The sequence below is a fragment of the Pagrus pagrus genome (assembly GCF_965226575.1).
Source record: "Pagrus pagrus genome assembly, chromosome: 14".
Lineage (NCBI taxonomy): Eukaryota > Metazoa > Chordata > Actinopteri > Spariformes > Sparidae > Pagrus > Pagrus pagrus.
In genome coordinates, this window is record NC_140198.1 from 14,662,208 (window position 1) to 14,950,565 (window position 288,358).

General features: G+C 39.6%; 4 protein-coding genes across 12 annotated transcripts; 2 read left to right on the forward strand and 2 right to left on the reverse strand.

Annotated features, from left to right (window-relative positions):
- Positions 1 to 6,834: 6,834 nt before the first annotated feature.
- On the reverse strand, positions 6,835 to 16,449 carry LOC311268819 (protocadherin alpha-C2-like). 2 transcript variants are annotated; one of them, XM_084372697.1, is made up of 3 exons: positions 13,852 to 16,449; positions 10,992 to 11,028; positions 6,835 to 10,044 (listed from the first exon to the last, which is right to left on the reverse strand). In XM_084372697.1, exons 1-2 carry the CDS (start codon positions 16,285 to 16,287, stop codon positions 11,017 to 11,019), a joined length of 2,448 nt encoding a protein of 815 aa, XP_084228823.1. In that variant the 5' UTR covers positions 16,288 to 16,449; the 3' UTR covers positions 6,835 to 10,044; positions 10,992 to 11,016. The 2 variants fall into 2 exon arrangements, with proteins under 2 accessions (XP_084228823.1, XP_084228822.1); XM_084372696.1 differs by lacking the exon at positions 10,992 to 11,028.
- Positions 16,450 to 19,828: 3,379 nt separating this feature from the next.
- Positions 19,829 to 23,798, forward strand: LOC311268820 (uncharacterized protein). The gene is made up of 2 exons (XM_084372698.1): positions 19,829 to 19,991; positions 21,466 to 23,798. The coding sequence occupies exon 2, from the start codon at positions 21,648 to 21,650 to the stop codon at positions 22,887 to 22,889; it is 1,242 nt and encodes a 413-aa protein (XP_084228824.1). The 5' UTR covers positions 19,829 to 19,991; positions 21,466 to 21,647; the 3' UTR covers positions 22,890 to 23,798.
- Positions 23,799 to 28,260: 4,462 nt separating this feature from the next.
- On the reverse strand, positions 28,261 to 35,488 carry LOC311268818 (protocadherin-10-like). Its single transcript, XM_084372695.1, has 4 exons — positions 32,689 to 35,488; positions 30,551 to 30,612; positions 30,336 to 30,448; positions 28,261 to 29,978 (listed from the first exon to the last, which is right to left on the reverse strand). The coding sequence occupies exons 1-4, from the start codon at positions 35,215 to 35,217 to the stop codon at positions 29,707 to 29,709; spliced, it is 2,976 nt and encodes a 991-aa protein (XP_084228821.1). The 5' UTR covers positions 35,218 to 35,488; the 3' UTR covers positions 28,261 to 29,706.
- A 51,335-nt stretch (positions 35,489 to 86,823) lies between these two features.
- Positions 86,824 to 236,868, forward strand: pcdh1a (protocadherin 1a). 8 transcript variants are annotated; one of them, XM_084373806.1, is made up of 7 exons: positions 86,907 to 86,958; positions 126,161 to 126,385; positions 126,829 to 126,891; positions 156,024 to 156,838; positions 157,825 to 160,011; positions 215,475 to 215,694; positions 232,856 to 236,868. In XM_084373806.1, the coding sequence occupies exons 3-7, from the start codon at positions 126,840 to 126,842 to the stop codon at positions 233,224 to 233,226; spliced, it is 3,645 nt and encodes a 1,214-aa protein (XP_084229932.1). In that variant the 5' UTR covers positions 86,907 to 86,958; positions 126,161 to 126,385; positions 126,829 to 126,839; the 3' UTR covers positions 233,227 to 236,868. The 8 variants fall into 8 exon arrangements, with proteins under 8 accessions (XP_084229937.1, XP_084229932.1, XP_084229931.1 ...); XM_084373805.1 differs by having other exon boundaries at positions 86,940 to 86,958; positions 126,104 to 126,385; XM_084373808.1 differs by having other exon boundaries at positions 86,943 to 86,958; positions 126,246 to 126,385.
- Positions 236,869 to 288,358: the final 51,490 nt, after the last annotated feature.

Consider the following 288,358-nt stretch of genomic DNA (forward strand, 5'->3'; position numbering starts at 1 on the left):
ATAGAGGCTGGTAGTGTGTGCAATACAGCCCAATATGAAATAATGAAATACACGATGCAAGAGTAAACCCATCATTTAAAGGAACATCCACTCTACAATTCAAAGTGTTTCCTGCTTTAAAGGCTCATTCTTATGTTTCCACTCTTAAAGAGATGCAACAATAAAGTGACCTCACCACTCTGAGACATCTGGTGACCTGCTGACCTGCAAAGCGTCCCCTTTCAGGAGTCTCATATCTGTGCAGTGAAGTCCCCATCACTTTTTATGAAGCATAATTAGTTTAAATCAGCTCAAAACCAGCTCGCATCAGGAAATGTTAGCTCCCAAATTCGATGAAATGAATTTTGATGCATTATGCATATTTTTCCCGCTGTAATTAACTAGTCCGACCTCATACATCCCCCTCATTACATTACCTAAAAATGTTGAAGATCATTTTAAATGTTTGCTTTATCTGAGCCCTTATGTTCTTACCACTTTTCATCACAAAGTGACCCCCTTGAAAAAAAGATATGTAAGACATCCTGCAATTTAGGTACACGACTGCTCAACTCACCTGTTCCTCTATGCAGAGGTGAACGACTGGATGTGGGCTGATTGAACACGTTTGGCCCAGTGCTAAATCTTTGTGTGTGTGTGTGTGTGTGTGTAATTGTAGTAATTTTTTAAGTGGGTCTTCCTTATATTTCCCCTGGCTTGTTTAACTGCGACCCTCACCCTGGCCAGCAGCTTCTAATAGAGAGTTATAAAAAATGTCTCCATATTTGACCTTTAGGCCCCACCAGCTGTTTCACATAAAGTTTTATTTCACTTTATAGACATATATCTTTCAATCTTAAATACACTTGACACATTTAATTAATTAATTTAATCACGTTAATTGTTTTTACCCTTGAAATCTTACTCTCTGCTACTCCTTCTGTGTTTTATGGGTGGAAATAACACCGCCTGAGATGACACAGATGGATATTTGGGAAAGTGGGTGAGGTGTTGGATATTGGCATATATTTTGGTTATGTATGATGAATTAAATACAAATGGGGAAAGTTTAAATACAATACAAATGCAGTATTCAGATGACTCTGTTATGGTCCCGGGTGCAGTTTCATAACCTAGTTAATGTGCAGTTAACCCTGCAGAGAGAAGGTTGAACCATCATGCAATATGAAGCAGTTCTGAAGTGTTATACACGTATTTGAACACTAAAGCATTAATGGGAGTGAAGTTCTCAAAGATGTTGCCATCCACAGGCTCTAAGTGCACTTAATGGTTACACAAGCACACTGTTGCTATCTGTCTACCCAGTCTGCGTCTCAATCAGAGCATTTTAGAGCAGGGACTGCGTTTTCCACTGCTCTCATTAAAATACATAGAGGTCTTCTAGTGTGACTCTGGTATTGCATCTTACTTCTCAAACTTGTGGTAGTGCAACACCATTTTAATACACCTTTCACCATGATCTCAGTATGCTTGTAAGAAAAGTTTTTTTTAAAAAGTCCTCCCAGAAGACTACAGGAGGATGTGGCTGAGCTCAGGAGAGTTGCTGGGTTTTGCAGTTTCAATGGAAGGGTCATGCTAGGGTCAGCTCCTCGGGCTGAGGCTGGGTTAAGTCGCAGGATGAAGGCATTATGTAGCCACAACAGATCATTTTGCATCTGGATACATCTATAACTACTGTTTCATTGGAAGTATGTTTTGTCATTATGCATTTGTTTAACCTGGTTTGGGATCTTCGGATGTAAAAATGATAATCCAGTTAAGCTCATGATGTGATTAAGATGGATCTAATATATGGCGCCTTATATGTTGAAGCCAGATGTCGATCCCTATTTAAATAGATTAAAATATAATCTATATCTGGCTGTATTAGTTACATGAGGAAAATCACATGTTAGTGCAGCAAATAATGTGACTGTATCAGCCAAAATGAGGTGTAAAGAAAATCTGCATAGTATTTTTGTCCTGTTCTGATGAAGCGTTGACGCCATCATCATGCTCTTTGCATGCTAACAGTCCTGGATGGCGTACGAAACTGAAGAATGCATAAAGACGTGTGAATGCATTTGAATTAGCTGTTTTATTTTCAGACTTTATTGTAAAATATACAAAGTTTACTGCATATAGTTTTAGAAAACATCACGTGTCTCTCCAAAATAAGATGGTGGAGCAAGTGATTAAAGTAACCATGACTGTCTTGTATAAAATTTGGGGTAGAGTCTAGAGATAGTGATCGTGCAGTGAATGAATTAGCAGCCACTGCTTCTTATACCTGAAAGGAAACTGTAAAGACGCGCTGAATTTGGAACACAGTTGAGTAACAAGGAGCTGTAAACTGTGTCTGTCGCTTTGGTACAAGCAACAGGAAAAAATCACTAAAGATAAAGAATCAGCACCAGCATCTCTCCGTGAGAGCCAAGCCTCGTTATTTTTGGCCGAAGCTGAGGCAGTCTGGGAAATCCGTCCAAAACAGACAGGCAAAGTCGGTCACAACATCTGGCAGGGCAAGGCTGTCCTGATAGCCCCGAGCAGAATAGATCACTGGGTGAATGCGTCTAATGGAGGAGAGCCACAACGGCCCCTGTGAATAATCTATGCAGAGTCAGCCGGACCACTATAACATCATTTTACAACGAAAATATAAAATAAGTGTTTTCACCAACAGCTGTCTGTCAATACATGCCAAATAAAATGTGACGTGAATCAAAACAAGAGAAGGAAAAAGAATAATAGATTTTTTTTCCAAAGCACACTGAAAATCGATTTTAAATATTTCTCCTCAAGCTGCCCCGGGATCTATAAGTCTTTCACCTTGATGTCTGACTGGCCTATAAATTTCAGCCTGTGGTAGAGAGATGAAATACAGTGGGAGCAACATGATCCTCAGCTGATACAGCATGTGTTTAATGTGGCTGCAGAATTCTGCAATGTGAGACTCTGCCTGGGTTTGTCGATTATTAACTGTACTTCATGTTGAAGGGAACAGGACAGACTCATATTAATTCATAAGACAAATATATAAAAACAGCCCCTGGCCACCGCGACGCTGGCTGTACAACAGATCTGCAAGAAGCATGTGTTGCATTCGAGGAATCTGAGCAGAACATACATTCCCCTTTGAATGTGCTCTGCTGATTGTTCACCTGCTCGGTTATAGGAACCATTTTAGGTTTTGTTGCATAAGACTCGGAAAATTGTGTTTCCATAGCAACAGCAATTTGATGAATGTTTCTGTGCCAGCTGTGATCAACATACTAAATTTGATGTACAGTCCCCACACAACATAATGAAAAGTCTATGGAAGCCATGTCAGAAGTGCCAAAAGAATGACCCTGTGATATTCCTCTGATAGTCACAATCTTTAATCAAATGTGCTTTTCAATAGGAGTGATGTTATTGGGCAGCAGCGTGGGGCATTTGGAGCATTTCTGTGATGAATTATGCAAGTTTTCACACATTTGTGGTCATTTTGCCCCCAAAAATAAATAAAATACAGTACATGTTCTGGATTCCAGCTGACACTCAGACATCCAGCACAACCAGCACAGAACGGCCACCAGTGACCCCGTGGCAAGGGCAGCCCCACATAAAACACCTGCCACAGGCGTCACTCAAGATGGAGCCTAAATCTCACAGCACTTAGCTCCATCAAAGTACTCTGTCAGCCAGGCCACCAGATCAGACCAGACCGCCTCAGTCTCTGGCTCCCCTGTGAATGCAGCCTGTTCCTTATTAATGTTCTGTATATAAATATTACAATGATCAAGAAATGAATTCTCTCTAATCCAAAGCAGCGTCTGCCTCATCAAAACAACATCTTACAGATGTTAATATAAAGGCAACAAGACAGATTTTGTCTGTGGTGATGCACTAATAGATCTGTACTCCTGCCTCATCCACTGTGCGTCCCTAAATCAGAGTGACAACCTGTTCATATCCATTTCTGCTGCGATGCCACAGCTGTTTTATCTTTCACACAATAAAACAAATGACACATCAATCCTCCGTAGTCTGACTCCTGCTCGGGGAAGCACATGACTGGACACTTGCTGAAAAAAATCTCCTCGCTCTATCCTTCCAGCTGTGGTGCAGACCGAGGCTCTAGGTGTTAAGACTCATGACCCCATTGTGCATGGGCTCAGGCCAGGGTATCTTCTCTGCTGATCTGACTCACTCGTGCAAATGGGTCAAGCACTCACAGGCTGTCTCACACTTTGACTGATGCAACTGTCATTGCGACGTGGTTTTAACAGAGATTTACTGATTCAGTGGGCCGCTGTCTGTGTTTTTACTCTGTATCCGCAGCATGTTTGAGTGTGTTCTGTGACTGAAATGCCTCGTACGTTTGCAGCAGGTGCGCTGATAAACTCATCTGATGGGCAAAGTTTCTCTGGCATGGCCTAATTATATTAGAGTGTTACAATCTCATCCTAAAAGTGTATTAATAGCTATGATTTGCACTGGTTATGATAGCACCCAAATCCCTTTCTCACACAGGATGACACACCACTTAACCCTCCCATCCTCCGCATACCTCAGGCGTCCGAGCACAGACAGAGGGCACCAGAGATCACCTTCTGCTGAAGTGCCACTTCAAGCCAAAGTTTTAATTGACTGTTGCAGCCTGAAACAGAGAATGGGCCTCAGATTCCACTATTATGGTTTAAAGATGAATGATTATAAAAGGAAAACTCCAGTTTTAAGTTCAAGATCCATGCTGAAGAGTCTGTCTGAAACTGATTTAAAACGGACTTTCATGCTGACCAAATCGAGACAGGATTGAGCAAATCCACATAATCTGGTTAAAATATGTTTAAGCGGCTTGTTCCCATCTCTGAAAATCTCCATTTTTAATATTCTAATCTGGTACTCAATAGTGAAACACACTCACCGGATCAATATGCTGCTGTCTGCTGGTTTGGCTCGAAGCAAACAGATACACTTCTCTGATTGTGAAGATTTGAAGGTGATTTACGATGAAGCACAAAGACTAGAAATGAAAGCTCCTCCGCACCACACAAAGAAATTCTGATGATGTATAATGGGGTGCTTAATTGCGTCGTCTGATAAAGCTTTTACTGCTTTACTGTGGAGACGAGAAAGTTTTTCAGTGCTGCTGTTTTTCTGTGATTGATACATACAATGTAAGTGCACTGGTGAATCACTCAAAGGCCACATCCTGCATGCTCTTGCTGGTGGTTCTGTAAACTCCTAAGCCCTTCCCACTCTATAATAAACAAGCCAAAGACCACTGTTCAAGATGGCGTTTAAGGTTTTTTAAGTACGAAAACACTGACTATTTTTAACAAGATGTCAGGACCGGTTTGAGCTGTTTTTATGGTGACAGAACCACAAATCCAGCCAAATGTTTTCCTAACCCTACCCATGTGTTTTTTGTGTCTAAATCTAACCAGACCATTAGCACAGCATTGTCAAAACCTACAACTGAACCTGAAGAAACGTTAAGTTCCGATAAAATAAAAATCTGGGGCAGAGCACCCTGCAGAGTAAATTGTTTAAAAGAAAAAAAAAACACGTTTACCTTCAAGTAAACAGTGTAATGATAAAAGTAGTATCGCAGCAGGGTTGTATATCCCTTTCAGCACCAAGGACAGCACCAGGCCTGAACACGCAGACCACTGGGGAGATGAAATAATGGCAAGTATTACAGCGACGCTCAGCCCAGAAGAGTGTAGCCACGCCACAGGTGCACTGCTTATTTCCTCCGACCTACATCCAACCCTTTAAAAGCACAAGTAACCGGAGGACCTTAAGGCCTTTGACATGGCAGTGGCAGCATCGCAAAGTGCTGGTGGGATGAGAGTTGACTGTTGGTTCACAGACTACACTGTAAAAAAAGAACTGTAAAGTACTGTCACAAAAACACAATTTGCTGTTATTAGAATACAGTTTTTTAGGTTTAATTTAACATTGGATGTTTATTTTATTTTTGGCTTTCTGATGTTTAATTAAGGATACTTACAAATGTGAAAACAATTAAATAACTCGCAGAAGAAAAAACGTGCAGAGGAGTCCTGTTATTAGTTGGGTTTTATTATAAAATCTTACATAAAAAAAAATCTTGGAAATTTCCTCAATATTTACAGTAATAAAATGAGATACCACCCACAAAAAAGTTACATTAAGAGCAAGAGATAATCCCTAAAATGACAGAACTTTTTACAGTGTATCCAACATGATGACTTTCTTTGCTCAAATGTAGGATATTACCTCTTTATTACATTTCTATAACATTTGTCACTTCACTCTATTTCTCTATCTGGAATTTTGTTAAGATTGAGAATAATTTAGAATACCAATGCCGAGAGAAATTTATATAATAAAACATGTATTTTTTCAAACACCCTGGATGTGTGTAAGAAAACTTGCACAAAGCAATAATACATAAATCCATTTCTAACAGTTTTTGCTCTGGTTGAAATCACAGGCAAACATGATGCAACACAAATGTCACAGAAATTCATGGGGACCTCACACATCAGTCTCCTGGTGGACTGCAGACTGATAGCCCTGTGTGGTCACAGTGAAGAGCACTCTGTGCAATTTGGCTCTAGGCTTTCACTAATCCTGACAAAGCCATTATTTGTCTGCTTCTGCGATTTGAACTGCAGGCACATCCCCTTTATTTAGTTTTCAATTTCCAAGAATTAGTGCAGAGCGTTATACAGAGAAACTGGGTCAAAATGTGTGTTTGCGAGGGAATTTCAGAGGGAGAGAGAGAGAGAGAGAGAGAGAAAGAGTGTGTGTGTGTCACATTCCAGAAGTCACTTTTGATAACTGTGTTTCACTTTTCATCACAGACACGACGACACAGAGACAGATTAAAAAGCTTTATTCAAACTAGTATGATCAGGCAGAACATTTAAGCCAAATAAGCAACATCAAAATCCGACAATTAACCAGACTTGAAAAGAAAAGCGAGACCATTCTCTCCCATACTGTCTTTGATCCACTAAGTGGGATGGAACCGGATTAGGTTTTGATGTGACTCTCGAAGCATACGGTACAATCTGACTGGCAAATTAGCAGAGGAAAAAAACTGAGCTGTGTACACGAATGAGAAAGAACACACGTTTACTATGCCGAGCACAAGCACCTCCTGTGCCGTCCGATCACAGTGAATACAGAAGATATCAAAAAAGTCTACTGTATAAAAAACACAAAGTATAAAGCAGTTCAATTTACAGTAAATGCATCTACTGGTTCTTCATAGAACGTCTGCTCTGAAACCAAAAGGCTGAGCCCCCCTATCCACTTTAGCAATCCAAGGTGTTTTATCATTGGGGTTACTGTAATTTATAATACTGTTTGACATGCCATTATTTCATTCATTAACAGTCATGGACAGTACATCGTTTACAATGCAGAAGGCACGCAAAGGAGCTCATCACATGTGCAATTTTGTCTTTTAAACACTTTTGGAATCAGGCATCGTCGACTGCGCACCGTGTACTCCGCAGCAAGAGATCCCCCGTTATGTGACGTCTTTTTAGTGTGACAGACAGCCAGCTGTGTTTGTGTCTGGGCGGCCTGGTGGAACAGCAACACCAGGCAACAGTGAGAGAGGAAGAGAGAGGTTAGGTTTCACTGACTCAGAACATGTAGCTCGATACATCTCGAAATAGTCGCTGCATTAGACACATTCAGATTCGGTGCATATTTGCTGTCATCCGCTAAATACTTTTTATGCACCATCCGTGTGTTTTTGTTCTTGACGAGTCAGCGCCGGAATACTGCAACTACGTTCTCCTTCCCTCACCCGAGCAGATTTGATCATTTAGCACCCTAACGAGCGAGTCCTAATAAGCTCCCTGTTTCTGAGAAATTAAAGTCCTGGGCTTGACAGTAGTGCAACAGCGCTACCTCTGAGGTCAAGAAAAAAGTACTTTAGCTTCAGTTTTTACTTATGTACACTATCAAAACAACATCATATGCACTAAAACTACAAGTATGCAACACAAAATGCCCTTGAAGAAGCTCACGAAAGCAGCATTAAAAGTTAATACTTAAAATATTTATAAAAACATGAAGATTCATAAAACAACACCTTGCCTGGACCTTATATTCCCCTGTACCACGGCAAAGATAAATACATTTTTGTTTTCTTTACTCTTTTCGATTCATCATTACAAAATATTTTTTTATTATTTTAACTGTAATTGTATTTTTTGATTAATACGATTTGCACTGCTTTATCGGCCTGGGAAAAAATGAGATTGGTAAGATAATAGCTTATAATTTTTGATAATATCTTATTATAAAGAGAGATGAATTTACATTTGACCCCAGTCTGGCCCCACCCCAATTCGTGATGTCACAGTGCCTATGGATACATATTTTAATCTGCAGCCACACCTCCCCACGCACCCTCACTGACCCCTAAGAGAGGAGACGGGCTGAAACAGTGGATACAAATTTCCAACATGAACGTGATCAAAGGTTCTGAAAATTCAGTGTTGCAGCCTGATAAGTGTGTGCCCTGTCAGATGTTTTGTACCAGCACAAATGTCTGTACGATATGAACCTGATGTTAGTGTCAAAAGTCTTTTTGCTTCCCTGACCTCATTATCGTTTCTACAGAACTACAGTATCTACAATCAAATAAAAAGAGAAATCTCCTATCTTTGTTCTTTTTTTTTTTTTCCATTTTACAGTTTTCTTTCATTCTTTTTTTGTCATTTTCACACATTCATCACCGTTGAGTACGACAAACACTGTAAAAAAATGGAGAAATCAAAAATCAGATCATTGGTTCATTTCTTCAGCAAGTTTCTAGTCGACAGTTCGAGCCCTGCTGAACGGCACGAGTCATAATACAGTAGAAATTGTTACCCAAAAAAGAAAAACACCAAGTGCAAAGCCTGAATCACTGACATAACCAGCTACAATTCGGTATTCATAAGAATTATGGAAGAATCTATTCACCCTGATTCCTGTGCACAACCTCCATTCCAAAAAAAGTCGGGACGCTGTGAGAAACGTAAATAAATAACAAATGACTTGACTTGGAAATTAAAATTTAAAGGTATTGGTGAAGGGAATATGTTATGATTGAGAAGAAATAAAAAAAAATGATTCAGCTTTTATAGTTATTTGTTTTTGTTTGATTACTCAGTGAATATCAATAATTATAATACAATTTCAATCACTTTCAAACTTTTTGAAATGGCTAAATAAAGTGTCTTCACATTTTTAAGTCTTTAATATCCTTTATACAATCATGTGTCCTGCAAAGCAGTGAACATCGCCCCATTCTTGCTTGTGAAACACTGCATAAACTTGTTGACCTGTGGTATGGAGGTGTTTTTGGAGCATCAAACAACTTAGCCAGTTGTTTGTCGCCCCTGTCCAAACTTGTTTAAAATATTCACCAAATTCAGAATAAGCACACATTTAAAGAAAAATATATATATATCAATGGAGTTGCTGAGGTAAAACATTAAATATATTGTCATTCTGCTGTTTTCAATTGAGTATATATGAAAAAGGATTAGCAAATTATCTGCCTAATTTACGTTTTACACAGCGTCCCGACTTTTTGAAATCAAGGTTGTATTTGTAAATAGGCGTGTTTTAAACTTTTGCTTAAAAAACCGTAGCATGACTTATGTATATGATGGTTTCTAGAACTACAGCACACAGCGTAAACCCTGGAGAGAAGGCAAATATGTCCACTGAGGAGTTTCAAAGCGTTGAGGAGGGAATGATTAACTACATGAGGCAGCTCTAGAGATGTCCGAAATATCCTGCCAGTAATGATTTCGATCCTTATGTCCAAACTTTTTTGACCATGTTGTAGAATCATGCAGATTCATGCTTAAAAGAGAGAGGCAGGTGGAAAGCTGAGGTGATTATTGGTCGATGACTGTATGGGGGATTGGAGGAGCTGGAGAGAAAGAAGAGCTGGAGCAGGGGGGCTGAGGGAGGACAGTTGTTTTACATCTTCTTTGTGAGTCACAGGGAAGAGTTTCAGCCAGAGACTCCCATGAAGAGATGATTATATCATGGCAGTTCTCTTCTGGGTTGCTACGAAGAGACAGAACACAGAATTAGCCGAAACAGAAGGCTGACCTCGATATGCACTTGTAGAAAGTCCTCACTCATGCAACAGTGGATTGTGACTGGTTACTGCCACCATCAGTGATATGTCATTGGGTTTCAGGGACATTTAAATTCAGGTCTAAATCTGAAACTACCTTCTTGTTTTTTCTTTTGAATCAGTATTGTCGAGGGGTTCTGGATTTTCACCAAATCATCCGAAGAAATCAGATTAACACACAGCTAAGATAAAATATGACAATAGGGAAGCAGAGGGTGTCATTTAAGCATGCACAGGCAGGCATCACAATGTGCTATTTGGTATTTGGCGGGCCAATATTACAACTATGGAGGGGGAAAAAATAGACTCCACATTATCGTTGGACATTGCATTTGAAACATGCCCTTACAGAGTTCATGTGCAGGGATGTGGAGATAGCAGACGCAGTCACTGCTCTCAGGTATGTTACACGCTGAGAGCCTATTCAGGACAATTCATTCCATAATCCCTTTTTTGCTGTCTGTGCCATCACTTCGCCCTGAATCTCCGCCAAGCCAGCCAGATGTGCACAACACAAAGTCTGACCAGCAGCCAATTTTATTCTAATCTCTACTCTCGGTAAGCTGATAGGTTTTCACACTTGAGAGACCGGCCAATTTGAATGTGAGTGCTCACAATAGCACTGAGTGTCGTGTTTGTGAAGGGGCAGAAGGTCTGATGGAAATATTCGATTCTGCTCTATTTAATCAGGAGAATACAGTATGTTGACCACAGGATTACATTGGGGACTGTTGAAAGGTCATCAAAACCATTTTGTTTTTTTGTTTTGTTTTTTTTAGCCAAACCAAGAATGTATACCAAATAGAAAAGGATAGAAAATAAATGTCTACACGACTCTAGTGGCTCTACAGAATGTAGTTAGCAACCAGCATACCTCCAGTTGTAGAATGGACTTCCTTTCATTTTGAGTACTTAAGAACAGAAAAAAGAGACAAGTTCAGTGGTACATGTGAAATTCAGACACTCAAACCATCATGCACAAATCTCTCTCTCTCTCTCTCTCTCTCTCTCTCTGTGCACCTGTTAATTTATGCATATTCATACTGTTTAATCTTTCATAGGATCACTTGTTGCAGTCGAGTCTGCAGGTCCAGCTGTACAAAAGCAAACAACATCTGGATCAGTAGCAGCGGTTCTACATTGAATACAGTCGACTGATTCCGCAGACCCCCAGCATGACGCATCCCACATCATGCAGCGAAATGTATCCTTTGTCCTTGAAGAAAACCCCTCCATGTCTGGGCTTCTTTGAAGTACTCCCCCACCCCCCACCCCCGTCTTACGCCTACTAGTTATGCTCTGATTGTGTGTTATGCATCTGCAATAAATGACCTACATACTGCAGAAGACATGGAACAGTGGCACATTATCAGTTTGGGGGTATTTGTTTGGCCTAATTATGCAATGAAAGTGCAGAAAATTGGCTCGAGAAATACACTCATAATGAACATCAGCAGGGCTTAATTCTTATCGGACTTCTAACTGTTGCCTTTGGAAATACATGCATTACAGTGCATTATATATGTATATTATTAAATGAGTGTAGTAGAAGTGTTTTGGAGCTAATGCAGTATTTTTACACCATTTCGCCAATCTTGTTTTCATTTGTATCACATTTCAATTTTATGAAGACCGCACAAAAAATGTCATTGCCTTTAGAGTGATATCAGCCAGTGGATGCCCAAGCACACAAACTAAATAATTATAGATTTTTCAGGCACTGGTGTTAGCCTAAACACATTTCAGAGTACACATGAGCCAGTTGTGGAAGACGTACTCAGATCTTTCACCTAAAGGACAAGTTCACCCAGAAATGAAAATTCAGTCATCATCTTTTCACCCCGATGATGATGGAAAGTCAGGTAAGGTCCACAACAACAATTGTGGAGCTGCACAGCAAGACTGCGTTGCAGCCTTCTCCTAAACACCTGAAGTAGATGGGGACTTCGAAATCTTCACTGTAACTGCTAAGCTAAAAGTGTTAGCGTACACCCCGTATGAAGTGGGTCTATTTTACGTTTTTTAACAAAGTCCCCATCTGCTTCAGTTGTTTATGAAAATGCTGCAATGCTATTTTTGCTGTGAAGGTCCAGAAATGTTTCATGGACTACAAAACTTCACCTGACTTTCCATCGGCATAGGGATGGTTAGATAATGACTGAATTTCCATTTTTTGCGTGAGCATTTCCTTTAAGTAAAAGTACAGTAGAAACACTTTGACACAAAACTCCTGGACTCAAAACCATACATCAATGAGAGTACTAAAGTTCAAAAAAGTATCAATAGCATATAAAAGTTCTTCTGCAGAAAAAGTGGTCTCTTTGACTGGCAGATACAATAATACATGACACCGTTACATTATTAAAGGTCCAGTGTGTAGGATTTAGGGGGATTTAGAATGATATACTGGCAGAGATTAAATATAATATTAAGACTTATGTTTATATTAGTGTATGATCACCTGAAAATAAGAATCATTGTGTTTTGTTACCTTAGAATTAGCTCTTTGTATCTAGAGAAGGAGTGGGTCCTGTCCATGTTTTTACACTTGTTTTTTGCCCAGAATGGACAAACCAATCACTGACTGTAGAGAGGGCCTTTTGCCCTTTTTATGCTGGGGCTAGGGGTATATCACTGGCTGCACTCTGCAACCACACCATTAGATGCCACTTAATCCTACACGCTGGACCTTTAATACTGATGCATCACTAAACAGTAGCATTTCAGTGTTGAAGCTGGTAGAGGTGGAGTTCGTTTTAAACACTTTTATATCACTGACTGTGTATTAGAAACTTTATATACAGTTCAGTTGCGTGGATACGTACAGTTTAGTAGAATTTGATCTTTTTAAGCCTCAACCATTTATTTAAACAAAACCACCTGAGATGTATAGAGCAGAAATGTGACACTGGAGGATCTTATAAATATATCTTATGCTTTGAGGACAATCCATCAGACCACATATCTGCAAAAGACCTGCAAATGACGATTATCACTTCAACAGTAATTGTCCAAATGTTTCTATGTTTAAAATAATTGATAAAAAGTGCATGAAACAAAAAAAACTGAAGTATGAAAGACTGACACTGCATCTGTGACCTGTTCCGAATGCATACAGTAAGTTATTCTGTTGTATCAGCCCTGTGCTTCTTTTCAATTATTCATCCGTGCAAATTTTTCCACTGTTCAATATGCTGGTATACATCGATACTGCATTTATACTGCACGTTTCAATTATTGCTTGTTTCAAATCTTATTCAAATATTATTTACACTGTATTCATTCATTGTAGTATGATGCACAGACATTTACATACTCTTACTCTCCTTTTTTCTTTTATTTGTATCAGAAATTCTTATAATTTCTGTTATTGACTGGGAGCAACTGTAACACGACCCACTTTCTCACCAGGGATCAATAAAGTATTTCTGATTCTGATTTGTGTTTCTGACTCGAAAGGCACTTCTTTGAACCTGCGAAACAACAACTTGTTGGCCTTCTAAAGGAAAGAAAAATCATGATCTGTCAGAAGTTTTTATACAACAGTAAGTCCCCGAACGCATCAGTGAGTTGTTTCATCAACACTGTTTTGTCTGTAGGCATCCCTCAACAAAAGTGTGTTTGTTGGCCTTTTTCATCTAGATCAAATGCTGCCCTTAAAAATATCGTCTCGCACCTGTTCATCGGATGATTAAATCACATCAGAGCCCAGCTATCCTTTCATTCATACATACCTCCAGTGTGGATGCTCTGGAGTCTGTGGTCTCGCTTGGCCCTATGCTTCTGGGTATACTGGAAACGAAATACCCAGCTCCTTTGGGAATGATCGGCTGTCTCACGACCACCTTGCCTTTCCTGGTCTCGGCGAGGAACAAACTGTACCAGTAGGCATCGCTGGAGATCAGGGTGGAATCTGCGATGGTGGAGCTTCTCTGGCTGATCACGCTGTTCCTGCTGATCACGCTGTTCCTGTTGGCCGGAGGGATCTTGATGGCCTTTGGCTTTGGTTTCTGACATTTCAGCACAATAATAACCAAGATGGTTATCAGCAGCAGAAACGACACAGCCCCTAAACCGATTACTAAGTAGAGGTTTAGGTCTGTGAAGACGTCGTACTCTATTGGCAACTCTGTAGTCTCTGAAAAGGACATGACATGTTCTACTGTTGATATCTTGATGGTGACAGTAGCAGAGAGAGCAGGTTCACCGTTGTCTTTGGCAACAATAACCAGCCGCTGTTGTCTCGGGTCTCTGTAACTGAACATCCTCGTTGTTCGGATTTCACCGTTGTACTGATCCAGGCTGAAGAGGCTCGCATCGGTGATCTGCAGGAGCTGGTACGTGACCCTGGCGTTCTGCTCAGAATCTGCATCAATAGCGATCACTTTGGCCACCAGGTGCCCCTTATCTGTGGACCTCGGGATGACCTCCTCCACGACGGAGCCCTGCGCCCGCCAAGGTGCCACTATGAGAGGAGTGTTGTCGTTTTGGTCCAGAATGATGATGTGAACTGTCACATTGCTGCTCAGCGGGGGAACGCCAGAGTCTCGTGCCTCGATGTGGAAGAGGAACTCCCTCTCTCTCTCATAGTCGAAGGTCTTCAGGGCATAAAGATCTCCATTCTCAGGGTTGATGGAGAACAGCATTGACATAGACGTGTTAACAATCTCCTTCTCCATTATGAAATAAACCAAGTACTGGTTCTCGTTGAGATCTGGGTCAAGCGCGCTAAGAGATGTCAACAACGCCCCTGGTAGGTTATTCTCCACGACATGGATAGTGTAGAAGGACTGGGGGAATCTGGGCGCGTTGTCATTGACATCAAGGATCTCTAAGGTGATGGTCTCGTTTTCAGATAATGGCGGTGAGCCTTTGTCCGTCACCCTCAGCGTGATGTCATATTTGCTTATGATCTCTCTGTCCAGTGGTTTTGACACCAGCAGCTCAAAGTAGCCTTCTGAGGATTTGTTCAGCAGGAACGGCAAAGACCGCTGCTGGTTCAAGGTGAGCGCCACTACCCCATTGGCCCCAGAGTCCCTGTCGCTGACAGTGATCACTGCGATCAGAGTCCCTACAGCGACATCCTCTGTCAGCGAACTCTTCACAGACTTGATCAGCACCTCGGGGTAGTTATCATTCAGATCTGTGACGAACACCATGACTTTACAGTGGCCTGACAGCGGGTTGGCCCCTCTGTCCTGAGCCTGTATGTACATCTCAAAACTCTGACTCTCTTCGTAATCGATCACCCCCTTCACCTTGATCTCGCCAGAGTTTGGATCAAGCGAGAAGAGCTCTTGAGTCTTCTCTGAGGTGTACAGCGTGTATGAGTATACCAGCTGAGCGTTGGTGCCTTCATCCAAGTCTGTTGCGTTTAAGGTCATGACCACAGTGCCAGCAGCCGAGTTCTCTGAGACGTTAACAGAAAATACCGGCTGACTGAATAGGGGGGCGTTGTCATTGATATCCAGGACGTTAATAACGATGCTGGCTGTGCCGGAGCGGGGAGGCACCCCTCCATCCACAGCGGTTAAAATCAAATTATGAACTGAATGCTCCTCTCTGTCCAAATTACCACTCAGCACTAAATCGACATATTTGGAGCCATCGCTCCCGGTCTGTATGTCGATGTTGAAGTATTTGCTCTCGCTCAGATAGTAGGTCTTGATTGTATTCGCCCCCACATCCGCATCCACAGCGTTTGTCAATGAGAACCTCTCACCGGGAGGGGTTGCCTCCGATACGTCCAAGTGCATTGTCCTCCTGCGAAACACAGGCGCGTTGTCGTTGATGTCCATGATCTCTAACTCGATGTTAAAAATGCGAATGGGGCTCTCGAGAATGACATCCATTTTCAGGAAGCACGAGGTTGTTTTAGTCATGCATATGCTCTCCCGGTCTATCTTCTCGCGGATTATCAGCTCCCCCGTCTCTTTGTTGATGTCAAGGTAATTTTTGCTGTGAATGACATCGAGCTTCGCCCTGCGCTCCACCAAACTGCGGACATCCAGACCCAAATCTGTGGCCAGATTGGCAACAAAGGAGCCCTCTTCCATCTCCTCCGGTATAGAGTAGCGAGTGATGGAAAGCGCGCATCCCCATAGCGTCAAGAATGGCAAAACAGCCGCGATCAGTCGCGTCCGTGCAGGTGCGACGACGCGCGCCATCATTGTGGTATCTTATAATCTGAAAAATGAAAAAGATCCGTCCTTACGATCAGGTTGTCTTGGTGTAGGGGAGCGCCGGTGTCATTCTTGCCTCCACGCTGTAGCTGTAGCTGCAGTAGGCCATGTACAGAAGAGCACCGCTGGAGGAGCGGGGCTCTCTCATCAGCGCTCTGCAGGGGCGGAGGCAGCGTGTGTGTGGGCTGCTGGGGGGGTGAGGGGGGGCTCACTCAAATCAAAGGCTTATGGGGGAGTCTGAAACCAGGTTTCCTCATGTGGATATTGTAATACACATATTTATCAATTTTTTAAAATGGAGATATATAATTCACATAGAAAAATGTAAATGTCTTGGGAAAAAAAATTGTAGTTCACATGAGAACAGACCAAATCGCAAGCGAAAAGGTGGAGTTTACATCTGAATAGTCAATCAAACATACCAAAATGCATTTTAAGGTGCTTTAAAAGGGATTGAAAAAAATATGGGATGATAAGTAAACCTAAATGGATTTAGAGACCAATGTAAACCAAGACAGCAGTAAAATATTGGTGGTTAAAATAAAAAAAATCTAAAGAATAAAAGATGATAAGAGCAAGAAAAATAGAGATAAAAATAGAATTATAAAATACTACACATAAAAATGTATTTAAACAATATTATTTATAAAATAACATACAATAATAATAATGATGATAAACAGTAAAATGTTTAAAAACAGTTATAATAACGAAAAATTAAATAATAAATAAATCCAAATAAGCATGAACACTAAAACCATAAAATTATAAGACACTGCATAAAAACCAGACTGAATAGATAGGTTATTAGTTTATGTAAAACAATTAATAAAAAAAAAATCTATATTTCGAGCTCCTCTCTGATCCTGAAAGCACCAAATGTTTTGTTCTGATTTGTGGAACAAGGATGAAGACCTGAAGGATCTGAGGGGTCTTCCTTGCTCATAATCCAAAAGCATTTGTGAGATATAGTCTGATGCAAGGCCGTGCAGTGCCTCATAAACTAATAAGGACATTTTTGTTCCAATATGTGGAAATTCTAATTTATGTGGAAATAAGCCAACTACTTATGAATGTATGTAATTCACATGTTAAGGTATAAACATACGGAATTTGCCATTCATACAGTGTGTTAAAAAGAGTGAAAATGAGTCAACATGTGGCCTTTATTCATTTTGTTCTGTTCAAATATTAGTTCACAGGTGGAAATATCCAATCAAATATAAAAATATTAAATTCACAAGTTATATTTAGATTTTCGCATGTGAAGAGGCACATTTTATACATGTGGATTACACAAGAATTTCCAAAAATGAAAAATAGAATATTTTTATTCAACATTTTGCAACTTGCATTCCATATTGACCTACGAACTAAGTACCCTGATCTCAAAATTAAGATTATTTATAGAAATACTGTCTAAAGTATTATTCTGAAGTGAGGAACAATATCTCATAATTCTCCTGTAGTTCCTTGAAAAGGTCTTTTTTTTTAATCTCATCTGCAAGACTCCCATTGTACAGATGTGGCTCAAAGAAACCTATTCTCATTTATTTGTTGACCCCAATAAGAATGCCTTTTTAAAATGTCAAAAAAAAAGTTGTAAAGATTCATAAATTCTACCTGACAGGAGGTACATAACAATGATAGGCTGCTATTTTATATTTGAATTGCTGAATTCTGCAAACAACCCAGGATCTGCTTTGAAGGTTATAATAAAAATATTACCAAAGAGGAAGGAAATGATAAAAGAATATTATGTTTGTGGGTATGTTGTCTCATTCATATATATGTCTGTCCCTTGGGTGGTTATTATAGTGCATTCTTGTGACACTGCATGAGAGTCCTGCCATATGGCTGATGGTGATATAACTGAGAATAGTTTGTGGGTAGTACATATTTCAAATGTGTTCTTGTATTGGGAGATGAAGCATACATTTAAAGTTGTTCTCGCGTATCTCATCTCTGCCTTGTAGGCTATTCCTCACTCATTTACTCCAACCTCATCAAACAAAGAGAGTTTTTAAAAGCAACTTAATGTATTCCCAGCAGTGTCTTTAGCAACACTAAAGCTTTGCACTGTGCATGGGCAGAAGCATGTGTTTGGTTATACTGTCTGGATGGGCATAAGATGAGGATGGTCCTCAAAATTCATTCTCCTTTAGCTCCATCCAGTGACATATTACAGAATTACAGGAGACATTATTTTTTTCTTATGCTTTATGCATTCAAAGGATTATTTTAACAATACTGCATTATAACTATGAAAGTATAGCTCAGTGGTATGTTTATGAAAATTTTAAAGCCCTGAAATTTTCTACCCTATAGAAAGTACTGAGTTTTCTATACATACATGTTTTGACATGATGTCAGGCCCAAAGTTGTTTTGGAAGAAGCTGTCAGCCAAATTAATGTGATTTAAAAACTACAAATGTAGACAAAACTAGAAAATGTGTATTTCCTGCGAAAATACAGTGTGAATGCTGACAGCTGAAGTGATTTCGAAAAAAAACTCCTGAATATACTGGAAAATAATTGCCTGAAATACATAAAACTATAATGCATTGCACTACACTGTTGAAAAACGTTCATGTAGTAGTATTACAAGTACTAGTAGCCTAGTAGAAGTAGTTGTAAGAGAAGTAGTACAAGTAGTAGGATTAGGAGAAGTAGTAGTCGTAGAATAAGTAGTAGAAGAAACAGTAGTACAAGAAGTAGTACAAGTAGTAGTAGTAGTAGTACAAGTAGCAGTGGTAGTAGTGGTACTAGGTAGTACTAGTAGAAGTAGTTGTAAAGTAGTTGTAAAGTAGTAGTGTTAGTAGAAGTACTACTAGTAGGAGTAGTAGTAGTGTGTGTGTGTGTGTGTGTGTGTGTGTGTGTGTGTGTGTGTAATAAAGGGAGAGGGAAAGAGATGAAGAGAAAAAGAAAGAGATGGATGAAGTAACGACTGAAATGTAAATGTGATCTGAATCAGATCAAGGTTTGACTTTATTAACAGTTAAACTCACTAGAAAGAGCTTAACATCAGTCCACCAATCAGAACAGAGGAGCAACATGATTGGATCAGTCTAGTTCCGGAAGGCTCCGGACTGCCGGAGCTGCGAGGGAGCAGATACGCAACGCAGTTTACCTTATTTTGTGTTCTGTGGTTATTTTGTTGTCCTCAAAACTAATGCCAGTGTCATTTGACTTTTAGCGAATATCCATGCACACGCATGTATGCACCCACATCCCAACATCCCTAACTCATTTTGAGTACACCGCTGCTAATGGCTAATGGCTAGCTACACAGCTCACAACCCGATAAACAAGCACCTGACAGTGACGTCTACTCTTTAGTGAGAAATTGTCACAGATGCTGTTGATATTTCCACGTTTCCCCTTTTAATACAACTGAAAACGAAAAGAAAACCCTGTAGCTAGCTTAATAATCTCATGGACGTGATTAACCCCAAATCTCGCGTGACATGAGCAACGTGATCTCGCGAGTCCAAGGCATTCAAGGTTGCTATGGCAACTTGGGGGTTCATCATCGGTTTTCATGTGAATCATTTGATACTTCAAAAACACACATGCAAATATCTGCTCGTTCAACTTATACTACTTGTACTTACTTAATGATAAACAAAAACTCCTGACGAAAAGCACTGAAACAGACAAGACATGGGCGTCACAGAAGATATCCAAGTGAGGTAATGTCATCATGAGTGTTTACACCATTAATATTTATGTTTTTGATTTATTAATGTGGCTGTAGGAACAAAACAAATCTGCTATGTGACCACTGGATAGAGATGTAAGAGAGGGGTTCTATGCTAAATTGTATCTGTAATGTCTTCCCAACTGTAAACAACAGATGTAGTTTTTGTGATTGTGAGGGGTGAAAAGTTTGAATTAAAGATATTTTTGAAAAGTAGTCTCAAAGATTGATATGTTAGGCTACTCATTATTAACAAACCCAGTTTCTGGTCGGATGAAACATGCAGGATTAAGTTGCTTAATATTATATATATATTATTATTTAAAACTTCAAACTCAAAAATCATAAATTGGCTACAAGTATTAGATTGTTTAGACATTTCATATTTACTGCAGTTGTTTAGCAGACCCCAAAAGTTTTTGTTGTTGTTATTCTTTGTTTATCTTTACATTTCTATTACATTTTTTGTTGTAAATTTAATTTGCTATATTTTTACTATGTATTTAATTGTATAATCATTTGTTTTTCTATACGGTAAAGTACTGCAGGCATTATAGCGAAAAAAAACTGTCTGGAACATGTTTGTGCTTCTTGTATTACATGTATTAAATTAGATTTATTTCCATTAAATTTAAAGGGGGAAAAAAACTACTGTTTTTAACTAATTTTGTTTGTAGGCCCTTGTTGCACCTGAAATCTGACAGTAAAATGCAGTCCAATCAAATTAAAATATGCAACAACTTGGTGATGAATGTGTCACATGTGGCTCGCCTGATGGCTCAATCGGACTAACAATCAATAACGAAAAATCCAGCCCAGTGGCAGACCGAAAAGCGAGGTTTATAGATAACCAATCTATATGTGGATACATTTTTTCTACAGCCATTACACTGTGCAATCAGTATTTACTCCAGAATTATGAGTTAAAGCAAAAAAGCTGTATATTGGCAGGTGAAATTATTGTATTTTTTAAAATTAACATGTTTTTTTTGGCTTTGGACATCAACATTGCATGTCAAATCATTTTTGAATTTATAGACCAATTTGATACTGAAATGTGGCATTTACCTGACAGTATGATTTAAAGTAACATTTCTTGATCCCCTTTCTTCTTCTTCTACAGACAAGACATGACTGACCCAGATTATATCCACTTGAAGTAATGTAATCAGAAACGTTTATACAATTCATAGATATTGTTTCTGATTTAAAAATGTAGCTGGAGGAAGAAAAAATCCAGACGTGAATTTTGGGCGATAATATTGACCAACTACATGAGTGTGTCATGTAGAGTTAGGTTAGCGAGTAAAGATCTGAGAGAGAGAGAGTTTCTATTCAAAATTGTACACAGGTATTACTACCCTGTTAAAGCTAACATCTAATTTATTTCCAACTGTAAACAACAGATGCACTTTTTGTGTTTGTGAGGGGAATATATTAAGCATAAGCCTTTTTTTTCCTCATAGTTTTGCAGGTGAAAATCAGTATGAGGAACCAGAAAGAAGTGCCTCAGAAGCTGTACATCAAAATGACCAAGAAGACACACAAAACAACTGCATGAAGAGACTGCGATCCAGCTGGCATGCCATTTTGACTGGGGTTCTGACGATGCTCCTCTGTGTTGTGACTCCCCAACCTCTTCATTCAGATGTATAAACAGCAAAGTCTGACAGCTGAGTTACAGCACATGGCAGAGGAGCTTCAAATAAAGAACAGCCACCTGAAGCAACTCCTGAACTCTACTCATCGAAACTCCAGCGAGTGTGGCCATGTGACACTGCTCATTGACGCAATGCTGTACAACTTCACCTCGTTGTCTGCTGAAAAGACCAAGCTGATCTTGCTCCTGAAGAACATACCGCAAGAAAATGCTCAGCTGAGCCTGGACCTGAAGAACACATTGCAGGAAAAGACAGAGCTGAGCCTGCTCTTGAAGGACACATTGCAAGACAAGACACAGTTGGAAGAGGAGAACAGAGAGCTGAACATGTTTTTCAATTCAACAATGAACAACTCCACTTTGTTATCTGACGAAAAAACTAAGCTGAGTCTGCTCCTGAAGAACGCATTGCAAGAGAAGACCGAGCTGAACCTGCGCCTGAAAAACATGTCCCAACAGAGGAGACAGCTGGAAGTGGACAACAAAGAGCTTACCAAGACTCTAAATTTGGCACTAAACAACTTCACCCTGTTATCTGCAGAAAAGACCAAGCTGGGCCTGCTCCTGAAGGACACATCGCAAGAAAAGAAAGAGCTGAGCCTGCTCTTAGAGAACACATCGCAAGAGAAGAGACAGCTGGAAGCGACGCACAAAGAGCTTCACATGTGTCTAAATTCGGCACTGAACAACTTCAGTTTGCTGTCTGCTGAAAAGACACAGCTGAGCCTGATCTTGGAGAACACATTGCAAGACAACACACAGTTGGAAGAGGAGAACAGAGAACTGAACATGTTTCTCAATTCAACAGTGAACAATTTCACCATGTTGTCTGCTGAAAAGACCAAGCTGGGCCTGCTCCTGAAGGACACATCGCAAGAAAACGCTCAGCTGAGCCTGGACCTGAAGAACACATTGCAAGAAAAGACGGAGCTGAGCCTGCTCTTAAAGGACACATTGCAAGAGAAGACACACCTGGAAGTGGAGAACAGAGCGCTTACCACATCTCTAAATTCGGCACTGAACAACTTCAGCTCGTTGTCTGCTGAAAAGACAGAGCTGAGCCTGCTCTTGGAGAACACGTCGCAAGGGAACAGAAAGCTTGAAGTGGAGAACAAAGACCTTAGCATGTGTCTAAATTCGGCACTTAACAACTTCACCTCGTTGTCTGCTGACAAGACACAGCCGAGCCTGCTCCTAAAGAACACATTGCGTGAAAAAACCCAGGTGTAAGAGGAGAAGAAAGAGTTGGTCATGTTTCTACATTCAATGGAAAGCTGCTACCATGTAGAAGCAGAGAACAGACAACTGCACCTACATCTGAATGCATCACGGCGCATCATCAGCCTGGCGTCTGCAGAGAGCAAACGTTGGCGCCAGCTGTTAGATATTGAACGGCAAACCACCATGCAGCTGGAAGAATTAAATAAACGGCAGCACTCAATCCTGTTCTCCAGCAAGATGTCCTTCCTCTGGAGATTCTGCGACAGGAACACACTACAGCGTTCACACTGCCTGCCCGACTGGGTCGAGCACGCTTCACGCTGCTTCTTCCTGTCCAAAGACTCAAAGAAGTGGGAAAAGGCTCTTAGGGAGTCTCTCGACATGGGGGCTGACATGGCTGTGGTTCTGAATCCTGAAGACCAGGCATTCTTGACCAACATGACTTTTCAGTTTGTACAGCAGCACCCTGAAGAGGGGTTCCATTCAGCGTGGATCGGGTTGAAGGACATGGCGATGGAGAGCGACTACTTCTGGGTCACTGGCCAAAGAATCCATCCAGAAGTGACTTATTGGAGGAGTCGTGAGCCAAACAATGCCATGGCCTCCTGGGACAACAGCCAAGCGGGACAGGACTGTGTTGCAATTGTCCCACCAACAAGCACTGAGAAGCTGGGTTGGTTAAACTCCAGGGATGACATAATTTGTGCTGGTGAACCGCACTACCTTTGTGAAACCACAGCTCTCAGTGTGACCTGACTGACTGGGATGATAAAGGCTGGAATCCAAAACTCAAAACTGTTTATACACCATGTATATATGTAAATGTGCATTTGTGTTTGACAAATTTTGCACTTTTACCTAGATGCTACCATGTCTTTGACTATTTCATTTTAATAATATATTTGATATTCAACTTCACCTGATTTTCCTGTTTTTGAGTAATGCAATACACACTTAGACCACACAAACTCACTGACATTTATTCCATCATGTGAAGAAATGTTGGGAATCAGGCAAACTTTTGCAGAAAAAGCTGAATATTTCCTAAAGTATTATAGATAGAATAGCCAAAAGTACAAGAAGTATTATCCTTAAAGAGCTGAACATTTAGATAGTTGAATGGTTTCTGTGGCTTAAAATTTGTAGGAGGAGAAGCCATACAAAAGACGTACAGAAGAAGAATAATAACTTATTTTAATACATTCCAGAAGAACAATAGTGTGAATGCCTACAGCATTGAAAAACCCTAACTGAAGAGAAAGAGATATACAGTAATAGCAGATAGCCTTAACAACACAAGGCAATAACACCTAACCATGGCTTTCATCACCTCCCTGAACTCACACAGCAAGACCCCTAAAGCATCTCAATGATCACATGGAAAACATTACATGGTGAAGAACTGATGACCAACAGTGGGCGATTTTAGGGGGTTGAGGGAGGATGCTGTCCTCCTTGTTAAGATGCCATGGCCACCCTTAATCCAGCAGCAGAGAGGGTGGTGAGGCATAGGCGTTAGAATCTATGGCCCCTACTCTGGCTCTGAAATATCAGCAGTCCAACTGAGCTGTGTGTCGATACATCTGTGGTGCTGTCCATGGTGCTGAAGTAACAGACAGATTTGCAATTGCACCTTTTTCTCTCAGTCATTCCCTTCTGACAGTGTTGGAATCCATAATATTCTCTAAACTACATGCAATGAATGCTAAATTATATATCATATTATAGCTTATATAATCTAGTAGTGTCATCTTTCCAGGGACTGTGTGCACCCAGTTGATGATTGAACAAGAGATATAAGAGTCAGGGCTGTACTAGGTGGTACACGCTGTATATAAAAGCATCCTGCCTCCTGCCCACCTCCTGCTGCACTATATAACAGTGTGTAGAGGAGGAGAAAGAGTATGAGTTAGAGCTCCAGGCTAACCTGAGACATGAAAATAGCGAGTTAACACGGCTTCGCCTTTAATGTATGGACCATTTGACTGTATGCAGCAGTTTTGACAGGATAAGTGATATAGAAGTCATATTCAGAACCTTTTTCTCAAACGTTTTTCAAATGTGTTTCTATCAAGAAAGAAATGTAAGGGTAGTGGCGCTTCCTGGACTCAAATTGAGTTTGTTAGAGATGCACTTTGCAAGGAGATGTAAAAATCACAGGAAAACACCAAGGCACTCTCTTTTAAACTGTTAAAATGCCTTTATTGTCAGAGTATGGTCATGTTAGACCTTGTTTAAGGAGTAACATTAAAATGGCATGGTAATGTTACCCCTTAAAAAAGGTCTAACATGATCATGCTCTGACAATAAAGGCATTTTAACGGTTTAAAAGAGAGTGCCTTGTTGTTTTTCTTGTGAGTTTTACATTTAAATGTAAATTTATCTGAAAACTTTACGTGCATGCATATTATTAAATGAATTATATTTGACAAAGAATTTATTAAGTACAGAGTATTCAAGTACAGTACATTTTTAGTAATACACTCAAAAAATAATTTGTCTAAAACATTTACTTTAATTTATCATTTTTTATTATTTGAATGACATTATAAGTTATATATGACATATATAAGTTCAATGTAAAGGTTCATATTTATTGCAGTTTTCCTATCATGTTGCGTTAAGGTGTATAAATTAAATGATGTGATGTGTGTTTTATTAGACAGAATTACCTATTTGAAATGCATAACTATATAGCTATAACACCTGAATAAACACATTATGTTCATGTAGAAATTTCCCCCTTAACCTAATATGTAATAACAGAGTAAATACATACGATTTCTACTACTAGAACCTACTACGACAGACTAAGTAGGTTCATTTTTTTCACATTGTCTCAACATGATTTTGCATGCAAAGTGTAACTTTACATTGAACTTATATTATAAAATTTGATTGAACATTTACATGTTATTAAATGACTTAAAGTAACTGCTTTAGGCACATTATTATTATGAGTATATGGAAAAAAATGTTGCATACAAATCACACACATACAGTAGGTACAGTGTGGTTAGTTTCTTCAGATGAGGTATCTGTGAGGAAAAAGTGCCCTCTAGTGGAGGAAATGGGGTAGCTCCTCTTCTCACCAGAGTTGAGGAAGCTTTGGATTGGTGGGTGAGATAAGAGGGAAATAAAGAGAAATACGGCAACACAGATTGGGCTCTGGCACAGAGGCTAGACATATGCTATCTGTCTCTGCTTATAGCACATGGGACATATCATGACTGCTAAGCCTGGCTGTTTCTGGTACTGGTTGTGATACAGTCAAAAATAAATCTTGGCTTGATTATCTGTAATCATTGGCAGGGTGTAGCTGTGGGCCTATCTGGATTTGTATTTTAAATTCCTGGTAGTCTCTAAATGACAGGGAGATATATTCATATTTTTTTTCCTCAAAGGTTTCATCCTTCTGCCTCGATCTGCAGAGAGCTCAAAATAAATCTAAAACTGGCCCTGGGCACTCAGCTTTTTGAACGTGAAGCTGTTCACTGAGGCAGTCAGGCCCAAGCCCAAGATTAACCCGTTGGTCTGCGATAGCTCAGTTAGAGGCGATGGATCTCGAGGATTATCTCCGGAGTCGTAGTTGAAGCCCTGAAGTTTACTGACCAGAATGTCAAGAGTAAAGGTTAAATGACACTCGGGGCCATGAGTCACAACACACCAACAATAATAACAGCTTCTTCTTCCAAAGGCTCCATGTACACAGGTCAGGTGTCCATGTGAGGATAACATGTGAGGATCCCCATGACCAAGACTGGGTTCTTGCCCTCAAATGGTAGACTCAGCAGGGTGCCTGAAATTACTGCGCTTGATTCCGTCATGGAAAGGAACTGGATAAAAGTGTTTGAAATTGTGCAGACGAATCTCAAGCTCTCTTTAAAAGGCAGCATGCAAGGCCAGGGCCAACGAGATGAGCGGCGGCCTTGCCAGTTCTGCCTCCACCTTGTTTTCTGAGAGAAACTTTCAAAGCCTGTTCGGTAATTGTGCTCCAGCTACATTTTATTCAGCACTTTCAATGCCATGAGTTTGCAGATTGATTTTAAAAGTCTGCACAAAACCATCAAATTGTAATCCACACTGTCATTCACCATGTGCTCTGATATTTAAAAAAAAAGTCCTCAATGTCAGCTTTTGATGGTAGAGAACATTAAACTCCAGCATTGTTTATTCATGGTGAATAATTATTTCAGTGCAATGAAAGGACAGGAGCAAAAAAGAAAATTACAAAGACAGTCTGCACACTAGATAACCCTCCCAGGGACATTCAGTAGCTACTTTGTGATGTTTCATGCTCAAACCAAAAAATGTTTCAGACACCCGACAATACAACAAAATACATTAAATACTATGCCTTACAAATATACTTTACTATCATGTGTACAATGACCTCCGTTAGCATAATCATCTGTATATATGATGTTTTTTTAGTGGTTCTTACCTGATGATCTTGTTATGGTATATTTAGACTGTTCATATAATATTGTAAATATGAATTATTTAGGCTTAGGCAGTTGGTGGGTATCTCTGATTTGGCTTTATATAGGTGCTTGCTCATGGGGGAAAGTTGGGTCTCAGTAAATTAATTAATTAAAGAGTATGGTCTAGACCTGACCCGATTGGAAAGAGTCATGTGATAACTTTTGTTGTGAATTGCCACTATATAAATAAAACTGATGAGACTTGACTTGGTTCTTCTCATACCAGCCAGTTGATAATTGGCCTCATTAGTCTTTGTTCTGTGGGGTTCCCTCAGGTTCTGTCCTGGGCCCATTGTTGTTTGCTTTGTATTGCTTCCTCTCGGGAAGATAATAAGCTATTTTAAAATCCTAGTTAAAAGAAAGTTAAAACCTACCCTCTGTAATCTAGGTGTTTTTATGGGTCAGGCCGTGAATCTTGATCAGCATGTATATTGTGTGGTTCGTTCCTGTTTCCACGAGCTGAGAAATATTGCTAAAAGTAGGTCCATTTTGCTATGTTTATGTGTTATTATAACTCATTTTTTCACCTGTCTTGGCAACCACCAAAATCCACCAAAAGACCCATTTGTTTAGACTTGTTTTTGCTTAATTGGTTTTCTTTATTGTTGTTTTGCCTCATGTTTTAGCGGGTTGTTTGCGTCTATTGTCTGTTGCTCTGCCTCTTTCGCTTCTGTTTTTCGTGAAGCACTTTGTGAAGTCTGCTCTTGAACATGGCCTGTCAGGTGAGCCCTTAACACCGGTACTTGTAAGGTGTGTCTCTGTACTTGTTTAATGTCTGAAGAAGCTTGAAACGTTTCATGTGGAGGTATTAAATGCTCATGGGAGTGTTATCTAGTGTGTGGCTGTTTTGTAAAAAACAAACAAACAACTATATAGAGTTGAAGAGAAGACAGATTTATTGGTGTTGCGTCACTGTACATAGACTATACACAGATCATAATAAGCATAACTGTGAAATCATCTGCAGATATACAAATCGCACCCGATGATAAATACAAATCTGGAATGCATTTAACCAGTTACACCTTGTTATTGCCCTTCTAGGTGTCAACAATGTGATGTCCTGCACAAGCCCAATGAACAGAAACAAAGCTGTTGCATTATTACTCTCATCATTTCAGTGTCACATTTCTGAAATCAGCGCGTTTGCTATTCAGTCTCTCATCCGCCTGTGCTGTTTCTATTGTATTACCTCTACCATTTGTTAGCATTGCTTGTGCATTGTGCCTGGGCTGCTGTCACACTTAATAGACTTGTGAACAAATGATGTCACTAAATGCAACAAGAATGATTGGATGATCAAAGCTGAACATATTAGACAACTGTAACTGTAGCACAGCTTTATTATCCAACCAAGATGTATAACATTTGTGAAAAATAATACCCACAAAGATTCTTCTTGCTGTTGAGTCTAACAGTTAATGTTCATCTTCAAACATATATTACATGTGTTAGTTTTAGGTTAAAACCTCTGCTTTGAGGGTTTCACGTTTCTTGCAAGCACAGTTGACCCTGTGAGACAAAAAGGTGTATCTACATAAAAGTGACTGGCACAAGGACAAACCTTATGTAACAGACTGTAAGATGCAGAAATCATGAACCTTTTCTGGAGTTAGACATTCAATATGACCTTACTGAGGGACAGGAGCCTCCAGATCAGATCACATTTAGCTGAGCTCAGTGCTGCTGGACATGAAAAGTCTTTTTTCTTGTGCTCCAGTTTACTGCCCGTAAAATAGACCCATGTTAGAAAAGTCTGTGTCTGCTACCTGGAGATCCCACTATGGCTCAAAATAGACTTTATTTATACTTTATTTCAGTATTTACAAAAATAAAAATATATTCATGGTAGGGAGTGGTATTAAAGGTGCAATATGTAATGATTTTAGTTGAAAACATTCAAAATGTGACTGTGAATGTGAAGTTATCGTGTGTATGTTTTGTGTTGCAGGGATATCTAATGAAGTTAGCATGCTAACCAGTTAGCAAAGCAAAGCTCCTGTGCTAGCAGTGTGAACAGCAACACCACCCTGGTGCACAGGGCTTCCAGTTCAGACTGCTAGATGAATGGCTAACCGTGCTAACTAGCTAACAGCAGCTACAGATAGCAACAGTTAGTGGTTACCATCGTGATATGTTGCCCCCTGTTTTTTGTTTTTTTTTTATTACAAATTTTGACAGGTGGTCAATTCTTACATATTGCATCTTTAATTTCCACTGTAAAAAGGAGTCTGTCAGCCTCCAACAGCAACACTTTCACTGGAGAAGCAATTTATAGTTATAAATGTAACTACTTCGTGACATATACATAATACACAGAATATACAGCATGTTTTGTTGTGTCAATTGAAGATGGGATTGCTTATGAGACCATCGTCTCTGTCAAAAGACTGTTCGTAGTGTGAGATGAATCTCTTTTTCTTTCCAAAAGTGGAGAATGTGTTGTACATATCCAGCTCTCCTCTGGGTGCCAGCTTCAGAGTGCTGTAGTCGGACGTGGTGCCGGGTATGTATACATTGTGCTGGTAGTCAGGTGGCTCCGACTGAGGCTGAGTGTACTTTGGAGCCCATGAGTAGTTAGGACCCGCTCCCTCTTGAAGAGACATCTTGCATTCTGCAAAGAAATGCGCATAAATTACAGTTTGTATCGGAAGATTATTTCAGCTAAGAGCCCATATTTACATACAGTATACTTGATCTGAATAAGGTGGCTTTAAAGGCATCTTCTTAATTTCAGCCTATACTCCTAAAAAAAACACTTCTTCCGGGGACTTTTAGTAATCCTCGTGTTGTTGCATTAAAATCCTCCCTCCTACCCAGTTTTGGGGCCTGCTGGTATTATCTGCTTTTCAGTTTACCATTTTACATTTCAGACTAAATCCTTAGACACAGACAAATGGAGAACCCCCACACCACCACCTACTTTCATGTGCAAAAATAATGAGCTCAAATTGCACAGTTTGCCACCTACCCTTCATGTGATTTCCCCAGGTCCAGTACTGTGGAGCTACAGAGCAGGAAAACCCACCGGCGTCGTATTTTTGTTGGCGAGAAAGAGTGCCCTCCATATTTCCTGAACTATACCTGAGGAGAAAAACGGACAGGACAATTGTATGTTTTGGTTTTTACTTGTTTATGTGTGGATATTACTTGTTTGTGTGTGTATCGGCTCAACGATGTACTCACCTCTTGTATGCTGAGTTGCGTTGGTTCTTTGTCCAGGTCCAGTCCTTGTTTAAATACTTAAGCTGTAAAGTTAAAACATAAAAAAAAAAAAGTTTTGACCAGCTGGATTCATCTCTAGCTGAGTCATGGGTGTGTAATGACATTAGATATGGGAGATACTGTATAGTCAGATGACAGGCACGTCTTTGTGTCTGTTGTTCACGTTGAAAACTAACACTTAATAAAGTCCATAGAAGGACAATTCAACAATGTCAAGTTTTAGTGCGACAGCTGCAAACTTAAGAAGCCTATTAAGTTTTTACCAGACCGTTAAAAAAATGGACTTCATTGCCGTTCACATTTCGGAAATGGACAAATTACATAACAGACTCTCTAATGGCACACCATAATGACGGAAAAGCTCAATTAGTGACTAGCTAATCTGCTTATGTGACCATTGTGAGGTTTATTGTTAATGATACTGATGCTGTAATAAATAAAGCTGCAAGATCAAGAGACAACTTCAGGTTTGTCATGAAAATGTGCACCTCTGTGTCACACACCTTAACACACTGTGGTAACTTGCTCAGACTGCAGGGTGTGTGTTGTCACAGCATGTGGGTGGGTTGAGGCTATATTTTCCAATTGGATAATTTGCATAAAACACTGAAATTGAAAAATAGTCTGACTTTTTTGTGTTGTTTTTATACTGTGGATAAGAAGCCAGGGTTAAAGTATAGCTTTACACACGCAAAAGCACACAATTAAAATGTATTAAACAGTTTTTAACAGGCCATATGGGAGCAGATTGTAACATAATTACACTTTCCTCGTCTCTATCAGTTGCTTATTCAAGCCAGTGGACAATTTGTGTAAAGGTGCACTATGTAGTTTTGGGGAAGACATTTTAATCAGAGGAGAAGGTCTTTGGTGATTTAATTATTTATTTAATTAATTATTTATTGCGTAAACAAACTATGTGGACAAACTCTCTTCATTTTCATGCCTGAACAAACAAACTGACCTTAAAGGACAACACAATTTCATGCTGTTTTACTTTGTTTATATTTGGCGGACCCTGCCACCTTTCTAGCTTCAAACAGTGTTCTGGGGACATAATGTTCCTCAGAGAACATCTTGTTTATTCAGTTATGGATCATTTATATTGCAAATATTAAAATTTCTAGTGCTCCTTTAAGTTGTTGAATTGGTGCGCTGGTCAAATTTTGCGCGACAGTCCAAAGGATATCACTCTCTCCACTCCGCTAACAGAGAGCAACAGTAGCTAAAGTTAGTTGAATGGAGTCCGCTGACATTAACAAACCGGCAGCACACAGAGAGCGCCTTTAAGTATTTTGACTGCATGTGAAATTTCCATCTGATTCTGTTATATAAGTTTAATGTAATCTAATGCAAAGTTTTACTATCATGCTATCATGCCTTTAAAACACATTATGTTTCTGTAGAGGAGCCCCTTCACTGCATGTGTAATGATTGAATAATAATAGACATATATGGTTATGTATGAGTTGGCATTAATTTAACCTAATCAGAATAACTTATTGGATTTATTCACATTAACTAAACATGATAGAAGAACTTTGAATCAAATGTGGCACTTTACATGGAAATAATGTAGTCAACATTTAGGGCATGACTATTTTTTAGAATGTAATATCCTCCTGTAGGCTACACTGTAAAATCTGACAGTGACTTTCTTAAAAAAAAATCATCTACTTAGTCATCTGCTTAAAGTAAAGTTACTTTTCTTGGTAAAGTAGACTTTTACTTCTAAGTTGTTAAAACTTTGTAGCTCGCACAACTTAAATGTGAGTCTACCTTACTTGGTTAATCTGAGGTAGTAAGTGTATCTATGATGTCTATCTATATTCTTCACACATCTGATCAAAATAACATTTTACAGTGTAACATCTCGACACTCACCACCGTTTTTAAAACATAAATTAACAATGTAAATATGCTGTGGGAGGTCGTGTTAGAGCGCCCCCTAGCGTGTCAAATGCATTGTGACACTTGCCCCTGCGGTCAACCTTCATGTCATTTCTAATTGACGTGAGACAGCAGGACTAGTTGTAGTTTCAGGATAAATGTAACTCTCTAACTGCGCTGATAAGAGAATCAGGCCCTCAGTGTGTCACCTCGTTCGGGGTCGCTGCTCTGTTGTTGGTCAGGTCATTCCGGTCCAGTGCGCTCCAGCCAGAAGTCAGGTAATCTGTGCTCTTGGAGTTATTCTGCTGAGCCGACATCACCGGACTGCACGGCTTCAGGAACATGAAGTCACTTTTGGACGACTCCGGTGTCAGACACATTTTGTAGCAGTACACCTGAGGAAGCGCGCCGCTGCTGTTGGACTCCGCGCAGCCCGACGCGCCCGAGGACATCCGGACATTCAGGTTGGACTTCTTGAACACCTCTGTGGTGGTGGACGTCTCCGAGCGAGAGCAGCAGCCGCAGCAGCCGCTCGCGGGGGGGAAGTTGGACTCTCTGTTGGACGCTCTGCCCTTCAGCCTGCGCACTGCAACCAGGACGATGATAGCCACCAGGAACGTGAAGGAGATTGCGCCCAGAGACACGATTAAGTACAGGGTGAGGTTGGAGCTGTGATGCGGGCTTAGTGACAGGTCACCCAAATCGGGCTGCGAATCTGGCAGGCTGTCAACCACTGACAGGATGATGGAAACTGTGGCCGAGAGCGGCGGTTGACCATTGTCCTTCACGAGAATGACCAGTCTGTGCCTCGTGGGGTCCTTCTCCACCAACTGGCGTATTGTCCTGATTTCGCCTGTGTACAGAGCGACGCTGAACAAGCTCGGGTCCGTCGCTTGGAGCATTTGATAAAAGAGACGCGAGTTTTGACCCGCGTCTGCGTCCACCGCGTTGATTTTGGTGACAAGGTGACCGGCGTCCGCAGATCTGGGCACTGCCTCGCTGGGCGCTGTTCCATTCTGCGGAACCGGTGACACGATCACAGGTGGATTGTCGTTTTGGTCCAGAATAAAGATATTCACTGACACGTTGCTGTTCAGAGGCGGAAAACCGGCATCTTGAGCTTGTACTGTGATCTGAAAGTTTTTGAGCTGCTCGTGATCGAAGGATCTCAGCGCGTAAATGTTCCCGTTGTCTGAGTTTATGGACACGTACGTGGACACGGGCATCCCCCGTATGTCCCCTTCCAGTATAGAATAGGACAGGTACGCGTTCTGACCCGAATCTGGATCCTGTGCGGTCACAGAGCAAATGGAAGCTCCGGGCGCGTTGTTCTCGGTCAGATACACAGTGTAGGATGGCTGCTTGAAGTGGGGCGCGTTGTCATTCACATCAGACACTTGAACCAAAATAGTTTTCCTCGTGAAAAGAGGCGGGGAGCCCATATCTCGGGCGGTCAGGGTGATGTTATACTCTGCCACCGCCTCTCTGTCCAGAAAATCACAGGTTACCAACGTGTAGTAGTTCTTAAAGGACGAGTGCAGCTGAAACGGGACCTGATGCGGGATCTCACAGTCCACGTTCCCGTTTTCACCTGAGTCTTTGTCCATGACGCTGATGACGGCGATCACCGTCCCAGGGGGCGCGTCCTCCTGCACAGGTGTGGACACCGAAGTCAGGATCACCTCTGGCAGGTTGTCGTTCTTATCCAGGACGTTCACCAGCACTTTACAGTGAACTGCTACCGCCGAGGGGCCTTTATCTTTAGCCTGAACATATATTTCATGCATCCTGGCTTTTTCATAATCTATCACTCCCTTGACTTTGATTTCCCCCGTGCGGGAGTCCACGCTGAAAAGCTGGCGCACTTTGATGGGAGCGTGGCCGCTGAAAGAATAAGTGATATCAGCATTGGGACCCTCGTCTAAATCGGACGCGTTGAGTTTTATGACAACTGTGCCTTTGGGTGCGTTCTCGGCGAGCCTCACTCTGTAAAACGACTGATCAAACACGGGCGCGTTGTCATTCGCGTCCAAAACGGTGATATCAATTTGCGCAGTGCCGGATCTCTCCGGCGCGCCCCCGTCCACCGCCGTCAGGACCATTTGATGTGCACTTTGCTGCTCCCTGTCCAGCGGGCTTTGCAGGACCAGCTCTGCAAATTTACTGCCATCACTGCGCGTCTGGATATCCAAAAGGAAATGCTCGTTGACGCTCAGCAAATAGGTGCGGAGCGAGTTGGAGCCGACGTCCAAGTCCTGTGCGCTCTCAAGTGGGAAACGTGATCCAGGCGCAGCGGACTCAGATATGTCCAGGTTAAACTCGGTCCACGGGAAGCTCGGAGAGTTGTCGTTCACGTCCAGAATTTCCATCTCCACCCTGTACAGCTCCAGAGGGTTTTCTATGACCACCTGCAGGTGAAAAGAGCAGGACAAACTCTGCTCGCACAGCTCCTCACGATCAATTCTCTCGTTGACAAACAAAACTCCGTTCTCTAAATTTACCTCCACATACTGCTTCTTGGCGCCTGAGACTATCCGGAATCTGCGCGCAGAGAGCTTGTCCAGGTCCAAACCCAGGTCCTCTGCAATGTTGCCAACAAAAGCTCCATGCTCCAGTTCCTCAGGGATGGAGTAGCGAATCTGTCCGCAGACTGCATCCAAGAAACAAGTGAACAACGCAAAACGGCACACAACATGCCATCTCCCATACAGTCTTTTCTTCGCCCCCTGTGTGTCCATCTGTAGGCTGAAGCTGTGCCGCAACTCACACCAAGGAGGACTGTGTCTGTAGTGAACTCATACGGGATGGTTAAGGCAGAATTGTGCAAAACACAGTGTGGAAAAAACTTGACATTGGTGGGACTGGAACAGCGACTGTCTGCCCGAGAGAACAGAGAGGAGAGAGACAGGGATGTGCAAGGGCTACTAGCCTATCTCAGATTAGTGTGCGTGGGCGTGCGTGTGTGCGTGTGTGTGTGTGTGTGTGTTTATTATTGGCCCTACTGTTCCAATATGGGAGGAAACGACATCTGCTCGGATAATCTTTCCTGCCTACTAGCCCGATCAAATTCATGTCACAGTCTCCAGGCTGTGACCGCAGGTCAAACGCACTTGATTCAGTTCCTTATAAGAGTGTGTCATCATTTTGAACTGATACAGTTTAGCATAATCGGATCTAAACCGACCCTCCTGCAGCATATTTACTTTAAACGAACAAAACCAATAGAAAAGTTGCAGCTGCAGACTTTTAACTCTGAATCAGGCTACTTATAATTTTAGATTCATGGATTTTTAAAAAAAATATTATTGCAGTACAGTATAGTGATAGTAAAACATATGTAATTGTCCTTTTTTTAGGTTAAAGTATTCTATTAGAAACACTTTTATTTACTAATTCAAATAATAAACTGGAAATGTGAAAAAAAACATTAATGAGAAAATAGGGTTTTTTTTTAAAGTGAGGATTTCAGTTAAACCTTTATGAAATCTGTGATAAAGAGGAGAGAAAGCTTCAACTCAAAGCAGTGTTAAAGGAGCACTACGTAATTTTGTGTAAGACATTTTGATCAAAAGAGAAATATCTTCATTGACCCATTTTTTTACACCCAAACAAACTTAATAAACAAACTCTCTTAGTTTTCATGACTGAAATAAACAAAATAAACAAACTGACCTCAAAGGACAACACAATTTAATTTTACTTTGTTTATATATGGCGGACCCTGCCACCTTCCGAGCTTCAAACAGTGTTCTGGGGACTTTATTGTCCTCTAAGAACAGCTCGTTTATTCAGCTATGGAAAAAATAAATATATCTGAGGTTGCATTATTACCTCATTAATATTGTAAATATTAAACATCTGAATTTCTTCTTCAAAACTACATAATGCTCCTTTAAAGCCTTACCTAATGAAAAAAGAGTGATAGCAATCCTTCCACAGAGACAGTATTGCAGCACTCTTATCAAAAGACGGACACTGTATTATAGAACGAGCTACTATAAAATGACTTTGAAGTCTCTAAAGAAGAATGTTATGGTGAATCAATGCACAGTATTTGAAGTCTCTAAGTTGTAAAATTGTCCTCAGGAAGCAGCTCAAACTCCTCACAGTACCCTGGCAGGGATCGCTCCTGTTTAAAACAGCATATTTCAGTGCATTAATACTCAAATAGAGCAGTTGTATCTGTTTACCATCCACCTCAATGCACACTCCACCCGTTTGCTCTGAAGAGAAAAAAAAAAAAAAGAAAGAAAAAAAAAACCCAGTTCCCCTGGTTAAAAGCTGAAAACACAATCTGTCTGCAGGAATGAAACTGCAGCAGATGGTGAGGTTTTCCATGGGCTCATGCTCTTTTTAATTAATGGAATGGAGATTAGAGGGCATTTTCCCTGGATCATTAGTGAACAGAGGAATTAAGACATTTTGTGAGGAATAATCCCAGGGCTATCCATGTGATGCACATGTGGTTTTCTCTCTGTGGTCATACTGACCTGCTTTTCACAGCCCTAAGTGCATGGCATCACTTACGCACTGCAGAAACTAAGTAGCTGGGATAAGGGGACACAACCACCACATTTAGGGATCAAAAATACAAAAGAGATTATGTGTCTGTCACTGTCCCTCCCTCTCTTGCACACACACACACACACACACATATGCACACTTACACACTTACACACTGTCCCTCTCTCCCTCCCTCTTTCTCTCACTCAAGGGCAAAAGTAGAATATCAATCCCTTTGTCTTTAACTACTTTCCAGCTTTAAAACTGTGGGCTTAGGATAGGTTAGCCTATATTCTGCAGCTTTTAACACTTAAGCGGTTTTAGCTGGAAACTGCGTGGTGCATTCCGCCTAAATGGAAGAAATGTCCGTCATGTAACGTGCTCCGAGTTCACCCAATTATTTTTGAATTCTAATTTAACCTCTTTGTGAAACACTGCAGATGCTCTGCACCACCTGGCACGAAGAGCCAACAGCAAACTGACAGCGAGGACCTTTCACATGATTGACCGCTGTGGTTATGAGGGAAATTGTAACGTCCAATCTCCTGTTTGTCTTGCCACATAGTATGCAAATGCAACTGCAGCTTGTGCGTACAGGGAGAGGTCGGACCCAAGAGTCTGCTCTGGTGTTGGAGTATGAAAGAAAGTGATGTTTTATCGAATGCACTCAATAGAACAAATAACATTACCAGGAAAAGGGATTTTGGCTCCAATTTGGGTATCCCATTTGTAAACATAGATTTTCATTAATAAATTAAGCAATTCAATAGTCTGCAAAAAATCCATTTGGATATTACCTCATGCGCATGGTTGATTGTGTTTATTATTAAAGTCTTTGTTGTAGCACAAAAATGTTCTCTTTTACCTCGGAGAAGAAGAAAATCAGTGAATGAGAGTTCTTTGTCCTCTTTTCATTTTTACAGAAATTATTATGGAGCCATTTTTTTTCATATTCATCGTCATATCGATGTCGCGTTCATAGGTGTTATAACCAACGTGAAACTCAGATTGTGCCTCTGCTGTCTGAGTAGCTTCACACTTTCATGTGTATCTACCCTTCTCCCTGGCCCCTATAAATACGGCAGCGCATGGGTTTTCGCGAGGTCGACACCTGAGTTATTGAAGTAGATTCAGTGTCTGTTGAAACTTGACATGAATGTCAAGAGCGGAGTCGTTGTCGGAGTTGTCACATGGCGAGCTCCTGACACTGATAGTTGGCTCACAAAGCCTTTGGAACCATCAACACTAACTTTTTGCCCTGGCGACCGACAGCCACCGGCAAACAAAGGCAGAGCCGGGGGAGAAAAAAAAACAGGTTCTCTATCTTTCTTTCTTCCACCCATAAGTTGAAGTGTGCATGTGGCGACTGACAGCTCATTCAGTGGTGACATTGTAACATGTTGTTGCCATGGTATCAGCTGCAAACAGTGATTTAATGCATGCAGCGCACAGAAGGAAGCTGACAGAGCATCTCCTGATTCTAAACTGAGAATCCTCTTTCAAAAAACTACATTTAAGACACTGTGTGAAGCAGGGCTGCCAGATGTTTCTAGTGAAAAAAAAGTACAAATTAATTTAAAATAATATTATCATAAATAAAATGTAATAATGTCATGCTGTGGAACTGGATCTGAGCACTTTTGCATCATAACAATACAAAACAACAGGTGTTTGTTTTTGGTCTGTGGTGCTTTATAGACCTGTTATCAGCTTTTGATCATCAAGAGTTTTGAGTTGCCAGGTTGTGGAAAATCCTCCTTTACTTTGTCTTTTTTGCTCATCAGGAAGACCACCTCAAATGAACTATTTGACCATTTACATTCCAGGAAACAGTTACAGTACATCTGTCATCAATCTTTAAAAAAAAATCTTTGGCTTTTTTATCACTTTAGCATTAGTGGAGAGGTGACAGGAAACAAGGAAGTGAAACATGCAACAAACATCCCCAGTCAGATTTAAACCGAGGAGCTGCAGCTCTTGGGCATTATCTCAACCCTTAAACCACAGTGGGTGCCCTTAAACCCCCAAATCCTGTTGTTAACAGTTAAATAGTATTAACAACTGCACACTTGATTTATTACAGTGGGAAAACCCATTATTCATTATTTATTAACATTTTTATTTTCTGATGACTTTGAAGTAATAATCTTGAAGATTTTCATGTAAATAAATATCTGTTAGGTCACTATCTTTCACTAAATGAGGTAACACAATGATGATTGAGCCCTATGGCCCACTGACGAAAGCTCTTGCATTTCCCGTAAAGATGTATACTGGGAGTTAACGGTTAACGTTACCGTTAACGGTCATGGGCGCACAAACAAAGAAAAGACCAATAACAGCGGATGATGAAACTTTTAAAAAAGGTGCAAATCGCTTTCATGTGGTGTTGTTATGGAGGCGTGGCAAAGCTGACAGCTGACAACTGACTGACATCACACAGGCGACACTCTGGGAAGCAGTGAGTTTCATAAATACACCTGCAATTGCAGTTTCTGGAAATCTTCGAGATTGCCACTTTAAGTGAGAAACCTGTGACCCTTGATTAATAATTGTAAGTAAAGCACAGATGGGTTATCAAATATTTCCCTTTATTAATGACTTGACATGGGTGCTTAGCTCATATCTGCAGTTACACACTTCTTACTTCTGCTCAGATCTTATCCGATCCAAATACTTGAAGTGACTGCTCGGGAGTCATCAGAGAGGTGGCTGCATGCACACATCAACAGCAGACAATGAGGACAACTTTGCATATGAGGACGAAAGTGGCTTTTAAAATGCAGATTCAGAGATTACGGAGCAATTCAGGTCAGTGCCGGATATGGAGAGACTAAACAATTACCCCACCGACAAGCAGATGTCTCTGCGCTACAACACACATGCATCAACGGAGAGACTGCACAGTGTGTGGAGCATGGTCTTTTTTTCCCGAGAGGACACACTGTTGGACAGCCAATTTGAGAAGCTTCTCTTCTGTTGCTATGATCATTACTTTTGCAGGAAGGAAGAGGCAGACTGCAGACAGGAGTGGAGACTGCTCTTCACTGAGTTTGACCTGCTGTGTTGACCTATAATAAAGCCTTGGTATTTATAGTTTAGGGATTTCAGCTATTGTTTGCACAGTTCATCAACAAAACCACAGATGTATTTTAATCATTTTCACCTTGTTTTGATACTCTTTCTATGACATTCTTTGTTTATGACATTCTTATCTTTATTTTATTCTTATATATTTAAAAATGTGACATGATACTTTGAGAAATTTATTTAGAAAATGACATTATACCAAAGTCTGTGATAAAAAAGAGCCTTTGCCACATCTGCAAGCAGCACAAGTGAAGTCAGCTGTGTCCCAATGCTGTATGAATTTTTTAGTATATTGTCCTGCCAGCTTTACTGACTACAGTTTTGAATCTGGACACGACTGTTATGTGCCAGTCGACCCTTTAAATCAGAGTTGATGACATACAATCTCTGTGCATGCTACCCAACTATTGTTCAGGCAATGGAATGATACTTTAAAGGTGCAGAGGTTGATTCTAGTGAAAGATAGAAAGATTAGTGAGTCTCATTTACAGGTCGTCAAATACTGACCTGAAAATGAGACTCAACAATTGCTAGTCGGTGTCCAGTCTCAACACCGACAACCAATCGCAGAGGTGGATTGGCTGTTGGGAGCATCGGGAGGATCCTTGAAGTGTCAGGCCAGTGTTGAAAATGCGAAATGAAATGTGTGAATTAAAAAGAAAACAACACTGGGCAGCTACAGTACCTCAGAACCGTAGACCATCCGCTCCCACGCCTGCCTTTTAATCTGATGGTATGGTATGGTCTCCGTTGTCACATGTGATTGGTGCGAGCGGCCGCAGTGTGGCGAGAAAATTGACAGCACAAGAGTAAGAGAAAATGAGACTAAAACAAGATCAAGCTGAGAGGGAACGCATCGGAAAGGAGGAAAGCTTGGGAGGAAAATGACGCTAAATGCTGTAAAATCACAGACATCTTCACAACATGGTTGGTGTTTAAAAGAGAAAAACATATGAGGAATGCTCTCAGCACGTCATATCACAACTACATTTCCTGAGCTGATTAGAAAAACTTGTTCATGATGTGGAAAGCAGCATAATCTGGAAAATTAAGACCTGTATACTCCACCAGAGCAACATGATGATAAATTCATGTCCAGCCAGAGCTCTGAAGGAAATGCCAGGAGCAAAACACAAACAAAAGTGCACAAAAAAGATATACATGAAAATGTGCCTTGATTATAGTAAGTGCAATTTACAAACTTGAAAACTGAAGACAAATGTTTTTTTTAAACTACTTGGGGTGTTTTGTTTCAACTGAAAGTAAAATGTATGCCCCAATCTTACAAATAACAGAACAAAAATGCAGTGTACTGTAAGTGGTCTGGTGTGAATGCAGTGGATGTGGAGATTGGCCTGGCCTGTCAAAGCAGGAAAAGCACAGGTGTGACCAATAAGGTTACCAAGGGCTCCATTCTATTAATTGTCCCAGTAAGTGGGCATGCACAGTACCGGAGCCCTGAAACTGTGGTGCATCTGCGGTAAATGGAATGCAGCCATCATTAATGCTGCTTTCACAAGTCAAAATGTCTGCCATGAAAATTGTATGTTATTATCCCAGTCCTCCCCTGATCAATTGCACACCAACCCAAGGCATTGGCACTTGACAACATGGGAGTGAAACTCCGCAGTCGACAATTAAAGCGCCATTAACTTCACTCAGTACCACTGTGTTAATTTGACTCATTGTTTGTGTTATTTTGACATCACTGTTGGGTTGTTAGATCAAATCAACTCTTCTGTTGTGTGGTTTTCTACCCATGGACACTATTAGCACCATAACGCTGAAAATTGACTATTATGTAGTAATCGTCTTACGCCTGTTTTGTTCAACTAACACCCCCAAACCCAAGGATATTCAGTTTTACAAGCACATAACAGAGAAAAGCTGACACCAACAAACTTTACACTTTTTTGCTTGACAAATAACCACAAGACTCTAAAAAACTGTTGGTGATTCATCTTCTGTCTTATGACTAATCGCTTCAGCACTAGATTCTCCAATGGTCTGGGGAAGCACTCCTCCACTTAAAGGCTCTGCACGCCCATGCTAAACCCACACAGGTGATTTTAATTATTTTTAGCCAATTAGACCATTTGTCAGGACTGCGCTTGCACAGACAGTGCTTGATTCACATCTCCCTCACTCTGCTGTTGTTGTCGTGTCGCTGCACCTGTTTGTGTGGGACAAATTACACCTCTACCCTTCTGAAGTACATGAAGTCCTGTGACCTTAAGTGATTCCACCCACGTTCAGCCTGAGAGAAGGCCCGCTGATCAGCTGGAGAGAACACCTGTGTTGGTGTGCGAGACCTTCAAGTAAAAAGCAGCAATAGATCTTTTTTATGAAAGGCATTTTGACATGTCAGTGGGATAAGCACAGCTGTAAATAATAAAGCTAATGAAAGCTGAATTGAGTTATTATGCATGCTGGCTCACTGTCAGGGCTGTCGTTAATTTTAGTAGCAACACCTGTACTTTTCCAGCTCTAACAATCTAAAACGTCTGCTTCGTAAAAGGCATATACATCAGTGCAGTGTCTTCTCATTGTGCAGGGAAATATTATTGGTAAACTCAATTTATACCACGAAGAGGATCCATTGTGTTGTGTGTTAAAACTGCACATTTTAGATTGGCCTTTTATTGTGACCAGACCGAGGCACACCTGTGCATTAATCATGCTGTTAATCAGCATGTTGATATGCCGCATCTGTTCGGTGGATGGATTATTGGCAAAGGAGAAGTGCTCACTAACAAATAAATCAAATTTGTGTTTCATATGTTTGATAAATAATTTGTATGTGAGTAGAATAAAAGGCGTCAATCTTTAACCTTTGAAAAATGGGAGCACAAACAAAAGTGCATTTATATTTTCAATGGGTGTAGTTGGTCAAAGTAAAGCTAGTTTTAACTATCTATCTATCTATCTATCTATCTATCTATCTAACCAACAAGGAATTTAAATTTCATTCTAGGCCAGTGTACTAGACTCCATTAGCTGTTGTGTTGAATAAACTGGCAACTGAGAACAAATCTGACGCCTGCCCATCATCACATTTGCTCTGGGCTCACACAGTGCAAAGGGCGCCCCTTACTGTAAGTCCTGAATACTGACTCATGAACGTGGTTGTGATATGTTCAATCCTAAGACCCAGTACATTTGAAATATAGCTATCTTCTCTTCTTTAAACATCTGCAACAGCATTTGCAGTACATTTGACTCGCATGCCACAGTGTTATCTGGATTTAAATATAGCAGCCTGCTTTATGCATTGTCGGCCCCTTTAATCTTCTCATCCTCTCTGAACCCAAACCTGTTATTATGTCATCTTTCAGAGTACACTACTAACAATCAAAAGCTGGCAATAATCAACCAAGCATACTGTTGTCACTAGGGCCAGGCTATATTGTAATACACAGTATATGTTTATATATTTTGAAATCTCTTTAAAAACACTACATTATTGCTAGGACTAGGTGGCAAAATCCAAAATCCTGATACTAACACAACATTGAGGTTGTCAAATTTTAGGTTTTCAAAAGGTAAATATAACAAGGCTCGTGCACTATATGTTAAGCACTACAGCATCTATGTTCATTTACTTCTGACCATAGTCGAAGCCTTTCCCTATCAACTGAGACTCTGCTGTCTGAGATTCCTCTGGCTTCATAGCTCTGAGGGGGATTAGCTCAGATTTAAGAAATCCAGATGGCTGTTGGGCCAACAACAGGACACCGCACTTATCACCAGTTTACTGGGCCATCTTGTTTAATGCTTCAGTGATGTTGAAATCGGAGATGTCACAGATGTCTTGAAATTCCTTACAGAGTGTTGGTCCTTCAGGTGTTTTGCTAAATTTGTTGTGTTAGCACCTTTCAGTGGCACTGCTCTGTAGCATCACTTTCATATGGGCATGCTTATATATCGTTTGCCTTTTCTTGTTCATTTGCCTCGAATGTGAAGTGTTTCCAAACAGCACTCTTGCTGTTTTCTTTGTTCAGCAAAACAGGTGTGGCTCTGCGGAGGTTCTGCGCTTGCCACCTTTAATGAGCTAACACAAACCGGAGTGAATAAGACGAGCGGCGAGAAGACAGCACTGTGAGTGAATGAGAGGAGACGGGGCTGCATGGGCACTGCAGTTGTGCCTGTGTGTCAACTCCATGTTGGTGGGAAGAGATTGCGAGAACGTGCAACTGTTAGATGTTGTATGGATACTGTATAGATATATTGGAAAATGAGTATTCAGAATCGATATGTATCAATAAATTGATAACTCTGTCCAAAACATACCTATTAAAGTCATTCCCTGCTGAACATTATCATCCTTTAGCGACTGGACAGGCTCAGTTTTCATGAAGTTGCCTCATATTATACAAACCAATGGCATCATGGCTACTGTACAGCCATTAATCAAACTTTTGAACAAGGAGTTCCTGGATTTCTATTTTACTCATCCCAGAGCTGACACAAGCACAAGTACAAACTGTAGTGAAGTCAAAATTGTTCTTCCTTTAGTGTAAGGGCAGTATTGGGTTAACGCACTACACTATCACATCTGAAACCACATCTTCACTGTATATGCTGTTACACAGGTTCCCTCAGGACCTAAAACTAATATTTATGTGCCTCCCCCTCTCCTGGTCAACTGTATGAAACAAACAAACAAAGAAAACCTTGTATTGTATTCTCTGTTGTATTTCTATGTCGAGCAAGAATCTAAAATCTAAAATAATAAGTGTGTTTTTGACCCCTTTTTCCATCAGTGTATCAGTAAACTGGCGATAAGAGGGAAAGCATCTGTTGGCTTGGAAGAAAACTGCATTCTGTAAGATGCCCTGGCTGCGATAAAAGTGCTATATTCATATAGCATAGAACAACAGGCTGATAAACCATGTCTTAAAAAGATTAGAAGGGGACGAGCTTATGCTCAGGTTTGCAGATAAGCTCTGCTGTAAATATACTGCAAAACAAAAACAAACGCTCAGTAAGTTCAACAAAAAAAGAAATAAGTAATGAAAATGTAAAACATAGCAGCACAATGAAACCGAAAAATAGCCGCAATATATGGACCAATATAAGTTGATGAAAAAAAATCAATAGCTTGACCGAGCACCATAATAAGTTTTTATTATACTAATTCCTGATCCGATATCTGTGCTGTGTATCTTTTGCCCTTATCTTGAATTTGGGAAAAAGACAGCAGAACATATATCTGACTGGGGGAATTAATTAGAGTAGTTTTAATGTAAGGCAACGTGAGGTCAGGGCTGCACTCGCACTAAAACTTAAGGGCATTTTTTTTGTTTTGCTGTGCAACGGCCAATTTAAAGATTGCTCTGACCATCGGGTATTTTCCTGATTTCGAGTGGTATTCTGGTGGCCAGCGCACAGTGTACAATTGGGAGGTGAGGCTCGAACTGGAGGAAAGTTCATTCAAACAAGACAGCAAACAAATGCACAGTAATTCTTGAACCATAAACAAATTTAATTAAACACTACCAAGTCAGTAGATGCAATTAAATTGACAAAAAAAGAAAGTTTTATGTGTTTAAAACAGGAATCGGTGTGTATTGATCTATAAGTGAAGATTGCAGGACAGATTTATTGATAATTCTGCAGCCTCTAATGCTACAAAATAACCACACACAACTCTGCACAAGTTAGATGGGTCTGTTATAACTCGGAGAGAGGATCCTGTTTTTCAAGGTTCGCGAGAAAAAAATCAGCAGTTCGGTGTTTTATTATGACTGAAATAGATTCTGCAGTCATATGAATGGCCTCACCTAACTGTATTGTATTTTTCAATTCAATTACCAATGTACTGATTAGCAAACTCATACCATCTGCCCTTGGCGGCAGATTTGTGGTGCTGTGTGTTCATATTGTGCCGCCCTGCACCATCCAGACAGCAGTATGATTTCCTGGAAAAGCAGATTCTTCATTTGTTGAGCTATTGTTGTCATGCATCACTGTACTTGGCACAGCTGTTTCACAGCAATGAGACTAGCATTATAGTGACTGTCTGAGAGCATATTTATTTCTCACCACACCCTCTGATCTACATTCTACTTCACAGAGAAGGCCACGCATTATTTGCGCTGTTTGATTTACTGACCTTAGCTGTGTTTTCAGTACACAATGATGCCCATTCGTGGTGCTAATAATACTTAAACCCACTTGCTTTTTGTGCACTTAAGTAAACTAAAACTGCATGTGCGCTCTGAGCCGCCCACATAGTCTGATCACCCAAGACCTACCACTTTGAGCGTGTCGGTGTGTGTTTTAAATAGAGCCCTGAGTCGGTGACCTGCCTTTACTGATTGAAAGTAACTTAGCAACACTGAATTTCACACCTATGTGGAAGAAGATGAAGAAGAAACTGTGTATAATTATGGATTGCTAATGTTTGGTCAACACCTGGTATGTTTGATAAGGTCAGTAACAGCCAGCAGATCAACTCAGTGCTTTATTTTGAATATTTAATGTGTGTATCGTTATATTTAATGCTATTGAGGATTTCTTTCAAGCATACATACAGCTCGATGCTACATTTACTCTGTACTGTAAGCATTACATCATATGATGTAACACAGAGTTTAGCATACATTTATTTATTTATGGTAGCCCCTGTCGTCATTAGTCCCCGCGTAGCGATTTTCTGTTTACACATAGACTTTACACCACCTAGGTGTATTAACAGCTGCCAAAGTATATTCGGCGACCTATTTTAGTATTTCTCATTTTCATTTTGTATTTGTGTAAGAGGACGCCGCCATCTTTGATTGCTTAACGAGTGGACAAACGCCCCTCACTTTACCCTTCCATACCTGTGCCAGAGGAACACCAGAGAAAGAGAGAGAGGTTCTCCAGAATCAGCCCAGTTATCACGCGCTCCCACTATCTCTTCCACACTCGGCCCACTTGCTGTACTGAAAGCAGAATTGCAGGTAAAAAGCCCTAAACCCATTTTTTGGGTGACTTTATAAAACATATAAATATATACATATACTGCTGACAAATATGAGCGATGGTGACAGTGAATTTACCATCACTGCTTTTGATCTGGGATCATATGATGTAACATGATAAATAAAACATCCAAAAATAGACTGTCAGTGTGTTTTAGCGGTCTTTCCTGTCAAATCCAGTTTCACTGTGGCTTCATATGCCGTACACACTGAATCAGACATCGGTCATGCAGCCTGACTCATTTTTCATTTTCTTTTTTTTTTTTGTAGATGAGAGATGTGATGTATTACTCTGTGTGCATCTTAGGATGTAGGGGTTATTTTACAGTTGATAGTTTTATAATGGTTGTCTGCTCTTTTCACTCAGACGATCCTCTGTTACCACCTTTGGATGTTCCCTTGATTTATTATCTCATTTCCCATCGTGTTGGGAAATGTGCAACCATTTTTATTTATAAAGTCAAGTCAGTGTGACAGGTTTGTCATTTCTGTGAACTGGTCTGGGACCAATATGTCTTTCAATATGAGGTCACACACTCTTGAGTTGTTCCCTTCTAAGATGAAACTTGGAGAGTGGTAGCGCACATACCAAAGGCCTAATACCAGGAAGTCCCGGAGCAATCACTGACACAGATCAAGTTTCAGTGTAAGTACATTTTGATTTGATTCGCGTTGGCACGATTTGTTTTCATTTTCCACTTTGAAGAATTAAATGACCACCGTTAACTTCACTCTGGAAGATGCCCTTGACTGAGCTATGCAACCCCAACATCTCTGCTGCACCTTACTTTAAAACAGGCAGTATAGTGGCAGTAGTGAAAGAGTACTTAAGCAAACTCTGTCAACTTTCTGAGAATAAATAAGGCTTAGGAATCTGTGCAGTGAGACATCATTATATACTCCTCAGTTGACCACTAAGCAGCAAGTTGCAGCCTGAGAGGACCCTTGAATGAGACCCCTGTGTCCGTCTTTAGCTCATGTGCCAGTCACCATTAATGCTTGTTGCGGCAGCGTGGCTTTTCCCTCTGCCTGACACTCACTTGCACTCAGTCTACCCTCAATTGCTGTCACTTGTGTCCTAAAGGCTGTCATCTCCACTTTGTGCTCCATTGCCACCATGTCTTCTCCACTGCTCTATTTTTCCCAGTTCAGTCAGGCTTGTGGCTGTTTGTCAGTAGAGGCTGATAGCCCGGTTATTTGGTTTAGCTGTCTGCCTCCCTGTTGCTCTGCCACTACATTTTGGCTCCAGTGAGACATTTCATTATCTATCAGTGCCTCAGCAAGACCGCATTTCTAACAGCACCTCATGCTTATCGTTTTGCTCAATTTAATGAACTAGTGTCGTCCTATCTTGTAGCACCTATACAGTACACCCTGGCATACATGCCTCCAAATATTACACAATGAGAACTATTTTTTTTTTGTGAGTTTTTAATGATGGCAGTTGATTTTAGTTGTTGATTTTGATAAATGCCCCTTAATGTGCTCCATAATTTGAAGTGATATCTGTCAAGAATGCAAGGCAACATCATACCTGTAGAGGTCAGCATCTGCCTAATCTTTTTCTAATGGAATATGGATATTATGTGGACAGAGTTTTATCAGCCTTCCCCTTTCAAAGCTAAAATGGTATTTTCACTCGGGGAAAAAACAAACATTTCTCAACCATAACCAATATTATGGCACACACAAAACATCAGACAATCTAAAATAAATGAAAAAATCCTTCACTTTTTAACTGAACCCTGAAGTATTATCAATCTCGATGTCAGATTGTTCACTCCACTAGAAATGTATCATTTTATAAATGATCAGGGACAGAAACAGCAATTAGCTGATCCAGCTTTTAACTGAAATACCTCTCCACCAAAGCTGCAATACTCTCCTACTTTCCCAGCAGGATTTAATACGTAACACTCGGCTCAGGAAATAATGCTGTTGCAACATAACAAACAGTTGCGCTCATGATTCAGCAATCCTCTTTTGGGTTATTGATTAAAAGGAAAATGTTGCTGTGGCACTTCATAGTAATGTTGACGTGAGTATTTGTATTCAATTAACATACTCGGTGGAATAAGAAACAAAGAAATCACACAGCACTTGATGACTTTGTTAACAGGTAATTTAGACAACACTTGGACAGGTACGCAGCTCAGGAAAACATTCACAAGTGTTAGAAACACGTTGGAATGCAGTTTTTGTAGCTGCATGCCAAAATAAATAAAATTTTTGTGTCACTTCTTGTCAGTGTCGATGTCATACCAGTGCTATTTTTCAACGCAGTGATTCAAAGCCTTGACAATTATAAGGCAAAACTTGTTGAAACTAAATTGCCTTCCGGCGATTGGCATTTCTCTGTGTAACATTCCTTATTAGTCATAAAAATGTGCGTCATTAAGATATATGGAACACTGGACAGCGTATATGCACTAGGCGTACCATTTTATATAACTTACCTCTCCCAATGCTTCCCGTTCTCCTCTCTGTATTTGGAGCAGTTATAGGAGAGCTTCATCTAACCAATTATAATTAGCTGAAATCTATCAATGTCAAAACATGCCAAAATGGATTAATATCTAAATTTATAAATGTTCAATGCCTCAGGTAGAGCCTGTAACATATAAATTAATTACCACTCTTTGCAATTTAATTTGCAAATTAATTTGCACTAAAAAAGTGGCACATTTTCCTGGCTGATTGCCAAAGTAGTATATTTTTTCAGTTGTAGGCCTGGGTGAACATTACATTAGCTAATCTACTCTCAGTAATCGGAACATCCCTTGTAGATATATGCACAAATAGCCCATTTGACACATGTGTTTAATTGGAAAGGTCAGGGAGCAGGATTGCCTCCACTGCAGCTCTGCTGGAACTGTTTGGCCTCAAAGGGACTCCAGAGTGGTTCTGTGCAATGTAGATGTAATATCAGTCATCCTCTATTTCCCAGCCTTGTACACCTACAGGTTGCTGCTACCAGGAATCAAAACAGAAACCTCTCAGTCATCAGTCGGCATCCCTACCTCTGGGCTAACCTGCTGCACGAGCAGAGTTAGCATTGCCAGTTGTCAGCACGACTTTGGTGTTTGAAGTGTGGGTGAATAATATGATAAACTGCTCCACCACTGTGTTTAAAAGTGCATACGTATTGCATGAACTTCCAGTGGAAGCTGCATAAGGATTTTAATCTTTTGAAATGAAGCATACAGTATAGCCAAGTACAAACAAAAGGCACAGGACTCTGCTGAGCTAGAATGTCCATTTTTATGAAAGCACCGCTTCCCATTGATGTACAGTCTTTACAGTGAGGAGGCACTTAGTTTAACAACAGTGTCTCATCGTTGGAAACTGGAGCTTCGGTGGAGCAGTTGGCCAGGTTCCAGTGCAAGCCAGTAGTTGTAGAGGGAGGGAAAGGCATTCATCTTGCTCTTTTTCCATCCAGATTTCCAGTCCAGGAATTGAATTAAAAAAATATTGACAACCCCCTGTCTACAGTTACTAATGTGCTATACGAAAGCCATTGTTCTACTTGCCCACTTAGCATGTACATAGAGCGCATCAGTGATTTTCCACCAACTTTTCTAACTACAGGTCAAATATATGCATTGGTGTGAGTACATGTATAGTTATAAACATACGAAATGTATCATTTAAAATGTAGTAATATTTAGGTGTGTGTATTGTCACAGTTTACAATGATGACACACAACTATAAAGCCCCCTTAAAGAGGAATTAAACGCTGGATTGATAACAACACCACATGCTGCAAGCTGCATCCGAGAACCAGCAAACTCAAAATACATAACTAAAATGTATGGATGAATTGTTAAAACGTCCTGCTTCTGCCACTCCTGGTGGTAGATACAGTAGTGTGACTGACTTAAACTACTGGGTAAAAAACAATTCCAGGAAAGCTATGGCTTGCATGAAAACATTATTGTAACATGATCCACTTTTATATAATTAATAAAGTTAAATAACATCCAGCTGAAGAAAATTCAAAGGAACACATTGAAACATAATTGGTGGTTTCAATGAAGGGTTGCTTGAACACATCTGACAGGGCTGTGGGAGTGTGTCAGGCAAAAAAGGTTTGAACCACTAGAGCAGACAATACAGAAACCTATAGGACCACACAAAAGTTTAAGAGAGACAGACTCAAGACCTCAGACTCAGACTTTAGATAAAAAGAAATAAATGGAGTAGGTTAAATTGAATCCCTAATCTCACTGAAACTGTTAAGCTTTTCTCCCTGGAAAGATGACAGCACTGTAACGCAAAATGCTGTCGTGCAACTAGTTTCGGTGGATAAACAGAAAAGATCATTCAGCATGTAGGGCCTGTATGGAGGCAGTCAGTTGAGAGATGTAGTTCAGGTTGGAGGGCTAGCTGAGTAGGCGGACAGGTATTGGGAAGAGGCTGCAGAAGCGGCAGTCAGAGCCAGTGGAGATGGACTAATTCCACCTCCCACAAATCCTCCAACAGTTGATTGCCTGGGTGGGCAGTGTCGGAGGCAATCCTCCCTGCCCTCCTCTTTGCTCTGGCATTAGGCGACTGCTCAGTGGAGAGCAACTGGCAAGCAATGACCCTCTCAGCTGGATGACACACTGCAGTTTTTCCCTGGAGCAAGAAGACATGGAGCTGTGGCAGACTGCAGAGGATATCAGGATAGTCTTGATTGTCGATCTTTATCCCTGGACAGGATATGGCCTGATATTTTTATCCTGCTTTTTTGATACGGAGAAAAACATATGTGCCATATGTGCTACCCTTAAAGCTACAAGATTTTTATTGAAGTAAGCTGGAAATGATGGTCAGTAATAAATACATTTTAGCATAATATGGATACATGGGTACAAAAGTCAGGATTGTTTCTGCTGTTTGAGGTGCTGACCATAAATGTGTTTTCAGCACACAATGATGCCCATTAGAGTCGTTAATGCCGCTTAAGATTCAACGTGTGTTCAGATGGTATTTAGGTGTATTTTTCTTTAATATTTTCTTTGCCCGCGGTTGATTTTTATTATCCATTAAATGCCAGAATGTACTGCTCAATATCAGTGCATCCAATATAGAAAGTTTGTTTTTCATATTAAGGATTTGGGCAGGTAAGAAAACAAAGTATGGTATTTACACTGCGTGAGGCAGTTAACAGACACTCACACTGGGTCTTTTGCTGAGTTAATATCCAGGTGTATTAGATATATTATCTATACATTTTCGTCAAATATTACTTTGGCAATATATGTGTTTAGAATTTTACAGCAGCCATTGAATATCTGAAGTTTGCAGTAAAAAACCCTATCAAACTTTTTTAGTATAATCGCAGAAAGTAAGCTGTGGTTTGACAGAAGCTCAAAATTCAGGGCCTTCGATTTTTCATGAACTGACGTATAGAGGATTATCTACGGGCTCTTCGCGAGATTATAATTCAACCTCTTCGTAACAGTCCTCATTTCAAATTACTCACTCTCATTTCGTTTCGTTTTTAGCATTAAGGGACTTAATACTCAATATCAGAGACGGATGAGTACAACTCATGAATCTAGTACATCAAGTGCACATCTAAATGTCACACTTTGAGGGAGTGAAGCAGTCTCTGGTACTTTTTCTTGCACGCACACTAGCATGCACACACACACAATGCGATGCAGGAGTAACCGCTATCAACAAGCAAAAAAACAAATGGTGGTTATCAAGATGAAGCATGCTGATAATAGGTTCACCTTCTCTGTTGACCTAATGGGGGAAATCAAAAGCAGGGGCTGAAGCAGACTGCTGAATCGATATAAAGCACTTATCCTGATTGGGCACCACTACAGGGGTAAAAGTGTTAAAGCTGGTAAGGTGGCTCGCTTACTTAGATTCTCCGCCTTTCTGTTGTCTCTTTTTCACACAAGCAGTGATCCCTGTTAAGAAAATGCATCTGTGCACACTCAAACATCGACTGAAGCACATTTCTTAAGAGGAACATGCATCGTTGCATGGTTCTGGGGTATTAATCTGATAATACAACATGCATCATGCAGTAATGAACAACATGTGCTAACTCTAAATTAGTGTGGATGCTGCTGTCAGATATGATACAGCGCATTCACTACTATCCCCCAGCTCTGTAAATGGAACATGGCCCCTAGCCTCGAACATGTTATCAAGTACACGTGTCCATCTGCCGAGTGCTGAGCATTTGACAGTTCATCAATAGCGATGCTATTAATAACTTGGTTCCAACACAACAGCCCAGGGACTAGGTTAGATAAGAAAACATTAATCTCCTCAACAAGTCCATCCGATGTGCAGCATAAAAACACTGCTGCAATTAACAGAAAAGGTACTCAATCATCCGCCATCTCATTCATTCCACAGTTATCACATAAAACAAAGTGTACTTAATGAGGTAATGCCCAAGTATAGACTGTCATTAAAATTAATTATCTCTGCGATACTTCTTGTTAGATACTTGAAAAAAAGGGAGGTTTTTGTTTAGTCACGACTGAATGAATAAGTAGCTACTTGAGGTATTTGTTAACATCTGAAACTGCATTCGGTCAGCTGTTGACTAAAAAAATGGAAGGATAATATGTAAAAGAAAAATGATTACATGTCTATGTTTCCAAAGCGGTGGGTTTAATTTGATCCTCAAACAACAAGCTACACTCACTGGGAATTGTTGGCAAGTGGAAGCTACCCTTTCACCAGCTAATGTATGCATGATGTGACACTAGGTGCTGTCCAATAAAATCAATGAGCATTTTTAATGGATGCAGGTCAGTTTGGCCAATAATGTTATTTAACTCTTTTACAGTAATTCAAGGCTAATTAAGCTAGGTAATTTAACATACTCCCCTGCTACAGACACATTGAAACAAAAACAAACACACACACTATCACACAAGCGAGCGTCTCTCACATATGAGTGCTGGGAAGAAAAACAACATACTTCTGTCTTTAAGTCAGCATCACTAAATGTGCTGACCTACCAGTTAAACACAAAGTTTCAAGCTGCCTGCACAACAATAAATTGTTCATTGAATAATTTAATGGTTGGAAAAGACGGCCTGTTTTGGACCCAGTTCATTACACTTGTTTACTTGCATGGGAGACGGCTGGGATGGAACTGTAGCAGCTAAATTGCTGGCATATTTCATGGTTATGTGAATTCATTTCATTTTCCGGTGAACTTAAGGTTAGATGCTCTGTTAAAGAGCATCTAACAGGTGGGAAGGGGAAAAAATTAAGCGAATAGTTAATAAGTATGCACATTATACTGTCCGTGTGGGATTGGGCCATCGCATCGTTAAATCAGAAGCCCATTCCTTCAACATTTAAGGGACCGCTGCTCTCTTTAGAGCTATTAAAGATCGTGAAGTGCTATATTACTCATCCTTTTCAAAACTAACACTATACATTAATCATTCTGAGGGGAAATCCTGAGGGGAAAATATACTGCACATATGATTTTCTCTGTTGTCTATCAAAGGACTTGACCTGAAGTGTTCAGCCTGGTTTAATAGGGCAAATATTTTCCCTTAATCAGTCTTATAGTTCCAAATTTGCTTGGGCACCTGACGGGGGGGGAAAAAAATGCATTGAGAATCCCTTCTACCTATGTGCTGATGACATGTCAGAGTAATACAAGCTACCTTCATCCCTACTGTTTTAATAGCGCCGCTCAATGCCAACTTATCTGATGACATCACCGAGTAATGCGGTTCTCTCCCTTGTTTTGCCCGGGTGTAAGAATTGAATTCTCATGTGATGCAATTCATAGCAATGACTTTTATACTATTGAAAAATAAGATAATTAAAAATGCCAAAAATTATGTCAGCTGTACACTACTTTGCCGTATAAAAACTAGATTTATATTAATTTTTAAAGCAAATCAGATCCATTTGATATTTTGTCCTTCTTATCATCGTTCCACATGCAGTGGGGAAGTTCATAAACTGCACAGTGCATTACGTGTGACAAAGGCATATTTTCCGTCTACATAACTTAAATGTAAGAAAGGTACTTTTATTTAGTTAATAACAGACTTGGAACAATCTTTTGAGTTTTATTGACCGTAATGCTTTATCCTATGCTTAACAATTTGCACATTTGAATTCTGAGAATCATCCTTTAACGAGTGTACCGAATGCCCAAAAAGTTTTCGGTGACACCAAGTCCTCTATTCTGTTCTGCTAGTTTCAGTGTAAAACAAGAACATTTGAATGAATGGTGGTTTGGGGTAAAAGGCGAGATACATCACTGGCACTTGACAGTCCTGAGGCTAAATCAAAATAGATTGAGGTTTTGATGTATGCCATCATGCACCACATATCTTACCTCGCTATATTTTGGAGTATCCACCCGCTGCCTTGACGTCCCTAGGCCTTAAATCTACAGCTCTTTGCATTTTTCCATTTCAGTGTGTTTTGTTTGCGCCTGGGTTTATGTGAAGTGATGTATGCCCGATACACTAATGGGTAACATTTGGGTCCAAGTCCTGAGGTGTTAAAGGAAACATAAGCCATCACCCTCCAGACACTGCATGTAAAAATACAGTCCTTTTTCCTGAATTTTGTCATCCATGTCTCACATGCATATGGTTTGTGCATATGTTCAAGAAAGGGTTAAAGATCGATGTTGTGTCAAGATTATTACTGCAATGACTGCTTGAGGCCTGGTTCCAGGAAATGGAGTGGAGTAGTTCAGTCTGAAATTTGGCTTTGGGCACTAAGTGAACCAGCTAAATGTACCTGACTTCCATGGTGAATTTGCACCAAAGAGCACATTCACTGTGACAGAAGGGTGATTTATGTTTTTCTTTGGAGCCCTCGGGAAATGGACATTAATGTCATCTATACACAGGTGAACCACCTTTTTCTACAATGTGCTTGAGCATTCAGCAACAGTGCAATGTGAGGGATACTTGATGTAGGATTTGTTACCCAGAGAGACAAAGTTGGGACAATTATGCAAGGACAATATTGTTGACAATCAGTAATTACAACATAGACTGTTAAACTCCAAGGGAATGTTTGCCAGTAAGGCAATTTGGCCCCATGAAACAAGGAAATTAATGGTTTAATTAACAGCTTTTTAAAATTTACAACTTGACAGGAATTTCAGTGACCATTTTCCCTTAGAGTTTTGCAGTCTTTTAGCTAGAAAAAAATAACTCGTGATGACAAGTGGGGCAAATGTGTTTTCCAGCCATATCATTATAGATTAGATGGATAAGATTTACCATTCTCTTACAGACCTCATTGGCTTTAACGCCGTTGTGCCTTCCTTCCTTATGATATAACTGTATGCGAGTTGACAACCGTGACGACAGTATATTAATGTACGTCCCGCAGGAGCAAACGGGGTCACTGATTTATCCATAATCAAAATATACCTTTTAAAAAGAGGGTTTCACAGGACACAAATGGCCAGGATGAACAGAGACTGAACAAACAGAGCCACGTTTGTTGTCGAAGATTAGCATTGTCCTGCAGTACAGTAACAGTACATTATACAGCTTCGGTGTATTTAATGCACAGTACAGGTTATAAAGCTTGTTGAGGTAATTAGCTATTATTGTCTTCCTGTCAATATGTGTACTGTGATGTTCAATAATACCTTTACTTTAGTAAATAAAGGTCACTGGAATTAATCATCCCGGTATTAGTTATTGGAAAATGGCCAAGTAAGTGATGAAAGGAAAGCCATTCATTGTACTTGAAAGCAGGATGGATGTAGTGATTGGACTGATTAATTTACTTCTTAAACTGTCAAAGCAGAGGACTCAGTGATGGGGAGAACCATTTCAAATATTCAAAGGGGCGAATGTTCTTGTGAAACACCTATTAATCATGGAGATTTTGGCCGAGCAGATGAATTGTGGTGTCGGTTTTCTATGCACGTTGCCACAGAATCATTAGCTACAACAGTCGCTCAAGCCAGAACAGACATGGAGGCTAATCAGCAGCTGTAATGGACACACTTCATAATTGTCAGTCTTTTGCGGAGACCTAAGCTGAGGAGGCTGAAAGCGTACTATGAAGCAGGCAGCTTTGATCGCATGAGCTGAGGAAGTGATGTGCCTATATACTCATTATTTTACCGCAAGACTTGTAAGAATACAAAGGATTTTCAGCATTTAATACCACAGTATTTTCAAAGTACAAATGTCGTCCTATTCTTATACTTACTGAAGCGAAGTGAGTTCTCTATAATTAAGGCAACTTTATAGGCACTGTTCCCAGGCGAGCGTATGTACGAGTACCTGTGTTAGATGTTTCATCTTTATTAGCCAGAGCATGGTAAGCCTAGCTCTTCATGCACTAATCCCCAGCTAAAGAAACAGCTTTCAAGGAATTAACATCAAAAGTAAAGCTTTGCGTGCCGGCGGGGGAGCTTTCAACAGAGCCTGCCTCAACTATCTCCTAAGTATTTTCAGAGCCTCGGGGATGAAGTGGAAGTTAAGTTTAACTTGCTCTGTGTTCTTCTGCAAGTCTTTGACCTTGTTCTCAGGTCTCTTAATAATCCCTGATATGTTTGAATCCGTACAGCGTTTGGGGCGTTTCCATGGGGCACTGCCAGAGGGTGAGGATTTTTCACTGGGACCCGTTGCCCATTCCTCCCTTTAACCATAATTCCTGTGATCATAAGGTTGAGGTACATGCAGCTGAGGTTTTGGATCGTGACATAAACTACTTACAGGATCTCTTAGTGTGCATTGCAAATCCTTGAATTTCCATACATGTATGTTTTCATTGTAAGGAGCTCAGTATGTCATTTCATTAATTCAGAGCTTCTCCACTGAGGTCCTAGTTATTTCAATGTTAGTTAAAATACATGAATTTAACCATAGCTGTTTTTGGGCCATCGGTTGGATCCATTAGCTGAATTTAGTTTATGTCTTTATTTTCTCATTGAGGTTTTGAAGTTGTACAGAGACATATAGATTAAGTCGTTTTGTTTTATCCATTTGAACAACACCCTGTTGCCGTCTTGCTTCGTTCACGCAGCAACAACTCTCTGACTCCTGTTAGTTGTTCCATCCCTTCAGATTAACAGAGGAACAAAACCAAAAAAGTGTCAAGTTTATATAATAGGTTTACTTTTAGTCCCTTTATATTTGAGACTATAAAGCAACGCATCACTCCCTCCTAAAGCCCCTTTCAAGAGATGGTTCTTTGGCCAGTGATGATTGCTTTCACAATACTTGCTCTTGCTTTTGTTCCCATAACTCATTTACTCTTTCATAGACTGTGACAGCTTGGATTGAGCTAAGGGACAGCGACGACTGATTCATTGTGTCTTTCCAAAGTACAGTTGGAGAAAACGACATTGGCAGCTTTGCTTTGTAGCTCATAGAGAAAACAAACTGTATATCTCCTATCTTGTGAGGTCCACGATGAATTCTCCTTGGTACAATAAATCCCTTGTCTACCTGATGTTAACATCCCATCAGGCAATCATCAGGCAATCTTCTTTCTCCTCTATAAATCTATTTATATGGCTCTCTTGAAAGAAGTGCTGTGGGATTTATTTTGTCACATGTCACACAAGCTGTGGGACTCTGAAACAGGCTGAACTGCAGGTCGCATCACATTGTCTCCATTATACTCTTATGACAAGGTGAGGTAGTTTGACTGGGACATTGCATTATGAATATGTTTGATAACATTTGAAAGACCCATACAGGAAAATTGTGAGCCTGAGCAAAAAACACAATATTCAAGGAGAAACGTGGAGTGTGTTTTTACAGACAGACTAAAGTTAATGCCATATCTCCCCCAAACTATATAATGTGTGACTATAACTTGTTGTGTGGGGGAATGTAATGTCATCCAGCTGATGTATTCATTCCTTTTTCTAATGAGATGCTTAAAATAAGTCACTTACCCACATGTTTATACATTCAGATGCACTTCACAGAAATAAAATCACAAAAAAACGGCCAAACTAAACTTCCTGCAACAGGCAGGGAGCAGGCCTTAGATGGGAGAAGTGCAAGGTGGGGTGAATACAGTACATGTGGCCCATGGAGGAAGAAGGTGGACTGCTGCAGGGTTGATGACCTTGGAAACAGGAACAGGCACAGAAAACAAGAAGGCAACTTTTTATATTCCACCGGGAGAGGTAAGTCTCGCATAGACAGCCTGACCTTTTGGCCGAGTGCGGTGAGGGACAGCGATGGCGGCAGTTGGCAGTCCGAAGTGTTTGTTTACCCATAAAAACATCCTGTTTTGATATATTTAAGGGTCATTATGATTGAATAATAATTATTATGTAATATTGGATACCGTAATGTCTTGAAAACTGTAATATCTCCTTTCATAAGTGTGCTCATACATTGTTTATTGCTTTCTTCCATTCCTCCCGGGGTGTGGGATTAAGATGGGGGCAACTTCAAAATCTTGTTTTTTTCCCCAGGGGCTGCTGTTTTCGCTTCTGACCTTTCTTCATGTTCAGTATTTTCAATATCCACGATAACAAAAAAAATTGCCTCTGTTTTGTAGTGGGTAAGAAGCATCTTTCAGATGTAAGGGGAAAATCTAGGTTCAGTGATCGTCATAGTGGCACTAATTGGGACACTAATAATACATCTGTCGTTGTGGTTGCTTAGCTCTTACTAAGCAGATACAAAAAAAATGTTATTGGCTGACTGAAAAAAAAAACCATTCTTTTTCTGTGAACCATTCACAAAGCAGAGTAGAGGCAAATATGTTTTTGATTTCAGTCTTCATAAATGTTCGTGTATTACAGGGTAGAAGGGCATTGACTTGCCAGTCATTGAGTTGTCTGTGGGATTCATCAATATATTTCCTACTGTAGATAACAGCAGCACAACCATTGTCGGATATCTTCATTGTAAGACTCTCATTATTTTGTAACTGCTGTTTGACTTCCATCTCCCGTGGGGACACATTGGAGGCGGCCTCATCCCTTCCTTTCTGGAACAGTTTGTCAATATCATACAGTATACAATGTCTTTTTTCCTTAGTGAAAGCACTAAGTCAGACATGGCTGTTCATTGGAAAGTACCTGAAGTCAGGGCCAAAGCTGATACTCTGTCATGTCTCTTTCTCCTCAGGTAACAGTCTTGCCAATGTGTTAAAAGGGTTATTATGTTAAAACACTTTCAAGTTCACACTAGTTCTTCATACAGTCGAAGAACAGGGGTGTACATTGCCCAACTCCACCTCTTAGTCTGTCTTTCATCTCAGTCTCCCTCTGATATTTCTGTGTTCATCGGGAGAAGCAGCTCTGGAAGCAGATGGAAGTGTAGCCTCATATTAACTAGTCATAGTGCTCCTGGGAATGCTAAACGAGACAGAGTATGCATTTTGTCTGAAAAACTTGAACAGTGACAACACGTAAGGGATCACAAACCTGGGCTGTGAGCGTTGGGGACAAAAGAGTATGCAACCAATCACCACCCAAACCCTTACATTTATTCTGTATCTGTATACTGTCTGATGTTCCATTATTTCCTTCAGTGCCAAATTGTGCATTGAAATGTATACTGCTAATTATTCCAATGTTTATACCTTCTATTACTGTTTTGCTCGGTATGTCAATTTTCATTAATGTCAGAGTATCATCAAGCAATCTAAAACTACAGTTATCAATAGTGTTGCATGATGTAGATTTTTTTCACCCAATACAATAATTCCTAATTACCTACTTGTCATGCTCGATACCAATAAGATAAGCAATTTAATTTTTTTTCATTTAAAAAAAGAGTTCCTAACATGAAGATTATGCAGACCCGAGGGTTAGAAAGGCTAAGATGTAGTGAGCAAAGATGGTGATTCAATAATTCAATAGCTCTAGTAAGATTTGTTGTGATGTAACTGGTAGACTTTTTCTCTCCTCGCTGAACCCTTGAGGAACTTGTATTGCAAATTGCAATTGTGTTGTCTCCCTGTCAGGCTGTAAAATAAATAAACAGAAACAAAATGTCCTCACAACAACTTTGGCTCGCTAGTTAACACTGTGTGGCTCTACCCAGGTGCAGCAGTGTGGCATCGTGAGTGCGACAACAGCATGCTGCACTTGTTGTTGTTGTTTTTCGGCTCGTTGTCAGAAGAACTGCAGATTTCAAGACCTTTGCAACTACCACACAAAACCTTCTGTGTTCACTGGCTTGTGCAAGCTGTACGTTTCTTAGTAAATTCTGGTAGACATTGCATGCTTTTATTACACTTGAACTGGAGAAGAGGCACTTGAAACTCCTACAGACTTTTCACTTACACTAAACACTCTTGGGACCAATATTTTGAAGTCCTCGTCGAAAAGGGGCAGTATCACTTTAGCTAAATGTTTTGAGTTGACATTTGATTAGGATCTTGTAGAGATGATTCTGTACCACTTTTGGGTCTGCTGATAGGATAAAGACAAGGTCACATACTAATATAGGGACTTACACTCTGACTCTGTATTTAACAACATACAGGCTACAGTAAATGACAGTAAAATTTAGAATAGTAGTCTAAAGCAACCTGACCAAACAACTTGAGGTCTGGCTCTGAATGAACATTTTTGAATTCAGACCATCTTAATCAGGATTAATGACTTTCCAATCATGATAGAAAGTTTGACTTAATTGTGGGTCACTTCCATGTACAGGGTGTTACCAAAAGCACTGTTACGGTTGAGGTTTCTGTTGGACCCAGAATGCAGCGGCCGGAGGCAGGAAATCTGTTCAAAGGTATTTATTTGCAAAAAAACACGCAGGGACGTTGGGAGTGAAGAGGGCAGGCTGAGTGGTCTGTTAGCGATGAGGGGAATTCTCAGGTGAGCAGGTGGCGCTGAAGGTTCTGCACAAGTGGAAGGAAAAACACGACCATGAGACGAAGCCCAGTAAGGAAAAAAACACTAGAGCAAAAAGTTACACGAAATGTAGCAACACTAGAAATACTCTTGAGATAGAAAACTCAAGAACTGAGTTGGAGCAGCTTCCCCAATACAGGATGGAACAATCTGGAGACTGGAGTGATGAGATGATGACTTGCAGGTGCGTCTCTCCGCTGCAGCAGGAACCAGCAGCCACGCCCACAGACACAGACGCACACAGGGAAGGAGCAGGTGACGGAGAGAAGAGGGGGGAAACAGGGAAAAAACACAAAACAACATAAACCCTGATTGTCACGGCCGAACGTGAAGAGCACATTTTTGTTTTATCCCATCTGCTATTGTTACACACCCCCTCTATGTTAAATGTATTTTTGCAGATTTATTCACAAATCATCAGTCACCTTGAAAATTATTATTCGTGTTCTTATGCCAAGTATCATAATTGTGCAGTACTGATTCAGAAGAGTGACCTCAACCAACTAAAGCAAAAAAGAAATACTAACTTTACTATACCAACTCTAGCTTTTCATGAATTTATAAAAATGCTAGGAAAGACAGGATGCACTCAGAAGTTGTAAGCCCCAGTGCAGCAAAAAACAAAAACCTACTGCCATCCAGTGTATTGCTGGTGTTTCTGTAAAGTACCAGAGAGATCAGGCAAAGCAACATTTTCTATTATTTTTCATGCTTTGCAACACAGTAAGACAGCTCTAGTTTACCTGAAGGACCTTTACCTAAACATCTATGCAGTAATATTGAAAGTGGGGCCTCACCTGGGAAACAAATCCTTTTCAGAAATCACGCCAGCCTATTTCGATTCTGAACAGTTGTTCGTAGGGATGGGAAGTTATAAGATTGTATTACTAATCAGGATAACACTACTCCGGGAGTCCATTATTGGCATAATCATGAATCGGGAGAATGGTTAATGTCCTCACATCAGTGACTTAAAAAGCTGTCTAGCTCGATAATGTACAGTCCTTTATTGATTTCCTGATGTATTTGAATACTGTGGATTCCCCAAGAAAGAATGATAGGGAGCTGAGGTGCCTGCCATTTAATTATCCTTGATTTATGCATGGAGACTTGATGATTTATGATTTTTTAAGTATTGTTTATCTCCAAAAAGGATGCTCATTAAAAAGAGATGTGTGCCACCCTCTGTGATGCCGTATAAATATTTGTTTCTGAACAAATGTAAGGTAAAGTGATTCCAGTATGTTTTAGTGCCCTTTTCAGAGTTCTAAGCTTATCTTCATGATTAACAGGATATTATTATGAATCACCATTATTTTGGACTGGATAATGGTGACAGGAAGTTTTCTATCGCCTCATTCGTACTCGTCCATCACATCCTCCTCGACCAGGGTCTTCAATAACATCCTCATGTGTGGTAGTTTACACGGGTTCTACTGACTTTTGTGGTTATTGTGGTTATTATCCACCCTCCAAACAAGTTATTCCACTGCCAGACTCTGATTTGCTTAACTGTGATTAGTTAGGACTCAATGACACAACTAGGAAATTTTGGAAGAAAACTACCTGCAGTACAGGAAGCAATAAGCAATTATTACTAGAGTTTGTGGAAAAACATCAGCACAAAATTACCTATGACTAAAAATAGAATATAATTGAATAGATTGTTGGCAGGGCCATTTCCTCTATCATGCAGCCTGAACCTACTACATGTTTTATCAAACCAACATATTAACTGCTACACTAGTAATAACTGATTACTCATTAAGAAATTCATTAGTCAACAAATTTGTAGATTCATTCCTTAAGAAATGAATAGGGTTAGGGTTAATTAAAAGGCATTTCCACACTGTATATGAATGGATCTGCTTTCTACTGTGTTGTTGCTATCTGCAGGCCAGAGATGTTTTGGTGATTTTAAAGCATGCTTACACCAAATTGTTTTATCCAACAAAGTCCCTAGCTGAGTATACTCTTGGAACAAAGCCTGGTAATCCATAACAGATGCACCACTGGAGTCGTATCCAATTCAGTACATGAGTCACTGGGCTTTATTAAACCCAATCTGGGCTGAACACCACGCTGTGTGATTGACAGGCGTATTCCTGTGACCCTCTGGCCTCTGTTGTTGTCCAGAGACACAGCAAGGCCCTTTATTTATGCTGTGGTTTGTGTTGAGTATAATTGCAGTGGGCTATGGGTAGAAGCTGGCTGGGGCTGGGCTGAAGTCCTTTGATTATGGATTTTATTTTTTAATAAACAAATAGTTTTCACCATAGGCGCTTTACCATCAATACTATATTTTTGGCATAATAAGAACATTCCAAACTGGCAAATGTTTGATATTCTTGCCCCAATCAAGTTTTAATCAAAATAGTTATTGTGTTTGTCAGCTAATTTATTAATTTCCTAATCACTGCACCACTAATAACAAGTGCCTGTGTATATACAACAACTGATTTGAGTGGAAATCAATCACGGATAATTACAACTTACATTGTATTGATACATTTTACCCTGTGGCAGAAGAGGAACAGAAAATTAAGTTCAAAAGCACATGCACTTCAGTTTTCAACACATGACTTCATCACACAACTAATTATTGATTTTTATTGAGGACTCTTTTCCCTTTTCCATAACAGTGCACTGCCTCTTCATTACCACTTCTAGGAAGAGTGGGAGGCACATTCATATAATGATCTCTTCATCTTCACATCTGTCAACTTGGGTTGTTTGATTTGACTGCACTCCCAATCATTTTGGCTTTATGAAGTCATGGCACAAAAAGTGTCATCCACGTGTATTTTAAAATGATAATGAAAAGCCAGTGGAGGCAGCAGTATGGCTTTCAGTTTTTTTTTTTTACTGTTTTTTTCTGGGGGAAAAGAACCTTTGACTCAAAGTAGGACACAGTAGAATTAGCTGCTGTCTCAATACATTGTTGGCTTTTTCATTTGCAATTGAAAGAAGCTCACACCTGACATAGAACAAAGATTGCTTTTCTGTACACATGTTACTACAGTGCAGATTTGTGGATGATTGTTGAGTCATACCCTTAAATAATCATCCTTGAAGCCAAGGAGGCTGCTTTGATTAGTTTCACACATGACAGAGTCGTGTGTTTATTGGTTTCTCTTCACAAGGATAAGGTAGACTTAAACATAGATGGTGAAAAAAACAAGAAAGCATAAAGCTCTCTCCCAGTCTGTGCAAAGTTGACTTAACTGTCAGTGGGTGATTTGGATGCATAACTAATTGCCATCCTGCAGTAAGCCTGCGCCTAAGCTGTTTTGATGTATCAACTTGGAGCCTTGGCTCTTTCCTGGGGTTGATTATTTTCAAACTGAACAGGCCCTTTAGTTATGAGGTCTTTCATTTTCCTGAATACTTTGTGCGGCGTATCCCAGGTGAACTTCAAAAACGAAGCAGTGGTGTATTTACATATGTCAGAAAGGCAAAACGCAAACGTTGATGGATAGCGAGACAATCCTCGGAAGGTTTTGAGCTCATCTGTCTTTGGGTGGTTCTGTTATTCTGGTTATCTTATCAGCTTTGTTGTGATGTCCAAATAGCTGACTATAAGAGAGATAATGCTCTTTTTTCGAGTATGAATTCATGCTGTCAGGAACATTGCAGTGTACAAAGTTTCTTGTCATACTCTTTTGACAGATATGTATGTCATTAACAATAGCTGAGGCGCCTTCTTGTCATCAATTTTGTCTGAATTCTCATGCTGAAAATAGGGTGAGTAGCGTTATGAATCTGTAGCATCTAAACTAGCTGTTAAATGTGGTCAGTTTAGTGATTGCTTGTTTTATCTTTATGGCCCATTGGCAAGATAGGATCTGTAAAAGGTGAAGCTGCATTGTCCGACTAGCTTAGCCATGATGTCATTGTCGTGTTTTTGGCGCTGGGGTAATGTGTCTGTTAGAATGTTCCACTTTTTTTTATCTCTAATTCTGAGACAGACATGTGTTTCCAGGGTTTCTGTGCTGCTACCATTTAATTAACTAATTTGGTGCCATCTGCGACTGAGGAATTGCAGTTTTACCACATTCATTGCTGCATAATGCAAGTGAAAGTCATCTTGGTGTGAGCTATGTTTCATTGGGGTCAAGATGAAATGTGCACCATTGAAAAATGGTGAAAACATCTGCTAATTCATTCATGATTCGTCCTGTAAGTGTCTTGGAGACTGACAGAAATTCAGACCCCAGGAGCCAAAGAATACAGTGGGTCAATTTTTCAGCATCTCCCTCAGTCTTTTTTCTCTCTGAGTAATTTATTTATAATGGTGTACTTCTGAAAATTTAAACTATTCCATTTGCCACATGTTTCACTGCTTGTCCTTGGCTGGTCATTTCCCCCAGTCTAAATGTGCAATATTTCCATAGTGATCGCTCATTCACCCCTTCTGGCTTGTAGTCATTCTGTGCTTTTTATTCGACTGATACCACCGCTACAGAGGGGCACAGTGAAAGCAGCACGGCAGTAACGCAGCAGCAACGCAGCAGCAGTAAAGTAGCAGCAGCTTCAGTCTTCCCGTCAGTGTTCAGGCACCTTAAAACCGGAAATTGAATACCTCCAGTGTAGATGAACGTCTCCAAGTAGCATTAATCAAAGACTGCTTACTGATTGCACGGAGGGTCACCTCACACAGGCCAGTTTTATCAGTCAATATTGACCTATCACCAAGTTTATTGGTAGCCGTGTCTGATATGCACCAATATGAAATTATATTTTCTTACAGAACATAATGCAGAAAAGGATGCCAGCAGTAATTTAAAGATATTAAACTCCTAGTGAAGATTGTTCTCAATGCACTGATGCAATTTTGGACAACAAGGTTTGTTGAAACTGTAATAAATCCTGCCTCATAAACAAATCTTTGTCACAACTTTTGATAACCACACACACACACACACAGACACACAGACACACACATATATATATATATATACATATACATATACATATACATATACATATATATACACATATACATATATATATATATATATATATATATACACACACATAACAGAGGCAGAGCAGCAGCCAGCATGAGTTGACATCGAAATTAGCATTTTGGGTACCCGTTGGAAACAATAAACGGCGACAAAGTGACAGACAAGACATAGACAATATGTAAGCCCTGTAAGAAAATAGTGCCGTACAATGCGGCTAACACGAACACAATGCAAAGACACCTACAGAACCACCACAGCTGTCTACTAAAATCAACCACGCCTGTGAAGAAAACACTGAAAGGCCAGACAACGTTGACAAATGCCTTGGAAATGGTAAATGTTGAACTGCCGTCTTGAACACTTTTCAAGTCCCACACAGGGGCAAACATAGCAAGTTTTACAAGCAGCTGTCACTGATTAGAAGTTTAAAAGGCCAAACGATGGCATCGCTATTGTGACTGACAATGCACGTAATAACCTAGAATATCTTAGGTTGGGCAGTGTAGCTTGAAGAATAATTTGGTCAGTCTCTGTTTGCACTCTAAGTATTCAGAGAGTACTACTTTCATTATGGGCTGCACTTATTGTTTGCACTTAAAAAATAAGACAAAGAAAAACCTAATCGACATGTCTCATAGAGTGTAAAACTCCTTTTTAGTCCGACAGCGGCAGTGGTTTATCTGCTATGGTGAGTTAAGTGCCCTAACTGCCTTATCCGAAGCAGAGGCCTGGAATGGAATTTTGCAGGCAATTGCCACACCTACCAGGAGTAGAGGACAACCGTGCTCTCTGCACACATGTGATATGCACTCTCTTCTGTGAGCCTTGATGGATTTGAAATAATATAAATTGTAATTAACACAATCTGGCTTAATTAGCTATGTTCATTCATTTTTTGCTTGTGTATAACTTTTATATACAACAAGAGATGAATCTATATTTGTAATGTTGTAATAGAAATATCTTACCCAATGCAAAACATCACAACACTACAACACTACCACAAACTACAGCTTTAAAAAATGAGCACTGACTTGAACCCACAACTCTCTGATACACTGTTGACAACAATTACTAATGTATAGTGGGCACTCAGTGAACTCTAAATGACTTGTTCAGTGCTGAACCATCTGAGAAATGATTGCCTTTCTGCGGCTCGATGTTTGAAAAGGGTGCGGAGGCTATCCTTTGTTTTGATTTAGATTTGTCACTGATAACTTAAAGTGAAGGGCATACTGTTTTACATAATTCCTACATAGTATACCTTAAAGTGGACAGTTATAGTTTGGTTACATGAGCTGTCTCATTGAGTCTAAGGTCTAGGGAAATCATATTTAGTAACCATGGCCACCAACAGAGAAGATTTAGTTTGAGCTGCCACCCTGCATTGCCCATGTTATGACTCAGCAGATGTAGTGGAGAAGACAATGAATCCTCACGGAGAACGGTGAGAACAAACAGGAGCGCAGGGGAGAGTGTCTGAGTTGCATATATCTGGGAGATCCATGCATCCCTCTCCGTACGGCGGGATAAAGCGGGCCTGAAGAGCGGTGATTTATTGAGTGTGCGGAGGGGCCTGACAGGCACGGCTCTCATTAGACAGACAGAGTTTTAATTAGAGGGAGCACAGCAGTGATGCAGGTGTTTACATTTTGTGAAGAAAACTATGCCAAGCGCACAGGGGCACACACGGCCCTCTCGGAGATAGAACAGCATGAGTGAGATGATCTCACGACCTCAGAGGGCTTCAACTAAGCAGCCTGAGTAACATTGGCTGCACATTTACCTCTCTGATGAAACATATTTTGTGACTACACAGACAAATACTAATTTATTTGGTTTTACCCCACCCACAGGGATGGCAAATGATCAACAAGGTATTAATTGTGGGGGGGGTGACACCTGCAGGATAGTTGGTTGATTGGTTGGTTGTACTTTATATATACCTTACCTTACCAAATTGTCATTGGCTGGACTTTGATAAAGATGAAAACACTTCTTAATCCGTTATTTTCGAGGCAGGAGGGACATAATATTTTTTACTCCACTACAAATTTGTTTTTTGGCTTTAATAATCATCTCGGTATAATGAACTATACGACTTACAAGACAGGAAGTCAAAATGCCCCCTTTTTCACAACTTGGAACGCGGCCTCCTCATGGATGCTGCTTGGCCTAACTTACTGAAGATTTACTTGGCTCAACAGAAGTTGTCAGTGCAGCAGCATTTTGGATGACGAGGATGACAGAAAAGTCGAGTCTAAACTTTGATCATAGCAGTTTTCTTATCACAGCCCAACACCCAACATGGCATATCATCTAAAACAAAAAGTGAGCCTAAAGTAGGCTTTAGTTCTTTTTTTTAAGGTTTCTGCTTAACTTTTGTGTTCAATGCTTGATAGGCTGTAAGTGACAGTGTTGGGAAAGTTACTTTCAAAATGCAATATATTACATATTACTCGCTACCTTTATTTTAAAGTAATACATCATATTACAATATTACTGTTTGTGTAGAGTAATATATTACTTATTTCCCTACTTTTAAGTTACTTTCAACAAAATACCCAAATAACCTATATAGAACAATTAAATAGCCTTTTCCTTTTAAATAAACTGTGGCCTTGACTAAAAACTAACGGCCTTGGACACAGGGATGAGCAGGCAGACAAAGGATCAAAGTCTGATATATTATGAGATAGGAATAAACACTTGTAATTGTAGGCTAACTCATATAGAACACAATAGGCTGATACCCTCTATAATGTAGCCTATAATGACATGTAAAGACAAAAATCTATTTTTCTATACCTTTTTATTATAGACCACAGAACAAGGAATGCATGGGCATATGTGATTCAAAAATGCAAATTGAAGTGTGCTCGGAGGATTAGGCTTCATCATTAGGCTATGAAATATGGCTCATTTCAGTCACGCAGAGACTTAACAAAGAACTTATAGGCTCGGCTATATTAAACACACACATAGCCTATATTAATATGGTCATGCACGGTGTGGATGGAAACTGTAGTAATATATTAGTAATAGTAATATATTACTGAAATATTATTAGTAAGGCGTTACATTACTCCGTTACCGCTAAAAGAAATGTACATGGGCAAAAACATTATTTGACTCAGTGAAGTTGCTAATGAGGTGCTAGTGACAATGCAGCTCATATGGCACTCTGTATAGAGATACCAAAGGAATAGGATGAAAAGCCAGATATGCAGGTGTGCTGGTCACACCTTGCATTAACGCTCAAACAAGACCTGATTTGTCATACCCTGGCTGCTGCTAGAAATCCAGTGTAGCAAATAACCGGACAGTGAAACAAGAACAGCAACGTGTCCCTCAGTATGAACTGAATTAGGATGTTTCTATGCGTTGGAACGCAACCTCATCACTGTATCTGTAAGAGACAGTCATCTATAATCTGGTCCCTTCAAATTTCGAAGTTGAGTCTTGCTTAATTTACATTAATAACAATACTTGAAGAAAACATCTCAAATAATCAAATATTTTATTACAGACTGATATGAAACATTGATCCCGAGTATCAGTGTATTCATACATAGAGTGTCAGGTGAACCAGTTGTTCCAACACAGAACTGAGGCTTCACTATTTCCATAACTATGATTTACAAATTTAAAGGTGTCTCAATTTGATCTCACTGTGGGTTTTAATGTGTTGTAGATGTGAGCATGTGTACTCTGTATAAGCTGCACTGAGCTGTAAAGCAAACCTCCACTACAAAGGCTTAGAACAAGTTGTAAACTCCCAGGGGATGTTAATGTGTTCAACAAAGGAGATTAAGATTATATCTATTTCTGTTTGTTTTCATGACTGTGCTTTTATTTGTCAGTCCTGTCATTTTTCCACAAACAAATTAAGGTGCTTGGCAAAACAAGTTGTAAGATTGTAATTTTTTTGTCAGTATCTTCCAGAGAAGTAGATATCAGCCGCATGATATTCCTTATATAAACACACTAGCTTTCCAAACTGATTATTATGTAAAATACATTTTACTTTGGTGTCATGTTTTGCACATAGGCCTAATATAGCATAGAGTCTGGTCCACCAGTACACCTGCCTACCTGCTGGAACAATTTGGATTTGTCAATCATAGTTTAGCAACATTCTTGGATAAACAGGTGCCTGGCTATGTTTTAAAATTCAGGAGCAAACCTGTAATGATTGTAATTTGAAACTAATTTCCTGCATTTGTACACCACCTAACCTCTTAGTTGAAGTCAAGAAACAGCCACCTGCACTAGTCTAGATTAGTGAGATTGTGTCCGTAATGGTAGCAGGTTCCAGGGTATTTTATTCCCACTATTCCTGATAAATCTGCTCTTGCGTGGAGTGAAGGAGAGAGCAGACGGGTCAGCAAATTAGCCCGAGATATTAACAATAATTTGACAAAATCACTGAAGGGATGAAAAAATGAAAATGTTTTGAAAACTATACATGTCTGCTGTCTAAACTGTCCAATGTTAGGTCATGTTAAACTCTTAATGTTACATTTAAATAAAAAAAAGTTGGGTAAACTACCTTTTGTGATATTAAAACCCATGTTACACTTTGAAGAGCCGACTCTGATTCTGCTCCGTCACAAAATGTCCCATCTCTACAGCCGAATCCTGTCCGAGCGGCAAGCTAGCGTTAGGTGGGCAGGCTGGCAGAGTTAGCTAGTGTTCTATTTTAATTTTCTGAACTTTGTAAACAGTCAGACGCCTGTGTGGATTGACAGACTGTGATTGACAGCCGAAGCATGCTGTGGCAAACAATCAGCGATGGGTTCGACTGAACTAACTCAAAGGGTGGTCCAAAAATGTGTGATGTTTTTTTTCATTACTTGTTTTTGTCCGTTGCTGAAAATAGTAAAACCATCATTGATATAGGCAGATAAAATAAATCCACCTGATTACTGGGACTGTCAGATGATAATGTTATTTTTAGAGGGACACAAATTGGGGTTGGAAAACCATAATTTTGCTGCCTAATTGAATAATGGGAATGCATTTTCTCTACTTGCTCCATTGCTTGGGTGCATCCGCTTCCATCTGCGACATGTCCAACACACAGAGTATGAATGGAAACACGGCAATCACTTTTTAATCTGAATCTGAACTGTTTACGAAGGGATTTTGCCTGTGTCCAGCTATTGACAGTAGAAAATTGACAAAAAATCACGGAAGAAACCTAAAAATGTTCTACCAAATTTATACCACAGCTTCTGTAATGTTAATGAATCTTGCATAAGAAGGTGTGAGGAATATGTCCACTTGCTTTATCTCTATCATTATATCTCTGTTTAGTACGGCATGCCTCATTGGATAATGTCACTCTCAGGCTGTATAGCACCTGACATGTTTGATGTGATGATAAATGACTGACTGGCTGCTAGGACCAGAATTACATTGATCTCTGGTTAGATGCGATACCTAGTATCCATGGCAGCAGACCTGAATGCTGTGAAGTCGCAAATACATCTGAGAGGTCAGAAACTACATTTGTCATCAATAGTCACTCCCAAATCCCACACAGCTCTTGATAAATACCAAGAGTCAGTCCTCTTTCCTGCATGCTTAAAGAAGATATTTATTGAAGTTCGAAGCTTTCATTCTGTCTGCCGCATGTCAAATATGAAAGGGGCTGCATGTCAAACAATGCCTTTTCGTTTAGAGGGAAGAGTGACTGAGAATTCTTATAGCATTTTGTCTGTGTTTGTGTGTGTCTGTGTAATGGATCCTCTCACATTTCCCACTGACTATTGGATTGGATTGAAAAAGTGAGAAAAATATCTTTACAAACGCGGTGGATGAATGTTCTTCATTTATCATGGTGTATCTGGGAACAGTGAAGTTTTGAATAACTGGGTGTGAATGTAAGTTACATAAATCTCCACCAATCAACGACAAAAATAAAACAGAATTGGATATAATAAGGCATATTGTTATGAAAGAAAGAAAGAAAGCAGGTCAGAACAATGTCGGCTCACTGTTAGAGAGCCTTTGTGGTCAGCATTAGCTGCATTACGCAGTGCTGAAACTAAGAGCAGCCCCTAATGGGCATTAGGGCTTAATAATGACTACGTTATTACTTGGTTACTGTATTATTCATGACTTCCTCATTACACAAGCAATTCTTAACAGTGAGGATCACATTTCTGTCGGTGTGTGCTTAATTGTAAGTATGCTGACAGTGAGGAAGAATCGGGAGACAGCTGGTGGAACAACTGTTTACCCTAAATTGTATATTTCCTATGTGTGATAACTATAGCCCACGAGAGTATGAAATGTGGGATGTTACACAGGAGTTTTCAAAAAAGCAGACCGAGTCTCTGCAGTGCGGAGAGAAAAGAGAGTACGTCTGCTGAGGTGCCCAAAGCTTATACCTGCGTTTTAGAGGAAATGAGATTCACATTCATGACTTGAGTTGAGCACATTATTCTTATAGATACCACACATCAGTTTGACACTATGTCGACAAGAGGATTTTCACGAAGATGTGTTAAGTGTACGCCCTTATTTGTCAGATTAACATGGGTATGAAAAGGCTCAATTTATCATTACAGCAATACACCCTATACCGCCTACTGTGGACCTGGAGGAAAATAACAAGAATTATACGATTTTCCTTGTGTATTTATTTAATTTGATGCAAAAGCACCGATGATACCATCTCACAGCTCCCTGCTAAGTGTTTGTGAGTGTGTGTGTGTGTGTGTGTGTGTGTGTGTGTGTGTGTGTGTGTGTGCGAGCGTGCGTGCGTGCATGCCATGTATGTGTGTGTGGAGGAGGGTTAGGAGGTAAACAGTGTGTCTCTCAGGATGTCTCTCTCTGTTTGAGTGCCTAAGAAGAGAATTATCTTGTTCAGGTGGATGTCTGCAACCCAATTAGAGTTATGACAAATAGGAGGGATATCGGAAGGCATTGCACAGGTTAGAATCAGCCTGCATTCATGACATTTTGACTTTACATATTCTTATATTCTACATTTTATTATCCACCTTTGGGGTTTTGTAAAACTGACTACATTTGCGTTTAGAAAAAAAGAGGTAGAGAGGAAGAGTGAGAAGATAAGAGGGAAGGCACCGCATCTACTGGCAGTATGGATGTGGTAAAACAATAGCTACACAGAGCAGATAAAGATATTTTTGTTATGTACAGTATAAACACATTTAACTGGATGCATTTGATCATAGTACTTCTGTTTAGCAGGACATGCTAATGTTTGTAACACATTTTTATTTCACAGGGTTTAGTTTGTGCAAACACTTCACTCCCTTTAAATAACTACATGCATAGCAGTTTGTTAAATGGCAGTCAGTAGTATGCATTTTCTGAAAAAAACATGTTTTGGCTTATTTCAGTCTTAGACTGGTTGATTGTGATACTGATTGCCTCGACTGTACTTAAACTGTCTGGTCCATTGCACCAGCTACTATTTTTTCAAGTTGATCACAGTGGTCCTTGTTTGCTTCAGTTTCCATATTCTAGAGGCTTTCTTGTAGCCAGTATTTCTTTTTTTTTTTTACCAAGTGCTAGAATACAGTCAAGGCTAGTACAACGGCTATGACTGTGCTCCTCTTTTTACTTCTTACAGTCAGTGGAAATGAATGTGGTTTGCATGTGTCCCTGTAGGTCTGTAGTATTTTAACAAAGTAGGAGGACTTTCTTTTCTCAATCTTCATGTTTTGTTGGGTTGCATTGGTACAGGACACAAAATGGGTTGATCTCCCTTGAAGTAAAAATAAAGAAGAGACTTTCACCTGAGTTTGTTGTATAACATCTTGACAAAATACCATGAGTTCATTGACCACAGACCAATGTAACTTTATTTCCCATTTAATATTTTTAGCAGGATTCCAATCCTTCACTCGTTGGATATCAGACTGACATCACAGATCCACATTCTGATCCAGATACAGTCTGATATTTTTATATCCCCACTGGCGCTAACACTTGCTGCATGGGTCTCTTTATCTTGGGGGATTATAACAGTTGCAGATTGGACAATGATGTGCCATTATTTAGTATGTGGACATTCACACCAGAAGGGACAACATTTTGGATTTGTGCTGCGGTGACATTGCACATTAGACACATTAGGTGCCTGTCCGTACCCCCCACTCCAGTTTTCCCTTAAAATAAATAAATAAATAAAAAATTGTATTAACAACACAGTAATAATCAAACAGAAACAGAAACGTCATGTCCCTTCAGGGTACCACAATCGTTGAAGGACGACATCAAACAACTCCAAGGCTGTCTGGCATGCTGTCTGTCTGGGACATCATTGACGGAGACTTGAATGACAGTATCAGTGTTGTTGTGAACTATATTAATTCTTCATAAATACCACCATACCAGTCAAAAAAAGAAAAAAGAAACAGCCCAACTCAAAACCCTGGCTCACAGAACTTTCATCACAAAGCTGAAGCTCTTAAAAAATGCCGCCGCCGCAGCGGACAACACGAAAAGAGTTCTTGGTATCAGTATTGGCATCGGCAGTATCTGAATCAGATCAAAACAAAAAAGTGGGTAGGTGCATAACTATTTCTGAGAAGCAAAGAGAAAAACAGATGCATACACACAAAATCATATATTCACCCTTTAGGGACAAATGTGTGGAGCTACCAGATATTCACATAACATTCCCGAAACACCTCAAAGCATCCAGTGGGCATAAACATACAGCTAAATATCTTGAAATCATGTGCTTATTTGCAAATCCCATGTGCGATTAATTGAAAAAAACAAGATGCATTACCTAAAATAAATCACCCTTATCTTCATTTTGATACAGGGAGTGAATGTTTATAATTCCTATTCCTACAAGATAGACCATGTCATCCCCCACGCTGCGCCCAAGAGCTTGTGCCCTTTTGCATTACGACAGAATGTGCTTAATCAATTTCTTGTTTCAGTACTTTTACTTTTAATATTTACATTTTATTTTCCTAAACTTACATAGTTTAGCATGCCTAAAAATAATTTTGGGACTAGTATTTTTACAGGATGATATCAGTAAAGAAGGCTGCATGACTGCTGTCTCTGTTCATCATTGATATAAAATGTTATTGTCATTGAGTTGTTTTGAAAATTGAACACTACTACTACTAAACTATGTCTCATTACCATTAAAAAAAAAAAAATTAAAACGGGTAAAGAGAATTTTAACAACCCTGTCTGTCAAAATGTGTGAAACAGTGTGGAAGTCTAACACAACCTCTGTATGTGACATAGTGTAGACAGTTTGTTGTGGTAAGTGACTCTTTCCTGATGTGTGAGAGAAGCATTTTGCTGCAGTCAGCAAGTGTATTCTCTGTCACAGAAGAGAGGTAAAAGGTTCTTGCCATGCTACTACTGCCCCCTCCTGCATTCTTTCACTGCAGAGTTGTGTGAAACACTACTTACCAGAGATGAAATGTTACTTGCGGAAACACTGAACCAGCTAGCTAACCGTGGGGACGGTCAACAGCAAGGATCCATCAAAGTATTGTGATACAATTATTGACTTGTTTTGCCTCCGTCACAGTAGGCACAATGGACACTCAAATAACTCTCAGCCAGTAAAAAAAATTGCAATGTAAAACTGGCTTTTTACGCTACCAATACCAATGATTGCCCAGCCCCAGGTCAAGGCTGTCTGACAAAAGATGATTCCACATTGAGCAGGCGAACCAATGACAACACTACAGTGATGGCTATTTGAACCCACTGTCACTATTTGTGTCCAGTTCAGGATCCAGCGCTATTGAGTGCATGATTCCCATTCAAGTACATCACAAAGAAACGTTCTTACTATTATCTGTCTTCTGGATGGAATTATGTGCCTCAAATGATTACAAATGTTCCCTCACAATACAAGAATGCAATACAAGTGAATCCATCTTACATTGTATACAAGTCAGTGGCACATAGAGTACATTCCTACATTGAGATTCTCAGCTGTAGCTGAGGGCCATGTGGTTCCAAGAGTGTGCAACATAAATTAACATCAGTGCCGAATCCATCTTTTGGTGCGTCATATCATATCGTAAAGGCAGTTATGTTCAAAGTTAATGCAGGCAAGACTTTCTGAATGTCTGAGTATTCCAAGACTCTACAAAAACTGTAAAACTAAAAACATAATGGCAAAAAAAAAATAGGTCTTTAGGTGTAAGACTGAGAGAGATGGTACTCAGGGGAGCGAGAGATTGCAGGGGTTCACGGGTGAGTTTTAGGAAGTGTGACATCTCGAGGGAACAAACTGTTGAAGTGATGTGTGACCTCAGTCCCAGAGGAACGTCTCTGGTACAGATAGTATCTAGGGTGGACATGAATAGTGACAGCTCTTCCTGACCCTTTTCTCACTCTGGCATCAATCCTTCCTGTTCGTTGATCGAGGGTAGCAGAAAGGAAGTGTGCTGCTCAGCAGTCGAGGTAACACATTGGAGCAACAGTCTGTAATTACTGTGTTACAAAAATGAACCATGGCTTCTTGTCAGATGCTTTGTTTTGTCAGTTGTCACATGGAGAACATCCTCTATTGACTTTCTTGAATAGGTATAATATTCAGACACAGATTTTTCTGATCCCGCTACTTCAATTTTCTCCATGGGTAACATTTATTGTGATACGAACGCTGGTTCATTCTCAACCCTCTTGAAAGTGCTACATTTTTGCTCTCCCCTGATGATGTTGCTTTTCCACTAGCCATTAATTCAGCTCCTCAAGCTCTTACTCTCAGATCAGAAAGCCACATTGAATCAAAATCCCATTTTGCCTGCCTCCCTCTGTTCCTAATCTTTCTTAATCTCATACTGTTTTTTCTGTCCCTATTTTAGCAAGTTGCGCCACTTACCTGAGAGCATGCCATCCATCGCTCTCTCTCCTTTTGTCTATTCCTCTGAGCCAAATGACTTCTGTGGCTCCTAAATCCCATGCTTCTTTCAAATCACTGCCAACCATCCCTCCCCATTGGCAGCTGGACAAATTTTGGGTCATTAAATTCCATTTGAGCATTTTAACTATGTCCTGTAACCCCATCCCTCTCAATGAACTCCTGTCTCCAGACCTAGTTCACTTTGCAGTTATACCAAGCACAGCAGCCACACCAACACGCACAAGTAGGTCCCATCGGTTTATGTTTTGGGCTTTAAGTACACCAATGAAATCAAATGTACATTTTGTATTTTCTCTCTGGACGTTTTGATATATGAAAAATAGACTTCAATTCATCTAGTTATTTTCTAGTCTACTGCCCACTCAAAGCATTTTACAACACTTGCACATACAATATGAACGATCAGGAGTGATACAGCACAGTCCATTCAAAGCTTGCCACAACATTCCTACGCTTAGCAATTCAGACAAACTCACACACCGATTGAACAGCCATCGGGAGCAATTTTGGGTTCAGTATCTTGGCCAAGGATACTTCCATATGCAGATTGTCACCTTGTTAATCGACTGCGGATGGCATCGCTTTTATGGACGGATTAAAAAGAATAAAAGTAGCCTGTAAAATGATGAAATTGGTCACCAAATATACTTGGGTGGCTGTTAATATACCTGGGTGGCCTGTCCAAGTAAACTGATATGCAGGTTATTGCTGAGTTCACATTTGCAAAATATGTACATCAGTAGGCCTACAGGATATAGTGAGGTATGGTTTATGTGTGAGACAGAAGGAAAAAGAGCAACAAGGACCGAGAGACGAAACAGACATTGTATTATTTAAAATACTTGTAGTATGAGGGAGCCTATTCCAACAGGTTTTCCCCATACAGTGGGACTTCTTCTCCATGCCAACCTCCATCCACCTTTCTTTTCATGTGCAGAGCCTGGCTACAGGCAAACAATATCAGTATCTGCACCAAACTAGCAATCAGTAGCTGCTTGTTGACACCACAGTTAGTGCCTGCCAGGGGGAACGCAGTTGCTAGGGGATGTGTTGAGCATGGCACTTTGAGCTTCTAAAGCAAGTATCTTTTTGTATACTAAGTACTGTACCAGCTTATGAATATTCATTTCCAGATTCTAAACAGGAAACTGGATTGCTCCTGTATTTCATGCTTACTTATAGCTGAATATGTAACGATAATGGAATAAGCTCTCTTTAAACCTAAAGACTGTAAAAATACACTGCACATGAAAGACTGTTTCAATGGCTCTTGGCAAATTCATGACTTGATAAGCTGCCAGCCTCCCAGACAAAATATGATGAAGAATAGAAAAGAATATAATTTATTTTGAACATGTAAAATATATACTGTCTATATAAATGAATAAACAACAAAACAATAACAACGATGAAATGAACAGCAAACATATCCTCAACAAACAACATAGATAAGAATTACAAGTCTGTATGGAGTAGGATGAAGTAAGATATTGTAGGTGTTTCCCCACACCTCTACACCGTAATTCAGAATGGTAATACAAGTGATCTGTTTTCAGTGCTTTATAATACAGAACTGTGTCTAATTTTCACAGAATTGCATCGCTCCTTGGGTTTATGGCAGATTTTGAGGTCTACTATCAAGCAACCAACAGATGTATTTTCATATTCTATATCAGTAATAACCTTGTCCATCATGACTCGATGATCCGTGCGTGTTTATTTCAAAAGTTCCAAACTATCACCCATTTAATTTACTAATTTCGGTCGAGACCACCTCCAAAAGCTGCTGAAAATTCTTACCAGAGCAAAAACAACCCACTGTTGTCAGCAAATAAAATCACATCTTTATCCATACAGGGTGATTTAGAGTTATTTATCTGTGCAAATTGTTGCCTGTTTCCTTGATAACTTTTCAACCAAATTAGCACAACTTCTCTCATACTGAGCCATTTCATTTTATTGAGTGATGGCATCAAATGTTAAACTATAAATACTTAAACAGCAGACTTCTTTTTGTCAACCCAACTTGTTATTTCTTCTATGCACTTAATTAGTGCCATAGATGTTGATCTGATTAAATATCCATTGACTGTAAATGAGAGTATTGACGGTTCTGATAGATCTGTGATAGGCCAGTATCAGTCGACCGACTGAAATAGTGTCAGGTGTTGGTGCAGTCATATACATGTATATGTTTCATTCGTACTTGTATAATTTATTTCTATCATCATTGTACAAATTACACATACAAATTCTGACACTATCTGCAGATGTGTGCTACTCTCTTCAAATAGCACTGCTCTGCACAATCCGGACATCAATATGAATTCCTGAAGAAGGTTTAGCTTTTCTTTTGTTTGTTTTTGTTGAGCTATTGCTGTCATCACTGATTGGCACTGCTGAAACCACTGATGTGACTGGCTGAGAGTGTATTTATTAATCACCACACCCTTAAATTTATACTCCACTTCAAAAAAAGCTTTTTGCATTTTTAGCGCTACTGCACCTACGTTAACCAAAATAACAGGTGCCCTTGGAGACGCCCACATAGTTCGACCTAATGAGCTAGAAACTGGAAAATAAAGTCGCATCTCAGCAAGATGGCAGTATGGCATGTATAGACCCAGTAATTCAAGGCTTCATCACAGACTATTCATTGCTATAATGCTACTTTAAGAGGTTAAAGGGTGTTAGAAAGTGTCATGGAACAGTTGTGAAGCTAATGAAGATCACACTTCAGACATCTTGCAGCATGAAACACAGAGTCAGCCCTTGCCCTCTGGTACTGTGACGTATATAAGCTGTCCTTTACCATTCTTCAATGCTGTGGAAGCAACTTTGTGCTACTTTTTAGCTTCCCAGAAGTGACATTCCTCACTTGTCTTAAACGCTAATGTGATAGCAAGGTGTGAATCACACACATCTTGGGACTTCCTTGCCATCCAGTAGAACTGCAAAAATCAACCACTCCCTAAGTTAACAGTCAGCATTCCCCTGACTATTGATCTGGGTGCCTTTTTGTGAACTAATGTTGATGCTTAAAGACAATTATAAAATCCAACTTATGGATTTTCTTATGATAAATAGGTATTTTCAAAATAGCATTGTAATGGAAGGCATGCAAAAAACTGATTTTAGTGCATCCTACCCATTTGTAGATGGCTGAAATTTTTTAAGAAACTCTTTACCTGTAGGAGGAACTGCAAACTACATGTTTTATTACGAATTGTATTTTTTGGTTCATTTAATCAGATCCTTACGTCTATACTTTTATCTTTCTATGGGTCTGAACATGTCTAATAACATGGTAATAATGGGGCCTTACAGTGGGGTAATGTGCTTACAATAATTAGATTTATAACAAGGTAGGTGTTAGTATAACATATTGACACATCAGTAAGTTATGGTCATATTTTGATGAAAAGTGTACATAGTGAGTAATAATTGTGTAACAAAAATAAATGATATACAGATAATGTATTAGGCTATATCACATCTTAACAATTACATGACAGTTGCTGAAAATCACCAAAGGTTATATATAACCATAAAGTAAAGCTGAAATTCCTCCACTATCTACAGTAAGATTTATTCATAGCTATGATTTTCCTCAGTGATATGATTGTATGACCTTTAAAGTACGTGAATAAATACTTCCAGGAGTTGACCATATACTCCACTGATGTTATCTCGACAGGTGAAGAATGTACTGAAGCATGTTTTTGTGTGATTTGGGAGTGAGATATGTTATAAGTTGTGCTAAATTTTCTGACTGATAGCTCTTTTCAAGTATTCAAGTACCGTCAACAACACTTTGGAAGCTGAATGTCAAAACCTTTTTTCAACATTTTCTGGCAATTTGCTGAACCTCTAACATCACAACAGTTATTATGTGGGACCTCAGCAGAATGGTAGACAAAGGGCCTGTGAGTCACAGATTCCTGGAGATTGTGGTTTGGCTTCCTCAGAGGACATCACTGGTAACTAGGATGCATTGGCATTTGAAACAACAGGTGGCATCAGGGCATAGCACATAACAAATAAGGGAGAGAGCAAAGAAACCGCTATCAGCGCTTGAGGGAAAGGTCACACTTTTCAGTCCCTTCTTCTACCAGTCGCTCTTTCTTCTTCAATGACCAAGAAAAAGCATAGGCCTGGAAAAAACTACTGCACTTGAATTAGCCCACTTCCAATCTATCTTCAAATAGAGCAGCAACTCAGGGGATGGTAAGGAGTCAGCACCCTGCTCATTGTCATTTCAGTGGAGATATTGGACGACAAAGGAGTTTGAATTCAGGGCCTCTGGCTGCTGGCCGGCATTTCTGATGATTGAACCCCTTCCTTCCCTGGTTTCCTGGTTAATGGTTGTGCTTAAGGCTTTTCTAATAAGTCTGAGTCACTAACACAAGCCAAGACTTCATGGCCTTCCTTTAACCGTGCACAAACTTAGGGTTTTATATATTTTTTACATCTGATACTTACTTGCCCCAAACAAGGTTTGAAAATGTGAACTTTCAGGTTTCAATCATATCTTTTATATAGTGGTAAGTAACAGCTGCCAGAGAGTCAAAGGATAAGTTCACCCAAATCTATAAAAAAGAAAATCAACCATTATCTTACTCACCCTCATGCCGATCGTTAGACATCTCATAGTCAAGCATTTCTGCATTCTCCTACTGTATACAACTAAGGTCGATGGGGGGCTTATTTAAATGCGCAAAAAGCAGCCAAAAAAAATAAAAAAAAATGGCTCTATGCATTTTATCTGCCGTAATTCAAGTACCTGTAAGCCCAGAGACTCGAAATTGATTTGAAAAGATATTACTTACACCCTCGACTCATGGTCTAACTTGTGCACCCACTTCAGACGGGGTGTGCACCAACACTTTTAGCTCAGTACCTGCAGTAAAGATTTCTGCTTTAAAAAGGTTGCGAATAACATCTTTTCAAAGCAAAGTCTCTGGACTTCCAGAGATTTGAGCTGTATGGAGCCATTTTATGTTTTTTTTCCCAGTTGTTTATTATGCTATAAAACCATCTACTTTGCTAAGGAGAGAATGTAACTGGAGTCTTCTTTTACAAAGGAAAAGCAAGCCTTTTTTATTTTGTGTAAACCCTTGGTCAAAAAAACTTATGGGGTGAATTTGCAGAGGGCATATTGTCTATTTATAATTAATTTAAAGGAATCTTTGACTTTAATGCTTTGCACAAACTCATGTTAGTATATACAGTACTGTAGGTCATCAGAGGTTGACGGTCAGCCTGAAATTGAAAAGCTATGGGTGACTGTGATGGCAAATAACAGTATACACTTAACAGTGTAATGTTTTTTTTTAGTTATAATAATTTAATTTTTCATTCACCTTATTTGAATGTTTCACAAACAATTTTTAGCTCATAGTAACAGAATATTTCAGGCATAACTCTCACCATTTGGGTTTTCCATCACCAGGGAGCTGAATTCCATGCCTCAGTGCTTGATGGTGCAGAGTTAAATGACTGCAGCATAAACCGCTAAGGGAATACGTCCAGGTTCAATATTCTCTCCGCACAAATTGGGTTGTATTAGTATAATGTCTTTACAATTGCAGAGTAATTTTGAAAATAACTCTTTAAAAATAAATCCACTTTCAGGCAGAGAGTTGAATGAGAAGGCTGATACCACTCATATATCTGTCTTTTAAATGTGATATGTTTGTAATACTGATGATAACTGTGGCCTTTATGCCGTGGTCTATAATGACTATATAATAACATTGATAGGTTTGGCTCCTTTACTGGGTCAAAATGCTCAGGTATCAATGGATAAGTCAACCCTGTGTTTAACCTCCATGTTAGTTCCTACTACCTTGGTAGGGCTGATCGGTAATCCATGGTGCTTCCATAATACATCTATCAGTCTGTCTACTGCTTTGCTCCAGAATGAAATATCTCAAAAGCTATTGTATTAATTGGCTCGACAGTATGTGAAGATAATCAGAGGATTTCCTGAGTGCCATTAGGTTAACATTTTTGTTGTCCAATACTTGATATGACTATTCGCAAAACTAATGAAATTCCCATGAGCCTCACTTTTACCTCGTGTTTAATGTAAACATTATACTTGCTAAACACAGTCGGCAATGTCATTGTGAGCATTTGGGTTTAGTTAGCATTTAGATCAAATCACGGTTGTATCAAAGCCCAGCATGGCAGAGTTGCTTGAATAGCTATAGAATCTCATACCACTTTTACACCGAACTTAGCGTGTATACACATGTTTTTGAATGCGGGTAAAGCCACTAATAATCGGCAATTAACTCCATTCACATTGCTAGTGGACAAGTTTGCCTTTCTTTTTTATTTTCCCTTGTGTGTCCCATTTCTCATCACCAGTGTGCCGGAAAAACAGGGAACAGCAGATCATATACCTCATCAAAATACATCCAGAAGACATTAAACTTATTAAACGATGTTCAAGCGCTGCTTGACGGAGATGGATGGAAAGATATTAACAAGCGAATGGCCTTAACTTCAAAACATGTCATAGCATTGTGCCTGAAAAGGAGAGTAAAGCTGAGCCAAACTGGAGGTGATAAATATCCGTGACTACTGCAGGGTCAATTGATTGGGTAAATCCAGATTATATAAATTCACATTGCACACAAAAGCCAGAAGTTAGTAGGAGTTGGTGGGTTAGGTATGTATGTGTATATATATATATACATACATACATACCTAACCCACCAACTTTATATACATATAAATATATATATATATATATATACATATATTTATATATACATATATAAAATGTCAGGTTATGGACTGAAGCAAACAGGATTAATACTCAACTATAGAAGTGGTGAAGGTTGTGGAGGAGGAAGGATAAAAAATTGCTATCTGGCTGCAGTAAGTTTATGTCTTTTTTTCAGTGTGGATATGTAAGCTGCACTAAAACATTTTACAACGTGTTGCCAATATTGTGTTATACTGGTTCTCAACCCTGTCCCTATCACTGCAACAACATTAACAGTGTAACTAGGATCAGCACATCTCAGGTCAGCCATCATTTCTTTCGGTTTGCACCATTCCCCTCTCTCTCTTGATAATATGGAGCTACTTACTCGTTGTGTTCTGTGGATTGTTGGGTCTGAATTTTTATAGATAAGATTCGTCCTTTACTGGCCACGGTCAAGATTTTGTGCCAGCACCTAAATCATTGAGTTAGTTAATAGTGGCAGGGTTGTAGGGCTCTGACAGAATGAAGGCTAGAGCATCCTGCAGGAACATTGCTTAATAAGTTACCATTAGCACCTATGCTAGTCCCATTTAAAAACCAAGCCGTATTGCACTGCTAATACAGTATGTTGCAAGCACATACTATTTGTTTAAATCAACATTCTGCAGCGTTCTGTCACTTCTCTTGCTTTCCTCTTGGCCATGGTTGTTTTAATCTATAAAGATACATTTAAGGCCTTTCTGTCAAACTTATTTGCACTGAATCTTGGAAGGTAGAACTAGATAAGTGAATGAGTTTCTGTTTGTTTCAGCCCGATGCAAAATAATCTGACTTTTATTTGTTGTTCATGAAGTAATTACTGTTTGGTCGTCTTTAATGTATTGAAGCGTTTTTGTTTTAAAGAACTAGTTTTAGAGTAATGTTTTCTTTCTGAACACAGAAGATGGTCAGAAAACTGAAATGATGAGTTCAAGTTCTTAAGCTTATTTCAGAGCTCCAGGTTGCCAGGTTTGATGAAACTGATTTCACTAAAGATATGGAAATGTCAGATCACACTTAAGGTTAACAGCAGTCACTTTCAACTATTTTATTGTTGCTTCTCAGCCCTATAGTGAAAGGAGACCACAATTTTGCTCCTCTGATTGCTATGGGGAGAACCTCTGTATGAGTAACATTAGAGACATAATTTAGGCTGTACAAAAGATGACTCTTTGCTCTAGTTAAATGTTAACTTGAACCTTTTTTATACCTGTAGGCCTGGGATGAAGCCACTTTCAGGGGAAGGCCACCTTGGCCTTTGGTAAATCCAAATTATGGGTGCAGTATGGTCAAAATGTAGGTCACCAAGGCCACAACCACAGATGCAATAACAATAACAAGATTGTATGAAGACAAAACCATATCCCATCAACAATAAGAGTCATTGTATTGAAAAACAGTACTGAGGAACTGTAACCTAAATTACTTTCCCACAAAATGTTATCTGATTGATTTTTTAAACAATTAATTGCATTAATTTACAATGAATTTTAATTATGAAGTAAAGTCTGTAAATGGGCTATGGGTGATACACTGCAGACAGCAGCGGACAGAAAGATGGGGTTATATTAGGCAGAGAAATAGTAGCTTTTCGGGATGAATAAATGTTAATGTTACTTATAAAAGAGAAGCTATAAAAGGGCAATGAGAATGCTGAGCTTTCAAGTTCAATCAGGAGTCATTAATACCACCATCAAGCACATCAAGTTTAGTAAAGTAGTTAAAAAACTCCCACACAAAGGGCAACCATTTACTGCATACTGACAAGTACAATTAGCTGATAATTAGCCTGAGCAGCCACCATCAGTAATCAATACAAACACACATTATTCGACCGCAAACCATATATCAAACCAACAACTAACTGCAGTCAGTGAATGTCAGAAATGAAGTAGTATTTCTGTGGAGGTGGACCATTCACATGTAGTGCCCTGCTAATTTGTTTATATGGGTTTATGACATTTATTCCAGTTGGTAATGTGCGCCTATACATTTATTGCTGCTGTTAATATTTGTATGGTTAATGTGGCGAATGATACCAAAATGTCCTATGTTTTGAAAGGCCTTTGAACGCCTCAGGTTTCTGTTTGGGTTCTGTTTGTTTGGGCAGGTGTCAATCATTTTCTCTGTAATTGGGGATTAACCTGTCGGATTTAAGTCCGAGCAAACTTTCGAATAACTTTATGAGAAAGTATTATTTACCGTTATCAACCGGAAGTTTAGGCGAGTGTTTGCTTAATTTGTTAAGAGTGTAACCAAGTGTGTTTTAGAAGTGAGGGCTCCTTACTGGCGTAAGCTGAAGACGAAGATGGGACTGTTGCTAGCGGTTAGCATCGCTGCTAAACAGGAGACGCTGCTACGAGGTTGGACACTGGACGTTGTCACGGAGGAGTCGGTGCCGGACCAATCCTCGGGACGGGTCTCTGGCCACGAGGAAGAGGTTTTGGAGCGAATTGTGGGATCGCTTTTCCTGGTTCGGGTGTGAGTATCCTGACCTGCGGGTTCAACGTGGATTTCTATGAGCTCCCGCATGCGCGCCATCACTGGTACCAACTGAAACACTACAAAAAAATCAAACAAACAAACAAACAAACAGACCCTGGGGTATTATATAACATGTGTGTATTTCTTGGTTATGAGGTAATTCAAAACAAAGGGAAAATATATGAGCCACAAGGTTTAGACATTACAACTGTTTATTATTGCTAAATCCGTGTTTGAAGGTGTTTTTCATGCTGATGATGTTTATATTTATTTAAAGTACAATGCTTGGGTAAATTAATGCTCAATAACAGTATAGTTGCAATCAATAAACTAACCAGGCCTCTCTGCAATTTAGCCATAGTCATTTTCAAGGTGTGTTAATTATTGTAAAACATCCCAAATTATACATTTTAGTGGCTCTCACCGATTTGCTCCCATGCAGTCCGATACAACAAAGGGGTATTCATGAAAATCCTACAACAGAGTTGAGTGAGAGGGCTACATAAACACATACATACAGTAAATGAATTAAACCAAAGCTCCCAGTGATTTCTGGGGAAGATTTACCCCAAAAGTCCCCTTCAGAAATAGGTGAGAAAAATGACATATTAACAATTCCTTATGTTTTCGCAAATGCACATTACTCTAGAAACGCAAGATAAAACGCATTATAAATTGACAGTCTTCTTGTCAATTTGGCAACAATATAATCCACAGACCCGAACTGTATTTCCTTACCAACTTTGTGATTTTGGACTTTGTCACCTCAACTCCCTAGCAGCCTTCGTTGGTTAGCTGGTAAGTAAAAGAAGATTGTGGGAATGATTGGTGAACCATGTCACATATTGAGATTTCTTACTAAAGAAATGGTAACTCATGGTTACCATGAGTTACCATTTGGTTGGTAACTCAGATACATGACATTAAACACTGACCCATGACACTTTTAACTCATCGTGTAGCATGAAGGCTTTGTGCTCGTGTTTTGTTGCAGATCAGAACAGTTGACCAACTTTATGTATGTTTGTAGCTAGCTAACGCCATGCAGCATTATTTAAAACATTTAAAAATAGTTCGTTAATACTTACACTTTACAGCATTTGGCTGCTTGTCCTTGTCATCATAATATAATTTGTTAGCTAGCGTATTAGCTGTTAATGTTCATGGAGTGGAGAAATCATGTGCTACTGATGTCAGTATGATGACAGACACACTGTGTTTATTTGTCTCTGCAGATAGAGTTTTAAATGAGAAAAAAATCTATAACTTTCTTCAAGGGCACAATGACCGGTCCAACACTGGTCATGCCAAACCGGTCACTCTCAGGGGAGTCTATGGCACTGACTGTTGACCGTGGTATAATTCCTGCTCTGTACCTGACCTGATGAATCTGATACTTGTATCTATTTTAAAACCGGAAAATCATGGCACCTGGTATGAAAAGATTGTTTGAAACATACAGGTTCAGGTAACGGTGAAACAAGACACAGGCCGTGCCGCGTCTGAGCGACTCATGCTTCAGTTTGTATGTTAGTTGTTTATGGGGTTCTGTGCTTTAATTTGAAGCAAATGGGTTTTATTGGCAAAACTGGGATTTTGAGATCTATTCTGGCTACTTAAGCCTAGTTTCCTCCCATACCTAATTTGTTAAAATTGATTAAATATGAGATGAGTTATTTTGTAAAGTACATGTGGTCACTAGCATGTTTTTATATTAGATACATTGTTGGTGCCTTTTTAAACAGGAGTATTGAAGATTAGTTGCACTTGTTTTCACGGTGACAATAATCCCATTTTGTTTAAATGTCCATTGCAGATACTGTACATTTCATGTTGCACTTATGTTGTTACCATTGTAGCTGCTTAAAAGTGTCAGAGCTATTGACAGCTTTTTCCTGGCATTGTCCTTACTGCCGGATGCTTGTGTGTGCTCCAATGTTGCTGTTTTGAGCTGCTGAGTTCAAAATGTTTTCAGCATAAGAGCTCCATCCTTTTCACTGCAGCCTTGTGGTCAGCTCTGTCAGCAGATGAACTGTGTGACATCCAGCCAGCAGTATTGTTTTGGTACAGCAGGGTACCTGCCCAGGGGAGCAGTCTTTATCATTCCAGGTCTTGAAGGCCGGATGGCCAGAGTTGGTGTTTGCAGCTCAAAGAAAATGGAAAGATGAGAAGTTTACCCAGAAAGTTTGTCCATGGTGTATGCATTGTTTATTTCAGGCAAAAGCAACAAAAGCTGGCCAGCACATATAAGCTGCAACACTTCTTTACTGTCAAGTCTGTGGCCACTGTGTTACTGTCAGCGCATGGAAAATCTGGGAACGTAGGTAGTAGCTGCTTTTGCAAAAATATGGATGCTGATGGATATTGCGCCATGTTTTGATTTTAACTCCTACAATTTGGCCATGAAGAAAGTAGGAAAAAAATTGTGTGTACTGTTAAATGTCAAAAATAAATAAATAAAAAAAAACACATCTGACCTCCTGTTTCAAAACCCCAGGTGTCCTTGGTGTCTACAATCATTCCTAAGTGATTGTGAGCTATATTGAGTCAAATAATACAGGGGACTGTGTGGAAGTAACTGTGTCACTGTTTGTCTGTGCCTGAGAGCACTGGTAAAAGCCTCTTCACTGGCTTTGGAGCAGGTCGACTGCTGGTCCTCCTCCATTGTGTGCGCAGTTATGACTTTCCTCTACCACTGAAAATTTGTCTGCAACAAAAAAATGACATCAAATATTATTTCATTAATGGCATTACATTATTAAATTTCTGGCATTTTATGTAATTGAAATGTCAAATGTCATAAAATTAGGATTACATTTTTAATAAAATATTCCTCTCACAGTGAATTAATAAAGGCAGTGCTATCAACAAGTACGTCTGCTGCAAATTAGTGGTCATTTTATCTCAAAGTTCAGGCACACTGCTTGATAAATTGGCCAGAGGCCTGGGCCAAATACCCAACCTAATCTTGCATAGCCTTGCCTCAGGCTACTTAAAATTCAATTTAACATCTCTGTTTATTGGGACTTTAAATATGGATGGTTTTAAAGGCAGTTCCAATTTCTTTGAGACCTTTTGTAGGAGTTTATTGTACTCTTGATTTAATTAGAATTTGCACTTTGCTCAAGCTCATGACTTTTTATTTTGCCTTTCTTCAGGATAGAATTGTGCAGGAGATCAAAGCTTGTGTTCCTCTCGGCCTGCCTTTCCAAAGTTTGTCAAAAAATACTGCACCTGAAATACAACCCCTTTTGCATTTGCTTCCTTTTGCCATTACTCGCAAAACACCTATCGGAGTGACCTCTTCTTTTCCTTTTCATAGGCCAGATGTATTTTTCCACATGTGATGCAGCTATACAGAACTCATGCTTTAGTATATGACACGACGAAGACACATCATTCTATATTAATATTTTTCCTACAGGACTATTTTTCAGTGTCTTGACTCTTAGTAATTTATTGCTAACACCAGTGTTCTGAGACAACTGTAGAGCAGAGAAATGACTGGCCTTTCTATATTACGACAGGTGTCTAAAGCCAATTTGTTGCCCGTCACATATTTTATTGAAAGGATGCCCATGGGACCCTCTTATCTGATGGACGCTTTCCAACAGCTTTGTGCAGACTAAAAGGCTTGGAAAAGTCAACCATTTACCTCAGCCCAGAGGTTTGGGATGGTTCTTTGTTTGTGAGAGCTCAAAGGCTTAGAAAGGCCAAATGCTTATCATAGACCAAAAGACCTTTAAGGCTTTAAGGCCACCTGCTCACAAAATATAATCTGTTTTGTGACTCTGCTGCTGGTGATTAATGCTGCTGTGAGCTGACAAGAAAGGCATCCACTCAATCTTTAACTCACTCTAGGGGCATCATGTTACCTGCCCCTTTTAAGCTATAATTCTAAGCTTTTTTATTAAACTCATGTTTTATAAGGAAATCAAAAACAGATGCTTGTTAGTGTTGTGATTCAGTGAAAGCTCAAGGAGCTACACTCTAGGCTTGCTCAAATATGATACATTTATTTATTTAGTGGGTGTGTATGTATTATATAGGTCTGAACAATTAATTGAAATATTATCGATATCACAACATGGCCAAGTGCAATGTAGCTGTAATTTTTTTTGATAGAGGTAAACTGTGTCACAACACATCATTATAAATGAAGCATTGTGGTGCTAAAGCGATGCCCTGTCCAACAAATCAATTCTCAAGATGTAAGGGAACATGCACGCTTACGGACCTCAACAAAAACACCATCATGATTTGTTTTTTTTCAGTGAAAAGGAAATGCAAAAATGACTATTTCAACTAAGATTGTGACTCATATCCCAGTTGCAAAATATGTCAAAATAAAAACAAAATATATATGTATATATATATATTTTGCATGTAGTTCAGCCCTATATTCAGCTGGACATCTACTAATCCTGTGCTACTTCGGAACAAAAGCTTTTTTGAATGATCTGACATGAGCTAATTACATCTCCATAAAGAGCCATTGCGTGTCTGCATTGCCTCCTTGATTTCAAGGTTGCTTGCTGGCATGTGTGGTATTTTCCTTGATCAAAGAGATATCCAGACTGCCCTCCAACCTGGTTGTCATGGGAACAGGTGTCACATGACCCGAAGTGAGACAAACTTTGGATGAGAGAGGATTGGCTCTCTGGAGGGCGTCAGTCCCCCTCTCAATTCATCTGACACGGTTGCCTAGGAAACAAGGCTGTGAGACAGGAAGCCGAGTAGAGATGTAAGCTCTTGTTTGTTTGGATAACAGCAAAGAAGCTGCCTGGACTCCAGGCATCTAGGGGATATGCTATTAGCTCGCAGGTTTTAGGCATACAATGAATTATCTATCCGTCTGTTTGTCTGTCTGTCAGTCTGTCGATTAGTCTGTTCATCGGTCTATGTAGTATTCGTGTATGAGCTTATTATTCTGTGGGTCCATGTATCAGGAGAGAGGTTAAAATCAAATCGTAAAATCATGGCAGTGAATAGGAACTAGCTGGTGTTTCTCTTGACATCAAAGTCCACAATTAAACCCTGATTCCAAAAAAGTTGCGATGCTGTGTTTCTTCTCACTTGTTGCGTGTTGCATCAAATAAAAAACAAAATAGCAAAAAAAATTTTCACCAAATCAGTGATTTGGTTTTTAATGACTTTTTACACAGTGTTCCAACTTTCCGAATCAGGGCTGTATGTACCGTAAGCCAACCAAGTTAATGGGTTAATAAGAGGATGTTTGATGCTCCCGGGAGCCCTACTTGAATGATGCTCACATTTGATTTTGATGGCACTCAGAATGAGTCTGACAGTCTCTCAATAACAGTGACAGCCCATATACTGATGGGGGCGGTAATCAGTTTGCCTTGGGATGTTTTACAGGTCCCACTGGCTGTCAGTCATCTCGAACTCCAGTCACTGTTGGGGCCCATGTGTTATTTATTTTGTGCTGGTGTGGTGTTGCTGTGTGCTTGTGGGTGAGATTATATGAGTAATCACTCAGATTGGTTTTGCATGGTAGGAGTACTCAAAGTAATGTCTTTTTTTTCTTCTTTTGCTGTGCCCTCTTCAGATGAGTCTCTTAAGTTGAAATGGCTTTTATGTCAGCTCTGCATGCCAATCAGAAACCCTCTTCTTCAGCTTGACACAATCAGCAAGCTCAGTGCCCAGATATGTGTTCCTTTTAGCTATGTAGCCTGTTTGCTCATACTACGCATGGGACAATAGGCCACTGACCTGCCAACTATGCAATCTGCCATTTATTCTGTCGGAGGATCAGGACAACAAACAGAAGATCAATTGCTTTCCTTGCCTTATTTCTTTCCCCTCCTTTTATCAAGAAACGTGAAACCTGCTCCACTGTGAGCCATCAAAAGAGAGATTCAATATTGTATGATACCAATGTACAGCTCTGTGCAAGCACAAGTTCAATAATCAGTGACCCAGTTATTTTAATTGCTTACCCACAAACACAAAGAGGAAAAAAAGATAAATAGCACAGTGTTGTTCCTGCACCAGCATCGTATGCCATAAATAAGGAGGGTCTCCCCATTAACTAGCATGTGATCAAGGCATTCTCTTGCTCACAATCATGAAAGAGAATATATAAACAGCCTAATATCCAGAGCTGTGTTCTATGTAAAAACAAAAGGGCCGAATCCAAGGAATAAATCAAACACTTTCTGACCTAATAAGATGAGAGAAAGCTATCCAGGATTTTTCAGGTACTGGGAGTAATAAATATAAACTTAATTTGCTGCCTCTGTGTGGAACCGCATTCGTCATGACAGTTTTACAATCATTACATTTCACCGAAATTCATTCACTGCTCAACATTTAAATAAAGTCGCAGTGAATTATGGCTGAAGAGGCAGATTTGTCAGCACTGTTGTTCAATTGTCAGTATTACGAAACTGGCACATCCTGCTCTAGCAACAACATGTTCTGTGGCACTCTAGTTTGCAGCCTGTCTCACTTTTAACCGAAAAAACAAGGTAGTTCTATAAACAGGTCGGCACAGAAATTTCTAATGCAGCACAACCGCTGAGTAGTAGAGCCTACCACCAGCTAATCATACACCGGTGTTGCTTCCTGCACCACAGCTAGCAATCAGCTCGCCCAATTTTGCCTTTGGACAGAAATTGCAATATGGCTTCAGCTCTCTCGGTCTTCAATCAGTCAGTAGGCTGTTTAAGAGTTGACCTGGGGCCTATTTTATAGGGCTGCACTATAAAAAAAAACCTCTAGTTTGCCAGGCACCAGGCTTTGAGACGATTGCCTTAGTAATGCATAAGAAAATGAAGTATACATGTTTCATTGGAAAGGTCTGCAAAACAACATGCCCTTATCCGTATTGTTATTTTATAATAGAATGTTAAGGAAAAATGTTTGTTGATTTAATGTGTTAGAGATAGTTGCCTGAGAATGCAAGATAATTGGGTTGTAGCACAAGGCACTGCTGCTAAGTAACTCTCTTTTTGTAAGAAAGTCTTACTTCTGTTTCGGTTGGAAATCTAACTCCGCAGCACAAGCAACAGTATGCCAAATGTTATCATTCAATATTTGATGCTTTCATGTATATTTTTTGGCAGAGTTGGGATTTGTGTTGCTTCTTCTGCACTGAATGTTGAGAATACATATTTTTAGGTCTAATGATGACAACTAACTGGTAGCTGTCAATAAAATTCTGTTTGGCTACTGGATGTGATTTTAAATGACCAAATATACAACAAAATATACAGATTCAATGCAGAAGCCTATATATGCAGTATGCAGTAACATACAAGCTACAACCAGTCACTTGTATCTGTGTGCTGTTTGTTATTGTATTATTATATAGGACAATTAACCAACTGTATGAAATTTCACACCATAATGAGCATGAACACATGAACTCATATTGCCAGTTTCAGTTTATCACTAGAATACCATAAAAATCAGTTTGAGAATATTATTTTAACGACCAATAACCCTGAGCAAGAAATTCAACTTCTACCAGTCTCATCATAATCACATCATTATATAATTAATTATGACAAATATCAGAAGTGAGCGATCAAATAGAAGGAAGTCTAATACACTAATACACACTAAAAAAGGTAATTATGATAGGGATCGGTTTGAAGGTGAATATTACCATTTAGTTGTATATATTACTATGGTCATTTTTAGTTATGCCAACTACATGTAACTGTTGATGGTAATGTTGGTCTGTTGTTCAGTTTGCTATTATGATCCAGACTACAATATCTCATGAATTACTGGATGGATTGCCATGAAATTTTGTACAGACATTTGTTGTCTCTTGAAGATAAATCCTACTAAATTTAATTCCCTGTTTTTTTTTCCTACAAACTTTAATTTTTTTTCCCTGGGTTGGCTGCTGATCCTGAAAAAACTGCTCAGGGCTGCCTGAAAGTTGGGTTACTGTGCTTTTAAGCCAACCACGTGTTTTTATTATAGTACGTGTGTAGTCAGGAAGCGATCCTATAGTAAGAAATGTGTCTAAGTGCCATATATATATTTTTGCAAAATCATCTGGTAACTATGCACACATGTACTGCAAATGTATCAGCACGAGATATTAAACATGGTCAGCATTATAGCTGCTTAACATCATGTTAGCATGATGTAAATGCCTTAATTTTTTTTTTTTCTTAAGTATGACAGCTTAATATGTGTGGCAAGGTTACAGTGAGACATCACAGACTTTCACACTGATCTCACATGCAATAAACAGTCACTATGTGTGAGGATCTCAACTGCATGAAGAGTGACAGCTCATTTGTAAGCCTGACCTCTCTGCCCAGTGTGGGTGGAAAGAATGAGATGAAAAGACATAGCATGTCCTTGTGTAAAAGCACATGCCAAGCATTCAGCTAATCAAAATGTAACATGTTCGCCTCATTTTGTTAATAATGTCTATTGACTGAGTCTATTGATTCTTCACATACAGTTAGTTCATGAACCAAAGCCATTGGGGACTCAAAGCTTTCTCATTTCTGCTAAAGATACTGTTGCTGTTTAATGTTCCAGGTTAATATTGTTGCCTTTTGCGTTATTGAAATGATTTGTCCACATGTTTATGGATGTTAAGCTAATCACAATAAAGTAACGAAATTGTAAAAAAAAAAAGAAAAAAAGAAATGCCTGAGTTACAAAGTTGTGCTTGTAACTCGGGCAATTTGAATTGGTAAGCTGACACAACAATGAAGTGAAAGATACATAAACACAAAGTAAATTAATTTTAAAGGAGAGGAGTAATGACTGTCATTTGTGCTCCCTCCCTTATTCATTTGTATTTTTGGTCCTTAACTGGTCGGATCAGTTTTTCTGTGAATATGTTTCAATGGAAGAACCAAACGGAGATAACAGAAATCTGCCATTCCGAACTTTATCAGACATAATTGACATTTGCAACCTTTATCGTGCTCCCCCTAGGCCCTATGTGAATCAGGCGGCATCTGGATCGTGGCCTGTGACATTTAGACAACAGTTAGAGCAATTTCAGTGGCCATTAAAACACTGGTAGTTGCTATTAATTCCTTCCTTTAATTGGACAGATTTCCCAGAACAATGTCAGTGTGCTGAAATTAAAGCAAATAATTTAAAATGACAGTGAATGTGGCAGATTCAAAAAACAACAATTAACACGCCAGATAAATCAGTAATTACAGCCATTTAAACCTCGTATTATAAATCCCATTGCTTTTTAAAATGCTGATCACATGATCATGATTGTTGATTATCAAGGGTGGCCTGTTGGGACAATTTGGCAAACAGCTGCTTGATGGTGTAAAGATTTGATGAGCAGTTGCACTGCCAGCTGTAGAGACTGCTTACAGTAATACCTGTTTTTGCCGAAACTAATTCCAGAAAATGAATATAATCAAACATTATGTCACCTGCATGCTTAGTCGAGCATCAATGAATTCCAAAATTGTAATAACAAAACAAAACAAAAAACATTTTGGGCACTGCTATCTACTGTAATATTGCAGTGAGGGATACAGTTGCTATAATTCTGGGTGTGTTGACATGAATTTGATGGGACTATATAATCAATTTCACCATTGCGTGCCATAGTAATAATAACTTCATCAAGTGCATGGTAATTATAGCTGCAGGCTCTTCATTGATCTCCAGGCAAAAAGGGTGATCCCCTTTCAGCTGCAGAATAATAGCTAAACCTTTAACCTGGACTCGAATCAATAAACCTGCAGGATTCCCCCCTCGTTGTGAATGAGCACCACAGTTGGAACACCCATTAGGTGTTGTGGTCATGAAATTCTATCACTGCCTCTCTCTCAGAAACTTGATGCATTGGATTAAAAGCTACAGTGCTTGATTTGTGATGAGCTGATTGTTCTTAATATTAATTACATTGAGAAAACCAAGAAAATCTGGGTACGGATGAATAATTTATGTTTGTTTTTGAACCAGCCTTGTGAAACTGGCATTCACTAAATAATGTATGACTGTGTGTCTTTGATAATAGGGTTTGCATTAGAAGTAATAATGCTTTCCTTCATTCCATAGCGCAGATTCTTACCTGGGCTAGTTATTGTGCAAAAATTGATTTCCCTAAAACTGTGTGTGCCAGAAGACATTAGTCAGTGTTGTGTGGGAGCCAGTGTTGTACGGAAAGGCCCCACGTGTTGCCGTTGGAAGGTGAGGGATATTTTTTAATCTCATCTATGCAGCCTTAGTAAATCTGATTATTCCCATAATGAAGAGAAATTGCTGAACAAAGAGATCAATAAGATTTAAAGTATACAACCATCTGCAATGATGAGAAATCTACATTCTGAATTAGAATGAGGACCTCTGTTCACTGGGCTTTGTAGCATCCAAATGAGATTTCCTGGTACAAAGTGGCAAGAACATGAACCTTTAACAATTAGTATTTAAGATATCCCCTGCTCACTGAAGCCTGCAGGCAAAGTGTGATGCACATTTAATTCACTAGAGCGTGTGTGATTTCAGCATGAGCTGAAAAAAATTGCCTTAATGAGTGTTCAAACAAAGCAGGGAATTAATATAATGTGCATGCATCCAAACTTGTAGTCTCAATGGAAAATAAGTGTCCTCTGCTAGAGGGAACAATTCTGACTATACACTGAGGTGAATATATGAGCATTGCTAGCTCTGGTGTGATAATGATTTCATGATTTCATGAAACCAAGGTTTTCATATTCTGTCCTTTTCTCATGGGTGAATGTTTTGTTTCCTATTCTGACATTCAGCAAAAGTAGTTTAAATGCTTTAGAGTGAACAGAGACCTAGAGAAACGGTTGGATTTCAATTTGACATTTGTAGGTTTCATGATATTTTTAGACGCTCTGATACAAACAACAACATGGCAAAGCATTGATCATTGTATTTGTCACAGACATAGAAAAGTGGGAGAGAGGAGACTGACAGAAACAGATTTCTGTCAAAACTTGGCTTCATAATATGTCACGCTCAAATTCACAATTACAAACGCGCTGACATAAAACTGGTTCATTTTCCCCATTTATTATTTCAAAGCTGAGATTAATCACATGGAGGGAAATAATGACTAAACCTAATCACAGACTTCTGCTTCTTGCTCAGCAATAATTACAGTCAGACTGGCTGCCCAGCTATATGATTTATGACAGAACATGATGGATATTAATGGATTTTGTAATTGGTGCATATGTTTATGAAAATGGCTGTCTGGTTCTGACAAAATGAAAAGATGTCAGGTAAAGCAAGACTTGTCTCCAGACCGTCCGAATGAGGACAGCACAAAGACTGTTGTTGAACTTCCAGAATATCAAGACAAACATATCCAGTAAACATGTCACCGCAATGTAAATAGAACAGTGAAGGATTAGACTGTAGTCTGAACGCTGGACTCTGACAGGTCCATATATTGCAAACAACAATGAGCACTGTCGGCTGCAAAACAGCACATCATTTTCACCAAGCAGACTCAATGAATTTTCACTTTCTTTTGCAGTTCTTACATGCTAATTTATGTCCATTTTGTTCTGCTCTCATTAGTAATGCTCCTAATGGCTAGAGGCGTTATTTTGAGATTTCCTAGACACATTAAAGGTACAGTGTGTAATATGTAGTGGCATCTAGCAGAACAGACTCTGGTGTCATTGTTTTCATTACCTTAGAATGAGCCGTTTATATCTAAATAGGGAGCGGGTCTCCGTCCACGGAGGTTGCCATGTTGCACCGCCATCTTTCTACAGTAGCCAAGAACGGACAAACCTGGCACTAGAGGGCCTTTTGTGTTTTTGTGTGGCTGCCAGAAATGACCCGGTTGGAAGACGAAGAAGAAGAGTTGCTGAAACCACAATCTGATAAAGGATGGATGATCATTCTTATTTTGAAAAAGACAAATCACAGGAGCGTGAATCCAAGATGCTAAACGAGATCGGGACAAGCGGCGGCATAAAACAATAATAAACATTGGAGTTTCCTTTCCAAGATGGAAATTGCTGATGATAGAGAAATGTTTGCAGATTGACGCTGAAGTGTAAAGATTAAAACCGACTGTAATAAATATTTCCCTCTGCTGCTAACGGTGCAAAACCTACATAATGTAAAATGTTTATCATCAGTACATTAGTTTGACTGAAAATAAATGCTGGCACGTATAACGTTCAGTATTAGCACTCCGTAGCCTCAGTTTGTGCCTCTCAGAGAGCTGGTAGTAATGTAGCGTTAGCAAGATGTATTTAGATGTATTCCTTGTCTGTTGCAGTAAGACAACTAACTTACTAAGATTTTTAGGGCCAGGAGTGTGCCAAAGACAGTCAAAAAAGAAAATTAGTTTCTTGTCATTGAAGGCCACCGTAGCTTCCGGAGCTTCTCCAACTTCTTCATAAAGGGCGGTCTGAGCGAGGGATTGTTGCAATCTATATCTTCCCCGTTGCCGCTAAATACTCAATATATTACACACTGTACCTTTTAATACAACATAATGCGGCATCTCAGCGCACCCTTGGCAGTGGATGGCATACTGATATATACATGGTATGTGATGTAGCTCCTTTGTCAATCACACCTGGATTGTGAGTATTGCCTTAGAAGCAACAGCAAGACATGTAGTAAAAGGTGCCAGATGCTATAAAGATTTTAAAGATTTTTAGCTTGCAGTTGTTTCTTTTACTTTCTTTGTTTTAGTTACCTTTCAAGCTAAAATTGTCATTCCAATGGACACTCAATAGGAGGAGTAGCAACCCCTGAAGATGATACCTAAAAATCTCCTAGAACAATGCTCCCAAACCACTTAAATAACTGGAAGATGACATACCAGGTAGCCAAGTTCTTGACAAGTTGTCCAGGCTTGTGGCACACTTTTTGTAACCTGAGTGTCCTTCACACATTACACATTAGGCACACAACACATTGAGGGTGTTTTCCCAGTCCTCTTAAAGTGGACCAACAGAAAGGGGACTCTTTGTTAACCCATTTTCAGTTCAGTTAAAAGAGAAGTAATCTCTCTCTCTGGTCCATTTCAGCTTTGACGGGGCCTCAGTCCTTTTTCTGTTCACACAATTGTTGTCCTGGTGCTGGAACCTTTACTGCTGAGGGTTATGTGTAGTTTTCACTTGGAACAAGATGGGTGCTGACATAATTATCTTATCCACACCAACTGTTCATGTTAACTTTGATTCTATATTTTGATCCAAACAATTCAATGCCAGAAGAAAACAAACAAAACAAACACACTGCCTTTTTCATTTCAAATATTAGAATATTAAAGGTGCTATTGGTAAGAAAAGTTGATTTTTGAGTCTCATTCCCAACTCATCAAAACCTGACGCTTTGGAATGGCGGCCAACCCTCCTACAATATCAAAGCGTCACTTTTTGACGAGTTGGGAATGAGACACAAATCAACTTTCCTGTGCCTTGTAGACAGATGCCGCTGACTCTGAGTTCTTTACTGTAGCCTATATATGGTGAAATGCAGTTGCAGAGGTTAAGTGAACTACAACCCAGACATTAAGCAAACTCTACTCGGGGGTTAGAGTTCTTCTGGCATGTTCAAATGCATAAAAAACGCTGACAAATGGCTCTGAGTTTGTTTGAGGGGCTGACAGAGACCGAGTGTGAAAACACCCTGAAATGTGGTAATGTTGGTCTAATTTGAAATCAGTTATAATGATATTCTTGGCCTGCTATCTGCTGACAACACTACCTGAAACTGCTGCACTTTATACACACATAACCCTAACTTCACTGTGATAGTGAGAGAGAGTGATGGATAGTTAATGAGTCATAGAGGGTGAGTGGCTTTGAGTGAGCTTTTTGTGAGGTGTGCGATTGTATGACAGGCAGTGGAAACAAAGACAGACACACTCAGACTGAGAAAGAGGTAGAGAAAAAAGAGAGAGAGTTAGAAACAGATAACACATAAAGGTAGGCAGGCTGAGAGCAGCCCAGCTTTTCACACTGGTCACATAGATCCCGGAATAGAGGAACAGAGGTGCTGGATTTGAATCATCAGTATCCCGAGGTGTCTACCAGCAAACATATATTTGAAATAAAGAGATGGGTAGACATCTACAGAATAATATAGACTAATAGTACTTCTCAGCCATCATTATGCCCTTGGTATTCTAATATGTTTAATATAATACTAAATGGAAACTCCTTGTACTTCATGGACACGCACAATTGTCTTGTCTAAGTTGTCTCCAGATAAAAAGTTTCATTGCAGCCATTTTGGGCCACCTATTTGAGAAGACCCACAGCACAATAGTAGGCCATTATCATTTGCCTGGTATGGGAGCTGACATTCGCAAGTGGGTGAGTTGGTATCTTCAAAGTAATGAGGTGGAATACTTCACATTCAATAATAGTTCAATAGTGTAGCCTAGGGGAAAGCTATATGCATTTTTTTTTTTTTGTAAATGTCAGAACACGTCCAATTGTGAAGACTAAAGAGAATAGATATCTGCAGCTGATTGTAGCTTTTTTACACTGATTATTGTTGCTATGCTCAGAAGCCTTTATTCTGTTTGTGTCTACACAATGGTGATTGTTCTGTGTTAATGTTTCTATCAAACATTCATTAATGTGTTGAAATTGAGAAATAAGAATTTTATCCAATAAAGGTAAAAGAAACAGAGGCACATGTCAGCTGTCAATCAATTATATTCTATGTAGCAGAGCCTCACTAACTCAAATAAAGGGACCTGGTGTTTAAACTGACTCATGCTGAAGATGGCAACCAATACGTTGACCAGACGATGGTTTCATCAAATGGACAGAGACTGCTTACAGACAAGGGCCTTTCATAACAAGGCAGAGTAAAAATGGCATTGCCAATTTTCAGAACATAACTATTGCTGCGCTGCCTTTAAAGGTCAACTCCAGCCTGTGTAAGCTGCAGTCCATTGAACAGAGCCCACGTCTCCCCTGCTAATCCCAAACTCAAGTCAACAGTTGAATGGCACAATTGAAAGGCATGTTTTTCATTGCTCTGAAATTTACTGTAGGATAGCTGAGTAAACATGCAATATTAATTATTTTTTTGTAAACAAATTTCACCCTGCCCTCTCATTTCTGTGCTTAAATTCAGTATTTTAAGATCCCTCAATACCAAATACATTGGGGGGAAAAGTCGGCAGTCTACAATGTTAAGCCTGTAAGGACCAAAGAATATCTCACAAATAACACATATGTTTGTGAGGAAGGGAGATGTCCAGAGTAAACATTTCAATGTGACTTATTTTTCTCGGAAGTCGATCTTCTGCTGTAGAGAAAAGAAATGTGACACAACAGCACTCATTGAAGTCAAAGACAATAAAGACAATAACAGAATGCCAACAAAAAGTGTGCTAAAGAAAGGAAAAAAGTATAATATGGACAATTATGATATTGGGGCATGTTCAGCACATATGAACGAACAAAACAACATGATAATCTAAATCATCTATCAAATGGTCTACTTACCACTCTCTGGAACATTTAAACACATCTCATGGTCTCAATAACTGGATAATTTCAAAGTTCCAGATGTACTTACATTACAGTATATCCATTAAATTTACTAAATTATGAAATATTCAAAACATCTGTTTCTTGTCATCTTGAACTAGTGAATTAGAAAAGGATGGCTGGAGATGTCTGATAATCGAGAGTGCACTCTCATTGTAAGTAAGTTAGTTAATTGACCTTTTGTGCAAAAGTGTATTTAGAAAAATGAATTTAGACCTTACAAAGAGACAGGCCTTAACCCCATATATATGAGAGCATGAGATGCATTATGTTGTACCGCTTTCCTTATAGGTCATGTTCCTTGAGGAGATGGAAGACAGCATATAGGTCCTCTTTAGCAATGAACTGCTATTGGAAAAAAAACAGAAGAATGTGACTGAAATATAAAGCAGAATTAGATCGCTACTCATGACTGCTACATCCATAAACTGTATGCAACTTAGGTACTACTCAGCAACTCAAGAGCAGGATGTTTGACAAAAGCACGGCCACTGAAGTTCTTTATATTGTAACTTGCTTTGTGGTAAATGGCCTCGTGGACTGAAAGGCCATTCTGAGAGAGTAGTCAAACTAGTCTGTAAAAAGATAGTCTTGAACCTTGTGACATTCATAACATCAGTACATAGCATCCAATATTTAATTTCAAAGACATCAGAACTTTACTTTCAGCTTGAGGATCTAACTTTCAAAACGTACTGTGAGCACAAAAAAAAACAAAACAGAACAAATATTTAAAACTGAAGATCTGAACTGTTTGATTTTTTTATTAAATACCCCACATCTATTTGACTCCTCACTGGCCTGGACATCATCTCAAAGTTTAATATCTCTCAAATAAGGAATTTTCAGTCATTTAACAAAGGTCATGAAAGTTTATAAAGAGGGTTTTATAACACAAGATAGATTTTGCCTTGCAAAGCCCAACTGTAAGCTGAGGCTAATTAAAATCAGAGGGCCAGATGTGTGCTGCTGCTATTGACTAAACATATCCCTTTGGTGGTTAAAGCTTCCTGCCAAAATGAGAGATTTTGACTCCCTGTGCAGTAAAATTCAGATATAAGTTCATCACATTTGGCTCATAGATATGTGTGGAAGTTGGGGGATATGAAGAGTGAAGGCGTGCATCACATCGCTGACAGTGCTAGCCAACGGCTGCGCTCTCTGTAGTTAAGTTGGTGACAAAAAACACACAGAAAATGATGAAATACTGTATAAATTCAGGTCTTAACATCCTCCTTACTTAGGCTGCCTGCAGATGTGAGCATCTAATATGTAGGTAAGAAACCTCTTTGATCCGTAACACATTCAGAAATGAGGCAGTTTCACACTTTCTGAAGTAAGGTCTAACTGTTACTCTCAAAGTATGTGTATAAAACACTCAACAAATATCCTGCACACATGGCCTCATTCTGCTGCTGGGATGACTGTATGTTATGATATAGATTCACTAGATGTGCATGGAATTCATTAGCGTATAGTCCATGACCAAGATGTATTAAATTCTGTTAGATCTTCTTCCAGCGTTGGATCAGATCTCCCTGACCGGCCACAACATGGCCTTGTTTATCAAGTCTGTTGCACTGATCAAGACCTTTCCTCCGAGGTCAGTCGGCTCCCTTACCTGCCCTGCTGTCCTAACTACCTTGCTGCCATGGAGCTTGCCTCCACACGACTACCATGATAAAACTAGACAGTGGGGAGCCTCCTCGGTGCTCTGCTCTCCTTTCTCTTCAGTGATCTTCTGGATGTTTTTGTTCTATTTTTTCCAGCATGTGATTGAACTGTACTTCATCACCATACTGCTTGGCCTGCTATGAGGCACACAACTAACCATCAGCTTATCTATGAGATCCAGATCGCTCTAGGTTCTTAACACTCTCCATACAGACCGGTAGCACTTCCCCCCAGCATACTCTGACTAGGATGAGCTCCAGCTGGCTATCACCTCCTATTTTATATAGTCGATGATGGAAGACACCGCCTAATTTTCAAACCAGGCTCTTTTCACTAGTAGATCATGGATTTCACATGCTCGTTACTCTCTACTTTCACAATGGATACTATGAGCTATTTTATCACCCTGTATTGCACTAGACAATCAACATTTGCTTTAAAATAGATGGACAAATCTTGTTGCCTGCACCAAATGACTAGCAGTTCATTGTTATTTTAAAAGTACTCAGTCTCAGAGAACTGAGTGCTCTATCTCTACTTATGGAGTGTGTCCTGTGCCACTCCACTCCGCTTGGGTGCTTTCTTCCTGTCGTGTTTTCTGTTCACCAACTGGGAGTTTGGAAAGTTCCAGTTTTCAGAGAACCCCCTGAGGCTGACTGATGCTATATGGGGGGGGGGGGGGTGTCACATGTAAGGATTTAGAGAGAAAAAGAAAATCTTTTTTTTGTGTGTGTGTGTGTGTCTCTCAGCTGCCCTCTCTGCTTGTGTTAGTGTCCGGTCACACTCCAGCTGGGACCTTTATTCCCTACCCCTTATGCTTACTCCTTATGTCCTGAATTCATCATACACCGCAGTTACACACTGCAAAGCTAAAAAGAAAAACAAAGACAAGCTGACATTTCTGTCCTGATAAGTCACGTTGAGGTTAAAGGAAAAGTTATTTTTATGGATACATAAACGTTCAAGCCTTCCTGTGGATGAAGACTTTAAAGGAAAATATGTTGGAAAACAAGACTTCTTTCTGATGCTTGGTAATCCTCTCGAACAATCATTCATTAAATCCAGGAAGTAGTTTAATTTTTTAATCAGCTCAGTGATATAAAGATCTGGAATGAGAACCGTTGCCTTGAAATAGGCCAAAGTTATTTGCATGAGCTTTTCTATTTTTCCTTTGTGACTTGTATTAACAGCCCATTAATAAAACAATACCACAAGATTGGGAACTGTGATTTGGACTGCACTCTAACATTAAAAGTTACTGGGAATATTTGTGAGAACAATGGTGTAATCAATACAGAGCAGACAATCTTCATCTTTTAACCACAGCAATTGCAACAGTTCATGTCAGCTGAGCACGTGGTACTGTACTTCACCCATGCTATAACTTACTACCGCAACAGTCGGCCTGCTTTTGAAGGTGGAGGAAGAGTTCTGCTTAATGAGCTTCATTTCAAATTTGACTGAACACACCAAATGGTACACCCATGGTTCCTTGCTCAAAGCCATGAAGAAAATCTTTGCATGCGTTGATCCCAAAGACTGACCTACTTCCAGAGCTAGCAGACGGGACCTTTTTCTGACGTCCACTGACGAATGAAAATTCTTTCCGCGCCGTCCAATGTTTACTTCAAAATGACTTCAAGCATTTCATATCAAGTCCACATTAACCCCAGCCAGCAACATCAACAATGTCAGAGGAGTCAATCTTAAAGCAGGACGATTCGTACCTTGTACTGTATCTCTATGCCACCACTTAATGCTAGACACCTGTGCAAACAAAGATGGATATCTATTCATCTTGAAGTGCATGTGCAAGGAGTACTCAGAGATGGTGTCCAAGGTTAAATCAGAGCTCAACGTGATTTAGAAAAGAACTAGAAGTTGAATAAACAGTAATTTAATACACCAAACAACCTTTAAGCACTTTATTCAAACTGCGGGTACAGAGACTCTTCAGGAACAGACAACAGGCATATAACCCTCGTCAACTGGAACAAAGTCATCCATGAACAATGCACCAGTTTAAACATGCTACTTACTGTTGTTTTCCTTTTGGGTTCCTCCTTGTCACCCGTCACATTTTTAAAAATAATACATTGCTAGAAAACATGCAAATTGTGAAGAAACATTGCCTTTTTTGATTTTGAAATGTGACCCCATTCCATCCTAAAAAAAGTTCTTGGCGGTTTACCGAAAGAGGGATTACAGCTTTTTCAGCTGTTTCCTTTACTTATGGGCTTGACTTGATCATGGATAATTAAACTAATTTTTCATTGTTTTGGCCAGACAGTCAAGGTTAAATTTTCCCACGTGTAGAACAACCTGTCTCACCATGCTAGGACAGAATCCAGTTAAGTCTTTCCCACCTGTCTACCCTGTTCCCTTGTTACATTATTTTTATTTCCTGAACAAAGAACAAAAACATTTTAAATGAGTGCGCCAAACCATGATAGGACCCACAAAGTGATGCTATTCATGCCAGATCCGTCATGTTTATTCAACATGTCAGACGCTCTCTGGCACCTGGTTTTGCCCTTTACCATATTTAAGTGTTAATGCCACACGTGCGGAGGCTGATGGTGCCCAAAATATAGCAGACCTCCACACTCTGCAGCTAAGCACATTTTAATTAAAGGGCCAGTTAGTGCATGTAATATTGCACTCTCATTTCTCCCCAACACTCCCTTTTTATTGTCTGTTTCCTCCAGTGAGGGGGGCTGGCCAGCGATGCCAGGCCAGGGTTGTTTCCGTGGTAATGAGCTGTCAAGGATATAAAGAAGGCTTTTCTTTTTTTTCCTTGCATATCTCTTCCTTCCAAATAGGGACTGTAGACGGGAGAGCTAGTCTGGCAGCAGCATCTGTGGAGAGCACGCCCTGGGGATTCTAGTGTCACAGATGCAGTTTAAAAACCATGTGAATGGAGTGGCTCTCCCTGACTGCAGGCTGTGGGACTGGCATGATTAGACCTTTAGATGTTGTCTGTTGAATGAGCACTGGGTTCTGAGGTACTCAGAAGGAGCGGTCTAGAGGACTGATTTAATTTGCCAGCCTCTAATGACAAAAATAAATTCTCCAATCAGTCTCTGCTGTTTTGGGTTTGCTGATATGTTTCCCTCTGATTGTGTAAGTACTAATTGTCTCTTTCATCATGCATTCCAAGCAGCCTCAAAGCAGCATACTCACTCACCAGTTATATGCGCAGCTATTAAGGCTAGCTGAAGATGAAATGTAATCATTGTGGTCATTGCTCTCTCTGTCACTCAGCACCAGAGTCACACACATGCACACTGCTTTCTATGTTTTCATTTTACTATTCCTAAGCTGCATAGTTGATGTGAAAATCTTTGCAAAATGGACAGGGAACTGAAGGAAAAATGTAGCAGAGATATGATGCAACACTAACATCAAATGCACACTCACGATTTGCCTTAATTGGTAGCATGACCACCTACGATAATTCTAGCATGCACAAGACTCCTGAAGCTGTGATAAGACTCAACCGCATAAGAAGCTGTTGGCCTATTCCTTTAGCTCATCATCCCGCTACGGCATATGCATGCGCAACTGGTTCCGGATAACTATGTTAAAATGACTGCGGGCCTTGAGCTTATTAAACTGGATGAGGAGGTAGTTTTTGCAATAGGAAGCTTCACTAGCATGAATCACAACTATAAGGTGTCTGTTCATTGAAGGTTCATGGTTGCTTTAATTAATTTTTCACCAAAATTATTGATAGATTATTCATAAACGGTGCATTATGTATGATATTGGTAAAAAAAATAAATATGTATATTCTATATTTTCTGGAACAAACTTTCCATATTGAGCAGTTTGTTTTTGTCACTGATAAGAATTCTCTTAATATGAATTGCTACTCTATACTGGATGTTGCCTTTGCTGCATGACTGACAGGTCGTTAATTAGCCAGTTAAGAGTTCAGAGAATGGCAATTTGTCGAGCTCTGTTCAGTATCAAGCCATGCAAGGTGTATTACACAGACCTTTCTGTTTGACTGCATTGCGCACCATATAAATAAGTATGAAATAAAGAAGGTATTAACTAAGGGTGTCACGATTTCGATTTTTAATCGAAATCGACCGTAATTAAGTCACAATTTCGAACTTCGAATTAAAAAATGGAATCGTCGATGCTGCCACGCCCCCATGTCACGTCCGGTCAGCTTGCCAAGGGGAAAGAAACGCACACGTGTATATTCAGTCCGATTTTCCGTACAAAACAAACCGGTGAACAAGATTTAGTGCAGGATGTGGCAGATTCATTGTTTGCATTTTTTAGCCTTGCAACGTGTGAGTTTTTCCACATTAATAGAGAATTGACAATGATTCTGGTTTTGTTACCTTCACATATTTTTACTGTTGTAGTTGTAGCTTTAGGCAGATTGTGTAGTGTGAAAAAGCTTGTTGGCATCATTAAATTTACCAGTCGGCCTTGAGTCACTGCCTCAAACACAAACATACTCACACATAGAGTGAAATACTGATCTTATTTTGCTACTCGCTGGGTTGATGTGCTGAATATATTTGGTGCACATACGTTTTTCTAAGTTGTCAGGTTTATTGATACGAAGCAGAAACACAAACTTTCCATACTATTGCATTTTGAGTTGTTATGGTAAAGCTGCCCTGTAGGATGTGTGGTTCAGGTTGTAATCTTTGCTCAAAGATAGCTTTGAGTTATTTGATCTTCCTGTCGTGTTATTTTCCTGTAGAGCTGCAACGATTGGAAATTGATTTTCTTTCAGTCTACTAGTCAATTAATTGGCCAGTTATTTTATATTAAGTGGTTGCTTGCTCTAGCTTCTCAAGATTTGTTCCTTTTCTTCGTGTGCATTCATGTTGTGTCAGACTAATCAGAGAAATGTTTTCCCTCTCAAGTTGGATAAATGACTCGGAAAGTCAGAGGAAATTACGGTATAGGGCCAAGTTGAAGTCATATGGTGCTGAAATGTGGTGGACAAAAGTAAAAATGTGGTTCATGGTAAGAAACATTTATCAAAGTCATGTATTGCATATCAAGTTTTGGCTCACATGTAATCTGTAATATGGTTTTAGAGGTTATAACCATTAAATACTCTGAGTGACAAAATGCCAAACAACTTCTTTTCGGCGTCTTTTGTTCCTCCCTCATTTCGACTTGACGTACATGAACACACTGAAGAACTGGTCCTGTAGCTTGTTAGCTTGCGTGCAGAACTATGTTAAATTGCCTTTAACATAACTGCAGTTGTCAATATGACCAGTTTTATTGTGATTTTCACTTTTTCTGTGCCAATGTGGCGGCTGTGTTGGCATTGACGTATGTTGAGCAATGATCTTTTACTTTCTTTACAACAAACAGCGACTTTTATCTATTTAATTTGACAAATATCATATGTGTAGTTCATGGCACAGTTCAAGCAGGATAAAACAAATATTTGTCTCTCCTATGATTTCATTTATAATCACCATATTGAAATTATTAATCGTTTAGCCTATAAAATGTAAATAAATAAACAAATAAATAAGCTGAGCACAATTTTCCAGGGCCAATACAAATAAATAAATAAATAAATTAATGTCCCTGCTATCCTGGCATCTGAACAGCTTTGAAGCTGGAGGGCTGGAATATTATAGTGTTTTTATAACTTATCAAGAGCCCCAGCTAAAAATGAGATAACCCTTCATTGAATAAAACAAATGGCGAGAACACAAAATTATGAAAATATATTCAAAATCTGGGACTCTTGACACTGTGATGATCAGTACCGGCAGAAAATACAGAAAGTGCTCCTGCTGCTCATCTTACAATGTCAGGCTGTAGTGGAAATCAAATTAATTTTCCACCCGGGATTGCCATATCGCTGGTCAGACAAGAATGATGTATTGCACTTGATATTCATTTTCCATCATCTTTGGCAATCTTTGCACTTTTTGGCAGGCTAATAGAGGTCTTTTAAGAGTAAGGACACCATCCATTTTAAATTCAAGATAGCCACTTGTGTTACATAATGACTATCTGTGTGACTGCAGGAATGTGTTTCCTTTTAGAAGACGAAGAAGAAGAACATAACTTAGCTATTACTGTTTACAGACCAGTGCATGATGTGTATCTGCTGAAAAAGATGATTAACATGTATAAGAAGGTGCAACAACAACAAAAACAACACCCAAAGTGCTTTGTTTGACACTCTGTCTTCCCCTTAAAAGTAATTAACGGCTCAAGAGATAATTCAAGCACACAAAATCAGTACTCGTCTCGGTTTATCTCAATCCGTCTGAGCTTCTGATGCAGCCAGGATTCTTCATTTCTGCTGCAGTGGATAATACACTAGTGGACATGTATTCATTAAAAGCCAGCATTTTGATGAAACATGTAGTAATTGATTAAATTTGTGTCTCATACGTGGTAATTTTTTTGTCAAATCATGGCTTGATTGCAGTGGGAGCATGTTTCCGACAACAGCAGGATGAGTGGGAAGGTGATAAAAATGTACACAATCACACCAAGACATGTTGGCTACATAGACAGAGACACAGAGATGAGAAAGGCACCATGAGGAATTGTTTTGCTCCAACTGTTGCTGTCTATTCTGTGCGACCGTGAATCCACAGGAAGGACTGACAAACTTTTTACATAAAAAGCAAAATGAATGGGTGGATGACTATTTTCTATGTTGAAACAAGAAAAAAAAAAAAGTTATCCGCGTCCCAAAAGTCATTTTATACCTTTTCAGAAGAAATGAGCCTCTAAGGTATTGTAAGCCGAGGTGATGTCAGGACAAAATAAACAGATGGTTTCCTCCCGGATGCAGCCTCAAGAGAGGCAGTGACAGACATATCCGCACCAGTGAGAGCACACAGCAATACACTGTGCGAATACACAGAATGCATGCCCTGATATGATACTCCCATGGGGAGGGTATGTAAAGCCGTGCACATACCAGTGTTAGGCCTGATTGACAAATAGACCTCAGTCATTAACACTCATTCACTCCCTCGCTCGGCTCTTTAATGCTGCTCAGTTCAATTGTAGGGAGCCATGTAACTTGGAGGGAAACAAAAGGGGGGGATTAGCTTGATGTTGGTGTGTGGTTACATATTTGTGTTATTACTGTATCACTGTTATTAGCCTTTTAATCCTATTCTTTGCACATGTAAAAAGTTTAGACTGATAAATTGCATTTTCAGTTTTGCAGTGTTTGTATTTAAATATTTTTAATGACTGTTAAAGGACAGTTAAACATTATTTAATAATCCAATGGCATTCTGTTTACAGTTGGCTCTACACAACATGGTAAATCTAAAAAGCCAGTAAGTCAAACGTAAGTCTGACTCTGTTCAAAGCCTGGTTCCTAGTGTTGCCTGACAAGATTCAGGTATTCAGGCAGAGTCTTGGGGTACATCTACATCCAGATGAACTGTTTTGATTGTTTGCTGCTCCTCACCTGACCCAGAAATCACTCTGGTTCTGTCATGATGAATGACGTTATATTTCTCTTACTGCTGCTGCGAAGAGTGAGGAGGAATCACTGAGGAGAGAGTAGTGAGGATACGCAGCACCAGCCTTCGCATAAGTCTTTTGCTGGAACGACACAGACCTTTATTGGTAATCTGTTAGTGATTGGATGCTGCGGCTGATGGACTGCTCTGAAACAGCATCACGACATCACCTCAGTTATATACCGGGACAAATAACCAACTCCACTCAACTAATTTCTCCCATTCCTTGTAAACAAGTTCATGGACAATACTATAGCAGGAGAGAGCGGGATAGTATTTAATCAGTAAACACAGCTTAATTGCCTATGCTCATTTCCATTCAGTCACATGAGGCTGAAAATCCCCAATCTCCAAATGTCTGGCAGACACTTTAGTTGGTGCGATTGAGATATATTTACATGTTGTCAACTTTCCATAATACATGCAAACAACTAAAAACATATTTTTTGCTATGCCGGTAGAGGTAATTCTGCGGTCTTTATTATTATTTGGACAGTGCATATAGGGTGAAATACAATCGGCAAACCATCAAAAGTCACTTCAGAGCCGATAAAGCTGGAGCCAGTGACAGGTGATCCTGCTGTGCCACCGTCATCAAAAACTGACATCCCTTCAGATGACGGTTCAGAAAAAAGGTCGACTCCTTCTCTGAAAACAAGCTTCCTCTATTCCCGTCTCCTTGCATTTCTTCTAGGAATTTCAGTGGAACGGGCTGAGATGCAAGTAAAAGACAGAAGCGAAGGAATGTAATTAAGTGAATCTAATGTATCCGTGCTCAGTTTGATGAGGTGATTGTCTACATCTACAGAAATAAACCTTTTAATTCTGCTTGATTTAGTTGAAGTCTCAGGCTTGTGAGTGAGAAGTACTATTTAAAGTCCCTGTTCTGTCCTGGGAAATGTTGTTTTTGTACTTAATGTACAGTAAATGAGCAATATTCTCTACAAGTGTCCTGCAGCAGAGCAGCCAATCAGTCTCCAGACTGCAGCTGTACTTGGCAATTGGCAGGCGTGAATATGTGACATTGTGTAAGTGTGATGAAGGACATTTTTAGAAAATGACGTGTAGAGCTCCATGGTAGCCAAACGGTTACAACTCCACATGGCCACATGTCCATTTCCAGCCGACAGCCTTGTTGCATGTCATACTCCAGGCTCTCTCCGCCTTCCACTGTCAAATAAAGCAGAAAAGGGATAGGGCCCTATTTTAATGATATACAGCGCTTGGTCTAAAGTGCATAAGTAAAGCTCACTGTGCAAAAGGGTTGTATTTAGATTCTTCATTAATTATGGGTGTGTTTTGGGATGATATGTGTATCTCTATGCACGAGGAACAGCTGATAAACTGTTAATTAATGTTATGTGTTCTTCTACACAAGATCACACATGAGGTCCAGATTCATACAGTAAAATAGTTTGGTGTGAAACAGCTGTCCTGAGATTCGGTCTAAAAATAATAATTTACGAAGCTAAAAGTTTAACTTTGGAGAATTTATAACTACATCTTTTGGTTTTGTTGATTAAATGTGCTACGTATTTGTTACAGTAACAAATCAGAGCGTATGTGTGTTGTGAACCCACCTGTGCAGGCGCATCTTACTGTCTGAATAGTGCGTCCTTTAAATGGCGGGAAAAATACTGCCCCTTTGAATTCAGACCATTTTTGGTCTGTGGTGCTGTCGCTTTCTGCTGCCTCAAGATGGTCATGCGCTATCAGTGCGCCTGACCACGCCTCACTTTAAGACCATCACGCCCAGGGGCAAACAAGAAGTGCAACTACATTTGCTATTTACACAATGTGGGCGCTGGGCGTGAAAATGACAACTTGGTCTATGACTAGCAATGACACTTGTGCTGCGCTGTGTGTTGCTTTGTGCCAGTTGTAAGATAGAGCCCATTATCTTAGAAAGAAAATCACCCACACATTCAGTTGACATGGCCTTAAAATAAAACATTTGTCAGGCAGTCCAGCTGCTTAAGGAGGAGTCTTCTTCAAAATTATAAATTAATATACAGTATAACAAAGTGTCTCTTTGTCCTCCTTTACTGCTTTCCAAATCCCCAGATGTGATGTGTAAGCACGACCTGCTTCCTTTATTATTCATATTGCACTTCCTACCATTTTTGAATCTGAATTACGACCTGAATACCGAACACCAATCACCAGTCAGACAAGTCTTGGTAGTAACAGACAATCTGGATCCATGTTTTCACTTGGGCCACGTTAAGTCCATATCTGGCAGTTAAAGACTTTATGGTTAATATTTTTCAGACAAAAAGATTTTGAAAGGGGAAAATTGCAGTTTTGTACTACTTTTATTTTGTATTACTCAATATGCATATCATAAAAATACTTCTAATGAAACAGCTTTGATACACATCGTGGTAAGTACCCTTCATCAAGATTAACTTGTACCCTTATCTATCTATGTTAATGGTTCTTTTTCTTCCTGCATGTGGCTTCCCATGAGGCAGTTGCCACAGACCATCGTTGTTTTTTTATATACAGAAATAGCCTCCCTTTAGTGGTAGCCGACTGAAATGCTCATTTGTTTACAAATGATACAGCAATCACCTCAGGAGCAGATTTGCAAACTCAATTGCATAAATATGTATCAAATGAATTTAGATGTGTCATCAAATAGGTGGAATTACATGTAAATGAGATTAAAAATATGATTCTATGTACTGCAAGAAAGCAGAAAGAAATCAAAGCCATGCTGTTTAACACATGGAGATAAAAAGTTTACAGATAAAAAAATACAAATAATTAAAAGTTTAAATAAAGAAAAACAATCTTTCATAGACTCCTTATGTTACTGATCTTTCTAAAAAGAGTGATGAATAAATGAAAATGGCAGGAATGGCTGTTTAAATTGTAAAGTTTTTATCTAAATACATTCTCAAAGTAATATCTCATAGTCTGATCTACAGGCACATTAATTATGTCTGTGCAGTGTGGGGTAACGCGGCTCAGAGAGATATGAGGAGATCTCAGATCACACTAAACAAGGCAGTAAAACTGCTCTTAGGGTGTTGGTTAGAGAGAAGAAATCTAACTACATAATATAATTAATTAAGTATGTATTACATTCATTTAAGAAATGTAAAAAGTGATAAAGGTAGCATTGAAGACAAACTGCTACTAGTATATGATAAACATCAAGTTAACATAAGAATAAGATTTAAAATTCATAATGTACTACCACAAATAAGAAGTAAACTGGGATGACGGATTTTCATTTCTTCTTTAATTGTGATTGTATTACAGTAACTCACTCAAGAACAGCACCACAGTTGGATTGCTGATTGCAGGATGCAGTTATAATCAAACTCTTGTATTATGTTGTCAGTAGGTAGTGGTAGACTACAGGGATGCAAAGTTTAAGCAATTTCAGCAAATAGACATTTGGCTGCCTTAATCAATTTTTGAATAATCCCTAATAGTATATGAAATGTCTTGGACGTGTTTCCATTAGAAAACTCAACCAATTTAGTTGAATGATAATTAACACAAAATAGTGACTTCTTTTTAATTGCAAAGCTCCCATCTGTCACTATTCAACAACTGGCCCAATAAAATCCAAACCATATTGAGGCTAATAAATGGATACAATGTAATAATGTCAGTTTGTATTGAAGGTCCTTTTGTATTTCTTTTAATCACAGATTACTTGTATTTAAATAAATTTTCTCATACAATTTTTTTGTATTTTATACATTTAATATACAAGTACTTTCAATGTTTTTTTGCTAAACTCATTTAATTCTTAACTGATTTCTTAATCAATTAACGATCAATGATTAACATCCCTAGTAGGCTATTATATGTGAACATATGTAGTTGAATATATGTATAAATAGTTACATCATAGTATACGTACATTATGTGCAAGTGTATGTAGGTTAAATGCAATTATGTATGCTTGTGTCAACAATTATGTGTTGAATTATTTATGATTCATTGTATCTCTTGGAAGATTAGCCAATAAGCTAAAAGAAATCCAAATAAATCAAATCAAATATTTCCTTCTGTATCAGTACAGTACATACAGATACATGCATGTAGGTACAAGGGAATAAGATGTGCAATTGGGGAATAAGGGGAACCTCAAACGCATTTACAGTATACTGTAAGTATTTTTTCTAAGATGTAGTCTGTTATTCTGTTATTATTATATTATTCATTTGGAAGGATGTTCAAGGATTCTGTAAGTATTTTTAGCTACTGGGTACTCTTTATAGTATGAGAATGACTATCCTTGAGAGCAGCCTAAGGTCATAAACAAGCATCCATTTACATTTGCTGGTGAAGTGTGTGGCAGCTGAGAGACTATCTTCCATGAAGCCGTTGTTAAGGGATGCTATAGAGATTATTGAAATAGGTCTTGCCTGTGATTTTATCATTACATCAATATGGTGTTGGATGCAAGTGTCACTAGTTTGAAGTTCATTTACCTTTAGATGAGACGTGCTGACTTTGAAAGTTATGCAATGACCTAAAACCCGTCATATATTTTGACTTTGAAATTGTTAATGACACTGTGACAGGACAGCCTGTCATCTTCCATAACTGCCTTCATCATAAAAAAGCTTGGTACATGGTAATTTTGGTAATTTTACAGCAGATTTATAAAATGCTACATTGAACTTATTACCCAATTTTTCCCTAAACTTCTGGCTTTGATGCCCAGTAATGGTCAAACTGTACCATGTAATAACACCCCTTTGTTAAAAAATACCTACAGTATTACAGTATAATCTGATTTTCGGATTTCTGAACCACATTGTTAGCCCTTAATTCCCTATTTTTCAGACCTTGTCCCCTTGTACTTACTGTATATGTACTGCACTGTATAGGCTACCCTCAGTACAAAACATTATGCTGTAAATTGGGAAGAATTAAGATGTATTCTGTAATCCAAGACACTGCCATTTTCCTTTTTTTTCTTAAAGGTTGTCTGCCTGAATAATGGGAAACTATCAAATATCTGAGTTACTAAACCAGCCTCAACCCATCATGCTACAAGAGATAATACAGTGGAAACGGCCCCATGTAGAAATGGAAAGTGTGTAGAGGCTGGATGGATCAAACTAGACATCTCACAGTGGCTGTGTATGAAAGTTTGCTTTGTGGCCGGAAAGCACAGAGAGGACAAACAAATTCTGCTTATCTGATCTGATTGTTTGCTGTTGTGTGTATGGATTGTTCCACAGCACTGCCACCAATTACTTACAGGCCTGTTAGCTGGCACCACAGCTGTTATGCTCACCTCCCCTCCAGACATAGTGAAATGCTTAGAGCTTCAACAGAAATGTAGGCTATTATCTGCTGTTATGTTGTCAGACATCCACTGGTATGCTCGTAGGGCTAACACCCTGAAGCACATTGGTGCTTTTAGCTGAGTTGTCAGTTTAACTTGAAATGATAGGGAACTTGTTTTACATGTACTGTAGCTGTATGTTTTATTTAGTTTCTGTGTGTGTCTGCTTGTTTGTGTATGTGTTTGTATGCATGCATGTCTTGCCATAGCATGTTTTGGAAAGCAAAGTATTGCCATCAGCAAAGCTACAGGGGGTCTGGCTATGGCGGCTGCTGCTGTTTTATTTAGTTAGTTGGCTGTGTGTGTTTCAAATGGCAACTCAAACTTTGCTTCAAAGCATAATAAGGCCAACATATCCACTTGTTTAAGTCAACTTCAGCAACTTTTTGATTGTTTTATTGTATGATCGACATTGTCACACACCATGTTGGTGGATTAACTTGAGTGCATTGCCCTAAAGCTGTAATGCAAACAGGGGAGGATATCTCATTTCACTGTTGAGGGGGGACAATAAACAGAAAAAAAAATCTTAAGAGCACTTCCTGAAGGGGACACTGAAGGTGCTGCCATAACTACTGTTGTATATAGAAGAAACTCTGATGACTACTATTAATCTGTACTGGATAATTGAAAGGTAAATAACTTGAGGGTTGTGGCAGCATGTTCAAAGCTGCAGCTGCTACATCCCAATATTGTGGCGCTGCTGACGTACAAGAATCACCCGTGAGGTAATGGACTGAACTAAATGCTGTCTGGCTGTAACTATCAGTGTGTTTTGTTATAGCCAGTGGTAGAAGTAAATAAACATATTTTTTGTTAAGTTAACTTTTGCAAAGTAGCTACTTTCTGGAAATCATTAACCACCACCACCACAACACCACACACTGCCACAGACTGCCCCACAGGCACTCATATAGAGTGCTAATGTCAGTGGAGGTACGTCTTGGTAAAATGGACCAAATACGAAGGGGGGCCCAAACTTTAAAAACTTACAAACACATTGTTTTACCTCATAATTAGCTCAAATGTTTTAAATGCACATTATTGTATGTTGTATATGTTTGCAATGATAAAGACTATTAAGAGGGACATCTCTATGTTTTTAACAGAAAGGGTGGGTCCGGACTAGAGGTTGACCAATTAATCGGTTTGGCCACCGACACATGTACATCACCATTTTTCATGGAGGATACTCTGAGTCAATCATCATCATTTGAGGGACACTTCTGCTAATGTTCAGTTCAATATCTATATCTATATATATTTAATGTTGGCCAATTAACCTGCCTTTTCCTTCTCCCAACTATCGTTATTATATCAGCCTTAAAAAATCTGCTATCAGTTGACCTGTAGTCCGGACCCCCTTGTCCCCACATTTATTCAAACAGATACTATTTGTAATTTAGGATCAATTATAGTGCCTTGTTTATATTACCAGTTGATATGAAATAATGGAAAACTTGCATATGTAAACGAATGAATGAAATGCGTACGAGCTGCTGGTCAAAAAGAAATGTAAAAATAGATTGAAATAGAATTAATAATACATTAAAAATCTAGTCCAGTCTGCTCGGCAAAGGAAAATGTAATTTTATGACTGAATATCTGTCTACATTAAAATCCATTAAACTGTGTAAAAGGGTTGCTGCACTGTCAGACCCACAGAAAAAAATAACACAATAGCTATGCAACTCTGAGGAGCTTTTGGCCACTTCCAGCTTTATTGTTGGTTATTCAGCCCACACACAGACTGCATAGTTGCCTCCTAACAACTCTCACCAACCAACCAACAGAAAGTTTGGTTGGGGGTCTTTCTGTCTGCAAAACATTCTTATTATTTGACTGAATCCCTCTCTTGACTTGATAGAGTTGTTATTTCACCAATTGTATGGTGCTCTTACCAGCATCAGCTTCCATTAACAAACTGTTGTGACCCAGCGAGATTTGCTAGGGGCACTGCGTCCTCCCACTGATAGACTAGAGTTGAATGGCATGGGTTTACAAAAGTGAAATTTGAAAAATATCAAAATACTGTACAAAAAATTGCTGTCCTTAATAGCCTAACAGACAGCGGCAGTTCAAGACCTGCAAAGAAGTGTTCATGCTTGGGCCACATGTGACTTTAGGGGTACCAAATATTGAGCACAGCTGTTGGATGCCACCTGTTAGGGTTGGTTCTACAAAGGACTAACAATACACATATAACAATAAACATGAATAATTAGGATTTTCCCTATCTGGGGATAAATGTAAGGTGAAAAATGTGAAACGACAAAAAAACAAACAAAAAAAAAAGGTTTATTCTGTGTTTTTTGAAGTTTCTTTCAAAGTTATTAACAAAATCTTATGTAACGCCTTTGCCCTTCAAGACATGACCAAGTGACTCAGTCTCTCATCTGCTTTTTTAGACCAAAGATGAGTTCTGATGAATTTCAGTGTTCCACTCTGTTAACATGAAGCTGTGCTTTCTGGTATTTCAACTGCAATTTTATAGAGTTTGAAAAAGCTCAAAGAAGACTTCTGTGTATGTTTTGATGAACAAATGTTAGCTCTACCACATCAGAGAGCCTCTGCATTCATTTCTGAGATTCTTTTGAACTGATGTAATTAATGTCCCCAGTCTTCAATGTTGGATTAAGATATATTGGCAAATAAAAGCAGAGCCTCTGCTTGTAGAATTGAAGATTTGAGCTGTAAACCTGTCTGTCAGGCTCATTTAAAGAGGCCATATTAGGCTTTTTGGATTGTTTCCCTTTCCTGAGGTGTGTTATATAGATGTGTTGTGAATGTTAAATGTCTGCAAATACACAAAGTCCATGCAAAGGGCGGTTATTCTCTCCTAAAGGAAATGCATGCATCTGAACTGTCTGAAATGCCTAATTTTCAGTCCATCCTTCACTTCTGTAACTAATCTATGTAACACGCAGCAGATTTTCACAGCAGACTGTGCTACATGGACTCACAAAACTCACAAAACTGTATGTGTGTGCATGCCATGTTAGTGAGAGAGGAATGTATGTATGTAAAATTGTACTAAAACTGCACTTCCCCTCTTGGCAATATACTTTGGATTCCACTTCCAGTCCAATGACATCAATGTGCTATGAGAAGATGGGCTAGTATGAAAACTGAAAGGTAGTCTAAAATGTTCATTGGCTGCACTAACAACAAGAAGTTGGGTTTAAACCTGCATTAAATGATAACTACCATTTTTTACAACCTGGACATTATTTCTAGCAAAATATATGATCATTTACTCACCCAGATAACTTTGGTGTCATTTGGCATCGTTCGGACGAAATTAGATCCAGTGTAGCGCCGGTATATCCATATAATGCGAGTGACGGGGCACCGAAGTGAAACTAGTTCATTTCACCAATATTTTGTTACGATACGCTAGTGCTATTCCCCTCTGAGTCCGGGCTCGTCTATTGTCAACATCCGGGGTCTGGAGGTTGACCTACTACCTCTGACCTGGAAGATGTTGTCTCTGAGCTGCGCGCGCACCCGCGACAGCCCGGCTTGTTTACCTGTAGCTGCTACTGCTAGTTTGACCCCGGATGTTGATAACAGACGAGCCCGGACTCAGTGGGGAATAGCACTAGTGTATCGTAACAAAATATTGGTGAAATTAACTAGTTTCGTGGCAGATAATGCGTTATATAGAGGCTGTGTGTCGGTGCCCCGTCACTCGCATTATATGGATATATCGGCGCTACACTGGATCTAATTTCGTCCGAACAACTTCAAATGACACCAAAGTTATCTGGATGAGTAAATGATCATATATTTTGCTAGAAATAAGGTCCAGGTTGTAAAAAACGGTAATTATCCTTTAACTGATTCTATTCTTTTTTCTTGATTCTCTCATTCTTTTTTTTGGTCATTTGGAGGCGACCTAACAAGATTGCAAACACATGAAAAATTGAATCATGCTACAAACTGCCTATGTTCGTATCCAGTGTAGGTGGAACAATGTCGGCATTCAAATATTTTTTTAAACTCTGTCTATCCACCAAAGTACACCATTCACTCTCCTTTTATCTCAGACTTTTAACAACTAATGAGAAAAAAATCTGTCTCTCTAGCTGCCAAATGTTTCCCTTTCTTCACCTACTAGACACTAAATCTGCTGAGAACAGATTACTGTTGCATGAAATTATGCTAGTGAGAGTGGTAAGACTTGATAATAAAGACGCTGACTGTTCAACCTAAACATTTAGCTGAAAGACAGTTGTGTAGAGCTAAGGGGACCTGCAGAGTAAGGTGCTCTCGTTTTATAGTCATTTCATCCATTGTTCCATACCAAATCTTGAATTGAAGAAAAAGCATTGCTGCACTCAAGTCTGTGGGTTGAAAAGTTCAAGTCTCTTCTGCTTCTGACCACACCCCTCATCACACGTCTATCAGTCTTCACCCGATGTTCCATGATGTGCACATGAAAGCCAAACTGCTACTGTAGAGCTGATTTTTACCTCACAGTGGTTTCATTTTCTTTCTCCATAAAATGCAAAGAGGAAAATCATGAGGTCAGCTTAGATTGTTAGCTTCATTTTCAACAATCTATCCTATATACAGTATCCCAACTACTGATTACCATACTGAGACATACTGTAGAACCATGTTATTTTCAGTAATTGAAACACAGGCTGCATTCTCTGAAATAAGTAGAAATAAGTGTAAAACACCCTGAAATAAAACACTGTATAATACTGTATTTACAAATATAAGGAGATCCTTTCCAACCACGAGAATGATATTGCTCTTTCACTCAATTTTGATTATTTAACACATCATCTGAAAACTTGTGTTGCGCATTTGCACATGTATTTTACTCGTACAGTATTTACTCACATCCTGGATGATGTCAAGACTCTGTGTAACATCAGCTTTCAGAAGTGAAGCATCTGTTCTTCAGCAGCCACATTATTAATATGGTTTAGAGTTTGATTTGCCCACTTTCTGCATCTGTTACAAGCATAAATGCACATTTGCAGCTCATTTAGATCAAGTAAAAGCTGCTCTGTGGTTGTACTTGAATATGACAAGTTTTGTTGCTCCTAACCTTCTGTCATCACTTTAAACATCAATATAGCCGATCCCACAGCACAGCTGTTGACTGCTGTTAAACATATCATGAGCCATGATCAAATTTCTCTTGTTTCTGTTGTCAGAACACTGATGTTTTAGAAGACATACAACACCAAATCACTGACATGCCGATACGCGCGGGGCTAATAATATCACGTGACCCACGTACATAAAATATGGTATGCGGTGAAATTTTTACTTTACAAACTACAGACATGGCGGATTCTCATAAGATTAGGATCACAGACATCATCTGCAATTACAAATTACTAAAGGTCCCCATGTTATACTAGTCAGGTGTGAATAGGCCTCGAGAGTGCATGTGCATGATATGGAGATTGTGAGAGTAGCAAACAAAGGCAAACAATATGTCACCCAACAGACAGACATCGGGGATATTTGTTAGTGAGTGATGATACATTTACTGGCATTCATGTGTGAGATTGAGAATGTTAAGATAAATAGTGCAGGCCTCCTGGTATAGAAACTTTTAGACTCTGCAATGGCTTTTCTAGTTATTTAATCAACTGCTTCGCTGTCACTGAACACTCCCAGCAACATAAACAGGAGAATGTGTTCTGCACAAATCGTATAACTCCAGCTGAGATTTTCAAGTTGTCAAATTACAATGCAACAATGGCTTTCAGCGCCTTCGAAAAGCTTGTCATGAGTCCAGATCACTACAGGTAACCGCTGCATGGTGTTCCACACAGTCCAAGAAAGTGGAAAAATTGTACCTTGGTGTAAATCAACAAAGGGGACCAGCTAGTTTTGAGATGTTTTTCCACAAGACAGGGGACAGTTTTATTCCAGCACTGAAACTATTCCCTTGTTAAGTTGCTTCAAATTATAGAATATGCCACTCAAAAAACAAACTATGGTTGCAAATGCATCATTCAGCCCAAGCAACACATCCAGTACCTGTCAACTGTTGATGCTTATTAGTGACAGAACCATTAAGTATGCAGGTAACAAATTTGAATTGGCATCAGCCCCCACGTCAAGGTTTGAGAGAAGGGACGGATGAGTAAGCACAGATCAAGTTTTGACGGAGGGTGAGGACCAATTGTATTTGTAACTATGAGTTGCAAGAATGTGTAACTTAAGATTGAGGCAAGTTGTAGAATTTTCTTTGCCAGCTATCTTCAAAGCTGCACATTGCATAGTGAAGTTTGGCAGTTTGTGTCCCTCACTTGAAAACTCCGAGTGAAGAGTAAAATCCATTAGATGTGACCTTGAAGTGTCGCCCTGTTACTCACCATGTTTTACAGTAAGTGAAATCAGACTCCCTCACTTGTTTCTGCCAGTCTGTCAACAAGACGCGATCCCAAAGACAGGTGTGCAGATGTTCTGTTGAAACCCGTTGGCCAAAAGTTGTTGATAAACTCTTCCTGAGATTCTCAAGTGCTCAGAATCTGACAAAAGAAGCTGCTGCTGCTGCTGAAATAGTTTGTGCTCTTGCTTTGTCAGTTCTCTGGCATGCTTGACCTACAGTCGCACTGCCCGTAAACTTCCAATACAGGGTGAGTGATGGCTTAACAGCCAGTGCAACTATTACATTGTTATTGCTTACATCCACTGTGTTAATTTAAGGGTAAAAGATTATAAAGTTGGAAATAAAGAGGAGATGTAAAGAATTGAGAGGACGGGCAATGGAAGAGCAGGATTAGGAGCACAGTAATGAACACAAAAGAGAGCTGGAGGACAGGAATAAATGAGAGCAATGGAGAAACACAAAAGGAGAGGGGAGGATGGAGGAGAGAATTACAAGAGGAAAAAAGGCAAAGAGGAAAGATACGATGTGAGGAATAAAACAGAGGGAAACAAAAGAGAGAAGAGCAGAAGAATTAAGAAAAGAGCAGTTTTCAATAAAAGGAGCAGGGGGGAGAGGATATTGCAATAAGATGAAGAGGGGGGAGCCAAACAGCCAAAAAGAAGAGTGAATAATAAAAGGTAAAAATCTGCCGAAAGAAGCAGCAAGACATAAAAGAAATGATAGGAAGTTGTTGAGTAATTGAGGGGGACAAATAAAGGACAAAGGCAAAGTTAAAAGTGCCCTAAAATTGTAAATCAATAATTATGATTTTAATTTTAAATTTGGCACAAGAGCACATATAACTAGTAGATCTATAAGCTATTAATCTCAAAACATTCAAACTCTACTTAAAGATGGGAGATTATGCCATAAGTTTAAAACACAATGTGAGTCTTAAGTCCAAAGTTCTTCATTCAAGCACTGCAGAAGATTGCATTTTCCTTTCTTTTAATGCTGTAAGAACACAGAGGTGATAAAAATGTCAGCTCAAATACTTTGTTGGAACCGTTTGTTCCCATTATTCTATATCGCCACTGTCATCCATTTCTTTATTCTTACCCTATTTTAGTATTCTTCAAGTTGCAATTTTATCTCACTGACTCAAGTTTTCAGGTAATATTTAACTGATCACAGATAAAGAATGATGATATATCAACACTGCGTGTCTTTAATAGGTTGAAATAGGCTTTCTTAGTGTGTGGATGTGCAAATCATACATTCTGAGTAGATTCAGGCCTTGTAAACACCAGCTCGCTAACAAAAACATGACAAAAAACAACTGAAGCATTTGGACCAGTTTTGTGAATCCGACTGATTCTTCAACTTTTGTGACAGTTGGTTTGGTAAGACGCACACAGCTGATAATAGCTGACAAAAAGGTAGTTGAGTGCAATGCAGCTCCTTCTGGAGGATGGTGAAGCTCACTTTGTCTGGAGTTGAAGCATGCTCAGATCATATCACCATTAAAAGACTCTCAGTGCTGTGTGGTTGCAACATCAAAGCTGTGGAGGTGTGGGTTATTGCTGTATGTGCTAAGGATGATTGATCCATCATTTTTAATGCGCATGTCCATCAATATTCAATGAATACCAGAACCTCCAAAAAGCCTTTTTATCTTGTTAGTAATATGAGCAGACTTGGATGTTTCAGCCTATTAAACCCTGTGTTGGGCATGGTATCAGGGATTTTATCAGTGGTTGTAAATCAGAGTTAGCATGCCACTCCAGTGTTTCCGTCCTGGCTGGAAGTTCTTAATTACGGGCTTCTGAGGTTGCTGAAAGGCAGAAAAGTACCCACTATTCTGTCTTCTCTAAAGCTTTGGGCCATGTCTGCTGGTCGAATTAATGATTAGGCTCACGCATGAAAACGAATCAGGCTCACCCAAAGGGTACACTGACCTGTCAGCTGGAATAATGAGTGGAGCGTAGCAGATCACTAATGAGAACAGTAAACAGTCAATTGTTCCATAGCATGGCCAGAAGATAAAAGAAGTTGTGCTACAGCCTGGTTAGAGTGTAATACAGTTTTAGCATGGCAAAGAGGGCCAGGTTAGGACTGTTATAGGAAAGCAATCTGCAATTTGAAAAGGCATCCAGTTTGCTGTGTAGAAAAACAGAACAAATTAAACCCCAAAATGCTGCATTAAAACAATTAGTGATAGTTAATGACTTGTCGATCGAACCCTGTCACACTCCAACACTCTGGTATTTGAGACAGTATAAAAGCAGAGAAACAAACAACAGGGATTGACACAATGAAAACAAACGGAAAATATCGAATTTACTTGAAGTTTTAATTGAATAATGAAGGTCGTCGGTGGATATTCATATAATGAAGAAAAAAACAAAGACAAAATCAATTGCAGATAACTTCCCTCTCTTCAGAGAGAAGACATCTTTGAAAATGACAATAAAAGACAACACTACCATTATCTTGTTCAGTTATCTAAAAGGAAAATTAGTCACCCTTAAAGAGAGGGCCAGAGAAAGACAAACAGAAAGACAAATTGCACGCAGCTATTTACTCAAAGCCAAAAAAAACATATTTATCATTTATGGGATCACCACATGAGACTGCTACTACCAATTTGTTTCTTAAGCATCACTAACAAAGTATACAACGGGGGCTCTATGATTGTTCACTTCCAAAAACAAATGTTACATCCTGACCATACATTAAGTGTGGAATGGCTTATTCATTGTGCCATGTGTTCCTTGTCCCTGCACACTCTCACCGTTGGCCCATGGAGGGTCTGGACAGCCATGCAGGCATGGAGTCACATCAGCCGCTTCTTTTCATCCGACAGCGAGGAGCCTGACTGGCAGGACCTAATCCACGTGGAGCTTCATGGCACACTATCTGGCCTTGAAGATCTCACTCTGTTAAACCAGCAGGAGCAGTGAGTGCAGTAAAGGATATGATCTCTCGCCGACTTCCCACTAGGGTACACTACCAGATGTGTTTGATAAGGCGTCTGGCCAAGACAGAAGTGTTTCTGCTGGGGACTGAACCAGGATATCTGCATTAACAGGTGTGTGAGATTGTTTTTTGTTTGCTGGTTTTTAGTGTGACTCTAAGAATGACAATGTCGGTCTGTCGAAAAAAACAACATTCATCATGGGTTAAATTCTGGTGTGACTAAGTACATTTCCTGAACTCAGTTAAAGTGCAGATTTAAAATTCTTGAGCGTTTCCATTTTTTTTTATTGCAACTTTATAAGTCTACTCCAGTATTTTGCACACTACATTTGGTTACTTTTCAGTTTGCAATTTTTTTGGACCCTTCTTTTCCAATGGAAATCATACATCTACACATTTTGTGGCTTTGAATTTTAATTTATATAATAAACTGAAAGGTTAGGTGTATCTTTATGGGTTGACACACACCTAATTTTAGCTGCTCCTACTTCTTTTGCTAAAACAACACCTAAAACTACAACTGCAGCTGGAAAATGCATTGCAAATGTTTTGCAGCACTCTCTGAAATGCCAGCAGGAAGTGTTGCCAGAAGAAACGCCATAGAGCAATTACTGTATGGTAAGTAAGTGCTGCTTATGTACATACTTTATCACCACCATTCAATCACTATCAAGACAGAGGTCAAGTATTTGGAACAACAAATGTATTCTAATGAAATGTGGGTTCATGAAAAAATTATTTAACATTTTTTTACTCTGCTAACAAAATATGATTTCCTCAAATGTAGATATCAAAGATCTCCTCCTGTTTTTGAAGCATTTCAAAAACGAACTGGCTGGATGATCGACACAGTTATAGTAAAAATGTATTTATTGCTTCTTAATTATTTGCTTTTATCAGTATCTGTGGCAGTCATGTTCTCCATTACACTGCAGTTGTATTAATGAACTAACATCATATGCTACGGATCCTTGTTTGAACTTTTACTATTTATTCTAAGTGAAACAATTACATAACATAATAACATAATATTTAATTATAAAAACTAAGTAATGAAGAACCCATGTGATATTTCAATCTGTAATGGAAATAGTGTAGAGTGTGAGCTGTTCTCATGTCAGTGGGGAGCTCGTTACTCTATTGTGCAGCCAGGACAGCCACCAGTGGGGATTTGGGCCCCCCACATAGTGAAGGAGTAACAAGCCGATAGGTGGTAGCAGACTGTAGTGGACAGGTTTGGGTGTGTAGCTTGAACACGTCCTGGATGTAGGCCTGAGCCATTCACAGCACATTTTAGTAAAGCACTGTGGGAACCCATCGGCTATCGTCTGATGACAATTTAGGCTCTAGGGCAACGGCCGATGTCCTAGGGCTTCTAGTGTAGTCAGTGTTTTTTTTCAGAAAACAGATAACAGATATCTGGGCCGAGCCTTCCTCTCGTATTGTTTACAGCCCTATTAGCAATCTCAAAACCAACTGGTTATCATCCGATGATGATTTAGCTAATCTTTATATACATATATCTGCGTATAAATGTAGATAAATTAATATTTGTTGCCCACAGATTCTACATTCATATGTAGATATCTGTTTGTAGGGATTAGTACTAACAGCTGAAAATATCAACCTGATAGAACTGAGGAAAACAGTTTAAAACAGTTAATTTGTTGTCAGCTTCAAAGTTTCAAGTTCACAAATATCAGTGATTATGTGCGATTTTTGGCAAAACTTGAAAGCTCCTTTGACTAGATAGCTGTTTAATAAAAAATAATAATAAAAAACAGCTACTTATTTCTGGCTCTTCAATCACATCTCACTGTACTGGAGCTGCTGTGAAAATTAATTAAAAGTCAAGAGAAATAAGCAGGAGGGAACTGCAGGATACAGAAAAGTAAAGTTGTGTGAGAAAACACAGGTTGTTGAACTGCTCCTCTTTTGTATCTTCTGTGCTGAGCGGAGAGTTCTGGCGAAGTAGACTAACTTAATGATGCATCTTTCATCTTTTGCGGTTCTCTCTTGTGGGCGCCCGCACTGTCTGCCTCTCTCCCTTACTTTTTTAACCTGAGTATAATCCTTTTCTGGGCATGTGTCTGACACAACGTTCAGACCCAGTTGTCGCAGTGGTCAGTCTGCATTAATCAATCGCATGGATGAGACCGTGTCTGTTTGCGGTGTTGCCTTTTCTTCAAGTCGCCAGCTCAAGACCTTGGTGTTCCTTTGGTAAAAAAGAATTTACCAAATGAATTAGCAGTAATTGTTTACAATTCAAACTTCTGTCGAGGACAAATCTTAGTGAAACGAATAATCAGCCAACCAGCCGTTACAATACTAGCATTTGTAAAACAGACAATGAAGGCTGGGGGTGAAGGCAGATTTTTTATTTTTCGTAAAAGCAAATGTTCTTAACTGATCAAGCTTAAAACAGGCAGGTGTGATTCAGTTATTTTGTAACTGGTGTTATGCTTAAGAGGGATGCTCAGAGCAGTGCTGAACAGTCCTATAGTGTATGTGAGACTCTTAAAGAAAGGTTCTCATTTTATCAGTCCTTATGAGACTGGTCCTGTTAGGCAAACCTTGCTGCTCTTTCATGCCTCGCTCATATCGCCATGGCAACACACCAGCCCCTGCAAGCGTCTGCCAAATTGACAGTGTAAAACAGAGCGCACACATCCACCCATTCATCCAACCCCCTCTCTTTCTTTAGCACAGAGACACCGGTTATATAGTCAATTAGTTTATGTATACGTTCCATGATGATCATTTACCAGCTGGTATTAAGTGTCATACATAAGCTGTAAAACCATTGAATGCTTTGTTCCCTTTTTCAAGGTTTAATTTGTTGGAATTCAAGAGAAGTAAATTGCAATAGGTGTTGCTGACCAAAAGCCCCAGAGGTTGAGATAGAATCAGGCGTAGGAGCAGGATCACAGTGTAGGAGGATTTAATAGACCCTTACCTGCAGGGTATACAGACATTTTCAACAATTGAGCTGTGATGTTAGTAAGCTGTTAGAAAGCTGGAGATGACACATGCTGTGACAGTTCACCACTGTCTTTCTACATAAAGACCATCCATATACTTTAAGCACACAGCATGCATCAATGGATAAGCTTTTTAGCATTACAAATCTATTATTTTTGACATTTTGCATTTAGATGAAAGAGCAGAAAAACCAAATGTGGATAATTGACATGACGAACATACAAAATTGCATGCGGAGATACAAAATATGTGTCTGAAAATGTACTTTTGGATGAGATTCAGTGAACACCGAATGAACAGCACCAGCTTGTTTGAAGATATTTTTTTTTTTCCAGATCTGTAAACTGTGATCTGATAGCCTGCAGTCTGTAAGGTCTTTTTAATAGACACTCCCAAAGGATTGTGGAATGCCCAAAAGCTCTGAGCTATCTACGATGCACTTGTCAGTCTCGGCTTGTTTTTTAGAGCTGCAAATGTAAATCATCACAATTAAAACACATTAGATAACATAAGATCACTTATCAGAGAGACTCAGTTAATCATTCACCCTTTTGTGGAAACTGTATTAAGTAATTTGGAATGTGAACATGTTATCATTCATTAAAATTATGTTTTCTCCAAATGAAGTGCACTTGGAACCTTAAAATAAACTTAATGGGCCTTATGCATGTGTTATGCACATATAATTATAGGTAGTAGACAATAGCAGTAGCACAGATAATTCCAAATACCATATTCTGTACATACAAACACATGAAAAGAGATTTCCACATATATGGTCATGAGCGCTTGGTGGAGGCCCTGCTGTGCTAAAGATTGAGATGATCTATGCTCATTAACAATCCCTAGTGCAGTCTAATTAGCATGTAATAGGACACCAAATCCAGCACAGGAGGCTTGTTATTTAAGGATAAAGCTCATCTCTCATTTGAATGCATTTTTCATAAGCTGCTCTAATTAAGTTTCATTAGCATTATTAATTAAACATGAAAAGCTTCTCATTTCCTCTGTATCTTGGCGTCTACTTCAAAACAACGTAGAGTGACAGTTCTCATGGTAATGGCAGTCTTCATCATGATATCTTACGCCACATGTTCAGTAGAAATACCCTTAAAATGTCTGTTCATGATATATTCTATCATCACTTTACTCACTATATCGTTTTTTCTAAAATATAACACCCAAATGACTGCATGTGTGAACCCAGTGTGACCCTATGGAACAGACTGGTGCCTTGAAACATCCTGGTACAAAGTATCACACAATGGGTATTCGAGGACTCCAGCAATGCGTTACAAAAGCCTTCTGCTCACAAAACTGCTAATCTGTGTCCCTGAGGTTTACCCAGGATAGCTCTGGAAGTCACAATTACTCACTCTCACTCAAAAGCTGAAGTACCATCATCTTTACCTTCTCAAAGAAAAGCCTCTTGAAACCTTCTTAATTCTGTTTTTCTGTCGCCCGTAAATCGTGTAGAGTTACAGTTATAGAGCCCATCTGCTATACTGGCAAAAGCTGGCCATGCTTCTATTTTTTTCTTTTTGCCACTTTAAATATCAGTCATTTTGCAGCAGAAGACAAACCAAAATGTCCTATTAGGCCACCAAATTGTCAAAATCACCTTTTTAAAAAATGTCCTTTGCTAATTAACCCACTGTACACAAATGGTAACATCCCTGAAAATGTGTCTAATTAACAGAATCAATAATCATAACTGATATGATATGTTGTGATAGGTAAATTAATTTGGCAAACATGTAAAATATTTAAGATTTAGTGTGATATTTGACTGCATTGCTTTGCCTTTTCATAATCAAAACACAGAGCACCATTGTGCCCTTAAACCTGTGGGCGCATTACCAACAGTTCCCCTGGTGTCACCATCAGTCCAGAGTTTGACTTTCAGTTTCATGCATAATGTCACGTTCAGTATCACAAACACCTATTTATATACCAGTAAGTAGTAGTTTTCCATCATCCAGTTAATCTTGTCTTCCTGATTCATTCTTCACGAGAAGCACATTGTGAATGCCCCTATCAACAGAGGTTACTCTATGACATGCAAATTAATTTGGCCGCAATTTTGCTGAAAGATGAAGTGAAACATCTCTCTCCATCGCTTTGCCTGCTCATTATCAAAACTGCTCACTGTATAGTGTTCAGTGTGCCTGTATGCACATTTTTACCAGTCGCTTCAGTTCCAACAGATTAGTCCTGTGAGGCTGAACCCGAGGTCAGCTTTTGTTCTAATGCCCTGGACATCGGGTAGAAAATCCCTGTGTCACTTAGTTTACACACACTTTAATTTTCTTATTTCATGCTTTTATTTCAAAGTGTCCCATTCATCTTAATTGCATGTTTGATGCTATCATATCTCATTAATAATACTAATAATACTACTAAACGTTAGGTTGGAGACATAATTTACCCATTGGGCCACACAAAGGCTAAAAAAAAACAAGACAGCTTGAGATGTCACTGTTGAGTAGATTTGGTTTAACAAAGAGCGACACAGTGTATAAAAACAAAACAAAACCTTACAGCAGAAACTTTACAGTAGATAGGTTGGACTACAGTATTTAGATCTGTCTTTTAACGTTACAGGCAAATGACAATGTGTTGCGGAGATGTGTTCTCACACATCACAACAAGTGATAGAGGGGCGGAGTGGCTGAGACAGACACCTGTCACCCTATTACAAGACACTGTACAATGAATGTTATTTTGAAGATGTCATGTTAAGTTAAAAAAAGTTACATAATGTGACTTTAGTATCATGTAGCTAACATATTAGCAAATCCAACAATAGCATTAACTTGGACTCATGTTTATGAATCTACAGTAGGATGAGATTCTTGCTTTTAGCTCCGTTTTGTTCTGGAGAATCCAAGAGTCACTGATTCTTCAGCTGCTACAGTACGTGCTTCGCTATGTTCACCAGTAACACACAGTGGGTTTATTGAAGCTTTTCAGCTGACAACACATGCCTGCTGCAGCTGAAACAAATGATGTTGAATACCATAAAACTGAGCAGAACAGTAATTTTGTCGACTTAGAAAACCAAAACAATGAGCATTATTGGTTCATCAATCTGTCTAGATCTATGGGGAATCGCGGACATTTGTGTTAGGTCTCCGAGTTCATCTCTTTAATGTAATGTAATTTAACATTAACATTGTACCAGAATTACTTGTTCTGAGTCTGGACATATATTACATGTTTTTATTGTTTATTGTTAAATTTAAAGTGATAAGCATAGGAGCAGAAAGACCATTGTGGTTATTATTTTGCTCACAACAATGCCAGACAAAGATATAGCCACATAGTCTGAGAGCCTTCCTATACAATCCAATATATCCTTTTAAAGCAACAATTGGCGAGACAAATAATGAACAAGCAAGGAAATAATAACAATAAGGTACAATACATCAACAATAAGTTATATTAAAATAACTTAAAATACTGTACATATTAAAAAAAACACCATGATGAACCTATAGGATGCAAAAATGGGCTTTTATGTCCACCTTGCAATGGCTAGTTTTAATTTAACCACCCACTACATAGATCACCTTCATTTTTCTAGCTGGTGAGTGATCAAATCTACCAGCCACTTGCATATTTTACCAGCATTTGGCTGTGTACGTGGCTGCTTATGAATAAAGACTGTGCCCTGATATACTTGCACTTTCCTAACTTGGTGGACAGTTCTGGTAAATTTATTTTCTTGAGCTGTTTGGTAACTGCCTCGCAGTTTAGCAAAATCCATGTGAAATCATTTGAAACTAACAAAAAATGCTTGTGTCAAACTTATACAGCTCGGGTGATGAACTAATCATCTCTGTTTACACAGAATGGGACTAAATAACTTTAACCTCTGACATCTTATCCATGTAACTTTTTTGGGGGGGCTGTGGCATTTCTCAATTTGTTTGAAAGTGACCACAGTTCAAGGTCTGTCACACTCACAGGGTAGACGAGCACTACCGCCTCAATAATTGTCACTTGCAAATGCTGTTGTATTTCATTCCGTGTGTCTGCAAACATTACGCTGTTATACATTGTTCAGAACTCATTTTTCAAGTCCTCCTGGCACAATTACGACCATTACTACACAAACATCCAGAATCTACAATTTAATGCCTCATCTGCATTCACAAATTCATTAAAAGGCCATGAATAATTTCTCATTAAAAGTAAGCTGACAGGAGAAATTAAAGATTTGCGAAAACAAGTACAGTCACTGCTCCACTGCAATCACAAATGATCAGAGCATTAAGTAAACTTCCAACTCACATAAAGAATATTTATGACAACACATTAAGGTCCTGTGTTCATTTTGGAAGACTTATGTACCAGAAGTTGCTAAAAGAACTAATTCACAGCAGTTTATTCGATCAATTTCTCTCTGTCTATGAACGTTATGGGTCTTCACACTGTTTGAGTTTCTGATTTTAGGTTTTGCCGATTACTTAGAACACTTTGGTATGTCTGAGTGAAGCTATCTCTGATCTTCTAACCTGAGCAAGTCTTTTAACCTGACTACCACAGGACCCCCCTGGCCATTCTGTAGTCTAGACTGAAGACCACAGGCAATTCAGGCTTTCCAGGCCCTCAGGCTTTCAGAACATCCTACCTGAGGTTTAAATTGAAAAAGTCAGCCCATCTCATGGTTTCTTCATGATGTGTTTATGCACAGAGAAAACCTTTATCGAATTGAAAAAATATTATTTAATTATTTTTGTAATCATATTCTTCTTTTTTGGCATTTTATGGTCAAATATGTTTTTTCCATTTAAGACACAAATGTAATGCCCTATTTTGACAGTGCTGTCCAAAGTCATTAAATTACAAGACACTCTACGCTTTAATTCTGTAATTTACTGGCATACATAAAAAAAAAAAAAAAACTCAAAGAACAAGACTTATTATCATAAATAAGCAGAAAAGTAATACTGAAGAAATAATTATTTAAGAAAAGCTTAGTGCACTAGTTAAAGCTGTTTTAATAAAGGCAAACATTTAAAAGAGATGATAAGGAATGTAGCTCACTGTGTGTTTCCGCTTACTTTATTCACATAACCTGCATTTAACATGGTAAATCCAAGTCTAAGATCAGCAGTCGCTTTTCAGAGAGAGACCTGCTGGATGAAATATACATTTAATGAAATATTAGCATTACACTGAGATAGAACAATGACACTGCAGATTGTTATACCCCAAACTGAGATTGAAATTCTCCTCACCTTTTGTGTAAAGACATATACAGTGTAATGATACTGCAGCTCCTGTGCACTTTTTTCCCCTTTTTCAAAATAATTGTATATATTGCACATATAGTGTCTAGGCATCATGCCTCTGGAAGGGCATTTCACAGGGCAGCAGATGACTGACATCTGAGAGCCAATATAATAAGACACATGCTGTCAATTTCTATGGTCTAGTACAGCTCATCACAGACCTGTAAGGCCTACGAGTAATGAAACAAAGCATTTTTCTCCTAGTCAACAAGCCAAAATATCGTACCTAAAAGTAATGATTTTTTGCTAAAATATTACTTTAGTGAAAAGTGAAAGTGAAAAGTCGATGTCTGATATTAAATGTACTCGAGTATTAAAAGCACAATTGAAAGTAAACTATACATGTATTTACATGAATGTAGGGGTGGATATAAAATCCATTCACAAGAATCTTGATTCTTATCTTCTAGGATTCAGAATTGATTCACAGATGTCAAAAATCAATTTTCTAAATGTGAATCAATAACATGATGCTGATGGAATGATAAAGGCAGTACTCAGCTGCTAACGCTAGTTATCTTGTAATTCGTCAAAAGGCGGATTAAAGCATTTCTTCTTCTTCTTCAAACATAAAGAAGGCCAAATGTTTGGGAATACTTTTTATGTCGTCACCAAAAGACTTGTGTGAATGGAGCAGAGCAGCGATCAGCAGTAATAAACCAGACCAGCTGACCACCAGCATTAAACAAATTGAAAAAACAATATGGTTAAGAAAACTGTGCTCAGTGCAACTTTGCTGGGAGGCTGGACTGGACACTGCTGGACATAAGGTTAATAACACAGAGGAACACTGCCCCTCATTTTGTTATTCAAATACAGGCGTGACTGTAAGATGCTTTCAAATTAATTCATTCATTAAAGCATGCTGTTACCTTTTTAAATTGAAAAGGCCCCGGATCATTTATCTCAATTTCCAGTTGTGTTTAACATTGTATTCCAGTGGATAAGGACACCAGTGAATAGTTTGGCACACAGTAGACCAGAGCAAGAGACTGAAAGTAGTGTCGACTGAGCGAGTGTGATTTGGAAATCGTTTCACATCAAAAATCGATTATAATTTAAATTAAATCAGATTATAATATTGCCAAAGACTCATACCCCTAATGTATGTACATTCTGTGTACTAGGGGTCGACCAGTTAGCACCTATGCTAATTATGGCATGAGATATTCAGCATTTTTCTGATCATTTGAATCGGTCTATCTATCTATCTATCTATCTATCTATCTATCTATCTATCTATCTATCTATCTATCTATCTATCTATCTATCTATCTATCTATCTATCTATCTATCTATCTATCTATCTATCTATCTATCTATCTGCATGCAATCTGCAAAGTAACTAGTGCCCAAAATTCACAAATAAAAAGTACTTTCTTTCCCTCCCAAATGTAAAAGTATAAAGTAGCAGAAAATGGAAATACTTAAATAATGTTGAAGTAGCTTAGAATTGTATTTGAGTACTGTACTGTTGAGTAAATGTTTTTAGTTACATTACATCACTGCCAATAGCAATTTAAGATTTTGTTGTACCTCTACAACATTCAAAATTGGGGATAACTTCACTCAGGAGGTAGAAATTATCAAGCTTGAATAGCAGGCAAGCTTTTTTTATTTATTCAAATGTGTTCATTTATTTACTTTTTGGTAACAGTTTGACCAAATACATACTCAAATCAAAACAAACAACAAAGATATATACTGATTTCTTAGCTAAATTGATTTTAATTTCACTTTCCCAATAAAGCATCTTTGATACATTCATAACTGCATAACACACTTTTTAGAACCAGTGACTTAATTTCCATGCCTTTAGGAGCCTATAGGACAGGGAACAGAGATAATGAAGGATCTTTTTTTTTTACTGTCCAAGCTTAAGTCAGCAGAAAAAACCTCACTCGACGGCACAATTGAGCTGCACATTACAGCTTAAATAGTAAGGCTTACTAAGTACTCCCCTCTTTAAAATAAAGGTATGTCCTACTTGAACTTATGCAAGGGCAGGACTGGCCAGTCTTGAAATGGAGTGTACAATGGTGACTGAGAGACTGCCCGAAGAATGCTTGGAGAAAGATTAATGCTTCAAACAAACCCATTTCCAGCAGTGAAGCAGCAGTTTTCTTCCCTGTGTGATGTAAACTCACTCGAGGGTATTTTCTATAGATAAGAGTACATTTTCTGCTTCAGTGCCAGTTGCACTTTAGCTGAACTAGTAATTTGAGCACATAAAATCTTAAGTCAAACAAGCAAACTGACAAATAACTTTGCTTGTTTACAGTGTAGCTTCAAAACATCATGATAACGATAAAGCCTCTGTCTTAGTGTGTCGATTTTAAACAAAATCCTGGACCGAAATTCTTACAAAATTCTGCTCTGGTCTGCTCTTGGAGGTTGAAAAAGAGTTATAAATGGACATGAATTCCTAAATAAACAGTATTCCACTTCAAATGAATAGTTTGTATTTCATTATTTTATTTCACGTCATGTTGTCAAGTATTCCTCAAGGAAAAGAAATACCCAAGTACGTAAAATGGAAGAAATCCCAATGGCAAGTCTAATTAAAATTTGGAGGCCAGATGTTTTGCCTTCTCTCTGTTCCCCGTAGTATTCTATTGGCAGCCTCCAGCCTCTGTATTTTTCAAGAAGCTATTTGGATGCACAATAAAGCAAGAAAAAATTCTTTCATTTTCAGCCAGTGGATATTCTTATATAGCTGTCATTTGCTGAATGTTTTTCATCCCAAAATGCCCTATAAGACCATGAGGGTATACGCTGTTAAAGGCCTCCTCTCATATTATTTCTTTTTTGCTTTATTACCAACATGGTCAACACTGGTGAACACACTGGATTTGTGTCTCTTCTTTCTGGTTATCGGCCATATTGACTCTCATTTAGGAGAGGAAAACAATAATTTTGTTAAATAGTATAACTATTTGTCACACAAGGTAGCACGCCAAGGCTTTTGTTCATTGAGCTGTGGGATTTAGAAAAAGCTGGAGGTATTCAACTGTTCACATTCGTAAAGATTTGTTCATGCTTAACACACTAAAGTTAAGGACTGAATGAGCTTTCCTTTCATTTTGGAGAGCACAGGAAGCCTGCACGGATGGTAGATTTAATACCACCTACAGTATACTTAACTGCCTTAAATTGGCATTATCTAGTGAATATAGGTATCCGTTGTTCTGAAAAATCTATAATCTAAAAACCTTACAGTCTTGCAGAGGTTGTGGGCAAAATAATAAAATGAAAAAATATAAAAATCCAATACAACATCATTATAAAGAACAGCCTAAAAGATTCCCATTGAGCCTAATCATCACCCCCCTTAGACAAGACAATAATATAAGCCTCACCAAGATGGTGTTTGTTTCAAGTTAATTAGAATACATTAGATTGTTACTGTTATTGTGTCCACCCCCTGAACATAATGTCTCTTTTCTGCATTAGGTTTGTACCAGCCCTTTACGGTTTATACCAAATAATAACCTGGAACAAGTAGAATAAACAGTGCAACACAAATTTAGTTAATAAACAACTTTAGACAACAATGGTCTTATTTTTCCTGCAGGGATTAGACAGCATTTGTAAAATAAATTACTCTGAGGTAAAAAAATTCCACACATTTGTTAACAAAAGACTTAGAAGGTTGAATGGCATCAACAATTACTGTGGGTTTGACCCATACAGTTTCATAAGACTTTGCTTAATAGTCTCACCAGGTCTGACGGATGAAAAACTGTAGGCGTACACCTCTTCAACTCTAGTCCATACGTATATTCAGGATAAAGTGCAAATAATGATTGCTTTCTAAAAACCCTTGCAGTCTGTTCTGCCTAGACAGGAAGTGCAGTAGAAGAGGAGCTGAATTATAAAAGGAATGGCAAACTGTGATATGTATACCAAGGACATGGGTTTTCAACTCAGAACAGAATGTTATGTAATGGGTTAGCAAGTGTCAATATCCATGATAATGTGCAGTCACAAGAATGAAATACTCATTTTAGGGTGTTGTCTAGATGGTTACATAATTCAAATATTGCAGTTTAATGAGTTAGGCGAGAAATTAAAGGTTTTGTCTGTGGGTGTGCTGTAGTCTTATGTGCGTTGGATGATTAATTATCTATAGGCAGAAGGTGATTTGAGGGTGAGTGAGGAGGGATGCCATTCCCTTGTAAGCAAAAAAAACCGAATGCATCCCCCTTGTTAACCTGCCCTCCTCCCTCTCTATCCCCTTGTAGCAGAGAAAGTGCAGAGGCAGAGGGGATGTTTAGCTGAATATGTTAGTCTCGTCTGCCTGACTCATTGATCCTTTATCGGACTGAAGTTTGCGCACGTTAAAGTCTATCGCCCCAGCCATGACTCTGAAATATCAGTAGCCTAACTGTGCCTCATATTGTACGATGTTAAAATCACTACGGCTTTACTGAATGTGTTCAGTGTCAGTGTCTTCATGTGTTTGACCGATTGATCTCATCTGCACAATTGAATTAGCCTAATTGGTTTTAAAATAGGCTAAAAGAAATACAAATATAAACTGAACCAAACTACCTTTCATTGTAACACTGTGATGGTTCAGTAGTGTATGTGCTACAAAAGAACGTGTCTTTGTTGATAACACTGTAGTAGGTGCACTGCAGGTGTGAAAAACCTGTGGGTTTAATGGTATTAAAGGTGTTGATGCAAATTCATACCCAGCTCGAGAAAAGTTGGATATGTAGGTGGCTGGAAAGGTCAAGATCAAGTTTATTAAAACCTGAAAACTGTGTAGTGTCGCCTTTACCTGCCTACAATGTCTTTGAATAAAGTTGAGTGGGTGAGCTTCAGCAATCATCAGATCATTTATTCTCCCTTCAGCCAATATCTACAGGGAACTAAGGCAATTAGTGGATGTAGCATTTTTCAAACCAATGAACCAGTGAATGGGTCAAATTCTTTAATTGGCAGGTGAGGTCTAAGGCTGCAGCCCTTCGGAAAACACCTTATCTGTTACCGTTTTGCTGGTTTGCGACAGGGTTCGTGTTGACAGCCTGACTGACAAGCTTGAATACAAACAGACAAACACAGGCCATTTTTTTGTTGCGCATCCAAAAGCCGAAGACAGATCTTTGTTATTATCTCATGCGTATAAATACAATGTTCATGAAGTCGACTTTAATAATTTAAAAATGAGAAAAAAAAAGAAGTGATTTCCTGCTGCAGCCCTTACCCAAATTTCTACAGAGGCCTGAATCTGATTTTGAATATATTAAACCCATGGAAATGAGAACCCATTTTACCAGCATGTAATAATGAAAATAACAATACACTTTACACAAAGGCACTTTATCTGTCCACCGGAGTCTTTCTCCTAACAACCCATACAACATTTTAGAGTTATATATGGAATAACAAATTGCACCACATGGAATTTCTACACATCCCCCTTTTTCAGTCTTATATTTGATTTGATGCCATAAAATCTTTAATATTTAAAGCATATGATTTATATATTACTCACTTCAGTCTAAAATGAAAGGTAAAAGGGTATTCACTTTAACCACAGGTGATGATATGTGCGAGTGGACTCCGAGACATCAAAGCTGTTTATATAATAAATGGAGTTACGGGCTTTATGCATATAAAATATCAAGCAGGAGACCTGATGATCCCTATGATTATTTTGTGTGCGAGCTGCCTCCTGTTCTGTTTTCCTCTCTTAGGTTGGACCAGGATGAGCAAATGAACTTCTGAAGCAACATGTCTAATCTGTTAACCCCTTGATAAACACTTAAACCTTTTTTTTTTCCATTTATCCAGTCAACTTTATAGACTGCAGTTACTCACTCAGGCTACTCAGTGAAAATCTAGCCAAGTGGATGATACTTCACTGTACCTGTACTTAAGCTAAGAGCTCAAAGATTTCAGCTATTTTCCCACAAAAACATCAACTAGGAGATCAAACATTTAACTGAATCGTTTTCCATTTCCTTGAGGGTGCGTGTGTAATCAGCGAAGTGGTTTGGCACAATACACAGTGAAGAAAAAATAATAATAAAAGTTTGGAAAATGAGACAAAATGACTCAATCCACAATTAAATGAGTAAATCCTGGGTTCAGACTGAAAAACTAGATGAGTGCTACATTCTATTTGCTAATCCATTCAAATCTATAGAATTTATTTATGACTGTGTACATAATTTAATCTTTTTAAAACGCAAAGTGCTAAGTAGCTTAATTTGCTCTCCCTCTCCCTCTTCTCATTTCCGCTTTCTTCAGACGATGTAGGGTTAGAAGCTGTGCTGCGGAGCAACTGACTGCAGGAGTGTTTAAAGCCCACTGTTTCACTATCAGAACTGCCGTTGTCGGTGCTATTGCATGCCTGACTGTCTGGATCACGTGGCTATAATCCCAACCCGGTGGCAAACATAAACAATGAACAAAAAGGAAGGAAATGCAAACTAGTGTATCTCCTTGCATGGTTAAGCACACTGCAACCCCCCCCCCCCAACCCTTTAAGAGCAACGCCGACATTCTGCACTGCTGCATAGAATCAGGAATAAATGCACTGAATAAGATAAAGAGGCACTGAGTGTAAGACATAGAGACATGTTTACATGACAGTAACAGGATTACTTACCCCTACAGTGCAATACACTCATCGCGCTCACTAATGTGTTAGAATATTAATTTTGAGAGTGTATTCGTAGGTAGCTTGTTTGAAGTCCAGTTTTGTGGAGATGAAAGACAAATTTCCAAAGCTCCGTGTTTTCCCAAATTCATTGCGTTTTCCACAAGAGGGAGGAGTGATGCAGATCCTCCCACCTCTTAATGCTCTCTGCTTGCTGGAGAGCCCACTCTGTTAATTAACCAAACCACATGGGGCCAAACATAAGTCCAAATGCTCTCTTGTTTTGATTTAAGTTCACTGTACACTCTCCCAATGAGTAGGAGCTAGATGTCAAGGCTATAGATAAAATAAAGGCATACATATATACCTGTAGGTGGGATCTCTTAAGGGGGATTGAGAGTCAGACCTCATGCAGAAAGAATATATGTGCCGGCATAAGTATAGTTTTAACCTACGACCATAACCATCATTGTCTTCCTACTCATGCTGGCTCTGTCACCTTACTGACAGTCTGACTTTTTTTTTTTTAACACCACTTCCCGTCTTACTGCTCCCCACCTGCCTCATGTATGACATTGTTTGGAAAAGACAAACAAGAGTGCAGGAGGTGAAGTGATAACTGAACTGGCAGCTGCTGGTTGAATTATTAGTGGGTAAATTGTTCGGCCTTTGTAACTGCCAATCACAAGCACACACGCGCGGAGCTAAATCATGACAGGAATGACAGTGAGTTATTCATGTGCTGCTGACAGCTATATAAACACACCTGTTTTAAATCTCCTCAGCTCCTGGTGCAATTAGGACATCAGTTGTCCATTAACACATTTCCGACATGTCGAAACCTTCAGAGGTTGATGGTTTGTCCTTTTCCATTTCTTATTGACATGAATTTGAACTTATTACAACCTGTTTACAGCCGTGCAATATCAGGTGCCATATTTATGTGGCATTTATTGATACTGTTAACTGCTTTCAATTATCACATGCTGCAGTGTCAATATGATCTACACTGTTATAGTGTAGTACTAGGCACATATCTTACATTTCTATTTCTCGTAACAATTCTATTTCTAAATGTTAATATATATAGTTGTCACATATCTTATCATATAATATTTCTACTTCTTTCTACTTCTACTCCTTATTGTCTTCTCTATTTATATATTATTATAATCTCTTTAAAATGTGATATTTCTATTCCAGAAAGGGGCAACTGATTGTTTTTCCGGCTTCCTCTGGTCAATAAAGTTGAAAAGTTACTTATGTTAGGAGATATGGTGGAGGGAGGCAGATATCAGCTCTGAGTGATAGAAAAACACACTCGGTAGTTTCAGAGCAGACATCTGGGCACGATTTTATGAACTTAGCGGGAAGCACAAACTGGACAAGACGCACAAATTGAGAATGCCATATACTGAGAGGCATCTAGATGCATTGAGAATCACTGTCCATTCAGATTGTTCACCATTGACAGGCGAATCGTAATCGAATCGTGAGGCCAGTGAAAGTTCACACCTCATTTACAGAGCTAACTCTGCTTTACACCCATTCCAACTTCTGACTTTCTCCTCCAAGTACAATTGAAAGTTGTGTAATAATTAATAACCCCAAAATACAATATTTTATATTGTTATATCATGAAAAAGTTTCTTTTAGACCATGCTTGATTACATTATGATGAAGTTATATTGATTGAGCACCAGAATATAGAACTACAGCTACAAAGAGAGTTACCTTTTTGATCAAACTTTTACTGCTATGAAGTCTAGGAATTAAAATTGAGGATGATGAATGGATGAGAGAGACTGATGGCATCCCAACTAATTTCAACCTTTGCTTTTCTGCCATACCACCTACAGCCCTGTTAGATTGAACTGAAGTACATTTAATGGTGTCAAGTACTTTGACACCATTAAATGTTTCCATTTCAATTGATTTTTCTTTCATTTTAGTTAAGTTATTCAGTTATATAAAACAAGGTCTTTTAATTTTCTGATTAATGTAGCTTTTTAACTGATAAGGTTGTCATTTAAAGCTAATGGCTTAAATTTCAGTTATCTATTGCAACCAGTTATCCTTTACTTAGCTTACAGTTTCAACAGTTCATCAATAACATTTCGCTATTTATTTCCACTGTTAATTCATTTCTTATTTCAACCATTTATCAATTATTTGTTACGTGTATAGCTGTTTATCACCAACTATGTCACTGTTTACCCAATATTTAACTTACTTAAATATCTTTTTTCAACCAATTAATCATTAAATACACCCAATTATTTGTATGTATGCTTTTGCTGCTGTAACTGCGTAGATCTCTCTGCAACTCACCTGCTAGTGATCACACTCTCAATTACAGCATGCACTGTTTGGTTGTTTGGGTTGACTCAATATTTCAATAGTTTTTTCTACTGTCTTCCCACATAACCTCTGGTAACTGCAGCAGCACAGCATAGCCCAATATACTGCTCTACAATATAATGTCCCATATAAGTCTACCCACGCATTCCTCGTATCTTATGTTTTAAGATCTGAACATTTTTTTGCATATTACTAGCGTTTGGATACCATTATTTTGTCGTAGTACTAGACTACAGCTGCCATTTTAAGATACGCTTATTTAGCGTTCTCTGAATAGATGCCATTACTGAATCAATGCCCACATTCAGGAATATTCCAAAATTATTCTTTTTAATTTGTATGGATTCACAAGTGAATGGAAACCTAATTTCAGCGGTGACAAATTTGCTTCATAAACTGCTGACTTGCCGGGGCTTTGTTCCAGGGCTGAACAGTTCTGGATTCATAAAGTTTCCTCTTCGCATCGCTGCTCCTTCTATCCCTCCGTTGACCCATCTGTAACTGCTCCTGCTCCACAAGTGGATGTGCTACAAATCTGAATCCAACACATTCTGCCACTCAGTGTCCGCCCATGAAGAGAAGAAAACATATGTTAGATAAAGGGATGTTTTTCTCCCTCGCTGCGGATGAAATATCTCAGACTCTGTTTTCAATGTTGTGACATTTAAAGAGTGAATCCAAAAAAATAGCATATGGCAGAACATTTCCACCTGTGGGCTTAAATGTGTTGCACTGCTGACCACACCCAGTGATGTCACAGTGGGTGTTTTCAATCAGCTGTCAAAGGCAAGACGCCCGCTGTGACATCACCAACATGGATGTATCTAGAGGTACAGCATCCTTTCACAGTCGGACTTACACAGAGCAGTGCAGAGTGCACATTCAGTGTGGATTTACTCTTCAAAGCGTACACAAACAACTTTTGCTGCACTTTTTTTCTTCAACCTGTATTCTTGTACCTCATTTCTCTCCCTCTAGATGTATCCCCATGTGTGTGTGTGTGTGTGTGTGTGTGTGCATGCACGTGTAGCTTTGCGTCTGTCTGTTAGTGTCTTATTTTGTCTTTTCTCTGTACAAATGCCTCCTGTGGAAGTGTGTGTGTTGGCGGGGGAAGGAAAGGTGCTCCAGGTGTGGTATGTGATAAGAGAATAGATGTAAATATATACAGATCACATTCACACGCTGTGTTGTTGTGTTGCTGCAATTGCAAACAAACCATGAGCTTGGAATTATAACATCCCGTCTGCCTATGGAGTATTCAAGTGAGCCGAGCTTCAAGGTTTCCAACATCAATAGACATAAATGGAGATAGGTCTGAAAAACACATTCTTCCTTTCTTTTTTTTTTCCCCGAGAAAAACTTGCCAGACGTTTAATTGATGCTCGTTTAATGTGTTTATGCGGCTAAGTCGGATTTGGAAGAATCAGTCCCTCATCAAAGTGCCAGTGTGTAATATTCGGGGCACTGGCCACAGACAATGTGCTGGCCAGATACAGCATGGCGGGCAGACTCTTTTGGGGAATGTGGGAGAGTCTGAGGGCATTTTTTGCCTTTGCTCTGATGCACCGATTACCCTTGCCTTGTCCCGGTTTTACCTCTCTCATATTCAAATATGGCCACCAGGAAAAAAGGTGAGTGGGAATCAAACAGACCCGCACTCTTTATACTGACTTATAAAGGCATCAAATGAAGCCGCATTTCAGCCCACACGGTTTTGACTGAAACAGACAATAACTCCGTTGAATTGTAGCCTTCATGAAATGCACGAGTTTTAAATAAATGAATTGTGTGAATGAAGGTGACGGTGCTCCCAGTCAGTTTAAAAGTAATTATATTACACCACTGCCCTGAATGCACATTTTTGATTTTTGTGATTAACTACCAAAAAAAAAAAAATCACAACTTAATTTCACAGCAAAATATCATCAAACATGATTTATGTTAACTAACAAGAAAAGGGGAAATTAAATTGTTCCATTTGTTGGTCACTCACTGCTTCAACGTTCACTGACTCTGTTATGTTTTTGTCTTTTATCGGTATATAAATGTCCTTTAACAATCCTTTCCTCTCTCTCTCTCTTCTCAGAGACAACTTATGGGCCACCTGTGAAAATACTTAAACGTTATTAGTATGGCTGGTGAGGAGCAGCATGCAGTGGCAGTGCGTGGGCGGGAGCTCTAATATGATTGGCTGAGGGACACTGTAAGCCTGAGTGGCAGCCCTTAATGGGAGCCCTGGAGAGGTAACCCAACAGCTGTGTGTTTGCAGCTAATGAGAGATGGGGGAGGAGTAAAGGATCACAGACTGGAAACACTCTGATAAACTCTTGCTTGAGAATGGCTGGGGAAGATAGGAAATCAAGTTTCTCCAAGGGGACATCGCTCAAGGCTTTCCTTTGTGACAGAGCCCGTGTTTGACTCATTGCTCCTGGTCCATTGCTTGTACTTAAGCAGTTATGATCACCGGCATCAGTGTTTGGGAAGAAAGCAGGAGAATAACTGTGGCGTGGGATGGATTTCGCTCCCTGCTGAGCCATGCTGATTTACAGCCCTGAGCGAAAGCATTGTTTTTTTAATTACACTGCTGCAGTTTGAGCAGATGATGTCAGATTTAACTAGTTTAATTCAATATACACCAACAGCATAGCCTTTTTCCCTTTTTTTCCTCTTCCTTATAATTGATAGCCGCTGTCTTCTGGTGAGAAACCAACATCACAATGTGCAGAAAAGTCCAACACGATGCAAATGTGAACACTCCAGTTTCCTCATCTGATGGAGAAGACTGTGTGGCTTCCCTTCCTTATTAGAACCGCCTGAGGGTGGCGCCAAATGAATAAATTGTGGTCAACCTGCTTCCATTTTAGGCCATTCATTTTGCTACATGGAATGCATATCAACAAGTAAACTGTCACTTGGGGCTACCTGTTACATCAAATGTTAGACAATCAGTGCGATCAGCGGGTTTGACGCCAAGAGAGCAAGCATGAGTCGTTTTTTGCAGCGAGAATAATATAAATACAAAAAAAAAAGGAGCAGGGAATGCACAGTAACTGCGTGACACGCTTATTTAATAAGGTGCATCCCCCCCCCCCTCCCCTATTTCAGCTGACCCAGTTTGATGAGATCTTCTTAAACTGTAGGAATCACACAATTTCCTGGTCGGCAGCCCGGGCATAATGTGATGCTGAGTGTGAAGTTGCTGTGTGCTGCGGTGGATGGGAGCCCCACCTCCTCCCACGCTCTGATGAGTAGAGAGAGGAAAAAGGGAGAGAGGGGAGCAACTAACCTACCCACAGTATCTCACCACTTGCTCTCTGGAAACGCTTTCAGATGGGCTTCTCGTTTTCTCTCGCCGCTCCGTGTTCACGTTGCAAAAAATGACATTCACGCCGCCGTCGCTCAGACATCCAGTGCGTCTTCAGAGTGCGCTCTAGGCTACTTGATATCACAGAGAGAGAGAGGGGGGAAAGCGCTCGGGGAAACTTGGACCGAAGGGATGCGCCAGCGAGTGCATATCTCGGCAGGGATCAGTTATTGAGGATTGGAAATGGCACACTGTAGGCTATCCCCGTGGAATGAGACTCCTCGCTCCGCAGCCCTGTCATAAGAAAATACTCCAACAGCTTCTAAACTTCTGATATCTTCACGGACGAGGTATCCGTCATCTCCTCCGCGAGAGTGCCGGACGACGGTGTTGTGGACGCCATCCTTGCATTTTGACGCGGAAAGTTGGTAAATGCTGTGATTTGGATTCCCGTGGCTGCTGAAGTTATTTTGACGCGAAGCCCCGTGACGGAGGTTTGAGGGTGAGACACCTGCCTCTGGGATCACCGGTGGACATATCGGCTGCGGACGGGACCGGCTCGGACGCGTCAGGCGCTCATTTTGAGAAGTCTCCGGCTCAGGTACTGAAACGACTGCAGATTATAAACCCCAGAAAGTTGTCTTTTTGCGATGCTTGTGAAGTTTTTTTTTTTTTTTCTTTCTCGGGAACATCTCTCCCCCGAGTGCAGCCCTAATAGCGCAGGCCACGGCTCTAAACAGGCTGTTTATACAACAAGTTGTCCGCGGTGCACTTTATCACGGACGAGGCTTGACGGAGCGGCGGCTCGGTGCGTTACAGGTTGATCGGACGCATCTGTCACCCCCGCAACAACGATGCGCTGCGTGATTGATAAGAAGATGCATCGCAATAAAAAAAATAAAAATAAAAGCACATCCGAGTGGACTGGCGCTCAAGCCTGCGTTAGTAATGGTATTAAGTCATTAGGTGTGCACATCGTGGCACTTCACCTACAGCATGAGCGCATACGCTTCAATCGGATCCGTCCTAATTGCATCTGTATTATGCATTATGATCCAGTGAATGAGAACATGCGATCCATTTGGCATCATCCGCTCTCTCGCCTTTTATTTCATTCTAGCTGCAAACATCGCACTAATTGCCTCTATTAGTGGATCTTTATTTGGAGCTGTTTACTCACGAGAAGCGATTTTTTTTTTTTTTTTTTTTTAATATTATTATTATTTCGCGAAGATTATTCTGACGTAGACGGGCTGCCATGTTCATAACTAATCGGCAGTTTTCCTATGGAGATATTCGCGCGTATAATTGGAGAGGGAGGGGAGAAGAGGGTGGTGGAGGAGGGGGGGGGGAGATCTTTGATCAGCGCATCCGCACGGGTAATCTCCCCCCTCCTGCACTCCGGAGAGTCTGGGGTGTTGTTTTCGTCACTCCACCGACCACCAGGCACATTTCTAATAGTCTGCTCCACATAGATGTCGGTCTAAGTTCCCCACGCACTGTGGGCTACGAGGCCCCGTCACAACAGTGCAGATCAAAACAGGCCTGCGACCGAGATCTAGCCCATATCTGTCTGACAAACTGTCCATGAGACACAAACCTGATGCATGTGATGGTGGGAGCCAGCTGATTATGAAAGCAGCTGTGTGTGATGGGAGTTTGGCAAAAGATGAATGAAAGAATGTCTATCTATCGGTCTATCTATCTGTCTGTCTGTCTATCTATCTATCTATCTATCTGTCTGTCTGTCTATCTATCTACTGTATCTGTCTATCTATCTCTGTCTGTCTGTACTTATTTCCTCTGGTCTATAATAGCACACAGTGCATCATGTAGTGGAGCTGCTGAAAAAGGCTAACTCTTTGGTAAACATATCAAATCACAGAAAGTGAGTTTTCTGACATGACTGCTTAACACTAAATTGAGCTCAAGAGTGCAAATCCTTCACGAAATAATACAAAAGCGGTAAAATCAGGAAATCTGACTGAGTTCTGGTTTCAGTCCGAGGAATGCAAAGTGTACAACCTGCCAGTGTGTTCATATCTCTCTTTAGACACTCTGGCCATGTCTGAATGCGGCCTCTTTGATCTCAGTGTATTCAATGGGCTTTTTTTTGTGTGGTAGGAGTGACCCTCCATCAGTGGTTTTGTGCCGAGCAGCCTACATGAATAGCTAAATCAAACACTCATGCCCTTAGCAAGTGTTTCCAACCAAAGGCCATTGCTTTCTCATTACCAGTGGCCAGGGTTTACAGTCAGTAGAAGTGTGCAGAGGAACATTTTGCAGTAAATTCTACTGGTGGATCAGCTGTGCGGAGACCTAAGCTGTGATGCTACCCATCATAAATCATGCTGGTGGGAGGCTAATGGATTTTACCTGTTATACTAGCTAAAGGCGCAGAGTCAGCCAATATATCAAATCACATCAGTTGAGAAAATCATTAAATCATTTGTTATCTTTCCACACTCTAGCGAAGCAGCAATACGCACCTTACAGGAGGAATTCATGAGCTTGATTTGTTCCCGGTAACAGATGAACATTCGGGTTTCTGCAGAGGAAGGCTGGTGGTGGTGCTGGATCATAATCTACTCTGCAGTTACTGCAAAGCAATCAATTAGCACATAATAAGTTTCTCTCCTGTACTCTAGTGTGCTTTTTCTCCAGACACAACGTAACCCTTTGACATATTAGTAATTCACAATTTTGCCTCGGTTGATTCCACGCTTGAGTCATTTCTGCTGGACCTGTGGAGCAGCCAACTTAAAGAGCAAGTGTCACCCAGTCAGTCACTGAGTTGACTCAGCCGGTAGATAGTCTGTCTCTATGGTAACCAGGACAGACTTACATGCTCCGCAACACAATTATATTCTTCGTCTACATACCTTTACTTTGAATGCATTATGGAAGCAGTTGCACGTATGTAGGCACACACTTAACTTCTTGAACTTTTCCTACTTCAAGCCAAATAGCATCTTGAGAAAAATAAATAAAAATACCTTTTAAAAAGAATCATATAATATGATTTAATATAATATAGTTGCAAATAAGTTTCCTTTGCAAACAAATGGTGAAATATCCATGTTACGGTTGGGAAATACGTGATGATGTTGATAGACTGCTGATGTAATGCCCCATTAATATTTTTCAAATGTATCCACCTCACAGAATTTCGTCCTTCTACTTCTTTATTTTCCACCCTATAGTTTCTCTAATAATCATTAAAGGTGCGCTATGTAGTTTTGGGAAAGAAATTTTATTACAAAGAGAAAGGTCTTCACGTTTGACTGATTGTTTTTTTCTATGTCTAAACAAACTAAATAACAAACTCTCTTTGTTTTCATGACTCAATAAACTTAATAAACACACTGACCTTAAAGGACAACACAATTTCATACTGTTTTACTTTGTTTTTATTTTTTTGCGGACCCTGCCACTTTTCTAGCTTCAAACAGTGTCATGGGGACCTTATTTTCCTGTGAGAACAGCTTGTTTATTCAGTTATGAAAAATAAACAAAACAATTCTGAGTTGGTATTATTAACTCATTAATACCGTAAATATGAAAAAAATTGATATCATATTTTTTCTCCAAATAGTGTCCCTTTAACATGAGTTATTGATAGAATATCAAAACAGGATCTGCTGGTCCAGTGCGACCAGTGCCCATGGCATTTCTTTAATAACCACATAGCTACGAAGATTTGATTAACATGGAAGCCTTGCGCAATTTTCTCAAAAAAACGAAAATCATGACACTTACATTGGAATGCACCAGTTAACCTTATGTTTTTCTCTCCTCCCACCTATGAAATGTCAAGATTCCCTAAGACATTTTGACAACTGCCTGGGGTGCAGACGGATTTTGGCAGAACATGTGTGGAACAGTTTTGAGGATGATGGTTTTTAAAACAGACAGAGTGAACAGGCTCCTACCATAGGGGCCAAGGTGATACAGACCACTGACCAACATGCAGACATGTTTATAAACTGAGATGGTTCCACTTTCTCAGAGGTCATTGTTATGACTAGGTTAAGCCCGAGCCTCATTTTGGCAGAAAACAGAATCCCTCTCGAGAATGAGACCGACTGTGCACGGTTTGCCAAAGGTAGGGTCAGTGATAGTAGACATGCGATACTTGAAATGTTCTCTTGGAACAGGGAGTGCAGCTGGGTGGTGCACTGTGTGAGGGCTACAGGTGAGACTCAATCAGACCTTGCAGTTTGACTGATGTTTAGCTGCCAGTGAAGTCTTTCACCTTCTCCTCTGCGAGGAGAAGAGCAGCAGCGCCGGCACTGGGCACTGAGCCTTCAGGGAGGAGTGGAGGGATAGAGGATTGTAGGCAGGTTGTTGGGAGGAATTTAGGAGTTCGCTGTCACACACAATGGCATTTGAGGAAATGGGTAGATCCATGAGGTAAGGGAGAGATCAGAAGGAAGGTAAATGGAGCCACAAAGTGAAGAGATTTCCCCTTACGTCTGCTCCGCTGGTGGAATTCAAGTCTCATTCTTTTCCTTTTGAAGTTGCCGCAACTGTTCCAATATTCCGCTTTATCTCCGCTTGTCCTCTTTTGCGTATTTTCTATTTTGTAATGAAACAAATCCACTTTTCTTTAATTATTAAGAGGCTATATGGTTGTATAAGCAAAACATTTATCCCTGCACTCTTTTGATTTATATTTCTGTATTTTTAGTGAAGAAAAAATACAGAAATTTTTCAGAACTGACATTTGACAGATTCACACTATCATCTGATGAATGTGGAGGCATATTATACAAATACTTATGTTTTTAATTCTTTTTGCCTTCTTAACTGCAGCGCCGGGTCGTAACATTTCCTTTTTACCCTTAGGTAAAACAGTCATGTTGATCAACCACAACACTATGTTTCAGCGAAATTTCAATATAAGTGACAACAGACTCCCAGGTGACACAGTGGGCAGAAGTGAGAACCACTTTCCCTCCTCTCCTCGCGACACTCTTATCTATAGAGGTCACTGGCAGGTGAAGGGGAATGCTTGGGTGAGCTTCTCCTGCAGCTTGTGAGTGTGTGGAGTGATGGCCATGCTGAGCATGAGTCATGAAACACTGACTCTCTAGTCCCTTCTTGTACTTAGACTTGGCACCCCTGATGGTCTTAATAAGCTGGGTTTTGGCCAGGCAGTGTTCTTGCCACGTAGCGAGCCTACTCTGTGATGTTCCTCAGGGTCTTAAACTCCATCGGTGAGTAGTTTTGCCTCAACTGTATTCTTTGTTGCAGAGTCAAACATCTTAACAAGAGATACGGCAAATAGTCAGACCCATCAGGCGATTTGAGAGTGGCTTTGAAGGTCCACCTCCATACTGTGGTACAGGCTGCCTCTAGTTTTTCTCTATGTAGGAACCATCTGGACCATTGCAGGATCACAGCATGAGGCTTTGTGCTGAATGCTGCTTCACTGGTAGAGTTAAAGTTCTCTCTTCAGTCAGACAGCGGACGCCTTGATTGTGTTTGGAAAGATATTTCTCCAGAATATTTGTTGCTCAGAAGGCACCTCCGTAAGTGTCTGGCTCAATGTGTTTGTCTTTTTGTGCAGGATGCTTTTTGCAGTATACAGCGCTTAAGGGAATTACGGTATGAGCCCTTTAGGTGTTGCAGAGCCCTAATAGCTCTGCGTAAAGGCAGTAAAGTGTGTATTGCACTCATACAACTTGTAGTACAGTAGAGGTCACCCAAGCATTAGCCAGGTCTAAACTGTGCTTTGGTGTAGCATGTAGCTCTGCGATTTTGTAGTTGTAATGTGTAGTCAGTGCACGATTGAGATGGTCTCTGCAGTGATAACCACCACTGTGCTGCCACAGTTGTGCGGTGTTTACAGGGTGAGTTTTAACAGCCAAAAAGATCTCACCTTCCCAGCCTCACATTTTCTGAAGATTTTAGTTTTGCCATGTCCAAACCAGCTTAATATCTGCCCCACTTTTTGACATTCTTATTGCAGAATTTCAGAGTGGTAAGCCACGTTTGTGATACGACACGTTTGAGCACACTGAAAAGAACTAACTTCTTGTTCCTCCCCTTTGATTTTATGCTGAGTTATGTATCGCGATCCTCCTGAATCAGCTTGTAGTCTTGTGGGTCTACCACACCATCTGGGATGGCAGATGATAACCAAGTTTTTCAGAGCAAAAAGTGCTGAGATGCAGGAAATGTCACTCCCAGTTGTGTTCAGCAGTTCTAATTTATCTATGTTGCTGCTCAGGTAGTGAACTTTGGCGAGACATGCTGTAGTCCAGTAGTGAAAAAAACCTCAGCGCAAGTTCCCCTTCGCCACCACCTCACCGTGCACGAGGGATAAAAAAGTCGATGCTGTCAAGCTTTTGATAAAATATTTGTGAGACAGCTGAGAAATGTGAGATAAAAATCCAAAGGCACGGTGTCAATAATATTCAGCCTATCAGAGATTCTCAGTGAGTGATGGCAAGCGCACATTTCACAAACAACATGAATTTTAATGTAAACGTAAACAAAGGGGGAAAAAAGCACCAAATCGCTGTGGCCGCCAGGCACGGTGCCATCTGGAAGACAGGCATGAGGCCAACTGGAAGACATTAAGTCATGAGTGTCATCAACCATAACAATCATGTCACTATCAAAGCACGCCTATTCATTCTGGAAGTGGCTGTAATGGCAGAGGGATGGGAACAGCTAAACAAATCATTTTGGATTAAATTTTTTAAATGACCATTTTGTAAAAATGATTTTTGCAAACTTGAATTCAACAGTGAATGTTTTTTTGTTTTTCTTTTTAAAAAGAGAAGATAAAGAGATGATGCAAGTGTCAAAAAGGCTTAATTTAATTAAATTAAAATCACTTTATCTGTGCCTGAAGGGGAATTGCAGAGGCACGTATGGTGGTACAAATCACGAGTAAGACGCTACAGAAAAAAAAAAAAAATGTAAAAATAGAAACACACATAACAAACAGTGCAGCATTGCTGATTCAAAGTTTAATCAAATTTACTTCAATACGACCATAATATTCTGGACTTGTGTGTCATATAAGGAGACATTTTGTAAGAGACTGATCACATTATTTAATTAACAATGCATAAAAAAATAAGATAATAATAAGATAAGAAGCAAAGGCAGCAAAACTGTATGAAACATTTTCAGTTGAATTTCACTTATAGCATTGAGAAATGTGTTTGGAGTGTATCCGCTGATTATGTTTTTACTCCAGCCTGCCTTTTTTCCCCTGCGCACATGAACACACAAAGCACACTCACCGTTCACGCCACATTGACTAGAGGCTCGCCCTGCAATGTAAAAAGGGACACATCGATAGCTGAGCAATTAGTGCATCAATAACCTGCACTTCCAATTTTAATGTATTCAAAAGGAATTGGATTTCTCATTGGATTTCTGTATATTTGTGTTTTGCTGTCTAGCTTAATACACATTTGCTTTGCTCCTCTGTGGAACACTTTCATTTGAGGAGGTGCAGAATGTACCGATTTGAACACAAATTAACACTGTGTGCTCATATTCATGTATATTTCTGGCTCTTCTCACAACCACACAAGCCAAGAAATCACTGATCCCTAATCTCAGGGTAACGGTCGATACAAGATCCAGCACCTGTACTCCTTTTGTTTTTTCCCCCTAAGTTGTTAAATTCTTCTATATGTAACATAATGCTTCAATTACACATCACTTTTCAAAAACGACGATGTTTAGTTTGTAACGTTCTTTAAAGGCTTGAAGGATGCCATGATTCATGAACGTTTAAAAAGATTGTTCCAACTTTGTCAAGAAGTGACTAATACAAACCGTGTTTAATCTAGTCTGGGAAAATTCCTATCTATTTAATAAGGTCAGGATCATAGCCAATTCAAATCAGTATTTTGGATTAGTGAATCAGTAACACAAACATACTGCAGTAGACGGTACAAAACAGGCTGCACCGAAAACACACACGCAAATCAGCACTTCACGATTGGTGAGTGGACGTCACATGAAATTTGGTAAAATGTTGCCACTACTAAGTTTTCCAGAACACTGGACCTTGATACTTAACCTCAATGTCTGCTCCCATTTCAATTACCAACACACACGCACGCACAGTCTCACACATTCACACAAGAAACAATTATAGTCTAAAATCACTGTAGCATGAAAAAAGCCAGAATTCTTTAGCTGGAGGAAATACAGATCAAAGAAGACACTAAAATAATGGGACGTAATTACAAAGTTGAAAGGTTCAAAATCAAACATAATGATTACAGTGTTTGAGTTAGCCAGTAGCAATGGAGCATGGATGGAATTCTCTGCATTGTGCATTGTTGCAAGCTGCATGTGACGATAACGACCAAGTTGCATAATCTGCATGGGAAGAAATGGCCTCATTGCCTCCGTGCCCTTTAGAATGAAAGCCCTTGTCGTAGCTTGTTTGTAGAGGCCTCTCTGGCAACATCAAACGGTTCAAATTTGTTAATAGACAATATCATGGCAGGTTCGCAAGGATTTATTTTTAGGGGGATGTTTGATACCGTAGGTTACTTCTTAGCTACATTGCTTCACCACTCAATGTCTATTAGTGTAATACTAAAATAATGAGTCTCTTAGGCTGCGTTGAATCGGATTTGGTATTACATTTTTATTTGATTATACAGCTGAAACAATCCACACTGGCCCTCATGTTTGTTTTGCTTGTAAGCTCACAAGATATGATTTCTTCTTCCTACATTCATTTCTACATGAAATTTGTAAAGCTGAGACATTCAGTGAAGCTATTGAAGCCCTAGGACAGAAAAGAAACCATGTTGGGATAGCGTTATGGTTGCATTTTTAAAAAAATGCATAATTTCCCTTTGTTGTTGTTTTTTCTCTAATTGTGATATTGTGCTTCTAGGCCTGCTGTAGCTTTTGGCACAAGTTATTGACAAAAATAATTCATTTTACAGCGGTAGAGTTATAATAGAACAATACAATGAAGACAGTCTTTCTTCCTGCTGACTAAATGTATCACTCTCATCTCATCTCATAAGGACTTGTTGATGTGAGTTCTGTTATTTTCCTTTATAATTAGTGTTCAGTAATTATTGCCTATGGAGCCTGGTACAGCTGCTAGGCATTTTATCGCTGAATCTTTAAACATGATTTCCAAACGGAAACAACATTCTAACACAAGTATTCTCTTCACTCTAATTTCCAGGCAGATCTTCTGATGACCTAATGGAACTGAATTTACGAGTAGTGCTGTTTTGGGTCCTGGTGCTGCACTGGGGTTCTGCTGAAGGCAGCATCCTGTACCGGGTCCAGGAGGAGCAGCCTCCCAACACTCTTATTGGTAGCCTGGCAGCAGACCAGGGCCTGCCAGACTCGGGTCATCTCTACAAGCTGGAGGTGGGTGCTCCTTACCTTCGTGTCGATGGAAAAACGGGAGACATTTTCACCACAGAGATTCCCATAGACAGAGAGACCCTGAGAGACTGCCGGACCCTGACTAAGGGTAAGCCCTGTTTCCTGGAATTTGAAGTATCAGTGACCGATCTGATACAAAACCAGAGCCCACGACTCATTGAAGGACGCATTGAGGTACAGGACATCAATGACAACACTCCACAGTTTCCCTCTTCTGTGCTCACCATCTCTGTCCCCGAGAACACCATCATGGGGGCACTATTCTCCATACCTCTAGCTACAGACAGGGACTCAGACAGGAATGGGGTTGCGGATTATGCTCTGACTGCAGGGCCAGACGCCGCAACCCTATTTGGTTTACAGGTGGCTGATGACAGGGGGGGTAAACTCCCACAGCTTATTGTCCTGGGCAACCTAGATCGCGAGTTAAAGGATTCCTATGACCTCACCATCAAGGCTGTGGATGGAGGCAACCCTCAGCGCTACAGTAGTGCTTTGCTGAGGGTGGTTGTCACCGATGCCAACGACAACGCTCCCAAGTTTGAAAAGTCCACATATGAAGCGGAAGTGTCGGAAAACAGTCCAGTGGGGCACTCTGTGTTGCAGGTAAGATTCTAGTGCAAAGAGACTTGCTTTTAAACAATTTTGTTTTATTTTTTTATTTTGGATCAAATTGCAGTTAAGTTAAATTGCAACCATATTTGTTTGTGCTGCTTGATGGGCTGTTTTGAATTCTATATTCAGCACCAAATAAACCACAATGCTCAGCCAATTTATCAAGATGTTTTTGAAAATTAGTCTGTGCCTCATGTTTGCGCAGAGTTTATTCCTCAGATCAGTCTTCATGCGTAACTCCAAATCAAAGATAGATATTTTTTTATTAGGGTTTTATGCTTTAAAATATTTACAAATGGCTTGACAACTCTGAATGTTCAGAACTAAGCCTCCAGTCTAAAGCTCTTGGAAAAACCAAGGCCAAATTTATTTCCCTGTCACTTCACATATTTTCATCATATTCATCTTTTTGAAATTAGTTTTACGCAAGTTGTTCCACTAATATTACTCTAATGTGTGTTTTTAAGTAATATTAAAAGTATTAGAGCATTTGCATGTTGTGCTTGTACAGGTAATTAAGCTGCTTATTGCTTTTGTTGTGCTATTGTGCTTGCAGAAATGGAGTTAGAGATACACAATGTCTGAGTGTAGGAGTGAGACGCTCTGTGTAGGATTTTCTCTACATACTGCTGTGAAATTGCACTGACTGTCATGAAAGAAATAGCAGCCCTAATATTTTGCCATATGTTTTCATGTGAACTTTTTCTCCATTTTCTGGAATAAAAGAAAGGGAGGAAAAAGAGAAAAATTGCCCTTGACATATATATCAAGAGCAAAAGGGGAAATGCAGTAATGGAATACTCCCAAATAAAGCTTCACTTGCTGAGCTTTGAAGTGATCAGACATCTGTTGATTCATTTATTCATTCACTGACCGATGATTAGTAGAGAAAATCCTCCACTGGCTTCTTTTAATTCTAACACCAAATCGTTTGGACATAAATCTTGCCTTTAACCACAGAATTCTTTTTATTGTAGGTCAAAGCAAATGACTCTGACATGGGCCCTAATGGAGAAATTGAGTACACCCTTCACCAAGCAGTAGACCCAGTGCCGAAACTCTTACGAATCGATCGGTCCACTGGCATTATCTATGTGAAAGGACCACTGGACAGAGAGGAAATCAGCAGCTTGTCTTTCTATGTGGTGGCAAGGGATAAGGGTCCTCAACCTAAAAGCTCTAAGACGTTTGTAACCATTGAGGTGACTGATCAAAATGACAATGCTCCAGCTGTCGAGATCCGGGGGATAGGCCTTGTGACACACAGTGAAGGAGTGGCTAACATTTCAGAGGACATGCCTGTGGGAACAGCTGTTGCTTTGGTGCAAGTCTCTGACAAGGATGAGGGAGAGAATGCCGTGGTCACTTGTGTGGTCGCAGGGGATGTGCCCTTCCAACTCCGCCCTGCCAGCGACTCATCCAGCGACAACAAGAGGAAGTATTTCCTACAGACCACCACTCCTCTTGACTACGAAAGGGTTAGGGATTACAGGGTAGAGATTGTGGCTGTCGATTCAGGAAATCCAGCGCTCTCTAGTACAAACTCTTTGAAGGTGCAGGTGACTGATGTGAACGATAACTCCCCAATATTCTCCCCAACCTTGTTTGAAGTAGATTTTGCCGAAGAAAACCAACCAGGAGAGAAGGTTTTGGATGTTACGGCTTCGGATGCTGACACTGGCACTAATGCGGAACTCCTCTATAATATTGTGGCTGACTCATCCATCAAAGGTCTGTTTGAGATTGACCCAAATACAGGCGAAGTCAGAGCCCGGAGTCCACTTGACCGTGAGCATAAAGAGCGCTATGAGTTCCGGGTCACCGCAGCAGATAAAGGGTCACCTGTTCATAAAGGAACAGCAACTGTAGTGATAAAAGTCCTGGACCGCAATGACAATGACCCCAAGTTCATGCTTAGTGGCTACAGCTTTTCAGTTTTAGAAAATATGCCCCCCCTAAGTCCAGTTGGCATGGTAACAGTCCTGGATGTGGACAACGGTGAGAATGCCCATGTTCAACTCTCTGTCGAGCCAGACGGAGGGAAGTTTGTTGTTCAAAATGGAACAGGCACCATTCTTTCAAGCATCTCGTTTGACAGGGAGAAAGAGAGCAGCTATACTTTCCGTCTAAAAGCAGTGGATGGAGGGGAGCCGCCCAGGTCTTCATATGTGGGTGTTACCATCAATGTACTGGATGAAAATGACAATGACCCCGTTATCACCAAGCCCTCCAATTCCTCCTTCAAGCGCCTGTCACCGCTAGCTTCTCCAGATAGCCATGTTGAGGTAGTAGAAGCTGAAGACCTGGATAGTGGGCCAAATGCAGAGCTGGTCTTCAGTATTGCTGGTGGAAACCCTTACCAGTTATTTCGCATCTCCCCCTCCAGTGGCGAGATCACTCTAGCAAAAGAGATGACCCGAAAACACGGTGGACTACATCGCCTAGTGGTGCGAGTGAGTGACAGGGGGAAGCCAGCACGTCATGCCACTGCCCTGGTCCACATCTATGTCAATGAAACCATTTCAAATGTCAGCTTAGTGGAGGCTCTAGTTGGACACAGTCTTTACACTCCACTGGACAGGGACATTGCTGGTGATCCTGACAATGGTTTTGCTGCACAGCGTAGTAATATTTTGTTTGGAAGCCTTGCCGGCGTGGCAGGTGTTGTAATGTTGATCCTGGTGGTGGTATTTATTCGACACCGCATCCAAAGAGAAACTAAGAGTGGGTATCAGGCTGGCAAGAAGGAAACAAAGGACTTGTATGCACCAAAACAGGCACCAAAGAATGCCAAAGGCAAACGAGGAAGAAAAGGGAAACCCCAGAAGTCCCCAAAACCACTCGGGGAAGAGGAGGAGGTCAGCCTTCAAAAGAGTCTCAAGTTCAACCTTGATGGAGTCAATGATAGCCCCAGGATACATCTGCCCTTAACATATTCTCCAGGAAGCCCTGATATAGGCAGGCACTACCGCTCCAACTCCCCCTTACCCTCCATCCAGCTGCAGGCCCAATCCCCCTCAGCCTCACAGAAGCATCAGGCCGTCCAGGACCTCCCTGCTGCCAACACCTTTGTAGGAACAGGAGGAGACGACAACTCCACCGGCTCAGACCAGTACTCAGATTACAGCTACAAGACCAGCCAACCGAAGTACAGCAACAAACAGGTAAAGTGATGCCTTCCAGATGAAACTACTGTCTCAACGGTCTGTTAGAGGAGTGGATAGTTCGTGTGTCGCTTTGTTTGGGGGTATTGAAGAGGGATAATTAAATTCAATTTCAGAATAATATGCTCATAATTTTATTCTTATTATGAGCAACCCTCATGTAGGATTATTACTGTTAGTGGCAGTAATATGCCATGAATTACTTACAAGACAATAACATGATAAGACATTTGAATAATTTGAATGGCTTTTGTTATCGTTGCGCCATCAGTCCAATTTGTAAAAATGTAAAATGATACTTCAAAATTTATGGCAGATTTGTTACTATCACTTCTTTCTTAGTCATGATTGATTTAATTATCTGCAAAACTGTGCATAATGTGAGAGATAACAGATTAAGGAGAGGCACAATGTTTATTCCCATTGGAAAGGCATTTAACTTGCATAAATTCTAGCTGTCACTAAAAAGTTTCTATGGTCATAGAGACAAAATGAATATGCTTTGTGAAAAAGGAAATAATGATACTTACAGTTATCGGACACCAGTTATAGAAACAATATAGTATTAATTATCTCTCTATGAACTGAAATGACATACTGTCTCACCGTTTGTTTTGCTCTCATGTAACTGCTCTGAAGGGTGAATTTGGATGTACAAAGAAAGTCGGAGCAAAAATGATCAACTCCATGTATGTGCTTAAGCTTTGCACTACAAGAACATTTAGGTGGCTCTTCATATTAAGTTGTTTTTTCATCAGGTTGGCAGTAGAGTTTAACTGGGAAGGTCCATTTCTCAGTGACTTACTTCTGCTCTTCTGCCTGACCTCTAGTGCTCTGATCTCTGCAGGTCACTTGCTCTTATCTCCCTGCTCCTTATGCTCTTATCTCCTCTTATCGGTACAACGTTTGGCAAGACTCGAATCGCCATGGAAACAGAAATATTAATAGACTCAGAGGGGATTACGAACGGCAAAATTGTAGAGTCTAGGGATAGAAAGCTAGTGTGTCTCTAGGTTTCTGTGTCATCTGCAAGTATGTGAATGTGTGTGTTGGACTTGTAGATGCATATTTGTGTATGTGTGTGTGTTCATGGTGATACGGAAGACCATTATGCTTGAATAGTAAAACCTTTTATTGTGTGTTAAAATGTCTGTATGTTGTGATCCCACCAGTTATCAAGACAGCTGTACTGTATATGGACTTTTGAAATGCATCTCACATTTCCCGACAACCACTTTGCTGAACTTTTCTTCTACATGAGTAAAAATCCCCTGGAGTCTGTAGGTGGTAGAAACAGTATCGCATAACTTCAAAGAGCCCTCAAATCCAAAGACTGCCTACTACAGGGGCATACCCGCTCAAACAAATGTAGTTCTTCCATCATCTGCAACTGAACACGTCTGTGTCTGAGTTTATTGAGTGATAACTGATTTATTTGCAAATCTCACAGATAATAGCTCTAACAAAACAATATTACTGATGCGACAGAGGAATTAAAAGATGGTCATCACTTTTATTCAAACATATTTGGCTCTGACATATGCAATTTACTTTTCATACAAGACGAGTTGACATCGGCTTTTCAGACGCTTCCATATACCAAATCACAGTGTCATACGTACAGAACGGTTTGACATCCTCCTAGGCTTTGCAGATAAAGTTTGCTGCATGAAAATTAGCAAAAACAGAATTGGAAAATATGCCACTGAGTTCTGAACATGTGTAGGTGACACATTTTCTGTGGAGATATCTTCAGAGCCAGTATCACAGTTGGCTGGTTGGTAGTTTCAGCAGATGCTTGCTGACAGCTTAGGTGATCACAAGCCTTTGTGGGTGGAGTCAGTTTAGAGAACAGTCACTACTGTCTCTGTGATGGACAACATAAGGGACCAAAATGACTGCGAGCCACGGGGTGTGTCTGGGTATTTGTGTGTAGTGCCAATCTCTGTGTTTGTGTGCAGATTTGGGGCTTAGCAAAAGAGTGTTAATTGTAACTGCGGCACAGATGCAAGCTCTCAGCGCTTGACAGTGTTTGTGGTTTCTCAATATGATAACATAAATGCGTATGAGACATGACTCAAGTGATTGACAGGCTGAGCAAAAACACGGACAGATGTTGAAGCTCATGTGACATACCTCAGCAGATGTTGTCTCATGTATGGCATCCCCTCTCACATCAGGAAGAACAGATTGACCGAAATATATAATTAAAGTAACTGCCAAGTGATGTGACAGATGTAGAGTGGTGCCCTTGCTTTAATTAACTGTGCTACACTCGACAATACCTTTTCATTGGGAACTTGGTCAGGTGTCTGGGTTTGTACTAAACTTCTTGATATTTTGTCTGACAGCTTGTGTGTGAACAGATTATGCGCACACAGAACGTAATATGCATTTTTAGCACTACTTTTTTTTAAAGCATTTGAAGGATTTTACCACAAAGCTAAGCTCCGTAACTATCTGCAGCATTATCGTTCTTTTTTCTCCAACTCTCTCAGGCTTTAATTAAAGGCATTTTTACTTATGAGCACCAGTCTATTGTTTGGGGAAATCAGAGTCAGTGTTTAACAAACCAAATGAGTCTGATCTGGAAACTATAAAAAAATATTTGTACGTGTACTTATGTTGTTGTGAGGATTAGTTTTGAGTTTAAGACATTAGCAGTGAGTTTAAAAAATATTTTGCCAACATCCACATCTTTCAAGAACTTGCTTTTTGGGTTCGGGTTGGAACTGGATTAGGATAAGGGTTAGGGCATGTAGTCATCCAGGGCTCAGGTTAAGATAAGAGACTGTAGAATGCATTGTGTCGTGAGGGTCCGCACAGTCCACATACATGACCCTCTGCATGCTCATAAGCTATAGATTTGATAGGCAGTGGTAGACTGTATAAATCCCTCATATCTATTTAGATATGCAACTATGTAGCCTTCTTTGCTGCAGCTTTTTAATTCTAGAAAATGAATATTGCACATATTAATTGATTTTTACATTAAAATATAATTAATTTATCCACCATAGAATATATACATTTTATAGGAACGTCTACATCTATAATTGGAAGCCTTGAGTACAGCCTGAGGCTAAATAATGCAATCTTTTAATACTGTATACTCAAGAATGGCTAGTTAAGGGTGCCAAAACCCAAACAGATGTTTCCGATGTCCTAATTTGATCGCAGCATTATCTAGGCATGTGCCAGCTATATGTGCAAAGCAGTATTTGTTTTGTTTCCTACACTCGGAGCTAGTTCTGCTATCAATTCAGAAACATTTTGATCTTCTCCCAAGAGTCTGCAGGGAATATTTCAGCCTTGTAATTGCTTTAGATTAACCCACTTTGGAACAGAATTCCTGAAATGCCGTTTCCGGGCTTTAATATATTACACCAGGCATGCTTCCTCTAAACACAGTTGAAGGCAGTTGGGCAAAAAATATCCATTGCCTCACAGCATATTCAAAGTAAATCCTTTTTTCTAAAATGCCTAAAAAAAAAAAGAAAAAAAAAAAAAAAGAACCAGAAAATGACAGGAATAGACTTAGACACCCGAAACCCTAAACCACAGTTGTAACCAGCGGTTGTCATGTACTGTATGTGTCTAGAACCAATGAAATTCAGAACCATGGACAGTGCTCTTTGCTGCCAACTCTTCCAAAGCCTCTGTGCAGATGGAGTACCGTTGCATCACGAGCGGAGAGAAAGATGACAAGCCCCTGTGAGGCTGATATAGACAGACTCCTGTCCTCCACGGTCCTTTGTAAACACTCTTTAGAATTTAACCAAACACTAATTAAATGTTTGAAATGCTAAATTAAAAAATGTACCGCATTTTACTGAAAGTGCTGAAAGCCACCTACACCCAGAAAATCAGAAAAACACCTGAGCCATTCTTTCTGCTATTCCTGATTGAAAACCAATTTCTTTGGTATGAAAAAGCCTTAGCAAGTGCAAATGGAGCATCAAATAAACTCAAAATGTTTCTATGCCAGATTGAAACAAACAGGATGAGCTGTCTGCAGGATAAGGTGCTGTAGCTCCCCTGTGCTGAACAGAGGTCCGTACAATTGCTTCCATACTGCACCTGTTTGGGTTATATTGTAATTAAAGTGGGGACATTGGGAATTTCCCTCAGGGTCTTGGCAAGTTTAACCGCTCTCAGGTGGATGCTGCAATTCTGTTATTGAGCCAGGGTAGGCATTAACATAAAGGAACGTTTGGATATTAGAAAGGAATAATTGTGAATAATGTGTGAATACAAGCCGCACATCATGTCATATGCCATGTGCACAGTGAAACAGTAATATTAACATCAATATTGTCATAAAAAAACAATATATTTACACAAACACAGAAGCTCATTTACGCATTTACATGAAGTGTTATGGAAGTTCAAGGATTATTTCAGAAAAGGATGTTTGAAAATGCAAATCCTTTAGTTGGGTTCATATGATGTCTTTGCATGGTAAGCTTTACATTTCTAAAACAAGAAGCTCCTTCAACGACTGTCTTTGTGGTTTTAAGTTCCCCCTTCGTCACCTCTGAATGTGTGATATTGCATGATGGTTGCTGGAGAAACCAGTGACTCACATTAGCCATTAGAGCTGATAATTAGCCCTTTTGGGTCCAACAGCTAGCACCTTTTTTCACACTTCACTTAATGAGAATCCTACTTTTAAACACAAGGCAATGTGAGTGGTATGAAACACAGAGAAATATATATAAGACAACTATCATGGCCACTTGAAAGGCTGTAAATTTATACATTCACAGTAGTCATATACTTTATCAAAAATGGATGAGTGTTGTCCCCCTGTAGGCCACTCGTTCATCTCCATTCCTCACTGCAGACACCTAAAGCCACTCCAGTGGATTGTTAGAGCGGGAAAAGGGATAGAGTGAGTCACTGTGAGTCTTAATTAACCTGCTTCTTTGTTAAGCAGGGCCCACACTTTGTGAACTTTAGGCGTCCCTTTGAGCTGGGATTAGCCCAATTTAGCCCAATACTGCTGTTTGAACTCAGCAGAGGTGTATTACAGACTAGGCCGGAGGCAAAATTTGCACTTGTTCTACAAGTCTGTGACACATTATTCTCTCGTACCTCTGCTCAAGACCAGTGAAACCTAGAAATCATCGGAAATATGCCATCTGGATTTCAGTGAATAGTTGGGAAAGCGAGGAGTGCAGCTGACTTATTTTCCCTATCTTTTCCTATCTTGGTTTCCAATCTGCCTTCCAGTATTTTTCAAACAGGCACGACATATACACACACACACACGCAGAGAAAAAGACACCCACACACGGCTCTTTGTGCACCGCATATTTGCCCTGGCTGATTACCCAGAAAAGGAATGCTAGAAGGAAAGTGAGGTAAAAAAAAAAAAAAAAGCATTGTAGATGCTGGAATAATTTACCCTGCCTGTACTGCATGTTTTCTCACTGTTTTATAGCAAAAATGTGTGATTCAATGCATTGTGTTTTACACTGCATTGTAGTGAAAATACTATATTATGTAGTCACCAATACTGCTGCCATTTCACATCTGTTTTCGAAATGTTGGCTCAGACTTTACTATGCTTGTTCGGTTGCCAAGCCTTCTTATACGCAGCCTGGTGACCTTGGTCATATATATAGTATGCCTAGTACTCAATGTATTTTTTATAATTGGAGCATATTACCTCTGAGAATTGGCGCTAGTACAGTTATGTAACTTAACTTTCTAGAAAACACCTACTATTTTCCAGTGTATTGTTATATGTAGTATACACACCTACATGCCGTCACTTAAATCTGCTAGTGAGTCTTCACTCCATTGTTGTTGCCTTTGTAATGCACTTTTATCTTTTCTTAAGGTTTTTCAGCAGCATTAAAAACACATTTCTATTGCAAAATTATATAATATAGAGAATTTCAGATCTGAAATTCTCTATATTATATAATTTTATAGTATTTTAGGTATATGTTGCATGAGTTATTGCCACTAATTGATTATTGAAGGAGGATTATTACTTTCAGCTAAGATGAGGTGATGTTTCTGACACGGAAACAAACACCGAAGGAGCTTTTTTAAGAGCAGAAGCCAGTAATGAATACACTGTATGCTACTTTGATCCAGACTTGATGGAGCCAAGGCATGGCTGGATCAAACAGTCATAAAGATGACAGGAGCCGATTCTCAGGAGGAAGCTTTCATAGGTTTCAATAAATTTTAATTGGGATTCTTGCACTTTTGGAGAAAGCACATAACATGAGGGTACAAATAATGTACACAGTGGAACTGTTTGTTATGATGCTTCATACATCTTACCTTTCACTCTCTCTTCCATGGCGAATATTGAGTCTGGTAGGTCCATAGTTTGGCAAGCCCATACTGTCATCATTCAGGTAACTGACACCGAAAGTTGGACTCAAATGCAGACACTAATGCACAGCAGGGTGGTTAAAGGGCAATTTACTAGCCCTCAGCACTAGAGTTGGCAGATGGGCAGGACATGAACAACTGGAAGTCAGGCATACGGGTAGCAGGCAAATGGGACAGACAAACAGGTAACAAGAGAAATGTTTGGACTGAGAAGTAACATTACCTGGCTGTGAGCAGCCCTCGACAAATACTGGGACTAATTGCTGATGAGGAGCAGCTCGGTAGACACTTGATGGGGTCGGGCTACCTACAGTGGAGGGAAAGTGTGGGCAGGGGAGCACTGACAGGAAAAGGAAGACACTGAATACGCTGAGACAGGAGAGAGACAGTCTGAGGCTGAGTGTGAACCTGAAAGGGAGGGAAGAGAGTCGAGATGATGTAGGGAGCACAGTGACTCTTGTGTGTCTGTGTGTGTGTGTGTGTGTGTGTGTGTGTGTGTGTGTGTGTGTGTGTGGCTGAGCTGCAGTCAGCATTGAAAATAAGATACAAGCAAAACAAGTGATTGTGCTTGAGATAAAATTGGACTATATCAGAGGTAGACATTGAAGAAAAAAAGTATTTGTATGCATATTCAGTTTCTGGTGAAGGACTCGGTTACAGGTCAAATAATAGAGGACAATACAAAGTAGAGCATAATATATGCTTGACTGAAGAAGATCTTGGCAAAATATAACTTTGGGATAATACCACAGACGAAGACATAGTAAAACGTACAGTACGCTCAAGTTGAAGCAGGTTACTAAGGACAGCGAAGCTCCAAGGGAAAAAAGGGACTGTAGCGCACTGATTAATTTGCAGCCCTTAATTGTGAAAACAGACTAATCATCAGATCAGAAACAAAAGAACAACCAGAGTTCAACCCATTATCCACTAACAACTGTACACCTGTTCTAGGTATGTGTGTTTACCTCATGTAATGTCTGATAAAGACAGTAGTGTCAAAACCTTTTTAGCAATTGCAGGCTGCAAATCACTTGGTGTGCTCCACTCCCTACACGTAGTCTGTAAGAAAAGAGGAAATTACTAAATAACATTACACTGCTGAGTTACACAAGTCTTCTGTATTGCTGAGCTGCTCCCACCCAGACTTGCTTCCTTTCCCATTAGAAAATGAAGCCAAAGTCTCCGGAGCCCTTTCATTATTTTCTGCTGAAGCATTGCCTTTAAATACTGTGTGCTTCTAATTTCATTTTGTTTAGGATGGCTGAACACGAAGACTGAACTGGCAACTTCCCCTTGGGACAATAATTAGGTTAAAACATAATAAAATATTCTTCACACACCCTGGAATGATTTGGGCTATCTACACATGGAGATATTCACAGAAAGGTTGTATATGAAAACATGAACATTTTATAGGTTTTCCTCTTTCTCTTAATGAATGTTTTTCATTGTGCTACTACAAACTATTTTTAATTTATAGACAGGCTACAACCATTGTGTGTCTCTGAAACAGCCTTGAATCTCCCATTCCTCAACAGTCCCCACTCAGCAATTTATAGTAACATACAACATGTATGAAGGATGTCAAATACATTTCCTGTTGTTCATTTTCTTCAGTTAAAATCAAGCGGATTGTCCCTGACCTGCTTGTAGGAACCATAGCTGCCGTAGCCCCAGCAGCCAAAGTTACGCAACAACAGGCAGGCATCTTTTTGAGACATTTAGCTCATTGACAAAAATAGCTAACCAGCTCAACAACATGAAAAGCAGCACTATGAACATACTGTGTCTCATCCAAAACCTGGAGGTATTGATTTTTTTGCAAACACACCACCACCTTTGGAAAAGAAACTGAGGAAGTTTGTCTTTAGATTGCGAAAGCCTGGGAAAGACTAGGTGTACAATATCCAATAATCTCTTTTGGGCCTGCTAACATGCACACAACACACCACTGAGAGGAGAAAGGAGCAATGTTGAATCCAATGACCAAATAATAAAAATAATACAACCACAATAAAGTGATCTGACTCGGATATGACTTACACAGGTCTAATAATGTCACTGCACAGGTCTCGAGTCCTCGAGCCTAAAATCCTCAAACTCCACCCCTTCATGTCTTCTTTGGTGTGTCTGCTCATTGCTATTAAAAACTACGCAAGGCTGGTGGAGACTGAGGCCAAAAATATTCACATAACATCCACAGACTTCCTTTGAAGTATCTTGCCAGGGTAGAGAGGGGTGTATGTGTGCGTTACCTTGAGTTACAGTAGACGGAGACGGATGTCAGCTGTGCGATCTGGCTCGGCGCAGTATAAAAGATGGCACAGCTCAATAATCAAGGCTTATGCGGAAACGCTTGGTGTACAGACTGCTTGCTATACTCAGCACATTTACAATTTCTTGGCATCCCCCATGTTCCCCTCTGATGCTGTCTTGTTTCATGTTGATTTAAAGACTGGAGCACCGGAATATCGGGATACATCCTAATTATTCAGGCGCCAATCAACTGTCGAAACTTAGGGGGACTGAGTTTCTTTAAAATTCTTGTGACTGAACAAGTCAAATCCTATTTGAAGTGTTTGGTGCTAATTAGCATGCAGATTTCTCGTTTTACACCAACAGACCAATGACAGTGCCAGACTTATTGGTGGGCTCCAGGTAGTTGAGGAGAGAAGATTAAAATTTGAGTCAACTCAAAGTCAGAATCCATGGATCATGATTACAGCAGGGTTTACATATTCAGCACCTCAAGTGCACGTCTGACAGGAGGCCAGTAATCATGGGGCTTAAGTAAAAGTGAAATGTGGGCTTGTACTTAGAAATGTAGCCAATTAAAACAAAATTACAAATTACTGAGATATTAGAATTACAGCAGGAATAACATTGTATGTCTGACAAAATGTACTGTACTGAAAAGGATTGTCTATATATTCTGTTTATAGTTACTTACCTTTCATGAATGTAACCTATTTAGCTGTCTGGAAGGCACTGGGGTCTTTCAGGAGTGTGTGTATATGGTACTGTGTGGTAGACACCAATTAACACTGGTTGCTGACTAATACAAGACTGGTGTGTGCTGTAATAGTAAAGTTGATGCCAGTGGCCATGTGTTGTCAGGTCTTTCTCATTTTGGTCCAGTGTGTCTGATCGCTCATTTCTTTCTTTTTGTTTTTTATTAAGAAATTAGAATCAATCGCACCTTTAACTAAAGTAACATGAACTGCAAAAAAAAAAAAATCCTCAGAAAAAACTTTGAGATGAGAAATCATTTGCCAGCACTTTTCGAGCAGAAAGTATTTAGCTATTTCCCTCTACTCCAGGTAACAGAGGGGGGATTGACTCCAAATGGGCCCACTGATAAAGCCTCTAACTAGAGGGACGATCAACACGGCGAGGGCACGAGAGACAGCAGAGAGGCAAATGACTTCAATTAGCAGGCTTGTCCTAATGAGAGAAGCATGCTTTGAACTAGGACATGAGGATTGATTTCATTTGCACCTCACTCTCAGACTGAATGATTTGGCCGTCTAAGATTAGTTGGCTCAGCCTTAGTAGTGTGGAAAGACAGACAGATGTAGATTATGGGCTAAGACTATAACCCCAAGAGAGTCATAAACTTTCCAGTATGTAAAGCATAATTAACATACTTGTCGGTTGCTGCCTCGAGAGCCTTTTCGCCCACCAGCTTTTCGCTGGTCTGTAACTGAATTTCATTCTTTTTTATAACACGACACTGCAAAACTTGTAAAATGTGCCAATGAAGTGTGATACCACTGGGCGCATGCTGTTTATTTTAGGGTATGAAAATACTAACATAGTGTGAAACATGTTACTTCCAGTTCGCCTGTTGTTTTGAACAGATTTTACTGGCATTGTATTCCAGGACTGGTGCGACATGGCGAGGTGATTAAAATTTCAACAGCAGTGTATCGAGTGTCCCTTACTGAGGTAGTGTTGGGGTTTGATAGTATTTCAGCAAATCCAACTCCAATATGAAACTCTTTCTTAATTCTTTGTCAATTCTCATTCTAACGTGCTTCATTTGCAAGTAAGTAATGTTATAAATAGCTATAACTATGCAAGTTGAAATTCAGTTTAGTTGTGGGACCACCTGATATTGGGCGGGAAGCCAACAGAAGCCAGTTAAGTTTTTGGTGGTAGCTTCAAAATGAATCAACATCAACATTAATTAAGCTGTCATGACCTGTAGCTATGAGCAGCAAAGGGTATGAAATGTTGATTGTTGATTAATATTGATTGTTCTGACAAACTCAATCAGCCATCTATAACCACATCCAAACCACCACCACCACATGTGAAGTAATTCGTCCAGTCAACATAGCCATCTAATCTAGCCTACATCGCTTTATTGGTACGTTCTCATATCGCAGATCTACTAGCCGATGTAATGTTTAGAAAACAGACGTAAGAGGATATTAAATACAGTTATCTCGATTTGCCTGACAAATAGATCATGGACACCTTCAAAGCTGATCACAATCTTGAAATCGTCAGATTGTCCACCACCATATAGAATTCACATTGATTGGCTTCAGCTGATATGATCTACCACCCATGACGCTTTAATAGAAAAAAGCAGTGGTCAGTGTTGCCATGTTATCAGCATTGTTCTACATAAACGGTTAGATAAAAAAAATGTTAGCATTGGAGCTTCATCTATCTGGGTGCTTTGCTGACCTGAAACTGGATCCTAAATGCAAAAATATACCATATACATGTAGGTGAAAGCATACATGTCAAGTGTCAGTGTTAGCTTAGTTAGTAACCATATGAGGTTGCGGTGGTATATTTTATTAACCCAGCTGTGTTTTCTGTTTCATGCATGTCAGCTTTAGTGTTGGACTTATGCATAAAAGATTTTTTTAAATAATGTAACAGCGTATTGATTTAAGGGTAAAGGGGCCGTGACAAAAGTCTTCCTGATGAATGGCAGTTGTAACTGAACTATTTGTGCGGTTGCCCTGACTGCCAACCTTGAGCCCTCTTGATGTCATCAAAACGCCCAGCAATGCTGACTTGCTCTTTGATGTAGAGGAAAAATAATTAAAGTGATGCTAGTGATCTATATACGTATTAAAAAGTGATGGCCCCTCCCTATCGATCAAGCCTGATGAAATGTCTGATGAAAAGCCAGTCGTTCACAATGATCTGCTCTCATTTTTCCTCAGGCTCCTTTGCTTTCCGCGAGGGGCACATGGTCAGATTCCGTCTTTTTATGTATAAAATAAAATAAAATGAGTAACTCCTTTAGGTAAAGCTGTGTGGAGGCTCAGCTCCCTGATGGCATTGCCTTTAGCTTAGATATTATATCACCAAACATCCCAGCCTCCTTACCTTCTGCCAGGCAGATTAGTGCTTTTATCAATAAGCAGCTTAGCACCAAAGTGTCCCTCAATAATATGCCATGGTATTTTTTCTCCCGCTGCTTTAACTCCTGGGCTTCTCTTTTTGTGTATTTTGCTCTGACACATTCTCATAACCTCACATTTTCCTGTTTTCACCCCCCAAAATACCTCCACTTTCTTTAACTCCGGGTATTAACCTTTGACTAAAAGGAACCGTGATACATTATGTATTCTTCTCTTCAGGTCACATTAGGAACCTAGACAGGGCCCTGGAGGACCAGAGAGCAGCATCCCCATCAGACATACTACCCCATTAGAAGCCTGCAGTGCACCATAAAACCCATTAAGGTCCATTAGGGAAGTGCTCTGGCCTAGAGACACCTTTAAGTCCGGTCAGCCACAAAGGTGCACAGTTACAAATGGTGTAAAAGTTATTTGATTTGTCTTTGAAACACCATGTTTTCCTTTGGATATTTATTCAGAGCCATTTCTCATGTCTACACAAAAAGTATTGTTTTATGTGTCATCAATTTTCCCACATGGCTTCTGAAATTTAATTTAAGTCTCTGTCAGTAAGTCTTAATTATCCCTGAATTCAGTGGTGTTTGGTGACAGCTGTATAACTATACAGTTATGGCGTTAGCAAACCAGCGCATAATGCACATTTTCACAATAAATAGGAATTAGCATAAGCATTACTGTGCCAAAAGAGATCCCTGCTGAGATTTCCCTCAGTCTTTTGTAACCGCCTGAACCGGCTCTTCAGCAAATGGCAGCTTGTTCACCCTCCTTCCACTGGAACAATTGCATACAGCTGAGAGGTTTCAGCATCCTGCCTCTTATGTGATCAGAGCACTGCTTATTACGTTTGATGATCCTGACCCAAATCTTCAAAATGCAGACACATTTTTCTAAGTGAGTTTGAAATTCTAAATCCGAGATCAAGTCAAAGGTGAATCCCTGACTTGGCCATAAATTGCTATATCTGGTGCATTTCTGTGGTTAAAAAAAAACAGCAACTGGACTGTCACATCCTATCTACCATTTCGTTCTGTGGTAGCTGCTCATAACATTTAACGAACATCGTCAACAGCTGCAAATATATATGTCAAAACCACGTTATTCTGTCAAAACAGAAGTTTGCGAGTGAGTTTCGGAGCACTGCTTAATGAATGGTTTTTAATTAGCTTTGGGGAAGCATTTCTCTTTCTGACAAACTGTCGCGAGTTTATGATTAATTTCACGTGTTCCATGTTTTTCTTTTTTTGGGGGGGTGTTGGGAGGGAGGGTAGTGAACGGCTCAAGAAGAGAACTCATTCTCATTATTTTTTCCTCCAGCCTCACTCGCAAGCACACATTTTTTTTTGTTTTGTTTTTGCTGTATTGCTGTACTTTATTATTTATAAAGAGCTGATGATGGATAAACACATGCAAATGAGTTACATTCTTTGAATTGTGTTCTTTACGCACATTATGCAAGTCTGTTTAACTGGTCATTGTTGTACTTGTAATGCAATTCTATTGCTTTAGTTTCCCATTGCATGACCGAGGCTCTAATAGAGTTATGTTTACAGTATACTGGAGGATTATTCCCTATATGCTGGGGGGGACCAATAAACTTAAGATGTTTTAAGAATTGCCCCTAAAGGGTTACATGCAAAAACATCCATGTATAATCCTGTGTTTATATAATACAGAATAATGTATTCTGGTATTTATATAAACATTATTATTTTCAATGCTAGTAAAATTGAAATGAACTTCAGAAGAAGGGAAACCACTTGAAACACATAGCCTCAAGTGTTCCAGAGAAGACTTTCTTTTTTTTTTTGTTACATTTTTCAAGTGAATATGCGCTTTTCATTTCTCTTTTTCTTTCTTTTATCACATTCTGCTTTTCACAGCCATAATGTCACTTACAGTCTCATTTGCAGACAGATATTGTAACTCTGGAATGTATTAATTGCATGAATATTTTCACTTAAAAAGAAATTATGTCAATTCAAATGATTATGAATCTGCAACATTGCATATTATATCTAGTATTTGTAAAGGGCTTTTACAGTATCTATCTTGTAACTTGTTATACATAGTTAATTGGCAGAGAGCTTACTGATGAGTTAGCAAGCAAAAAATCAACAGTGATGTGAGGCTAGCCCAAGTGTGTTTGCCTTGGCAATCAAAGTAAGTTAGAACAATGAAGAACGGCTCTGTGAAAGGGGTTTTGACATGTTTGACTTTATACTAACGCTAATTCCAAATGGATGAGCACTTAAGTGTTATCAATAGGATTTTGGAATGCATTGCATACTAGTGAAAGCCAAATGAATGGGGCGACAGTTATGTGGCTACGCAGTTTACATTTCTGATTAGAGACCTCGCTCCTCTAATGCTTTTAACTGAAGCAGGAAAAGACAGGAAAGAAAAGAACCAAGTCAGAAATAGTCTCATTAATTTTGAAGTGCTCAACATTTCCAATGTGAATCAAAAGGTAACATCGAAATTTCTCACAAAGGGTTTACTTTATAAGTGGAACAACCAAGGTTTTGACATATTTCAACACTTTTGACAACTATTAAGCAATTAGAATAATTCATTTTTACATTTGGATACTGTGCAACTATATGTAGTTTCAGTTTCCTTGGGTAAATGATCATTTTCTAAACCTGTTAGAACTGCCACAGGAGCCCTTGTGAACATGCTAACAGGCTATAGTGTCACCTGTGAAAACGTTGAAGGTATATTTAGGTATTTTAGAATGTCTCTCTTACCTGTTTTCCCCAAGAGTTAGACGAGAACACAAGTGTCACCTCCGTTCGTTCATTGCGGAGACAGCTCTACGATGTGTTGCTGTAGCTGAGAGCTGTAAACAAGGAGGTCTTGTTTACACATTGTATGTGTTTTTAACACATAAAAAAAAGAAGATTGCGGTAATGATTGTGTGAGCATTTAGCTCTGGAAACTTTTTCTTCACCAGCAACAGCTGAGGAGTTGGGGGTATTTATGGGTAGAAATGGAATACAATATTATAATTGTGTTTTCATGAGTGTATCATCACCTGAAGGTTTTTGTTGCCTTAGAATGAGCCTTTAATGTCTACAGAGGGAGCAGGGCCTCCTCACAGATTACAATACGTTGCACCAATATGTTTCTCCAGTTGCCTAGAACGGACAACAGCGTTTTTCGTCAGTGTAGGGGAGGGTCAGACGAGAAGCGATTTAGAGGCTGGTTGCCATTTTTTTGTGTAGTTTACTGTTAGGTTACTGGGGGAAATTTGTGTTGAAATTAAAGATGAGCAGATTTGTCCCCGTGAGTATGTTTTTACGGCCTCTGGGCAATAATTTTGACTCACCTGTAGCTCCACGAGATCCTCTTATGAGCCTGAGGGAGATTGTAGCCATCTGGCTTGTAGGCATCCTCTGGCCAGCCTGCTCTTCTTTTGGCAGTTTAGGTTTCCTTGTATGGATGAAAGAATCAACAGCCAAGTTCCCCAAACTGTCAGACAGCCCAAAACAAAAAAAATCAAACCATTTAGGTTTTGTGTGAAATTCTGAGCCTCAAGTCTCAACCTGCATACACACATAAACTACCAAACGTGAGAACCTGTTACCAAAATCACACCCTCTTTACAATATATATAACAAAATGAACTCTTCCCCATTTGATCTTAGTATCCTTTTCTTTTCTGTTTTGTTCTAACTGTACTAAGCAGTAAATTGTGTCTTTTTTGCGTCTTTTGTTAGCGAGATGTTGTGTACATTGTGTAAAATGAACACATCTACGGTTGTGTCCATGGAATACATTACATGCTCGGACTATTAGATCAAATGGCGGAGGGTAAATATATAGTGCACTTTATAATAAATAGGGTTTGATTGAGAACACTGCATACACTGCTTTCCGCTAACAATCCCGCAATGCAGTGTGTCACGTTTTAAAGATGTGAAAATGATGATAATACAACCTTCTCATGTTTCTGATGATGCAAATGCAATGATTTTAATGCCCACTACAGAGTAAACTACACACTGTCTATACGGTATAGGCAGTTGTAAATAATTGAACCAGAGTGTAACTTTAGACGCAGCCAAAAACCTAAGTATATTGATTTTCTCATTTTACTGTCATCCAGGCAAATGTCTCAAAATGTTGTGCCTACCTTTACATTTTTAATAACTTCTCATAGACTTTCGCTCTTTAGACATGAATTGTTGCATAAAGCTGCACTATTTCGACATTGTTGAAGTACACAGAAATGCTGTGTGGGTGGAAAAAAAAAGATAAACAGAGATGAATGAGTCATCCATCTTACAGTAGATACTAATGTATACTAATGTAATGATGAAAAGAAATCAAAGTAACATATATGGGAATTGGGCAGGAAGCGGAAAGAAAAAAAATAGTCTTGCTGTCATAACAAAACATTTCTATTAAAAACAAACAAATGCTCCAGAGTAACAAATGGTATCCCTGTGAAACACTTATGACCATTCTTATCATTCAGAGACGGAATTGCTTGTCAGATAACTGCACGAGCAGCGGAAACATCTCGCAGTTAGATGCAGTAATTGCAGACTTACCTACACACCGCAGACAATTCAGGTTAATTACACCTGGTGAAGGATGCGTACACACATTACCCACCGAGGACTGAACATGCAATATGATTGCCAACTACACCACGCTTCGTGAGCCAAAGAGAGTGTTTTTTAACCTCCAACTGAGAGGTTTTTACTGAGGAAGCATCGCCACAGTACTCATTATAGGGCTCAGGTTGGGGTAGACACACAGCCAATAAAAGTTTGTCGAATTCTGCCTGTGATGCATCCAGGAGTGCTATATCAGCATGTTGCCTCCGCTTCATTGCAGGAGGTACATATAGAGAAGAAAGAGGGGGCATGGTCAAACTGAGCTATAAGCAGCTGTTCCTTCTGATATTCAGTCTGAATCAAGCAATCAAATTGTGAGCTTTGTAAAAGAGTACAATTGCACGGATATGCCACATTACTGATTAATTTAGCCTCTGAACGAATGCTAATATCATTAAGACGTGCCTTTGGATAGATGATTTTTACTCCAGGCTATAGGTTGCTACTGTTACTGGGACATGCATTCGATTAAGCTCAGTGAGCATGTCCACGCAGGCAGACAAAATTGTGTGTGTACAGAGTGCACTGTAGCATGGGTTGCATCCTCATCTCCAGCGATTGGAGAGAGGGCAGGTGTTGGCAGAGGTTGGAGGATAGATGGTGATGGGTGGTTGGCTTAAGAACAGGGAGGATCGGGGGCTGGGTTGTGGGCCAGATCTCGTCCTTGCAGTTATGAAGGAGAAACAAACTGATCTGACAGTGACAAATGAACCATCTCCTCTTCCCCAACTGCCAGTTTTCTTCCTCTCAAACTCCTTTCCCACCCTCAGTCTCTTCCCTATCCCCCCTCCTATTTTCTTTCTGAGCTTTTTCAGCCCCTGTCGTCTTCATTTTTCACCTACCAAGCTCTTTTCCAAACTCAGTTATATATTTTTTACGTTCCTTTTGTTCTTGCTCCTTGTGATGCTCTTTTACTGCTCTGCCTCCCACTATAATCTTCCCCTATTCTCTTTTTTGCCCTGTTGCTTGAGCAATATCAGAGGATTTTGCTTTTGAAGAGGGAGTCCTGCTGCATTCTATTACGAAGTGGACTATTTAGTCCATCTAATAGATAGACTGACTCGAGCACACAATAATGACTTCCTTGCTTCTGTTTCATGTCACCGATGCGACTAACATGACATTTAAAAACTATAAATTGCCTAGCATGTATCAAAATTTTATTGCTTTTGAGTGGGATTGTCATAGGCGGTTGCCATTAAGCAGTAGACACTGAAGTAGCACGAAGGATGAAGGCATAGCTCAGCAGTGATTATTGTTAAGGTTTAATGACTGTCTTGCTCCTGTAATAGACCTTCTGGGGTGTTGAAATGAGATGCCAAGCAGAGAAGACAATTAATTGCTTGGCTTCCTTTTGTCCCCGCCCTCATCCCCCTGTGTGTTAGACTGCAACCTGATAAGATAAAGGCTCAGGGCCACCCTAATACCTTTAGAGACTCGTCTGATTATTTTTGCATTATTTGTGGGTGCACTGTGTGAGTAAGGTTGCATTGTGTTGATGTTTGACATAGGGATCTTATAATGCTCCGCATGTGGACTTTTAAAATCGATAAGAAGCAGGAAAACGCAAAAAGAGGAAAATTGCACTGGACAATGAGTGTATACTTTCGCGTGGAGATGGAGATATTTCTATGGAGCTACAGTAACACTTGCTGTTTTTAGATTGACAGAGAGACTCACTGTAGATATCACATTTCTGTGTGTTAACACAACACACAAATCAATGGCAGGATGAATGTATCATGCATGCTCTGTCCCTCCTTGCTTCATTGGCAGGTTATTAACCGGGAACTTTGACGATTGTCAAGAAGCCTCGCATCACTACCGTGTTGGTAGTTTTATTCAAATGAACACTGGTAATCTTATCTTCATTATGACTGCACCCAGAGCCCTCAAAAATCCGCCAAATGATGCAAAACATGTCTTCTGAAGGATTTAAGGGACTGTTCAACTAAACACTGTTCAACGACCATCTTTCTCTTGGATCCAGTGAGGGGCGTCTTAACAAAAACCGGATCAAACTGTCTAAGCTAGGTATTGCTGACAAACTACAAACCAAAATTCTGTTACTACACTGCCTTTCTCACTTATTTTTGTTTTTCAGAAACACATTTTTCCTGTTTAGCTGTAATAGAGAACAATTATGAACTGGAAGTGGCCGCCATATTATTCATTTATTGTGAAAACAGAGGCTGACAAACTATGAATATGAATGACGATCCTGTTCATTGTCTATTTCTCACCTGAATTGTTTTCAAAAACCTATTTTAGTGTACTGTTTAGATGTAATACAATATCGTAGGTTACTAGCTGGCCGCCATACTGTTTCCTGTTTGAAAACGGACTCCTGCAAAGTGTTATTGGTTGTTATAGGTTTTCCACCTTCTGAGCAAAAGCGAATAACACTGCTCTTTTTTCTCCGTTTTCTGCATGGAACACCTATTTCAAAGATATTTGCACCTTTCCGCTGCATAGATGGTCCAGTTTTCTCTAAGGCCGTCTTTTGAGCAGTGAGATACCAATTCTTCAGTCAGTGATATCTGAGATATTATGCGTGATGCTTGAAGGAGGGAATAAATGCTTTAGTGCTCCCCTTTAGCTAATCAGTGTAAATTTAAAAACACTCAAACCCACCGGTGACGTGCGTAAATCCGTCAAGCTGATCAGTATCACAACATCGGGTCTCCAAAACTATGATAAGAGGCACGCTTTTAATTAGAAGTTTCTCTTGAAGGCAAGCTTACACCCGGATCACAGTTGCGTCACGGCTATGACCAAAGTCAGTGTCATTTTAACGCTGCGGCGCTCCTCAAATTCTAGTTAAATGTCGGTCTTTGTATTTCAGCTGAGCTGCACATTTATTGTGATTAGTCTCATATAGAAAGCAAGAGCACATTTTGTACCAAGGAGTTGCTACAAATGCCATGACCATATACACAGTTAAATAGTGGAGTAAACACATTCTGCGAAGAAAGCCACAGTGCACACTCTTGCTTATGAGCATTAAAAATGCATTGGTGTTCTAAATCATTATAATGCAAATTCTGAGTCTGTTAAGCAGCAGTACACTGCGCACATTAGATGAGTGCAAATCCATCAGGCAGAGCTAAAAAATACTGTGTACCGAGTGTAATTGGAATAACAAATGTTAGGCTATATTATTCAACGTATGGTCAATACCAAACAGATTGGAGTCAGAGGGAAAAAAAAGCAACATGTGCATGTTTGCCACACCATTTCCTTTGGGCGGGCACAATATACAGCGCCATTAAGAGCAGCCCGCCACGGGTAATGGAAAATGTGAAGAATAATACAACCTTATGTATAAATGCTGTCAATCAGTCAGAGGTAAAGATTAATGGCAAACAAGCCAGCTCATACAATTTCAATATTTTGTTTACATATTTATATAACATTTGCATATTTTACTCAAGAAAATGCTGCAAACAGCATTGATTTAAAAATCAGATTTCTGTCTCTTCCTCCGTTCTGCTAAGTGTCGGTACAGAAACAGCACTTAGAGTGGGGACTAAAGCATTGCAGTGTGGAATTTCAGCTCTCAACATAATGACTCTCAGAGGCTGCAGCAGCTCATACGGGGAAGGATTGTTTCTGGTTTGCAGTCATATGAAATGTCATCTGGAATTTGACAAGATATGAAGAAGCAATCCCCTTTGAGAGCTCCACTGAACCGCACATTTTCTTATATTGTTCTCTTGTTATAATCAAGCCCTTACGGGTGACCCATGTCATTGTGTGATAAAACTAATTATTTTGCCACAAGAATTATTGTGGGCTCCGCTGTCTCGAGGTCAGAATAACTGGCAGCCGTCTTATACTATTAAACTGATTATACTGTGTTACTGGCCAAGAATCGGCAAGCAGATTCCACGCTTGTTTTTTTTTTTATCAGCACTATATTGTCATTGTTAAATATTAGGACGAACGTTTTTATGTGTGTTTGTGTAATTCGCCTCGTGCATGCATCGGTGTACACTGGCAACAAAGAATTAACAAGATTATAATAGCATGTTCGTACAGAAATCAGTGGTTTAAACTCATTGTAAACTTTTTTTAACCTGTGAAGATGTTAGCACGAAACATCCTTCCCCTTACTGCAGGTAGGGAGTTTTTGCAACACATCTGCACACTTATTTATTTACAGTTTTCATGGGTTTGCACACATCTGGCGCTTGTTTTGAAAGTAGGTCTTTAAAGAGTTCTCCCTGAGGCGCTCCACTGTGAATGTGGCTCCAAATAAACACAAAACATCAAGTTAAAAAATCTCTCTTGTTGTTTCTGAATACATTCTCTATTTTGGAATCAGCTTGTCAACGTTTTTCCAAATAATATGTAGCTTCCACCTGTCGATTTGTATTTCTTGCTATATTGTGCCCTTTGTTCCTGCAGGTTAGCAATTTCTTTGATAAATGCATCTGTAGCAGTCTCTTTGACCCAAGATTTATAGTTCCAGTGTTCACACCATGTATTTTCTTTGTTTTATTATTCTTTTTTTATATTTATATAATGTATAATTTATGCATTCACAAACTATCCTGTGAAAGCCTTGAACTTTTACCGCAGCAGACTGGTAATGAAACAGGCCAGCCAAAGTTTGAGTGCTGGGTTCCAGCTGCTGAGAGGTTCGGTGGCACAGCTGGAGTGGGTTTGCATCTAAGGCTTCTTCTGCCCAGCACATTGATATTTCCATGGTTGCACAGTTTGAGCTGGAGGGCATCCTATAGTAGGACGATTGTCCAGCTTCCACTTCAGTTCAAACATTATGCATCCACCGCAGCTGCAGCCACTGTTGCGTAGTTAAGGATACATTTGTGATTACTTCCGTTATAATCATAGAAATATGCGTCTCATATTGTAAAATTCTCTCATTTCAACCCGATGTAGTCATTGTCTGTGTGTGTGTGTGTGTGTGTGTGTGTGTGTGTGGGTGTGTGCGTGTGCACACGTGTGGCTGTGGTTAGCACCGTAAGCATACTGTTACTGTTTTTACCTTCAGAACTCCAGCAATGAATTCACAATCACAAGGCACAATACATCCCCAAAATTCAAATTAAATGGAGACACACCGGGAGAAAGAAACTCTACCACAAAACAGCTTGCTGCAGCAGCACTTTCCTGCTTCTCCCATAATGGGCACAAAAAAGTGGCTTTAAGCCCACAGCATTCACAAGCTGAAATAAACAGGAATGTTAAATCTAAGTATAGTGTGAAAAGGAGTGTAGTTTGAAAACATATTCATCACAAACAAGAATCAATTTGTTAATTGCTGTAACAGTGAGATAGTACCTGTGCATTCAGTGCCAAATTACATTTAACAGACATTGCTGACAGACAAGACTTTTAGCACACTTAGTTTGCTCTCAAGTGTTATTTTGAACACAGTATCTGCCAGCATAGAGTGCACATTATGTTACTATTAAAAAGTTCCCATCTCCTGTAGCATATTTATGGGACTGTCTCATCCTGAACTTAGCCCCTCAGGCAGCATTACTTTCTGTTTTACCATTAAAGTAATCCCAGAGCCCTTAAAGACAGAATAGATATCTGGTGAGATGAAGAGAGAACATAATTAATGTGCTTTTTTACTTAAATATGCATAATTCTTTAACCTTGACAGACCAAATATACACCTATATATTATTAATTGTCCGATGCCCAATAAATGATGCTTCGCTGAAAAAGCGCTCCGTCGTTCTCAGAGACATTCCAGAGGCATTGCACTGGGGCAAGATCGAGTTACAGTTTAATTAAGTAACCCATTAATCAAAGGGATAGAAACAGGCATTAGCCTTAAAATGCTACTTCCCCTTTCTGTAGGTGTCGCATTAGCATGCTGAAGCTAAAGTAGGGCAATGTGGCCTCTTGACATGACGGTGGTATTCGCCAATAAACTTTTATATGCACAAGCAGGAGCTGTGCTGCAGTTTACAATCAATGATAAGTTAGCGAGGCATCTTGTAGGTTAAATTATATCACGTGGAGGTCTTTGGGAATTATTCAACAAGAAAACTCTTTTTTTTAAATTAAATTACTTTCATGATTAAGCTCATTTTAACTTCTTAGCTCCAGGCTTTATATGGTTGGTCAGAAGGAGGCTATGGCTGCTAAATTTGTGAGTCAAGACACAGAAAACATAGTCAAGGATGCAGTCTGAATAGGGAGTGGCAACACAACTGTGGTACTTTTGTGGCTGTGGGCATGCAGCACTTCTGTGTGCATATGGAAGCAGCTAGGGTGGGATTAGGGTGAATCAATTTTAATACATAAAAGGTGATTTTGTAAGGGTTTGTTAGGGGGTGAAACAACTGTGGCCAATAATATTGGCTCCTTTATCCCCTTTTAAAGCAGTGCTGCTCTCCCACCACGACAGTCTGGTAATGGAGTGGAGAATTGGAAGCACCGTCACCTATTGTTCCCTTATTAAACATGCAGTTCCAAGGGCACGTATACAACACTCAGAATTGGCTGCCAAGGGCGGATGATTTGCCTTTTTTAAGTTTTGTTTAATTATTTTTAGGATTCACATTTCTGGATATGATGAAAGCTGGCAGTCGCCTGTTTTTTTTTTCTCATAAGTAATGTTGCGCTTGTATGTGGGGTGAGAGTAGCTCAGGTGGCAGGGTGGGTTAACACCTTGCATGGCAGCCCCAGCACCACTGCATGAATGCTTAATGTTTGTGGATAAATGTAATGTAGAGCAAAACACTGTGAGCCATTCTTGGGTACATGCACTGCATTTATGAATACAGTCTATTGCACCTTATTTGAGGTTGCAATGATAAGACAAAATGTAACATAAAATATATATAAAAACAAAACTTATATAAGTCTAAGTTTAGTTTAATGTTAAAATTCTAAGAGGGAAATCTGCAACACAATATGAACAAACATAATTGTTTTTCATGCCTGCTACAGGTCAACACTTCAGGTTGCCGCATTGTTTGCACATAACCTTAACGTCCATGGTTCGACTCCTGGCCAGGGGATCTGTGTGGCACGTCACACTCCTCTCTCTCCCCATGTTTCCTGACATTCTCTGTACTATCTATCAAATAAAGACAATATATATCTATTTTAGAAAGCAAAAACAATGCAGATCTTCAGGATACTAAATTGCAACCCATCTCTGGATGACCAGTGACACCTCTCACTGTTCTTCTCTTCTTAACACAGTCCAAAACATGTGCAGGCAAGCGAAAAAAGGCCACTTCACCACTGAACCTACTCAAAGACATAGCCCATAAAATTAGCAGAGAGAACATTGAGGCATGTCAGTGCACAATTCAGGAGGCAGGACAAGCAAAACTGACGTATAAGACAGCAGCCCAGGTCCTCATTTCACCAAATCCAGTTGCGTAACCATTCCTGTTGACTGCGCTCAGACCGAACAGTAGTTATACTGAAGGCTTGAAGGTATCTGCAGTCATCAGGTATTAAGTTACAGTGCCCCACCAGGGGCAGTTTCAGCGCTTTGATGATTACAAAAAGTTATTGAAAGGTTCCACTACCTCTAGTAGAAAGCACACGCAGGTATTGCCGTTCTCCCGATGCGGCTGGTTGAAGCCAGAAATGCTTACCCAGGAAATGAAGTCAGTAATTTGCTTTTGAGCTCGTAGTGAATCAAAAAAACCAGATCCATGATTACTTGATTTGCACGGTCGATATACTCTATATCACAGTATACACACTCACAACAGTACATTTGTTATCTGACAGAAGCTCCTTATATCGTCTCTCAGATTTGTGCTTCCTTTGACTATTCCCACCTTGTTAACGGGGCAGCAGACAGTCTGCAGAGATGGATAAGCTCAAATACAATATATCAGAAACCTAAACATTCCCGGGTCTGTTTGAGAAAGCCCCAACCCACGAATATGTTAGTCTATGTTTTTAATACCGTTTCTGTATGTGCTTGATAAGCATATGTCTTAAATCATTGTGCTGGGATTGTGTGATAAGCCTTACATTTGACTGCAGCCCTCCATAAAGCCTGTGCCTTTTGTGTTCTCTGTGCGTTTAGTACTGTGTTTCTGATCCAAACTCTTGTGCACATTTCTTTAAGTTTCCGGATTATCGTTTGTTGCAGAGCACCGAGCGTCTCCTATCATGACTTTTCTTTGTAATGAGGAGAGACTTGGTTGCATTTTAGACAGTGTGTGCTTGTAACACTGAACCTGTCCTCCCTTTAGCATAACATTGTATCTGGCTAACATTGTATCTGTTAAAAATGTGAACTATGTTCTCCTGAAGCAGGGAAATACTGCATCTGCATGTATTCTTTGACACCTGTGATGCCTCAGTGAGGAGCCATCTTTAATTGAAGGAAGTTTCCTCATGCGAGTCGTGCTCAGCATTATAAACTGCACACTTAATGCCGTCAAGGGAAAAGCAAGGGTTATGATAATAACTGTTCCTTTTTCCCTCTTTGTGTATTTATAACTGGTTAAGCCAAAATGTCAACTTTACACAGGTGTGCAAGATGTCTGGTTGTGATAATGAGGTCTGGGTTATTTCATCTGGTTTGTTGTTTAGATAAAAATCTATCTGATCAAATCACAGAGATAGTTGGAGCTCAGCATGTTTTTAATACCGCCAGGCTATGTATTTGATTATAACCATTTGCAATTAGCTTGAATCCCTGATTTTGTGCATATATCTCTCCAGCTGGGAGCTTGTTTGTGTCTTTTAGCTTGTCTTGCCTCACTGTCGGAAACAGTCATTGACTCAGAAACAATTACCCTTATGACATGAATATAATTCAATTAATTTCCTTCATTTCACAAGTAATAACGCATAACAGAGTTCATTTTCCTCAGTGAACGACATAAGGTTTTCACGAGAGAACACCATTGCCGTTGGCTTCAATTGTTCTGCTTTCTCGGAGACACAGTTCCATGTAAGTCCCTAATCTTCTCCACTCATTTGAGATGATTTATGAGTGCGGAGTGTTTATCAAAATGTCCGGTGAAGAGCAGGATGTCAAAATAAGCACAAGCTGAAGCTTTGTGTGCGTTCCTCTGTTTCCTGCATCTCCCACTCCCAGTGTTTTCCTCCTGCCAGTCACAATAGCGATGATTGAATTTTTGGGGAAAGAGGATGCGCCTCACACATTCAGTTTACATTTGACATGTATTTGATAATATGCCACAACACCATTGCAGACAACTTGACACCTCTAATCTGCATCGTGATGATATTCGCAGTTATGTCAACAATCCCATACTACCAGAGTATGTATATGGAAAGAGGTGCCGAAAAGACTGAGAATCTGTGCTTTGCGACAGTATTTGATGTTCAGCAAACATTTCATCCTTTCTCCTTGTCAAAATGCTTCTTTGGTTCTGCCATTTTCTCTCCAGAATAAGATCAGAGGTGAGGTGATGTCAGTATGATGCCCCCCGGTTTTTTGTAGTTTCGTTATTAAGCTTTTCCTTGCAGTAAAGAATCCTGCAAAGGATACTGGACTTAATTGTTTCCCTGCCTTGAGCATTTTTGGACTGATTCCAGTACTTCCTTGGGCTTGGCTTTTTCCACTGATAATTAAGGGTTTCTGTAATGTTTTCAGCACTAAGGTCAAAGCTGCCACTGTACGCAGAGCTTCAGGAGATGGAAAGATCTCACAGAAACATATGGATTAAGAAATAATTACCAGATAGGTGATTTCCATCGTTTTTTGTTCTTCTTTTTTTTTCTTTTTGCTGTAGGACAGTATGTGGCAGCAATACATTAAACATGTTTGACATTTTGAAACATGCATGACCCAGTCGGGGCTCATGTGTACGTGATGTCCATTTCAGAGTGAAACGATGCTGCTGCTGCTGCTGCTGCTGCTGCTAGAAACAATATCTCTTATAAAGTTTTTTTCCATCTATGCAATTATCATTATGCAAAAGAAAATATGTTTTGAGCGAAAGTTACTGTTGGAGTAGCGTTTTTCTTCAGCAAACTATGTGACAGAAATGCTTGCTTTTGGATTGTTAAATTAACTGATTTTACAGTTACGTCATGCAGTGCAAACATACAGTAAATGCATGTAGAAAGTTATTTAATCTACATGTAAATATTGTTGTGGTGGATGACTAATAAAAGCATCAATATTATTAGATAACATACAGTGGGGCTACATCAGCGTAAGATTGTTAGTTAGTTTTCATTCATTTGGACTCAAGAAAATTATTTTTGTGTCTGCGTCAATTGGAAAGCAATCACAACATTACAACAATTACAGTCAAAGACACACAGTTAATAACAAAGTGCCTCATATAATCACCAACAATAAAGACTACAAATATAATTATACAGCAGTGCAAGCAACACAAACCTCATACCACAAGGATTTGTAATGGAGCTATACTGGAAGGTATAAAGGATCTCTGGGCAAGGGAAGTCCGCAAACATATCTATTTTTCATAACACTACTATGGTAGAATTCAGTATTGTAGATAAGCAACTATACATGGTTAAATAACAGTTACATCATCATGTTGTCTTTGGACATTGACAGAAGCATCCAGGTTGTAAACAATCACGTCAAACTCGGTGTAGACAAATGGCTAGCTATCAAACGGCATCGGCTGAAAGCAATGACACGGTGTGTTTTTTGTGTCATTAGGACTAACGAGCAAATGACACAGCTCATCGGTTTCTTTCTCTGTCAGACTGGTATTGTGGAGGTAGCATCTCTCTTTCCTGGATGTCACTGCTCCCCACTGCTGTATCAACATTCTCGATTGGGAGAAGGGGATATAATCTAACTAAGCTTTTAGTACCAATTAATTAGATATTTGCATTATTGATTAAATCTTTTAAAGTGCTTTTTGGATTAAAATGGTCTTAGTCAAATCTATAATTAGCATTAGTATAATTAGACCTGTTGATGAAATTATACATTTTCTTAATATGCTTTAATTCTTCTTCTTAACTCTTGTTTTATTAAGTACACATACAGTATGCTTCATATTACGTGTGGCAGAACGGAAATTTGGTATATAATGTGGTGATTTTTCATAGTCAGATTAATTTTTTGATGATATCTGTGAGCACTAAAAACTACTGTTTGGAAGGGAGGTGGCTAGGCTGTGTATGAAAATAAAGAATATACAGTGTATTCAACATTTTGAGCATATTGGAAAATTCAGACATATCAACAACAGAGTTGTCTTGAATGGCACTGTAGATAATACACAACTTGTTTATAAAGCAGGAAGGACTGTATGGGATTGAAGCATATCTATTTGGTAAGAGAGGACAATAAGAACTAGAATCAGTAGTGCATGCCTCCAGCCAAGGCTCAACAGTCCCCTTTGATTCAATTAGGCATAATATAAAAAACTCTATAACCATTTATTACTCTAAATTTTAAACCAACCATTACTGCTTAACAATAATTTACCAGATCTCAGTTCAGCATCAAATTGTACTTACTGATAGATAACAGCCACCTCAAATTGCCAGATTTCTTTCATTATGATCTACCCATTGTTCCCTGAATACACTATATCTCACAATGTTAAACAAAGTGAGAATAAAAATCCTGGATCTGTCCCTTTATCCTGCCCACACCGAAAGTTTTAATGGGGTCTATTTTCGGTCAAGACCCATCCTCCATCTTTTGTGGAAATGCATTCAGTAGTTTTTTTGTAATACTGCTGACAAACCAACTAACCAACAAAGAAACACAACCTCCTCGTCGGAGGTCATTAAGAGCATTGATATGATAAAGTAAAAATTATGAATTATGTTCAGGGTGAGATGAATTGAATGATGATTGCAGTTTCAAATGCTTACTGTGAAGTTTCAAAATGTGAAAATATAGTGTGCGTATGCCATAGAATCTGCAACCTCAGTTTGAACTGTTAAGTTGTTTGGGATTAACCATTTCACCTACTTTCAGTCATTGTCATATTATTAACAAAAAAATGTATATGGGACCTTATGAAGTTAATTACCATATGACCCTTTAAGCCAATCGCCTGCCAAGGCCTGTATGTAAATGGCACGACTTCCATTTTCCTCCATGTTCTGTTGAAGGCCAAAACATTAGGGTGTTTGACACAGCCAGAATAAATTGGTGAAATTGAGTTTAGTCAACTTTGTCCCCAAGATTTGTGCGTGTGCTACCTTTGTACCTGCTGGGTATTCAGCAGTTTGAATGGAGAACAAGTATTTTAGTGTTATATGATGTTATGTATAAACACAAATCCAAATACCCATTTAAACTGTTGAATGGCAAGAATAGGAATGAGTCAGCCACTATTGAAATAGTTCGATTAAATTCTAACCTGAAATCTTCAACAGATGCTTTGTAACCTTGTACTATATCTTCACCCCTTTTATATATTGGTTTTTCATTTTGCCTTTAGTTTTCTTAAACTCTTGTATAATGAATGGGTGTCTTCTATAAACCAGTGTCACCATGCCTTTATCATCATCTGACTCGCAAGTATGAAAGAAGGAACATCTCTCTGTTAGCTGAACACCAAACACTGCATTGTACTGTACGTGTCAAAAGTGTCAAAAACACATAAATGTTCTATAGAGTTCATGTACAGTTAGAGAAGAGAGACAGAAAGGCAGTGGGTTTATCATTTTATCTATGTATGTATCCCTGCAAAATAGGTGCAACAATGTGTGGGTTGGGGTGAAGGTGAGAAAAAAAAAGTCCAGTAGGAGATTGGTGGTAGCTGCTCACCTGGGGATTGGGTCAGGTGCAGAGAGCAGAGACAGAGGGCATGTGGGATTGCCGAGTGGGAGGATGTGTGAATGTTACTGTACCGTTTGAAATGTAGGGGGTTGCTAGGATACGAGGGAAAAAGATTAGATGCTCTTGGAGAGCAACGCACAATTTGCCCACCCGATATGGCGTCGAAAAAATTAGAGCCAATGATTATTACTTGTTAAATAGAAAACTAGCAAGCGTTAGCGTTTTGTGATCACAACACCACGTGCGAAATCAGCAGTTTACCACCCAAAAAATGTGTACAGTACTGCATATTGTTAAGCCTCGCAAGTTTGACCATCCACACATTTTTCACACAGAAAAGAAAAGAGAGAAAAAAACAAAAAAACATTTAGCTGTTGACTAAGGCCACAACACTTGTGGATACAGGCTACAGATGTCCAATGTTATTGTGGAATCCAAGGCCGGAGTGGACGTGTGAATTAAACAAATATGTAGCTTTCTCTCTTTTTGAGGAAGCAAGTCTGACACAGCAGAACGCACTGCAACGTGTCAAAAGGAGAAATCACTACACACAACCTTATCAGCTCAGTGTATGCATAATTTAAAGGGGAGATGTTCAGTAATTGGCAAGGTTTAAATATCTTGAGCTATGGTAATTGAATAGTCTCCCCACTAATGGAAATGTGTCAGACATGCTCTTACACCCAGCAGACCGCAGACAGTGAGTGACGGAGCACCAGGGCAAGAGAGTGAGACATGGACAGAAGAGGAGAGGAAACTCTGTCTTATTATTTGCTTGGCTGTAGAGAAGAAGATGTCATGATGAGAAAGAGTGGCTGGGTCATGGTCATGTTGTTCTGCTGCCATCGAGCTGCTTGGAATTATTCCATTTCTTTCTTCTAATATTTATCTTATGATAAACCCACAGTTAGCTCCAGGGCTATCTGAGTTCTGTTGGTGATGTTCTCATCGTAACCCTCCTGGCTATTTAGTTAGGTCTGGCTTCAGACTGAGGAAAGCTGCTCATATTCTTTCCAGTGGGAGTTATCCATCTAAAAAAAAAAAAAAAAAAAAAACATTTCTAAAGATGCTTGTTTTATCTGACATTCATTTTAGCAGAGCTACAGTAGTTACATGTCAATCCATATCTGAGGACATGCAACACCGTATAATGTAGTGCTCTGAGTGGCAAACAAACAAAGTCAAAGCTTTCACTTGACCCCAGTTAGACTGATGCCCTCCTTCTCTTCAGCATAATTCATGCTGCCTCTTCTGCGTGTTCAAGGCTGGAGACTGAATAGCAAATGCGTTATATAATTAGATATTTAAAAAAAATATATATATATTATTATTGTTATTATATAATGTAAGTCTACAGTTTGACACTGCCAATATATTCTGCATTAAAGCTTCCAACATTATTATATTCAGTAGAATAAATAAGACTTTGGAAGTAACATTGCATTTCAGAGCTCTTTCTTATGGTGTATTAGTCTGTTTGCAATATTACCAAACTTATCACAAACCAGTCCATTTTTACAATGACAGCATTAGAAAACAGGCACGTAATGCGTTTTTTTGTTGTTGTTTTTTTTAGATGTTAGCTTCAGCTTCCTGCAAGCCAGTAGCTTATCTTGTAATAAGAGCAGTACCAGTGAGGTGTATCAGAAAGCTTGAATACTTCATTTCATAACTGAGTGTCAAATCCTAGCGTTGTGATATTATTATTTTTTTCTAGGAAACCATTTTAACAACGTCAGAAATGATAATGTGAAGCGGAGGGGAACAACCTTGATCTGCTGAAATTTTGAGATAGAATCATGATATGTCATGCTCTTGAGTCAAAATAGCAAGATTTCACAATGACTGTTGAACTATGAGAGCACTATGGGGGAACAGATTATACCACCAAATGGGATTAAAATGTAAAGGATGTGAGCAGATCTGCATCTGTTTTCTCACAGATCAAAGCCACAGTGTGGCACAAAATGGGTTTTTATGGATGTGTGCGGAGCTTCCCTGCAGTCATTTTGTACAACCCTTAGTAATTGCTAGGTTCAATACTTCTTGTTCTTTATAAATCAAATTAACACATTGATCAGCCAAGAATTCTAATAACAACACTGACTGGACCAGAGCAAAACAGTGTCATCTGTCTATGGAAGGCTGAAGAACTTGCTTTCCTACCTTTTTGGCCTATTAGAAATCTTTTGTATTGGTCGATCCCATTAGTTGACTCCTACGTAACCAAATACTTGGACTACTGTGTGTAATAGATTAACTGCATTGCACAGACCCACCGCTGGGCATGGAGCGAATAATATACCACGATTGTCTTGGCCAAATCAAATACAATTCACAGTATTCTAACTAAAACCCACTGGAATCACTGTACCCTACATTTTGTTGAATTGTTTGGAATCCATACTATTGTTTTTTCGTTTTTTCCCTTTCCTTCCCCGTGTTATATAAAGTTCTTGTGCATGCAAAAGATCTTGAAAGTTACCAAACCCCAAGTCTGCAACAACGGACGCTCCTCTCTCCCACAGAAAACACTGCTCCTGAAGTCAGCAGTTCCATTTTTTATTTTGCGACTTCATGACATCACAGTACATCACCATGTCATACATTTGCATAATTTATGCCTACATTTACTGCTGGAGTGAAGCTAACTGGAAGCTGAAAACACGACTCAGGCGTGTGTGTGAGCTGACCAATCAGAGCAGACTGGGCATTCGAGAGGGGGGCCTTAAAGAGACAGGAGCTAAAACAGAGCGTTTCAGACAGAAGGGGGAATACAGTGCTGCTGCACTGGACAGTATGAGAAAACTGATGCATTTCTGAGCATTAAAGCACATAAACCTATTATAGGAGTAACTCAAAATAAAATTATGAACCTGTTAGTTAGCATAATATGTCTCCTTTAACCTTTCTTAAGCAATGGGCAAGTTGCGATTCCCTTTTGTGGCAATTCAATATAAGTCTAGAAATCAAAGTCTATGTTATCAAACTTTTCAAGTCACTGATTTCAGGATGTTCAAGCTAAAGAAAATTCACCACGATCAAGTTTTTTCATCCCGATCCGAGATTATATTTTATATCGTCCCATCTCTACCCACTGCACCTACAAAAGAAGTTAAAATTCCCTTTATTCAAAGCAGAAATAGACTCACAGAAAGCTCATTTTTGTTTCTGACTATCGTAAGTTGCCTAAGTGTGAGCCAAAGATAACACGATTCTAGCAAGAGGTCTTTGTTGAACAATTTGTCTTTGGTGAGGTGAAATGCAAAATGTCAGCAATCTCTCCTGTCAGGCAGCAGGCGCTGCTTCAGAATCAATGTCGTGAGGATGCTTCAAACTATTTCTGTTGTGATTGACTGGCATGTCAGCAGCTGAGCAACCATCAACAGCTGCAGAAATAACCCCACATGGGGTTATAGCTGTTTGTTTTATGGTTTGATTTTTGTGGGTCAGGATGCAGAAGGAGCATTACATAGAAAGGAATATTTAACAATCTGCCAAAACTGAATATCTGGGGACACACGCTGTTGAAACCAGGACATATTCATCTATTTCAAAGATTCCTCTGGACACCTACTGTGTCACTGAAACTGGAGACACGCGCTACATTTCAAGTTAACTGTCTAACAGCTCCAAATGTGACAGCATGTGGCATGATTCTTGTCATTTGAGTCATTGGGCATTTCACATTTGATCACCAGGACAATACAGTTGAGTCAGTGAGCAAGAAAATGTCCAGATCCAGCTTGCCAGGACGATAATCGAGCTTTGCTACATTTTTTTTTAGCACGGCCAGATATATTGTTACATTCACTTTTTGAACCAGTGATTGCATCATTCTGCAGGAGTTCTTCCTGTCTGGGTCCACTATGCAAGTATGAAACCCAGTGTGTGCTTAAAACACAAGCTAGAATATGACTGGTGGTGTTGTTTATCATCACCACCACCAACAACATTATATATACTACACTATATCAGAGGCTTGCTCTATCGTAATATTCAGACCATTTGTCAGGCAGAGGACAAATAATTGTGCTTCACACTATTAAACTAAGAAATGGGAAAGTCATTGTAGATAGAGAGCAAGAGAGAGATGGATTTGATGGGGGCTGGGAATAACAGTCTGACACGAAAGAAATTAATCCTCAATATCCACTGCTCCCAATGCACCTCCACAATTGCAGGCTCAGGCTGTCTAGTCCATTCATGAATCACTGGGCCTAGGAGACACGCAGGAGAAAACCACCAGCTCTCATAAATAAAGCAGAAACCTACTACTGTAGTGCCAATGAGTCATCCAGGTCTGTTCTCATTCAGGTTTGGAAAGGGGAAAAGCATGACAAACCACCTCCAACACTCGTGAAAAGCTGCCATGACTGTATTTACTCTAAAACTTAACCTCCCTGCCACTGCTTCCAGCAGCCCGGCAGCAGCGTTAGCCGACAGCGCATTGTGAAAACACACTTTAGTTATGAGAGAGACGCCATGAAGATTAGGTAAAGAACACACATTTAATTTCCTCGTATTGATTCAGGGTGGTCATCTGGATTTTGGCTTGGGCGATCGAACCGAGATAGATGATACGTGGTGGTTATCAGGCGCAGAGGATTTTTTATCTGAACATTTATACTAGATTTCTGCCCAACTCGCCAGAGATGCTTCACATCAAAATGTCACTAAAATGCCACCGGGGAAATAGAGCTATTTTTTTCTCATATGCCTCTAATGTCTGTAGGAAGAAAACACAGCTGAATTCCTGGAGTGGTTGTTCATTATCTCCATCAAATAACACGGTTATCAACCCAGGCCTGTCTGATGATCCACAGTGCTTGAATCTCTGCGGTCCTGAATCAGTTTAACGTTAAAATATGGAAAATGTAGCTTTATTGTATGTGTAGCTAGAGCTCTGTATAAGCAGCAGAGGTATCTTATTGTATAAAGTTGTGGCAGCTTCTGCAATCCATATCAGCATGATTTAAAAACTCATATCTAACACTAAACACCAAGAAAACTTTAGATAACCACTTTTCACCTTGGCCCTCAACTAAAGTTAGAATATGAGAACTCACTGTGAAATAATATATAAAAAAAAAAAAAACAACAGTCTTGTTAGATTCTCATTTATTCACAGGTAGAAATAGAGCACAAGGCTGCAACGCCTCACTTACAAGCACATTAGGATCTATTAATCATTTCATGCTAACAGTAGTTTGATGCATACTGTGAGTCTTCTTGCATTTAATTCGATGTGGTTAATTGCTTCACGAGTCTTCGACAATTATAAAGACTCTTAAGACAATCGGTAGTCAGCAGATCTCGCGCTGTAAAGATTTCAGATGGCGAGCCAATAAGACCCCATTATTCCCATGTTCTCAAGACATTAAGCACGATAACTGCATTGACTTTGCGATGCTAAACTTACTGTATCCATAAACGTTTATAATGCTGCTCAGTGGGCTCGGTGACATGGCGAAACCTCTCAGGGTTTCTGGCTCAGTTACTCTGGGATTTTTCCATATTCGCTGGGTAAATATGTGGACCTCCTTACAGGGGACCATTTTAAAGCTAATATTGAAGTGTTTCCGAAGGGATCAGGCAACTTCTCCCAGAATTGTATGTACTTTCCCAGTACTTTCTAGTGGTATTTCTACTATTACTCTTTTACTGTTAGATATGTATTTTTCATTGCGCTGTATATGCACTGTAGGGACCAGAGTTGCCAATTATAAATGCCATAGCACGTGACATGGTGAATTATCTATGCTGTGTATCTGTCACATAAAATAAATAAATAAACATGAGATGTCAGCTCATGTATGTTTTTTTTCCTATCCAATTTAATTATTTAATTCCCCTCTGACAAGCTAATGTGGATCTCTGTGATATAGAGATGCAGCTGTTATTCAGTACATTATATGCACAGAATACAGAGAGATTTGGGAAGTATCCGTTGTGCTCAGGCAAGATTGTTTTACTTTAAAATTCTTATGTGTTCTGTCCTTCTGCTTTGTCAAAATCAAATCAATTAATGTGCCTGGTAAATGGGTAGGCAGACAGTCAGGCGCCAATCCACAGTCTTTGCTCCCGTTAGATTGTGGGGACAATAAAATATTTCTAATCAATGAAACTTCAGGGCTGATAAAACACAAACCCACCCTTAAAAATCACTTCCATATCCATTAATTATTTTCATTACAGCTCTGAGAGTGTTTTCCCTCCAAGAAAACACAACTATGAATTCATAAGCAGCTCCACACTTGGAGCCCTCTGTAGAGATAAATATCAATAAATACAAAATATTATTTTCTGCCAGATAATACTAAAACTGCAGGTTATTTTTCTGCGCAAAGACACAGCTAATCATACAGTTGGAATCTTGTTTGTATTATTAAATACAAAGCCTGCTGTGACACATTCGCCCAATAAAGGTCACAGGTTTCCCATTAACTTAGGAGTGTCTTAGGAGCATGGTTATTGGTTTCAGCAATAACAACATGGCTTGAGGAGCAGGATCCAATGCTCCTGCTGCCATTGGATTCCTGTAATCTTGTGAAGTTAATTCCTTTCAGGTAGTACAGAAAAATGTCTAGCAGATGGTGATCAGTATTGACATTTAAGGTTGTTGTTGAATGTTATGAGGGAACAAATATGGCGTGCTGGCTTTTAGGAAGCCTATCGATCTGCGCGACTTACAACATATTTCACAACAGGCTCTGCGTTCTGGCTTTTCAAAACACAATTCTGAGGGTTAAGGCCACGTTTTTTTCTTTTTTTTTTTCTTTTTTTAATACAAATGAAAGGTCAAACAGCTGCGTGCAATTCTGGGAAATTCAGGAGTCATAGCTGACATGCCCCCGAGTTGTTCCCTCGGTCTCACAGGCTGGTGCTATTATTTAGAGTTATCCAAGTGTTGCCCTGTATCTGTTAGTGACAAAAGCTGGTTTGTGACTCTATAGTGAAGAAGCCATGTGCCTTCCAGTGCGCTGATGGACAGGGTCAAATACCATGATCTGTATTTATCAGCGGGATGCTGCTCCTGTGCTGTAAATGTGATTTTAAAGCCTCTTTATCCTCTTTTTGAGGATTTGCAGTATAGCAGACTACATGTGAGTCTCTCTGCACTTAAGCTACACTATCAGCAGCCCAGTAGGCTATCCATAACACACACAACCTTCCTTTCATTTTGTTTTTGTATTTATTGAGGAGCAACATTCATTGGATACCATTCAAAATCGTGAAGCAATCTGCTAAGTGCCTTAACGTTACTACTTTAAGCCAATGAAAGTATGGTGGAAAAATATCAGTGCGGCATCTGTCTTTGCTGCCTAAGAAGCTCGCTGGTAAATCACTTGTTCGCTCTAAAAACAGATTAGATAACAGAAGATAGCACACCAGTTGACAGATAGCAGCATGGTGTGGTTTGTATTGGAATAAGGTAAATATTGGGCTTTAAATTGCAGGTCTTTTTCAGAATTTTTACGCCTGCTTTAGTGTTTGTTATAGCACACAGTGGGATGAAAACAGATGGAGACTGGTGGGATCAGCATGTTTATTCATTTGATGTCGAAAGCATCACAAAAACTGACAGTTTGTCCATAGTATTAGGGGAGATATACTCCGACAAAATACTTCCTTTATGGTTCAGGTTTCACAGCAGGAAACGAGAAGATTCTGGTTTACTAATTTATATGAAGACAACACCTCGCATCTCAAAAATCTGGATCAAATCAATATCCAGCTGAAAGCAGCGTAAAATCACATGGAGATCATATGCGGGGAGGCCTCTAGCATTTTATGCTAAAGATATACTAATGAATGTCCATTTTATTAGACTATGACCCAATGGACCACCTGCTCTCTTCATTTGGAGAGCTATTCATTGATGTTACAGTATGAGATGCCCCCTCCAAAAACAGGACATATTTGAATTGTAAAGGTTAGATTTGAATGCATTTGATGGCCTTGTTGGCTCTATGCTGATCTGGGACTCTGTGAACTGATGCTACAAAAGCAACTCTTGGATGTCTGTGCTCATAAATACCAGCTGATGTCGGAAGAATATGGAAATGGTATGAAATAAAGAGTTTGTTGATCAGGGCTTGCGGTTATTATTGTTACGTCTCCGGAGCCTCTAAAGCTCCTCGGCGGTGTCATCTTATTGTAGAGATGGCTTTCTAACATGACATTATACAAGCTTACAAAAAGCAAAGGTAATATGTAAGTGAATCTATTTTGGCAGCATGTTCTGTAACCACCCAAACAGACTTCATAGGGAATAAAGAAAAGTGGGGAAGCTGGGGGGGGGGGCGAGGCAGCCAGTGAGGAATCATGGGCTGTCAGAACCGTGTCTGTCTAAGCTTCAGGAATCCAGGAAGCTAATGCTGTTTGATGTATTAACCATGATGGAGGGGGCAGTGTCTGCGTGTTCATGCGCAGTCCTGTAAGGATTTGGGTACATTGTGTCTGTGTGCGAGTGGGTGTGTACGCGCGTTAGTGGGTTTGTCGGTGCGCGCGTGCGTGCGCGCTCATTGACAAGTGGAAGAGGAAGGAGAATTGATGTTGTTTGATGTATTAATCATGCATATGTGGGATTGAGAGGCTCTGTGATGGGTTGCTTGGGCACTGATTCTATCGTCAATCAGTGGCTCATTTGGGTCCCTTTGTGTAAATGCTTAACATTGTTTAGCAGAAAATAAGCAGTCTGCTTATAAAACATTTGCGTTTGTGTGTGTTTGAGACGGAGAGGCGGGGAACTGGGGGGGATAACAAGCGTGTTTCTGAGAATTTTCATCTTGTTCATACATAAAGCATATTAGACGCATTGTTTTCCATGATCCCCCTTTTTGATGTGATATTCATCAAGCGGCTTTTAGTGGCCAAATCCGAACAGGAAATGTGTTTTCAAACAGCAGCTCTGCTTATGAGCGAATCAATAATTCAGAGGAAAAAGGTATGACACTGATCCATACGCTATCATGATTTATCAGCCTCACGTCCACCCTCGTGATATTTCAAAGATTCCAGCTGAAGGCAGATGAATAAGTGCATCCATTAAGATGGCCCGTTTTAAAGCTCCACAGTTAATTAGTTGTGCTTATTTTGTGCTCATTCAACCATCCACATTCAGGTAGGAGCCGCTGCTCTGAGAGTTATTGAGGTGCAGAAGATTATTTGCCTTTTTCCAATTCACTTTGCCCACCTTAGCTATTGAAATCTTGTCCAAGAGGCACTCCTACTGTCTAAAATTTAATCCATGTTGCCTTTGGATTACAAATGTATTTCGTTTGACACTTAAATTCACTGCAGAGCTCGAGTTCTGTTGCCAGGCAACTCTGTTAAGGTGCACACAAAGGATCATTATAGATTTCTTGGGTGCAACTGTTAACTTGTACTTCTTTATAAAGATATTGTTCCATCCTGTATCCAGATAAGGCTCCTGTTTGTTGTATTTTCCTGTGCTTCCAGTGGCATATCTGCCTCTCATGCATTCCACTCGATATAAAGCTGTCAATTGTTTTTCATTTTATTTTTGTTCTATTCGACTAAATAGGCCTCCTCGCAAAGTCATTCCTGCCAGCAAATTCACCAACTCTGGGCTCTGCTGCTGTGCTGCACTTTGGAAGAATCAAGTTGAGTGCCCCTTCTTATGCATCGATCAGACATATGTTGCTAACAGGAGATGACAGCATGGCCCACAGTATTTAAATGGTTCATGGTGCTTGTACTCTGATGGCTACGATATGACATGATGAGCCATAAATATGTCAGATATGACTCAAATGAGCTCTGAAAGGATATGGCAATTGAGTATTCATACTAGATATTCTGCTGTGGGGCTCTGTCTAAAGCCCATTGTGGAGCACTCCAACAAAATTCCATCAGTAGATTAATCAAATCTGTCATCAATATCATACCATATCTGTATCAACTGTGTCTAGTGTATTCCCCCACAGTATTACCACAGCGGCAGAGAGACTACGACAAAATGTGCTCATATGTTTTAACATTTGAAAATGAGAATTCCCCATGTTATTATAGTCAAGGCTGTTTGCTTAGATGTCTTAAAAGCTCCTTTTTGGTAATATGCGTGGTATTTATAACTGGAACTTAATTGAGATTTAGTGATGTGTGCTGCAAATGTGCGTTGTAGATGTTTGAGCCGACATTCCCCTGGAAACGGCAGATCACGATGTACTGGTTTGCTCAGCAGGGCATCTATTTTTTTTTTTTTTATTGCTGGATGGAAGTTGTAAGTCATCTTTTGTTTGAAGCCCGCAGGAAGATCGTTGCTCAGTTGCAGACTGCTGTTGCAGAAAGTGGGGAGAAAGCAGGGTGGGTGGGATTGCAAAAGGAAGAGGAGGTAAGTATCTGGGAGTGAGAAATGCAGATGGATTACATGTGCGTGTCTGGCAAATAGGCGATGAGACAGAGGGCAGGAGTTGATACTTGTGTGCGAGTTTGTTTGCTCTTTGATTGAGATGCAGTAGGTGGATTACAGAGCTCTTCTCACAAAAACACGCTAACTCCTAAAGGCCTCAACACACAGAGCAGCTCACTCAAACAGAGTAATCTCTTCATCTGATGATTTTTGATATGTTGTTTTTCTGCCTCGTTTCACCGCGTCGGGCTCTTCTCAATCCCCGGGTCTGCAGAAAGATCAATGTTGAGAACACACCCTGCTCCGGCTGCGACTGGGCGCTTGTAGCCAGAGATGAAAAAGGTCACTATGAATCTAATTAAGCATGATTTTTCAGTTCCTTGATAAGATGGAGGAGCATGAGGGCTCCCCATCCAGTTGCATCGAATAGGATTACTTTGAGTGCAAGAATGAGATGCAGACACACTTCCAAAATCGTCCGGCTCTCGGAATGTATTGCCAATCGGGACATCTCGGATGCCGGGTAACAAATCAAGACAAGCGAGACCATGAGAGATGCTATAAATAGCAACGCATACATGTACATGCACATGCGCACGCACGCAAGCGCTGAATCGCACACTCTCGTGCGCATATTAGAGCATGGCCAGGAAAAAAAAAAAAAAAGTTTTAAGTATGGTTGAAGGCTTTTTCATCCTTCTCCCCAATCCAATTATGTTCCAGTTCAAACAAATGAAAGTATATGCATGCTTCTCAGCCAGATGCAGCAGGAATAGAGATATTAACTCTGAAGATGGGAAGTTTGAGAGGCAATAAGGTACCCAGCAGGGAGTGGATATTGAGGATTAATTTCTCTCATGTCTGATTCTTTGCTTCCCTCATCAGCCCATCTTCCTCTCCGTCTATCTTTCCCTTCTGGCATTATTAACTCCTTATGTGTCTGACAGAGAGACCACTTGGAAGATGCTTATTTTACTATATATATATATACACACACATATATTATGGGGAATAGATAAAGGATATATAGATGAAGCTAACTGACTATCTACAATCTGCTGTGAGTATGTACTTCTAGAAGTATCAAACCATTTAAGCGGGTACTTGACATAAACCTTGTTCAAATGAGCTTACCAGTCCTTGCTGACAGGACTACACTGACAGAGTGTATACTGGCCTACAGACAGCTATTAAGGTGTGGTGACTGTGCAACTTCTGCTGTGGGCTCAAAAACACTAAATATTGATTGGTTTCACAGAAGTTGAAGCAACTGCTTGCATGCTAAAGCAAATGGAAAAGGTGATGTAAACTGCTAATATCAGCTATAATCTGTGTCAGACAAGGCTGTGAATTCACATGAAAAACTGAAAACTATCAGAAAAATGATATTTGTTTCTCCAAACAGTCCAAATGAATGCGTTTGACCTTTTTCATCCTTCCTGTCAGCATGGCGGGTCCACTGGCTTTACTCCTTTTCATGTCACTGTTAAAGTATTGCCTCTAAATTCTGCCTGCCTTTAATTCAGTTTTGTTTAGGACTGCAACTACTGGAGATTGAATTGGAAACTTGCCCCAGGGACGTTATGTAGATAAAAAATATAGTTGCAATTGACCATTAGAGGGCTTTGAACCCATAGGCCAAACACACACAGCTATTGCAATTTGCAAAGCTGCCAAAGCGTCTGCTCAGCAACATTATGGAGCATGACCAGATGTGATCTGGCAAATTCCAGACATTTATGGAAAATTTGATTTCTCTTGCTTTTGGCATAGGAAATTAGGGACTTCAAACTTCAAGCCTAGATGCTGGCTCAGTTAGCGGTGTCAGATCATGAGGGTTTGACCCAAAGATTTATTTTTTTACCTGCAGCAAAGTAATAGAGGCCAGATTAGGATGAATTACATGTCATAGTTGTGGTGAGAGTCTGCTGCTATCATAACTAAATGAAATCAGCTCCTTTTCACTCCCGTTAAAAGCAGTGAACTCTACACCGGTGAAGCACTGACTGTTTTTCACCAGAAGAGCTTTACTAAAGAGAGAAGTGATGTTCCTGCTTCAGAGGTTCAGAGTCACACGGTGCCACCAAAAATATCCTGCTGAGGTCAGATGGTGTCAGGTTTTTAAGTTGAAACCACGTTTCTGGAAATATTAAAATCACTGTCACCATGTTTTCTCATGTGTGGTGATGTGATTCCATAGCTATGGTGGGAGAAAATGATTCTCATTACTGCATTATATCAGGAAAACTACTGCTATCTGTGTAGTGTTTCCACTGTGATGGCAGTTTGTGCAGATTAATATTCACATAATAATAATAACTTATAATTAATATCTATATAGCACCTTTATAAATACAGTTGCAAAGTGCTTTATGGTAAATAAAGACCCAAATCTTAAGATATGAACAACATGAAAAGTATTAAGTGAGCTTTACTGAGTTTGTATATGTACTGTATATAAAAGTGAAGCGAGCAAACATAACATACATCATAAAGGAGACAGTAACCTTGTACAACTAACCACAGTCTGCTCACTCGAACAAAGACAAGTCTGCCTGTGATGAATAGTTGTCATTTCTCACCTAACCTGCACTCCTGCTGGCCAAGGTACAAAGTAGTCTCTCTAATTCACAACACTTCTAAATGCAAGTTCTGTTGTTGTGGTTGCTGGATTGATTTAGACTTTAGGTCGACTACTGACACGCCAGACTGTGTCAGTAGTTGAATAAAATTAATAAAATAGTATGAATAAAATTAAATTCTACATATATTTATGCATATATACTGTACACTATGAGTCGACCGATTATTGGCCTGTAATAGACCCACCCTGTAGAGTTAGACATGTCCTCTCCGGTCTACCATGTTGCTGTAGTGATTGGCCTAGCTTATGTGTGAAAACAACACAGTCTTGCTTTGTGGTGAAGTTAGTAATAACAAACACACAGTGCCCGGTTACACTTTCAAAATAAAGGCACCAGAACTACTGGGTTAGGTTTAGGCACCAAAAGTACCTGATTAGGTTTAGGAAAACATCTCTTGTGCTTTCTTAAAACAATCACCATTGACTATTTGCTTCTCACGGGTCTCAAGGTCTGGTCACATGAGTAAAAGTCATTGAGTGTCAGTAGAAAGGCCTCCCCATCTAAACCCTAAACCAATCAAAATTTTAATCCTGTGCCCTTCCCAATTAAGTTTTACCACTGATCCTTTCTCAGACTTTCCCCAAAGCTTATCCATCCCCCCCAGATCTCTCTAGACACAGATGAATATTACATTTGTGTACATTCCATCATGTTATTTCATTAAATCATAGAAAATACTAATTAAAACAAAATATATTTTGTATTATTAATCAGCTCTGACTCGCTGTACATATTGACTTTTATATTACACTCACACAAACGCAAAGAAATGACTATTATTAATGAATCAATAGCAATTTGACTGAAGCAGACACAAAATGATCGTCATGGATAACAACAGTGTTAAAATAACAGTCTGTTGTGTCTGAATGTCTGATATTTGATCAGTTTCTTAAGTTGTCTCTGCTCTTGACCCATATTATATTATGTTTTTACATTACATTTTTATTTTGTTTTGTTTGTGTACACTCCACACACTTCATTATATCAGCTAACTGTGGCTTTGAAACTGAAACAAAAGCAAAACACTGTTTGGACCTTGTTTATGCAGTGAGGGGTTTTGTGGTTATGTTAATGCACAAGTGTGCCCTTGCTCAAGGATGCCATCTAACCAGCGCAGAACACCTGCACCTGTGGTCTGTGTGGACAGAGGTAGAAACACTTCAACATGTTGCTTCATAGACACAACCCTCACTCCTCTGCCCCTTTTAAAAGTAAAGATATCATGTTAAAACATTACCTCAGTGAAAGTGAATGTTACACGGACAAAAAGTTAAAGCAAAAGTACAAATTCAATTAAATTCTACATATATTTACTTGTATATACTGTACACTATGGGTCGACTGATTATTGGCCTGTAATAGACCCACCCTGTGTAGAGTTAGACTTATATGTCCTTTCCGGTCCACCTTTTTGCTGACGTGATTGGCCTAGCTTATGCATGACAACAACACAGTCTTGCTTTGTGGTGAAGTTAGGCACCAGAACTACTTGGTTAGGTTTAATGCACCAAAAGTACCTGATTAGGTTTAGGAAAACATCATGTCCTTTGTTAAAACGGTCACCACTGACTATTTGCTTTTCACGGGTCACGAGCTCTGGTCTTACTACCAACCCGACCTACTCCCATCGCTGACTTTCTGGCTCATTCTACTATGCTTCTTGGCGAGGTCACATCCTGGAGGATCAGCGGGTCAATTACACGCTTAAGCTGCTGTAAGAATATTTTAGCCTCAGAGGAAGTGTTAAAGCTGCTCTAAGCATCGTCGTCGATTGAGCTAACTTCCTGTCCCTTTTGCAGTTAGCAGTCCCCTACCTCCTCTCTATGCACCACATAAAGGTGCAGCGGTAATCGCCAGACATAGCAGCAAACAGGAGGATCCTGAACTCTACAAGTTCATGAGCAGACAGGACCGCCTCTGTATGGCGTTCTCTCCTGATTGGATAAAGTGGGGAGGGATACCAGAAAAAAGTATTTTCTTTTTTACTGCATGAGCAGATGGAGGAAAGACATGGGTTACTGACCAAACCCTCATTAACAGTGATTACTGTTAGAATACAGAGCTATTTAACACTTTTTTAAATGATATATATTCTTTTAAAATGCAGCTTTTTGCAGCTTTAGTTTCTTGGTCAAAGGAGCAACTAAAAGAAACCAAGTCTTGTAGAGATTAAATGATGAAATTCTAAATCTGAATGATTTAACATTACATGAACCTTTTACATCAGGGAGATAAAAACATGGTCAACTAATGAAGTATGTTATACAGTATGTTAGAAAAAAAGACAGACAGCAAAGGCTAGTTGTGTAAATATAAACTGGAGATCATGATCCTGTGACTCCTCAATCAGACAAGAGCTGTTTAAAGCCTGATGGAGAATGGATGAACATGGTTAAAATTTAAGAGCTGTTCAGTGTTTAAAACCCACCATTTTTATGATAAAACTTTTGTAGTGCATTATTAAAGCTCTGTTACATGCACAGGTCAAAAGGTCTGACTCTTAAAAGTAAAAAAAAAAAAAATCTTTAGTTGTAGCAGACCAGCCCAAAGAGGAAGCATCAATAAAGCTGCTCCTCTGTCATATTAATCGTATTTTGTTGGTGGTGTTTCACCCTCCTGCTGTTATTTATCTTGACATCTTCATAACATCACTCTTCTTTGATAAAATCTCTTCTAACCTCACATCTTTTCGACCAAACAGCTGTGGCAAGCTGTCCTCTTCTCTCTCTCAGTTCTTCCTTTTCCCTTTTGTATTGTGGCAGAGAATAGCTTTTGCAGTTCCCTTTCCATCTTAACTCTATGTACTGTACTCGGACTCTTTTCTTCATTTGCTCCGTATTGTGTGCTCCATTGCTCCCGTTCTTACTTTTTGTTTCTCTGTTCAGATCGTTGATTCCTTTTTCTATAGTGTCTAGTAGCACACCACTTGCAAGCGCAAGCCTAAAAATCATTCTTTAGGATTTCTTTTGGCCCTAGAAAACTGTGCCCACCGAGCACATATTAGCATATTTAGTCCCCACAGTTTAAGACAATGAGAGTGTCAGTAGAAAGGCCTCCCCATCTAAACCCTAAACCAATCAAATTTTTAATCCTGTGCCCTTCCCAATTAAGTTTTACCACTGATCCTTTCTCAGACTTTCCCCAAAGCTTATCCCTTCCCTCCAAATCTCTCTAGACACAGATGAATATTACATTTGTGTTTCCTCATTCCATCATGTTATTTCATTATGTCATAGAAAATACTAATTAAAACAAAATATATTTTGTATTATTAATCAGCTCTGACTCGCTGTGTATATTGACTTTTATATTACACTCACACAAACGCAAAGAAATGACTATTACTAATGAATCAATAGCAATTTGACTGAGGCAGACACAAAATGATCGTCACGGATAACAACAGTGTTAAAATAACAGTCAGTTGTGTCTGAATGTCTGATATTTGATCAGTTTCTTAAGTTGTCTCTGCTCTTGACCCATATTATATCATGTTTTTACGTTACATTTTTATTTTGTTTTGTTTGTGTACACTCCACACACTTCATTATATCAGCTAACTGTGGCTTTGAAACTGAAAAAAAAAAAATAAAACACTTTTTGGACCTTGTTTATGCAGTGAGGGGTTTTGTGGTTATGTTAATGCACAAGTGTGCCCTTGCTCAAGGATGCCATCTAACCAGCGCAGAACACCTGCACCTGTGGTCTGTGTGGACAGAGGTAGAAGCATTTCAACATGTTGCTTCATAGACACAACCCTCACTCCTCTGCCCCTTTTAAAAGTAAAGATATCAAGGTAAAACATTACCTTAGTGAAAGTGAATGTTACACAGACAAATAGTACTTAAGTAAAAGTATCGTATATTCAATGTACTAGTATTTATCTGGCAATAAATACAAAAAGTAGGTTGAGCGATTATTGGCCAATTATGGATCCACTATTCAGCATTTTGCTGATATTCTTAATTATTGTTTTTTTTTTTTTTTTTTTATCCAAATGACAATAAATTAAATTGATTAAATTGCTCTGATGCAGTATTCAATCTGCAAAGTAATTAGTAACTAAAGTTACCAAACTTGAATGGCATTTTGATTCAATGCACGCATGCCTCCACCAAGGCCCAACAGTCCCCTTTCATCCAACATCAATCATGTTATAGCATATTTGAATATTAATTGGATCAGCATTGGGCTGCACTCATTAGATATATATGCCTGTTTTGTTTTGTTTTTCTTAAGATCCATACAACATTCCCTTTAGCAAATTTAACGAAGAATTATGAAATCTGGCAATGTTGAAGAAAGTGAGAAAAATTCCTGGATCCGTCTCTTTAATAACTTTTAATCCACACCAAAATATAATGGGGTCCATTGTGGGCTGAGAACCTACTTCCATCCAAGTTTTGTGGAAATCAGTTCTGTAGTTTTTGTGAAACCCTGGCGACAAACCAACCAACCAACCAACCAACCAACACGTGCAAAAACATAACCTCCTTGGTGGAGCTAATAAATGCAGGGGAGTAAAAAGTGCTGTGCACGGAGAGGAAGATGACTGTTAGGACTTAGATTTGTTTTTGACATTGCATGTTAGGAGCATTTTACTCTCTCATCGCCACCAAATGAGTCAAATTTAGTTCAAATCAAGTCAGCGAAGGTGGGAGGTTTATGTGTGGTGTCTGCGCCAGCGGGACAGGATCATTGTTGGATGATGCCCCGCAGCTGACAGCAGTGAACCGACCAGAATCAGTTTCATACACTGACTTGAAATGTGTTCTATAGAGAGAGGTGTTCTTGTAATGGGGAACGAAAAAAAAAAGAGACACCCATAGCTCATTGTGGGACAGAGGGGCTGACGGAGAGCTTTTTGTCGAAGGGTGATGCATTCACACCAGCACTCCCACATCCTGTCATATGGAATGGCGTGAGCAGTCAGATTTGTCATTAGATGTGGCAGCTATATTCACACATGGTGGGTCCTGCTGCAGTAATACTTGGTTTTACTGTGACAACATTATGGTATTTCAAGGCCAGTGCTCCCATTGAAATGAAATTCTCTGTGTAGGAGAAAAAAAAGAAACTCGAGAATAGGCGGCAGCACAGACAGTGAAGAATGCGAATTCAGTCTTGCCTATCAAGACCATTAAGGTCTATGTGATTGTTTTTTAATGCATTCACTCCAGCTCCTTTTTTTTTTTTTTTCCTCCTCCATTTACAGTACGTGAACAAAGGGACTTCTGGTCTTTATCCACCCCTCAACCCCCACCCCTCCCCTGTCTGATCACTTCATCCTCCACCCAAACCCATGCTGACTCCTCTGCACTCTTTCCCCCTCCCCGCCTCCCGCTTATGTTCCTCCCTCCCCCTCTCCAGCGTGTCCCCTAGTTTTCTGGTAGCTGTGTCTCTTTGATAATCCAAGACTCTTTGAAGACTCCAATTCCACGCTGCTTGCCTTGGAGCTATTGCACCTACAAAAACAACTGTGTGTGTGGGTGTGTGTGTGTGTGTGTGTGTGTGTGTGCGTGTGTGTGTGCCTGTGGAGAAAGAGAGAGAGAGAAAGAAAGAAGAGAGCAGTAGATGGGATGAGAATGGAGGACATAATGGTGGAATGGAAAATAAAAACAGTTCCATATGCATTTCCTTTGCAGCTGCTTCAGTCTTTATGGTTTTATGCTTGCTGCATACACTGAGAAGCGCACTTCTTCATTGTCATATTTGTTGGTGCAGCTCATTTTTTCTGTGCCTTCAGAGGCAGCAGCTCATTGATTCCTGCGCACACGCCCAAAAATGCCAGAGCCAGGATGTACTCACAAACAGTGTAACTAAATGAAAATTCTTGGTCCCACATTCGCGAGAAGTCTGAGACGCTATCAGAGAGTTTTCACGTGCGCATTTTGTCGCCGGTCCTACACCTAGAATAACAGAGAACGTACATACGGCGGTTTTTCTGGATACTTGTCTAGCAGTTTGAACACCACTTCACAAAAATTAGCAGTTTGTCCTCTCAGATCTCAACAAAACATGATTTTCTCTGCTTCTGTCAGATGCTGCAGAGAGGTAATTAGAGAAAATTAGTTGGCTGTACTTAAAATGCCACACTGATCAAAATTAATCATCACTAAAAAATGTTCCTCCATCCACTTCCCCTCCACTTTGTATTGCTGTCTCCTCTTACCTTTCAGCGAGTCTGGCTGCTCTCTGTGACTCGCTCTCTCTCTATTCCTCCATTGTTTCAGTCTCAATCTTTAGTCCCTTCTTCTTCCATCTTAGTCTCCAGCCCTCCCTTTTTGTCTCTGTCATCCTGCCTCTCTTTGGCAGAGGAGCTTGCCATTGGGATTTAGAAGAAATTGAATTGAATTATGAAGGAATTTCTCTGCAGTACGATTGGCATCATTTCCTCCACACAACAGAACATCATTCTCATATCTCTCAGTGTGGGGGAATGAAAATAGGCCGTGCACCATTCTTTCTCTCATCCTTTTAAATTGAATTTTTCATATCACAGGGGCACTGAGACATCAGCCGTTTCCTTTAACATGGGCAGAAAACCCATTTCATAATATCTGAGAGACACATAACTGTGATTCAATAGGAAGAGTCTGGCTTCCAGCGCCGGTTCACATACAACACACCTCGACTCGGGATTGATAAACAGGGCTCCGTACAGTAGGTTTCCCGCAGCTTTAGAAGTCAAGGGTATTCCAGTTGAGTATACTACGACTGTTTGGCTTCACAGGCGGTTAAAAGCACTCCATTGCAAACTAAATTAAATGCAAAACCTTACAGATTTCTTTCTCCCTTCCTCTGTCTGTGCGATACATACATTCTTTACCTTCTGAAGCCTCCCATCTGACCAGTTTGCTTTTATTGGAAGAAAAGATACTGCACCCGAACTGTCTTTGCAGAAGCCGTATTTTCCACGAAGCAAATTGCACCCAAGTTGCTATACAACAAAGCAACGGTTATGTTTAGTAGGTTATTATCCCCATTCATGTGTCATCCTCAAAATGATGCAACTCAGGCGCCTGTTAGTCTCTCCTCCCCCTGCTGAAATTCTGATTATTCTCCACTGGCCACAGTGACTCATCTTAAACAATACCTCTGCGTCATAAAAAATTAGATTAAAAACAGTCAGCAGCAAACTAACTGTAACTGCCCCTGAATATGTCCTCCTACGCACCTGTCTAGAAAACTGAAGGTGTGCATGAGCCTTTGCATTTAAGAGCGCGCTTACTGTAACAAATACATTCTTACCCATTGGGCATGGGAAGCAACAAGATATTCTATTTAAATGCAATGTTACTTACTTGACTGATTGTTTCGTCTTACAGAAAAACAATTATTTTGCCTTCATAGCAATAAAATGTCAAGAGGGAGAAATTAAAACCTAATCTATTTTTTTTTACACCAATCAAGTGTATGTTGTTATTTGTCATTGGAAGAAAATAGATAACTGGATTGATTAAAAAGGATTATGTTTATGATTAATTCATAAAAAAAAAAAAAAAAATCATGCAATTGCTCACTTTGATCCAGATATATTTTTGCATGCAGTCGAAGCAGCATAAATTGAGATGCAATCTAAGTGGCGTAAATGAAGTATCAGCCACTTTAGTTAAAAATTCAGAGGTTAAAGCCGGAAAGATTACATGCGTCGTCAAGCTTTAAATCTCAGGTTGGATATTAAAAGATGTGCTATTATTAAAATCCATATTAAATTGGGGGGGGGGGGGGGGGGGTCTTGTCTAGAAGAACCACCAGAGTGCTATTCTGCTATAATAATAATTTCATTGTTATATATATTGAATGTACTACATAATGATGTTAATATTCTGCTGTCACCGCACTATATGGATTGTATCTAGCCGCACCATATGTACCGACCATAAAGCTGTCACTTGCTGTGAAAAACAGAATGCCAGGGAATTAATTCTACAAGGTAGTTAAAGTACAGAAAACAAAGTCGCCAGCTTGATCGCCAAATGTTCAGTCGAAACTCAAATGCAAACTCGGAAGCGTGGGACAGAGATTCAAACACTAAATCTAACTCACCTGCGACTCTGCTGGAAGTCTGCTCGAAAAGTGGCAGAGAAGATGGAAAAGCTCTCCCATCTGCATAAGTACCGGCAGCCCGATGCACTGGCAATCAGTGAGGCTTGGCTGGATGACAGGGCACCTGACGGCAGAGTGGTGTCAGGTAGCTCCGGGGCATTCAAAATGGACTGGGAACTGGAACAACAGCAGTGGGGTCTGCTGTCCCATCAGGGATCAGTGGTGCAAATCAGCAATGGCAATAGAGATGCTGCACAGTCACCAAATGCTCTCCTTGTTGCTTAGGCACAGCCATTTGCCCCAGGAATCCCTTTATATCGCTTCATTCAAGCTGCAGGCTAATGCATTATTTTTTTTACTTCCAATCCAATCTTTAGGACAGACTGTCCGGACTGTTATTTGCAAGTGATTAGATAAAACCATCAACGATATCCCATCTGCGTCAGTTGCTGTGGAAACAACATAGGCGCCAGTACATACGCAAACTGTTGGTGCATTTGTCCCGATACAGACACAAAACAGCAAGGCTGCAGCCTGGGTGAATAATGGAGATGTATTCTCTCACTTTTCACACCATAGCAATATCTTGTCTCAGTGCAGAAGTCCTCCATCACACCAGACAACATTAGTGACAGAGGTGGTTGATATATGTTTTTTTGCAGCAGTCGCAGCAAGATAACGGGGCTAACAGCTCCCTCGACGTGACGTCACTGTTATGTGTCAATTTGCAGCTGATGTAAAGGCCAGTTTGAAAGCCAATGTTAAAATCAGATATCAAACCACCCAAGAATAAGGATTAGATCTGTTCTGATGAATGAAATATATATTCTATCTCAGCGTGCCAAAAATCTGATGTCGGCTGCCAGTCTCAGCATAACCTAAAATGCACTCTTTAGATCAGAGCAGCAGTTTTCTCTTTCCCTAACCCTCAAACTCCTGATTTTACTTACAAAGATCATCACTTAGCCTTATCTGCTGCAGACTATTTTCACTTCTTAACCATAGCCAAACACGTTTCAAGCTAAGTTTTGACATATTGTGTTGTGGTCTTCCATTGTTTTAATATCATATTGTGTAGTCATCCTTGGCATAAAATACAGGCACTCCCATACTGCGAGTAGGTTCGTCTGTCTTGTACAAAATCAATGGGAAGATCAAAGGGATTGAAAGTGTAGTGCGTTTTAAATCAAATGTCTTTTCTTATAGATGTTATTCATTACATCAATAGTTCTTAATTAACTATGAGTACACTCAACTTACATAACCTCAAGTACAAGCACATCAAAAGGCTTTTAGTGTACCTTTTAACTTGTATCGTGCCCACGAGTGCCTTAAGAGTGTTTGTTTTCTGTGACAGGGCCTTTTAGTATGACATCTCCTCATCTGAAAATCCAGAAGAGCTCCCTCTTCTCCTACTTTCACAGAAATATTTTGCCAATAACCGCTGCATTGTACACAAGTAAGGTTGGAAATACCTATCAAAGTAAACTCATTCCTGTCTTTTTGTACAGAGAATAAGCTACCGAAACTTTTTATTTCGAAAAGTGAAATATTTGCAAAAGAAAAAAAGTGTACTGGCCGTGAGATACAGATTCTTCTGTCTCTACGAAGAAAATAATCTTTTGTTTGTTCTTCAGTTCTAAGCACTGAACAAACTTCTATCAAGGTGATGGTTTTGCAAACCTCTCATGTAAGTGTGATTCATAACAAGTGGCTGATTTTGTCCATTCAAACTTGACTAGCTCAGGTGTTGACTTGCGTTACCTCTATTATGTACCTGTGGGGCTACAGATAGGGTATAAAGGCACCTGTACACCTACAATGTCATTCATTGTGGGTGTACAGTACAGTGCTGTTTTTCTTTTCCAAACCCATTATGGCCGAGGCAGTAAAGCAAATCAATCTCAGCTCTAAGGTGATGCGATAGTCAGGGTGTAGATAAGTATGAAATCTATGGCATTGAAGTGCTTGAGGCAAACAGTTGGACAAACAGCAGCAGCTATTGTATTTTTATATATATTTTTATTAATTTAATATAGTGGTACAATGCTGGTTTGCCATTTTATAAAAGGGAAATCCTGTTTGCACGTATATAATAGTAGAAAACAAATTACTGTCTTCTCTTTCTGGATCTTTTGGTATATTCAGCTATAACCATGGGTGGCTTGAAATTATTCTGACGCAGTAGGTTGTATATAATATTTCTGGCAGAAAAAAAAGGGCTATGGGAGCTCTAGGTAGGCAGCGGATGATTGGTTTTTATTACTTTGTTAAAATGTGTCCTGGTCCCCTTGTAAAGACAGTATCCCGCTGTTTCTTTCCATCTGCGTTGAGATCGTAATATTAGGCGTATAAATGAGGCCATTTTAGCCCAATCTAAATGGGGTTATGAATTCACATGTCATCATAAATGTCCCCTCTTTTCATTCTCAGCCCCATAGCTTCCTACTCCTACCACAATGCCCAAACAATCCCGCTCTCCCGCCTCCAGTCTCCCAGAATCTAATCCTTCTGCCTGTCCCCTCCAGCCAAAGCGCCGTCCGTGTCTGCCTGACCAACTCCCCACTCCTGCTCAGCCTCCCCTTCCATCCTTCCGTCTTGCCGCATCCCTACAGCCCCCAAGGCCTGGCAAAGGATTTGTGCTCTGACTAAAAAGGAGAATCTATTTCCCATCTCTGCAGCCTTAGCTAGTTATCATACCCAGGAAACATGCTGACTCTCCGGAGTGATGCCTTAAGGAGAAGTTTAAGCTAGAATCCATATTTAAACAACTAAATGCCCCCTCACATTTAAACAGTCGTGGATCCTCGGCGATCCCCAATCATATTTCAAGAATGCACCTTTGAAATACATCATTTATCTAGTTCAATCTGGTACTGAAATGTCACAGAAACGATAGTAGAATAAGTCACCATTAACTGGTGTGCTGGAGCAGTTCTCTATTGAGACTTCTTATTAAGCACGGTCTATTTTCACACTTTGTACGGTGCAGAACTATTAATGAAATTCAACATTTTGTGGGTAATGATAAACATCGTGTCCTTACTTTGTAGCCCCAGCTCAACACACAGCTTGCAAGCACATTTTTTTTACAGTCGAAAAACAGTGCAAAGATGCACCAATCAAAGAGCATGTTTAATAGAAAGAAAAACAAATGCCATATTTTTAGCCCTCAAAAACCTCTCATTGCCCTCTTGTTCTCATTTGTGCACCGAGCATACAAATCACAAACAGAAGACACAAGAAGCCGTTTGCTCGGTTTGGTTTCAAAAATCCTTTATTTATGCTGGAAAATTTTCGCTCAAATTCCATCAAATGTTGCAGCTAACTGAGAGGCCCAAAGCCTCTTTCTTACTGTATATCATGTATGATTTATTGATGTAGGAGGGCTGCTGGGAGAAAAAAACGCCAGAACTGAAGTAATCATTATTTAGATGAAAGACCAAGAGATGCATCAGTGCAGAAAGGGGAAAAAAAGTGACTTGGTTGAGATGATGGGGAGATGAACAGGTTTCTGGAAACATGACGAAGCCCACTAACAGTATTAACAACGAGGTGTCGATGGCACTTACCTAAGCTCTGAAAGCATTTCTCAATATCTGGTGTGTATATGACCTAAAAGGCTGATGGTTTGAATGATTTCTAGCATGGATTTGTTTGCCAGAAAAGTGGTGGAATGGTAGAAAGCACAGGACCGTGGTATTGATCCGGGCTGACTCGTGCAGCAGAGGCAGGCCTGTTCTGCTGTATCAGTGCTTTCCTGATTTTTTTACGAGACGTGCTCATGTGAGGAGTGGAAGAGGGGAAGAGGAAGGGAGGGAAGAGTGCGATTGCATGTGCGCCGTGAGGAGTCATCTTTCTGTTGTGGATCGGTGGTAAGTAGCCATTAGTAAACTGATCTTTGGAAGAGGAAATTTAATGGTCTCCTAACTGTATTTACAAGCCATTCAATTTGATAAAGGGTGTGATCGTGACTGATTTATTGTATGCTGCTCTGCTCCACTTCAGGCGATCAAATTTAAGATTTCATCAGCGTTTTCATTCATTCATTTACTCCTTCATTCTTTCATCAGATCTCATCAGTGTACTGTATAAGAGTGAAAGGAGATCTAATATTGTATTTTAATGCTGGCAAAACAGCGACTGTCACAAACCACATTTCCAAAGCTCTGTTTTGTTGCTTTCGTTAGCCTTATTTAGATCTTCTTGGGATTCCTCTTCAGTTAAACGGCAGAAATATTGTCTCGCTTGCCACTCGGTTAAACATCAAAAGCTGTGGAAAAAGAGAAATATTAAAATATGGAGATAGGAAGTAGCTCACTGGGGCTACTGATTAGTGTACCAATCATTGTCATCAGAATTAATTTGGCAGTGGCAGATTTAGAAAATGAAACTTTTGTCTGTCTTATAATAACAGTTTCCGCCGTCTCAATCTCTGTGACACGCTATGACGCTTGTTTGTAATGTTTGCTTTCACATCCACACAAATGTAAAGGCATTGTCTCCATACATAGGAATCTTTTTCTGTATCTCTATGCAGAGTCTACATCTATGCAAGCGACTGTTCTGAGTATAATTGTGAACATGGCTGACAATAATACACACGGCACTCACATTGTTGTTTTTTTTCTGTAAGTACTCGACGCCACCTCCATCTGGAGCTCTTGATAAGATGGAGAGCCAGTAATAAGAATTCTTCACATTCTGTATCCTGGATCTGTACCTGCTGTTTCATTATCTTAGATGACGTGTTTTACACACCACACATTATCATTCTTTCCATAAAAAAAAGAGAAAAATATGGCATTTTAGACACATTTACCTTAACACATACAGTGCAACCTGTCATGTATTATGCACTGCATAAAAAGGTATATTTTAATCATTCTTTAGATATACAGAATATTTAAACACATGCCCCATATTATATAATTGTGTTGGTGTTTTTGGTCTCAATTTATTCAACTTCTGCTGCTCTGCTCTTATTATTTAAGTCCATATCCTCACTCTGTTCATATATTCTACCTTATATAATCTTCAGAATAATAATACTGCGTAAGGCTATTTAATATTTAAGGCTATTTTAATATTTAATACTATTTTCTGACTTTTGAAGTGTGAACTTTATAAGGCCGGCAAAAATTCAGACACTAGTCTTAAACGGTTCAAGCTGCAGCTGTTGCCGTACAACCTGCTCACCGTCTCCATGGCACCATCAAATGGAAAGAAAAGTGCAGCTGAAAAATACTGGTGTCGAGGATGTTCATTTGTTGTCTCTCTTTTTTCTAGCACCCCCATCGGCGAGTGACCTTCTCCACGGCCAACCCTGTGCAGGACCTGCAGGATGCCTCTCAGCACAGCTACTATGACAGCGGTTTGGAGGAATCAGAGACTCCCAGCAGCAAATCATCGTCTGGTCCTCGCATCGGACCCCTGACCCTGCCTGAGGACCACTACGAGAGGACCACTCCAGATGGCAGCATTGGAGAGACCGAGCACCCTGAAAATGGTACGGTGACAATCCCCTCTGATCTGTCGTGTTCCCCATGAATATGTATTTGAATGTAAATGGCTCTAATAGGCCTGGCGTGTGTTTGTGTGCGTGTCTGTGTGTGGTGCTGTTGTCAGTGAAGACACTTGTGGGAGATTTGTTTGTGCTCTGTGGCCATTTTGGAGTGGAAATGTTGTGGCACCCGTGACGTTGACTCGCTGTGTTTGTCGATGACCGTGTGAGATGTTATTGGTTTTTAAGCAGATCTTTGCTTGTGTAGGCGTGTGTGTGTTGTGTGTGTGTGGTATCAAAGCTGGAGCTAGCAGTGTCTCCATCCTCCTCATCAGCAGGTCCTCTGTCAGACATCCTTAATGACCCTCTCTCACAAGTGTGCTAATTAAAAAGCCCAACTAATGGAGCATTTGCCCTCTAAATAAATCTGAACCATGACATCTGTGCACACATCGCTGTGTTTACTCGAAGCATTTCCCTGCCGCTAGCTGGACCCCAACTTGGACTGCAGCTTAGGTGTGCAAGAGCCATAATTTCTCAGCACAGTAATCAATCCACAGGCTGAACACTGATGGTCTCAGCACTGGTCCATATTAAAAAAAAAAAAAAAAAGTCTTAGCCAAAGCTGTGACTGCTGTTCTGTGAAGTGTGTATCATAATACCAATTTTGCAGCCCTAAGCTGCAAAACATAATCCATTACCTGCCTTATAAGACACTATGATAAGTGATTCTCATGGTGCATTTCCAGTCATTATAGTGTTTTGCATTGCACCGCTCTCTGGATCAGACGCTGTTACATGGTGATAGTTTGCCCTTCTCCTCATATTTGTACATCATTAGTTTGCTGTGTTACTGTATCTCAACAGCATGTGTGGTTCTGCTTATGGATTTTTAAGGGTAAGCGTGCAAAATGGGGCATGTGTCAGCGAGCACTTGATAGAGTTACTGATCAGCATTGACAGCTACTTTGTCACACTGTCAGTGAAAATGACACCTTTTGTCAATAGGACTATACGTCTGGTGTGTGGAGAAAAATCTGGCTTTTTAAAGTGAAAGGGTAAAAAAGAAAAAAACTATTTCAGTCTCACGCACTCCCTTTTTAAAAAAAACCACAGCAGGATCAAAGGCTAAAATGTGTCACCGTCACGCTAAAACAGCACATGACAAACTTCTATTATTAGTATAGCATCCCAGCGTTGTGATGCATTGCCTCTTTACACGACAGTTGTGTTGGATCTCATTAGCTCGCTCATTCATCTCTTTTGCAAATGTTTATTGTTTATTTTGGTTTATGTCAGTCAGTGACACCATAATTCAAGGATAGGAGGAGGCGGTGGGTGTGCAGGAGAGGATAAGTCCTGAAAATATTCCACTTCCCTCTGGTTCTATAGAGGTCAGAGATTGCTTAATATCTCATTTAATAGATAGATTCAGACACCTCAGGTGAGCTTTAGAGCCCAGGAGCCGACAGTTAACTATTTTCGTTTAATCTCTGCACTTATGATGTCTAATATATGCATTCTCTTTCTCTTTTTTCTGTTGTTGTGACTCTTTATTGCCTTTTTCCCATCTGCAGAAAACAGGTTTTGTCAGACAGGGCGCTCTTTGTTGTCAGCAGCAGGAGAGCAAGATTGTGAGTGGAGATGGAGCAGTTAAAGAATGAAAAGATGGCACAAGATGGGGGAGATGTTAGATTGTGACAGGGAGCGAGGACTAAGAGTCTCTGACAAGGAAGCAAAGCCCATAGGATGAGCACATAGGACAGGGAGATGTGAAGATGAACCGCTAACCAAGGATAGACCTAATTAAAATGTGATTCCCCCTTCAGGGAGATAACAAAGAGCCCACATAAAATGAAAGATTAGACAGAAAAATCAAACGAGACAGAGGAATTCCTCCCCAGCTCCACCTGAATAGTGACGTGAAGTCTTTTTTTAAACATTTGAGTGACAGAGTGACAGGTTGTACTGGTGCGGAGCTTTATTCATTGCCGTAGAGATGAGTGACAGGCTTAAAATTGGGAGGTGAGCATGATGTGTCACTCCATTTAAGTTGGATAAAACACAATATACGAACCCCAGACTGTCAAGCCTCTGCATCACTGGGCCCTGGTAATATCGACATGGATGTGTGTTTTGTTATACAGGTTGAACTTTGACAGTGGCGAATCTACATTTTGAGAGCGTGTCGGTGGGCTGTAGTTGAGAGTGATGTAGTACACGATCCATTTTAGATCCACGTTTGGCTCTTGGGTGAACTTTTGGAGCCAAAACTCGATGGGCATTACAGTGCTATTGCCTCCCAGTCCACGCAACGTCATTCAAGACACACTACTTTTAAGGATAGTAATGCCAGAGACTGGTTATTAGGAAAGAATAAATAATTAGTTACTAATTGATTTATAAATTGCTGAAATTTTTTGCTACATTATATTTTGAAGATTCTTGCAGACGCAAGTAATCTGACCTTGGTTTATTGGAGTGGGTGGCAGAGAGGAAAGAGTATGTGGACTGTAACAGTCTCTCTGCTTCACTAAAGCAGACATCAACTTATTCCCTTATGTCGGCCGTGCTTTGGAATTAAGAGTAGATTCAAACTACGGTAATAAAATTTCTGATATATGTCATGTGTGCGGCCTGATCTGCAGCAATTAATTTCTGGAGTTCCTTTTTCCGTATGCCTGAGCAGCTGCTCCCTCCTCCCACCTCTGATTCTTGTCTTCAGGCTGTGTTAGAGTGCACTCCATTTCAGTTCCCCCATGTGTATTTTCCACTCTTGTGTTCACGCGTGTAGCGAGCACATTGCTCAACTGTTGGTTAATCATCAGAGATGTTTATCCGTCAGATGCATGCCTCTGTCTCTCTCTCTCCCGCTCTCTCTGTATGTGTGTTTGCACCTGCATGCATGCATATTTGTTTGCATTGAAGGGGGTTGCATCACTCCCCAACTCTCTAAATTATTTTGATTACAGTGCTATTTTATTTTAATAGGCTCTCATCATAATCACTGAGCTCTTTAATTCTCTTTAAATTGATTGCTTCAGACGGCATGAAAACTGCTTATCTTGTACGTCTGGTTGCTGTCAAGATGCGTGATTTGTCCTGCACGGTGAAATCAGAGAAAGTTGGAGAGCTTGTCTCCGTCTGTCCCATCTGTCCATCGACAGTATCTCAAACTCAAACTGTTGATTAGATTTTGATTAGTGGTCGAATCAAAGTGATTTACAGTATTTATTTCTGATTGGTTCACAGGCCTCGTTTAAGGGGATTGCTATTTACGTTTTGAGCATTTCAAGTCCAATAAAAGTATCAAATTGTATTAAACATGAGTGACACAAGATGACATCAGTCCACTCTAATTATATAGATTTGATTTTGATTTAGTTTCACATAGTTTCTCTGTTCATTTTACAGCTGGGCCTAAAATTAGCATCACAATAATTTAATGTTATTTTTGAAATCTTCTCAAAAGCACTTCATAAATGTTAGGGCTGAGCAACAAAATCACCAATTGACCAAACACTTGGATATTGTGACGACATTGTCGGGATGGTTATTGGTAAATTTCACAAAATATTAAAACAATGCACTTTATGATCAATAATCAACAGCAATGTGGATATAATGACTAAAGGTTAGTATTAGATCAAGTAGAACAGTCAGGTAAGTTTTTTAAAATGACATCACTTTACTGGTATGTCAAATGACGATATAACAATATCCAAAATATAAGACAATACAAAGTCTCATATCACAAAAGCAGTATAATATTGATACATTGCACAACCCTACTTAATTTCTTTAGTTTTATTTCATAACCAGAAGCGTGTCGTTAGCCCCTGCACACACCTGGAATCACACAACACATAAACTGTTAAACTTTCCTAAGATCCCTGCTCATGACTCATCCAGGACCTTCGAGAGGCCCCTTCCCTCTTCTTGGACACAAGTTTGACTGGCAATTCTGTCATGTCCGGTCCAACCTGGACAATAATCACTCTTCTGCGGATCGGTGGTTAGGCATCTTGGCTGTGATTTGAGGGCTAGCACTGCTAGGACACAGGTGGATTGAAGACGGGTACCAGCGTGCACACACACTCTCACACACACACACAAACTCAATTGACCACAGATGGAGGAATTTTGATGTGGCCGACTGCCCAGTGTGAGGTCTCCCCGTGTCTTCCTCTGTGCGGACTCGCTGCCATATGGGCTATTGAGAAGGGTGAGATAAAATGGAATAAATGGCATTTGCATGATAATAAGGTTCTTTAGTAATGCTGTCTGATTTCCCTGCCTTAGATCTCTCAGATGATGTGTGTAGTGTTATATTTTTTTTTTCTTTTTGAACTCCTGTCAGGGATTTTCCTGCTTCCAATGCATGCCATATCGGTATCATACAGGGTGCCACCGCTTTAGCCAGAGATGCGGCGGAAGACATCGTGCAGACAGAGAGGCAGAACATCAGCTTAATGGGGCTTGTTTGTCCTACGAGTGCCAGCTTGGGCCCCTGTCCTAGTGCCAGTATAGCATGCTGATGCAGGGGTGCGGGTTTCCTCGGACAGATGTCATTGTGCCTTGTCAGAGTCCCTGCCTGTTAGTACTGTTGAGTGGTGTGGAGACCATGCCAGCCTGTACCAGCACAGCGGCCCATGCCAGCCACTGCTGGAACTGCCACCACCCGAGAAGGGACAGGTCACGGGGCTGGCAGTTTTGTGGAAGCTTGTGCGGAAAAAAAACTCCTTACAAGTGGTCCCCTGAGGCAAGTTGTCATGAGTAATATGCTTATAATCCCCAGCTCGTTCTAGCACACGCATTATGCTCTGCGCACATCAGCTGCTGCTGTTTGTTGCCCCCCCTCCAATTGTTTGTCGTTTTATTTCGTAGCAAATAGGTCACTGGATGGGCCTAACTGGAGCAGAATTAAACTCTCTAACCTGGATTAGGCTTTGACACCGTGAACAATGGTTAACTATAGCCCTTTTACAAATGACTTTATGGGACGATGCAGCTGAATCCAAAATGGAACTGATGATGTGTCAACACGTCACGGTTTTCAATGTGCCCAGATTTCCCTCCGCCCAATTTGAATCTGAAAATGTGCTTTCGCTCATGTGGTCACTGACAATGAGAGCGACACACTCATCCCAAAGTTTGGCCGCACACATCAAAGTGTTTGTCAAATGACTGCAGACAGGCCCGGCCTTTGAACAGGCCCGTGTTAGAGAAAGGACATGTATCACAGCTCAGACCATTAACTGTAGCAAAGTCAGGAACAGGCTTATTTTCTATCAGAGTGAACTTGCATATTATTGTGTGGCAGAGATTGTTGCCACATGTTAAATCTAGACGGAACGCGAACAGAAGCCCCATTATCCCAATAAATCTTGCATTCAATTTCATACTACCTTCTTTTACACATAAAAGGGATTTCTCTGTGGTTTCATCATTGTGTCCAGCCAACTGGAACTTTGGTAACATGAGTGATAGTAAAATGTTTTTGTCAGAACCTGCAACCCAATTGCAAAAATAAATGTCGGTAATATAAATTTCTGCAAAAAATGGATATATTGAAACTTTACATTCTTTACCTTCACGTTGCTTTAAGTTTATTTTGCAGCTTGATGTTGCGACGACACCGTGCGTACAGTCTGGTTAGGTTTAGTCCCACAACCACTTGGCTATGGTTGGAAATCTTCCCCATGTCTCACTGAAAATACCCAGTTGTTTTTCACTCACAAATATTGAAACACTGTCTTGAATAGTGGTCTCTTTCTTGGCAGTTGCCTCGCCCAGCTGTCAGAATAAAGTCCGAATTCTGACATTAGAGTTCAAACCATAAATCAATGTATCACATATGGCCCTTATCCTCTTCTGTATTTTCCAGTGTTGATTCATTTGCTCTATCAGCCTTTGTATGGGTACTGTTTAGCATGTTAGGTGTAAAAAAGAAAATCCAGAAAATCCGAAAAATGTATCTTAATGTCCAAATAATGAAAAAGAGAGAAGCAAAAAATCACAAGTGATTTAGTGGTTTTTTGCAATATTTTCTAAAGGGACAGATTCCCAGTCCTCTTAATTTTAACTGAGATCTACACAAGCTACTTAGCTCTTATCCACATGTATATGACATGGATGAAAACCCAGATGAGTGTTTTGAATTATGCGCAGAAACACACATTACGTTCCATAAATAGTGCTTTTAACACCATGCTGCCACGGAAAAATGTCCGGTTTTAGCACTAAGCTTGTAAAATGAATGAGTGAGCCAGTCTGCCTAAGCCAGTATCCCTAAGCTTTAGATGTGCTCATGTATTACTCTAACAAAAGTGGATGGCTCTCTGTACTTAGGCAAAAATTGGATAGCATGCAGCCTGCTCTTGCCACGCCAGTGAGTCTGGGCAACAGCATGCTGAAGCAGCAGGTTTGGAGGTGGTAATGTGTGTGTGTGTAAACGTGGGCTTGAAAGTACAAGTTTATAAAGACACATGGAGAAAAATTTCTTAATTAGCCTGGTGTAGCTCGTGGCTGTAGGAGACGCTGCTTTTAGCTGAGTGTCCACTGGCAGGTCCATGGGACTCTGAGTTGGAACTTTAAGGATAATTATGGAGGCAGAAATAGAAAGTGGTGGTAGAGCTCTGTAGCTCTCAGTGGGTCTTACCCAGTCTCACCCCAGATGTGATTCGTAGAGCAGGTAGAGCGATGTGCAGTGGGGAGGGGAGGTTGGCCAGGGGCCAGATCCACTTCAACCTCAGCTGGTCGGGCAGCTCAAGCCGGCATCAAGAGAAAGGCCCTGGGGGTCATCTCTCCATCATAGTGCGATGGGGACGGCGAGTCGCTGAACCTCCCTCTAACTAGTGTTCTGCCCTTCAATGATGGATGGCACTTGAGGGACTGGAATTGTACTGTATGGGTCTGACATGTATTTCCTTATTTCCAGTGAGTTACAAAGGAATGGAGCCGCTTTCGCTTTAAGGCTTTCTCGCAGTCAGTTGGAAATATCTCAAAACTCAGTGCAGTTCAAGGACCTTACAAGCTGAAGGAGGACTACATCCAGCGGAACTGGAAATGTCTTCCTTAAACCAAGCAGAAAGCACCAGTACATTTTTTTCTTTTTTTTACAAATGGAAATGGATCAATTCTTAATTTGCGGTATTGTGTTAACATGGTTTGTCATCCAGTCAATACTCTACATGCCTTAAGCTCAACAGAAATGACTTGAATTAGTCTTGCTTAACCTCATGGCCAAGCATGTAAAGGTGACATAAATAACACCTTTCTGCCCTATTACACAAAATCATTAGATTTCATTTACAGATTTTGACAGGGTTTTTGAACCCGTCTCAGCGATGACTTCACTCGTTCTTGATAGTTTTTGGCTTTCAAAATGCATTTTAAAACCGTCTTCCCGGTGCAAGATATCCCGAAAGAGCCCCAGTTCCCGAGCCAAAAGTAAGTAATTCTGACAGAATTTTGCATGATGGTGTAACATGTTTCCCCTACGCATTTCTGCTGGAATTCTGCTCTAATTAGAGAGCGTACTTCATTGTGAAATTGTGACAGATTTTTGCCAGTTCCAAACTACAGCGCTGTGACACAGACATGCCAGCTTTTAATGTAATTCCCTGGTCAACCGCTCAAGTCTGTTTTACTTAAAGCAATTATACGTTTTATTTCCACTTCCCCTTTGGGTCACTCCCTCTCAGATGGTCATGTTGTAAGGCCCCAACACTTGTCACTCATCTTGATGAGCTGTCTACTCTGAAACAGTATCTAGCCCGGAGATGAGGTACCCATCAAACACGCAGCCACCACAGGCGCTGGAAAACAGATGGCGAGTGCAGCCACTTTAATAAAAAAAAGAAAAAAACAGCAACAGCTATGTTTACTGTTGTTGTGCATTTGCTGTGTGTTTTTTTTCCCCTTCCCTTACTGCTTTCCTGCCTAATTGTTATAATTGCTATGGTTCCCGTGCACTCGATAACCCCAACCTATCTCACCACAAGCTTCATTTGCTTTAAACAGTAGCACAGTGAATATGCCTGACACTTTTAAATAATGCCATGCACAGCCAGGGTCACAGACAGGCCCAGACTGCTGCACTGTGTACATGACCCAATTTACCCATCAGCTGATTAAATTTTAATTTTATTATCCGACAATGAAGTGGATGGCCTGTCCATTTATGTTATTCTAATGTGATAAAACATTTATGTCTCTGTTTTAATGCCACATTAATACACAAGACAGCAGTTAAGTGCAGGTATGGTCTTCATTCAATTAGCCAAAATGCTCCCAGATATCTTCCTGCCTCTCCCCCCACATTCACTCCCATATCAGAGCAAATATTAGGTCAACTGTGTTATTGTGTTAGATTTCTCGTGAAGGGTTTCAGCAACATCAAAGGACATGAATGTTGACCCTTCTGCATCATGCTAAGCTGAGAAAAGTCAGCCAACACAAGCAGCCAATTGCAATGGATCAGGAAGGAACAACAGGGGAGGGTGGACTCACGCTGGAATCAAAGGCCCATATGATGACCCCCCGCTGCCTTCTGTGTTTTGCGTTTCTCTTTAAGTCCATATTTAAAGACTTAAATATGCAGTTCCCCTTAATAATTATATATTCAATCATGTTCTTGATTCCATGTGATATTTTTTTCCCCTTAATCAAAGCCTTGTCAGAAAAAGCTATCGTCTGGCAGAGGGTACAGGCGGGTGAAGCAGCATTGGGAAATTGCTGCTGTTGCCTCTCTGCTACACAAAAGGCAATTTTCATATTTCATCATGTCATAAATTTGAATTGTCCTGCTCCAAACGCATAGCTCTATTGTTCAGAGCATTGTGGGAACAGAGCTTTCCATCTGACTGCGTTAGTATGCTGACTTTTCCACAGAATTGTCAGTCATGCAGCAACTCTCCATCTACAGTAAATGGTCAAATAAAGCTTTGCCTCTCTCCGGGGTCGTTATTTAGCCGCTGCGTGGACTGCTTACATGAATCTAAAGATCGGATTTTGCGAGATTATGTCGATGTTTGTCCATACTTTTAAACGATGCACCTACTGTGACTGTATTATTTAAATCCGTGCGTATTAACTTTTATCAGATTTACCTCGTTATATCGCTTGTGCTGATATATGCAGTTTGCCTGGAATGCATCCAGACTGAGAAGTACACTAATAGCAACCTGAGCCTGATCATTTGGCGCCTGGTTTGAGGATATAAAGTATGATCAAATGATTAAAGTTTCCCTGGAGCAATCGTGGCCATGGACAAGGCTATGTAGTGCAAAAGACATGGAAAAGTGTCGAGAATATGTCACTACAGAGCAAAAAAAAACTCTCTGAAGCTGCGTTCTTCATTTCTACTTCCTATTCAGACTACGCAGGTGTAGGCTAATTAGCAGCTAATGTTATCGCTCCCAAGTTAACCATGTCTCACACTGCAGACCGGGGAGATCAAAGGCAGAATTAGCAAAGAGATAACATCTTGATCGAAAGGGGAGGAAAAACAACAAATGGATCATGGAAGACATCCGTTTTACATGTCAATAAGATCAGTGAGTGAGAGATAGGGAGCATGAAAGTGGCGCATAGGAATTAACTCCGGATGAAAATCGGTAGGGGGAAATAATTCCTTCTTTGATAATTAGAGATGTAGATCACATATAAGAAAGTCTTAGTTTTTTGTATAGATGAAAATTAAATTGCAGATGAGTTGCATTATTTGTTGTGACCATTTTCAACCTCTCCTAGTCTAAATACAATATTATTTTCTATTGAAATCAAGGGATTCTGTAATGGGTTAAATGGAGGCTCTTAGAGCCAGGTCAGCATGTGGGCGACAACAAAGATAAAAGCACAACAGTAACATATTGCGACCAGAGTGTAAAAGCCCATTACTGCAAGAGTTTACGGATAAATTTGGTTCAGGGAAAATAAAAGGCGTAAATGTGACGAACATTAACAGTAAGACTGCATGTTTCCTTTTCTGCAAAATAAATCGTCCTCTACCTGCTAGAATGAGGCCATGGAGCGCTGCCACCGGGGGAGAAAGGGCCATAGAGTGCAAATGTGAAAGCCTAAAGCAGGAAGAAAGCATCAAAGGCAGGGGCCAAGAAAGAGACATTCAGACATGAAGAAGAAAGAACGTTTGGGTGTGAGACAGGAATAGACAAGTGACTCTTCAAGTAAATGTCACACAGTAATCAGAGAGGGGCTGGGTGATAAAACGTTCTGTCTAATTATCATGACAATATTTCCCATTAAATCAGTTGTGAACTTCACACAAAAAAAAAGGTATTTTTGGTGTTGATCTTTCTCAGCGCCATCTTCACTTCTAACCTCAGGGCTGTCACCAATTATTAAGCCAAATCAAATCTCGCATGTTTTTTTTTTTTATTAGCTAATCTGCACCAGAAACAGACCTCTGCTGCTCGCTGGCACACGCATCCACTCGCGGCAGAGCTAAGCAAAGCAGAGTCCATCAATGCGTTCTTAACATTTTGCACTAACCAAGTTTGTTTCAAACTGATGAGTGCGCCGTCGTCTTCTTCCTTGACCTGTGCAGAATTAGTAATGGCGGTACACTTTTGTGGCAGAAGAAAAAGTCTAAAAAAAAAAAAAATCATCAGCCTATTGAGCGTCCAGTCACAACCCCACACCACAGGGATTTAGTCTACATTTCTTTGAGCTTCTCTAATTAAATTACACAGAAAACTGAATGGGAAATGCAAGGTTTCCTCTTTCAGGAGAGAGAGAGTCGGAGAGAAGAAGGACCAGAGTGGGCCTTAATGTAATAATGTGAGCAGATTATTACATGGCTAGCATAAATATATGATGAGATTGTGAAATGTGCTTACCCTCTACAAAATCAGCTTTCCAGTAAACCTTCTTCTTTATTATTATCCAATTTAACACATTTTAACACCCAACTGTTATTGGCCATATACATATATTATGCTCGGGTGTATTTACATCATACTCAACACGTGTGTCAGGAGTAGCTCTTTGTGCAAAAGCTGTATTTTACTCCTAATCAGCCTCCCTGTGTTTAGTATTACACCCCGCATCTACCGTGGCGCAGCCCACGCTAAAGATTTAAATGAACAGCATTAATAAAATACCTGCATTGGCCTAAAGAACAAATGCAAATTTCTAAATTTAGGCACTGATGTCTAACTAATGCTTTTCAGACTCAACATGCGCATTCTACCCGGAGTCCCTGAAGCCCTCTCTGCATGAATATGAGATTGAATCCAGCATATAGAGTAATGCTGTTTATTATCCGAGCTGACTGCTCGAATAAAAGATTTAGGGAAAACGATGTAGGCATCTTTTCTTCCCAAGTTAGCTCGAGTACCAGTGGGTCCATGGTCAAGACACACTGTACTGTGGTTTGTGGAATGTCTTAATGCAAATGAGGAGAGTTTTCTTTATTCATTCTTCATATCTGGAGACATGCTTTGTATTTATTTGGTGGTTTTGATTTATTGACCGTGAAAACAAAGCCGGTATTGTTTGAACTTAGTCAGTCAAGGAATAATGTTAAACTGGGTCTTATATTCATAAACCTGAATCTCCTACATTCATGATAAATCATTTGTTTTGCTTTTTTAGTGCATTGGCAGCCGCTGCAGATCAATATTCCGTTGTCAAGGTTCAGGAGGCAATTTCCAGTCAGTAATTGGCCAGCAAGCCAAACATAGTGTTGTGGGCAGAGCCATGAAGTTGTTCCCTACACAAGCATTTCACAAACACCTCCGTGCACCAACGGAGAAACGATTATATTACTTACAAAAGCAACTCTATCATCATTTAGTAGTGTTTCCTCCCAGTCCTCCACCAACGTTTTGAATCTGTTTTATCTGAAGATGCCTCGTGTGTGTGTCACAGTCTGACAAAGCCTTAGTACTGGTTGACATTTCACACCGCATATCAACTTCTCAATTGGAGGAGCTGGTGCATAGCGTGATCTGTCAGCAGGTGCTAAGGCTTTGTCAAATGCAGTGATACAAAAGGCAGTCTTCAAATAGAGGAAACTCTAAGACAAAATGGTGGACGGCGAGAGAACTGACAGGAGGTGTACCATCACCCACTGAACCATCTACTGCGGCTTTTCCTGACGTGCCTCTGGTCGACATGTCCACTCATCAGCTTTTGTCAGCGAGAGGCTAGCCTGTTCAGGAAGCTGAGGATTCAGACCTTACTGAATCTGTGAAGGAGGCCGGTGTGCCTCAAACTTCAGTACCAACTCTTATTCTTGCATCACCTTCTGTAGACAATGTGACAAGAAAAAAACTGAGTCTCCTGTTTCCAGCAAAACATTTCACCACTTAAGATGAGAGATTGAAGTGTCTTTGTGTGTGTGTGTGTGTGTGTGTGTGTGCGATATGATGACAACAACATGTTTTTATTGTCCTTTAAAGACAGAAAAGACATAAAAACATGCTTTTGTATTACTTGAAAATACACTTTTCCATCACGGCTGCGTAAGAAAGCAGGCCTCTCTGTTTACGTGAGTGCTGTAGAACAAATTCATGCCAGCGAGCCACAGAGTAACATATATCACAACTAAATCGTTAACTGCAGCTGTATCTCTCATGCTACTGTCTGCACAGGCCAGGTGTAAAAGCCCTTGAAGCCTACACATTCTAATTTTGCTCGTGAGTTGTGAAAGTGCACGTCTCAGGTTGCAAACTGCTCCATTGTTCTTTTGTATTCCGTTACAATGAGCAAGGAACGCGTGCGTGCCGACGCTGTTTGTGTGCTTGTAGCAACTTTTCCTCTCTTAAAAATGCTCCCCTCTGGAGAAAAAAAAAAAAAGACTGCTTTTGCTAGCTTCTGCTTACTGTGAGAAACTGTTCTGAGCGCTTGAATAACAAGACTTGACATGTCATAGCTAAAGCGATACAAAACCTCGGTTACTTGTTTTTCTTACCGCGTATGACAACCACAGAATACATTCACACCCCAGTTAGTACACCGATAGCCGGCACCAGACACTAATGTCTGCTCGCATGTGAGATGCTCCTTCTTCTTCCTCTTTTTGTTTCTGGGAACTTTTTAGTCATTTACCACGTAAACTGTTTGCAGGGACCGCAAATATACCATTAATATCACTCACACACTCCCAAACGATAGTAGATGTTTTTCCCCCCGCCATCCCTCTATGAGCTGTGGGTCTCTCATATTTGTTCGCCATCGATCATAGCGGTGTGGCGCACACGCTGGAAAGCAGCCGGTGGGGAGAGGCAGCATTTGCAATCAAACAGAGAGGAGCAGTGTGAAATCTCAGGAAGAGGCAGCTTCCCCCATGCCCGTGGGCAGGGGATCAGACGATGAGGAAGCCTGCCTCAGACACTCAACACCTCCCACTGGCACCCTGATGCAAGCAGCATGCAAACCCACCCCTCACATGTATCTGTCAGCCGGGGGGTTAAGCTCTGTGTGTACCCCCACTCTGTAACTGCACTGTGGAGTGCATGTTATGCTACTGCAGTTGAGGTGCTTTTAGGAGCTTTGCTAAGGTTCACTGTGAGACGTTGATGTGCTACTGAAGGTGGAAGAAGGTGGAAATTACTGTTTTTCTGTTTTTTTTTTCTTCTTCTTTCACGATATTGCTCGAAGCAGCCAGATAGGACTGACCCAATATAAAAGGAGAAAGCTACAGGTGCAATCTATCTCCAAGTCTAGAGGAAAAGAAGTCTCTTCTGTGCAGAGAGCAAGAAATATCATTGTGCCTGAAAAACCAAATCACAGGCTCTCTAAATCCAGTCGGTCTGGTCCAGCCACTGGCATAATAGTGCTGTGGTTTGCCCATCTGTTCTCCATTGTCCACCTTGGCTCTCCATCCATGACATACAAGACTATAAACTCTAAAGGGTTTGTTCCAGACTGTGAGCAGATTTATTTCAGGTACAGGTACAGAAGAAAACATACTTGAGCGAGTGAGAAAATACCGTTTTTTTTCCCACCGTGCCTTTGGCTGCACCTTCACCTCGCGGTTGACTCATTGGCTTTATCCCGTCCACCACGTATTCAAACAGCGATCGTTTCAGCCAAATGTGGGAGTGTGTTTTGATGTGCGGAGCAGACGGTGTTCTGCCACACTGTAAGTGGGCACTACAGCTGCAGATGGCTAATAGCCACAGCAAAAGGCAGACGGCAAAAGTACAATTATCACTATCGATTCTTTTTTATAAGATGGAATTGAGTGTGACAGTGCACGCAAATGGAAAAAAAAAAAAAAAAAAGTGCTTTCACAAATGACACTGATAGTGATCGGGACACGCTGTCATAACTACACGACGAGCAATTAATTGTATTTCATGTTGGAAAAATGTTTTGAGCTGACGTGAAGGCTAAGCATGTGTTAACAATTACTATAACACGACAGGTTGAAGTTATCGGTCTGTTGAGAGCAGACAATATGCCAAAGCAACTTTATAAATAAAGGCATATAAAATTTAGATGAAACACTAACAGACAAGGTAATGGCCTACTAAAATAGCTGCCATTAGTGCATTTATGCTCTCTCCTGATGACGTGAGATCTGTGCTTTGGCGTTGCCTGAAGGAAATGGCAGACTTTTGGCAAGCTCGACCATGTATTTAGCTGTCACTACAGATTTTATGGCCCCCTGATGATGACGAGTACGGTTCAGAATATGTTTTAATTCCTGTCACCGGTGCATGTTATCGTTTCCCATTACATGTTTTCTTTCAGCTGGCGTTCCATCACGCAAGTCAAAATTACGTTTTCTAAAAAACACAGTCGACCTACAGTCGATTACCGACGTAGTGTTAACCTTAATGTCTTTGATCCCGTCTTTTGTGCGACTGAATGAGTTCAAAGAGAAATGACACATTTCTTTCTAACTGTGAGCTCTCCGTGCATGCATTCACACCGCACGCGCACATGCAATGGCAATTTCTTATCCTTACAGAAAACAAACATGCCCAATTGCGGCGAGTGTTTTAGAGAACCTGTGTAAATGCACCTTTTTCTGCCTTCACACTGATTTTGAGATGTGGAGCTTCTCCGGATCTTATGCGAAGCCGCTTGGTGTGGCATAAACCTCCTGGAAGCTGTGCAGAGGTTTTAATCAAGTGTGAAATCCTTTTGGAGGAGATGCCTACACGACTGTGCTTGTGCTTGGAAGCGTACTCCTCAACCCTCTCCCCAACTCTCTTCCCATGAACATCTTTTGTAGCGAGAGCCCATTTCACCGCAGTGATGCATACAGACAACGCTCTTAGCGGAGCTGAGAAAATGAAACTCCAATCACTGTGCATGAGGCCGCGCGCACGCACACACACACACACACACACACACACACACACACTCTCTTTGCTCAGTTGCTTGTCTTTTCTTAGAGCTCCATACTCAGTTTCTTCTTCTTTAATCAGGCATAAAAGTGCAGTTCATTCATTTGAAAAGAATCATTGACATTGGCCTAGTAAACAGAGAGAGGAATTTGACTCGTAAGCATAATGATATAATTAAGCAAGAATAAGGCAGATCATTGCTCAATTGTAAAGCGAATGAATTATATAGTCTAAACATCTACGATTTAGGATTATTCCAACAATGAGATTAACGGCGACAATAGATCAAGCTATGCATTCTGTCACAAACAATGGGACAATTGTATATGGATTAACCGCGAGTAATGAACATTTTAGACATAAATCAGGAAATTAAGAACAAATACCTTCCACTAATGTTTATTAAGCAGTTTAAAATCTTAACTCGTGCCTTGCCATCACGCGAGCTGTCTCACTTTGGCTCCTGATTGATCGAAGCCTCGGCGGGCCAGATGCAGTTTTTCCAGCCTCAGCGGTCTGACATTTTGCGTGATAATTATCTCGCCACCGGTCATGAGTACAATACTGATGGTACGTCTCACAGGCTTACTGTCAAGCTGGCACTTTCTCTATTAGCTGTGAACTCTCGCCACAGCCCCTCGTACGTCATCTCATGCGGTTGCATCATTCACATGCAGCAGCATCTTTTTTACTCCTCGGCTTGTGCAGCTCTCCGCTTGCTCCACGAATGCACACACTGTCTTCACACACAGCGCTGTAGCGAGCACGCCGGTGATGGACGCGCTCTTTGATGGCGCGGACAGCATCGAGGCATTACAGTAATGCGTTTATCACAGCAATCAAAAGTTTACACGGGGGTGACACGGCCGACTGGCAGATCTTAGTCGTCCGCTCCTCTCTTCACAGACATTGATTTGGCTGTCCTAGTCTGAGTCTGAAGGGATAACAAAGATAAATTGAGTGGTATTTCCATTAAATCTGGGCTGTATGTTTAGCTTGTCAACAGGTGGGCCGCTTAACAAGTCTGTTGGCTGCCAGCTGCACATTTCTGCTAAACAAATGCACGGGTTCTTGAGTGCGGCTTTACTTTTAGAAACCGTCTGTTAGCCTTGAGTGACGGCTGAAGCTGAAACTTATTTTGGAGCTTTCACAGCTTGTACGTCAAAATGAGGTCACTGGGTCATGGGCCCATTTATTTAATTAGGAACAGTTGAATAGAAAATGGATGATAATCAAGGGCAGGGAACTCATTTCAGCACTGTCAATCAATAGCTCGTTCAACAATGGTTTTGCCCGAAGGGGAACCAGCCATTCTCATTGTATCCAAACACTGTATGTCTACTGTATGTGTGTCTGTGGCATCCTCTCCACGCTTGCTTATTTTTTTCTCTTTTTTCTGTTTTAACACCTTTATGACCAACATTTACATACAGTAGAAATCAATACATAGCTGTTTAATGTTCAACAATGCTGCGATATGTTACAAACATACCTACTGCTGCTGGATACTTCTAAATGACATAGACACAGCACGCCACCTCCTGAATGTATCACACCAGCGAGTGGACTGCACACACACAGTAGTGCTCATTACACAGTGCATAGCAACAGCTACATAGCAACTGCTGCCGACTGCTTAGCAACAGCTGCAAAGACATCAAGGAGGGGGGTGGGTGGGTTTCATGGGGTGTTTCAGATGACACCATTTCTGTTCACAAATGCCTTTTTACAACTTTTTTTTTTTTTTTAATGTTCCGATGTTTATCACTATGAAGCTCTCTGATGGCCCTGTGTTCTCTCTCGCTCTCTCCCTCTCCCTCTCTCTCTCCTGCCCACAGACATCCGCTCCCTCCCTGACGTGGCAATGACCGGAAACTGTACAACCGAGTGCAGCGAATTGGGCCACTCGGATGCCTGCTGGATGCCCGGGCATCCCTCCCCCGTACGCAAGGCCAGGAACCCCCCGAAACTCTCCACCTTCGTGCCTTACCAGGAGAGAGGGAGCCTGGGACGCCTGGCGAACGGGAGCGCCAGGCTGGGTGGTGAGGAGCACCGGCCGCGCCTTCCGCCCTCCCGCAGTGCCTATTCCAACAGCGGTCACGACGCCAGTCAGGACTGCCCCTTAGAGGAGATGCCCCTGAGCGTAGCCTCTGATTTCCCACCCACCTCCCCCTCCACCCACACTCCAAAAAGAGAGATTTACCTGTGAGGAATATCATCATCCGATCGGTGCACAAACGAAGAAAAAGGTACACCCACTTCAAGAAGGAGAAACAGGCTGTCCACATGCTAAAGCCAATGCCCATTTTGTAGTTAACAGTAGGCTGTGACTCATCCAATCACTGGCATGAACACTTGTTTTTTGTCATCTCCTCCTTAAATTATTAATTTATTAGCATATTTATTAAGAATTCCACAAAGTCAATTGATGCACTCACTCATTTATTTATACAAAATCTTGAAGGATACAATTCAAACTGATCAAAAAGGAAATACAGATGGTAATTGCTACTTTAGTGGTAACTGATTCTCTTTGTAATTAGCCAAGTCCCATTCTGTGAAGTGATCTCTTGAATATGAAAGTTGTGATCAGTGCTCTTGTGCCATTACTCGATATAATTTAATAGACAGCCGGTCAGGCCCTATCGGAAGGCGTAACACTTTTGACTAACAATCAAATGAAACGGTCTATCTTAATGTACAGTGCTGTAAATACATTTGAATGGTGTGTTCAACATATATTTTTGTCTGGCATAAGCTGAAAAAAAAGAATTGCCTCAGAATTTTAGCATATTTAAGCTTTTCTTTGCTGCTGCTGTTTAGACTTGATTGAAACCATCTCCAGAAGTGGAGCTCGATATCGTGGTAGGCATTTATCCGCTCCACACAATCTCACACACGCACACACACACACACACGCGCGAACACACACACCTTCGACCCCTAATCATGGTAGAATGGCCTTTACCTCTGCTCCCTGTAGAGCTCCGCCACTGGTGGAGAAAAGCTGTGCGGCAACATTTAAACTGACATTATGTTCCACTGACTCTCAGCACTGTGACCTATCGTTCATCATGAAAACGGTTGACTTGGCCACAGTACCCCGGAGTCACAATGACCAAACGCAGAGCGCTCACATGACGCATTCTGATTGGCTTTTCGTATCAACGCCGGTGACTCACCGCGTTGATGAAATCAAACCAGTGTTTCCGTTTGAAAAGCTCTTTCTCTATCGTGACAATCAGACAGGGCTCGATGTGTAACTCACGGTCCTCTCCCCTATAGCTCGTAGTCCTTTTCCCCCTCATGATCCATAAGAACTTTGGTCGATCTGATGAAAGGAGTTATTTACATGAAAGGGCACTTGAGCGTGGAGAGCCCCTGCAGAGTACTTATGGAAGTTATGTCACGCTGATGTAAACTATGGGAGCTTTATGTTGAGGGCACTTGCTTTGTTATTGAGTCCTCACTAGATACTGCAGAGGTGAATTCAATACACAGTGCACCAAAAGCAAAGAATTGACAGATTGTGTGGATCTTCAAGTCAAATAAATATATAGGTTAGAAAGAAGAGGGAAGGGGTTATTTCAAAATAAATGTTTGATTTCACGTTAGTAATCAATATCTAATGCAGGACAGTGTTGAGGCTAAACTTAGATTTGGATCAAATCAGATTCACTGCAACTCCTGTTAATTATGATTTTCCTTGTATTGAGGACAACATGCTTAATAAATTATTAGGCATTTTCCCTCCTCTGGCTATTGAACAGAGAATAAAAAATAGGGCATGCCCGTGGGCTTCATTTATCTTTACAAAGATTTTCCAAGTGAGGCTGAAGGATATGTCTGAAGGACACTATGTATTAGTCAGTAATTGGATGTTAATGATGACAACACTAGGCTGCCTTACAACATCGTAGAGCCTAGCTGCTGCCTTTGATTTAAACATTGATTTGATTAGATTTGTAGATACCTTTCACCTCTGCAGAGTATTTCCATAGTGAGATTGTGTCTGTGAGTAAGGGTGGAGGAGCCCAGAATGGACATTTCCTAATTAGGGTGAGTAATGAGTCCTGAGCTAGGGCATGTGTGAGCACACCCCCAGGACAAGGCACCCACCAGATAATGCAAATCCACCCGCAGAGCTACAATCAGTTAAAAGGGGTATTTTTATCAGCACTTGCCTCATCGCGCTGCCATTGAAAACAGCGTTTAGAATAATTAAACTGGAAACATATGGAAATTACTGGACATGGCCGTGATTAAATAAGGTGGGCGATTATCCTGCCTTGAGGGGGAGAAAGCACATTATGCCGTTTTCAAAGCCATTTAGCGACTGAAATAAAATTCAAACAACAGCCATGATACACTGTGATTAAACCCCCCACAGCTCCCCCAAGCACCCCTCTCAGAGCTGCGGATAGCCGCTTCACGAACTCAAAGCAGCGGGTAAGATCACTGACCTGGAATTAATGACAAGTGAGAAAGATAGCAATGAGTGATAAAACCAGTGTCACATAGCCTCAATCACAACTTTATCTATTTAAATGCTTTGACTCAATTCAGATTCACTTTGCATTCCAATTTATCTCCGAGGTTAAATATCACTTTCGTGAATCTGGAACGCATCTTCAGATTTGACTTTATCACCAGTACATGACATGAAGGGGGGTAAACTCCGAACTGAATGACAGGAGTTTAAATCGTCTGCGAAACACAAACAAGCCTGGGCCTATTTTCCCTCTCTGTTAATGAGTCGGACTCCAGCCGATAATGACCTCCTGCTACTCACTCCTGGAACAATATATCACCAGGTTTGACCTTTCTTTTGAACTCATGCTGAATGAACTGTGTTTACTTCTCTCTCTCAAACACAGAACAGTCCCTCTTTGATCAAATTGAGAGGACCTCATGAAGCACCTAAATACACTCAAAAGTATGTTGAATACTGTTTAATTTGTACTTAACATTGATTTAATGTTGAATTCACTTGAGTATCTTTTGCCTCTCTGTAGTGTGTATCGTATGGTGATCATTTCTGTGGACAGATGGACAAATTTACTGTACTGAAATTGGCCAGGGATATTTTTTTTTTTTCTTTTTCTTATTGATCAAAGACTCTTAGCAAACCGGTTGTGTGAAAAAAAAAATAAAGAAATCTGTTGGTGGTGTAATGTACATAGATCTCCACAACCCTAAGTCTGCTGTCAAGCAGGCGATGATTTTAGCATGAATTCCAAAGATAATTGGTAGAAACTGTTTACTCTTTCTTTTCCTTTCGTTTTACTTTACTGAAGTGTCAGTTCCGGTTCATATTCAAAAGGCCCTCTCCCAAACGAACTGAAATTAACTGAACATTTCATCTTTTTCACAGTTCATCTAGAACAAAGACAATTGCCTTGAAAATATGTCTTTGCAAGAGAGAATCTAGTTGTTATCCTAATTGTTGGTATATTTATATAGGATAAATTGCTTGTGATGCCATGTTTTTGTACAGTTTTATGTACATACAAGTGAAGCTTTCTAAAAGTTCTGAGAAAAGCCGATGGCATATAAAAATTGTAACATGTTTTTCTTGAGATGTGCACATCTTGCCTTGGTTGGATTGACCTTTGCTGAGTCAGTGTGAATGTGGCCGTTCTATGCCTGCACTGTAGTCATTCACCGGCTCCCACCTCCTGAGGACTTAATCAGTTTTTATGTTTATCGTGAACAGTGGATTGTCTTATCTTACTAGTTTGTTAAACTCCTGTGTTCGGCTTTGTTCTGTTTTCGCATGTTGACAAATTCTCTTGTAATACTGTAAGTCCTCATGAACTTTGTAATAAAATCACTTCAGGGAAAAAATGAATCCTGTCAGTGTTTTCTTTGTTTTCTATTATTATTCATCGCTTTTTGAGTGTTAAACAACAGTTTTGGTTGTTGCATTTTTATAGCAGGTTTCGCAGCCTTGGAGCTACATTGTGTGAAAATGTGTCTCACTCTAGGACCCAGGCTCATTAAGGAGAACCAGTATTCTTGTCATGTGGGAACCAGCGCCTCATTTCTAAGTCAGGAAGCCCCAGAATGTTGAGAGGGAAGCATTCCAGGGCTTGAAGTAGGAGAGTCCCAGGACCTGTGCTCACTACTTCAACTAGAAAAACACTGTGCCAGGAGTACACAGCCACCGTCATACACTTAGCTTAACACAGAACATTTCTTTAAAGCATTGATGAGCTGCTCATTGCTACACAGCTCAAAAAAAGCACTGTCTTGTGATGCTAATTTTGAGATTTCTTTTAACGGACTGAGCTGCGGTTGAACGCATTTCGTGAAAGGGGGAACTCTTTCCATGTCTGGATGTTCACGCTCTATGTATTTCTACTGTGTTGGATCATCAGCACATAAGCTGTGAACTTAATTGACTTAATCATTGTTGCAAAGATACCACATTATTTAATAATGTGTGAACTACAGTAATGTAACATGAGCAATTAAGCAATTTTAGGCCTCTGTCACAAACAGTTCCCAAGACGAGACACTCTTTAGTAATGTAGTCTGACTCTATAATACTGTCTCACATAATCAGAGAGAAAATAGCTCCATACGTCACTGCACCTTTTACTCTTCCCTGCTTTCAGTTCCTGCGCTCAAGGAAATTTAAGACGGCACGCATTTAAATGCTTTTAGAGTATAAAAAGAAAAACCTTGTCCTGTATAATCATGAACAACAGCATAATGCATATAATTTCCAAACACTACAAGGTTTATCAGTCAAGGTAAAAAAAAAAAAAAAATCCAGTCAGATAATAAGGAGACTGTGTTAAAGATAAAACAGCAACGATGATGCAAATGGCCATGATAGTAATGTCTGTAATATTCATTGTAGAGAAAACTTGATATTAAACAGTCTCAATTTAATACTTATGCCCATATATGACTAACATAACCAAACAAGACCATTAGTCATAACGGTGGCCATTTCCAGTGTTGGGGTAACACATTACAAAAGTTATGCGTTACAGTAATCTATTTCTTTTAGTAGTAACAGTAATAATAACATGTTACTAATAATATTTCAGTAATATATTACTACAGTATTTTTTTAAGAATCCATCTACACCGCTCATGACCACATTAATATAGGCTGTGTGTGTGTTTAATATAGCCGAGCCTATAAGTTCTTTGTTAAGTCTCTGTGTGACTGAAATTAACCGTATTTCGTAACCTGATGATGAAGACTAATCCTCCGAGCACACTTTAATTTACATTCTTGAATCACATATGCCCATGCAGTCCTTGTTCTGTGGACTATAATGAAACGGTTTAGGTCTATAGGTATAGGTATAGGTATAGGTCTATTGTGTTTTACATGACTGAGCCTACAATTAAAAGTATTTATTCCTATCTCATAATACATCAGACTTTGATCCTTTGTCTGCCTGCTCATCCCTGTGTCCAAGGCCGTTAGTTTATTTAAAAAGAAAAAGGCTATTTAATTGTTCTATTTAGGTTATTTGGGCATTTTGTTGAAAGTAACTAAAAAGTAGTGTAATAAGTAATACATTACTCTGAGCAGACAGTAATATTGTAATGTAATATATCACTTTAAAATGAAGGTAACTAGTAATATGTGATATATTGCATTTTGAAAGTAACTTGCCCAACACTAATTATTTCTATATCATCCTTAATGTCTGTCACTGGGGCGGATTCCTCCAGAAATCATAACATTATTCCAAAATGCTCACATTAAGTCACTTGTGATCATTATGATATCATCTGTAGTGTTAGACATGCAAATATGTGAATACGGAACTAGAGAGATGTTATAAATGAGGTCTTTAATTGTTCTGAACATTTGGGCAGAAGGAAGTTCTTACAACCCTGAATCCAAAAAAGTTGGGATGCTGCATAAAAAGTGGATTAAAAACACAACGCAATCACTTCCAAACAAAATGCTCACCAGCAGCGGTGTTGTGAAGTGTTCCCGAGCCCATGTTGTAAAAATCCTTTATACAATCATGTGTTTCCCAAAGTGTTGGATCTCACCCCATTCTTCCTTTGGAACAACTGGGCCCTTGGGGGGATGCCCCTTTCACACCCAATAATGATACTTTCACCTGTTACCAGTGAACCTGTTTACCCTGTGGAACGTTTCAAACAGGTGTTTTTTGAGCATTCTGCAACTTTCCCAGTCTTTTGTTGTCTCTGTCACGACTTGTTTGAAACTTCAAACAAGTCGAATTCAGAACAAGCATATATTTACAAAATCAATGAAGGCGTCCAGGTAAAATGTTAAATATATTGTTTTTGTACTGTTTTCAAATAAAACTCTTGAGAAACAAAAATACATTTTCACCTTATGATGATGACAGATGAATCAAAGGTCAGGGGATCACCAAGGTTAACAAAGATCATGAATATCTTAACCCGGTTGCATGGTTATCCATCCAAAGTGGTGGATCGTCCAGCCGACACTGCCATCACTACAGCTGTGCAGAACACTAGGCACTAGGTATTAACTCTTCTGGAAATAGATTAAAGCAACAATCTCCCTTGTATAAGCCTGATAATCTACACTCATTAGGAGCATCATCCTCAGCCAAAGCTGCCAGTGATCATTAGGACTTTAATCAATGTATGGCTTTGCTATATTGAGATTTCTTTGTGTTCAATTGTTGTGTGGTTGTTTTAAACACTATCTCACATTGAGCATAAAAGGACCCAAAACAGTTAATGGGAACATGGAGGATCTGGGACAATTTGTAAGATATGGCCAGAATTATAGCTCGAACATCCTAACATTATCAGCCGAGTGTGAAGAAGCAACAGTAAGCATGCTGACCAACTAGCCCGGCCTGGCCTGTCCTGTCCTGTTATACGCTTTGTACCTCAAAAGGTGATTGTCCAATTGCCCCTGTAGTTTTAGCTCTCTTTGATTTTAGTGTAATAAATCAACACATTAAACATACATAATGTCCAGAAAAGAAACACTCTTGCATCTATTTTCCTTTTTAAAGAAGCAGAAAATGGAAACCGAGATTCTTATTTTCAATGTATGTATAATGGTTCCAAATATCAGTTATTGGTCTCCTTGATTACTAAATCTTGATTACTCATATAATGAGTATAAAAAATAAAACCAAACATAGCACAGTTGTATATTGGTATTGCACATGCCCTTTTGCTACTTACTTGTGGTTATTAAGGGGTGAGGCAGAGGGACATGCATTGCTGAGAACAATGCTCACTGGAAAATGGGAGCAATGGGCAGACTAATGGATGTGGCTCCAACTCATAGGCCCCTCTGACCAGAGTTCAAAGTAGATAGACCTGAGGAGAGACCTCTACACACCCAGCATATATATTAGTCACAGGGTGCCGACCACAATCTCCTCCACGCAGTCTCGTCAAATGCCATCAGCCAGCCCCTTCACCAGCCCCTCTGACAGCATTCAGGCCAAGAGCTGCTGTGTGTCATAGTGCACCAGTTCACTGCACATAAACATGCTATGGCAATGCATCGACCACCCCCGACTTCCGAATGCTTTTAGGTATGAAGGATGGGTTGTGTCTCAGCATGGCCCAGCTCCGGTTCAGTCTGATGAGTTTGTGACTCGGATGGACAAAGTGAGCAAAGGTCTCTCACTCTTAACTGACGTTAAGGCAAGCAGCAGCCATGTCTTAATAGACAGCAGCTTGAGAGGGATTCAATTGATGGGTTCAAAAGACCTTGTCCCTCGTGAGTGCCTTGAGCACCACTGCACAGAGAGGCATCTCTAAACATTAGCACGTGTCCATACAAGCAGACATTTTTCAGCTCCTAACACAGTACCTGGACAAAGAAAATGTGCACTGGTAGACGATTACGGAGTCACTTAACAGCAGTTTATGTTTAATTCTGCTGATTACAGTGAACAAATGTTCTCTCTGACAGCTTTGACAAAGTGTCAGGATATATTGGAATGCTTTAGATGCACCTAAAAAACTGGTGCCTCACAGGCTGCTGAATCACTCACACATATGCAAATTTAATCAGAAAAGCCAACACAACTATGAAACAACTTGAAACTTAAGCAAAGCTCATCAGATGCATCTTCAATCCCATCATTGACTGAAAACAGAGGTTTGACAGGACAGCCCTCTCTACTGAAAATATGTGCTGGCACTCGTGTTCTTTTCTAACAAGGTCACTGTCTTGGATCATGTTTGAACAACCCATCGTTGCCAAATTAGAAACATTTAAAACACAGTGAACTGATTCAGAGCCAAGGTACTAAAAACAGACCTAAACTGGAACTTTTTTTCCCCCAACCAGCTTTTTCACAGCCCCTTTTCCTTGGTTTTCTGTGGTCATGTAGCACCAATTTGTGTCGTTCCACTGCATAGACCAGCAAGGGTCATCTTTCCGGCAATGAAATACTTCTTTAATGTAGAGTTCCCATGTGAAATAACACACAGCACCATCATGAAACAACATGGACAAAACAAGAAATGTGCAAATTTGATTGCCACCATATTATACATAGAAGGATAGCTTTCCTGTGACCCCAATACAACACCACAGCTTTTCCAACACATTACATTACGCCTACCCATCAGTGACTGTAATAACATGATTTGAACCATCTCCCCCACACCCTCCCATCTCAAACATATGCAAATAATGGACTTCTGTGTGAGCAGCCAACCCTCAAATGCACGTTATCTCTGTTCTCTGGCAGTGTGCTTGTTTATATGTTTGAATTTGTTTTATTTCTGTCTTCTGTTCTTGTGTTCTGACACTTTTAAATTGTTCGTATCATAAGAGGTGACAGCATCCAAAAATCAAATATCTTTTCAACCTCACACATGAATACACACTCATATACAACCTCTACACATACGAGCTTGCATAATCAAACACAAACAGACACTACTTAAGGCAAATACTCAGCAGGCGAAACGCCTCAACCATTTCCCCCACTTAAACCACTACTGACCCAGATTGCAGATTCTTCTGTATTAACATATCAATCAACAGCATAGATCGTACCCCAGAACATTTCTATTGACCTATTATAGATGACCCTCTTTTTTCACAGATATCTCATTACTTTGTATGATATCACAGCATCCAAACAAATCCACCATGACAATAAAACAGTAAATGTAGTAGCCAGGACTTGGCATGACAGTTGGCATATAAATAATCCAAGAGTAAAAATGAATATTTATACAGTATTTTTCACTGCTACATCACTTTTTCTCCCACATTGACTTTTTCCTCACTAGTAACTCAATTATACAAGACATAACTGATACATCAATCTATTCAATTATAATAAGTGGCCATGCCCCTATCCGCTTAGTTCTCCACAGTAAGCAATTTTACCAGATGGCGCTTTAATGTTTCACTCCTCAGAGATCGTGGCTTTGACAGGTTCTTAAGGAGTGAGCGGGCATCCTTCATGGACATGAATGATTCTCCGCTCACCAATTACTCTGGGAAAAAGCTAAAGCACTAATATGGAGTAAAATAATACATCTCATACTCATCTTACAAGGAAAAAAAAGAAATAAAAGAAACATGAAAACAACCTGGAACTGGAAAGCAAAGACTTGAAAATAATTGTCCAAATAACTCCCACAGAGGGAAATCTTAATAATTGGAGGAAATATGAGTAACAATTGACTGGTATAATAAAGTGCAGCAGCTACAACACATTGACTTTGAATGTAATAATAAATCAATAAAAAAAAATCAATCTTGCAAAACAATTTCAACAACAGAAAGAAAAGAACACTATCACTGTCATAACAAAGTCAGCAGGAAAGAAACCAAAGGAGATCAATTATATACTTCAAGCATTCTAAAACAAATTCTTTACATCAGATAATTCGTCAATGATATAAACAATTTTCTTAACAAGCTTCCAACACTTCCAACATAACATCAAAAATTGTTTAAATCTCTTTAAATCTTGCTAGCAAAACACTTGCTTTCTGGATAATGGCTGAGCCAAATGGTTCCATGAGTTGAGTAGACTAGCTTAGTTTATCTCCCATTGCTAAGATGTATCTAAGGTTTGTCCTATAGGAGTAGTGAACGTTTCCATTACATAAGAAACCCATGGAATTATGGAGTTATGGCTTATGAAAAAGTTGAGATTTTGATTGCAATGTATATGAAAAATATATAATATTTTTTCTCTAGTAAGTAACCATGGTATAAGCGGGATTATTCCTTTCAGGGTGTCCATAATCAAGCATTATGGACTCCACGAAGGCAACCATCCAACATGCAGCTTAGGACGGTATTAAATGAACACCTCGTTGGTTACCACCCCTTCCATAGAGCACAAGGTCTAGATTGCTTCCCCACTGAGATTTTTTAAGGCATTTTTGGAAAACCATATAACTCTTATTTTTCAGAAGTGCCACAAACTGGCAGAATCCAACTTATTATTATTATTATTATTATTATCATTGCAAACAATAGTACTGAAACCCACTACCTGCCAGTTATTGTCCTCTATTTTTAAATACGAACCTCAAATTCATCAGCAAAGCACTATGGTTAAGAATAGTGAATTACATTCCATCATTAATACACATCGATCAAACGGGATAAAATAAAGATAGACACATACAAAATGAAATGAAGATTATTCAACATTATTCACAAAGTAAACTTGAAGAAAATCTTACAAGGAAACAATAGCCGTGATGACAGTTTGGTCAGAAACATGCACACCAGTAGCCTGTCGGAGGTCATTTTGTAGGGCTCTGGCAGTGCTCCTCCTGTAACAAAGGAGCAGTACCGGTCCTGCTGCTGGCTTGATGCGCCTCTGTAGCCCTGTCCAGCTCTCCTTGTGTAACGGTCGGTCTCCTGGTATCTCCTCCATGGTCTTGAGACTGTGCTGGGAGACACAGCTAACCTTCTTGAGACCGCACATATGGCTGTGCCACCCTGGAGGAGCTGGACTACCTGTGCAACCTGATTGGGCTGCAGGTACTGCCTCATGCTACCAGTAAGGACAAGGACACTAGCAGAACACAAAACTAAAGAATAATCAGTCAGGAAGGATAAGGAGAGTGCAATTGTCTGTGGCCACCATTTGCAAAACCACTCCCTTTGTGGGGGTTGTCTTGCTTTTGCCTCTCCATTGAACCTATTGTCACTTTCATTTGCACCAAAGAAGGTGAAATTGATTCACAATTACTTGTGCTTCCTAAATAGACAGTTTGATCTCCCTGAAGTTTAACTGCCTTGGTGTTAAACTGTGATGATTAAGTGTTCACTTAATTTTTTTGAGCAGTGTATATAAATGGAACCAACCTATGGAACAATGCCAGCCCTGATTAGCTATTGAGCAACAACAATGGAAAGAACTTGATGTCTCACAATTGCCATCCATCAACAAGCCCATAAAAAGCTACTAATGCTTCATAAACATTACTATAGCGACAGCTCTAGTCAATTCACAAAACTCAACTCCTTGATGAGTTTACCTTATTAACAACACTGGGTTGTCCCTTAAAAACTGGGAAAAACCTTTATCCTCATCATTTGATCGCGACTCCTGCACCAGATCTTTACAAATCCATTCTCAATGGCAAATAAACCCGACCTTCAACTGGTTCAATACAAAGATTCAATATAAAGTAAACCACAGAGCACATCCCACAGTAAACAAAAAATATACTAAAAGGTCTCTGCAGATTAACTGCTCACTCTACACCCCTGACACTTTAGATGATAACACCCATGCAAGCTGGCACTGCCCACCTGTACAACACTTCAAGGAGGAAAACACTGATGAATTGTCCCTGACCTTGGACTGCCAGATCTACTCTCCCAGCCCAGGGCGACCTATCATTAGTCACACAAAACGCTAGGCAAAAAAAGTAGTAATGATTGTGCTTTTTGTCACCAAGAAGACCATCCTTCTCAGCTGGGAAAGCAGAAAAGATTGCACATTTCAAAATGGATAAATACATATTGCAAGAAAAAAAAATGACAAGGCATAAGTGTTGTCTTTTATGGGTTTTAAAGGCTGCGTTACAGTGAAGTGATGTCATTTTCTGAACTTACTGCAATCTTCCACTTAGTCATCATCCACCTGACTGGTGCTTATTTTACAAAAATGTCATTGTTTTAATAATTTGTCAGAGCACCAGTAGTAATCCCTACAACAATGTAAGCGAGGCATTTAATCAAAATATGTTGATGTTTGGTTTTGTCTTAGTCTTGGCATGCATGAAGTGCTTTTGAGGAGATTTCAAAATACTGAGATATTTACTGTGTATTGCGATAAACCCTATAAATATATCTTTTATTTAGCCAATTGTGTGATAAAACAATTGTACAGATGCTAATGTTAACAACATAATATGTGTGATCAACTGAAACAGAAACAGCTGGGTTGGAGGAATAAAACTTGGGAGGATGTTACAGCCCAGGTCTAGGTCGCAACATGCTGTGACTCCCTACACTTCCCACTCACAAGGCCAGCAACACAATAGAATCAAGTATCAAAAGCAGTTTATTGGCTTTAGAGTAGAGCAGTGCTCAAAACAACAAACATAAAAGTGCTAATCAGCCCTAACCTCCCCTAACAAAGGAAAAACATAAAGATGTAAATAATTGACAAACGACTTACCTAATATCCTAACCGAAAAAGAGGGAGGAAAACATGAAGGTAAACAAACAGGGCTTCTCTCTCCTACTCACTGCTACACCATCTATTTACAGGTAACTATTTGCAAAATACAGAATATACTTAACAAGCTCTTCACTACACCAAACTGCCCAATTTAATGCTTTGTCAAAAACTTCACAAACCACTCAACAGGCTTGCTGCTAGTTACTCACAGATTTACTGAATACACACACAACAACATAGGAAGTGGAAGGAGAAGGGGAAAGGAGGGTCATCAGCTGGGGTTTAAGTAAGCTGCCGTCATCTCTCTGGTCCAATCCAAAGGGAGCAATCACCTCGGACTGACCAATCGGGAGGCCAACCAGTTTTCACTTAGTTCAACCACACCGACAGTGCACACACACACACACACACACACACTCACTGAGGTGAAGAGAGGGAGATTAGCAGCAACACATATATACACACATGACCAGGGTTATAACAAGGAAGTGAGTGAACAGCCATACATAATATTCTAAAAAAATCTTACACCATGCCGAGTATAGCAGAAATAAATAAACTAATTCATTAATTCATAACAATAACAATAATAATAATAATAATAATGACAATAATAATGATAATAATAATAATAATAATAATAATAATAATAATGATAATAATAATAATGGCTCATCTTATTAGTTTTTCTCCAAGCAGCAGGGTGGAGGTGAAGAATTTCCAAGCGCTTTGGGAGACACAATTGTTCCGCTCCACTGTTCTCTTCTAACACTTTCCTCGCAACAGGAACGTGCATGAGTAACTTCACTGAGTTTATCAGCCCTGATGCCATGCTTATCTTGCTGCTAATTTTAGCCCTACCCAGCCTCCTAAGGAGTGAGAGGAAGCCAATATCATCAATACTATGTAACCTTAAAGCTGGACAGGGGGCAGCTAGCTTGCTGTGCATCATCTACTCCGGTGATAGAAACAGCAAAATCTTTCAAGCATTTGAAAAAGCGTGCCGTGAACTATAGCACATTGACTGGCACACTGGGGTATAGTATGCCGGTAAGTGCAGAACTACAGTATGTTTTAGAGAATTTTGGCTGAAGGGAGCTCTTTTTTTCTTTTTACCTTCCACAGCTATTCTGTGATCTCAGTAACACTGATTAAATTGTTACTTAGACATTACAGCATTTCTAATCTCCACTGAATTTTGACTCAGGGTAAGGGGCTCCATTTTCTAATTTATTAGTCTATTAGTCTTGCTCGGCATTTCCCTTCACTGTTGTAGTGAAAGATGACATAACCGGCACCTTCAAGACCTATTTGCTGCTGGAAATTTCTCCTGTGGCAGGCGCTGGGCTTCTCAAAATTGCCGTGTAGCGCTGCCTTTCTATCTATCAATTATTAATGTGTCTATGTTCTGCTGGAGACCCTCTTACTTGAGGGATGTGCTGTCTCAGTATTATGGTTATTATCTGCTTTTTGACTCATGGAAGTGTTTTGATATTCAGGAGAGTCACCTAGAATTGGACGAGGGAGACCTGAGAGCATGTGGTAATTGACAAGGCAATAAAGATGAGAGTGGGGAGATGATGAATTGGAGATGTTAAATTGATCAATAATTCCTTACATATCTCATGAGCAGTCCGACTTATAATTCAGTTTATTTATCATATTCCTTTTACAACTGTAGTGACGTAAGCTTGTTTTAAAGTTAAACTGACAAATTCGAGCCTCAAGACTGAGCTAACATTATTTTTTTGACTATTCTTTCCTTGTGTCATATCCCTGCATTGGGAATGACTAAAATATTCAGTACACTAAGACACAAGTAGCTTATATTTTCAATTCCTCTCACAGTATGTCTCATGTACGGTATAGTGAAAATAACAGCTGACACGTGACAGCACATGAAAGTACAATATCTCATGATGATAAACCATCTGTCTTGCTCATCCGCTCCTCTGCAGATGAAGAAAAGTCGTTTTTTTGTATGTTCAACAGCTCTTAGCAGGGGGGGGGGGGAAGCAGCTGCATGTAGCACAGTGAAAAGTGTGGCTGTGCGGGTCAGGGTGGTGGATGAGTGTACAACTGGTTTCATTCATTTTCCCTCCATCTAATCAAATGTTCTAGTTGTCTGTCCTTAACAATCATTCAGCTCGCCCTGAACAAGCTCTTTACCTGATCTGAATGTGAATGTTAAAAGAAAATAGACAATGACCAAATGTGTCGTCCAAAAATAAAAAGCGCAAGGACAATGTGAAAGAGAGATAAATGGAAATATGAATTAATCACTGTGCGTTGTTACTATAAGTCGTATTCAATCTCAAAAGAATCACAACCCGTAGCCTCTAACTGAGGGGTCATCGACTACATTTGTCATTATTCTAAGCCGACATTGTTGGGTTTGGAATCGAAATTTTAAAAAAGGGCAAAAAGCCTTGTTGTTTAAGTGTCCCATCTTGCAAAATTAATTATGTTATTTCAATTAGTCTATATCAGAGAGGGTAGACTCAAAACATAGGAAATCCATTATGATGACTAGATACTTGACTAGAAAATGCTCTCAGAGCTCCATACAAAACCCACAGTTGAACTACCAATGAATGAGTCCTTATCTCAACAAAAAGCTCCTTTTTGGGATTCCAGGAAGCAAACAAAAACACTCAGTTTGTGGCTCAATACAACAGTTGGCCAACATAAATAAACCCAAGTGGCGCTTCTTGCATCTAAGCTTACTGATTCTCTGAGAGCTCCGGAGTTACCTCCTGCGGTCCAGCCAGTGTGCTGCTGTTAGCTCCAGGGAATGGTGAGCTTGGGAGCTGAGTAGTTTGATGGTGGGTCCACGGGGTAAAGAGGAAAGAGTTTGAAAATAACCTGATTCTGTAGCACAGGTGGACTTTGGATAACAGACTTTTTGGCTTATTGCCATGGGTTGACAAGCTAATTTGAAAATCACGCCCAGGATGGAGTTTGCCTCTTTCAGTGGTGAGTATTGTTAGATGTGCACATTTTCTTAATTCATAATGTTCCACATCTGGAAATTCAAATCCACATGTGAAAAAAAAAAACCAATCACAGAGGATCATATGTAATTCACATAGGAAAAATAGAAAAACCAAACTGAAAATAGGAAAAAAACAACCACAAAAGCAGAAAGGACAACAAAATTAACCTCTACCAGAAAAGGTAGTGACTTCTGTAAAGTGTAGGAAGTACAGACATTACCAGACCTACTGTGTGAGTTAACAGTTATAATAGGGGGGAATAGGGCGGGTCTTGCGAGAAAAAGGCGGTGGGATCCATGTTAACACGTATGTGAATGTTGTGCATTCGTCCAATCAGCAATGATCCTTGCCAATATGAAGTACCTACCTTTTCCAGTAGAAGCTAATTTGTTGTGTTTTCTGCTTTTGCAGTTGTGTCTTGTGATTTGCGGTTTTGTTTTTATTATTTGCTGTTGTGATTTGCATTTCAGGGCCACTGTAGGATGTGTGTAATTCATATGTGAAAAAGCCAATCACCTGTGAAAATGTCCAGTCACATGGGACATTATTTTCGATTCACATGTTAAAAATTTAGTCCATACGTTAAAATAGCCAATCACATGTAAAGGTATTCAAGTAAAGTGTATAGTTGTCATTTTCACATGTTGAAAGGCAAATTTCACATCTGACATTTTTGGAAGGGCCAGGCTGGATAGAAAGCCTTGGTTGACAATCACTGCTCTCGTTCTTGGAAGAAACATACAATCTACTAAGAATTGGACAAGAAGCGACAAAAAAAACTTGCCTTTCATTTCTGTTGAACTAACAAAAAGATATCTACAATTTATGTACATTTTAGTCAAATCACTAAGAATTAGAGTAAGTAACCAGTACCTTAAACATACTGTAGCTGTGGCAGAATTTTAACACTTATTTTTGGGAAAGCACTGGCAAACTACCAATTATGACTCAGTGTTTATGACTAAGAATGTGTTAATCCACTTCAAGCTAGATTTTGCCATTCTCCAATATTGGCTTGTATAAACACTGAGTGTCTTTCCCAGCTGAATTTGCCAGTTCTCCGTACAGTCATAATCGTGGATCATACCAGGACATAATGTTCCTGTGGTGAAGAAGCCTTGAATCATTTGGGAGTTTGAGTTGCTCCCTTTAGCAAGTTTTTTGCTTTATTTCATTCATTACTGACCGTTAGCCTAATGCAACACATCGTCCACGCACTGCCTCTCTTTCTCTTCTCCTGCTGGGCATAGTGTGTCCTACTTGGAATACATGACACACATGGATGCAGACCATTGGCAAAAAGAAAGGGAGAGCAATTTCTTTTTAAAATGATATTTGAAAAATAACCAAACCTGAACACAACCTGAGGCTGGAGTGCACCTAAAAACTCAACCCTGATACTGTGTCGGGGCCATTAGGCTCAGGTTGGTTTACAGAGCTGGACTTCAGGGGTAATGATGATCCACTGGGGCATCTCTGGTTGATATAGTGCAAATAGAAACCTCCTGGACTCCAAAGAAATTGCATTGATTTACTGTAGATCTGAAAGATAAACAGGGCAATAACTGACTAGCCTATTTCTTTGTTCAAATGTTAAGACAGAAAGCTTTCAGAGCTCTCTCCCTGCAGAGTTACTTCTAAGCTGGCGCACACATCAGCAATGGACCTACACAAGTTTCAACCTGACATTCGGAGGCAAATTATTCCTCTGGTGGATTGTGGAGAACTCCACAGGTTTGCGTGCATTTTTCAGCTCTGCAACATCTCCACAACATATCTATTACCGTATAGATATGCATTATAGAGCTGCAGGAAGCACTGCAGGGAAACACTGCTCTCCTGTAGCCTTTTCCTCAAGATGAAAACACTACTCGGCTACCGCTGCTGTTGCCTTGGAAACCTGGTCACTCTCACTCTTTTATCCACACTCTTCACCACTCGCTTCATTAAGTGCGTTGCTGCTGGCAATTAGAATAAAACCAGCGGCAGGGCTGGCTGTCTTGAAATGCAGTCTCCAATTAAATACTTTCAAATAGCAATGTTTCTTCTAGCTACATCTGCTCTCTATATAATAAACCATGCACCTGGGAGCTATGCTTCTGAAAGCCTGCACTTTGGTTGGTATATACCGATGAATGACTTCAGAATGTCAGAATCTCTTTTAGTACGGCAAAGACAAATGTAACATGGATCAGAAGCCGCCTTGCTGCTGTGATGTTTTTTTTCAGGCCTGCTCCGCGCTCAAATAAGCAAAACAATGCTCAAGACATTGTTACGGTTATCTCACAGGAGGAGGAAAATGCCTGAGTGATCAATGCAACTCTGCATCCTTGTGTGTGCGCCATTATTTCAAGTACTGGAGGGAGCAATTTTTTGCTCTTCCATTCAAGGCCATTTCTATATAAATGATATAGGTGGAGCGAATGACAATTTCAAGTCTTTAAGTCGGAGCACACTCAGCAATTTATATTACTGCCCAGGATTTTCACTTTGATTAACTGAGGATGTTATTACGGCATTAAAATTGATGAAGTAAATTTAAGTGAATCATACGGGACGTTTACTTTAAATGAATAAGTACGCTTGAGGAGTGCACTTGGTATGTTTCATGTACAACATCATCATTAATTTAATCTTGCCCGTCAGCTGCTCTCACACATACTAAAAACTGAGAAAAAGAAGGAGACACACTGTGTGTGCTTGAGCCGTCACAGCAACCTCTCCCACCTCGGCTGAGCCTGCATGCGAAGCCTTGCATCGTTTCATTTAACACTCTATTACGTCCCACCTGAGCACACTCTCAGTCATTACTGAATTACCTACAAGCTATCCATTTGCATTGACAGAACTTTTGTGATCAAGCGACAAGCCCTCAGACGGTCAGGTCGCCGTGATTGCCGATTTCAGAACAATTTAAAGTGCTGTCTTAAACAAAGCACTGAACCATGAAATCTCACAGTATCAGATATCTTTTTGGGATGTTTTTTTTTTGTAATTATAGATAAACTAAATTAATCCGTCATAACCCTGAAGACAGTTTCACTTCCTGCTACAATCTACTCCACACAAATCCCTTTAACAAACATCAAATTTAACTGTCACTCTCCGCTCCTCTGTGAAAAATATCTGAAAATAAATTTCAGACTTAATATCTTCACTTCAATAAATCTTTGTCTAAATAGAGGCAGTGGCTGAGAGCGTTTCAAAATTAATTCAAACGATGCGGCATGCTGCCACCAAGATCGAGGACTTGCTATGATGCGACAGCACTGAGTGGGATTGAATTTCGAGTTTGGTGTAATGATTTGTTTTACAAAGAAAAGACATAATGACTGCGAGGTTGAAGGACACAAGGTTTACTTTAATCACCGATATCAATATAAAAACACATGTCTTCGGCGCAGAGTGGCTACATTTCATTCTTAATTTTAATGATGTGAGAAGTAATTGGTCAGATAACAGGTCAGAAATCTTCTTTTGCAAATTATGCAGCTGTGAACCTGAACATGCTGTTTTCTTCCCATGCGTGCTGCTTTTCACAGAATACCACTGGGAATTGATCCTTGACTTTCGCTCTATGCTGTTACTTGAAGGTGGAGCGTAATAATACATGCAGGCTGCTCATCTCGAAGCTTTTCTCCTTACAAAATAATCAACACCAAGACTGTAATAGAAAATAACATGACAACTTCCCACGATGTTAATGCTTACTGATTACTTAATTACTTACTTATTGTGCTTTTTCCTTTTCCTTCTGCGTTATATACATATATATATATATACATACATACATATATATACACATATACACACACACACACACACACACACATATATATATAGGTTCTTGTGCATGTAAAAGGTCTTGAAAGTTAAAAAGCCCAAAGTCCACACATAATTCATGTCTATATTCATGGCAGAAGTGAAGCTAACTGGACATAATGAGCAGTGCTGGCTCAGGCGTGTGTGAGCTGACCAATCACTGGAGCAAAAACAGAGTGTCTCAGACAGAGGAGGAATACAATGCTGCAGCACCTGGACAAAATGAGAAAACTGGTGTGTTTTTTGAGCACTAAAGCATGTAAATCTGTTCTGGTAGTAACCCAAAATAAAATATAGTACCGGAAAATGAGCATATGTCTCCTTTAAAATCATCACTTTCTTAGTTTAAAACCAGATGTGCAAATGCATGAAAGCAATTATTTTCATTTTACAGCATCATTTTAGGTATTTCACATAAAAAAAAAATCCCCAAAAAATCTCAATCTTTATAATTAAATACTAGCATTGTTATATTGCAATTGATTTTTGGCTAATAAAATATTATATTTGTTCCGCTGCCAGGATGAAAGTTGTCTCATCACTGGCAGGTAAAATCTATTACATTAATGAGAACTGTATTGTGTTAGAGTTATTATTATCACACCATAAGCTGCAAATTCCTATTACATGAATGTTTTATGACTTCAATGGAAAATTAAAACATCAACAGTTTTAACAGTGTTCGCTGCACATCCATCATTCTTAAAAGCTGTAATGAAGGCTCTATTGTTTTTGTATCATTCATTCATTTCACCAGTCGGTAGGCTCCATTACTCACCGCCAATCTCCCATTTCCACATAAAGGGAACAAAAGTCTACACAACAGTAAATTAATAAAACAACTTCATTCCCTTTGACATGAGCCAAGTCTTGTCCACAGGCACCAGTGAGCCCCCCCTGCACCTCTCCCCCCCATGCACCTGCTGGCTTTCAGGGTCGAGGCTGACGAGTTAATGCGGCTCAGGTGTTGTAATTGAAGATTGCTACCAGCTGGTTGCAGTGTAGCTTGGCAGGGCAGAGCAGAGCGGAGTTGGCTGTCGGGCTGAACAGGTGAACGGCGCTTCAGTGCTGCTGGCCTCTGTTCACAACAAGCCCCTTGTTCATGGAGAGGCACTCGTGTCTCCAGGCGCCACATGCACATAATGGCTCTAACAGTGAAATAAAGAGGAGAGAACGAGCGCTTCATTGAATATTAATTTCGAAGATACTCTAAAATTAAAACCAACTAACCTCATTAGCATCATCTCGTTGAGCGTTTTTAAAGTAGAAAGAGAATGGAGTCAAAATATCAAACAGTATTTCATTGTCCAAATACTTCCTGGGCTGTCTGCGGCGCCAAATATTCACTTAGAGTAATGTAAACCACCCACACGCGTCGAGGCATTCGGGGCGATTTTTAGATTAAATAAGTCACAAATTCTATTCTAAACTCTCCACAAGCTCTCTGCTAGCATGGGAGAGCTCGCTCACCACCACTTTGTACCTTTAAAGGATCCATTTAATGCTTTCCACTTACATCTCTAAACCTGATAAACATGACATTTAGGCAGTAATCTAATAAGCCACCACTACAGGTCCAAATGGAATTAACTCAGTTTGCAGTCGCCCTAAAATGTATTCAGTGTATACATAGACGTCTTCAGATGTCTGAGCTACATTTGCAGTTTCTCCCTTATCTCGTTCTCATTTCCATTAGCAGCCTAAGCTGTGCATTTATAATGTCTACCACTATCTGCAATAACTAATAAAGGCTCTCGACATAAGAGGTCATGGTGGGAGTTTCCTTTTTTCCTCAAGTGCCCACTTCAATTTCAGTTAGATATAGTGCTGGATCCCCTGCCAAATCTATTAAAAACAGGCCTATCTGGTTATAAAATGCATGGTGTTTCATCAAGAGCTGATTTCCAAATGTAAATAAGTGAAAACTATCCAAAAACAATAACAGGCATATCAAGAGCATGCCTTATGCATCTGGCCTAATCTGGAGTAGCCAGGAGCACGCACTGTGCATGCTTGCAAACACAAATCAGCCTTTTCTTTATGTTTTTATTAAACCTTTTTTTAGCTGCTTGCTGCCAGAGGGACAAGAGATATGTGAGCAAAGCTGCAGGGAGGTAAGTTCAGATGCTATGGTTATGGGACAGTCTGTGTGACCACGGGCATTCCCTGCAGCTCTCAAGAAATTCGAAATCGATCATTGCATTCACACACTGTGGCACCTGGGTGGGGATGGGTGCAAGCCAGCACCTTATGCCTCTTAAACAACTACAGTGGGGTTGCATCGTGAGGGCCAGCAGCACTGTGCAGAGAGACAAGTCAATAAACAGTTACTCGCGCCAGCGGGTTGTTTGTCAAGTGCGATTACGGGAAAAAACATTTTTGAGACTGATGTTACCCAGTTCAAACCAGGTAGAGATCCGAATGGAAGGTAAACGTAAATGATTTGAGGATGGATTGGAAGAGGTGGCACTTAATACCCTGAGTAATCCGAGCTGCTGGAAGGAACCACAAAAAGGGCCAGAAGAGGCTCCTCACAAAAGCAGGAGGTAAATGAAGACAGAGGCAGACGGGGACCATGAAATATGCATGTCTGTCCTGAAGTAGAGGAGATATAAACAAGTTACCAATAAAGACTAAAAATAGGTAAATAAATAAATCCACATAAAGTGATGATGATTCAAAAGCAGCATTCCTTGAACAAAAGAAGGAGGGGAAAAAAAGGTCACATGCTCAGAGCGCGTTCGCTCATTAAGATCCAAGATTTGCCGGCATGTGAGATAGCATGACACACACAAAGTCATCGGTAAGAACAGAAGAAATCTCCCGGCAAATGAAATGTTAAACAAGAGCTATGTCTAGAACAGTGTAACGCCCTCAGGCATTACAGTCTGTTGTTGGGAGATAGTCTTGGCTTATTATACTTTACAGGCCGTGATTCGTAATTAAATATTAAATCTAATTAGCAGAATTTTTCTCGGTGAGTAATTCACTGCACCAGAGTAACCGTCAGTAACTTCACATGCAAGGTTTAATGTCTTTCTGGTTTAAAATCGAAGAAGAAGTACAGTACTAGTTCTCAGTTTTAAGTTATTCCGTTCACCGCCTGTATCATTATGCCCGGTGTGTCGACTGCAGTGTGAAAGGGTTTCCAGGTATTTGACAGAGAGAGCTGTTCCAACATTTGAAGTGTTTCATTATGTTTAACTAAAAAAGCAAGAAAGCTTGTTAGGGAGTTTTTCGAAGGAATATTAGCTTTCCTTCCATTAGTCCTTGTAATAGTTCTTTGAGTTCACAGCCCAATCATCTGACACTTAAAACTAATCACCTGCCTCATACAATCCGTCAACTTCTCATCGGGGCCTCTAGGTGATAGAATAATTGGTTATGGTTCACTTTCTTCCAGGAGGGAGATGTTGTAGTTCCTTTTTGTCTTATGTGCCTTCGTCTCTCCGAGGGTTAGGTTTAGGTGACGGTGGAATCTTGTGCTAAATAGAAACATCCAGTGACATCTCGCAGGCAGAGTTGACTTTGCCGGATTGCGGGAGCCCAAGTGTCACTTGAGCAGATCCAAATAATTGATTGGCTCATTATCCCAACACTATATTATCTCTGTGTGAGACTTTGCGTTATTTAGTTGCAGCATTCTCTTTCTACTTTCTATTTCACCGGGGGTTTTATTGCCGTATTAATTTGTGCTTGCCAATCTTATAACTAACATGCTGCAATGTTTAAAAACTGCTGCAGGATGAGTTTTGAGGGAGCCACATTTGAACATAGCCTTGAATGCTAGTTGTCCGGGGCTGGATGAAATGTCCGAGATGCTCTGGATTTTACAGCTTTTGAGCATCTTAACAAGCACAGTCCAACAGTTATTGACTAGCACTTTCTGTGCTGAACTGCGCTTTCATCGGGGATCAATATTGGATAGTAGCAAAGTGTACATGTATATTATCATTGCATTCAGAGCCTTTTAGATGCGATTTGCTTACTCATTAAAGTTCGCTTTTACTCTAAAGAGCAGTCAGTTCATAAACATATTGATGTTATTTTCATATTGTGTAAAAAAAATACACTTTTACATGTACTTTGCAGAGCTAATTTTCCAAACCCTTTATTGGTCTGTCGCTTTCCACACACACACACACACACACATATCTACTGTACAATAATCACCAGCTGATTGTAATCCTCCCAAACAGCTGACCCTCTCCCCTCCAGTGACAGAATGTAACCTTTAGGAGGAACTGCCCCATCTCCTCGGGGACAGCCAGTGTAGACAGCAAATTCACAACGACCGAGTCTTTCAAGAGGCAGCCGAAAGGGCACCGGCTTGTTGAGGGGGGATACACACTCAGCTCACGGATGTCAAAACCCTCGGAGCTTTGCCTGTTCACCGCTTGATAATTGGTCATCTATCTACTCTCCTGTGATCACCGGTTTAGTTCCAGCTCCCTGGGTCAGTCATTTATTTCTGGTCCCATTGCTGCTTGTTTGTTTCCAGTTGTGTGGTCAGCTGTCTACATCTGGTCCTGTGATGAGAAATTTTATATCTGGTGCTGCAGTCAGTGGTTTATGACTGGTTTCAAGGACATTGCAGTTGGATGTGCAGTGATGCAGCCATTTTCTGCTTGACTTTATTAATTGGTTTTAGACTTATTTAATGCAGTGGAAACATTGTGTTTTGGTCATAAATATATAAAGAGGCAGACACTAGCTAATGCAATGCTTGAAGAAACAGTGATGGGATTGTTGGCTACTGAAAAGAAGTTGCTAAGTTAGATTGCATTGCTTAAAAAACTGGAAGCTGGACTGTTTGCCTTACGTGTAGCTGGTTGCTAAACTGCATTGCTGACTTAACTTTGAGTGAAGGAGGACTGTGAAGAGTTGAAATAGAAGGGAGGAGAAAAGGGGGACAAAATATAGTAAAAGCAATGAAATGTGTTCAAATAAGACTTGTAGTGTAAGGACTTATATGAGCTTAAGAATACAGGGAAGGAGTTGAAGTGTCACTTAAGTTGTCTTAGATGGAATAAAGGTGTACTATCAGTTGAGGGCTAAGCCCTCAGTATAAGAACTGCTGTATACTGGAGGGAGTTGAATTGTGTGTGTATGAGTGTCTGTGTGTAATGGAATAAAAAATGTTTAAAGTCATCATCATTCCTGTGGCCTGCAGTAAGTGACTGTTAGCTTTTGGGACATTTATTTTCAAAAGTATGCAGAAGTCAGTTTTCTCAGATCGTTGAAAGAGGACACATTTTTCTATGATTTGATAGAAATAAAATGTATGAAGAGTCAGAAATGTGGGATTAAAGGTAAGGTAAGGTATTAAAGGGAATAAAGGTAAATATGTGAGAATTTTGGTTGAAAACATTCAAGACTTCAATAAAATTATCAAAAGAATGTGGAGGAATAACAGTTCTGATGTTATGATGTTTATGTATTGTGGTGCAGTATTTAGCATGCTAGCCAGCTAGTCCTGGGCCATCCGGGTTCAATGCTCCTTTGATTGTGTTGTAAACACCAACACTTCCTCAGTGCCCCAAGCTCTCATTCCCAACCACTAGCTGCACGGCTAAATGAGCTAACGGTAGCTATAGTTGGCAGCACTTATTGGGTACTTTGGTGGTATGCTGTCCCATATGTGTTGTAAGTATGAATTCAACAAGTGGCCAGTTCTTACATATTGCACCTTTAAGTAAAGGATGTATGGTTTTGGGGGGAAAATCCTTGAAAAATGTAAAATATTTGAGAATTAAAAAATACAAACACTGACACTATTTCCGGTAATATCCACAATAAGCTAAAACATTTTGAGGTTTGTCAAAGGTAACTGTGTTGAAGTAGTAACGAGAAATCAGAATGAAAAACTAGAATAACTGATAATTGCTGTTGCGGAGAGTCTTAAATTTCTTTTGATCACACTTGGGATGTGGCCTTTACATGGAACATGAGAAACCCTGTTAGTCATCTCCCTGTATGCAGTATGATCATGTTCAGTTTTAGTATCTAGGTTTCTGATCATCTTCTTGCAGATTTCTCACCATGTCTGTTCTGTACCAACAAAGGATATTCAGAAACCTGCATAAGCTGTTTACAAGCCACAGTCGCTTCTTTGGAAGCATATCCAGGTTTCATAAACCAGGATAAGCTGTTTACAGGCATTATATTTGGGTGATATTCTAGTGTGTTTATATCTTCATACATGCGTGTGCTGTTGTTATTTTTCTCTCATACCCTCAAATGTCTATTTTCTCCCTTATAAAAGTTTGAGATCCCTCCTTTCCTCACCTTCCCAGTAGAGACTGTGAAATGTAAATTTGAAAGTAAAGTGCACGGAGAAGTTTTGTTGCAGTGAATGAGCTGTGTGTGAAATGAGGTTGAGTGGGACACCCTCATGCACAATATTTAATGGAGCCTTGGGAGCACAGTGGGATCGTGGCAGGATGAGTCAGCTCTGTAAATGCAGAGAGAGAAGTAGTAGCTTACATATTGACTGGAAAAAGGGGTTGATTTCTCTGGTGAAAAAAAGATCCATATGACAGCAATACCTTGAGGCTCTTTGAGAAACTCTGTCAAGAATACAAACTACTTGTTCATCAGTGATGGAAGTATCTCCAAATTGGCAGTCTCCTGGAAGGTACATGTGGGACGAATATTGCTCTTGCATGATTAAAAAAAAACAACCGATACCTAAATCTTGCCCTGTTTTAGAAAGCAAGTATATGAAACCTACAGCGTCAAATCGTTATATTACATTTAATGATTCAACTTATAAGAATTCCAAAATGGTTTCTAGGGAGATAAGGATGACATTCATTCACTGCACGATCATTAAACAGTTCTACCGGACTCTCTCATAACTATGTAGACTCAATTTATGAGAGAATCCCAAGTGGGGAAGGCACTTTGGCTCATTCTCTCTGTGATGGTTTGCTGATGAGGGTTTTAGTTACCAATCAGGATTGGTATGAGAAGACTGTAGGTGTAAAATATCCATACTCATCCGGTAACCCAACCCATCAGTGCCTTACTTTAACATGAGACAGCACGTCAGACAGCACTTATGGTCAACCGGACATTTGCTTAAGGCGGCTATAATCAATATTTTTCTAATAACAGAGATCACATGATCAAATGTGTAATGTGAAAGGTTTGTGGGGACCAGACTGCACTTCCCTTACAACCTCTCAGTTTACTGTTTTTCTTTGTCGGGTCCTCAAGTTAACTCTTTTGGCTCACTTTCACCATCCCTCAAAGCATCAATTTTGCCCACCATAGGCAGCTGTTTTCAGTGAAAAAAAGCTCCAAAAATCCACTGGAGGCTACCTGAATGGCACCAAAAAGCAGACAGACACAGTTAGCAACAAGGAGGGGAACATAGTGCAGCATTTCAAAGCTAAAAATCCAGATATTTCCCATAGGAGTTGGTGAAGATCAAAAACCAAGCTTAAAAGGAGGGCCAATATTTGACTTAAAGGTCCCATGTTGTAGAAAGTAAGATTCCTATGTCTTTTATTGTTATAAAACAGGTCTAGTTGCTTTATAAAATGCTCAAAACACTCAATCCAAAGAGAAATGCACACAGCCAGTATTGAGAAACTGTGCCTTCAAAGGAGCTGTCAGGACTTCCGTAAGGTTCCGTAGGTTGAATGTCACAACTGTACACTCAGAGCAATGCCGTGTTTTCAATTACACTGGCTGAGGTTATTGCAGAGACACAGTGGGCGGTGCCTGCTCAGGCCTGTCAGAGCTGACCAATCCATTTTTCATGAGGGGGGCCTTATTTTGTGAGGTTCCCCTGAGGATCTATTTTTGGTCCCCTCTTCTTGAGGTGACATGCTACTGATTTATATTGTTACGTGGATGACAACCAACTGTATGTTCTGATGAAGAACAACAATGTAATTATATTAACCCCCTGTGGCCCCGGCATAATCTCTCCTCTAAGTGTGGGTGCCCTATCTGGTCATGTTCGAAAAGACGCCCCTAAACCTTGCTGTTATCTTTGACTCAGAATTGTCCCTTGCTACTCAACTCCATCACAACAGTTTATACAAAATGCTGCTGCCAGGCTTCTAAGGTGCTGTAAGTGTAAACTGTGCAGCGGTAATTGCCAGACATAGCAGCAAGAAGGAGCAGACAGGACCGCCTCTTTATGGAGTTCTCTGTCATGATTGGATAGAGTGGGCAGGGATACCAAACATTTTCTTTTCTCTTTTACTGCATGAGCTGGGAGAAGAGAGACCAAACACTCTATAACAGTGATTACTGTAATAAAAATATCTCACTTTTTGGAAGTTTAACACCCACTTGTACCAATCCTCACTGCATTTCGGTGGTTACCCGTGAGTGTTGGAATTGATTTAAGATTTTAAATCTTGTATTGAAAGCCTTGAATGACCTTAGCTCCTGCCTTTATCTGTGATTTTCTAACTCCCCATGAGCCTGAGGATTTCAGGTAGCAAACTCTGTATACTTTTTTATTTTATCTTGTTACTATCTTAAGTTCTGGGTCTCTTACTACATGTGTTTATTGCAAAGCACTTCGTAACTTGGTTTTTGAAAGTTGTTATATAAATTATGTTATTATTGTTATTTTTATAAAGAGAGGGCAGAAAAAATGTTTAGGCAGAGGGTGAATAGAAGTGCTATGGCAATGGTGAGTATGAGCCTTAAAAGTAGCATAATATAAGATCTTTTCAGTACGGTGGCCTTCCTTGGTATAATGGCGTATATTTTCTCCTTTTTGAAAAGTCTTTTGTCTGTGTGTTTCAGTTGATATACTTAACCAGTATGTGCTATAAACTGACATAATAATAATTTAAATATTAATATTATATTTAATAATGTAATTGATTATCATTTCAGATATGTATTGAAAAGTATTTTAAGGGCAAGTTTTGTGAAAGATGTTCATCAACTGACCAATAAAGGCTTTACCCAGAGCAGTGTATACGTTGAGAAATAAAGTTGGTTCCTTGTTTTTTTGCTCAATGACATCAGTACAATACATACTCATGGAAAAAACATAAAAATGGATGCTTTTCGATGAATTTGTACTGACATATGTGAGGAATCTGTGTTTACTTTCAGACATCTATGTTGTGCCTTCCCCGTCTAGTGCTAAAGAGAAACAGCCCACAATGGGAGCCATTGTGCTTAGACATTTGAAAGCATCAGACAACATAATATTTAAGGCCAAACTGCTTGATTTCTATTGACATTTTCCTTTAGTGTGCTCCCCTCACATTCTGCTACCGCTGATGTCATAGAGAGCCATTAAATTACCAAATGGGTGCAGGCAGGAAAATACCTGCTTCTGCTCAATGAGACTGTCACTTTACAAGGTCACTTAGCCTGATCGGCTCTGGTACAAAATTAGGGCCCTCAGTATCATGAAAATTAAATTGACAGGAAATTCATTCGCTAATGAAACAGACAAAAGAGCTAATCACTTGCTATCTGAAATGTCGCCCATAGTGATTTAAAAAATACACAGTCCATCTCTTGCTTTCTTTCATTTATAATGAAGTCTCTCATTCAGTTGAGTGATCTCACTTTCAAAACCGTGTTTTTTTCAAACACACCTAATTGGACTTCACAACCTCTCACTGTCGATCTTGTCTAATTAAAGGTCTCTCATTCTCCCTCTCACCTCGTGTCTAGTGCTCGTCAAATAAAGGTCTCACTCTCTCCCTTTTCTTTCAGATCCCAACTAAATAAACTCACTTCCTCTTCTTTTCCACTGCATTCACGTCTTGAGTTAATTAGAAAATGTGTAATTGAATATCTCTGTCTCACTCCATAAGCTTTAAGCATTCTGTCTGCTCCTTCAACGCACCTCTCACCTCAGTTCTCAGCCAGTAGGGGTTTCGTGCTTGTTTACTTCCTCCGCGCAACTCTAAAGCACTGTTTTGGACTCGAGCCCATTCCTTTAGATGTTTAAGATCTCAACATCTCGTCTGTTTCCTGTATCAGTACTGAAGGTTCTGTTTGCCTCCCTTTTGTTACCCTAGACATATGGGACGCAAATCTGTTCAATGAGGGAAGCTGAGGCGTCTTATCTTCTCCATAGTTTTCTTCCCTGTTGTGGAGCCTGCATAAAAACAGAGCGAACCTAAAAAGTATTCTTCTCTCAGTATTATATGATGCCAAATTCTGTAATTGTGTCTTGAGAGGGCAGCAGGGTTATTTATAGTCTTAGCTTCTTCATAAATGCTGTTGCAGTAGTCTGCAGCAGATTTAGCTCCCATTAGAATATAAAGACTGCACTATGCTTTGTGAAAAAGTACCACACATAATACTGTCATGTATCTTACTTTTTGTTTGGTCACAGAAGGAGTGGATAGTTTTGCATCTATATTTATCAAATACTGATGTGCACAAATTGCCATTATATGTAAATGACATACTCAAAGAGGTGCAGCTACTGTATGAGAACTGCAACACTGCAGTTGCATGTTGCACAATTGCTCCACAAATCTTCTGAATGCATACACATGCATATCTGAATTATACTACTAGTCCCAAAAGATTTTTTCTAATACTTTACTCTAAGGATACAAGATCTTACATAAAGGTACATTTAATTCCATAAGATGTCTGTCTATACTCACAGTATTCTTATAATTTGTATATGCTTTATAGTGGAAAAAGAAGAAGAAAATACTTCTATTACTACTAATGATGATGATGATGATTATGATAATCAAGTTAAACAGGAAAAAGAAATGAGAAAAAGAAATAAGTTAATAAAGCGATGTACATACATATATACATACATAGAGGCTGACCAATATGGCTTTTTCAGGGCCGATACCGATTATTAGAAATCAAGGAGACTGATAACCGATACTTGGAACCGATATTAATTTGCAGTAAAAATGGCAATCTGAGTGTCAAAAATTCAAACAACCAGTGATGATGCATCAGAGTCGAAGTGGCACATTTTAAATGTATTTATTTTTTATTAGCAATCTGACAGTAAAATCGCAGATACCAATAATCCGAAGAAAGCTGAAAATCGGCCTTGATAATCAGCCAGACAGATAAACACCTACCTGTGCATACATAGATACATACATACACATAGAGTATCCATTTACATACTGAACATACAGAGATACACATGCAGTATATATATGACATCTGCAAACACCTACACACACATACAAGAGGGAAAAAAATATAACCCTCAAAACTCTTCAAGACTGAATCCTTCAATATTATTTATTTGTGGTCTGCATATTCAGTCCATTCATTCCAACTCTTAGTTATTATTTCCAATGTAAAAATGCTGTTTACAGTTGATTTCCAGTTATTAAATGAAGGTAGAGTAGATTTTAACCAGGTCCTTGTTATCTGTTTCATAGCTGCAATTCAAAGTATTCTGTATGAGCACCTGTCTGCTTCTAATGTAAGTTTAAGTAGTGATCCTTGTTTAATTTCTTAAAATATGAACACTCAGAGTGGTGGACAGAAAAAAAACCCTACATGTGAATGAGTTGCATTTTTATTTTTGATTGTATTTTTGAGCTGATCAAGAATCTTGTGTATATTTTCCATGCCATCAATACTTAGACCAGTAAGTAAGTAGGATTATTTGCGTTAAATGCATAGTGCTTTTAGTGCCACTGTAAATGCATGCAGCATGCACTTCTCTGATCAAGCCCCAAAAACGAATCTGTTTCCTTCACCAAGGTTCCTACCTTTAGTTGTTTATTTGGGACGTGACATCAATCTCCTGAGGTTTGTACTTCATGCTGTGGAGGTGTAGGGGGGCATGGTAGGGGGTGGCTGTAGCTAGGGGAGTCAGGATGTAATGTTAGGCTGCAGCACCTGCTCATGTCCTCTAGCCTGGCTGTTTATCTCCCACTGAGCAGCTAGTAGCTCAGGAAAGTGATGTAGTCTATCTGGCTGCCAAGTGCAGAACTGAACTTTAAATTTCCCCCCAAAGGATTTATCGAACATTGAAGACGGCTTGATTCTGTGCTGCCTAATGAGCCTTACTTAGGTTCCTGCTTATGCCTATTTCACCAAGGATAACTTGGTGTTAGAACTTTATTAAAATAACATTTGGAGTCTTTATGGCCAAGATGAATTCACAAAAAAAATGGCAATGTGAGCTACAGCTCTGAAAGTTGAACAGTTGGGGACACTGCCTGCCAAATACTGAATGGCAGCAGCTAATCAGTTTTGGGAAATCAGGACTCGGTTGATTACAAGTAGGCCTATCTCTGGAAATGCACACCAGAATTTTGAAGTCGTGTGTGCTTGGCAACGGTGCAATCCAATGATGACAGCTCATTACACAGTATTTAAGGAAATCTTAAAACAGTGATGCAATGTCAGTTTAGTTAAAGAGATTTCACCACAATACCTGCCATTGTTTACTGGGATTACAGCTTGCTGTTTGGATTCACTTGTATTCTCCTCCAGCCTGGAAGTTTGTGAGACAAGCAAAATGTCCTTAAATGCAAACACATGGTCTGTGTAGAGAATGGCAGAAGATAATGTGGAGGAGAAAAAACTGGAATCTGGTTTTATAGAGGACACAGTATTTGTTATTGCCAATAAATGCTGTATTGGCATAACAATTAAAGGTCTGATGATTGTCAGCCTTGCTCTGGAAACACTGGGAATTATGTTTTATTTTTGATAGTTATGGTGTGAAGCCATTCCTGCCAAAGTTGTATTCTTGTTTCAACTTGAAAATGTTTTTCTCAAAATAAATCAATGTGAGAAACATTTCTTAGTCAAGAGTCATCACATGCATCCTCAGCCTGCAAGCCTCTTTATGTTCCCAGCAACTAGAACAGAGCCAGCATTTCTGGACCTACTTCAGCTGTTGGGAAAGACAGAATGTTATATCATCGTTTTCTCATTCACTAGTCAATTTTTCTTCTATTCAGACCAATAAAAAAACCCCCATCAAATTAACACATTTAGGTATTTGTTTTAGTTCAGATTAGTGTTATGGGCATCTAGGCAAATTAATAGCTTACATATTTTGATGAGATAGCCTCATTTGTATACATAAACATAAAATGTCAGAAAACTTTCGTAGGTAAGTTTCGTGGTGATATCTCTTCATTAAAACTTTTATGCTATTTACCATTTTTTGTCTAAAAATGAGTGTAATTTTGTAATACATATATTTAAAGCAACATGATATAGAAATTGGCATTTTGTGCAGTTTGACGGCCACAATTTTTTGAATGCAACGCCACTGTTGTAAATACAAATCCCAGGTCTGTAACAATTTGTCATAATTGATAATGTAGGTGCTAACTACAAACAAAACTCAATTCATCATAAGAATGTTATGTGTTGAAGTAAACATGTATGTTACGCTGTGATCCTCTCACTAACGTTACATAGTGCAGAAACAAGTGATAGAGGGGCGGAGTGGCTGAGACAGAGACACCATTCACCCTATTACAAGACACTGTGCCATCAAAATGACCCTGAAGTCGTTAATTTAGGGCACAAAAGTTGCATAATGGTGCTTTAAAAGCCATTTCCTCAAATCAGTTTGTTTTCTCTTACTCTGAGGACTTATCTCCAATTCAGTAGCACTTCCATACACCATACTTTCCAGTTTTATCCCAATCTATATTCTGAAGGTTTTTAGAGAGTTTTTTCATATATCATTCATAGCCATATTTATATAACATTTTGTCTGTAAAAACATGCTGAAAATTGCATTTTATATGGCTGTTGCCCATATTCTCTGATTTATGGAGTGATAAAACAGAAAATCAATTAATAAAAACCTTTAACTCTAATATATCAGCAAAATGAGACAAGAATTATTGAATGTTTAGAATTTTTTTTTTGGAAATGAATCCAAATTAGGCCAGTTTGTTAGTAGATTATGCCCCATTTGCAAACATTTCAGAAAACTAATATAAGTAATCAACTGGGGAAAATCCATGTTATGTCTATTAATTAAAGTGTTTACTCTATTCACCTGTAGTCTCCCACATGCAGGTTTGACGGCAACAACGAAGGTGTTGCTGTGGTGTTTTCACACTACTCCTCCCAGGAATCACTTCAATTTTTTATGTACTCAGAATTAACCACTGTTGCTTTACACCTTTGGGCCAATCCTATTGCTTCTTATTATTCTCTTATTTTAAATCATATCATGAAAAGAAAAAAATAATGCAGCCTACAACAGGTGTTCTTTCCAGGAAGATCATTCTCATTAGTGATCTTATTTCAAATCAGCGCTGACACTGATGCTACAGTTGTCAGACAATAAATCAGACCTTGTTACAGGCATGCCACATCTCTCTTATGTGACAGGAAGAGATAGAGTTAGAAACTGAGTTGGCAGACGCACACTCTGATGCCCAACTCATCTTTGTTTCCATAATTAGCAGCTTAAAAAGTTCACAGTTGTTTAACAATGTAGAGAATTGAAAATTTTTATTTTTATAATGTCAATCTGGTAGCTGCCAGTATGACATATTTCACTTCCATAACGAGACGTTCTTTCACACATGACTAAACCTGTATCCCCCCTCCCTTACTCTTACGAGATAGAGGCCATTTTCGCACTCTTTGGCCATCACAGTAACAGTCAAGAAGATTTGACAAGCATGGCAGGTTTCTCCTTCTCAGTGTAGAAATGGAGAAAGCTGGAACTTCTGAAGCCAATTACTTAAGTTTTGCCTGTTTTCTTTCATTCCTCTCTCACGCGGAAGGATTGAATGAAAACTTCCTACAGTCCTCTTATCATATGGTAATAATGTACCATAGCCTGCATGTTTTTATGTGCCAAGTCATCTTCTCATCATTTATTCTCTTTATTTTGCACTGCATTCTAATCTCCCTGCGTATGAAAAAAAAAGGTACTTAGAGGATCCTTTTTGCAGAATAACTGGTTTCTGTGCTGCTGGAGTGTGCCAACAGGGACATTTACTCAGAGATTCTTCGCAGTGTTTAGATAAGACTTTGGATGCTGGTGACAAATCAAATGCATGTCTGTGGGAGTGTGAGAGGACAGCAATACAGCCAATCATGCAAAGCTGTGCTTGCTCTCTGCCAAAATGAGATTCATATCGGGAGTGAATAGCTGTTTTCTGAAAAAGCGGCTCTGAATGGTACAAAAATATCCTCTAAAATGTTAAAGAACATATATTCATGCCAAATGACTGTGGTCACAATAAAATAGAGGCAAGAACTAAGGAAAGATACTCCTTTTATCTGGGAAAAGTGAGACTACAATTTTAATTTTGTAGAAAGTACTGTATGCATTTCAAGGGGTAGTTCCTAACTTGCATCCATTGATTATATATTTAAATGATATATTTTGCTTAATGTGTTAAGTTTGTGTGCAGAGTTTCTGTCTAGTTTTGTGCATTTCCTTTTATATCTTTACTTGTAGCTTGACAAAGAAAGATGTGTGTACTGTAGCTTCATAATGAAATGTTCTACCACGAGGTCTGTAACTGTGTCAGAGGGCTAAAGTTAAAATGGCCCTTTCCCATTCTTTTTTGCGTGTTGGCGTGTTGTTGAAGTAGCCAGAGGGGATGCAGTAAAAGGATGGAGGAGGCAGAGCAGGTTGCATATCATCTGTCTACATCTTCCAGCATTGCAACAAGCAGTTTTCACATTGTTCTGTCAGAGTAGTTAAGAAAATTATAGCTGTGCGTCTAACAAATGACTAATGTCAAAGTGCTCTGGAGATACAAAATAAAGGGGCGAAAAGTGTTCTGATCAGCTCAAAATACTTGATAAACACAAGACAGAAAAAAGAAAAGGAAAAGATTATTTTGAGCCCTTACGTTGATGGATCACGATGGCTGAGTGGCGAATAAATGGGTGATTATGCTTTGAGTATGACAGCTGACACTGTGTAGTGTGTATCATATAGTGTGTGAATTTTTTGGCTCACAACCACAAGGCAATGACTGAAGCTTGGATCCTACAGATAGTGCTGCTGAACACGATTTCACTGGATAACACAATGCTTTAGCCTTCAACTTAAAAAAATATATATCTACAAGAGGAGGTGGTAACAGGTCTCAGCGGGACTGACCTCACTGCAAAAAACAACTACAACACAGCTGCTCAAAAAGAAGAAAAATCAATCACACATACAAGGGAAAATAAACAGAACAAAATCACAACCTAAACCACATGTCAAGTGTGTTGCAATATTTGCAACAGATATTATATCACCTTAACTTCTGTTCCTTTGTGTTTTCTTTCTTTTGCTCTCTTTAATCAATGCTTTGTTACTACACTAATGATGTGTCTTCACATCAAAACACTCTAGGTAACAGGTGGGTTGACATGCATTGGCCATAACAGTCAACAGACCATACTCTTTGTTCATGTTTTGGTCTGTTACACTCACACTTGACACATCCTTGATGGCCAACTACACATATGATTGCACACTTTCATGTATTGTATATATATATATAACAGATGTTGTGGTTGTCTCTGTCTTTTAATAAATGTTTCAAGCCAGAACTATTTCCTTAATTATTTGGCTGCTGCTAACACACAGGATTCAGAGCAGAACAGAAACTATAGCATGAGACATATGGTAGCCTCACATGTAGGATTTGCCAGCATGCTGATGTGAGATTCTTAAGGTCTGCAGACCATATGGTGTCGCACAGGTGTTGTGTTTGATGGTACTAGTACTGGACTGTCGCTTATTTAAATCCCATATATTTTATATATACTGACATGTCAATACGTTTTCGTGTCGTTAAAGGGGCTCTTTGGACTTTCTGTTGTAGTGCTGAAAGCTGCTCATTTGTTTATATCAGCAGATTTCATCTCTGCACTTCTCAACGTTAGCGGCTGTTGCTTTTTGTTAGCATTAAATACAGCCCCTTTATATTTAATAATGAAGAGCAGAAACCCCTCTAAAACACATTTGTGTTAAATAATCAACTGCTACAAAGCCAGGGTTGGTAAGAACAAACAAGAGCAAGGAACATTTTGTTGTATCTGAGCTACTCACATGAATGTGCACTGCCTGACGACACAGACACCAACTGCACCATAGCTCTTGCTGGTCAGTTGAGAGATGGCTTAGTTGCTAGTTTGCTTCGTTCCACAAGCTCTCTTAGCTTTTTTTAGCATAATAAATACATACATAAACAACTCTGTTAAATGTCGCAATCATACAAACACATGGAAAATAGTTGTCATGAATGTGCTATGAAGGCTACAGGTCCGACAGTTACTACTTATTGTTGTAGTGTACTTCTTGCTGGGTTACTCGGTTAGCTTGGCTCAGGGACTGTGTGCTTTGTGCTAATGTTAGCTGCTAAACAAGTCTGTTGCTGCTGTAGCGGCTCTGTTCTTCAGCTCAGGGACTGTGTGCTTTCTGCTAATTCGTTAGCAGCCGAAACAAATGAATAAGCTCGGAGGCCTGCAACAGCCACAAATATAACATAAATTGCTTCTTGAATAACTTACCAACCCTAGCTTTGTCTAAAATTTGTAAAGTGCTTGAGTCAGTAAGTCATTGCTTAGAGCCCCCCTAACCTTTTAGCACCTTTGAAGACATGAAGCTAAAAATGGGTGGAAAGCGCCAAAGTCACTTTGATGCATTTCCATGAATGCATTTTAGTTAACAGCGAAAAATTTCACAACACTGAAAAGATGTTATCCCCTACCATAGTCTGAGCATGATTCTTCAGAAAGCTATAACCATATTCACAACTCAATATGGAGGAACAACATAACTAAAAGTCTATCAGGCCTGTTAGCCACACAAGCCCTAATATCTCATATTATCATGATGATTGATTGGAACTTGAAAGCAAAATGACTGCTTCGTCTGAATTTGCCCCTTTTATTCTCCATTAGTACCCCGGAAAGCTACATGACAGTATGTTTGAACTTACTGTATGTCTCTATTAGTTAGCATACAAAAAATGTAATGAGTACAAGTGTCCTGCACATGAGAGAGTCCAGCTGCATATAGTCCAATACAAATCTGATGAACTGTCACACAAAGACTATGATGTCTGTTCTCATAAATATGTCTGTAAAGCTTTGCTCAAATTGATTGATGGGTGTCACTAATGAAGTTACTCTCTATTCTCTTTGCAATCAGACTGCCACACAGCTTGTCACTGATTCTCCCCATTGGCCTGTCAAAAACGATCCTGTCACGAAGCCCTCTAAAACCATTAAAAAGGTGAGCACTAAAATCCTCACTTTCATCAGTAAATTTCAACATTTCGATGTCCTTTCAGAACTCGGTCCTGAAACTGATGTGCTAGATGTTTATTTAAATACAGCACACAGTACCCTAACCCTACTTACTTGAAGTTATTCAAAAAATGTTTGTAAAGCCATTGTGACAACATTGAGAGATTAGTTTATTGTCCAACAAGGAAATGATCCCTGTGGATTGGCTCTGTTGTCTTTTCCTCCAAAGATAAAGATTGTGGATTTAATCATTTTGAAATCATAAACTGCCAAGATTGATGACCATCAACAAGCCAGCCAAAAAAAATCAAAGCCCAGTGCTGCTGTCCACAGAGCTTGAAGGGCAACGCCACTGACTTTACAATCTGTTTACAAAGTACTGCAAATGGGAAAACAGTAGAGGTAGAAAGAAGTGAGCTGACCAGATAGATCTCTGCCTGACCCGAGCAGCTAGGGGCTACACTAGCCACCATTAGCATAGTGTACTTGTATCTTGGATTGAACTGGTGAAGAACAGGTTTCAATGTGGGTAATGTTTTAACAAGGAAGAAGAAAGTGTGGAACACAAAATAACCTCTTTAAATCATTATTTAATAATTACTGATAATAATAATAATTATCAGTATGCTAAATTGGTGGAGTACTCTTTAATGCAACTGCTTAAAAGAGTGAACAAATTAACAAACGAAATAGGCTGTCAAGGAGAATGATTAACAGCCTGTTCTTACTCCCAGCTTGTCAAATATGGCAGCCTGATCAATGGTTTTACGCCTCCAGCGTAATTTCTGGAATTGTCATTCGTGTGCAGCGGTACAAAAACTGAGAAAAGTCCCTAGGCGGGCAGTTGGGGTGGTTGGATGCATCGTATACAGGAGTTTACCCAAGGTTCCATGTGAACAAGTGTCAAGACTAATTTGTTTTTAAGTTATTGTAAGGTAACTTACATTAATTAATACATGTAACTTCAGTGACCTGACAGAACTTACTTGAGTTACATATTTATTTGAACCCAAAACAAAACCTTTTTTAAACCTAACCAAGTAGTTTTGGTGCCTAAATCTAACCAAACCACTACACTTAAAAACAGTCCAATCATCATAATATGTCATGTGAAATGTTGTCAACAAACTGCGTATTGAAAATCTAACCGACCGCTGCAGAGAGCATTTGCCCCAATCTCGATTTGAGAGAGAAACTCAGATCAAATTGTCAAATGAGGCAGTGCTGTTGACATCTTGAGAACCATAATGTAGTGTACTGTTTAGAGGTAATAAGAGAAATTTGCCACCAGGCCAGCACTGCTTGAAATCTAATCTGATTTACCCGATGTAGGCTGTTGGTATAAAGCCTGTGATTGGGTGCCTATTCCCCTCCTCCCTTCCGCTGTCTGTTTGTAACATTACCATTTTCATAATCCCCATCGCTTCATGAAACAACCACAACCTCAAAGCTAACAACTTACATGCTGAAACTGGCAAGTTACTCCCACACTAATTTGTTACATTAACAGCACAAATGTAAACAAGCTAGCAGCTGTTACCTTTTTCTTTTGTGAGGATTTAGCCATGTAAGGTCAGGACTCGCCTACCTAAGTGCAGAACAAGCACTATTTAACAAGGGCATCATCGCTGCATCCTGGGTTGAGCGCCGACCAAGACGATTGTGATTGGATTACAGACATGCAACGAAGACAGAGCGTTTTTTTTTTTTTCTATACCAGAATGAGAATTGGTGCAGCCAGCCCTGAAACCACACAAGCCAAAACCAAGCATTGCCATACACAGCAAGAGTGTTCGGTACTGCGCACTGCATTCTTGTTTTTATCTTTTGTTTTTTTTACCTTGTGAGCATAAGAATATAGCCCTTTTTCCCTTTTTTTCTCTTGTCATGTCTCAACAATTTCAAAAATATTTGAGTCTTTCTGCTGCATAGACAGCCCAGTTGAAGAGACAATGTTTTTCAAAGGAAAAAGAAAAACCTCTTTCAGATCACATTTTATGTTTTGAACTTTGAATTGCGTCATGTTACAGTAATTTGTCAGGCAAACTGACATTTTTTCCTGGACTCGTTTTAAGTTTGTTCTCCCGGTATAAGAAATGCATTCTGTTCATTGATTTCTGTGTTTGACGTGCGCCTGGTCCTTTTAATTGTCTGCTTGTGGCTGTGCATGTTTCATTCTGTCTGCTTTGAGTACTGGGAGACACTGCCATTGTGAATACATATTACTTATTTACTTATTTTTGTCAGACTTGACTCGCATTGGCACTCCAGACCACAAATACAATAAATTCTCTTGTGCAAAAGGAATGCTGTGGTGTATATTTCATATGTACAGAGTGCCCCTTTTTCAATCTCAGTGGGTAATACAGCCTGTTTGTGACATTTCCAAATGGGACAGTTATTTTGTCATAGACTGACAGCCAGTAACTATTCTGACACAGTCACTAACCTTTTGTCGAACATGTACACCCAAATCATGTTTTTGACCTTTCTCTCACTTCACACATTCTGACAGTCAGAGCCTCATACTGTCAATATTCGGTTTAATTTGGTTATTTTTGTATCTTTCTTTGCAAATTAAGCCACGCAGAACCTCTCTCCCCACACTGCACCATGCTATCTGTATCAATTCAGTAAGAAATGTCTGCCTTTTTCTCATGATGTTGTAGTATCCTTGTGTTTGACACCACTCATTGTGCATCAGCTGCCCCTCTTGTTTGATTGCGACGACTTCGCTGTGATCAGTCATTGGAAAACAAAAGCAGCGAAAAAATTGTGAAAGCTGTGACTGAAATAATACATTGTAGTCAGACAGCAGACACCTTTGAGAAAAAAGCGGATCCCTCTTCTTGTCTGTCAGGCGGACCTGTGAGATGATTGTTAAACCTCATCACGGAGAACATTTGTTTACACAAATAAATGCTTCCAAACATACTCGGCGCACAGGCAGCCTCAAGGCGGAGTTGTGGCATTGTGTCTGAGATGAAAGGGGCAAACTCTTTCGCCTCAGGAGATTCAAACTTGGCCCTCAGTGGGCTGTTCCACTGTAATTAATTCAGCTCAATGTGTCAGTATTTTGGAAAACTCTGTGCATCTACCGCAAATGGATTTGTAAAACTTTAAAAAATCTATTTATGAGCATCAAGGTTCGTCGACCTCTGCCTAAATTTGTGCCTTTTCCTGTTGCATTCTGGCCCTCCCGGTGAATGCAGTTTTGTTTGAATTGCCTTTTACTGCATCATGCATATTCATGAATGCCCGGTTTGTGTCCTTCCAGCTTCACATTCAGGCATTCAGGGGGACTGAAAGTCTCCGTTACATCACACAGAGAAGACAAGCTGCTTCAGTTTTCATCCCCATGCTCCATAATAACATTTCTCTCGCTGGCCTTGAAACTGGTAATTTCACTCAAACAAAAAAACATGGCTCTGCTTTGCATGGAAAATAACAATACATGTGTCTCATACACCTTTCTAATTATCTATCTTCCGCATCCTTTTTTAAAGCTGTAATTGATTTCTAGATGTCTTACGTAGTTAAGGAGAATAAAATCAAACTCATAATTCTAATATTTACAATAATAAAGAGGTAATAATACAAACTCAGCGATACTCATTTTTTCCATCACTGAATAAACAAGCTGTTCTCAGAGGAAAATCAGGTCCCTAGATGACTGTTTGAAGCTAGAAAGGTGGCAGGGCCTGCCAGATATAAACAGAGTAAAACAGTATGAAATTGTGTTACACTTACTGACCTTTAGGGTTAGTTTGTTTAATCAGCCATGAAAACAAAGAGAGTTTGTTTATTCAGTTTGTTGAGGCATAAAAAAATCTGTCACTGTGGATCTTTCTCTTCTGATTAAAGTTTTTTCCCCAAAACTACAAAGAGCACCTCTAATGGTCTCCTACCAAGGATCTGAAAGCCTGCTGAGGTGCCCAGGTGGCACAGTGGAAAAACACTTGCCATCACTTCAGAGACCCAGGCTCAAATCCCAGCTGTTGCACCTCTGGATTGGTTGTGTGACTCCAACAAACACAGTAATGTTCAATGATGGGAAAGCAATGAGGGATCATGCCTTTGTTGTTTCCTCTTGGTCATGAGTGAGTGCAATTTAGGGCATCATATTAACTTTCTAGCATGTTATGGCTGCTTATTGGTGGGGTTGGCTTCAATATTTGTCAGCGTTAATGTGACTGTCTGCACCCTTTCCAGGCCAACAGAGACAAGCGCTGCTGGGAATTGGCCAAACCAAACTGGGAAGCGAAAAAGATGAGGGGAGGAGGGAAATTAATAAAGTGTGTTGGCAGGTGTGACAGCTCTGTCTGTTTTGTGTGCAGTCATGTCCTATTGTATGTGTGGGACAAGTATTCAGGCTCGATCGGCCAGAATGAACTGACAACACAGATTCGAGCCCCGCGCGTGCCAAATCAAAATTCGAGATGGGCTGGATTCCACCTGTGCCTCCAGTATATTGCTTTGAATAATGGTCAGTCAAGGCTGAAAATGATGATAATTATGCTACAAAACTAGATGAAAAACAAACAGTAATTCAGTTGGATTGTCAAGCTAATAACACTAGAATCAAAAAATAGCTCAGAAATCAGACTTTGAATATGAAATTTAATGAATTGCTGATTTAAATTGGATTGCATTAAACAGATAAAGCTGTCACCATGTTAATGCTCTGGTTTGATGTGAGTGAGATGCTGAGGGTAATCCAATGCAAATGTGTATGTCTTGTTGGCAGGCGAGCAGCCTCCTCTAATAGCCCTGCAGTGTTGGTTTTGGCACAGCGGCAGTACAAACATGTTGCCGCGGAAGAGGCTACTTCCACTGTAATGTATTTACTGTCTAATTTGTGTCTCAGTGAGAGACCATATATCCTGTTTAGGGAGTGACACCTCTCCTCCTCCACTTTATGGAGCGGTGCAGGCATTTGATGGGGACTTGAACATGCTGTGCTGATGGATGAGCTTGTCAAGGCAGCCCCATGATGCTGCGCTCCCCACAGAATGCACAGGGCTGGAGAAACTCAATCATATAGAAAGGCGTCGCTCGAAACGCGGTTAATAACTCATTCATAACACCTGAAAATAATCTTCTTAACAGTTTATGCTTCACTTGCAGAGATGGGTTTACAGTTTACGGCGGGTCAGCCCAGGTGTCAGCTTTTATACCATAGTTAAAAACATGACGTTGGGCAGAAAAAAAATGCTAATTTATTATGTAGCGACAGCTCACTTTTTTTCAGCTGATAAACACCCATGAGGTTGAGACTGTACATATGTCAACAAGCTGTTTTTTTAAAAATAAATCGGGCTGTTTGTTCCTCACACTGCTTCTAGCCTGCACCAGCCTGCCTCTGCTGCCAGTGTGTACCGTCGAACACTGTGCCTCTAATGTCAGAAATCCAGCTCCAGACTGAGAGTTTGATTCCCTGAGGCAGGAGTTCTGAATCGCTGACAGGTGTTTCAAAGTGTTCAATTTGTGGATGTTCTGAAACAAATTCTTGAAACATTGTGCTTTAATACGTCTCTTTGAGTGACTTTCGGCACTATTTCTGTGCCTCTATTTTTGCTCCGTGTTCTTATGTGAATTATTCCAATCAACAGCGTTCCTGAGTGAAGCCTGAAGCTGTTCTGAAGGGCTGAATAATTGACAACGAGTACCATTTCAAATTATAGCTACTAACTCTTACTGTGCTCATGTATAACTTGTATTGGTATTGGGTATAACTGAATAGACATCACTGTAGGGGGTGGAAGGCATCATGCTGCAGTATGTTACCTCTATGAGCAGTCGACCTGAGGCAAGCTAGCAACAAAGGTAGTGCACACTGGCCTGTAATTCCTCCCAGTTGACTGCGACAGCTGAAGCACTCAGGTTTTTGGAAAGATGGTGTTGTTGAAAATGCAGAATGCAGATGGATGACACAACAAACCTGGGACTGAAGTAAACAAACGCATGCTCTTTGGCTGCTGCTGCAAAAAAGTTGTCTGTCCGTTACTTCCCATGGTTTTCTATTATCGATTGGCAGCACATCAATTTTTGAGCGTTCAGTTCATTAAATATTTTTTAAGTCACTGCAAGTTAAAAAGGGTAAAAATTTCATGTCAGCGTCAATTCATGTCAAATCTCAAAATTGAATCACGGCCAAATTAAGTCTTGACTGGAAAGCTACCACATTATTTGACAGAAATGCTTCATCTTTCTGATGGGCTCCATCAGACCCGTTCCAGTGACTGGCTCACGCTTCATGTTCCACATGTCAGGTCCGAACTTGGGAAGACTGCTTTTTATTTCAGTGCCCCTGACTGCTAATACAAAATATGGCACCTAATTGAAATCATTACCCTTATACCCTTTAGCCATTTCAGATATTTGATCTCAAACCTCCCAACCACCAGTTTAAATTGTTTTAAACTAAAATTTTTATTGCCATTCACATTATTTTAATTACAGCCATTTCACACGACTGTCTTTGTAATTCACTTTCAATTATTTTATTTTATCTGTTGAAATATTCTGGCATGGCTGTGACGTTTTATGTAACTGAATGTTATTTCACACTATTTCTTATGAAATTATTGGATTTTCTTTTTTTTTTCGTGGCTTTGGCTTTTTATTAACCTGCTGTGAGACAACTTTTACTTTGTCAGTATTTCTCCTTGATGTTTTTACTTACATCGTTTTGTTTGACTCGATGTCATTGTAAATGAGGATCACCCCTCAATGATCTCCTGAGTATAAATAAAGGTTGATTGATTGATTGATTGAAAATAGTCTCAATACATCAAAACGCAATTTTTATGTCTACATGAATTATTGCAGATTCATGCTTGACTTAATGAATGAAAAAGTATTTCAGTTTCATTCATGTACTTCAACTATCAGTAATGTAGATGTATTTATAGTGTCTGATGCCTGTCTTAATGCAGGAATAATACAATCTTCAATCCTGATTCTGGTCCCATGCTCCAACACACCTGATTCAAGTGAATAGGTTATTATGGAGCTGCGGGCAGAGCTTGATGACGAGCTGATCATTTGAATCAGGTGTGCTGGAGCAGGGGAAATGTCAAATGGTATTTCAGGTATTTCAATCATCATGAATTCTGGGTTATTAATAATGTTCAAGTCTTCTTCATAGCTGAGTCTGCAGTTAAAGGGACAAGCCAAAAAAACTAACCAGTCACACCATTGCACATGTTACGTGCTGAATCCCAAGTGTTAAAACTGTGATTATTTAAGCATTACTTTTTGATAAATTCATCATGTTTGTGGCCTTTACCAATACACTTAGTTGCATTAACGAATGTTAGTTTACAACATGCAAAAATGAACAATAATTATCAACATATTGTGGAGAAAATCTGTTTTGCATGCTAACCAGCTAGCCCCAGCTCGTCCTTTGTCATAATACTGCTCAGAGCTCACAGCCCTGATTGCTAGCTGCTGAGCTAACTGAGCTAACTAGCTAACAGGAGCTACAGTAGCAGTTAGCAGTTACTTTGGTGATTTGCTCCCCCCTATTTGTATGAATTCAACAGATTGCCAGTTCTTACATATTGTCCCTTTAAGTATTGCTCCTGCATTAAGTCAGGCATGAGATCCAATTAATACATGCACATTACTGATGGTTCATGAAGTTCTATAATAGACTAGACTATAACACCTATATACAAATTGTACGGAAGACAAATAGTATTTACACAGTGTCATATAAAATTATGTAGTTAACATGAGTAACAGTATTTCTCTTCCATTTCTGCAACAGATGAGTCTTTTTTTCTTACCAGACTCAACAGCCTTTCGGAGAAATATGCATAATACTGTTGTTTCAAGGCTAAACAATATGCAGTCGCTGCATTAGATTGCCGCAGGTCATACATATCAGTCACCGTGAAATTTTGCACAAAAAGGCTATTGCATATTCACATTATCAGTATCAGTATCATATTAGAATTCAGGATCTGGACCTTGGTCTGACACTGGATATGTCTTGTAACAACAGCATAGCAGCTTATGTGTTGTTATTCACAGCCATTACACACTGTAATTTGAACCATAATAGCCTATTGATCGATGACAAGCAATCTTAAATTTCAAATGCATTATAAGCACATTAAGTGGACAGTTTAAATGACAGGGTGTAAACCTATACATGGATGAGAATAACACAAAAAAACATGTTTATAGAAGAAATCTTCATGCATGCGCATTTATATCTTTTATATGAAAACTCTTTAACCCAACACGTTATTGTACTTCAAGATAAAAACTGTAGGACAGTTTGCGTGTGAAAAGTGGCACATGCATGCACACGGACAGCCCGTTGATGTCTTCTAAAGCTCAGACAGCTGACAGGTAAATTGTGAAATATTACACGTTTCTGTCAAACAGCTTATATCCACCTGCTCTCGCCACTCCAAGTGAACTCATGTGTGGCTTCCTCGGTAAACACAAAGGGTCTTTATAGCAGGCAGCAGAGGGGGCGAAGACACGCATTGCATTTGCTTTTAAAATTAAGAATCATTGAAAATGGGGAGGAATGCTGCTAGCTCAAGTTGTCTGTAAGAGACTCAAATTGATCCATTTTTATCAAACATTTCCATCCAGAATTTATGTTGGTTTGCCTTGAAAGTGCAATTAAAAGTGTTGTCAACATTATAAAGTTACAATGAAAACAACATACTGACAGCGTTATACCTAGAGATGTGCATGCAACCGAAGTCCTCTGCCAGACAACAGTGCCGTCACCGAGAAACATCTCTCAGAGAAGCTTTTACACATGCATCACTCAGGGCTGTTTGAAAGGGTAGGATTACTTTCATGGCAAGTGTGGTTTATGGCAGCAATTCAAGTTTGGGGAAAAAAACAACATCTAGATTGCATGACAAATACACGTCTCACATCCGTCAAATTCATAGTGGCACTGATTTCCCCCACCTTGCATGAGTTGTCCCAAAAGTACATACACAGTATTTCTGTGGCTGTGTGACCCTGAAAGTGTGTCTGGGAGAGTTTATGACACTCACAAAAAGATTTGCCAGTTTTGCTGACTGCATGTCTTACACTGTCAGTGGTGCATAACGGATTCCCCCCATTCAAAACAACTAATATACACTGTCTCTATACACACTCCTCTAGCACACTGTAGGGGAAAACAAGCTCAGGAAACAGGTGTTTGGTAGCAGGAATGACACGCCAGGAATAACATGCTGCTGTTGAATGACTTTCGGCATCATCCCAGAAATGCAGGCATACTTTCTGATTGATTAATCTCTCCTGACACAGTCTCCACACACTGGAATTTCTACAACACGTGTCATTTCACATTTACTATACACGTTTGTGACCTGACTTTCACATATGTGGGTGGATGGGGTGGTGGCTGAGTTAGGAGTGAAGGTTTACCCAAGTCATTGGCCGCAGTTCAAGACTACGTTTCAGCATTTGTAAGCATGACACCACGGGATAATTTTAATAAGATCTCGAGACATCTCCAGCAGTTGTTGTGGCTATAACAGTGGGTGTTTTTAAAAGGGTAACAACACCAATTTTACATATTAAAGTGTGTTTACAGGTCTTGGAGAGTACTACTGTATATGTGAGAAAAGCGGTATAAAGCCTTTTGTGGCTCCAGAGGAAGCTGCATGTAATCCGGTAAATCATCTCCAGTGATGTCACTCAATGGCTCCGTTGCACTGTGGGTAATGCAGGCACCAGGTTTTGACGAGGAAGAAGAAATAATGGAATTAAAAAGGCGATATCTCTGGTTCTGCATCGGATCGTTTCTCCTTAAACTGTCCATCAGTGGACTGCTTTTCAGAACCTGTCACCTACATCACCCATAATGCAACTTAGCCACTGAGTGACATCTCTGGAGGCTTTATACTACTTTTACTTTGACGTATGCATTTGCACTCCCTAAGACCTGGAAACACACTTTAATGTGTGAAATAAGTGGAGTTACCTTTTCTATGAGACCTCAGGGCATCTCAAGCCACGTTTGAGGCGACCAGAACTGAAGACCAAACATTTTAAGCCGGAACAAGATATTTTCCTAACCCTAACCAAGTGTTTTTTTGTGCCTAAACCTAACCAGACCATAAGCAGAGCATTGTCACAACATAGCCGTGGAATGCTGAAATTTACATGTGAAACATTCATTCTTGGGTTTTGGTTGCCTGACATGTCTGTACCTTTTTTACGCTGGCGTGATGCTATTGCTCTCCAGGTGACAAAATAATAACTCTTTTGGAGACAAGCTCGTTGCTGAAACCCAGAAAGCAGCGGAAGTAACTTTTAATATGATCCTGATAATTGGTCAACACCTGACTCGGTGCTTTTACCCTTTCTATTAATGACAAACAACAAAAGCAGCAACAATTTGAGATGTTGTGTGAAATGCACTTTATGTTGATGTTCAGTTGCAAACAACAGTGTTACACAAAGCCTTACAGGACTCAAAGCAACAAGACTGTTATTTCACTAAAACAGAAAATAGGCCTGCTTTTACGTACGTTTTTACGTATTCTTATGATGTTTAAAAATATAACTGCATAACTGGTTTTGGTCACAATCACACGCACATGTTTATTTTGTCAAATACACTCTCAAAAATAAAACCATTAATGTTTAATAACAATTCAGTTTCATCTCCATTAGCTCTGATTTTATTAATTACGTTATGCTCTCACAACTGGTACGACTTTGAAATATACTGTGCATGCTCATTGAGTCCACAGTCAAACTCCCTTGTCAGTGCCTGATGTTTTTAAAGCGTTGAGGGGGATGGTCGTGAAGTAGAGTGACTCCCCGTCAAAAGGAGTCTCTTTAAAAAGCGAACTGTGTGTGAACTTTACAGGACTGAAGCACTCCAAAGAGGAGTCACAAGTATATTTAGCTGGAGTGTATCAGAGAGCTGCGTGTGTCTACTTCAAACTCATGTAAGAAATGGCAACAACTACTACACCTTTCTTTGATTATCCTGCTTTTCACTTCACAAAATGTGCAAAATAAATGCCAGTGTTCTAGTCAGTTATCAATGGAAATGGATGCTTGATAAAAGATGACATTAAATGTGAGCTAATTCATTTGAGAGAACACTCTTAAGTGCTTTTTTGATTGTTGGTGACTCTTCCAACAGGGCAGGCGAGCAACACTGGAAGGACCTCAATGTGTGAAAGCCCTGGATTGAAAACAAGAAAATTGTAGTGTAATAAGCCAAGACATCTGTTCCAACTAAAATGAAAACAAATTTAGAAAAATTTGCCATGGGAATGATTTTTGGAGCACAAAACTCCAATCAATGCTCTGGTTATGGTAAAAGAAATGTTATCTGTTCAGTCCAATGTTTATCTCCCAGACCAACTTTTTACAGCGTGGCATTTGTATGCTTGGATGGAGATGTATGTCAGGATGACAAAATGTAGTACGTCAGTTTGGAAATTTGACCACATGATTCATGAAAGCACATCACTCAGTCAAACGACAGACCGCACAGGCTACGTTTGGGGGCAAGGATTACCTGCAGGCACTGAATCTAACACAAAAACAGAACTGTCATGATATAAGGCTGTTCTTTTAGGTGAAGATAAGGCGAGTGTCAAAGGAGGTCCATGCTGCACAGATAGGGAATATGTGACCTTTACAAAAAGGTTTGGAGATAAAGAATCTCGAGGGTTTTTTATTTAAATGGTAATTTTGAGAAAACTTTAAAAACTCACTGAGCTTGGATCTTGAGGTTGCAGGTTGCAAGTCCTATAAACAGGGAATCTGACCAATCGTTACCATTTCACTGCTTTCTGATTGATCAGCAACTGAAAAGACAATGGAAAGTGAAGTTCCGGATGGACGTTGGTCCATATTTCAAAGCAAAACAACATATTTAATAACCCATTTGCCAATTTTTATCAATCACCCACTTCCCAACATTACCATTTGATTTCACCCACTGTGTTTCACCTCCAGGCTAAATTAAAAGTGTCCAAGATGTGTGTTACTGTGTAACACTATCAAACGGTAATGTCAGCTACTGAAACGATGATGTATAGTGGCAATCCGGAAGGATTCAATATTATACATCACATATTACATATATAATATACTTGAATATTCAATATTTCAAGGTACAGCAAAGTATTTGATAAATCCCATTAGCTTCCGTTAGATAGCAGAAACATTAGCATTCAACCACTTTCTAGCCAACATTACCATACGAAAGGTGTAAATTAATTCTTAAATATCATTTTTTTTAATTAAGCCTAGAAGTGAAACACAAGGAGTGTAATCAGATGGTAATGTTAGCTAGGACGTGGTTGAATGCTGTTTTTACCTTTAATTGAGATTTTCACTATTTATCATCTTTTGAGTAGCTGATCAATCAGTAAGTGGTGAAATGACAACAATTTGTCAGATTTCCCATGTTTATATGACTTGCAACCTGGAACAAAGCAACATAATGTTATCCCAGCATTCAGTAATGTTAGCTTTTATCACATAAATGCTTATCATCAACACACAACACTGTTGCCTTTATATATATAAAAAAAAATGTAAATGATATAGTGGTAATGTATGTACCTACGTTTTGTGATTGAATGTAAATTCCTCTGAAGTTTTTTTAAAAATTTTTTATTGGCAGTTTATATTTGACTAGTTAAATAAATTCAGTGAGTTTTTCTTTATAAACCATCCATATGTCTGGAGTGCTGGGTTGGAGCCTATCCCAGCATGCAATGGTCAATTAGCTGTGAAATCACCTTTATATGAATCATCAACATCACTGATTTTTTTCCATACCTATACACAGTAATCTCCGGAATGCTATCTTGACACCAGCTTGATACCAAGAAGTCTTAAAATATCCTCAAGTACTGAGGAAAAAAAGCTGAATTGCTATGTCTTGTTCTCTTGCTTTGTATAGTCTGTTTCTATGTACAATAAAGGCTGTGTTGGAAGGAGAGAGACAGAGGTATCTCTCCCTTGAGCAGTAATGTACAGCATGTCATTCTTTTCATTTTGTCTGCTGCACCAGATGTGCATTCAACCTCACTAAATGTTCACATAATACTTGTATTGATATCTTTTTAGTCAAAAAGAGACATTAGGATCAAATGTTTCAACACTCCAGTATTGATTGGCACATTGCAGCACCTTGTCTATATCTGTCTCATCACTGTGATAGATTTCTGACATCACAAACACTTAACTTTAATACACATTCACACCTGTGTGCTGTCTCCAGTTCAACTGGCAGGAAACTAGCAGAAGCTGAAGGACCGACAGCGGCTCTGTCACCACAATAAGATGTTGGCAGTCACTGGCTAACTACAATATCGACATTTCCACATGTCATGTCGTGTTCACATGTTCATTGTAGTTTGTAAATTAAAAATTCCACCCCATCTTACATACCATATTTCACCAAACACAGAGGTCAAGTGATATTATTAGCCCCGCATAGGGGATTCAGCATGTCAATGATTTGGTGTTGTATTTCTCTTTAAACATCAGTTTTCTGTTGTCAGAAAACTGAACGAGAGAAATTTGATCACGGCTTATGATACGTTTAATAGCAGTCAACAGCTGTGCTGTGGGATCGGCTATATTGATGTTTAAAGTGATGACAGAGGGTTAGGAGCAACACAACTTATCATATTCAAGTACAGCCACAGAGCAGCTTTCACTTGATCTAAATGAGCTGCAAACCTGATGACTTTCCTCTTTGCATGTCATGGAGAAAGAAAATGAAACCACTAGTTTGGCTTTCATGTGCACATCAACACACTGGTTTAAAAACCTAAACAATAATTGGTGACAGTTACATTTACAGTTGCACTAGTCTCCTAATCCATGTTTTTGGAGTAGTTATTTGTGCATGTTAACATCTTATCCAGGTGAATATGAAAAACTCTGCTGCTTAACATGAACAGAACTATCAACAAACAGTGATTAGGCACAAAGGAAATCACTAATGAATATTTTTCATGCACTGACTTGTTATTGTACATGATGTCATACACATAGAAATTTGCAAACCAGCCACACACTGTTTTACTCCCTTACAATGCTGATATGCCCTCCGATTCCTTTCCGTGTCATTAGCAGCAGGAATTCTCCATCATCATCTTTCATCTTCACTCAATTATGTTCTCAATCAACTCCTAATTTCATGAACTCCACTTATTTGTGAAAAGTAGAAATCATTTCAGTCCATTCCTCACACTACCGAGCACAGAATAACAGGATCAGGAAACAACCAAGCCCAACTTGTCAGTGATTCCCCATTAGAGGACCATGATCTGTTCTATGATTCATGATGGCCATGCAGGAGATTCATGTAATTGGAGTGAATGAAAAGCGATGGCTCTCTGCGCAGGATCTCAGCGCTGTTATCAGAGTAGTTACCGTTCCAGTGTCACTTCTTCTTTCCCTTTCTACTCGCACATCATATTCACATCAAAGTCATATGCCAGCAGTGCACTGCAGTAATGAATGCCCCACATTTCTGCTGCTTAAATTTGATGATGGGTCCATTGAAGTCTTTTTCTTTTTCCACAAGTTGTTCTTCATGTTTTAAATTCATCTGGTTTCTCATAGTTAAGGGTTATAATTATATTGTAATGCCAATGTTAAGGCTGTATCGCAATTACTTTCTTGTGTGAAGACAAAAATATTAACGGGATTTGTTGACGTGATTTTTTTTTGTGTGTTAAGTAATGACTGCATGGCAACGGAAGGTTCCCTGCTTATTAATTAAATGTTCTTTGCAATTGTCTTCTATCTCTTCACTTAGTCATTTGCATGGTAATTTTCTAGTCACTACCACGCCTTACTTTTGATGTCCGGCTCTCTTGGTGTTTTTTAAAGTTTTGTTATTCATGTCTTTTTTCAATTGTCCTTGCATTTATATTCCCTGCAATTATTTTTTTGTTCAATCCAAAGTGAGTGAATGTGCTTAAGCCTTGTTTTAAAAGGCAAGACTGGCAATATTCAATATTTTTCTTAGTGTCAAGTCTAATTAAAAGACCAAGACCAAAACCAAAATGGATTGGTATTACTAACAAGTGTTGTTTTTGTATACAAAATCACTCCTCTGTGCCATAGATCTCCATTTTGTCTAAAAACTATTAAACATCAATATCTGTGGTAACATGGACTACATTTCTTCAATCTGATTAAAATCATTCTGATTAGAGTTTCCAACTAAATTGTTTATATGGACTCTAAACAAATCAATCAGATAAGATGTGCGTTTACATGCCCCAAAGCATTTAATGAGAATATAATGTGATTGATATGTGCAAAGTGGTTTCGCCTGCTGTGAAGCATCTAATCAGCCAGAAATAAAGCGGATAAAGAAGAATAGGAAGTGTTTTTTTCCAGCTGTATTCATTAATTCACTCCACCTATTTTTTTAATTTTCAAGATGGACCAACATGTGTGATTGGAAAACCTTTCCAGCTCATCAAATTCAGTGAACCTGGATTCCAGCTTGTCCATCTTTTTAATACACTTGCATGCAATATACCATAGAGGTTGTCAAATACTGGCGCTTTGGCCAATCCAAACATAAACAGACATAATTTATTTATTCCAACCATAGAGAAGTGATTGGATTAAGCATTCACAGGTCATTAGGTAGCAATGTTTACCAGTTTAACGGATTACCAAAGGTTTGCACCAACCTTCTCGATCTGGTTGAAAATATTTTCGGATCAGGTCCAATTGGATCAGTCTCTTCCAATTGAAGTAGTTACTGTACATGAGGCATTTCTATTCTTCTAAGGCTATTTTCCTGATTATTAGTGTAATATTACACCTGACCCATACCATTTTTAAGGAGACATGTTCCTGTATTACAATGAACATGGCCACTGTAATTTTGTTTGAGCCAGTCCCACATTCAGCACAACACTCCCTTGTGTGTATTAATCCACAACTGAACAGAACCAGACAAATGCACTTTCACTCCTGTTTGACTGAGATTTGCTAAAACAAAAATTTGTAGTGTCCAGCTGTTTTAGGAAATTACTGAACCTTACTGAGTCTTTTCATGGGATTTGTGGACCTCAAACATAGAAATATGTCAGTCCTATCGCTTAAAGTCTCCCTCCACTCAAAAATGTGTTTTTCTTTTTGTTACATTTATGTTTGGCCTTTATTAAGCAGCATTAGGGGTAACACTTTACAATAAAGGACACAAAATCTACTGTACAAGGGAACAAATGAGGAACACATGAATAATTAACTGCTAGTTAACTCTTACTTAATGACTTACTCCTAATTCATTTTTTTAGAGTAGCTAATGATTAGTTAATGATTAGTTGATTAAGAAATTAGTGATGACTGAATGACTTGACAGCCGATGAATTGTTAGTATTTCCCTAATGATTAGATAATAATGAGTTACTTAAGAACAGTCCTGGGGTTCTTATACTAACAAATTATTAGGTAATGATTAGATCATGAATATCTGTAACTCTGGACTAGTCGGTGAACAGCACAAAATCAGTAATGACCCTTTAATTATAAATAACTTTAACATTTGTTATTATGCAGTTCCTCAGTACTTCATCGTTATCTTACAGTTACTCACCATTTTTTTGGTAGGACTTCATCATAACTTTATGACTACCTGTCCATTAGTTAACAAGTTTCCTTTTCCCTTTCATTCCTAATTCTTTCCTCACTTGTTTCTTAATCGACTAATCATTAACTAATCATTAGCTTCTCTATAAAATCGGATTAGGAGTTACTCATTAACTAGTGATCAACAAGCAGTTAGTTCCTCATCTAATCCTAATTTGTTCCCTAAAAAATGTGTCCCTTATTGTAAACTGTTACCAAATGCAGCTTCAGAAACTAAAAGGCTGTTTTCACAATCATTTGCTGAGCATGGAAATGTCTTTATGCACATATTGACTGTGGGTTTAACACGTTCAACACAAGATCATTTTGTGACATCTCAAATAGTTTGCCCAATATTCACCAAACCCAAGTGTGATGTGGAAACTTGACACCTCCTGTGCAGACCGAATGAGAATGAACTTGAACTGAAGTCGGAGACATCTTTCATCCAGCAAATCTTTTGAAATGAACAATATTTGCATATTCATAGATTCTGGATTTTAGAATGAGGGAGAAGGCGCAGATGATTTAATATTTTATTTAACATGGTAATTTTATGGAAAAACAGAAACAATGTCTTATATTTCTTCATCTCTGGAGGGAATCTTTAGAAAGCAAACTGTGCCAATGTAAAACTATGTGTTTGATTATGTCTATAAGGAGAAAAGTAACAATTAGATGTCATTACACTTTTTGCCAGAGGTGATTTTAACAAAGATTGAATTAGCCAATTCTCAATCAAAGCTGTGTCTGAGCTGGAACCTTGTCATTACATTCCTTGCTGTATTTGAATGAAGACCACATTTTATGATAAGTCAGATTTAAAAATACCCAGTTTAAAAATATAGCAAGCAGAAGAGCAAAAAAGTTGTTTGAATCTTGAGTCATCCATAATACTTTTTATGTTCACTCTTCAAGTATGAACCGGTAATGGAACATGACATTAATACAGACAGAGAGACTGCAGTGGCATGGATGGTTATGGTTGAGCACATACAGGCATAGGGCAGAATAAGAAGTTCACTTGCGAAAAATAATAATGATAATACCAAATATCAGGTCA

What these genes read in the sequence shown, in the direction of transcription:
- LOC311268818 (XM_084372695.1), bottom strand. Translation starts at nt 35,217, where the DNA reads ATGGACACACAGGGGGCGAAGAAAAGACTGTATGGGAGATGGCATGTT. An exon ending in GAGCAGCGACCCCGAACGAG is followed by an intron (nt 30,613 to 32,688) that starts GTGACACACTGA and finishes TTAACTTTACAG; the next exon opens with CTTAAGTATTTAAACAAGGA. An exon ending in CGCAACTCAGCATACAAGAG is followed by an intron (nt 30,449 to 30,550) that starts GTGAGTACATCG and finishes TTTTCTCCTCAG; the next exon opens with GTATAGTTCAGGAAATATGG.
- LOC311268820 (XM_084372698.1), top strand. Translation starts at nt 21,648, where the DNA reads ATGTATAAACAGCAAAGTCTGACAGCTGAGTTACAGCACATGGCAGAG.
- LOC311268819 (XM_084372696.1), bottom strand. Translation starts at nt 16,287, where the DNA reads ATGATGGCGCGCGTCGTCGCACCTGCACGGACGCGACTGATCGCGGCT. An exon ending in CCAGAGCATCCACACTGGAG is followed by an intron (nt 10,045 to 13,851) that starts GTATGTATGAAT and finishes GTCTCTTCGTAG; the next exon opens with CAACCCAGAAGAGAACTGCC.
- pcdh1a (XM_084373806.1), top strand. Translation starts at nt 126,840, where the DNA reads ATGCCAGCAGGAAGTGTTGCCAGAAGAAACGCCATAGAGCAATTACTG. An exon ending in TGGGGCACTCTGTGTTGCAG is followed by an intron (nt 156,839 to 157,824) that starts GTAAGATTCTAG and finishes TTTTTATTGTAG; the next exon opens with GTCAAAGCAAATGACTCTGA. An exon ending in GACCGAGCACCCTGAAAATG is followed by an intron (nt 215,695 to 232,855) that starts GTACGGTGACAA and finishes TCCTGCCCACAG; the next exon opens with ACATCCGCTCCCTCCCTGAC.